The 242287-nt window shown below is 46.2% G+C and overlaps 6 protein-coding genes and 2 non-coding genes across 17 annotated transcripts; 2 read left to right on the top strand and 6 right to left on the bottom strand.

Moving 5' to 3' along the window:
• Positions 1-10856: 10856 nt before the first annotated feature.
• On the top strand, positions 10857-38698 carry BACE1 (beta-secretase 1). Of its 2 annotated transcripts, none has more exons than XM_007522970.3 (9): positions 10857-11633; positions 28106-28194; positions 28928-29144; positions 30159-30221; positions 31256-31390; positions 32840-32941; positions 33296-33445; positions 33713-33884; positions 34590-38698. In XM_007522970.3, the coding sequence occupies exons 1-9, from the start codon at positions 11373-11375 to the stop codon at positions 34829-34831; spliced, it is 1431 nt and encodes a 476-aa protein (XP_007523032.1). In that variant the 5' UTR covers positions 10857-11372; the 3' UTR covers positions 34832-38698. The 2 variants fall into 2 exon arrangements, with proteins under 2 accessions (XP_007523032.1, XP_007523031.1); XM_007522969.3 differs by having other exon boundaries at positions 10873-11633; positions 30084-30221.
• Positions 38686-88511, bottom strand: RNF214 (ring finger protein 214). 3 transcript variants are annotated; one of them, XM_060180007.1, is made up of 15 exons: positions 88382-88511; positions 86854-86963; positions 77551-78055; positions 76853-76912; positions 65417-65557; positions 61648-61787; positions 46164-46260; positions 45893-45981; positions 44580-44670; positions 44284-44382; positions 43742-44118; positions 42508-42640; positions 42256-42360; positions 41612-41707; positions 38686-39317 (listed from the first exon to the last, which is right to left on the bottom strand). In XM_060180007.1, exons 2-15 carry the CDS (start codon positions 86955-86957, stop codon positions 39252-39254), a joined length of 2103 nt encoding a protein of 700 aa, XP_060035990.1. In that variant the 5' UTR covers positions 86958-86963; positions 88382-88511; the 3' UTR covers positions 38686-39251. The 3 variants fall into 3 exon arrangements, with proteins under 3 accessions (XP_060035990.1, XP_060035992.1, XP_060035991.1); XM_060180009.1 differs by having other exon boundaries at positions 78010-78055; positions 88382-88506; XM_060180008.1 differs by lacking the exon at positions 88382-88511 and adding an exon at positions 85573-85631 and having other exon boundaries at positions 86854-86943.
• Positions 80279-80442, bottom strand: LOC132535185 (U1 spliceosomal RNA). The gene has a single exon (XR_009546962.1). It is a non-coding gene; the product is annotated as a U1 spliceosomal RNA (small nuclear RNA).
• Positions 87403-117754, top strand: PCSK7 (proprotein convertase subtilisin/kexin type 7). 4 transcript variants are annotated; one of them, XM_060180002.1, is made up of 17 exons: positions 87403-87691; positions 91113-91225; positions 93031-93498; positions 94645-94779; positions 95328-95493; positions 97485-97575; positions 99679-99733; positions 100134-100272; positions 102066-102166; positions 105388-105555; positions 108151-108258; positions 109005-109107; positions 112532-112688; positions 114728-114822; positions 115551-115644; positions 115862-115979; positions 116442-117754. In XM_060180002.1, the coding sequence occupies exons 1-17, from the start codon at positions 87562-87564 to the stop codon at positions 116802-116804; spliced, it is 2604 nt and encodes an 867-aa protein (XP_060035985.1). In that variant the 5' UTR covers positions 87403-87561; the 3' UTR covers positions 116805-117754. The 4 variants fall into 4 exon arrangements, with proteins under 4 accessions (XP_060035985.1, XP_060035986.1, XP_007523036.1 ...); XM_007522974.3 differs by lacking the exon at positions 87403-87691 and adding an exon at positions 88947-89031; XM_060180004.1 differs by lacking the exon at positions 87403-87691 and adding an exon at positions 89054-89542.
• Positions 117755-118007: 253 nt separating this feature from the next.
• Positions 118008-126025, bottom strand: TAGLN (transgelin). Its single transcript, XM_007522975.3, has 5 exons — positions 125870-126025; positions 121191-121382; positions 120906-121083; positions 120515-120617; positions 118008-118574 (listed from the first exon to the last, which is right to left on the bottom strand). The coding sequence occupies exons 2-5, from the start codon at positions 121368-121370 to the stop codon at positions 118430-118432; spliced, it is 606 nt and encodes a 201-aa protein (XP_007523037.1). The 5' UTR covers positions 121371-121382; positions 125870-126025; the 3' UTR covers positions 118008-118429.
• Positions 126026-128437: 2412 nt separating this feature from the next.
• Positions 128438-152183, bottom strand: SIDT2 (SID1 transmembrane family member 2). 3 transcript variants are annotated; one of them, XM_060180005.1, is made up of 27 exons: positions 151497-152183; positions 149338-149459; positions 148893-149057; positions 148759-148804; positions 148072-148173; positions 147881-147964; positions 145549-145648; positions 145294-145359; positions 144285-144378; positions 143907-143959; positions 143118-143189; positions 142849-142920; positions 142597-142659; positions 141701-141819; positions 141332-141405; positions 141172-141238; positions 140690-140763; positions 140414-140537; positions 140170-140287; positions 139022-139158; positions 138703-138811; positions 138489-138565; positions 138262-138308; positions 137868-137973; positions 137190-137300; positions 129937-130050; positions 128438-129842 (listed from the first exon to the last, which is right to left on the bottom strand). In XM_060180005.1, the coding sequence occupies exons 1-27, from the start codon at positions 151677-151679 to the stop codon at positions 129780-129782; spliced, it is 2562 nt and encodes an 853-aa protein (XP_060035988.1). In that variant the 5' UTR covers positions 151680-152183; the 3' UTR covers positions 128438-129779. The 3 variants fall into 3 exon arrangements, 2 of the variants coding, with proteins under 2 accessions (XP_060035988.1, XP_060035989.1); XM_060180006.1 differs by lacking the exon at positions 142597-142659 and having other exon boundaries at positions 151497-152182; XR_009546768.1 differs by lacking the exons at positions 128438-129842; positions 129937-130050 and having other exon boundaries at positions 138262-138333.
• An 18797-nt stretch (positions 152184-170980) lies between these two features.
• On the bottom strand, positions 170981-213853 carry PAFAH1B2 (platelet activating factor acetylhydrolase 1b catalytic subunit 2). 2 transcript variants are annotated; one of them, XM_007522977.3, is made up of 6 exons: positions 213690-213853; positions 199121-199208; positions 195639-195728; positions 191682-191798; positions 181857-181979; positions 170981-172935 (listed from the first exon to the last, which is right to left on the bottom strand). In XM_007522977.3, the coding sequence occupies exons 2-6, from the start codon at positions 199199-199201 to the stop codon at positions 172657-172659; spliced, it is 690 nt and encodes a 229-aa protein (XP_007523039.1). In that variant the 5' UTR covers positions 199202-199208; positions 213690-213853; the 3' UTR covers positions 170981-172656. The 2 variants fall into 2 exon arrangements, with proteins under 2 accessions (XP_007523039.1, XP_060035997.1); XM_060180014.1 differs by lacking the exon at positions 213690-213853 and adding an exon at positions 212789-212843.
• On the bottom strand, positions 194266-194337 carry TRNAE-UUC (transfer RNA glutamic acid (anticodon UUC)). The gene has a single exon. It is a non-coding gene; the product is annotated as a tRNA-Glu (tRNA).
• Positions 213854-242287: the final 28434 nt, after the last annotated feature.

The following is a 242287-nucleotide window of genomic DNA, read 5'->3' on the forward strand; positions in this document are numbered from 1 at the left end:
AAATAAATAAATAAATAACACAGCAGGCACCTGGCCAGGATTTAAAAGGTTCAATTTCTATTTTCTTTCTTTGTATCAGTGCTCAGGACTGTTATCATGTAAACAAAATATTATCACAAATTTCAAAGATTTTGCTTAAAAATCCAGCCCTTCCACATGTCCTATCTTGCAGAAGGGCTGTTACTGATACCGGTCCACAGAATCTTAATCATGCTGACATGGAAGGCAAAATTTCCATTCTCTCGTATCCTCAACAGCCTGGAGAGGTAAATAAGAGCAGAGACAGCTGTGACCACTACTACATTAATGGGAAAGCCCAGGGAGAGGAAAGTTAAGGCATTTTGCTAATTGAGGACAATGGAGCACCTAAAGCCACTCCTAATTGCTTCTGCTGAGATGCATCTGGTTTACATTAAGTCCTCAAGCCAGTCCCAAGACCTAACATAGACTGATGCCAGAAGGAAGAACTTAGATTATTCTGCTCAACTTCAAACCATCCCGAAGGTATTCCTCAGATTTAACTTGATTTAATTTCAGATCGTTCCCTGTCAATTCTGCCTGCCCTTCTCAGCCACTTCACCTTTAAGGTCTGGTTTATAACTTCACTGTGGATTGAACCTGGCATCTTTCATGCCTCAGGCATTAAAGACATTTTACATAACTACTACAATACTTCTCTCCAATGCAGTTCCGTATGTATTTCTGTGACCAAATCCAAGGTTCAGTTGTTTGCTACATGAAATCCAAAATTTGAGAAATAAGGCTTGGTGCAAGAAAACATATTCAGGTCCTAGCAATCTGAGAAGATAGTAGACTTCTCACCCCAAAAAACCATCTTATTCTCTGACTGGGCCTTGATGTTTATGAAGTGATAGTTGAGAAAGTAAAATAGAAAATAGAAAAAGGTGGTGGGGTTAGTTAGCATAATGTTTATGCAAAGAGACTTTCATGCCTGAGGTTCCAAAATCCCAGGTTCAATCCCCTGCACCACCATAAGCCACAGCTAAGCAGTGCCCTCATAAAAATAAAAAATAAAGAAGAAGAAAAAAAAAAGAAAAAAATAGAAAAAGGGTGGTCCTGGAGGAGGCGCAGTGGTTCAGTGGTTAAAGTATTGGATTCTCGACCATGAGGTCCTGAGTTCAGTCCCCGGCAGCACATGTGCCAGAGTGATGTCTAGTTCTCTCTGCCTACCTTTCTCATGAATAAATAAATTCTTTTTTTTTTTTTTTACCAGAGTACTGCTCAGCAATGTCTTATGGTGGTGCAGGGGGTTGGGGGACTGAACCTGGGACTTTGGAGCCTCAGGCACGAGAGTCTCTTTGGTAGCTTCTGCCGTAATAAATTATTTTTTAAAAAGAAAGAAAATAGAAAAAGGGTAGCAAGTCAGTGTGAAAGAAGGAGTTCAGTCACACAGCTGTCCAGCTGGTGTCAGAAGTTTAATGTATCATTAGAGTATGATGTTGTGTTCCTTGCAAATATTCGAGATAGGGAGTCGGGTGGTTAGCACAGCAGATTAAGCACAGGTGGCGCAAAACACAAGGACCGGCATAAGGATCCTGGTTCGAGCCCCTGGCTCCCCACCTGCAGGGGAGTTGCTTCACAGACGGTAAAGCAGGTCTGCAGGTGTCTATCTTTCTCTCCCCCTCTGTCTTCCCCTCCTTTCCCCATTTCTCTCTGTCCTATCCAGCAACAATAATAGCTACAACAATAAAAGGGGGGCAACAAAAGAGAATAAATAAATATTTTAAAAATCCTTTGAGATAATGTTGTTAAGCAACATTTTCCCCCCAGAAGCCTGTATGACAACGTTCAGAGAATTCTCAGGTGGTCTGGTATTTGTTCTTTTCCCATTCATCTGTGACTGGCTCATAATCTGTTATTCCATAGTATTAGGTATAAAGATAAAGTTCAAAGGAGAGAAAGAGGACATAGGAATACATGTTTACAATGTACATGTTACAATGCACAAGGGCCCTTCTTCAAGCCCCCACTCCCCACCTGTAGAGGAGAAGCCTCGGAGAAATCAAGCAATACTGTAGGTCTCTCTCTCTCTCTCTCTCTCTCTCTCCTTCTCTTTGCCTCCAGGGTTACCGCTGGGACTCAGTGCCTGCACTACAAAGCCACTGCTCCTGGCAGCCATTTTTTCCATTTTGTTGCTGTTGTTGTTCTTGTTATTGTTGTTGGATAGGACAGAAAGAAATCAAGAGAGGAAGACAGAGAGAGGTAGAGAAAGATAGACACCTGCAGACCTGCTTCACCACTTGTGAAGCAACCCCTCCCCCCTTGCAGGAGGGGAGCCTGGAGCTCAAATTGGGAACCTTACACCAGTCCTTGCACTTCACACCATGTGCACTTAACCATGTGCACTGTGCTACCGCCTGAGCCCCTTTTCTCCCTCCCTCTCTATCTCCCTCTTCCCTCTCAGGTTTTCTCTTTCTCTATAAAAAAGTGAATTAAAAAATTAAATGACTGTGTTATATTTAGAAGAAGAAGAAGGAGAAGGAGAAGGAGAAGGAGAAGGAGAAGAAGAAGAATATATGTGGAGAGCAAGCTGGAATCACTAATGTTTGCTCACAAACACTTCCTTTATTCTGGACCATGACTCTCACTTCCTCTCCAAATTCCTTAAGTTTCACTGAAGAACCTGGAGGAAACAGAGTGGGAAGGACTCTAACAGCTCACCACTATCTCTACCACAGGCCTTGCAAATACCATTCGTATACTTGGTCCCTATGTCCAAGAACTTACAATCAATCTGGATGATTTTGTCCTCAAAATTCTTTTTGTTTTTCCTCTCATCACTGGGGCTTTACCATTCCCAAGGATACTATTTCAGATATAAAGACAAAGACAGAGACAAAGACATCACTGCACTGGAGCTTCCTCCAATGTGGTGGGTTTGAATTTAGACTGTGCAAAGCAAGAGCATTACCCAAGTGAGATATTTTACTGGCCTGTCATCAAAATTCCTTTGTTTCTTAGCCTGGGCCCCTTGCTTTCTTGTGGGAAGCATTAATAAAACAAAGGCAACTATGGAAGCAATGGGATTGCCCCTCTTCTTCTTCTTCTAGCGTTTGCCCTTCTTCCGTAGCCAGTCAACAGCGTCAGGTTGAGCCTGATGTAAAGTTTCGAGACCTCCTTTGAATCTGGAGAGGTGGCAGTCGTTGACTATGTGGGTCATTGTCTGGAGCCGCAGGGGCAGTTCGGGTCGTCTCTGGCTCCCCAGCGATGGAACATAGCGGCACACCGGCCATGGCCTGTTCGATAGCGATTGAGGAGGGCCCAATCATAACGTGCTAGGTCAAAGCCGGGTTGACGCTTGCAGGGGTCTGTGATGAGGTGTTTGTTCTTTACCTCAGCTGACTGCCAACTCTGTTTCCAAGAGACTGGAACAGAGAAGTTCGGTGTAGGCATAGGGGACCAGATTGGGTGACAAGACGTCAAGCGTTGGACAGGGTGGGCGAAGATATCTGCGTATATTGGCAGGTCCGGTCGAGCGTAGACGTGGGAAATGAACTTAGATGATACCGCATCCCGACGAATATCTGGCGGGGCGATGTTGCTAAGAACTGGCAGCCATGGAACCGGGGTGGAACGGATGGTTCCAGAAATTATCCTCATGGAGGAATATAATTTGGAATCGACCAAGTGGACATGGGGGCTATGGAACCATACTGGGGCACAGTATTCTGCAGTGGAATAGCATAATGCCAGAGATGATGATCGTAGTGTGGAAGCGCTCGCGCCCCATGAGGAGCTGGCCAGTCTTGCAATGATGTTATTCCTCGCGCCCTTACATATATAAACAATTTGTAGTTTATCAAGTTTCCCAGTAGATGTGTACTCAGAGATGCAGGACAAGGTTCAAGAGATAACTTACGGGAGTCGGGCAGTAGCAGGACAGATTAAGCGTACCTGGCGCAAAGCGCAAGGACCAACATAAGGATCCCGGTTCGAGCCCCCGGCTCCCCACCTGCAGGGGTGTTGCTTCACAAGTGGTGAAGCAGGTCTGCAGGTGTCTATCTTTCTCTCCCACTCTCTGTCTTCTCCTCCTCTCTCCACTTCTCTCTGTCCTATCCAACAATGACAGCAATAACAACAACAATAATAACTACAACAATAGGTGGGGGAGATAGCATAATGGTTATGCAAACAGATTCTCATGCCTGAGGCTCCAAAGTCCCAGGTTCAATCCCCCGCACCACCATAAGCCAGAGCTGAGCAGTGCTCTGGTGTTTCTCTCTCTCCCTCTGCATCTCTCTCAAAAATAAAATAAACAAAATATTTTTAAAAGTGTTCATTTCCCACATTGTTAAAAAATAATAACTACAACGATAAAACAACAAAGGCAACAAGAGGGAATAAATAAATAAATATTAAAAAAAAAAAAAGATAACTTACCAAGTAAAACACACACTTTGCCATGCAGGAGGACCTGGGTTCAAGCTCCAGTCACCACATGGGCACACCTATATGGGAGAAGTTTCACAAGTGGTGTAGTTCTGTAATTTCTTTCTCTCTTTCCCTCCTCCCTCTACTTGAAATAAAAAGAAAAAAAAAGTCTAGCAGAAGCAGTGGATATGCAAGCAGTGATATACCAGGTGACAAGAAAAGAGGGAAAGAAGGAAGGAATGGGAGAAAGAAAGAAAGAGAAAGAAAGAAAGAAAGAAAGAAAGAAAGAAAGAAAGAAAGAAAGAAGGCAGGCCAGGTGGTGGCACACCTAGTTACGTGCACACATTACAGTGTGCTGGGCTCCAGGTTCAAGCCTCTTATCCCTATCTGCAAGTGTCTATCTTTCTCTCAGCTTCTCTACCTTCCCCTCCCCTCTCAATTTTTCTCTATCTCTATCCAATGGGGGGGGGGGGGGAATGATCACCAGGAGCAGTGGATTCACCATGCAGGCACCAAGCCCCAGCAGACAGGCAGGCCAATACTCTTAAACAAACATAAGTGAGCATGTCTTAGGGAAATAACAAGAGTGGCACATCAGTTAGCAGATCAGTAACAGAATCAAAAAATAAGAAAAATCCACACAGTAAAGGTTCTTTTCTACATTTGGGGGTGATTTTTCAAAGACAAGGATGGAGTGCAACCAAACTTTAATTTGGTGAATTGAAATTATATCAAATGTTACACTATAGTACTAAGTCTGAATCACTGTTAGAACTTTTATTACCTCAGCAGGTTAAGCACACGTGTCACAAAGCACAAGGATTGGTGTACAGATCCCGGTTTGAGCCCCTAGCTCCTCACCTACAGGGGAGTTGCTTCACAAGCAGTGAAGCAGGTCTGCAGGTGTCTATCTTTCTCTCCCCCCTTTGTCTTCCCCTCCTCTCTCCATTTCTCTCTGTCCTATCTAACAACAACAACATCTATAATAATAACTGCAACAACAATAAAAAAAAAACAGGGCAACAAAAGGAAAAATAAATAAATATTTAAAAATCCTTTAAAAAAAAAAGAACTTTTATTTCCTTTTCTCATACTGTTTACTTGGACTGAAAGCCACATGTTAAGAGAATACTCACTAATTCTACCATTTTAAAATGTTTGTTTGTTTATGTAAGAGAGAGAGGAGAGAGAAAGAGAACCAGAGCACTACTCTGACACCAGTGAGAGGTACTGAGAGGGAGAGAGAGATACTGCTTACCACCTTTGAAACTCCCCTACCCCGTAGGTGGGGACTGCGGTTGTGAACCCAGGTCCTAGGGCTCTACCACCAAGCAGCCCACTGAAAAAAGACTTTCATCCCTGAGGCACCAAAGGGCCTATGCTTAATCCCTTGCACCACTATGGGCAGAACTGAGCACTGCTTTGGTGAAAATAAATAAACAAACAAGTAAAAATTGGAAAAAGAAAAACTCTTCATGAAAGCTGTCAGGAGATAGCTCATTTGGTAGAATACACTCTTTGCCTTTTCTTTGAGAAACTTGGGTTTGAGCCTGAATGCCCGACAGTATTACCACAACCCTAGGGGGAAGCTCCTGTGCTGCAGTTATCTCTCCCCTGTCTCTGTCTCTTTCTGAAAAAAAAAAAAGTTTGCTTGGTGGGAGCCAGGCGGTGGCACAGCAGGTTAAGTGCACATGGCGCGAAGCACAAGGACTGGCGTAAGGATCCCAGTTCAGGCGGTGAAGCAGATCTGCAGGTGTCTATCTTTCTCTGTCTTCCCCTCCTCTCTCCATTTCTCTCTGTCCTATCCAACAACAATGACAGCAATAACAAAAACAATAATAGTAACAACAATGTCAATAAACAAAAAGGGCAATAAAAGGGGAAAAAAAGTTTGCTTGGGAGCACAGGAGTTGTGCATGTGTGAGAGATGCCAGCACCATAAAACATAAGTAAAAATTAAATTAAACATATGTAAAGATGTGACATAACCCCTCAACTTCTGCCAGCCACCAAATTTAAAAATTTCAAACTTATTTCCATCTCTGATTTTTAAAAATATTTATTTATTCCCTTTTGTTGCCCTTTCTGCTTTTTTTTTTTTAATCAGCTTTGGCTGATGATGGTGTGGGGGCTTAAACCTGGGACTTTGGAGCCTCAGGCATGAGTCTCTTTGCATAACCATTATGCTATCTACCCTCCACCCTATTTTTCCCTATTGAAATACTACATATTTTACTTATTATCTTATTTTTATTTTTATTTTTTAATATTTTATTTTGTATTCCCTTTTGTTGCCCTTGTTTTATTGTTGTCATTGATGTAGTCATTGTTGGATAGGACAGAGAGAAATGGAGAGAGGAAGGGAAGACAGAGAGGGGGAGAGAAAGACAGACACCTGCAGACCTGCTTCACCGCTTATGAAGCGGCTCCCCTGCAGGTGGGGAGCCAGGGGCTCGATATAGCATCCTTACACCAGTCCTTGCGCTTTGCACCACATGAGCTTCACCTGCTGCACCACTGTTCGACTCACCTATCTTCTTGAATTAGAATGTAAGCTTAACCAGGTAGGACAGAAACGTTGTCTATTTTATTTGTTGTTGTAGCCCCAATGCCAAAAACAGCAGTCAGTATGCAGTTTGAATTCAAAACACATTTGCTTAATGAACAAGCAAACCAAAGGAAGGACAGAGGGAATACCACACTTCAGAGGAAACCACTACTGACATTTTGGTGCCTGTCCTCTAGGTATTAATTTAATGTTCACTCAGTTATAAATCTATGTGCATACTTATATGCACATGTACATACTGCTTATTTATTTTTATAGAAATAAATCACAATGTATATATTGTTGTACAGTGTACTTTTCCACTTACCATGGCATAAATATCTCCCAAGGTGAGTTCATAAAAAGATACTCCATTCTTTATAGCGGTTACATAAGATTCTACTGATCCCGTTAATATAATCATTTCTTTTGATTCCAAGGTTTTGGTAATGTTCATTATGCTGAAATATTTTTCTGTTGTTGTTGTTCTGTGGGATCATAGAAGTGACAGTGCTTAGAGGTTTTTTTTTTTTACATTTTACTAAGTATTGCTAAACTTACTAAAAATAGAGGATAGTTCATAGTCTAATCAATATTAAATATTACCAGTGTGTGTAGCAAAAAAATGATAATGATTGCATCAAAATATTGAGTTACTGCATCCTTTCACTATAAATAAAGTTTCTCTTTTTTTTTTCTTTTACAGATTTTCATTTATTAATGAGAAAGACAGGAAGAAAGAGAAAAAGAACCAGACATCACTCTGGCACATGTGCTGCTGGAGGTTGAACTCAGAACCTCATGCTTGAGAGTCCAGTGCTTCATCCACTCAGTCACCTCCTGGACCACAAGTTTCTCTTTTTTTATATGTTCAATGGCCATTTGAATTTATTCCATTAATTGTCTATTCATAGTTATCATTAGTTTTTTACTAGGCTGAGTTTGTTTCAGTTGGTTGTTATTTTATTGACTTGTGGACATTCTTTATACAGAACAACCACTAACCTGTGGTCTCTCTATTGTGTGAGCAAGTCTAGTTACTGTTTTGTTTGTTTGTTTTTGTTTTTGTCTAGTGGCTTAACTTACAGCTTGTCCATGTCATTTTTCTCAATACTTATAGTAGTAAGAGTGCTGACATTGAGCATTCACAATATGCCAGACACCATCTAAGTGCTTTACATGTGCTCTCTCACTTACTGATTACATTAAAAGGTCTGTAAGATCATTATCCAGTGTTTTTCCAGTGATAAAATTGAAATAAAAAAGAATATGGCGCAAAGCACAAGGACGGGCATAAGGATCCCAGTTCGAACCCCTGCTCCCCACCTGCAGGGGAGTCGCTTCACAGGCAGTGAAGCAGGTCTGCAGGTGTCTATCTTTCTCTCCTCCTCTCTGTCTTCCCCTCCTCTCTCCATTTCTCTCTGTCCTATCCAACAACGACAACAACAATAATAACTACAACAATAAAACAACAAGAGCAACAAAAGGGAATAAATAAATAAAATAAATATTTTAAAAAAAGAATAAATTATCAAGGTTATCCCAGAGTAGGAATAGTAGACGTCTGCTTCTACAGAAGATTTTGTTTGTTTATTTTACTAGAGCACTGCTCAGCTTTGGTTTATGGTCATGTTAGGGACTGAATTTGGGACCTCAGAGCCTCAGGCAGGAAGTCTGTTTTGCTACTACCTTCCATCTTGATTTTCAGGTTTTTTTAAATATAGATTTATTTATGTATTTATTCCCTTTTTTTGTTGCCCTTGTTTTATTGTTGTAGTTATTACTGATGTCATTGTTGTTGGATAGGACAGAAAGAAATGGAGAGGGGAGGGAAAGACAGAGAGAGGGAGAGAAAGATAGACACCTGCAGACCTGATCACCACTTGTGAAGCAACTCCCCTACAGGTGGGGAGCTGGGGGGGCTGGAACCGGGATCCTTACGCTGGTCCTAGTGCTTTGCACCACGTGCGCTTAACCCGCTACGCTATCACCCGACTCCCTGATTTTCAGTTTTTAACTTGTGTGTAGCCCTTGTGTATAACTCTTTGCTTAGGATTTTCCTTTGCTCTTTTTCCATTTTATTTTATTGGGGAATTGATGGTTTATAGTATGGTTGTTGAGATATGGGTACATCAAGACCCCATGGCCCTCTTTGAGACCCCCCTCCCCCAGAGTCTCTTGCTTTGGTACAGTACATCCCACCCAGTCCAAGCTCCATTCTGTGATTTCCTTCTTTGGCTTTGTTTTTTAAGTTTCATATGTAGGTGAGGTCATCCCTTAATGCCTTCAAGTTCCATGTCACATAATCTGCAGACAAATTTCTTTGCTTTGCAACACTTGTTCGTAACATTTGTTTCTTGTCTTTTTGAATTAGCTAACATAATATAAATTGTGTGGGATAAAAATAGTGGTAATGGGCCATTAAGATAGTTTTACATGAGAGGATTACTGCTTTGCCGGTATGCTTGTTCCAGGCCTCCCCACACTGTGGGGACTTTCAGTGCTGTGGTGTCTTTCTGTCTCTGTCCCTTTCAAGCTGAAAAAGTCTGATTGGAGTAGTGAAGACCCAGAGAAGACAAAAACAGAAGCAATGCTAAAGACTTCCTTTCCCAAATCTGACTTTTTTTTTTTTTTTTTTTTTTACCAGAGCATTGCTCAACTCTGGTTTATGGTGGTGCTTGAGGTTAAACCTAGGACCCTAAGACCTCTGGTAGGAAATTCTTTTTGCATATCTATGCTATCAAACATGCCCCTAAGCTTGACTTTAATGGGAATTTTAGCCTGCTACTATTACATTTTTCTGTGGTTCTATAGAATTGTTTTAAGAAATTCCCCCCTTTGTTTTATTACATATTTGATAAGACAGAATTTAAGAGGGGGTAGATAGGGAGAGAGAAAGAGAGACACCTGTAGCATTGTTTCACCACTTGTGACGCTTCCTGCCCTGCAAGTGGGGACTGAGGACTTGAACTGCTCTCAGCCAGGTGAGCCACTGCCTAGCCCATAGTTTTACTTTAAAAAAAAAAAAAAAAAGAAAGAACTACTAGGGCAGAGGGTAGATAGCATAATGGTTATGAAAGAGACTCTCATACCTGAGGTTCCAAAGTCCCCAGCTCAATGCCCCACCCCCCATCAGCCAGAGCTGAGTAGTGCTCTGGTTAAAACAAACAAACAAACAAAAAAACAAAAAAAGAAAAAAACTACTAAATTTTATCAGCAGCTTTTCCACACTTGGTAAAATAGTATGTTGATGCAGTTATATGGTTTTTCCTTTAAGCTCTTTTTATTTTTTTATGTGAAGCTCTTAGCTATTAATATGTGGACTCTTCTTGAAATGATAACACTTTAGAAGTGCCAACAGCCGCCTCTCCAACTAACAACAGAGATCAGGAGGGTCTTCTGAATTCAGGGTATGGGGTGGAGGGGAGAGAGAGAGAGAGAGAGAAGAGGGAGAGCAGCTAAGGCTTACAGAAAAGTCAAACAGAAGACCCATAGGCTCCAATGAAAACAGCCCTGCACTTTCTTCTGGCCCTTGTGCAAAAAGAGCTTTCAGTCTTGCTCTCCCCAGTCTTTGCTCATAGAAATTCTTTCTGCCCTTTCTACATGGTTCAAACACCACCTTCTCCATTTCCAGGTCTTCCAGATGCCCCCTCAAACCTCTTAAGGCCACATCATTGTGACCTGTACATGTGTGTTTTAATTCTGTGACCCTGTGCCTGAGGATATTCCGGCACACAGTGGGAGCTCAGTAAGTGCTAAAGGAGAGGTCAGCCGCCACTTTCCCTGCCCACCCCTACAGAGCCCAGGAAAGCCTGGTGCCTGGTCCTGCAGGATGGACTCCTCCTCGGCAGAGGGCATCCCAGACCCCTCACCAAGCCCGGAAGCAGAGCTGCCTGCCTTGGGAAGACTACACTTCCCAGCGATCCCAGGGAAAAGCGAAAACCCTTTGGCTTTGACAGCCACCGCCACAAGTCTTTCCGCCTCCCCAGACTGCCTGGGGAGCTGGGAGCTGGATTATGGTGGCCTGACCAACAAACGCAGCGGACTTGGGAGCCCGGAGGCCCGACCCCAGCCCCCCACCCTCGCCACCAACCCACTGGGAGGAGCAGGACCCCAGCAGACCTGCCATGCCTGCCCCTCCCAGTGCCCTGAGGGGCCAAGCGGGCCTCTCCCAGACCGCTGCTGAGGCTGAAGCCTACAGCCAGATGTAGCCACGCTTCGGATCCATCTCCTCCCCTTTGCTTGCTCTCTGCGAATTCCACCCACTCCCTAGAAGGGGGTTGGCCTGGCCAAGGGGGCCTGCAGACTCTGGAGCCCTGATGCCTCACAGCTCACTCAGCTGAGGAGCCTCCAGCACCTGAAGTTGGGGCCAGGCAACAGGAACAGAGGTGGGCCAGCAAGAGCCACGAGGACCCGCAGGCCAGGGCCCACCATGGCCCAAGCTCTGCCCTGGCTCCTGTTGTGGATGGGCTCGGGTGTGCTGCCTGCCCACTGCTCCCAGCCTGGCATCCGGCTGCCCCTGCGAAGCGGGCTGGGGGGAGCCCCCCTGGGGCTGCGGCTGCCCAGAGAGACTGAGGAGGAGCCGGAGGAGCCAGGCCCCAGGGGCAACTTTGTAGAAATGGTGGACAACCTGCGAGGCAAGTCTGGCCAAGGCTACTATGTGGAGATGACCGTAGGCAGCCCCCCACAGACGGTAAGGTCACCTACATGAGTGGAGGGGGGCCGGCTGGGATGCTGGGAGCTGCCCCTGCTAACATAGGCTGCACAAGGAGAGCACCTTTCCTCTGAGGTTATATTGCCATAGGGTCACCCCTGACACACATACACACACACACACACACACTCTCTCTCTCTCTCTCTCTCTCTCTCTCCCTCCCATTCCCTTCCCCCTTTCCCTGAGAGGTTTCCCAACTCCAAGCCTGCCTGCCCTCCCCACCCTGAGCTCACACTCCTACCCAAGGAGTGGTTATGGGGCAACAGAAACTTCACTGGGGGAGCTAGTCCTGGGGAGGGGAGGCCCCGAACAGATGGCTGCCCGAGTTTCTGAGGTCCCTCCACTCCATCGTGGTCATCCATTCCTCTCTCTCTTCTGGGAACTGGGGATCTCACCTTCCTTTCCTGAGCCTTGAGGACCAAGGAACCCTGGCATCAGCTAACCAGTATCTTCCTCCCACTGTCTAGGCTGCTCCGGGCAAGTTTCCCAGCAACTCCTGACCTCCACTCCCACCCAGGAGCTGTAGACAGACTCTAGTTCTGCCTTCTTACTCCTCTCTTCTCATTCTGCACTCCAGACCCTCCCCACCAGTGCCTGGGGGCCTGGGAGCCTGGGAGCCAGAGTCCCTGCTTAGGAGGAGACTCTTTGGAGCTGACAGTTGCTGGAGGGCTGTGATTATCACTCCACCAGCTCTCCCCTTCCATGCTAACAGTGTCTAAGGGACTTTCAAGGTGGCTAAAGAGGTCACAGCCTGTGTGTCTATGTGTGTATGTATATGGGGGGGTGGTCCCCTGGGGCAGGGGCTGCACTGGCCTCTATGGGTGAGTCCGGGCAGTCTCTGCATGTGCTGGTGTGTGTCACCTTGAATTTGAGCCTACACATCTGTGTGCCCCCCCCCCTCCTGGATCCTGTCCTGCAGGCTGCCCTTGGGAGGGTCTGGAAAGACGAGAGTGCTTATGTGCAGTGGGAACAGCCACACTTGCTTGGAAGTGTCGCCAACAGCTCTTACACTGATGGAGGAGACAGGCCCCTCCAGCCCACCGTGACCTGAGAGAGTAGGCTTTGACCCCCATTCCCTCTTTCCTACACATTGCAACCCCACCCTCCACCCCCCAGCAGACTCCCCTGAGGTGAAACAGCCTGGGTTTAGGCCCCTAGCAGCCTGGACCTGCAGAAGCCAGTGAGTGCACAGTAGTACAGCTCAAGCCGATCACAGACCCTATGACAGGGACAAGAACAGGCTTGTGGCACCAACAAGGGCTTTCAGGTCAGACAGACCAGCAATCCCAACTCTATGTCCCATAGCTTTTCCAGCTGTGTGGCCTTGGGCAAATTATGTAACCTCTCTGAAGCACTTGCCTTGTCTTTAGCAAGGCTGAGATGAGATCCCCTCTGCAAGGTAATTGTGAGGAAGAGACTATGTAGCTGAAAACATTGGGACACAACTGACCTCCAGTAAGTATGAGGTCACTAATTCTCTGGCTACTTTGGGGCTATGCAGTGAAGCATAAACACTTGGGTGTCTGGACCTCTGTGTGTCTTATACATATAGAATTGGGGGACCTGAATTGGGGAGATAGTGCATTGGTTCTGCAAAAGATTTTCATCTCTGAAGCTCCAAGGTCCCAGATTCAATCCCTAGCACCACTGTAAGCCAGAGCTGAGCTGTGTTCTGGTAAAAAGAAGGAAGCAAACATGCAAGCTGGAAAGAAGAAGAGAGGAAGGGAGGGAGAGACAGAATGAGAAAACAGAACTGTTGATGATCCTGGGCCCCTTAGATCATATGTGCTGCCTCAGCTCAGAAACTGGCAGTTAACTTGCTCAAAAAGTGGCTGTTTGAGCTTAACGTTCAAGTACTCAGTAGCAGGAAGACCACAGTTAGAGGATTCTGCGGGCCCCTGGGCTCCAAGCCTAAGCCAAGGCCAGCTAGGCTCTGGTAACTGTTCTCTCCTCAGCATCTGTGAGAAGGCTGTCCCTTCTCAAGTGAGAACATGGCTGGCAGAGTACTCAAAAAGGCATACAAGCGAGACTTGGGGAGTACTTCCTATGTGCCAAGCTCTAATGCTGGGTGTTGGGGGCTACTACACAAAGACAAAATATAGGTTTCCTGCCTGTAAATAAATAGAAGTGTCGGTACTAGTACCAAGTGATCTATTGCAGTAATTCTCAAAGCCAGGCCCCAGGTCTCTATCATTGGAGCCTGTGAAACATGTAAATTCTCTGGCTCCACCCCAGACCTTATGAGTCAGAATCTCAGGAGCTTTAAGTTGGAGAGGCACTGGTATAGAGTAGTAAAAAGGGTGACTGCAACAGATGCTTAGGAGGAGGCAAAAATCAGAGAAGGCCAAACAGAAGAGATGTCCTGTGACTTGGCCTTGAAGGAGGGAAGGGGGGAGAGGAGGTTGCCCCCAGTGGGGAAATGGCACCTGTCCTTTCACCCCACCCCTCAAAATGTAGCTGCACTTATGTGCAGTCTTACCCTTCCCAGCCTTACCTTCTTTACACCTGGAATGAGAATGAATTACATGTGTCTAGGTTTACGCAAGTCTGTTCACAAGACAGTGAGAGAGCCAGTCATGGCGTTGGATAAATGAGAGAGACAAATTATCAAATGCCTTAAATGTCAAGCTGTAAGATTTGTGGGGTCTGCAGAAATAAAGGGGGGAAGAATTGGGTTTATTTGTGTAGGGGAGAGAGAGAGAGAGAGAATGCAGTCATTTAGGAAGAGACATCTGCCACTGAGAGAACGGGACTGAGTGATGTAGGCAGCAGGAGGCTCTGACAATGATGGTGTGAGACTGAAAAGGGATGGCAGAACAGGATGCAGAGAACAGGGTGACAAGGCAGGTAGACAGGATGCTGCGACACTGGTGTGAAGGGTGAGGAAGAGACATTAAAAGTGGTTTTGAGATTCTTGTTTGAGAGGCACTGGAAGTTAACAAGACCATTTGTGGGGAAAGGAAAGTTGGCAGGAGGGGATGGCTGGGTGGTGCTGGCCTACGGTATTTATCACTGTAGTTTACATTATTTTTTTTTCACGGGTGTACAGAAAGCTCTTTTTTGGACAAAGTAAGTGGCTCTGAAAACAGCCTTTGGGTTTCTGGGCCCGGCAGCCCGTAGGAGCGCCGGGTGCTACGAGCAGCTCACTTGGAGCTGGTGTACTTGGTGACAGCTTTGGTGCCCTCGAATTTTTTTTTTTTTTTTTTACCAGAGCACTGCTAAGCTCTGGTTTATGGTGGTGCTGGAGTGTAAAGTTTTTTTTTTTTTTTTGACATGTTCTATAGAAATTTTTCTGTTCTTTATGGTAATTCCTGCAATTTTTTTGTTTGCTCTTTTTTTTTTTTTTTGCTTCTAGTATTATCACTGGGGCTCAGTGCCTGCACTACAAATCCACTACTCCTGTGGCCAATTTTTTTTGGAGGGGTGTGGGTGGTAACACAGCAGGTTAAACACCAAGACTGGAGTAAGGACTCCAGCTCCAGCCCCTGGCTCTTCACCTGCAGAAAATCGCTTCACAAGCATTGAAGCAGGTCTGCAGGTGTCTATCTTTCTCTCCTCTCTTGTCTTCCCCTCCTCTCTCAATTTCTGTCTGTCCTATCCAACAACAATGACAGCAATAACAACAATAATAGTAAGAACAACACCAATAAACAACAAGGGCAACAAAAGGGAAAAAAAAGACTCCTCCAGCAGCAGTGGATTCATAGTGCAGGCACCAAGCCCCAGCAGTAACACTGGAGGCAAAAAAAAAAAAAAAAATTCTTTTTTTGGATAGGAAAGAGAGAAATTAAGAGGGTTGGGGAGATAAAGAGGAAGAGAGAGAAAGACACCTGAAGACCTGCTTTACCACTTGTGAAGTGACTTCCTTGCAGGTGGGGATGCAGGGGCTCAAACTAGGATCCTTGTGTGGGTCCTTGAGCTTTGTACTATGTGTGCTTAACCCAGCATGTTATTGCCTGTCCCCCAATTACTGCAATATATGCATAAAAGGTCTAATTATTCATAGTTTCTAGAAGAACAAATGAAATGAAATGAAAGTTGAGCAGTTGGCCAGGTGGCAGGCCCCCTTTTATGCCCTACCACCTCTTTGTGTGTCTTGGCAGAGAAGAAAGAGTTTATCATGAGCATCTGTCTTCCATTCTTCTATGCTACCTGCTTGTGTCTCCCTCACTACACTCATAGAACACATTACAACTGCTCTTGTGTTTAAAGTCCTTACAAAACTTCAAATCCTCAAGGACAGTGTCTTTTAAAATTAAAACCAAACCAAACAATCTTTTGTGATGTACTATTCCTCTTTGTATCTGTTGGGCTGTCATATTTTTTCATGTTTTTCTATGCACCATGCCTTTTCTGACAACTCAGTAATAGCTACGACAGCACCAGGCTCAGAGAATATATCTAGACAATACTAGACCAAGTGAGTGAAAAAATAAGCTGAAAGGCTTCCTAATAGAACAGCTGATTGGGTGATTGTAAATGCAGAATGGGAGCACTCAGAGAAAGTGGCTTTATTGTTTTCACTTAAATAAAAGGATGTCATTTCATTATACTTGGGGTCATCACTAGCCAAACACAGAATAATCATTTGTTAGGATAGAAATCTGGTGATAGTTCAGTTTAACAAATATTTTGCCAATCACTTACTGTGTGCAAAATGTGCAAAAATAGAAAAGTAAAGGCATGCTCTTAGTCCTTGGAAAGCTCCAATTTACTTTCAGACATCAAGATGTAGATACCTAAATGTCTTGTAAACCCATATGCATTTGGCATAAAGAGAAGAACATGAGTCCTGAAGTGCAGAAAAAAAATCACTGGGAGTCGAGCAGTAGTGCAGCAGGTTAAGTGCACATGGCGCAAAGCGCAAGGATGGGAGTAAGGATCCTGGTTTGAGCCCCCGGCTCCCCACCTGCAGGGGAGTCGCTTCACAGGTGGTGAAGCAGGTCTGCAGGTGTCTATCTTTCTCTCCTCCTCTCTGTCTTCCCCTCCTCTCTCCATTTCTCTCTGTCCTATCCAACAACAACGACATCAGTAACAACAACAACAATTACAACAACAATAAAAACAAGGGCAACAAAAAGGAAATACATATAAAAAATCTTTAAAAAAAAAAAAAGAAGTAATTACTTTTGACAGTGTGTTGGGGAAGACTTGATGCCAAATAAGGAATGGTTACTTGAATGAGGAAGGTTTGTTCCTTGGAGGGTGGTAGGGATAAATGCTTCATGAAGAGAGGCCTGTACTGTGCTAAGAAACTGGAAGTTGGGGGCCAGGAGATAGTTCAATGGGTAGATAGCACACTTAACTGTGAATGAGGCCCTGGGTTTGATCCCTGCCACCACTGAGAACACCATAGATGACACTGGGGTGAGGGGTGGGGGTCCATGAATGGTGAAACTGTGCTTTGGTGTCTCTCCCTCTCTTCCCTCTTTGTCTTTCTTTCTTTCTTTCTTTCTTTCTTTCTTTCTTTTTTTTTTTTTAAATATTTTATTTATTTATTCCCTTTTGTTGCCCTTGTTGTTTTATTGTTGTAGTTATTATTGTTGTTGTCATTGTTGTTGGATAGGACAGAGAGAAACGGAGAGAGGAGGGGAAGACGGGGAGAGAAAGATAGACACCTGCAGACCTGCTTCACCGCCTGTGAAGCGACTCCCCTGCAGGTGGGGAGCTGGGGTTCGAACCGGGATCCTTATGCCAGTCCTTGTGCTTTGCGCCACCAGCGCTTAACCCGCTGCGCTACAGCCCGACTCCCTCTTTCTTTCTTTTTTTAAAGATTTTATTTATTTATTAATGAGAAAGATAGGAGAGAGAGAAAGAATCAGACATCACTCTGGCACATGTGCTGCCGGGGATTGAACTCAGGACCTCATGCTTGAGAATCCAGTGCTTTAGCCACTCACTGTGCCACCTCCCGGACCACCCCTCTTTGTCTTTCTATCCCTCTCTTAAAATACAGAATTTCCTTAAAAAACAAGACAAACAAACAAATAAACAAAAAATTGGGCCAAGAAAAGAAAGAGGGTGAGATCAGAGCACTTCTTGGCTCTGGGCATCTGCAGTGCTGGGCATGGAAGGAAAGGCCTTAGGCTTGCAAGTACTGCGTTCCACTGCTGAGTTATCTCACTGACGTTTTTTTTTTTAATTTTTATTTTTTAAATATTTATTTTATTTATTCCCTTTTGCTGCCCTTGTTGTTTTATTGTTGTTGTTATTATTGTTGTTGTCGTTGTTGGATAGGACAGAGAGAAATGGAGAGAGGAGGGGAAGACAGAGAGGAGGAGAGAAAGATAGACACCTGCAGACCTGCTTCACCACCTGTGAAGCGACTCCCCTGCAGGTGGGGATCACTGACTTTTTTTTTTTTTTTGTCAGGTGTTTATGGAGCTACTGCCATGTGGCATGAGTGGCTCTACCAAACAAGACTATGTGCTGGGGCTAGGCGGGGCGCACCTGGTTAAGCCCACATATTATAAGCCTATATGGTAGCATGACCATAGGTGGGACAAGGTAGACAACAGGGAGGAACTTACTGTCCAACAATGGAAGGCAGGTGGCTGCAGGCGGCCATGACAGCTCATGGAGCAGGGCTTTTCCAGGCGGCTCTCATGCAGGTGGAAGGTGCTAGACTAGACGTGTCTCAAGAGCCACCTCCAGAAGACAGACAGAGGAAGTGAAGTTTCTCTCTTGGGACTGGATTCCTGCATAAGATTGGGGAAAGTTTCTGTAGCTAAAAAAAAAGGGGGGGGACTTAGGCAGTAGCACAGCGGGTTATATATACCATCTTCCTTAACACTTGCATTTTTTTTTTTTTGACTCTAGGGTTATTGCTGGGACTCAGTGCCTGCACTAGGAATCCACTGCTCCTGGAGGCTATTTTTTTCCCCTTTTGTTGCCCTTGTTGTTTTTATTGCTGTCATTGTTGTTGGATAGAGAGAAATGGAGAGAGGAGGGGAAGACAGAGGGGGAAGAGAAAGATAGATACCTGCAGACCTGCTTGACTGCTTGTGAAGCGACTCCCCTGCAGGTGGGGAGCTGGGGGCTCAAACTGGAATCCTTACACTGGTCCTTGTGCTTTGTGCCATGTGCACTTAACCCGTTGTACTACCAAAGACTCCCTTTTTTTCCCTTCTTTTTAATAATAAAAGATCTATTTTGTCATGGCCCAGGAGGCAGTATACTGCTTAGAGTTTTGAAATTAGGAGCATGCAGGCCCAACTTTAATCCCCAGCATCTCATGTCAGAGTGATGCTCTCTGGTTTTATGTTAATAAATCTTTTAATTTTTTTTAAAAAATTTTTATTATCTTTATTTATTGGATAGAGACAGCCAGAAATCAAGAGGGAAGGGAGAGAGATTGAGAGACACCTGCAGCCCTGCTTCACCACTTGTGAAGCCTTCCCCATGCAGGTGGGGACTGGGGGCTCGAACCTGGGTCCATGTGCACTATAACCTGTGCACTTAACCAGGTGCCCCAAATCTTTTAATTTTAAAAGATTTTTTTTCTGCATGTAAATCATATAAGAGAGAAGCCAGAACATCATTCCCGACACATTTAACATCAGGGCCTGAGCTGGGAGCCTCAGCTGAGCTATTTCCCAGCCTTAGACTACAGCTGCAACTGCTTTTTTCCATTTCCTTCCTTTTTTTTCCTTTCTGGATAGAGAGGAAAATTGAAGGGGGCCGGAAGAGATGGAGATGGAGTCAGGGGAAAAACCTATAGCACTGCTTCACCACTCATGAAGCGCCCCTCCTGCACTCCTGCAGGTGGGGACTGGGGACTTGAACCAGGGTCCTGGTGCACTGTAATGTGCAGGTTCTACCAGGTGCACCAGGTGCCCAGCCCCCTGATCTTTACCAGCAGGTGTGTACATTGCCTTGAGTTCATATCCATCACCTCATTTGAATAGCAAACACTGGTGAATATGAACTGAGTTGAGTTTGAGGAAGGGAAAATGGAATGTCCAGATAAATGGGGAAGGGTGCACTAAATAAGGTTTGTGATAGGACTTTAAGAACAACCCCCCTCAATGGGGTAAGTGGCACCAGAGAGCCCCCTGCTCCTCTGTGTCAGCTGTCAGCTTTAGCCTGAAGAGTGGAGGTGGGAGCAAGGGAAAGAAGTGCATTTCCAGAGGCAGAGGGTCAGCTGACTTGGTCCAGGTGGAGGAACCCTGGAGTCCATATGGGGCAGAGAGGGAAGCTCTTGGCTCTCAGCCACTGTCAGCTGCTGACTTAGGCTCCCTGCATCCTTCTTTGCCCCCTTTGATCAGCTTTGATCAGGGACAAATTCAGGTAAATTAAGAGAGCAAACAACCCAGAAGATGTTCAGGTCAAGGAAGCCTGAATCTACCGTGATTGCTTGAAGGACATGGGGGTGCATAGTCAGTCAGTGTGGGGATGGTGGATGTCTGTTTTCACTGTCACCAAGCACAGTCAGGTTGAAATTGACCCCTGCAGGGAACTAGGAAGTCTGTGGGGTCACAAAGACTTGTGATTTGAAAAGCACTTTTACAGAACCCTCTACTTAGAGAGGGAGACAGATAAGATCCAAAGATATAAATGTGCTCCCTACCCTTGTGGAGCTCCTAGCAAGGTTCTGGGTCTTGATCACTAGTGAGTTCTCTCACAGAAGAATCTGAGCTCCCCCAACTGGCTAGAGAACTGAGACCAAGGCAGGTGGGCTTTGGGAGGATAGAGAGCTGCTCCAGAACACACCAGCTCCATACCTAGCTCACCACACAGTATGTACTGAGTCTGGCCTCCCCTGCAGAGTGGGATAGGCAGGTGCACCTTTCCCTGTGGGGCTTGTTAGCACTTCCCACGAAGCTGTCTTCCCTCAGAGGCCACCAGGGGCACATTTGTTTGTGAAGTGATTGGATCTGACCTGGCCCTGACCCCAGGTAGTGGGTCCCCTGGGCAGCTAAAGGCAATGGCTACAGAGCCTCTTGAATCCATCTGGCCTACAAGGGGTGGGGGAGAAGTAGGACAGGCTCCTGTACCCAGGCTACCTGAAGACAGCCTGCCAGGACCTGATACATGATATATAAAGGTTGAATTTTACTCACTGAGCCTCCTCCTGAACCCCAGAAAATGCCTTTTGAACTATATCCAAAGGGTAAGAGATGAGCACATAAAATTGCAAGTGTTGGGGGCCGGGCGGTAGCACAGCAGATTAAGCGCACATAGCACAAAGCGTAAAGACTGGTGTAAGAATCCTGGTTCGAGCCCCTGGCTCCCCACCTGCATGGGAGTCGCTTCACAAGTGGTGAGGCAGGTCTGCAGATATCTGTCTTTCTCTCCCCCTCTGTCTTCCCCTCCTCTCTCCATTTCTCTCTGTCCTATCCAACAATGATGACAACAATAACTATAACAATAAAAAAGGGCAACAAAAGGGAATAAACAAATAAATATTTTTAAAATTAAAAAAAAAAATAGAGGAAGGTCTGGACCATTGAAGAGTCCTGTAGGAAGTGTCAAGAGCTTCAAGTTCTTCATTTTAATAAGCAAAAGATAGTAACATGGTCAGAAGTGCACTTTGAAAAGATTTCTCTCCCCACAATATAGAAATAGGCTGGAGTTGTGGTTCAGGAGGTGGAGCAGTGGATAAAACATTGAACTCTCTAGCATGAGGTCCCAAGTTCAATCCCCAGTAGCACATGTACCAGAGTGATGTCTGGTTCTTTCTCATAAATAAACAATATATATATATATATTTTAATATTTATTTTCCCTTTTGTTGCCCTTGTTTTATTGTTGTAGTTATTGTTGTTGTTACTGATGTTATCGTTGTTGGATAGGACAGAGAGAAATGGAGAGGAGGGGAAGACAGAGAGGGGGAGAGAAAGATACCTGCAGACCTGCTTCACTGCCTGTGAAGCAAATCCCCTGCAGGTGGGGAGCCAGGGGCTCAAACCGGGATCCTTATGCAGGTCCTTGCGATTTGCACCATGTGTGCTTAACCCACTGCGCTACCCAATAAACAATATTTTTTAAAAAAATAGAAATAGGCTGGAGACATTGGGGGGAGGGCATCAAGGCCAGTTGAGAAGCTGTTGTGACAGTCTAGGATGACATGACGACAGCTTGGCCTAGGCATGACAAAGGAGCTGGCCAGAAATGGCTACATTAGAGAAATGTCAAGAAGGTAGATAAGACAGGACCTGCAGCACTGGCTACAGTGGGAAGGTGTGGGGATGTCTCTCTGGTTGGCGACTTGGAGGTTCACAGTGATGCCAGTTGTTAACGTGGGGAACACTAGGGAAAGACAGATGGGCAGGACTGTGCGAGGTCAGCTGTGGGCGTCCTGTGTTTGAGGTGTCTGAGGCAGTGAGAGATGTGCTTCTGGAGCCCGGAGAGAAGGAGTGCTGGAAGACTGAGTGCTAAGCTTGGAACATCAGGGTAGAGGTGACCATGTCAGCTCTCTGTGTGGGTGGGTGGCTTAGCTTCTTAAGCATAGCAGGAGAGGAGGAGGGCGGGAGCCCAAGCCTTGAAAAGTGAGCCTGCAAAACAGACATGTGATCCCCACAGGTGGGACCAGGAAGGAGACAGGGGAGGGAGGTTTGAGGAAAGAGGGGCTGGTGGTGGTGTCTGCTCCTAAGAAGTCAAGGGAGACAAGGATGATCTGAGCTGTGTCTTGTGTACTTGGTGACATGAAGTCAGGGGGAACTGTAGTAAGGGCTGTTTGGTAGTGGAGGGAGGGATGAAGGCAAAGCTCGGATTCAGAATGGGATGAGTTATGAGTGGGAGGTGAAAAAATGAAGACAGCTTGGCTGAGAACTTTGGTGGTGGTGAAGGAAGAGGAGAGAGGGTGACTGGAGGCGGATGTGAGATGGAGTGGTTTTTTTTGTTGTTTTTTTTTAATGAAGAAACTCAAGAATTTGTAGGTGCCAACAGCAAAAATCCAGATTTTGGAGGTAGGGTGTTTCTGAAGCTTCCTGAATCTACCAGGGGAGGGGGCCAGGTGGTAGTGAACCTAGTTGAGCACACACATTACAGTGCACAAGGACTGGGGTTCAAGTCCTTGGTCCCCACCTGCTGGGGGAAAGCTTCAAGAGTGGTAAAACAGGGCTGCAAGTTTCTGTCTCTCTCCCTCTCTATCTCCCCCTCCACTCTCAATTTCTATCTCTATCCAATAATAAATAAATAAAATATTTTTAAAAAATCTACCAGGAGAGAGGGACAATTAGAGCAGGGTACCTGTGAGGGGCAGAGAAGGTAGGTTCCCTAGGTAGAGCAGGAAGAATGGGTGATATCCAGGAGGGGTGGGCACAGCTCCCATCTGAGAGCCTCCAAAGCAGAAAGAGAGCTGAGGTATGGCTGGGGAAGTGGCTCAGTGGCAGAGCACAAGACTGGCATAGATAAGGTCCCAAGTTCAGCACCGCAAATGGGCTGATGATCATTCAAATGAGTGATGCTTTGGATCTCGTGTTCTCTGTTTGTCTCTTGCTCTCTCATTGAAAAAATAAAACAATTTAATAGTTTAGGAGGTAGCACAGCTAATGAGGTGTTTAAGCCTCAAGTATGAGGTCCTGAGTTCAGTCCTCAGCATTGGATAACCCTTTTCTCTTTCACATCAGTAAATAGATAAATCTATTAAAATACTAATACTATATAATAAAGAAATTCAGGTGGTGGCATACCTGGTTGGGGTGTCTCTCTCCCTTTCTTGGTTTTCTTTTCTTTTATTATTTTCCCTTCTGTTGCCTTTGTTGCTTGATTGTTGGTGTAGTTATTGTTGTTGTTGGATAGGACAGAGAGAAATGGAGAGACAAAGGGAAGACAGAGAAGGGGAGAGAAAGACATCTGCAGACCTGCTTCACCCCCTGTGAAGTGACTCTCCTGCAGGTGGCGAGCCGGGGGCTTAACCCTCTGCGCTACCGCCTGGCCCACTTGTCTCTCTCCCTTTCAATCTCCCTCCTCATGTGGATTTCTGGCTGTCTCTATCCAATAAATAAATAATTTAAAAAATTTTTTAAAATGAATTCAATGATTGTCTGCTAGGAAGATGGAGCTGTGTGCAACACTTCACTGTCTACCTTGCTCTGCCCCCCATGGCCCTGACCTGGGGGAAAAAGACTGCCCAAGGTTGCTCAGGGAGCTGAGCAAGGCAGGTGAGGCATGGGGACCAGAAACCGCTCCTCTCAGAAGCAGGGTCACAATGCAAATTGCAGACAGAGTGTGGGACATTTGCTCAGGAGTGAATCTCAACCATTGGTTTGGGGTGTGTGTGCGCGCGTGCGTGCATGCATACATGTGCGTGTGCGTGTGTACACATGCAAAAGGTGGGGTAAGATGGACTGGAGCGGAGGGGTCACGCTTGGATGAGCTTGACCTCTTTTGAAGAGGAACTGGGGAGACTGTCCTCAGAAAAGCTGGGGTTGGTGAGATAACATAATGGTTATACAAAGTTCTTTCATGTTTAAAACTCTAAAGTCCCAGGTTCAATGCCAAGCACCACAGTATGATGAAGCTGAGTAGTGGTCTGGTATAAAAACAAAAAATACAAAATAAACAAATAAACTGAAACAAGAAAGGCTGGGACTGGAAGGGCAGCTGGCTGGGAAAGGAGTGGCTTGAGGGAAAGGAGAGGAGGAGCCTGAGAGCTCCCCAGGCCTCCCAAAACTGCAATATAAAAGTAGCCATATCCTCTCACAGCCTGTCAGGCCCCGCATTCCAGGTGGCAGCTCTAGTAAAGCTGTGGGGAACCACATGACAGCAGGGATCTGTGTAAATATGAGGCCAAGCTTAGGCTGGAGGCAGAGTCCTGGCTTCAGGGGAGTGAAGCAGCCTTTTTTAATCATTAACCTGGTTGACTGAAACCTGAACTGCTCTGCTCCAGAGCTATTGATTCTCTGAGAGCCCAGTGCTCAGAGACCCAGAGAGTGGTTAAGGGATGGGGGTGGGGGTGGGAGTGGGAAGACGAGCGGGAACCAGGCCAAAACAGGCAAAGTCAGAGAGTTGACTGAAGTGTATATGGGGACTTGGGGAGGCTTGGAAGTCCAAGTGGGCACTGGGGGAAGTACAGGCAGAGAAGGCACAGAAGCCCACAGAGTAGGAAGGGTTGTTGTTCAGAGGATTCCCCAAAGCAGGGGAAAGAGAACCTGCCCATGGTGACAAGGTCTGGGTCTGCGCCACAGCCCAGGTAGCTGCCTTGGGAGAGAGGATTCAGAAATAAGAGGCCGGGAGTCAGGCGGTAGCACAGTGGATTAAGCACATGTGGCGCAAAGCACAAGGACCGGCGTAAGGATCCCGGTTCGAGCCCCTGGCTCCCCACCTGCAGGGGAGTCGCTTCACAGGCGGTGAAGCAGGTCTGCAGGTGTCTATCTTTCTCTCCCCCTCTCTGTCTTCCCTTCCTCTCTCCATTTCTCCCTGTCCTATCCAACAACGATGACATCAATAATAACTACAACAATAAAACAAGGACAACAAAAGGGAATAAATAAATATTAAAAAATTAAAAAAATATTAAAAAAAAAAAAGAAAGAAGAGGCCCTGAGGTTGGGGAGAAGCTGAGTAGTGGACACAGATTTTCTTTACAGATTTTGAGGTTTCCTCCAAAAGACCTGTGAAGAGATAATAGCCATTCAAAACATGGCTCAGGTGCCAGAGCAAATGGTCTGGTGTCCTCTCTCTCTCTCTTATCAATCAATAAGTAAGTATTTAAAAAAATATGAGTAGGCTGGCAAAATAGCTCACTTTGACTGTGTGCTGCTTTGCTATGTGCATAACCCAGCTTCAAGCCAGGCTCTCACTGCACTGAATGAAGGAAGCACCAGTGCTGTGGTCTCTCACTCATTTTCTCTTTGTCTGTATCTTAAGAAAAAAAAAAGGGTAGTCCTCGAGGTGGTACAGTGGATAAAACATTGGATTCTTTTTTAAAAATATATATATTTATTTATTCCTTTTTGTTGCCTTTGTTGTTTTATTGTTGTAGTTAATATTGTTGTTGTTACTGATGTTATCGTTGTTTGATAGGACAGAGAGAAATGGAGAGAGGAGGGGAAGACAGAGAGGGGGAGAGAAAGATAGACACCTACAGACCTGTTTCACTGTATGTAAAGCAACTCCCCTGCAGGTGGGGAGCTGGGAGCTCAAACCGGGATCCTTAAGCCAGTCCTTATGCTTTGTGCCATGTGTGCTTAACCTGCTGCACTACTGCCTGATTCCCAAAGCACTGGATTCTTTTTTTAAATTTTTAAAAATATTTTATTTATTCCCTTTTGTTGCCCTTGTTGTTTTATTGTTGTAGTTATTGTTGTTGATGTTGTCATTGTTGGATAGGACAGAAAGAAATGGAGAGAGGAGGGGAAGACAGAGAGAGGGAGCAAAAGATAGACACCTGCAGACTTGCTTCACTACTTGTGAAGCGACTCCCCTACAGGTGGGGAGCTGGAGGCTCGAACCGGTATCCTTACTCCGGTCCTTGTGCTTTGCACCACGCGCGCTTAACCTGCTGCGCTACCGTCCAACTCCCCCAAGCATTGGATTCTTAACCATGAGATTCCCCCTGAGTTCAATCTCTGCCAGCACATGTACCAGAGTGATGTCTGGCTCGTTCTCTCTCTCTCTCCCTCCCCTATCTTTCTCATGTATTAAAAAAACAAAAACAAACAAAAAATGGGGGCCAAGTAGTGGTGCACATTTTACAGTGCACAAGGACCCAGGTTCGAGTTCCCAGTCCCTACCTGCAGATGAAAAGCTTTGCAAGTAGTGAAGTAGTGTTGTAGGTGTCTCTCTCCCTCTCTATCACCCCCTTTCCTCTCAATTTCTGGCTATCTTTATCCAGTAAATAGAGATAATAAAAAATTATTAAAAATGTGAGGGGCCAAGCCATGGCATACCTGGTTAAGGTGCACACATTACAGTGTGCAAGGAACAAGATTCAAGGCCCTGGTCCCCACCTGCAGGGAAAATCTTCACAAGTGATGAAGCAGGGTTGCATGTGTCCCTGTCTCTTTCCCTCTATTTTCCCGTCCCCTCTCAATTTCTCTGTATTTATTCAATAATAAAAAAAAATGGGGGGGTACAGGTCCTGGAAAAGGATGACAGAGGACCTAGTAGGGGTTGTACTGTTATGTGGAAAACTGAGAAATGTTATGCATGTACAAACTATTGTATTTACTGTCGAATGTAAAACATTAATCTCCCAATAAAGAAATTTTAAAAATTAATAAAAAGATGAAAAAAGAATAACATTTTTTAAAAAAAATGTGACTTGAGTACTGGGAGATAGCACAGCAGGTATAACACACACTTTGCCATGCATGTGGCCCTAGGCTCAATCCTGGGCATCCCATGAGAGCATCACAGGCAGCACCAAGAGGGTTCCATGAGTGGTAGAGCAGTGCTTTAGGGTCTCTCCTTTGTTCTCTCTCCTTGTCTTCTCACTCACTCTAAAAGATGTAAAAGAATAAAATAAAATAAAATAAAATAGCCAGGGAGACTTTTTGCAAATATTGTACATACAGAAGGCCCTCAGTTCATGCCTCAGTGCCACTTAAAGGGGGGAGGGGGGCTAGGGGAGGGGCTATCCTCAAGGAGGAAGGAGCAGGTAGAAAAGATGTTATAGGGAGTTGGGTGGTAGCGCAGCAGGACTGGCGTAAGGATCCTGGTTCAAGACCCCGCCTCCCCACCTACAGGGGAATTGCTTCACAGGCAGTGAAGCAGGTCTGCAGGTGTCTCTTTCTCTCTCCCTCTCTGTCTTCCCCTCCTCTCTCCATTTCTCTCTGTCCTATCTAACAACGATGACATCAATAACAACAGCAATAATAAAAACAAGGTCAACAAAATGGAAAATAAATATAAAAAAATTTAAAAAGAAAAAAAAGATGTTATAAGGAGTTGCATGTCCAGGAAACTAAAAGGTTCCTGTCTATGCTCATATATCCAAAAGCCTGGGCCCTGTCAAAATGGATTTGTACCAGGACAGCCTGCTCACCTTCTGGCTCCCCACAGGTTATAACAGTGGGACTCCCAGGGCTGTGTCACCTCTGAGACAGCAGGGGAGCCCTTCATAGGGAGCCACAGTCTGGCAGACAGGGTCAGAAACATGTGGCACCAATGTGCTAGCCTGGCCCCTGTGGCTCCCCCAGCAGTGCCAGCTCCTAGAATAGCTCTTCACTGAGCTGGACAGGGATGAGCCCAGCTGACCTCTGGGGAGATGCCACATGAGAGAAGAAGAAAAGGAGGGAAAATGGTGAGAGCTGACACCAAGTCAGATAGGAAGGTCATTCTGATCGTGGTGAGCAAGGGGAACAGTGAGGCTTTGGTGGTGCCAGCAATTGCTATGACTCTGAAGCACAGACAAGAGTTGCTGAGGCCACCATGGCCCCCCACCTGCCTATGGCCATAGCATTGGTGGCTATCAGCTTGCCCAACCCAGCATCATGGGACTAGAGGGGTGAGGGACGATGAAGGTTCCCATTGGTAACGTCTCTCTCCCCTTTCTCTAACAGCTCAACATCCTGGTGGACACAGGCAGCAGTAACTTTGCGGTAGGGGCTGCCCCCCATCCTTTCCTGCACCGCTACTACCAGAGGCAGCTGTGAGTCCTGGGAGACCCTTCCCCAAGCACCTGAGACCAAGAAGGGTCAGGGGAGGGTTGTGGGAGACTAGCTCCTCAGACCCCTTCTTCCAGTTGGGAAAGAGGAGAATTCACTGTAGACTCTGAACAAAGCCTCATCTCTGTCCCATCACATACACACAAGGCCCAGTTAGAGGTGTGATTAAACCCAAGGGGTGGGTGGGGGTATCATGTGAGGATGAACAGGTTGCATGTGAGTGGTGTGCAGTATTTACCTGCTCTGCTGAGAAGCCTGTACAAACCCCTCCTCTTAGAGAAAGAAGCATTCACCCTGCCTGGAACATTCTACCACTGAGATGGTACCACCAGGCCCCAAAGCCATGAGAGTCAATGGCTCCTTTTCTCTGGGACCTGATGGAGTCAAGGGGGGAGGCAGAGATGTTTGTGAACTGGCTCTCCGGCAGCAGCAGGCAGGCACAATGCACAAAGCCTAGGCTTGTTCTTGGTGGGGTCTGAGCCCAAGATCTAGGGATAAAAGCTACAGAGATAGGAAAGCAGTCCCGGCAATGGCTTATCTGTTTGCAAGGTCACTTCACATTGTATTCTGGGTGGTCCCTCCAGGGTGCTCTGTTGAGCAGCCTAAAAGCATCTTCACTTCTACAGGCTGCCCCTAGGAGGAACCCAGGCATTTGCCAGTGCATGTGAAGTGGTTGTTGTGGTTCTGCGTCCACAGACTGCTGTCCCCTTTCCACAGGTCCAGCACATACCGGGACCTCCGCAAGGGTGTGTATGTGCCCTACACCCAGGGCAAATGGGAGGGGGAGCTGGGCACTGACCTGGTGAGCATCCCCCATGGCCCCAACGTCACCGTGCGTGCCAACATTGCTGCCATCACTGAGTCCGACAAGTTCTTCATCAACGGCTCCAACTGGGAGGGCATCTTGGGGCTGGCCTATGCTGAGATCGCCAGGGTGAGAGCAATAAGGCCCAGCGCCAGACACTGTCTGCATGTTGCAGGATGCTGGGGATGGAGCTGGGCAGGTGGCGATGGGGAACTTGGGGAGGAAACAAATCAACTGAAAGTATTATTTAGCAGGGGGGTATGGTGACAGTCTGCATTTTATCCCTACAAAGGACAGAGCTATAATGAGAAACACTGTGATAGATACACAAATAGGTTCTGTTTTCTTACTACGTGCGCTTAACCTGGTGTGCTCTGCCCGGTCCCCAAGGTTCTGGTTTCTATTGGCTTTAAGGTCTTTAAGAGTGAAAGAGGCCTCAGAGCTGGGAGAGAGTTCACCTAGTAGAGTGTCTGCTTTACCATGTGGAAGGCCCTGGGTTCAAGTTCCTGCACCAGATGGGTACAGCATGGCATCAAGGGAAGCTCCATGGATGGTGGAGCAGTGCTATAGTGTCTCCTCCCCTCTGCTGACACAGGAGCAGTGGAACTATGCATAAATAAGGACTCAGTGACACCAAAGAATAAGAAGGCCCTCAGGCATTTGAAGCAGGGCAAGCTTGTGAGGATAAAGACCTTCTGAACCTCCAGGCCACTCAGTGCTTCCCATTTATATATATATATATATAATTTATTTGACAGAGACCAAGAAATTGAGAGGGAAGGGGAAGATAGGGAGAGAGACACCTGCAACACTGCTTTACCACATGAAAAGTTTTTGCTCAGCAGGTGGGGACTAGGGGCTTGAACCTGGTTCCTTGCACACTATAACGTGCTCCCAACCAACTGCACCACCACCCGGCCTTTGTCTCTTGCTAACCCTTTCTCTACCTCAGCCTTTCCCAAGAAACGTCCCCACATTTTTGTTTTGTCTTTTGGTTTAGACAAGAAATCAGCCTTTTCCATGAGGCTCCTCTTTTAAGAATTCATTCCTTGTCTCTTTCTGTCACAGCCGGATGACTCTCTGGAGCCTTTCTTTGACTCCCTGGTAAAGCAGACCCACGTTCCCAATCTCTTCTCCCTGCAGCTCTGTGGTGCCGGCTTCCCCCTCAACCAGTCAGAGGCACTGGCCTCAGTTGGAGGCAGCATGGTGAGTAGGTGTGGGAAGAGGGGAAGAGGTCCTGGCACTGTGCAGAGAGATGGAGATCCCTAACTTCTCTTCAAAGGTTACCGCATGGCATTGGGCCCTATGTGTAATATAAAGGCTGGCTTCCTGTCTAAACCAGATATTTATCTTCAGATTCAATACCCTCCATTTTTCTTTTTGATAGCTTGTCTTCCTTGCATTATTTCAGAAAAGATCCAAGACACCTATAATAAATTTGTAAAGAATCAGCGATTAGGAAAATTTCAAAGGGAATTAAAATAAGACCTATTGCATTAATACTGTTCTGATGATGTAAGTTCAAAAGTCTTTTGAATCATTCAGTCTGATGACTCAGGCAGAGATTTAAGGAGCTTATAAGTCTATTTATTAATTAGGACAATTGGTGATTCCCCACCTCCAGAAGGTAGATAAAATAAAACTTACAGGAAGTCGGGCGGTAGCGGTGGGTTAAGCACACATAGTACGAAGCGCAAGGACCAGTGTTAAGGATCCCGGTTAGAGACCTTGGCTCCCCACCTGCAGGGGAGTCGCTTCACAGGTGGTGAAGCAGGTCTACAGGTATCTTTCTCTCCCCTCTCTGTCTTCCCCTCCTCTCTCCATTTCTCTCTGTCCTATCCAACAACGATGACAACAACAACAGCAATAATAACTACGACAACAAAAGGACAACAAAAGGGAAAATAAATATAAGAAACCTTAAAAAAATAAAATAAAAATTAAAATGGGAACAAAGATTCATTCATTGTGCCAGCTTAGATTGAAAAAACTTTATATCTAACGATGTATGATTCTCAAAAAAACACTGGGATGTCTTCCCATGAATGTGCACTGGACATGTTTAAGAAATGAAATCATGCTGGGGCAAGATTTGATCAGGAGTGGGAAGACGAGGAAGGCAGTCTGTAGGGGGACTCAACAGCCCCAGAAATGACTGATGCCATTACTCACTCCCTGGGTCCCTGGGTGACTTGCTGTCCTGTGCTGGGACACCGGTCCCTGACTCTTTTGCCTCCTAGATCATTGGGGGCATCGACCACTCGCTGTACACGGGCAGCCTCTGGTACACACCTATCCGGCGAGAGTGGTATTACGAGGTGATCATTGTGCGGGTGGAGATCAATGGACAGGATCTGAAAATGGACTGCAAGGAGGTATTCAGTGGATTATGTGTATGTGTGTGTGTGGGGGGAGGGCGATATAGGGACAGGCAGCATGATGTGAGGTCATATCCTGGGCTATGAGGGTGGGAGGAGGAAAGATACAGGAAAGGGTTGGGGGCAGAGGCCAGCATGATCCTGAGCTTAAAGTCCAGACAGTAGGATCAAAGGCTTGGGGATATGGGCTGACTGGGCACTTCCACAGGGGCTGCATGGCTTAATCCCATTCATGACAAAGCATGACCTAGTCACTGCTGTGCCTTACGGCCTTGGGAAAGTCATCTGTGAGGCAGTTTATGGCAAAATACAAGATTATAGCTTTGGAGTCAGAAAGACCTGGGCCCTCTCTGTATGCCCTCAGCAAGTTATGATTCTGGTTCCTCATCTGCAGAACAGAGGTAGGAACAGTGCTGACTCCTGTGCCTGATAAATAGCAGCTAAACCACTTGGTTTTCCTTCCATTGCTAGCCTAGATTAAATTAGAATACACATACAAGTATATTGAGGATATACAGGTATTCTGAAGTTATAAACTCTGTATTAGGCATTCGTTTTCAGATTCATTGTCTGACTACCAAAATAGAAAAAGTAACATTTAGGGAGTAGGGCGGTAGCACAGCGGGTTAAGTGCATGTGGTTCAAAGCACAAGAACCAGCGTTAAGGATCTGGGTTTGAGCCCTTGGATCCCCACCTGTAGGGGAGTCGCTTCACAGGCGGTGAAGCAGGTCTGCAGGTGTCTATCTTTCTCTCCCATCTCTGTCTTTCCCTCCTCTCTCCATTTCTCTCTGTCCTATCCAACAACAATGATCAATAACAAGAATAATAACTACAACAATAAAACAACAAGGGCAACAAAAGGGAATAAATTTTAAATAAAGAAGAAAAAGTAACATTTAGTGAATGCTTCCTATATGCTAGACTAAGTTCTAAGCACTTCAAGTCTATTTTATTATTTAATCCTTCTAACAATTTACTGAGGAAACTGAGGCCCAGAAGCTAAGTAACTTGCCCAAGGACATACTCCCAGGAAGTGGCCAATCCAGGATTCAGTCAGACTCACCCCTCTGGTTCTGGCCAGAGCCTGGCACTCATAAAGGTTTCTAACTGTTCTAACACTTTAAAAAAAAAACAAAAAAAAACCCACTTTTTAAAAATGTTTATTTATTTATTCTCTTTTGTTGTCCTTGTTTTATTGCTTTAGTTATTGTTGTTGTTGTCATCATTGTTGGATAGGACAGAGAGAAATGGAGAGAGGAGGGGAAGACAGAGAAGGGAGAGATAGACACCTGCAGACCTGCTTCACCGCCTGTGAAGCGACTCTCTTGCAGGTGGGGAGCTGGGGGCTCGAACTGGGATCCTTACGCAGGCCTTGAGCTTTGCACCAGGTGCGCTTAACCGTGCACTACTGCCTGACTCCCTGTTCTAAAACTTTCTTCTCTTAGTACAACTATGACAAGAGCATCGTGGACAGTGGCACCACCAACCTTCGTCTGCCCAAGAAAGTGTTTGAAGCTGCAGTCAAATCCATCAAGGCAGCCTCCTCGGTCAGTAGGACTAATGACAATGGATATGAGGCAGATATGCCAGAGGAAGTTCATTAGAGTCACGTAGTTCACAAGAACCAGGACGTCTAACCTTACATCCTCCAGTTTAGATCTCTTACACTTGTCTCTTTTATGGGGCTAGCTTTACGCCTTACCCAGTTGTCCCAGTACAGTGTTTTGGCCTGTCTCTCATGATCCTTCTCTAAACTTTGGATTTTACACATTTGCATTTCATGCGTTCCCAGCCTGGATGTTCCATGGGAAAGCAAATCAAGGACCTGGTGTTATCTGGAATTGGAGAATGAGATGGTTAAAGGGGATGTTTTCTCACTGTTATTCCTTTTACCCAATCAGACTGAGAAGTTTCCCGATGGTTTTTGGCTGGGAGAGCAGCTGGTGTGCTGGCAAGCAGGCACCACCCCTTGGAACATTTTCCCAGTCATCTCACTCTACCTAATGGGCGAGGTCACCAATCAGTCCTTCCGCATCACCATCCTTCCACAGGTATGTCCCCAACCTGACTGGGGGAGGGGGAAGACTCCCAGGAAGGGGATAAAGTACATATTGGAAGCTAGTGAGCAAGCACAGCTCCTCAGCAGCTGGAGAATAAGACATACCAGTGTCCAGTGGTAAAAGGCTCTTGGAAAACCTAGTCCAGCAGAGCTCAGGGATAGCAGAGGGAGGTGCATCCTCAGGGCTGAAGTAAGCAGAAGGCAGAAGTAGGGTGGAGGAGGAGTAAGGAAGACGTACTCACTGACTGCTTGTCCTTAGCAATACCTGCGGCCAGTGGAAGATGTGGCCACATCACAAGACGACTGTTACAAGTTTGCCATCTCACAATCATCCACTGGCACCGTCATGGGAGCTGTGATCATGGAGGGCTTCTATGTTGTCTTTGACCGGGCCCGGAAACGAATTGGCTTTGCTGTCAGCGCTTGCCATGGTGAGAGAGCCAGGGATGAGGGTGTGGAGCTGGTCTATCCATGTTGTTCCTGTCCAGCAGTAGGACACCTAGGCCCCTACCAGGCTGGGAGGTAGTAGTGGTTGTCTCAAGCCAGAGTAGTGCAAAGGCTAGTGTCAGCATTTGCTTTTTGGGCTGGGGAGACAGTACACAGCACTTGTCTGCAAGAGGTTCCAGGTTTGAGCTCCAGCACCAACAGTCATTGCTTAGGTGAAATAAAAAACAAGACAAGTGCTTTTGTTGTGTATTGCCTGGCAAGGTGACGCTGCCTGGGTTGGTAACCTGTGAGAAAGCCCAAGCAGTGGAGCTGCCTTAGCCTTGGGAAGCTCTAGATTCAAAGACAGCAGACTGTGGAGTAATGACCCTGTCCATCCAGCCCATGGGTGAGGCTGACAGCTACTTCAGAATGGTGACTGTCCTGCAGTTGGATTTCAGAGCAGAAAGTGAATTGACTAGGCTGGTTCTTTGGTTAAGATGTATAGTAGCAGTCTTGCTGGACAGGTGTACAGGAAAGGGTTGCTCTAAGTGACTGGGAGGAAGACATGCCTCCACCTAGCACCATCTTTCTGTCCTGCTCCAAAAATAACTGCACGGAAGGAAACCCTACAGCCTCCTTAGGGACTAATTTCAAGTCCAAAGAGCCATATAATGATGAGGGGGGGTCACTCACATTTGCTCTTTTCTTAGTGCATGATGAGTTCAGGACAGCAGCAGTGGAGGGTCCTTTTGTCACCCTGGACATGGAAGACTGTGGCTACAACATTCCCCAGACGGACGAATCGACCCTCATGACCATAGCCTACATCATGGCTGCTATCTGCGCCCTCTTCATGCTGCCACTTTGCCTCATGGTGTGCCAGTGGCGCTGCCTCCGCTGCCTGCGCCATCAGCACGATGACTTTGCAGATGACATCTCCCTGCTCAAGTGAGGAGGCCCGTGGGCAGAAGAGATTCCCCTGGGCCACATGTGGGTGGTTCACTTTGGTCATAAGTAGGAGAAACAGGTGGCACCTGTGGCCAGAGCACCTCGAGACCCTCACCCACTGCCAATGCCTCTGCTTTGACAGGAAAGAAGGAAAAGCTGGCAAGGTGGGTCATGGAGATTGTGCCTGTAGGAAGCAGGCAAGGGAAGGAAGTCACACTCTGGAGGCGGGGATACTCTTGGTCACCTCCAACTTGCGTTTGGAAATTCTGCTGCTTGACACTTCAGCCCTGAATCTGTCCACCATCTCTTTAGAGTCTCCAACCTAAAGTATTTTTGTTTTCTCAGTTCCAGAAGTAGTGGCCTCACACCCAGGTTACCCCTGTGTGTGTCTCTGCAGTACCCCAGCAGAGAAGGGGCCAATTTCATTTCCTTGCTGGCCAAAGTTAGTAGGGGCAGATGCAGTTTGCTATTTGCTTTAGATAGGGGCTGTATAAATATGCCTAACACCGGTGCAATGGTTGCCTCTTGAGTTAAAACAAAAAAATAATAATTAGGTTGAATATTTGTACAAAGGGGGGGGTGGTGGGAAGAGGACAAGGAATGGAGTACAGAGACAGGCAACACTGGGATCCAAGTTAGGAAAGGCAGAAACATGACCACTCACCAGTCCCAGTTTTAGACACTTTCAACATAGAACCCACCTCATAAGATGGGTGTTGCTTCCCAATGTTTTCTCTGTGGTTGGCAGCCTGACCAAAAGGGAGATGGGAAGAAGGGCTCATCTAGCCAAAGAGCTCTTTTTAGCTCGCCTAAAGGAAAAGTGCTCACAAAGAAATTCCCATGGACAAATGAATTTCTACCTTATTAATTCCACTTGTCTGTACCTGAACCCTTCACTCCACATGGGATAGGAACCACTGATATATACTGACCCCTTTGCTCCCCCTGTGCTCTCTGGGAAAGCAACTGGGACATAGCAAATGTAGTGGAGTGGGCTCTTGTCTTCCTGGTCATGTGTTCACTTCCACCCCCAAATCCCTACCCCCTCTGGAACTTCGCAGCTGAGGTGCTAAGCGGAATAAATAGGAGGCCTTACCTGCCTGACCATTGAAAGAATCCTAAAGATTCCTCAATAGGTAGGAGGGCTTGGTACCCTATGTCTGCCTGGATTTTTTCCTGTTCAGCTGCAAGAAGATCTCTACACAGAGCAGTTTCTTCACCTTCTCACCCTCTCTACTGTCCTTTCCATTTACTTGGTTAAAGCACCTGGAAGTGGCACTAGTATTATAATAAGAGTGTCAGGAACACAGGACTTTCTGGCTCTGGCATCACTGCCTTCAGTACCAAGGCTGAAGTACCTCAGGGCTTTCCTAGTTCCTTCACAAGACAGTCTTTCCATGGGATGCCCCCTCTTTCCCTTACTCCTAGTCTCTACTTTCCTCTCCAAGAATACATGGGTACCCAGGCTGGTTCTTGGGCTAGATGATGGGGACCAAATTAATCTCCTCCCTCTCAGTTCTACCACAGTGGCCCCCAATACCAGTGTTGGTGGGAAAAGCTGAATTTTTCTGGTATTCCCACCAGTTCCTATTCCTATCTGGTCAACACATTGCTTCCAGGTATGGAGCCTACTAAATGTGGAATTGCCTGATGAGGGAGAGGGGCTACAAGGAGGGCCTCTAGAGATTCTGGTGTCAGCCAGTTGCCCACAAGCCATAAACCAATAAAATAAGAATACCGAGTCATGTTTTTTCTTTTTAATCTGGGTTTTCTTCCTTCCCACTGTACTCGGTGCTGCTTTGGCTGACTGGGAACACTCCCTGACCACAAAGACTGACGGGAAAAGTGAAGACTGTCTACTTCCAGTTCTGGACTTACTATGTAAATAAACTTCCAGAACTGCTACCATGAGATGTAAATGTCACATCTGCTTTATAATTTCTACCCATGTTGGGGAAAACTGGCTTTTCCCCAGGGCATAAAACTCAACCCCTTCATTACAAGTCCCACTGTCTTGTTTTGCTTTTAAGAGAAAACTTGTACTTATTTTTCTTTTTACACTTACTTCCTTTCTACCCTGAAACTATGAACTCTAAATGTAAAATGAAAATCTTGACAACAACTTCTTGCTTGTAAAAATATGTATTATACATCTCTATTTTTTAATTTTATTCAGAAAAACGACTGTCCCGCCTCTACTCACTGTATTTGGAGCCTTTCCCAATGGTCTATGTGGCTTTTGCCACTGCAGGTCAGTGGGCAGAGGGAAAAGGGAGAACACAGGTGGCCAAAATTTAAGTGTTACTTTCTGACTGATACTGAACAAGAATGAGAAAGGAGCAACAAGAAGTTTCCAGCTCCCAAGCACAATTCTCTAAAACACCTGGTCTGCTGCTAAAGTTGGCTTTTGAGGGGTTTTTGGTAGGAAGCAGTTAAGCAACCCCTCCCTGCCTCCACATTTTCTCTCTACTCCTTTGGTTTCAAAGATTTGTGGAAAAGAAACAGATTACTCTTTATAGCCACTTGTAATTTCTAAATTTGGGGGGAATACTGGAAAATACTGTAGATAACCCAAAGGTTGTTGCAAAGTTGTGAGGAAAGAATATCTTAAGAATATAAGATAAGGACTGGGAAGATGGTTACACAAAAACACTTTCATGCCTGAGGCACCAATGATTCCAGGTTTAGTCACCAGCACCATAAGCCAGAGCTGAGCATAACTAAACAAAAAAAGAAAATCCTTCCTGCCCCTCATGAGAAGAACAAAGGAACTCATCTTCCATGCTGCCATATTTCTCATTCATGACAGCTACCAAACTAGAGACATTAATGTGTCATTAACCAAAGAAAGTGGGTCATCTGTCCTCACAGACAGGAGTACTCAGGCCATTTTGGTTACCCTATGAGGAGATGCCAAGGAGGTCCTAAGAAGTCCAGCTCCTTCAACTGATGCTAGTCTATAAATCTAGTGAAGTAAGGCAAAAGAAGAGAAAGTATCCATGAGCTGACAGGCAAAGATGAAAGACACAAGAGAAAGGAGAAATTTAGTTAGATCTGAAAGAAAACATCTTCCCAACCCTAGGTCCCAGAATGAAAAAAATTCATTTGTTGGTAACAAAATATTGTCCTTCCCCTGGAGAGTAATTTTTGTTACTATTATTAATACTTTGTTTTTACTTGTTTAATTCCAAGAGGGAGAGGAGAAAAGCCATTTCTTGCAAGAGTAAAGGTAAAAGAAAAGATGCAAAGTTTCCCCAGATAAAAACTTAAAAACCAAAAGCACTCAATAAGTAGAGGTGGGAAAATGTCCTAGTTCCAGACAGCCAACTATTAGAACAAATGACTTAAAAACTTAAATCTCCCTTCTTCCTATCACTCTGATCATATGCCACCCATAGTTTTCTTGTTTCAAAAACTAAAACCTAGCATCCCAAGATCATTCTGAAAATAATTTCACACAGACATCTCCTCACCCCAGTGCCTGCCTAGAGCTCACCCAAGGTCACCAAACAACTTGTGAACCAACTGCCTTAACCTTCAGGGGGGAGGGGGCTAGACTAGGAGACCAGAAGCGGAGAAAAAGAGGTGAAGACATCATAAGTTGTTCTGTAAGAGCTTGATCAGAAGCCAAGTCAGTGGTGGCAAGGGATGACTTGGCCCAGAAAAGAGTTATGGGTTGTGCTAGTTTCTGAAGAGATTACTACCCAGGATATAGAGTAGATAGGAGTTGTGAGGGTTGTGGGAGAAAATGGGACCTGGTTATGTTGTTATTCTTGGTCTGTGGATTTTGCTGATGTCAAACAGAATCTTCTGTAAAGCCTATTGTCTATGTATAAATAATGAGTATTAACACAGTAAAATATTCAAAGAAAAGTCAAACTATTAGGGTATAATTCTTGTTCTCCTTCATCAGTTCTCATTTGACCTGTTTAGAGTGACTAGAACAACACTGAGGCTTCTAGAGGCTTTCAGTAAGCAAGGCATCTGGCAGAACAGCAGGTGAGCACCAGGGTTCAAATCTGCATACATGAGCCTTAAGAAAAATGGGACTAGAGACTGAGCCAAATCAAAACAGGATGGCCTTAAAGCAGCAGCAGCTCCCTAGATGGTTTTTATATTGTATTTTAAAATAGCCCTAGGCAAAGATATCATAATTTCAAGGGCAAACTACACATCATCTTACCTACAATCTGCATCTCCCAAAGGAACTTCAAGGTGAGGGGGACAGACCATTTCTGCATAATATACATACTTTCATTTACGAACATCTGAATACAGACTTTCTATACACACATTACCTATAATAATAAAAATGTACATGGCATGAGTATATATCACTGTATAAATATAGAGTTTTAGAAATCTTGAACCCGCACTTCCTGTTCACATCAGTTTCTCCTCTTCTTTCTCCCCAGTCACGTCCATTACTTAAGAGTTGGACAAAAAGGACAAGTGTCATTTGTGTTGGTCTGGGCCCAGAATTTGATACACTGGAAAGAAAGAAAGAAAGAAAGAAAGATATATCTCAGGTTTATCTGAAAAGATGTTGGGAAGGAAGGGAACATGAGACATTAATGCAATGTATGTATACACGTAAGAAACACCTGTACCCCAGGGAGTCAGAAGGGTTACTTCACTGGATCTTTACTCTTAAAAATTTTTATCATGGCGGGGGGGGCTCAGTGGTGGTACACTTGGTTAAGTGCATATTACCATGCACAAGGACTCAGGTTCCAGACCCCACTCCCCACCTGCAGGAGAGAAGCTTCGAGCATTGAAGCAGGTACTGCAGGTATCTCTCGGTGCCTTTCTCCCCTCTCAATTTCTCTCTGTCCTATCATAAAAGAAATATGGTAAATATTTCCATTTTATAAATAAATAAATACTTTTAAAACTTTTTTTTTTTTTTTTTAATGAGAGTGGAGGGTGAGACAGAGAAGGGACCAGAGCACTGCTCAGCTGTGGCATAAGGTGATACTGTGGGACTGACGCTGCAGCCTCTCGTGCAACTGGTGACTTAATAGTCTGAGCTATCTCCCGGGCCTACTTCATTGGCTCTTAGCCCCAAAGAATCTTGAGAGTAAGTGAATCTATTCTTTTTAAAAGAAACATTAATAGTCAGTTAATAATAATAATATAAGTTTGGGTGGGGGGTTGATAGCACAGTGGTTATGCAAAAAGACTCTCATGCCTGAGGCTTCTAAGTCCCAGGTTCAATCCTCTGAACCACTGTAAGCCAGAGCTCAGTATTGCTCTGGTAAAATAAATAAATAAAAATAATGATGCACATTCCTCCACCACCACCACCAGGATTATCACTGGAGCTCTGACTGCACAATTCTACCAGTCCTGGTGAACTTTTTCTTCTTTTTTTAAAAATTTATTTTAACCAGAACACTCCTCAGCTGCTTATGCTAGTGCTGGGGACTGAACTGGGGACCTGGGAGCCTCAAAGATGCATATGCATTACATAAACCACTCTGCTATCTACCCAGTTTATCAGTTTCTATGAGAGGAATATCTAGTCTGGCTTATACCTTTTTTTATGACTCAGGCTGCAATGAACATCATCACCAAGTATCCATCACCCTAAAATCTTATTCAGAATTTTCCCTCACCTATAATTTTTTTCTTTCTTTTTTAAGGAAGGGGGAGAGAGACAGAGACACCTGCAGCACTGCTTTACCATTTGTGAAGCTTTCCCCCTGCAGGTGGGGTCCGGGGGCTTGAAACTGGGTCCTTACACAAAGATGTGTGCACTGAACCAGGAGTGCCACCACTCAGCCCCTCTTTTTTATTTTAACCAGAGCATTGCTCAGCTCTGGCTTATGGTGGTGTGGGGGACTGAACCTAGGACTTTAGAGTCTTAGGCATGAGATGAAAATCTCTTTGCATAACCATTATGCTATCTACCCCCACCTAAAGATTTCTTTCTTTTTTTTTTAACCATATCCTAGAATTTCTATGTAGAGTCAACTTAGCTGTAAAGTCTGAGGGAAAAGTCTAGTAAAGAAGGAATTACTCCTGCTGCTAAAAGACTTAACTATGCCTGGTAGCAAAATGAGAGACAGAAAGAACTTGTCAGCTGGTGAAGGTAACTCTAAAATAGATGGGCCTTCAGGTCTTGTTAGTGGAGTTACAGGCCTTATATTAGGTTACCCATTCCATTCCTTTTATCTAAGTAAAGGCTCTTGACAACCCTATACTTGAAACATTATGTTAGAAAGATATGTATCAGGGAGTTGGGCGGTAGCGCAGTGGGCTAAGCGCACGTGGCACAAAGCACAAGAACTGGCATAAGGATACCGGTTCGAGCCCCCAGCTCCCCACTTGCAGGGGAGTCGCTTCACAGGCAGTGAAGCAGGTCTGCAGGTGTCTATCTTTCCTCCTCTCTCCATTTCTCTGTCCTACCCAACAACATCGACATCAGTATCAACAATAATAATAACTACAACAATAAAACAAGGGCAACAAAAGGGAATAAATAAATATTAAAAAAAGAAAGATATGTATCTAATACTCAACTTTCCAAGAAAGTGACCTAGCTGTATTCTAGTGAAAAACTACTTATCCAGTCCCCTAAAGGGAATATGGTAAAAGGAAACCAGGTAATCCTTGCTCTAAGTATTCTGGTCTACAGATGTGTTAGCAGCTCCTGTTCACTGTAAACTTTATGGTTAGATATTAATAATGAGTAGCAACACAGTTAAATGCAAATGAAAAACTGAATCAGCTGTAAGAAAAAAAAAGAGGGTGAGACTTGAGATAGGTCTATAGCACCCACCTCCTTGTGCAACACATGTGTACATGCCATTGGATGCAGTTCACTGGGTTGGACAAGTTTCTGGCACATTAGACACAGTTTACAGGTGGCTGGAGCCTGCAGAATAGAGAAGTGAAAGTCAGGAGGGTAATGAACCTCTGGATCTACTTGTCTTTTAAAAAAATATTTATTTATTTATTCCCTTTTGTTGCCCTTGTTGTTTTTTACTGTTGTAGTTTTTATTGTTGTCGTCGTTGTTGGATAGGACAGAGAGAGGAGGGGAATTTAGAGAGGGGGAGAGAAAGACAAGACACCTGCAGACCTACTTCACTGCTTATGCAGCGACTCCCCTGCAGGTAGGGAGCCAGGGGCTCGAACCAGGATCCTTATGCCGGTCCTTGCACTTTGAGCCACCTGCGCTTAACCCTCTACTTGTCTTTTATACCCATGGTTTCTTCTACTCTTTCCATGAGCAAAAAGATTGTGCACTGAAAATAATAGTTCAAAGTGCTGAGTCATGAAGAAACTACTTGCATTTTCCCACCTGGGGTAGCCAACAACTCAGCGGGTGGTGATGGTTTTTACCTCTATGCCACCTATAAACCCACTTCCTCCTCACCGTCCAGCTTCTCCACATCTCACTTTTCAAAGAATTAGAATCTTACATGTGAAGACCTTCCGGGATATGAAACTTGGGCAGAAGGCAAGAACATGGGGGTATTGATTTGGGCCAATGGAGCAGGGAATAAGGCCCGGATCCGACCAAGTGGCTGTGGGTAGAAAAATTATCAAAGTAAGGGAAGAGACCTGAGTAACAAAACATGAAAGACATAGCCCTGACTGCAATGCTGCTTCCCACTCCTGTATTTCTGAAATCTGCTTTTTGCCCAACATCACAGTAGGTCAGCTTTTCTTACCTGAGTACTTGCTGCCATTCGCTCATGTTCTGCCAGCCGTGCAGCCACCAACTGGATCAGTTCCTCCATGGTCAGGCCTGCCATGGTGGTACGTGCTGTCTTGATCTGCTGCAGAATGTTGGTCATCTGGGCCCTAAAAAATAGAACACGTTGGGAGTCGGGCGGTAGCGCCATGTGTTAAGCGCAGGTGGCGCAAAGCACAAGGACCAGCGGAAGGATCCCAGTTCGAGCCCCCAGCTCCCCACCTGCAGGGGAGTCACTTCACAGGTGGTGAAGCAGGTCTGCAGGTGTCTGTCTTTCTCTCCCCCTCTTTGTCTTCCCCTCCTCTCTCCATTTCTCTGTCCTATCCAACAATGATGACATCAATAACAACAATAATAATAAATACAATAATAAAAAACAACAAGGTCACAAAAGGGAATAAATAATTTTTTTTTTTTTTTAAAAAGGAACATGTTGAGGGCAAAAAATCCTATGCTATAGTCACAGGGGAAATCCATGAAACCAACCCTACATGGCCCTGCCCGTATTTCAGATGGTAAGGACTCTTACAAATTCATCCTTAGGAAGTCGGGTGGTAGTGCAGTGGGTTAAGTGCACGTGGCACAAAGCACAAGACCAGTATAAGGATCCCGGTTCAAGCCCCTGGCTCCCCACCCAAAGGGGAGTTGATTCACAAGCAGTGAAGCAGGTCTGCAGGTATCTATCTTTCTCTCCCCCTCTTTGTCTTCCCCTCCTCTCTCCATTTCTCTCTGTCCTATCCAACAACAACGACATCAATAACAATAATAATAACTACAACAATAAAACAATAAGGGCAACAAAAGGGAATAAATAAATATAAATTTTTTTAATTAAAAAAAAAATCATCCTTAGGGGGCTGGGCGGTAGTGCAGTGGGTTAAGCGCACATGGCGCAAAGCACAAGGACCAGCATTAAGGATCCTAGTTCGAGCCCCCAGCTCCCTACCTACAGGGGAGTTGCTTCACAAGTGGTGAAGCAGGTCTGCAGGTGTCTTTCTCTCGTCCTCTCTGTTCTTCCCCATCTCTCTCAATTTCTCTCTGTCCTATCCAACAACAACAATAGCTATAACAACAAGGGCAACAACAAGGGCAACAAAATGGGAAAAATAGTCTCCAGGAGCAGTGGATTTGTAGTGCTGGCACCTAGCGAGCCCCAGCATAACCCTGGAGGCAAAACAAACAAAAAAAAAATCATCCTTAAAGGCGCTTACTTATTGCATTGTGGAAACCGGGTCAGCAGCTTCTCCAGGATCTTCTCCAGTTTGTCTACTGACTGGGGCCGGGGAGTCTCAGTAGAAGCCTTAACACCACCCAAGCCTGGGGGAGGCGGGATGGAGGCGGCAGGGGGCACGTGTGGACCATGGGGGCTGACCAGGGAACCCAAGCCAGGGCTATTTCTCCCATGGGAGCCAGGAAGGGGTGGGGAAGGCTGGTTAGGCTGGGAAAGGGCAGGGTTCAGGATTGGGAAAGACAAGGATCGGGGATCTGCACTGGGCATAACCATGGGCATTGTGACCTGCCCAATGGAGAAGGGCATCCGAGGAGCCAGAGAGGGACTGGGCTGAAACACCTGAAGCATGAAGTCTGTCTGTATAGAGGAAGAGGGGAAGGAGAAGAAAGAAAACAAATGTTTAGGAAATGAAATGAAGCAGAAGTTAACAAGAACATTTGTGTCAAAGGATGATTCCAGTATCTTCATTAAAAGAACAAGGCCACCAATACAAGGGTGACTCCCCAAAGCCAGCACTCTTACCTCTGATGGGGGTGGAGGTAAGGTAGGAGTAGGAATTTGAGGAAGGCTACTCAGCTTGGCTCCATTCCTCACTAGCTGGATATGACTGTTAAACTGGTCCTAGAAAAAAGATAAAGGATAATCTTTTACTGCTGAGGTAAGTGATCCTCTCTAGAAAGAGTGCCATCCATTATCATGAAAACAAGGAAAGTAGAAGGGTAGGCTGTATGTGGCAATGCAAAAGACCCCTCCCCACTGCAAGAAGTGTTAAAGCACAGACTAACTTTGAAGCAGTGACCAACCATTGCTACACTTACCCGAACATTCTTTTTCATCATCCGAACTCCATTTAGTCTTGTCTCCCACTCCTGTTTGGAACGAACTGTGTCTAGTGTTGGGGGAGTTGACCTTTCAAGAAACCAAGAGTAGTTTACAGAGTTAAGGAAAGTTCAACACCTAAATCTCTGAATAGTGGAATAGTAGTTGACTAATCGATCTGGACAGAAGTCTAGGCAAGTGAAGGAGAAAGCTCAGGTTCTAAGTTGTTGGTCTCATTTAATACCAGTACCTTCCATTACAAGAACCGGAGGACCTACCAGAGAAAGAGGGGTCTTTTCTGCCTAAAAATTCCCACAGAGGAGGGGCTGGGTGGGTAGTGGCACACCTGGTTGAGCACACATATTACAATGCGCAAGGACTTGGGTTTGAGCCCCTAGTCCCCACCTGCCGGGGGAAAGCTTTGCAAGTGGTGAAGCAATGTTGCAAGTGTCTATCTCTCTCCTTCTCTATCACCACCTTCCTTCTTGATTTCTGGCTGTCTCTAATAAATAAATAAAGATAATAATAATAAATGCCACAGAGATCCTCCAGATTTCATGAAAGAACAGAAATAAGATAAGACATCCCCAAGGGCATCTGATAGCATGAGATACTTAATGCTATTCAATTCTTAATGCTAAAATAAGTACAAAACTATAAAACTATAGAAGCTAAGACTTAGGACATTCAGAACACAGGAAGAGACATCACTGAACAATTACTACGGCAGGTGGGGGGGTAGATAGCACAATGGTTATGCAAACAGATTCTCATACTAGAGGCTCTGAGGTCTCAGTTTCAATCTGCACCACCATATGCTAGAGCTGAGCAGTGTTCTGGGAAAATAAATAAATAAATAAGAACAGTTACTACTTTTACTGTCGAATGCAAAACACTAATTTCCCAATAAAGAAATTAAAAAAGAAGAAGAAGAAGAAGAACAGAAAACACTAAGAACAGAACTTGGAATGGAATTGGTGCATTACACCAAAGTAAAACCCTCTGGGGTAAAGGGTGAGGAGGGATCAGGTCCTGGAACATGACGGCAGAGGACCTAGTAGGGGTTGAATTGTTATGTGGAAAACTGGGAAATGTTATGCATGTACAAACTATTGTATTTACTGTTGACTGTAAAACATTAATCCCCCAATAAAAAATAAATTAAAAAAAGAACAGTTACTACTGTAGACATGACCTTGAAATTCCTTTGAAGGTAGAGTAAGTATCAGAGTAACTGACAGAAGGCTTCAAAAACCCAACAACAGTAAAACCCAAAACCACCATAAAAACTCTAGAATTGGAAGGTACTTGCTTGAGGTAAGTAAGGTGCAATTCTGCCTCTTTTTCTGCTTCTTCTAATTTCAATACCAGCAACTCTTTCCGACTCTCTAGTGACAGGATCTAAGGAAACCACACATATACTTTATTAACTTCACATATCTGAAGCTACCCCAAGGTAATTAAAGCAAATGCTTAGTGTCTGGTAGAATGCTTATGAGTCTTAGTGATATAACACCAACCAAGAAAATAAGCCATTTAGACTAAGCCTCGAATCAAGGTGTTCAATGTCCAGCTCTTCTCACCTCTGCTTTCCAGGCCCGTTCTGTCTCTTCCATAATATTGCGATTTATTTCACCATCCTGATTCTTGAGTCTATCCAGTTCCATTTCCCACACCTCTCTGTAAAAGGAAAAAAAAAAAAAAACAGACTAAGAGGGGGCCAGGCAGTAGGCACTAGGTTAAGCGCACATGGTGCAAAGTATGAGGACTGACATAAGGATCCCAGTTTGAGCCCCTGGCTCCCCACCAGCAGGGGGGTCTATTCACAGGCGGTGAAGCAGGTCTACAGGTGTCTATCTTTTTCTCCTCTTCCCCTCCTCTCTCAATTTCTCTATGTCCTATCCAACAACAACAGCAATGGCAACAATGACAATAACAACAATGGCAACAAAAATGGGAAAAATGGCTCCAGGAGCAGTAGATTTGCAGTGCAGGCACCAAGCCCCAGTGATAACTCTGGAGGCAAAAAACAAAAACAAAACAAACAAACAAAAAAATAGACTAAGGGGACACCAAGGCAAAAGAAAAACTCAAAACTATTCTGACACATATGTCACAGGAAGTTTCTAAGCATTAATGATAGAGACCAATAGGCTTAAAAGTGATCTGTAATCACAGAAAGACCCAGTATCTGAAAGTAAAAATGTTCACATCTTGGGCTGCCAATAAATAAATAAATAGATTTACTTAAAAAAGATAATTAAACATAAAAGCCACATCTCAAGCTGAGGAGACAACATAATGGTTATGCAAAAGATTTTCATGCCTAAAGCTCCCAAAGTCCCAAGTTTAATCCTAGTACCACTCTGAGTTGAGCAGTGCTCTGGTTTTTTTTTTATGTCTTTCTCTCCATATATCTCTCTCATTAAATAAAGTAAAATATTTTTAAAAATTCATTATCTCCATTTGCTAAAAAAAAGTTCACCCAAAGCAAAATATATATATGCAGAACCAAAACCCACTGAAAGCACATATACTGTATTTAAGGAACTCTTGAAATCATAATGGTGTTATTTGCCAGTTCATCTTTTAGTATATATACTGAGAAACTCAAGACCAAACATTATTTCTAATACAACAATCTCTTAACTCACTAGTAAATACACAAATATTGACTGTGATTCTCACTATTTCTTAGCTACATAAACATCCTTTCAAAAGAATAAAATGTCCCCTTCACCTAAGGACCAACTGTTTCATCTATTTTCTGTCTTCCTACCTTCACTACCTTGTCCCATCCCTTGAGTGTAATATACACACCTAGGGTTGGGGTGACCAACTGTCCCAGTTTGACTGGTACTGATGCATCTCCCAGGATGTGGGCAGTCTCTTACCCTGCTCAGAACTAAAAGGAACAGAGCCAAAAAATAATTCCCCTGTATTACATGTGATTATAGTAAACTATAATGATGAAAACCACAAGACAGTTCCCTTGGGTAGTGCGTGGTCCAGACTCCAGTCCTGCTCCCATTGAAGGAAGCTTTGGTGCTGCTGTGGTGTCACCCTCTCCCCTGGCCCTAGCACTCCACCCTTAATCTGGGGATCTGGAAGGAAAAGTCAACCCCAGCAGTAAAGAAAAAAGAAAAAGAGAAGGAAGGAAATCAAAGGATTATCCAGATCAGTGGGCAGAATGTTTATTTACTTTTTTTTCTTTTGCAGCCATAGCTTCATGCATGTGTGATTTCAATACTACTGGGCCATATTTTCATTCAGAGAGAGACAGAGACACAAGAGCACAGCACTGGTACTTTCTCTGATGCTATAGCACCATAAGAACATGTGTAGTGCAGTATGTTGGATGCCAATAGAGAGGCCAGTCAATGACCCTTAGCCTAAGTCAGCCTTTGACATGGGACTAGTCTAGGAAAACAACACTGTTGAAGTCTATATCAATATCGTTACTGAGTATCTCTACCTTTCATTAAATATATTTGTTAAATATAGATAATAACAGTCTACTTGCATGAGAGTTCTTTTTACATAGCCATTATGCTGTGTCCTCAGCCCTGGTGGACATTTCACATGCATTAGATTTCACCTCAGAGTAAAGAGTAAAAGTTACAACTAAAGTTAGACAAAAGTCAGTTAACCATTGTAGATAGTTTAAAAAAAAATTAAGTGGAATAGAAACAACAGAATATTCTTTATCTTCTTTTTAAAATTTTATTTATTTATTCCCTTTTGTTGCCCTTGTTTTATTGTTGCAGTTATTATTGTTGTTACTGATGTCGTTGTCGGATAGGACAGAGGGAAATCGAGAGAGGAGGGGAAGACAGAGAGGGGGAGAGAAAGATAGACACCTGCAGTCTCCTGTGAAGCGACTTCCCTGCAGGTGGGGAGCCAGAAGCTCGAACCGGGATCCTTATGCCTGTCCTTGCGCTTTGCGCCACATGCGCTTAACCCGCTGCGCTACCCGACTCCCTATTTTTCTTCTTTTATGCCATCAGGGTTTACAATGGGGCTTTATGCCTACATGATTCCACTATTCCCAAAAACACTTTTTATTCTTTAGAGGATGAGAGACACCAGTGTTACTCTACTGATCATGAGACTTCAACCAAGCAAATGCTCTCATGTGGGCCTAAGCCCAGGTCCTCAAATATAGCAAAGTGTGTGTTCTATTGGCTGAGAAATCTCCCTGCCCCTTTAACTTCATTTTTTTTTCCCTCCAGGGTTATTGCTGGGGCTCAGTGCCTGCACCACAAATCCACTGTTCCTGGAGGCCATGTTTTCCCCTTTTGTTGTTTTATCATTGTTGTGGTTATTATTATTGTTGTTGTTGCTGCTGTCGTTGTTGGATAGGACAGAGAGAAATCAAGAGAGGAGGGGAAGACAGAGAGGGGGAGAGAAAGATAGACACCTGCAGACCTGCTTCACTGCCTGTGAAACGACTCCCCTGCTGGTGAGGAGACGGGGGCTCAAACCGGGATCCTTATGCTGGTCCTTGCGCTTTGTACCCTGTGTGCTTAACCCACTGCACTACCGCTGGACTCCAACTTCCTCCCCTTTAACTTTTTAAACTTGGACTAGTTTCTTTTAGTAGTAGATACTTAAGGGATCAATGACTATTGATATCTTATCAGAGGATGGAGAGAGCATAATGTGATGCAAAAAGAATTTCACGCCTGAGGCTCTGAACTCCCAGGTTCATTACCCCCCCCAAACACACACATCCCACCATAAGCTAGAACTGAGTAACTCCTTTTTTTTTTCCCCAATGCTTTATTTATTTGATAGAGACTGAGAAATATAAAGGAAAGAGGATAGAGAGGTAGAGAGACAGAGAGACCTGCAGTACTGTTTCACTACTTGTGAAGCTTCCTCATTACAGGTGGGCACCAGGGCTTGAAATTTGGTCCTTGAGCACTGTAACATGAGCACTCAACCAGGTGTACCACTGCCTGACCAAGTGTTCTGGTTAAAAAAAGAAAAAAAAAAAAAAAAGGGCAGGGATAGTTAGTATAATGGTTATACAAAGAGACTCTCATGCCTGAGGCTCCCAAGACACAAATTCATGCTTGCAAAACTGGTTCTGGTAAAAAAATAAATAAATAAATAAATAATTGTAAAAAGAAAATATAGACCAGAAGGAATTTAAGATAGAGGTCCCAATTCTTCTACTTACTGGTTCTGTGACCCCAGACAAATTAATCTTTGCCTCTTTTTCTTTTTCTTCACCTGGAAAATGAGTAGGACCTATGTCAGGGGACTAGTAAGAGAGTTCACTAAAATACACATGGGACTGGGAGACAGCACACTTGGCAGAGTACACACTTCAGCATGTACAGGACCCCAAGCCTGGGAACCCAGTATGAGATGGGAGCACCAGGCATGGCACCAGGGGTAGCTCCATGAATAATGGAATGGTGCTGTGATGTCTCTCCTTTGCTCCCATTATGTCTCTATCTGAAATTAAAAGGGGGAAATAAAGCCTCTTGTGAAAATGGAATCTTAAAAGCATAAAGTTCCAATGCCAAAGGAAAAATAATAATATTGAAACAGAAATAAATCCCTGGTTCAGCCCAGGTTTGAGCTCTGGCACCAGACAGGAGGTACTATAGCATAGAAGGAAGATCTACAGCTGTGATGCCTTTCCTCTGTCTGTCTGTCTGTCTGTTTCCCTCCCTCCCCTCTCTTCCTTCCTTTTTTGTCCTTTCCCTCCCCTTCCTTTCCTTCCTCCTCCTCCTCCATTATTTTATTCTTTTTTTTTTTTTTTTTAAATCAGCTAGGACAGCTAGAAGTTGAGAGGAGGGGGGTGGTGTAGAAAGGGAGATAAGACACCTGCAGACCTGACCTGGGTCCTTGCACATGGTGTGTGCTCAACTGGGTACCCCACCTCCAGTCCCCTACTTGTCTGTTTTAGAGACAAAAACAGACAACAGCAGAGGGAAAGAGTAAAAGAGACCTTTGCATCAAGTCTTCCTTCAATGCAGTGAAGGCCAGGCTTAAACCTGGGCTGCACACATGCAAAGCAATGTACTATCCAAGTGAACTATTTTGCTGACCTTATTACGTATGCTCTTAAGTTATTTTCAATTCTACTGCTATAAATAATGCTGTAATGGGTTTCTTTTTATTAACTTTTCTTCTGTCAAAACTGTTAGTGGGGCTCTAAGCTTACATGATTCCACTGGTTAAGATAGAAGAGTGAGAGGGGAGTCGGGCTGTAGTACAGCGGGCTAAGCGCAGGTGGCGCAAAGCACAAGGACCGGCGTAAGGATCCCGGTCCTGCAGGGGAGTCGCTTCACAGGCAGTGAAGCAGGTCTGCAGGTGTCTATCTTTCTCTCCTCCTCTCTGTCTTCCCCTCCTCTCTCCATTTCTCTCTGTCCTATCCAACAACGACAACAACAATAATAACTACAACAATAAAACAACAAGGGCAACAAAAGGGAATAAATAAATTAAATAAATATAAAAAAAATTAAAAAAAGAAGAGTGAGAGACAGAGACAGGGAGGAGACAGAAAAAAGGGGAGATACCACAGCACTGTTCATGAAATTTCCCCTGTGCATGGTACTCTAGTGTAGTAGTTAGGGACTCAAACCTGGGTCCTCACATATGACAAAGTGTGCTCTACCAGATGAACTATCACCTGGACCCCATGAGCTTCTGTGCATATGTAATATAGTGATGAAAGTCAAGTATTTATATTTGAGAGGAGCCTACTTAAAGTGGTTAAGAGGATAGCTTCTGAATTCAAATTCAGATCACGTTTTTTTCTGTGTAACCTTTAACAAGACACTTTCTATCTCCTCTTCCCTTTCAATTTCTGTCTCTATCCAATAATAATAATAATAATAATAAAACAAGAAAACAACTGATGACACCAAAGATAATAAAATTCAAGTTTTCAAGCAAAAATTAGAATTTTGGAAAATCTGTATTAGTTATTGGGAGTCTGAAGACTTCTCACTCCTGAAAGGTCACTCTGATGAGATCAATGATATACATAAATGTCAATCTTTAAGTGTTGTGCAATAAAACAGTATAATGTATCAACTCCTGGAAGATCTATATAACTCTGAACCAATATTTTTCCTAATTATGAATGTATTATGTTACAAGATCAACTAAGGGGTCCATCTGCAATCCCAGAGTCACTATAAAGATTATTTTAAGCTGAAGGCATCTGAGACTCAACAGATATTGAAGGGAAAGGTTTCTCAGAGCTTCTCTTGTCTAACAGCAGCAATTTCTGGGAAATAAGACTGCCATAAATTTCTCTTCAGGGGAGATCTACTCCCAGAAGAGAGCATCTGAATAAAATGTACACTAGATTTCTACTCTAATGGCGTTTTATGACCATGAAAGAAATAGAAAAAAACCACTCATACCTGTACAAATAGGTGTTATCACAAATTTTTGATCTCATAAAACCCATTTACTTTTGCAAAAAGTTCCAAAAGCTTGCCCTTTCTCCTTGCTTCTGAGAAGTCATTTGTTTTCCCTCAAGGGTATTTCTCCCCCACCAAGATACCATGGAAGCAGGGGGCTGGGTGGTGGCACATCCAGTGAATGCACACATTGTGCATAGCCACAATGATCAGGGTTCGAGCCACAGATCCCTATCAGTAGGGGGACGCTTCATGAACGGTGAAGTAGGTGTGCAGGTGTTTATCTTTACCTATGCTCATCTACCTCCCCACTTCTCAATTTCTCTCTTCCATCAAGTAAAATAGAAAAAAAAAAGAAAAAATGGTTGCCAGGAGCAGGGGATCTATAGTGTCACTACTGAGCCCTATCGATAACCCTCATGGTGGTGGTGATGGTGGTGGTAGTAGTAATATCATGGAAGTCACAAGCATTAGCGACCCAGAAAGAGAAAAGGAAAAAGTAAATAAATAAAAGAGAAGGAGGGGGCCAGGTGGTAACACAGCGGGTTAAGTGCACATGGTGCAAAGTGCAAGGACCAGCTCCAAGGATCTCAGTTCAAGCCCTCACTGAGCCCCAGGAATAGTCTTGGAGGCAAAAAAAAAAAAAAAAAAAAGATGGGGTTCACACAGAGGGAAAGTTCCTACTTGTGTGGTCCAGGAGGTGGCACAGCGGATAAAGCATTGGATTCTTCAAGGGTGAGGTACTGAGTTCAATCCCACGCAGCACATGTACCAAAGTGATGTCTGGCTCTTTCTCTCCTCCTATCTTTCTTATTAATAAATAAATAAAATCTTATTTGAAAAAGTTCCCACTTGGGGCTGGGGCCAGGCGGTGGCACACCTGGTTAAGCACACACATTAGTGTGCAAGGAGCTAGGTTCAAGCCCCTAATCCCCACCTGCAGGATCCTCATAAGTGGTAAAGCAGGGATACAGGAGTCTCTCCGTCTCTTTCCCTCTCTACCTCCTTTTCCCTCTTAAATTTCTCTCTTTCTCTATCCAATAATAAGCAAATAAAATTATAATTTAAGAAAATTAGTGACCATAGTAAAACACAGAATAGTTAACAAAAGAAAGAAAGAAAATGAGTAGACTAGGAGATGGCTCAGTGGATAAAGCACTGATCCCTCAAGTATGAGTTCCTAAGATCAATCCCCCACACCATAAGCCAGAGCTTATAACAATAGGGGCCAGGGTGGTGGTGCACCTGGTTGAGTGCACATATTATAGTGCACAAGGACCCAGGTTCAAGGCCCTGGTCCCTACCTACAGGGGGAAAGTGGAAGCAGTGCTGCATATGTCTCTCTGTCTCTCTCCCTCTTTGTCTCCCCTCCTCTCAATTTCTGGCTGCCTCTATCCAATAAATAAATAAAGATAATTAAAAAATTATAAATAAATAAACAATAAAAATAAAAGAATAGAAAGGTGGCTGACTTGACCTAAGACTGGAAGACTTTAAAAAAAAAAAAAAAAAAAAGCAGGGAAGATGGTAGATAGCATAATGGTTATGCAAGGAGACTCTCATGCCTGAGGCTTCAAAGTCCCAGGTTCAATTCCCCTGCACCACCATAAGCCAGAGCTGAGCAGTGCTCTGGTTAAAAAAAAAGAAAAAAGAAAGAAAGAAAAAGAACAAGGCTTCCAGAGAACTGATGACAATGGTAAAGGAGTAAATTGAATAATGGACTATAACTCTGAGCTGGCTATGGAAGAAAATGCTTCTGGGGAGCTGAAAGACTGATGGAAAATGGAGTGACGTCACTGAACAAAATAAAGAGCTTGATGTGGTCAAACCATCAGGCACTGCAACAGCTTGGGTAACAGCTCTGCACCTAAGAAACATTAGCTAGATTTAGAGTCATTAGGCTTGAAAGAAAACCAGATACCGACACCAGCACTAAGTGAGAAATTTCCACAATGAATCACTAACTTTAAATTAGCACACAATCACCCCATTACATCCAAGGTAATGCTTCCAGCAATCAGAGAAGTGACTCAGTGGGTCAAGTGCAGGATCTCCACACATGTGACTCCAGGTTTAATCCCTGGCACCATAGACACTAGAGCACAGGAGTGGTCTGGTCTATCTCCTTTTTTTTTTTTTTTTTTCTTTTTTAATTTTTTTTTAAACCAGAGCACTGTTCAGCTCTGGCTTATGGTGGTGCAGGGGATTGAGCCTGGGACTTTGGAGCCTCAGGCATGAGAGTCTGTTTGAATAACCATTATGCTATCTACCCTCTGCCCTATCTCCTTCTAACTAAATCTTAAAACTACAGCAAAAGTCAAAGGAGACAGCTGGGCATTAGAGAACAGAATTTACATGTCTGAGTCCCTACTAGAAACCCACGTTCAATTCCCAGCAAGGTCGTACCACAGAACTGGGAAGTACTCTGGAGTCCTCTTACAAAAATACATACATACATCTTAAAACAACAATAAAGTGAAGCAGGAGGTAAAAATAAGTAGCAGTAGCATGTAAGCGCCACCTTGCTAACACCTGTGGTACCTGCATGCAGGCTAGAAACTGAAAACGTGTGAGCAGCTGGGTGGTGGTGCAGCTGGTTGAGCACACAAGTTGCAATGCATAAGGACCTGGGTTTAACCGGTTACCCTGGCCCCCATCTGATGGGGGATAGTTTCACAAATGGTGAAGCAGTGCTGCAGGTGTCTCTCTGTCTCTCTCCCTATTTCCCCCTTCTCTCAATTTCTGGCTGTCTCTATCTAATAAAAAACAAATAAATAACTTCAAAAATTAAAATAAAAAAAAGAAAGAAAAGAAACTGAACTGTGTGACAAGGCAGTAGCACACCCAGCTGAGTAGTATACATGACATGTGCAAAGGCCCAGGTCATGGCCCCAGCTCCCATCTGCAGGGGGGAAGATTCACAAGTGCTGAAGCAGTGCTGCAAGTGTCAATCTTCCTCTCTCTTTCCCCCTACCCTCTCAATTTCTCTGTCTTATCAAATAAAAAAATGGAAGAAAAAAAAGTTTATCTTAAAAAAAACTAAAATGTGTCCCTACAAAAGCAAAACAATACCCATGATAAAACAGTCAGTTGTCCAGGAGGAAAATACTAAAGTATACAGCTAAAGTGGGTATTCAGAGTATCTTCCTTAAAAATTACAATTAAGGAAGAAGACTTCCGGAGGCGGAGCTACGAGCAGCAGATCGCTTTCTCTCCTCTCCTCTCCTCTCCCGGATCAACTAGGAATACCAAAGGAGACCACCCGGACCGAAACAAGACAGGACTAGAATGACCACAGAAACCCAGTAAATCACCCGTGAGTACAAACACGCGTGGCTGGTGACAGAGAGGAGAGAGGGGCCTAAGGAGAGATTAAGTGACTGCTAACAGTTCGACAGTTTGTCAGTGGAGACACCACCTCCAGTCTGCTCCACCAACAAGGGGACAGCTGAAGGGAGGAAAGGACTCCCCAGAGACTCACCAAGTACAACTCTGAGTCTCCATTGCTACTACCCTCAGAATCTGGAGCAGCAACAGGGAGGGACACCAGGGCACAGAGATCTAACCGGGAAACTCAGGAGAAGACCTATACCTCGGTGGCATAGCTGAAGGGCTGTGAAAGTCTCTTTGCATAACCACTGGATTATCTCTGCCACACCCTGCTTTATTTCTTGGTCAGGAGTCATTGATTAAGCCAAGAAGCCTATTGATAGTTTAAAAGCCCTCAGGCTACCATAGCCTACAGGGGGAAAAAAAAGGCTTTTACACCACTGAACTCCAACTCAGGGATTGAAAAACCTCTTAACTTATATAAAATGGTTAAAACAACAAGAAAAAATAATGGAGACTCGAACCAGGACAAGAGTCCAACTAAAAGTCCTCCAGAGGGCGAAGCACAAAACAACGAGTTCAACATCCAAACATTAGCTAAGGAAATAATAACAGGAGTGAGTAAAGAATTTGAAAAAATTGTAATCAGAACTGCAGGAACAACAAATGAGAATATGGAAGAAAATTCTAATTATCTCATGGTTATTAGAGAGCTGAAAGCTGAAATTGCTGAGCTAAGAAGGCAACTAGCTGAACAAGCTAAAACAGTATCAGAGCAGGGCAACAAAATAGATGAACTCCAGAAAGCAGTAGAGGGCAGAGAGAATAGAATCAATGAGGCTGAAGACAGAATTAGCAAGATTGAGGATGAATTAGAGACAACTAAAGAAGAAGTAAGAGATCTCAAAAAGAGATTAAGAGATGCTGAAAACAACAACAGAGTCCTATGGGATGACTTCAAAAGAAACAATATACGCATTATTGGCTTACCAGAGGAAGAAAGAGAAGGGGAGGAAGAAAGCGTTCTCCAGGCCATAATAGCTGAAAATTTCTCTAGTCTAGACAACACCAAAGACATAAAGATTCAAGAAGCCCAGAGGGTCCCAAACAGAATTAACCCAGACCTAAAGACACCAAGACATGTCATACTTAGATTGGAAAGGAATAAGGATAAAGAAAGGATCCTCAAGGCTGCAAGAGAAAAACAAAGAGTCACCTACAAAGGAAAACCCATAAGATTAGCAGCAGACTTCTCCATACAAACACTACAGGCCAGAAGAGAATGGCAAGATATCTATCGAGTGCTCAATGAGAAAGGCTTTCAGCCAAGAATACTATATCCTGCTAGACTGTCATTCAGACTAGATGGAAGCATCAAAACCTTCTCAGACAAGCAACAGTTGAAGGAAGCAACCATCACCAAGCCTGCCTTGAAAGAAGTTCTGAAAGGTTTCCTATAAACAACCAGACCACCACAAATAGAACATATATCAAAACACTCTAAAACTCTACAAGAATGGCGTTAAAATATCTTCAATCTTTGATATCAATAAATGTGAATGGCCTGAATTCACCTATTAAAAGACACAGAGTAGGAAGATGGATCAGAAAACACAACCCAACAATATGTTGTCTACAGGAAACTCACCTAACGCAACAAGACAAACACAGACTTAAAGTGAAAGGATGGAAAACTATCATTCAAGCCAATGGCCCACAAAAAAGGGCAGGAACAGCTATTCTCATATCTGACATGATAGACTTTAAAATAGATAAGATTAAAAAAGATAGGAATGGACACTACTTAATGCTCAGAGGATCAGTCAATCAAGAGGACTTAACAATTATTAATATCTATGCACCCAATGAGAAGCCATCTAAATACATCAAACTTCTACTGAAAGAGCTACAGCAATATATTAACAGTAACACAATCATAGTAGGGGACTTCAACACCCCACTATCTCAACTTGACAGATCATCCAGGAAGAAAATCAGTAAAGACATAAGGGAGCTAAATGAAGAGATAGATAACCTAGAACTATTGGACATTTTCAGAGTCATTCAGAGCAAGTTGTGGTATATATACACAATGGAATACTACTCAGCTGTAAAAAATGGTGACTTCACCGTTTTCAGCCCATCTTGGATGGACCTTGAAAAAATCATGTTGAGTGAAATAAGTCAGAAACAGAAGGATGAATATGGGATGATCTCACTCTCAGGCCGAAGTTGAAAAACAAGATTAGAAAAGAAAACACAAGTCGAACCTGAAATGGAATTGGAGTATTACACCAAAGTAAAAGACTGTGGGGTGGGTGGGTGGGTGGGGAGAATACAGGTCCATGAAAAATGATGAAAAAAAAAAAAAATTACAATTAAGGGAGTCAGGCAGTAGCGCAGTGGGTTAAGCGCACATGGCACAAAGCGCAAGGACTGTCATAAGGAGGCCCCGGCTCCCCACCTGCAGGGGAGTCACTTCACAGGTGGTGAAGCAGGTCTGCAGGTGTCTATCTTTCTCTCCCCTCCCCCCCCGTCTTCCTCTCCTCTCCATTTCTCTCTGTCCTATCCAACAACGATGAAGACATCAATAACAACAATAACCACAACAACAATGAAAAACAAGGACAACAAAAGGAAAAAAAAATAAATATTTAAAAATTTTGTGGTCCGGGAGGTGGCACAAGCATGAGGTCCTGAGTTCAATCCCCCGCAGCACATGTACCAGAGTGATGGCTAGTTCTTTCTCTTCTCCTATCTTTCTCGTGAATAAATAAATAAATTCTTTAAAAAAAAAAATTTCACTTGAATAGTGTGCTGCTTTGCCATGTGCACAGCCCCAGTTCAAACCTAGCCCCCACTACACTGAAGGAACTTTGGTACTATGATTGGTCTCTCTCTCTCTCTCTCTCTCTCTTCTCTACTCTGTCTTGCTATTTTAATCTGAAAAAGTTGGCCTGGTATGGTGAAGCCCCAGAGCAAGTTCAAAACACTCAGCAGACTTCTCAAGAAAAATCATCTTTATATAATACAGTGTGAAAATCTGTTTAATTTCTATCCAGTGGTTCAACAAATATTTGTGGAATAATTAACAGGCATCTGCCTTGTGTTACATGTTACAAAAGAATACAAAGAAATTTTTTTTTTTTGCCTCCAGAGTTATTGCTGGGGCTCAGTGCCTGCACTACAAATCCACTGCTCCTGGTGGTCATTATTTTTCCACTGTTGTTGTTGCTGTTGTATAGGACAAAGAGAAATTGAAAGAGCAGAAGGCAGGGGGAGAGAAAGACACCTGCAGACCTGCTTCACTGCTTGTGAAACGACCCCCCTGTAGGTGGGGAATCAGGGGCTCGAACTAGGATCCCCGAGCCAGTCCTTGTGCTTTGCACCATGTGCACTTCTTCTTCTTCTAGCGTTTGCCCTTCTTCTGTAGCCAGTCAACAGCGTCAGGTTGAGCCTGATGTAAAGTTTCGAGACCTCCTTTGAATCTGGAGAGGTGGCAGTCGTTGACTATGTGGGTCATTGTCTGGAGCCGCAGGGGCAGTTCGGGTCGTCTCTGGCTCCCCAGCGATGGAACATAGCGGCGCACCGGCCATGGCCTGTTCGATAGCGATTGAGGAGGGCCCAACCATGTGCACTTAACCGCTGCACTACCACTCAGCCCCCATGCCTCTCCTTTGAAATCTCTCTCACTACCTGGGAAAACCCAAAATTCAAATACTGTCTATGAGCCTTTTGTGATCTGGTTTATGATTCCACTAACCCCATTCCTCTCTAGCTCATGTCTCCTAACTGTGGGCACCAGCTGGCAATGTCCTTCTTCCTTTTCTTTGCTTACTCTCTCTCACATCTAATCTCACTCTAAAGCTTTTCCTTCAAAAGTTTCAAACCAAGGGCTGGAGGGACAGCATAATGGTCATGCAAAAAACTTTCATACAGACACTAGCACTGGGTGAAAATTTTCCACAATGAATCACTAACGTTAATTAGCATACAATTGTCCATTACATCCAAGGTCCAAAGTCCCATGTTCAGACCTCAGCACCATGGTAAGCCAGAGCCGAGCAGGGTTCTGTTTAAAATACAAAACAAGGGGGGCAGGTGGTGGCGCACCCAGTTGAGCACACGTTACAATGCGCAGGGACCAGGGTTCGAGCTCCAGTCCCCACCTGCAGGGGGAAAGCTTCATGAGCAATGAATCAAGTCTGCAGGTGTCTCTCTTTCTCCCTCTCTATCTCCTCCTGGCCTCTCAATATCTGACTATCTCTATCCAATAAATAAATAAAAATAATAAAACATTTAAAAAAATTTTTAAAAAAGGTTAAGTAGGAGGTAGGTAGATAGCATAATGGTTATGCAAAGAGACTCTCATGCCTGAGGCTCCAAAGTCCTAGGTTCAATTCCCCCAAACCATCACCATCATCACATCATCAGTTAGAGCTGAGCAGTGCTCTGGTAAAAAAATAAAAAATAAAAAAATTAAAAAAGTAAGTGAAATAGCTCACTTGGATAGCTTTCTCCCCTTCTGTCTCCTCTACCCTCTCAATTTCTGGCTGTTTTTATTCAATAAATAAAGATGATGAAAAAATAATAATAATAAAGGAGGAGAGGAGGAAGACAGTGGTGGCACATTGAAGAGAAATCTTTTGTGGAGTTCAGAATAAAATTACATTCACTTCCCCAATGTCTGCTCTCTAAGATCTCTAGTGCCAAGTGGCTGACATGTTCATGTCCAAGTTTCATCTCCCCTGGGACTGGGATGATGGCAGAGGTCATGTTGTTGGGCAGTGGCTGGAACTGCTTCTACTGTTAGTGATGCCTATTAAATACTGAATCTGAACTGGAGTTGGTGTATCGCACCAAAGTAAGACTCTGGTGTGTGTGGGGGAGTACAGGTCCTGGAAAAGGATGGCAGAGGACCTAGCTTGGGTTGTATTGTTATGTGGAAAACTGAGAAATGTTATAAACATACAAACTATTTTATTTACAGTCAACTGTAAAACATTAATACCACATTAAAGAAATTAAAAAAAAAATAGTTCTCTACTCCTACTTTGCTCTTCATAATTACTAGCATATGGGTAATCATCTTAACACAACAAAGGATTGGTCTTTAGGCTCTGTCCCAAATAATCTTTCTATGTTATCATCTTTTACACTGGGAAAATGATTCGGAGTGGAAGAGATAGCATAGTGGTTAAGCAAACAGACTCTCATGCCTGAGGCTTCAAAGTCCCAGGTTCAATCCCTCACAGCATCATATGCCAGAGCTGAGCAGTACTCTGGTAAAATAAAAGTTAAAAAAAAGTTAAAAGAAAAAAAAAAAGAAAAGAATTCAGTAAATGAGCTTGCTTCTTTTCACTTACTGCCTAACACCTTAGTAAGCCATGATCTTCATGGTAAATAAAAGCAATTTTTAGTACAATTTAAATATAATTATCATAGTATTCGCAGCTATTTTTACTTCTCAACAGTTCAGACTGAGAATTCTGGAAAACTGGGTGAAGGGTAGATAGCATAATGGTTATGTTATCTTTCTCTCCTCCTCTGTCTTCCCCTCCTCTCTCCATTTCTCTATATTCTATCCAACAATGACGACGACATCAATAACAACAACAATAAAACAACAAGGCCAACAAAAGGGAATAAATAAATATTAAAAAAATAAATAAATAAAATACACAAGGACATGAATTTGAGCCCCCAGGCCCCACCTACAGGGGTGAAGCAGTGCTGCAGGTGTCTGTCTCTTTCCTTATTTATTTAATTTTGGATAGAGACAGAAATTGAGAGAGAGGGGACAACAGAGAGGGAGGGAGACAGAGAGACACCTGCAGCCCTGCTTCACCACTCATTAAGCTTTCCCCATGCAGGTGGAGAACCAGGGGCTTGAACCCAGGTCCTTGTGCACTGTAATGTGAGCACTTAACCAGGTGCACCACCACCTGGCCCCCTTTCCCTCCCTATCTTCCTCTCCCTTCTCAATTTCTGGCTGTCTCTATCCAATAAGTAAATAAAAGATAATTTTAAAACAAAAAAGAGGGATCAGGTGGTGGCGCATCTGGTTAAGTGCACGCATGACACTGCACAAGGACCCGGGGTTCAAGCCCCTCATCCCCACCTGCAGGGGGAAAGCTTTACAAGTGGTGAAGTGTGGCTTCAGATGTCTGTCTCTCCCTCTCTATCTTCCCTTCCCTTCTCAATTTCTCTGTCTCTATCTAATAAGAAAATACAATTTTAAAAAAAGAAGAAAAATGAGTTTTTTTAAAAAAAGAAACTAGATACAAAAATAGGATGTTCCTAAAGCTCTAATAGAGAATTTATTCTTAACAGAATCATTTACCTTCTGCCCTTCTCGCAAAGCTTCTCAATTTCAGCTTTCAGATCCTGCTCCTTCTGTAAAAACTCCTTCTTTTCTTTCTCTATCTTCTTCTTTGTTTCTTCTCGCTTTATTGTGACATCCTGGATGGCCTTTAATATCTCCTAAGTCACAGGTAATTACAACCACACACAAAAAAAGATGAAAATGAATTAGTTCTTTTGCTCTGAAGGTCATTTCTTTCCTTTCCCTTTCTTTTTTTAACCAGGGTACTGCGCAGCTCTGGCTTATGGTATTATGAGGGGACTGAACCTGGATCTGGGAGCTTCAGGTATGAGAGTCTGTTTGCATAACCATTATGCTATCTCCCCCACCTCTGAAGGTCATTTCAACCATCACAAATTACCATGCTGACTTTTGTAAGTTCAAACTGAATTGAAGGAATCTAGTTGACAAAATAGTTGCAAAAGCCTGTATTTAGATATAAGGGAGAAAGTTACAAGTCATATTTCAACTCAATAGGAGGAAGAATTTTTTTTTCCTTTTCTTTTATTTTAATGTGAAAAAGAGATATACAGAGGGAAGGATATATAGAGAGACAGACTAAAACACCGATCAGTTATGACATATGGTGGTGCTGGGAATTGAACCTGGGACTTAAGTACCTGAGGCATGAAAGTCTTTTACATAATCATTATGCTGTCTCCCCAGCTAGGAGGAAGAATTGCTATCACAACTGTTCAAAAATAAAATTTACTGCCTTATGAGACAGTAAATTCTTCATTACTGGTGTTCAAATAGAGGCTGAATAAGCACCTGTCAAGAATGCTGAGAAATGCATTCTTACAAAGTTTCTTCCAATGAAAACATATGGTCTTGTTATGTTTTATCATTATTCTACTTAATTATGTGCAGTTATTTTTTAACTTAGTAGATATTATAATAAAAAGATGCAAAAAAAAAAAAAAAAGAGAGAAGACATGGAGCCAGACAGTGAAAGTGTACATATTACCATGTGCAAGGAGCAGAGTTTGAGTCCCCCATCTCCACCTGCAGAGGGGGACGTTTCACAAGTGATGGAGCAGTGTTGCAAGTGTCTGCCTTCCTCTATTGCTCTTTCTACCTTTTCTATTTCTTTCTTTCTTTCTTTCTTTCTTTTTCTTTTTGCCTCCAGGGTTATCACTGGGGCTCAGTGCCAGCACTACAAATCCACTGCTCCTGGAGGCTATTTTTCCCATTTTGTTGCCCTTGTTGTGGTTGTTATTGTTATAGCTGTCATTGTTGGATAGGAAAGAGAGAAATCTAAAGAGAAGGGGAAGACAGAGAGGAGGAGAGAAAGATAGACACCTGCAGGCCTGGTTCACCGTTTGCAAAGCAACCCCCTGCAGGTGGGGAACTGGAGGCTCAAACTGGGATCCTTACACTGGGTCCTTGCACTTTGCACCACGTACGCTTAACCCACTGTGCTACCTACCAGCACCCTCTATTTCTATTTCTATAGAAAGAAAGGAAGGAAGGGAGAGAGGAGACAAGGAGGTACCATATGCAAGACTTAGGTTCAAGCCCCCAGTCCCTACCTGCAGAGGGGAAGATTCCTTTTTTTAACACTTTATTTTTTAAATTACATTTATTTATTTATTTATTGGATAGAAACAGCCAGAAATTGAGAAGGGGGAGATAAAGAGGGAGAGAGACAGAGATACACCTGTAGCCCTGCTTCACCACTCACAAAGATTTCCCCCTGCATGCTGGGACCGGGGGCTCGAACCTGGGTCCTTGTGCACCGTAACATGTGCGCTCAACCAGGTGAGCCACCACCTGGCCCCAGGAAGATTCTAAGTGTTTTGTTTCACCAAACAAGTGCTGCAGGTCTCTTTGTCTCACTCCCTATCTTCGTCCTCCTCTTTTAATTCCTATCTGTCCTCTATCAAATGAAGAAGAAAAAAAAAGAAAGGAAAAATGGCCACTAGGAGTAGTGGATTCCTGTGTAGACACCAAGTCCCAATCATAATCCTGGTGGCAATAAAAGCAAAAGTAAAATTAAAATAAATAGAAAGAGGGGACCAGGAGTCAGGCGGTAGCACAGTGGGTTAAGCGCACTCGCCACAAAGACTGGTGTAAGGATCCCGGTTCGAGACCCCGCCTCCCCACTTGCAGGGGAGTCACTTCACAAGCAGTGAAACAGGTCTGTAGCTGTCTATCTTTCTCTCCCCCTCTCTGTCTCCCCCTCCTCTCTCTATTTCTCTCTGTACTATCCAACAACAACAACATCAATAACAACAACAACAATAACTACAACAATAAAAGAACAAGGGCAACAAAAGGGAATAAATTAATTTTAAAAAAAGAAAGAAAGAAAGAGGGTACCAGGAGGTAGTACACTGGGTTAAAAGTACATAGAACAAAGCACAAGGACCATGCAAGGATTCCTGTTCGAGCCCCCGGCTACCCACTTACAGGGGGGTCACTTCACAAGTGGTGAAGCAGGTCTGCATGTGTCTTTCTCTCCTTCTCTCTATCTTCCCCTCCTCTCTCAATTTCTCTCTGTCCTATCCTATAAAAAAATGGAAGAAATGGCCTCCAGGAGCCATGGATTTATAGTGCCGGCACCAAGCCCCAGCAGTAACTCTGGAGAAAAAAAAAAGGGGGGGGGGGACAAAACAACAACAACAAAAACACAAAACAAAAGAGAGAGAAAGGCTACCAGGAGCAGTGGCTTCACTACACAGGCACCCTGCGGTATAACTGGTGGCCAAAAAGAAAGTAAAATACCCCCTAATTCACAACAATTTTATCTATGAAGCAATCAATGTGCTGCCTGTTTTGTACTAGGTTTTGACTTCTTTTCTCCCTCTCTTATGCAAACACAAGTATACATAAGCAATATTTCTGTGCTTTTTTTCCCCCACCTTAAAATGAGGTGATTTTTCTTTTTTCTTAAATATTTTTATTTATTAATGAGAGGGATAGGAGAAAGAAAGACGGAGAGAGAGAATGAGAACCAGACAGTACATGTGCTGCCGGGGACCGAACTCAGGGCCTCATGCTTGAGAACCCAAAGCACTATTTCCTGGTGATTTTTCTTTGCTACGATTTACTTATTTTCATATGGAAGACAGGAAGGCTAGACAATGCCTGGATCTGGCCTATGGTGGTATCAGGGATGGAGCCTGATACCTCTGAGGCTCCAGACATGTAAGTCAGGTTTGTTGCTATTAAGATCTCCCAAGCCCAAAATAAGGTCATTTTATAAATGTTATTCTGGAGGGAGGGTAGAGAGCAAAATGGTTGTGCAAAGAGACTCTCATGCCTGAGGTTCCAAAGTCCCAGGTTCAGTCCCCTGCACCACCATAAACCAGAGCTGAGTAGTGTTCTGGTAAAATAAATAAATAAATAAATAAATAAATAAATAAATAAATAAATAAATAAATGTTATTCTGTATTCTATATCCTTGAGCCTATGAGAGAAGTAGTTAGTAAGATACATAAGCAATGACCTGTAGTCTTCAGGTAATGGTATGGGCTTGTAGCTGGCCTATCAGGTGGAGGGCAGACTTGGGAGACTGAGCCCTTAACCCATGGACTCTGATGCTTTTGCTGAATACATAGTATCAGGACTGAGGTACACTAAGTTGAATTCTCAGACAACTTGCTAACATCTGAGAATTGCTTATTAGTATGAAGAAGTTTCCTCGCACCCAGGTTGGAACTGGGTCCAGAAAACACCAATTCATCAATAAAATTAAAGTATACTCAGGGGCTGTAGCTTTACCTATTGGCAATTATCACATACCTGGTGATTCTTCATTTCTTCTTCTCTCCTTTGCTGAAGTTGCTTTAACTGTACCTGGAGCTGATTCTCCACTTGCCTCTGCTTGTCCAGGACTTCCTGATAACGTTCCTTTAATAGAGTTCTCTCGGTCATCATTTTATCCTGTTGATAACAGAAGAAAAGTTTAATTCTCCAGTGTAAGTGCAAGAAACATTCACCACATTCCTATTACAAAGACTTAAGCAGAGTCATTTGGCTACAGTGTATAATACTGTAGCCACTGGACATATGTAGCTCTGTAAACTCCTATTAACTAAAATAAGAATATCAAAATTCTGGGTTCTCAGTCATCTAGTTACATCCCAAGTTCTCAGCAGCCATTTGTGACTAGTAGCTACCATAGCGGACAGCACAGAGAAAATGTCCATCATTACGGGAAGTTCTACTATACAATGGTGTTCTTAGACAGAGGTTGAGAACTTAAGGCCTATGGGAGAACACGGCCATCATCTGTGTGTTTTTTTTTTTCCTCCAGGGTTATTGCTGGGGCTCGGTGCCTGCACTATGAATCCACTGCTCCTGGAGGCTATTTTTCCCTTTTGTTGCCCTTGTTGTTTATCATTGTTGTTATTCCTATTGCTATCGTTGTTGTTGGATAGGACAGAGAAAAATCGAAAGAGGAGAGGGAGACAGAGAGGGGAAGAGATAGATAGACACCTGCAGACCTGCCTCACCACTTGTGAGGCGACCCCCCTGCAGCTGGGGAACTAGAGGCTCAAACTGAGATTCTTAGTCAGTCCTTGCGCTTTGTGCCATGTGCGCTTAACCTGCTGCACCACTACCCAGCCCCCCATAATATGTTTTTGTAAATAAAGGTTTATTAATTTCTTTCTTTTTTTATATTTATTTTATTTATTCCCTTTTGTTGCCCTTGTTGTTTTATTGTTGTAGTTATTATTGTTGTTGTCATTGTTGGATAGGACAGAGAGAAATGGAGAGAGGAGGGGAAGACAGAGAGGAGGAGAGAAAGATAGATACCTGCAGACCTGCTTCACCGCCTGTGAAGCAACTCCCCTGCAGGTGGGGAGCTGGGGTTCGAACCGGGATCCTTATGCTGGTCCTTGTGCTTTGCGCCACCTGCGCTTAACCCGCTGCGCTACAGCCCGGCTCCCTATTAATTTATTTCTTAAAAATATTTTGTGGGGAGTCGGGTTGTAGCACAGCGGGTTAAGCGCAGGTGGCGCTAAGCATAAGGACCCGCGTAAGGATCCTGGTTCGAGGCCTGGCTCCCCACCTGCAGGGGGTCGCTTCACAAGCGGTGAAGCAGATCTGCAGGTGTCTATCTTTCTCACCCTCTCTCTGTCTTCCCCCTCCCCTCTCCATTTCTCTCTGTCCTACCCAACAATGACAACAATAGTAACTACAACAATAAAACAACAAGGGCAACAAAAGGGAATAAATAAATAAAATTTAAAAAAATAATAAAAAATAAAAATATTTTGTGGTCCCAAAGATGCTGCAGTGGATAAGAGTTGGACTCTGAAGCACAAGGTCCTGAGTTCAATCCCTGGCAGCACACATATCAGAGAAATGGTTGATTCTTTCTCTTATCCTGTCTCTCATAAATAAATAAATAATATTTCTTAAAAATATTTTTATTTATTTATTATTGGATAGAGATAGAAAGAAATTGAGAGGGGTGGGAGAGAGAGAAGAGAAAGAGACACAGAGACACCTGCAGCACTGCTTCATCACTCATGAAGCCTTACCCCTGCAGGTGGGGACCAGGGGCTTGAACCTGGGTCACTGAGCACTGTAATGTGTGCACTCAACCAGGTACACCATTGCCTGGTCCCAACTTTATTAATTTATTTAAAAAATTTCCACCACTTGCTCCCTGGTGAATTTTTCCTGTACTCACTTTGCCTTATACACTGTGTCACCTCCTGACTGCCTGATCAACATTTTCATTCAGATAGGGAAAGAGACACACAGAGAGGGAAATACACCACAGCACTGGGCTCAACCCTGTGCTCTACCTATGAACTTTTTCTCCTGGACTGTAAACAAGATTTTTTTGTTTGTTTTTGCCTCCAGGGTTATCACTGGGGCTTGATGCTGGCACTTGGAATCCACTGCTCCTGGAGGCTATTTTCCCCATTTTTATTGCCTTTGTTGTCATTATTGCTATTGCTGTTATTGGATAGAACAGGGAGAACTGAGAGAGGAGGGAAAGATGGGGAGGGAGAAAGATAGGCACCTGCAGACCTGCATTACCACCTGTGAAGTGACCCCCCTCCCTGCAGATGGGGAGCTGGGGGCTTGAACTGGGATTCTTGAACCGGTTCTTTTTTTTTCTTTAATGTTTTTTTTTTACTGTTGTTGTTGATGTCATCCTTGTTAGATAGGACAGAGAGAAATGGAAAGAGGAGGGGAAGACAGAGAGGGGGAGAGAAAGATAGACACCTGCAGACCTGCTTCACCACCTGTGAAGCGACTCCCCTGCAGGTGGGGAGCCGGGGGCTCGAACCCAGGTCCTTGTGCATTCTAACATGTGTGCCCAACCAGGTGCGCCACCACCTGGCCCAGACCTCCCACATTCTGCACCCCATAATGATCCTGGGTCCATGATCCCAGAGGTATAAAGAATAGGAAAGCTTCCAATGGAGGAGATGGGATATGGAACTCTGGTGGTGGGAAATGTGTGGAATTTCACCCCTCTTTACAAATAAGTTAAATTAGGAAGAAAAAAAAAAAAAGGAATAGAGGCAGGACCATAGAAAAAACTGCCAAATATATATAACAAGAGATAGATAGCTATAGAAATAATAGTTGGGGGCCGGGTGGTAGCACAGCGGGTTAAGCGCACGTGGTGCAAAGCACAAGGACCAGCAGAAGGATCCCAGTTCGAGGCCCCAGCTCCCCGCCTGCAGGGGAGTCACTTTAAAGGCAGTGAAGCAGGTCTGCAGGTGTCTATCTTCCTCTCCCCCTCTCTGTCTTCCCCTCCTCTCTCCATTTCTCTCTGTCCTATCCAACAACAATGACATCAATAACACAACAACAATAAAGCAACAAGAGCAACAAAAAGGAAAAATAAATAAATAAATATTAAAAAAAAAAAGAAAGAATAGTCAATTTTTATCTGTAACCTTGAGAGAACTGTTAGTTTCCATGGAGGGAATGATGACACAAAATTTTGGTGGTGGGAATGGTGTGGAATTATATCCATGTTATCTCATAATTTTGTAAATAAATAACAAATCACTAATAAAAAAGTTTACTGGGAGTTGGGAGGTGGCGCAGCGGGTTAAGCACGCATAGCGCAAAGCACAAGGACCAGCATAAGGATCCCGGTTCGAGCGCCCGGCTCCCCACCTGTAGGGGAGTCACTTCACAAGCAGTGAAGCAGGTCTGCAGGTGTCTGTCTTTCCCTCCTCTCTCCATTTCTCTCTGTCCTATCCAATAACAACGACATCAATAACCACAACAATGTTAAACAACAAGGGCAACAAAAGGAAAATAAATAAAAATAAATATTAAAAAATAGTTTACTAATAAAACTGGGCAAAAAGGAGAAAAAAAGAAAAAGAAAGAAAAGATCACTTACTCACAAAGCATCCAGAAGTAGAACTCCTTATAGGTCATAAAACTGAAAATTGACCCACTAAGTGTCTGTGGAGATTGGTATTCAGACTAACCGATATGGCAAGCTCTCAAACAAAGTAGGAAGTAGAAGTAGTCTCTGAGGACCACAGCCATCTCTGCTTCCCTGGTATTAGTAAATCAAAATGGCAATGGCGTCTAGGGGAGATAGCATAATGGTTATGCAAAAGACTAATGACTGAGGCTTTGAGGTCACAGGTTCAATTCTCAGCACTACCATGAGCCAGGGCTGAGCACTGCTCTAGCTAAAATTAAAAACAAAAGCAAAACAAACAAGAAACAATGGCCCAGAATAATGAAGCTCCAGTGACAACAAGTAATAGCAATAATAATACTAGCTTTGGAATACTAGCTACTCCCAAGTCCATGTACTGAAATCTGACAAAGACTCTCCAGATGACTCTTCAGTGTTACATCTTTTTTTCTCTTAAGATTTTATTTATTTATCAATGAGAAAGATAGGAGGAGAAAGAACCAAACATCACTCTGGTACATGTGCTGCCAGGGATCGAACTCAGGACCTCATGCTTGAGAGTCCAATGCTTTATCCACTGAACCACCTCAGTGTTACATCTTTATAGGAATTAAGGTCTCTGGATGGGCCTTACAGATCTCTGAACAGAACTTTCTGATCTTTGTGTGCATGTGGATGCATATTTACATGTGTGCTTTGTATGTGGTCTAAATTTTTCTGGAGTAAGAAATCAGAATTTTGTGTCAGGGGTAGGTAGCAAAATGGTTATGCAAAGAGGCCCTAATGCCTAAGGTTCCAAAGTCGCAGGTTCAGTCCCCCACACCACCATAAGCCAAAGCTCAGCAGTACTCTAGTAAAAAAAGAAAAAGAAAGAAAGAAATCAAAATTTTAAAGAGATTTGGAAAGAAGATTTAGCCTGAGAAAATTTAGGGAAGGGGGTGAGTCGGGCAGAAGCACAGTGGGTTAAGTGCATGTGGTACAAAGCAATAATGGACTGGTGTAAGGATCCCAGTTCGAGCCCCTGGATCCCCAGCAGGGGAGTCGCTTCACAAGTGGTGAAGCAGGTCTGCAGGTGTCTGTCTTTCTCTCCCCCTCTCTGTCTTCCCCTCCTCTCTCCATTTCTCTCTGTCCTATCCAACAACAACATCAATAACAACAACAATAACTACAACAATAAAACAAGGGCAACAAAAGGGAATAAATGAAATAAATATATATAAAAAAGAAAAGTTTAAAAAAATCAACAAAAAAAAATTTAGAGAAGGATGAGAATCAGTAGATAAAAAGTAATAGGTTAGTATATTCTCTTCTCCAATTATGACACCATCTCACCAGACAATAACCTGGGTCCTCCTGCATGCATATGTCAGGCTCAGGCAAAAACTAGTAAGTCATAGGCCCCCTGGAATACACCTAAAGTAGACCTACTAGCTTTTTCCAAAACAGAGACCCCAAATCTTCATCTGTAATATTCTTGATTTAGGTTCATGATTAGTCAATAATCTATTCTGCTTTATATCTTTTTTAAAAATGTTTATTTATTTATTCCTTTTTGTTCCCCTTGTTTTATTGCTATAGTTATTATTGTTGTTATTGATGTCATTGTTGTTGGATCGGACAGAGAGAAATGGAGAGAGGAGGGGAAGAAAAAGAGGGGGAGAATCCACTGTTTTATCCACTGCGCCACCATCCATCCAAAAAGATTTGTGTACACATATGTTCTTGGCAGCACAATTTGTAATAGCCAAAACCTGGAAGCAACCCAGATGTCCAACAACAGATGAGTGGCTGAGCAAGTTGTGGTATATATACACAATGGAATACTACTCAGTTATAAAAAATGGTGACTTCACTGTTTTCAGCCGATCTTGGATGGACCTTGAAAAATTCATGTTATGTGAAATAAGTCAGAAACAGAAGGATGAATATGGGATGATCTCGCTCTCAGGCAGAAGTTGAAAAACAAGATGAGAAACGAAAACACAAGTAGAACCTGAAATGGAATTGGTGTATCACACCAAAGTAAAAGACTCTGGGGTGGGTGGGTGGGGAGAATACAGGTCCATGAAGGATGATAAATGACATAGTGGGGGTTGTATTGTTAAATGGGAAACTGGGGAATGTTATGCATATACAAACTATTGTATTTACTGTTGAATGTAAAACATTAATTCCCCAATAAAGAAATAAATTTAAAAAAAAAAGAAAAAAGGGGGAGAGAAAGATAGATACCTGTAGATCTGCTTCACCACCTGTGAAGTGACTCCCCTGCAGGTGAGGCTGGGGGCTCGAACTGGGATCCTTACTCTAGTCCTTGCGCTTTGTGCCACATGAGCTTAACCTGCTGCGCTACAGCCTGACTCCCATCTTTTTTAAAAAAATATTTATTTATTTATTCTGTTTTGTTGCCCTTGTTTTATTGTTGTAGTTATTACTGTTGTTGTTGTTGATAGGACAGAGAGAAATAGAGAGAGGAGGGGAAGACAGAGGGGGAGAGAAAGATAGACACCTGCAGACCTGCTTCACTGCTTGTGAAGTGACTCCCCTGCAGGTGGGGAGCTGGGGGCTCGAACTGGGATCCTTAAGCTAGTCCCTGTGCTTTGCGCCACCTGTGCTTAACCCGCTGCACTACCACCCAACTCCCTGCTTTATATCTTAACTCTTTTTCAGCCACCAGGTTCCAGATACCATGGTGCCAACCGGACTTCCCTAGGCAGACGACCTCATCAATGTGTCCTGGAGCCCGCCTCCCCAGATCCCTGCCCTACTAGGGAAAGAGAGAGACAGGCGGGGAGTATGGATTGACATGCCAAGGCCCATGTTCAGCGGGGAAGCAATTACAGAAGCCAGACCTTCCACCTTCTGGACCCCATAATGATCCTGGGTCCGTACTCCCAAAAGGATAAAAATAGGAGAGCTATCAAGGGAGAGGATTGGATACAGAGTTCTGGTGGTGGGAACTGTGTGGAAATGTACCACTCTTATCCTATAGCCTTGTCAATATTTCCATTTTATAAATAAAAAGAAAAAAGAATATTCTCTTCTTTTTTTATGTTTATTTTCTCGTTTGTTACCCTTGTCGTTTATTCATTGTTGTTGTAGTTATTATTGTTGTTATTGATGTTCTCGTTGTTAGGACAGAGAAATGGAGAGAGGAGGGGAAGACAGAGAGGAGAGAAAGACAGACACCTGCACACCTGCTTCACCGCCTGTGAAGCGACTCCCCTGCTGGTGGGGAGCCAGGGGCTCAAACGGGGATCCTTACTCCAGTCCTTGCGCTTTGTACCATGTGCACTTAACCTGCTGCGCTACCACCCAATTCCCGAATATTCCCTTCTTTAAACACAGCTCTTTCCCCTTTTCTTCCTTACAGTATCTTGTCTATGACATTTCTTTAGAATATCATAGGATGGGGGAAAGAAACCTAGTTTCATAGTAGTTTCAAGATACAAACTATAGAACATACTAAAACAGAATTTAAAGATTCATAGTAAGCAACTTAATCTAACTCATCCCATTTTAACAAGCCAAAGGGTTATTATACTTTGGTGCTATGTCTTATCAGATGACCAGAAGTCACAATTTCAAATTTAGGTAGTAGGCAATTATCATTCATACATTCACAAATAGGGTAGCAGATGAAACAGGAATAAATTTTCTACATAACCACTTAGCTTAATACTCACTTGGTGTCACTGCCTTTTTAATAGCATGTGGGCCCCATACCAGGCAAAAGAACACAAACAAAATATACCCCTGGGTGACTCTTGGTCTGGTGGCTTGCCTTTTCCATCCTGCTATATAGACGGATGTTGATGCTTATTTCTATCAATAACTCCTTAGTTGGCCCCTATAGTCATCTGAGACCATTCAACTGTACATGAGAAAAAGAAATGGGGAAGTGTGCTTGAAAGCTCAACAGCGTGACAAGACTGCCAAAACACAAGTTTAAGAAATAGTACTTAAGTGGGCCGGGAGGTAGCACAGTAGATAAAGCATTGGATTCTCAAGCATGAGGTCCTGAGTTCAATCCCCAAGAGCACATGTACCAGAGTGATGTCTGGTTCTTTCTCTCTCTCCTCCTTTCTTCTCCATGAATAATAAAATGTTAAAAAAAAAAAAAAAAAAGGGAGGAAGAAAGAGAAAAAAGGAAATAATATTTAAAGCAACCAAAGAGTTGGCACTGTTGTAGAATTTTGGACTTCCAAAGCATGAGGCACTGAATTCAATTTCCAGCACTGCATATGCTAGAGTGAGTTTCTCTATCTCTCTTATGAAATAAAAAAAAAAATTTAAGTATTTATTAACAAGAAAGAATGAACAAGACAGAGTACCGCTACAACACATGCTATGCAGGGAATCAAAGTTGGGATTTTATGCTTCCAAGTCCAATGCTCTAGCCAGTCTCCCAGAGTATGAAATAAAATAATTAACAACAATAAAAAGTGTTGATATTAAGAATCCCATTACATTATGAATGACATTTATTTAGCTCTCATGATCACACTTTAAAACAAACAATGATGAAATGAAACTTGTGGGTGGCAGTAGATAGCATAATGGTTATGCAAAGAGACTCTAATGCCTGAGGCTCCCAAGTCCCAGGTTCAATCTCCCAAACCACGATAAGCACTGGGCAGTGCTGTGGTGTTTCTCTCTCTGCATCTCTCTCAAAAATAAAATAAATAAGTAAATAAAAAGACAAAGAAAAAAAAAAAAGAAAGAAAGGGGCCGGGTGGTGTACCTGGTTGAGCGCACATGTTACAGTGCACAAGGACGCAGGTTTGAGTCCCTGGTCCCCACCTGCAGGGGGAAAGCTTCACGTGTGGTAAAGCAGGGCTGCAGGTGTCTCTCTGTCTCTCTTCCTCTCTAGCCCCCCTTCCCTCTCGATTTCTGGCTGTCTCTATCCAATAAATAAAAAATAATAAAAATTTTAAAAAGTGGAACTTGTCCAGATAAACTATTTTAGCCAGGATGATGAAAGGACTGGGGGAAAAAAAAAGTCACATGAAAAATGTTAAAAACATCTGGGGATGTATTACCTGGAAAGGTTCAGACTTGAGGGCTAGAGATCAGTGCACTAAAAATATATGTGGGGTTAATAAGTAAAAGAGGAATTAGATTTATTCCACACTTTAAGCAAGATCCAACAAGCTATTTTAAAATGCAATAGACTACTAGGCTGGAAGGTGGCACAGCAGGTAAAGTACTGCACTCTAAATTGGGGTTGGGGTGGGAAGGAGTGGGGAAGGGGGCACCAGGCAGTGGTACACACAGGCACACAAGTTACCTTGCACAAAGACTTGCTCTAGCTCCCAGTCCCCACCCGTAGGGAGGAAGCTTCAGGAGCAGTGAAGCACTGCTGCAGGAATCTGTCTATCTGTCTCTCTCTTTCCTCCTCCTTTCAAATTCTCTCTGTCCTATCAAATAAAGTATTTATTAATAATAATTTAGAGCATGGGGTACAAAGTTCAGTCCCTGGTATTACATGTGCCAGAGATACGCTCTGGTTCTCTATCTCATAAAAAAATAAAACAAAGGGGCCAGGTGGTGGCGCACCTGGTTGAGCGCACATGTTACAGTGCATAAGGACTCAGGTTCGAACCCCTGGGCCCCACCTGCAAAGGGAAAGCTTCACAAGTGGTGAAGCAGAGCTGCAGGTGTCTGTCTCTCTCCCTCTCTACCACTCCCTTCCCTCTCAATTTCTGACTGTCTCTATCCAGCAAATAAATAAAGATTTAAAAAAATTAAAAAAAAACAGTATTGTGTAATAAAATGCAATTGGCTGCAGATGGCCAACGGACTCAGTGGCTAGGTCACAGAGCTTGCATATGTGAGGTTCGAGTTCAAGTCCCAGCACTGCATATGACAGAACAGTGCCCTGGTCTGTCTCCTTCTCTCTCTCATGAAATACATAAAATATTTTATAAAAATCAATAATGTACTCTTGAAATAACAACTGTCTCATAAAGCCACATTTACTCAATTAAGAAAATCTGAAGTAAACTCCTCTTAAAAAATGGAATGGGGGGAGTTGGGCGGTAGCGCAGCAGGTTAAGCACATGTGGCGCAAAGCACAGGGACCAGCTTAAGGATCCCAGTTCAAGCTCCCGGCTCCTTACCTGCAGGGGGGTCGCTTCACAAGCAGTGAAGCAGGTCTGCAGGTGTCTATCTTTCTTTCCCCCTCCCTGTCTTCCCCTCCTCTCTCCATTTCTCTCTGTCCTAACAATGACGACATCAATAACAATAACAATAACTATAGCAACAATAAAAAACAAGGCCAACAAAAGGGAAATTAAATAAATATAAAAAAAAGCTATCGGGGGAGGGGGTGGGATATGGAGATTGGGCGGTGGGAATTGTGTGGAGTTGTACCCCTCCTACCCTATGGTTTTGTTAATTAATCCTTTCTTTAATAAAAAATTTAAAAAAAAATGAGAAAAAAAATAATATAAAATAAAAAAAATAAAATTAAAGATCTGGGGGGCAGGCAGTGCGCATTTGGTTAAGCACACACATTACATCATACAAGGACCTGAGTTCCCAACCTGCAGGAGGGAAAGCTTCACAAAGTGGTGAAGCAGTGCTGTAGGTGTCTCTCTGTCTCTCTCCCTCTCCTCTCAACTTCTCTCTGTCTCTTATAATAAATAAATAATATATTTTTAAAATAACATTAAGATCTGGAGCAATCTAAATTACAAAAAGAAATCTAGATTTCCATCAAATTTTATACTTGAGTTTTCCAAGTTTTAATTCAAGATACCAAAAGCTCTGAAAAATACTAACAAAGCTTTGTTTTTTTCTATCAATAATTCAATATACAATGTTGATAATTAGTTGCATTAAATAGGCTTTCATAATACTACTGATTTACAGAAGTGGCACTTGAGTGACATGATTTATAAAGCTTGACAATGGGAGGAAATGTTAAGGTATAAAAGGAAAGACAGAGAAATGAAGATTCCAGAAATGTTAAATCAATACACTAATGCATGCATTTGAGATTGTGAATCATGAATCTGCTGTCATGGCCAAAATAACCTGAATACTGACTCAGAAAAGAATCACCAGTTGCCAATGCAAGTGAAGAGGGTGTCTCCCTGAACCACCACCACCCCCAAAAAAAAAAAAAAAAAAAAAAAAAAAAAATTTTAATGGAATGGGGGGTGGGTGGTGACACATCTGGTTGTGCAAGAACCAGCGTCTGAGCCCTCAGTCTCCACCTGCAGGGGGAAAGTCTTGCGAGTAGTAAAGCAGTGCTGCAGGCATCTGTCTCTCTTCCTCTCTATCTCTATCTTCCCTCTCAATTTATGGCTGTCTCTACCCAATATATAAAGATAATAATTTTTTAAAAAAAATGAAACAGGCTTCCTGTTTCTGCATCCTATAAAAAATTTTGGTCCACACTCCCAGAGGGGTAAATGTTAGAGGAAGATGACCAGAGGGCTCTGAACTCCAATTCCATCAAGACCCGGAGAGAGGGGGGAAAAAAAAAAAAAGGAAGGACACTCAGAAGTAGTATGGTGGTCCAGGAGGTAGCCCAGTGGATAAAGCATTGGATCCTCAACCATGAGGTCTCAAGTTTGATTCCCAGCAGCACATGTACCACAGTGATGTCTGGTTCTTTCTCTCTCTCCTCCTACCTTTCTAATAAATAAATAAATAAATAAATCTTAAGAGAGAGAAAGTAGAAGATAACTGGCCATCTGTCAAGGATTTCATAGAGAGGACTCGTGCATCTTTCCCAACTGAAAAGCTTTCACTCTAGACCTTCTGCATTGATGGCTTCATATATTAACAAGAGCAACTTAACTACTTACCAGGTTCTTTTCAATATCTTGATCGGTGTTTACCTCTGAATCAGCAGTCTTAAAATCAGTCTATAAGAAAGAAACAAATGATATTCAAAACTGGTTGGAGGCATTTTGAAATGACCCTAGAACTTTTACTTAGAAATTTGCTGAGTAACTAAGAAACTAACTCTTTGTTCGTCCCTTTGTTGGTCTGATAGCAAGAGAATCACTAATTTTGGCAAACTAAAACTGACTTTCCCACTGTACCCACCAAATAACCTGAACATCCCAGGAACTGAAGGAGAGATAGGTCAGATGTGAGGTAATAACTGTGCTCCATACAAACTGCCAATCCTCCCCCTATGACAGAACAGTCACTAGAAAGCAGGAGACATTATATTTCTTAAGGTGTAGATTACAGAATTAGCAAGAGTTGCTCCTGCAGGGATGAGGATGGGGAATACAAATGCTAAAGTCCTACACTCATCAATTAGTCAGTGAGAGATTATATATGTCATAATGCTTCTAGTCACCTGACTTTATTATTTATTCAACACCAGAATGAAGTCATCATAAAGTACTATATGAAAATAGTCTGATAGTTGCCAGTAAAAAAAAAAATCAAGACAAAACAGCTCTCCACTATGAAGAAATGTCCCCTACCCTCCAAAAAAATAAATGAAAAGCCCCAATTCTATTTTAGTAGTAGAAACTTGATACTTGACCTGTACAGCAATGTTCTGAGAAAGCTTCAGGGAAGAGCTATCCTGATCATCATCCTGATCCACTCTGTCTCCTTCCACCCCATTTGCCGGAGGCACCACAGGTCGGAAATCCAAGCCTGTGTCCCTGCTACCTTCCTTTGGGGCGGACGCTTGTGGGCCTTGCTCTTCAGAACCATTCCCGGAGGCAAGCTGCTTTGGAGGGCACCCTGCCTTAAGAGTGACTGGCTGGAGGCTCTCCCGCAGACGAGTGTCCCCCTCCTCGCCTGCTTTGTTGACCACGTCCTTCACATCAGACTGAGACCCACCGCCAGAAAGACCAAGGGCTGTGGCTAGCAAGTGTTCTCCTAAAACCGCCCGGTGCGCTGCTGGCGTGTCACCTGCTGATGAACCAGGATTCTGCTCTGGGTGTTCCAAATAGGCATTTCTGTTATTCTCCTTGGTTATCATTTGGCTACTTACACTCGACAGAAGAGAGCTCTTGTGCTTCTGTGCAGGGTCTTTGGGACTGTAAAAAACATAAGGTAACAAGTTTCTCTCTTCACTTCATCTTAAAAGAGGATGAAATGTTACAGAATACTTTCAATACAACCACACTAGAATACCACAAGTAGACACATAGTCCAAATTCTCAGAATGAAAAGAAACTTAATTGCTATACATGTGGTTTTTTTTTATATTTATTTTATTTATTCCCTTTTGTTGCCCTTGTTTTATTGTTGTAGTTATTATTGTTGTTGTCGTTGTTGGATAGGACAGAGAGAAATGGAGAGAGGAGGGGAAGACAGAGAGGAGGAGAGAAAGATAGACACCTGCAGACCTGCTTCACCGCCTGTGAAGCAACTCCCCTGCAGGTGGGGAGCCGGGTTCGAACCAGGATCCTTATGCCGGTCCTTGTGCTTTGCGCCACCTGCGCTTAACCCGCTGCGCTACAGCCCGACTCCCTACATGTGGATTTTTTTAAAAGATTTTATTTATTTATTAAGGAGAAAGATAGGAGGAGAGAAAGAACCAGACATCACTCTGGTACATGTTCTGCCAGGGATTGAATTCAGGACCTCATGCTTGAGAGTCTTATGCTTTATCAACTGTGCCACCTCCCGGACCACTACATGTGGATTTTATCCCACATGTGAGATGTACAGTTTGGTGGTTAAGAACCTGGTTCTGAGGGCCCAGGGAGTAGCTTAGTGGTAGAGTACATACCTCAAATGCCTGAGGCCCTGGATTCCAACCCCAGCACCACTTAAGACAAAAACAAACAGAACATCACAAATGGCAGAGCAGTGCCCTGGTCTCTCTGTCTCACTCATACATAAAAAAGAAAGAAGCAGGAGCTCAGCAGTGGTATACCTGGTAGAGTGCACGTTATCACTGCAAGCCCCCAGTCCCCCACCACATACAGAAGAGAAGCTTCACAAGTGGAGCAGTGCTAAAGGTTTCTCTCCTTCTCCCTCCCTACCACCCTTTCCCTCTCAATTTCTCTGTCTCTATCAAATAATTAAAAAACAAAAAAAGAAAAACTGGGCTTTGAGGAGCAATGTACAGTCAAAACAAAGGGCTGAAGATTAAAGCAAATTTTAAGGATTAATCTGAATAATTTTGAGGTATGAAATACTAGTTAAGAGTGGGAGTAGATATTCTCATGTTTGAGGCTCCAAAGTCCCAGGTTCAATCTCTTACACCACCACAAACCAGAGCTGAGTGCTCTGGTGAAAAAAAACAACAAAAACAACAAAAAACCACTACTACTTAGACTATTTCATTTATGAGGCTACAAAGCACCTCATCCAGTAGAACACATACTTTACCATGCTGGAGCACTCTGGTTCTAGCCCCTAGTACCATGTACGACACTAAAAGGGAGTGCCATGAAAGGCAGAGTGGTGCTGTAGTCACTTTTCCTCTCCCTCTCTCCCACTTCAAACTGACAGTAGAATTTTTTTTTTTTTTGCCTCCAGGGTTATTGCAGGGGCTCAGTGTCTGCACTATGAATCCACTGCTCCTGGAGGCCATTTTTCCCATTTTGTTGCCCTTGTTGTAGTTGTTGTTATTGTTGTCATAGCTATTGTTGTTGGATAGGACAGAGAAATGGAGAGAGGAAGGGAAGACAGAGAAGGAGAGAGAAAGATAGACACCTGCAGACCTGCTTCACCACTTGCGAAGTGAACCCCTGCAGGTGGGGAGCTGGAGGCTCAAACTGGGATCCTTAGGCCATTCCTTGCACTTTGTGCCATGTGCGCTTAGCCCGCTGCACTACTGCCCAGCTCCCTGACAGTAGAAATGTTATCCCAGGGTCTGGGAATAGCTCAGAGTTCAATCCTCAGTACCCCATGTGCCAGAGTAGTGCTCTGACTCTGTTCTTCTCCCTGTTATATTAATAATTTAAAAAATATATTTTTCTATTTTATTTATTTATTCCCTTTTGTTGCCCTTGTTGTTTTATTGTTGTAGTTATTGATGTTGTTAATGCTGTTGTCATTGTTGGATAGGCCAGAGAGAAATGGAGAGAGGAGGGGAAGACAGAGAGGGGGAGAGAAAGATAAGACACCTGCAGACCTGCTTCACTGTCTGTGAAGTGACTCCCCTGCAGGTGGGGAGACTGGGGCTCAAACCGGGATCCTTACGCTAGTCTTTGCACTTTACACCACGTGCGCTTAACCCACTGAGCTACCGCTCGACTCCCAATAAGTAAAATTTTTTTTTATTATTTATTTATTTTTTTTTTTTACAGGGGAGAGCGCGAACCCAGTCCCCCACTACCACAAATTATGCAGTCGAGTTTCCCACATTTGGGGAAATCGCAGGGGTCAGCACATCCGGAGTGCAATGGATAAGCCTCGCCCTGGGAAAACCACCTTCGTGATCATGGTATCTCCCCTGCCAGGTAAGTATGCAATAAGTAAAATTTTAAAATACATTTAAAAAAGAAAATTTACCTCAGATAACAAGTATATATATAGTTAATGGAATGATTTTTTAAATCATGTGTCACAGTCATTTAACAAACTGCTTCTTTTTTATCATACTGCTTTTTGAAGAGTTCTTTAGAATCCCATTCATAACATCCAGCTTTTACAAGTGTAAATCTTTCACCTGAGAATGACTAAATTAATGTTAAATTTACCTCGTTCCCCCCCCCTTTTTTTTCTTTTGCATCAACCAAAGCTTTACCATTCTACGTCAATCGTAAATTGTTGTGGTTGGGGTGATTTTCCCCCTCAAACAGACACAATACAGAGAGAGGGGAGACACGAGACACCACAGCAGTGAAGCTTCCCTCCTGTGTGGTTTACTGGGGTGCTGACTCTAGGTTGGGAGCATGACAAAGCAGGTGCCTCCTGGGTGAATGCTCTTATAGGCAACTAATTCTCTCAAATGAGCCTCATAAGGAGCCCCAATTAGCACTGACCGAGACTGTGAGTAAATGCATCTTTCCTTCCTCAATAGTACTTATTCAGAATAAAAACAACTGAGAGAGAATCTTGTGATATGAAAAGTTTTAACACTAAGCAGATTCCTTGTTGAGAGCTAATGGGGAGAGGGAGGATATTTACTTAAAATTTGGACTACCTGGGTGTGAAGCCTCTATCTTTTATAGCTGGTTTGCTCCTAGGCAAGTCATTTAACCTCACTTGCAAAACAGAAATAGTACCCATCTAATAGGACTTCTGTTAGGATTACATGAAAAAATGCCATGAGGTGCTTAACATAGTGCAGTTAAACTCACAATCAGCTCTACTGCTATGCATATTGCTAGGAGTATATGGGTGTTTTTTTTTATATAATATTTTACTTACTGGATAGAAAGAGAAAGGAGAGACAGAGAGACACAGGGAGGGGGTGCCAGTTAAGCGCACATATTACTAAGTACAAGGACCAAGGTTCAAACCCACAGGGGGTCTGCTTCATGAGCAGTGAAGCAAGTCTGCAGGTGTCTATCTTCCCTTTTCTCTATCTCCCTGTCCTCTGTTTCTCTTAGTTCTATCTAATAAAAGATAGAGAGAGAGACAGAAAGAGAGAAGTCAGAGCCCCGCAGTAGCACAGTAGGTTGAGTGCACATGGCACAAAGCACACAAACTGGTGTAAGGACCCCGGTTCAAGCCCCCGGCTCCCCCCCCACCCCCCGCAGGGGAGGTCACTTCACAGGCAGTGAAGCAGGTGTCTATCTTTCGCTCCCCCTCTCCTCTCCATTTCTCTGTCCTATCTAGCAACGACGACAGCAATAACAACAATAATACTACGGATATAAAAAAAAAAGATGTAAATCGGGTCATGTTATTCCACTACCAAAATCCTCTAGTCACTTCCTATACTAAATAAAAAATATTTTAAAAAGACCTACAGAGCTGCTTCTCTGCTTATGTAGCTTGAGTTTATGGAGCTCCCCTCACCCCCATCCAATAAAACTGAAAGGAAAAAAGTTAAAAAAGGAAAAATGAGCATAAGGATCCTGGTTTGAGCCCGTAGCTCCCCACCTGCAGGGGGTTTGCTTCATGGGTAGTGAAGCAGGTCTGAAGGTGTCTATCTTTCTCTCCCCCTCTCCCTGTCTTCCCCTCCTCTCTTAATTTCTCTCTGTCCTATCCAACAACAACAATAACAATGGCAACAATAACAACAACAAGGGCAACAAAATGGGAAAAAGTGGTCTCCAGGAGCAGTGAATTCCTAATACAGGCACAAGCCCCAGCGATAACCCTGGAGGCAAAAAAAAAAACAAAAAGGAAAAATGGCCACCAGGCAGTTCCCGTATGGAGCCTCAGAGATAACTCTGAGGCAATTAAAAAAAAAAGAAGAAGAAGAAAGTCAAGATTGAAGTTTATGGTTAGGTTTACTTGACATTTTTTCCCCATTACCTAACAAACCTCCCCTTACTTAAACAAATGAGAACTTAGTATCTGGAGGCAAATAAGCCTTGGCTCAAGCTCTGACTCTCACGTAGCCTGGTGACCTTGGACATGCTATTAACCTCTCCATGTCTCAGTTTCATCTCTTTAAATGGGAATAGTAACATTAACACTTATTTCCTGGGGCTGCCTTAATCTGTAAATAGAAATGGTAGGGCAGGGATAGCATAATGGTTATGCAAAGAGAATCTTATGCCTGAGGTTCCGAAGTTCCAGTTTTTTTTGTTTGTTTGTTTGTTTGTTTTTTCTTTTACCACAGCACTGCTCAGCTCTGGTTTATGGTGCTCAAGTGGCCTCCCCCAGGGCTTTGTTCTGGCTCCTACACTATTTAATATTTACATCAATGACCTTCCAGAAACTTCTTCAAGGAAGTTCATCTACGCCGATGACATCTGCTGTGCAACTCAGGCATCCAAGTTCGACATCCTCGAGGAAACACTCACGAAAGACATGTCTCTGATATCTGATTACTGTAAAAAATGGCGACTAATCCCTAGCACTGCAAAAACGGTATCATCTGTTTTCCATCTACACCATGCCTCGGCCTCGCGTGAGCTTAATGTGCAGCTCGGCGATACGAGAATCCGGCATGAAGCCCAGCCAGTCTATCTTGGCGTTACTCTCGATCGCACCCTGTCATTTCACGAACATCTCATAAAAACTGCAGCAAAGGTGGGCACAAGGAATAACATCATTGCAAGACTGGCCAGCTCCTCATGGGGCGCGAGCGCTTCCACACTGCGATCATCATCTCTGGCATTATGCTATTCCACTGCAGAATACTGTGCCCCAGTATGGTTCCGTAGCCCCCATGTCCACTTGGTCGATTCCAAATCATATTCCTCCATGAGGATAATTTCTGGAACCATCCATTCCACCCCGGTTCCATGGCTGCCAGTTCTTAGCAACATCGCCCCGCCAGATATTCGTCAGGATGTGGCATCATCTAAGTTCATTTCCCACTTCTACGCTCGACCGGACCTGCCAATATATGCGGATATCTTCGCCCACCCTGTCCAACGCTTGACGTCTCGTCATCCAATCTGGTCCCCTACGCCTACACTGAACTTCTCTGTTCCAGACTCTTGGAAACAGAGTTGGCAGTCAGCTGAGGTAAAGAACAAACACCTCATCACAGACCCCTGCGAGCGTCAACCCGGCTTTGACCTAGCACGTTATGATCGGGCCCTCCTCAATCGCTATCGAACAGGCCATGGCCGGTGCGCTGCTATGTTCCATCGCTGAGGAGCCAGACACGACCCGAACTGCCCCTGCGGCTCCAGACAGACTATGACCTACATAGTCAACGACTGCCACCTCTCCAGATTCAAAGGAGGTCTCGAAACTTTACATCAGGCTCAACCTGACGCTGTTGACTGGCTACGGAAGAAGGGCAAACGCTAGAAGAAGAAGGGGACTGAATATAGGACTTTGGAACCTCTTTTACATAACCATTATGCTACCTATATAGTCCGGCCCCAGAGTCCCAGATTCAATCTCCAGCACTACCATAAGCCAGAGCTGAGTAGTGCTTTGGTAAAATAAGTAAATAGAAAGCAACAAGGGGGAGTTGGGCGGTAGCACAGCAGGCTAAACACCGTGGTGTGAAGCGCAAGGACCGGCGTAAGGATCCCGGTTCGAGCCTCCAGCTCCCCACCTGCAGGGGAGTCGCTTCACAGGTGGTGAAGCAGGTCTGCAGGTGTCTATCTTTCTCTCCCCCTTTCTGTCTTCCCCTCCTCTCTCCATTTCTCTTTGTCCTATCTAACAACGGCGACAACAATAAAAACAAGGGCAACAAAAGGGAAAATAAATAAATAAAACAAGGGCAACAAAAAAGAATAAGTAAATAATAATATATATATATATAATTTTTAAAAAATAAGTGAAGATAAATAGTATCTATTGTGTTAGGTCCTCTAAAAAAAGACTGAAGTACAACAAGTCAGTTTAATACAACACTGCATAATAGCATATGTGTTTTCAAACAAGGACCCAGGTTCAAGCCCCCCCCCAACCTGGAAGGGGCAAGCTTCATGAGTGGTGGAGCAGGCTGTGTCTCCTTTTCTCTCTCTCCCTCTCTCTCCCCCTGTCTCTATCACATGAAAAAGGAAAAGGAGAAGCAGAAGAAAGAAAAAAGAAAAGGAGAAAAAGGCCTTCAGTGATGGATTCTTCATGCAGGCACTGAGTCCCAGTGATGACCCTGGTGGCCAAAAATAAAATAAAATGTGTGTGTTTTGTTTCATATTTGATACACAGAGGCAGAGAGGGTGAAAGAAACAGAAGCTTCCTTCAACTTGGTGAGAACTATGGTAGTTATCACTGGGGAAGAAGCAGGGCACAGAAGTTTGGTGGTGGGTGTTGTATAGCTCTATACTCTTGTTATCTTTTTTTTTCTTTTTTTTATTATTTATTTTCCCTTTTGTTGACCTTTTTTTATTGTTTGTGTTGTTGATGTCATCATTGTTGGATAGGTCAGACAAAAATGGAGGAGGGGAGGACAGAGGGGGGAGAGCAGACCTGCTTCACCGCCTGTGAAGCAACCCCCCTGCAGGTGGGGAGCCGAGGGCTCGAACCGGGATCCTTAAGCCAGTCCTTGTGCTTTGCGCCACCTGCGCTTAACCCGCTGCACTACCACCCGGCTCTCCCTTGTTATCTTATAGTCTTTGAAGCTACTGTTAAGTCACTAATCATTTCTAAGGAAAATGAAACAAAACAAACAAAAAGAGATGCAAGACTGGGTAGTCATTAATTCCTGTCCTCAAGAGTTTGAATATAAGGAGAAAAAAAAAAAACCAAAAACAGTGGTCTGGGAGGTGGCGTAGTGGCTTTACAGAGTCTCAAGCATGAAATCCTAAGTTCCATCCCTGGCACCACATGTACCGGAGTGACGTCTAGTTCTTTCTCTCTCTCCTCCTTTCTCATTAATAAATAAAATTTTTAAAAATTACACGAATATCATATTAACAAAGGTATTAATCTATAAAGAAGTAGGCATATAAATACACACACATATATACATATAGATATGACACATGTCAGTATGATATATTGACTTTTAAAAAATTATTATCTTTAAAAAAATTTTTTTAAACCATAAAAGGGCCAGGCAGTGGCACACCTGGTTGAGCGCACATGTTACAGCGTGCGAGGACCCAGGTTCAAGCTTACAGTCCCCACCTGCAGGGGAAAAGCTTTGTGAGTGGTGAAGTGGTGCTGCAGGTATGTCTCTGTCTCTCTCCCTCCTTGTCTCTCCCTTCCCTCTCGATTTCTAACTCTCTCCTATCAATAAATAAAGATAATTAAAAAAACATTTAAAAATTATTATCTCTATTTATTGGATAGCGACAGGCAGAAACCGAGAAGGTTGGGGGAGATAGATAAGGAATGAGAAAGATACAGCAGCTATAACACTGCTTCAGGACTTGCAAAGCTTTCCCCCTGCAGGTGGGGTCCCGGCGCTCAAATCCAGGTCCTTGCACAATGTAAAAGCAGGTGTGCCACCTGCCCCCCTGACATGTTGTTAAACGAGGATACAGTTGGTAAAAGAGGATGGGGAGAGGTCTGGGAGGTGGTGTAGTGGATAAGGCATTGGACTCTCAAGCATGAGCTCCTGAGTTCAATCCCACGCAGCACATGTACCAGAGTGATATCTGGTTCTTTATCATTTCTCATGAATCAATAAATAAAATATTAAACAAAAAGATAGGATGGGGAAATAGTAACATCTGGGGATAATGAGTCTGACCTCCTGTATTTATTCTCTTCTGTTTATTGGATACACATTGAACATGCTTGCTGAACATTTGATACAGTGCTGGGTGCCAGAAACACCAAGAGCAGGGGCTGGGTGGTGGCACACCTGGTTGAGCGCTCATGTCACAAAATGCACAAGTTCAACTCCCCAGTCTCCACCTGTGGGGGGGTGGGGGGCTGGGGACTTGATGAGTGGTGAAGCAGGTTTGCAGGTCTCTCTCCTTATCTCCTCTTCCCTCTCGATTTCTGACTCTATATACAATAAAGATAATAGTTAAAAAGAAAGTTTAAGGAGCCGGGCGGTAGTGCAGCGGGTTAAGCGCACATGACGATCCTGGTTCGAGCCCCCGGCTCCCCACCTGCAGGGGAGTCGCTTCACAGGCGGTGAGGCAGGTCTGCAGGTATCTGTCTTTCTCTCCCCCTCTCTGTCTTCCCCTCCTCTCTCCATTTCTCTCTGTCCTGTCCAACAACATCAGTAACAACAACAGTAGTAACTACAACAATAAAACACAACAAGGACAACAGAAGGGAATAAATGAATAACCGAGAGCGAGAGAGAAGAAAAGAAGAAGAAACGCCAAGACCAGTCAGACCTCCCCGCTGCCCCTTCACCCCGGGCTCCCAGCTCCGCCGGCGCGCACTTTACCTCAGCCCTTCCGGGCGGGCGTCTTCGGACTTGGAAGCGCACAGACCGGCGGCCGCCGCGGGCGGAGGCTCAGGGGCGTCGCTCGCCTCCGACGCCGCCGCCATCACGCTCTGGAGATTCAACGAGAAACGTCAGGCGAGAGGTTGACGCCGCGCTCGCTCGGCAACACACGCGTCGCTCCCGCCCGACCGTCCTGGCCACAGACTGTTTATTTCCAGGAAAGAAATTCCGCGGGGGGAGCCGGGGCGCAGCTCCGTGTGTGAACACAGCACACTGGCGCCCGCCGTCGGTGGTCGGTGGTCGGTGGGGAGACTCGCACACGGTGCGCACCGCACAGGGGCAGCCGACACGACGCGCACGGCTTTCTAGAAGCCTCCAGGACGCTGTGCGCAGCTTTGAGCTTCACTTTTTGTGTGTGTGTGTGTGGTGGAGGGATGCAGTTATTTAAACCAGCCGTCTAGAGCCTGAGACTGCTGTGTTGGACTCTTGCAAAAGAGTCACACCTGAGACTCTTGCAAGAGAGACACACACACCTGAGACTCCTGCAAAACACACACACGACACACACACACCTGAGATTCCTGCAAAAAAGAGTCCAACATACACACCTGAGACTCTTGCAAAAAAGACACACACACACACACACACACACTCCCTCTCTCTCCCTCTTGTCTAATGTCCCCTTACAGCTCATCGCTCGATTCTTAAATGGCTCTGTGGCTCCTGAGGAGAAAGCCGAGCTCTGTCAGGCGGCGCTGCGGGGGCCTCCCGCACCTACGACGGGACCCCGCGGGGCTGCGGGCAGACAAAGAGCGACGACGAGGAGGAGGCCGGGCAGGTGGGCTGGCCCGGGCCTTCCTGGTGGGGAAAAAAGCGCTTGCTTTCTGCAGGATCAAGTGAAGGTTCTCCCCGGTGGGAAGGACTTTTTTTTTTTTTTTCCTGCGCGTCTGTCTGTCTGTGCGTGTGCGTGTCGGGGACGCGGGGTTTTGGCTCCCGTCCTTGTTTTTGGTTACCAGGCGCCACGCCGACCGCCGACCCCCGACCCCGCGGGTCAGGACACCGGGGCTGAGTCGGCGCCGGCCCTCCAGCTCCCCGGCGGAGAGCGCGCCCCGCCGCGTCAGCCCTGCGCCCCGCGGGCAAAGCTCCGGGGTCCTCCCTCCGCCCCCCCCACCCGGCTTCCCCCAGCCGCGGAGCCGCTGGGGAAGGGGCGTCCTGGAGCTTTCGGGGTGCCGGGCGGCTGCCCGCCCCACAACCGAGGGCGACGGGCTCTGGTGGGGGAGGACGGGGGGGGGGCTCCTCCGCCAAGGGGACAATGGGGGAAGCAGCGCGGGGCGCCGGGACCTGTCTCCACAACGGGCGGCCCCCCCACCCCCGGACCTGAGGCCCCGCCGCCCGGGTCCCCGCAACCCGCTGCGCGTCCCGCTGCCCGCCCAGGTCCCGCGCCCACCCCCCCGGGGCCCGGGGCCCCCGCCCCGCACACACCCCCGCGCCCGCCCCCGGGGAGGGGGAGGGGCAGGCCCGGACGCACCTGAGCGGGCGGAGCGGGGGGAGGGGGCGGCCGCGGCTCGGGGGAGGGGTCGAGCGCCCGCCCGCGCGCGACACCTCCCACTTCCGGCGGCGCGAGCGGCGGGGGCGCGGAAAGGCGGAGGGAGGAGAGGCGAGGCCGCAGCGCCGGCGCGCCGCCCCGGATGGCGCCCTCTAGCGGCCGGAGCCGGCACTGCCTGCAGCCGCCTCCTCGCTGCCTGAGGATTCAAGTGGGTTTTCCCCGGGGCGCGGGGGCCCAGGGCTGGAAGGAGACATGCAGGAGGAGGCCTTCGAACCAGGCGACAGGGACAGTCGGGGACACGCCGGCCAAAGGGAGAGCAGACGCGGGGTGCTTTTAGAGAGTACCGCCGGGATGCCCCCTGAGGCGGGGGGTCGCCGCGCTGGAGAAGACGCCCACCATCACCCCCCGCCGCCCCAGGAGAGCCTGAGAGCGGCCGCAGGAGCTCGGGGCGCCGCGGCCCCACGAAGGGAGCCAACAGTTCGCGCGCCCCTGGAGCCGGCGGCCGGGGGTCGCGCCGCTGATTGGCTGCGCCGCCGGGCGGAAGTGATGCTGCTGTCACCGGCTAGCGGGGCGCCCGGGAAGCCGCGAGTTTCCGCAGGGAGGCGGCTGCGGCTGCGGCTGCGGCCGGGCGGGTGAGTTGGGAACTCGATGGGGACCGAGCCCGGGAAGGCCGGGGGACACCGAGAGCTGCAGTCTGGGCGGGAAGGAGCCTGCACAGAGAAGGCCTGCAGCCCTGAGCCGCAGAAGGCCGGGCAGACCGGCAGCGTGGAAAGCACGGCTCCCTCGGAGGAGAGGGGTGCGGTGCACGGGGCATTTGGGGTCCCCGAGAAGGGAGGCGAGGAGGTGCAGCCCCACGCAGCCCGGGATCTGGGAGCCTAGCCGGGCGAGGAGGGCAGAGTCTTGGAGTCCGGGCTGCCCGTGGTAGCTCTTGTCCTTTGGCACCTAAGATGCACCAGGCAGTTGGGTGAAGTTGAAATCTGTTTTCAGGGGGGGGCATTTAAGTTTCCTATCCCAGAAGCCTGGGGGCTGGGGATGGGCCGGGGGTCAAGTTCAGCTCCATCCCAGGGGCAGGAGGAAGTTGGCGGTCAGATTTCTTTGCTCCCGGAAATCCATGGGTCAGGGAGGCTGAAGAAGCCTGCCCAGGTGGGTCACTGACAGGCCATCGAGCAAGGCTCTGCTGCACTTGGTAAGGTGCACAGACTGGGATAGGTTAAGGGTCCAGGCCAGAACGGTCCCGATTCCTGGAGGTCGGGGACAGATTTGAGAGGGAATATCCTTGATATATATATATTTAAACCAGAGAACTGTTCAGCTCTGGCTTATGGTGGTGCGGGGAATTGAACCTGGGACTTTGGAGCCTCAGGCATGAGAGTCTGTGAAATCTTTTTTTTTTTTAAAGAATTTTCTTCCCACTTTTTTTTTTTAATTTATTTATGAGAGAGATAGGAGAGAAAGAACCAGACATCACTCTGGTACATGTGCTGCCGGGGATCGAACTCGGGACCTCATGCTTGAGAATCCAGTGCTTTATCCACTGCACCATCTCCCGGACCACATCTTCCCACATTTTTTTAAATTTTCCCTTTTATTGCCATTGTTGTTGTAGTTATTATTGTTGTTGTTGTCGTCGTTGTTGGATAGGACAGAGAGAAATGGAGCGAGGAGGGGAAGACAGAGAGGGGGAGAGAAAGAGAGACACCGGCAGACCTGCTTCACCGCTTATAAAGTGATTCCCCTGCAGGTGGGGAGCCAGGGGCTCAAACCGGAATCCTTGCGCTTCGCACCACGTGCGCTTAACCCATTGGGCTACCGCCGGACTCCCATATTCCTTGAAATCTTAAGAAAAAGGGAAAAGGAGCAGCTGGGTGAAATAGCTACGCTGATAAAGCACAGAACTTGCACGTCTGCAGCTCCTGGTTTGACGCCAGGCACCTCGTGTAAGGGCCGAGCTTGTCTGAAACTCTAGCTCATATGAAGTAAAGTGGGTTTTTTTGTTTGTTTGTTTGTTTGTTTCTGTTTTTTAAAGGGGAGAATATGTGGGAATGCCCATCGGGAGAGGAAAATGTTAGGTGGCAAAGTTCCCTTCTCCCTTTCCAGAGACTGTTAAATACCCAGTGTGTCTGTAGTATTTTGAGTGGAGTGCATTTTAGCTTGCGCATGAAAACTAAGCATGTGCTTCTCAGGGAGCCCGGCCACCAGAAGGGACACACCTGTTCTGTCATCTGCTTGTCCTCCCCTTTCCCTACAGCTGCCCACAAGTTGTCCCTCCCATCAAAGCATGAGTGGCAACACCAGCTTTGGAGCCAGAGCCCTGATCTCCCAGCCAAACTGCAGAGAGCCTAACTGAACAGCAATTAGTGTTGCTTTCCAGTCTTGTCTTTGCTCCCAGCTGCCCACTTGGCCTCCACACCTGTCAGTTCCATCTGCATTCTTGACTCTCCCTAGAGACTCTGCCTCCTGTTTCCTCTGATTGCCCCCCCCCCCCAGCATCCTTAAGACATTCCAAACCTGGAAGGGATGACGTGATGACCAGCACAAATGGGGTTCCTGGGCTATGTGTTGATCTGGATTTCCTGTACCTGCACTTTTCCGGTGTGTGACCTGGTGGAGATGCCGAGATATGATGCTTGATCGGCAGCCAGTTTCTCTGGCCCCACCCGGGTCCCCGAGTTCATGGCTCACCTCTGCTTGCTCTACGCTTCTCCACCCGCAGGTCTGCCGGGTGCCCGCAGCACCACTGGCAGGGCAAGTGATGCCATTTCTCTGTGGGCACAAAATGAGTGTGAAGTGGTTAGCCAGACCAGGAGCTCACCAAGGAGCGTCCAGGTGGGAATGGAATTATGGTGGTTATTGGGAAGTGGATGGGGATGGGCAGGTACAGAGGACTCTGGTATAATGGCAGTACAACTTTGGCAGTGGGTCTTGTGACATATATGCACACATATAGTATACTCCTGAATTTTCATTATATTATACATCATTTTTAGTTACATAAAAAAAAAAATAGGGAGTTGGGCAGTAGCGCAGCAGGTTAAGCGCACGTGGCACAAAGCACAAGGACTGGCGTAAGGATCCCAGTTCAAGCCCCCAGCTCCCCACCTGCAGGGGAGTCGCTTCACAGGCGGTGAAGCCAGTCTGCAGGTGTCTATCTTTCTCTCCCCCTCTCTCCATTTCTCTCTGTCCTATCCAACAACGATGATAACAACAATAAAACAATAAGGGCAACAAAAGGTAATAAATAAATAAATATAAAAAAAAAAATACAGCCCAGGAGGTAATTCCAGACCTGTGGGCATGAAGTCTCAAGTTTGATCCCTGGCTTCATTGATGTTGTTGTTATTGTTAGGTAAGACAGAGAGAAATGGAGAGAGGTCGGGAAGACAGAGGGGGAGAGAAAGATAGACACCTGCAGACCTGCTTCACTTAGCTTATGACTGACATGACCCCCCCTTCAGGTGGGGAGCCAGGGCTCAGACTGGGATCCTTAAGCCAGTCCTTGTGCTTTATGCCTTGTGCACTTAACCTGCTGCACTACCGCTCGACCCCCGATTTAAACTTTTGAGAGAGAGGGTGTGGGTAGATAGCATAATGGTTATGCAAACTGACTCTCATGCCTGAGGCTCCAAAGTCCCAGGTTCCATAAGTCAGAGCTGAGCAGTGTTCTGGTAAAATTAAATAATTAATTAGTTAATTAATTAATAAAAGAAAGATAAAACTTTTGAGAGATTTCCATCCTCTCTAATAAATAAGGGTCTTTGCTAAGGAACAGTTATGTTTGAGCCAGGAGTTCATGGGCTGTGACTTAAACCCTTTCTATTTTTTAAAAAAATTTTAAATATATTTTTTATCTTTATTTATTTATTGGATTGAGATAGACAGAACTGAGAGGGAAGGGGGTGATAGACAGGGAGAGAGACAGAGAGACACCTGCAGCACTGCTTCACCACTTGTGAAGCTTTCCCCCTGCAGGGGGAGACCAGGGACCTCGAACCTGGATCCTTATGCACTGTAACATGTGTGCTCAACCAATTGCACCACCACCTGGCCCCTCTATTTTTCTAAAGACTTTTATTTTTTTTTAATTTTTAAAATTATCTTTACTTATTTATTGGATAGAGATAACCGGAAATTGAGAGGGAAGGGGGAGGTAGAGAGGGAGAGAGACAGAGAGATACCTACAGCCCTGCTTCACCACTCGTGAAGCTTTCCCCCTGCAGGTGGGGACTGGGGCCTTGAACCTGGGTCCTTACTCACTGTAATGTGTGCACTCAACCAGGTGCACCACCACCCAGCCCCAACTTTGAACTCTTTCAATGGCATCAAGTGAGGAAGAACAACCTGGTGCCTGTTCACAGCGGGCTGTTCTGCTCCGTTTGTTGGAGAACTGGGGATTATTAGCCCATGGCACTATCGCACTTCCCCCACTTGCCCTGGTTAGTGCAGCCCCCGTTCCCTCTGAGGACTTCTTCCTACCTGCTGGGGATAAATGTGTGCAAAAGGAGAGGATGTGAGGCTTAATGATTTAAAGAAGCCGACTGGAGCTGTGCAGGTACAAGGTGCTGATACTTGGTCTCCCCAGTTCCTGCCCTCTCAGCACTCTCATGTCTCCTGGCCTTTCTCTTTGTCTGCAGCCGGCTGCTCTGATGCCGAAGGGGAGGCAGAAGGCGCCACACTCGGATGCCCCCCTGGGCCCGCCCACCTGCCTCTGGCTGGAGTTCGCTGGCCTCTTCTTTCTGGTCCCTTGGGCCACGGGTGTGGCAACACCAGGTGGGCCCTCGGGCCACAGCCCAGGGGGGCTCAGCTGGGCTGTGCACCTGGACAGCGGGGCAGGCGAGGGGCTGAAGATGTTGGAGCAGCAGGCTGATGCCTTGGCCCAGGCCGCGGGGCTGGTGAATACCGGCCGCATTGGGGAGCTGCAGGGCCACTACCTCTTCGTGCAGCCTGCTGGGCCCAAGCCGGTGGAGGTCATCCGGCGACAGGCAGAGGCTGTGCTCGGGATGCACAAAGCCGTGCGTTGGCACTCAGAGCAGAGGCTACTGAAGCGGGCCAAGCGCAGCCTCCACTTCAACGACCCAAAGTACCCGCAGCAGTGGCACCTGGTGAGTCCCCCCCAGGTCCGTAGTGCCAGATGGATGCATCTGGCCGCCTTCTCTGGAGTGGGCTTGATGGGCTTCAGCGACCCCCATCCTTTGCGTGCGGAGAGGTTCCAGACGGGGTGTGGGGGTAGGGGGACCGGGTGGTGGTACTCCTGGTTGAGTGCACACATTACCATGCACAAGGACCTGGGTTCAAGCCCCTGCTCCCCACCTGCAGGAAGACACTTCACAAGCAGTGAAGTGGTACTGCAGGTGTCTCCTCCCCGCCCCCCATCTCCCCTTCCCTCTCAGTTTATCTCTGTCCTATCAAATAAATAAATTAAGTTAAAAAAGAGGTTTCTGGGGGCACCTGTGAGGGGGTTTTCTCCTTGGTCTCACTTTACCAACAGTGATTAGGATTCTGAGCTTAATCTCTTGCTCTGCTGTGTGCTAGCACATGCCTTTGGGCAAGCTGCTTAGCCTCTGTGTGCCTCAGTTTCCCTGTGTGTAATACCTCACTGTTACGCTTTCTACCTACTAGTATTCTGACTAGGAGACATGAATCAGAACGATGCCCAGTACACAGCAGAGACTTTATTAGTGTGGGCTACTAACATCACTATGGAGTGTCCAAGTCACCTTCAAACTATACAGCTTAGTAGGTGTGCTATCTAGGTCCAGAGATAGGTCACCCTGTATAGCATATGTCTTCTCATATGTGAAACCCTGGGTTTGAGCCTCAGCACCACATGGGAGTACCGTGGATGGCACCAGGGGAAGCTCCATGGATGGTAGAGCCATGCTATGGTGTCTCTCTTCTCTCTCTGCTTTCCTCCCTCAGTCTCTCTAAGAAATAAAGAATTAAAAAAGTTGACCCAGGGAGGGTACTCAGCAGTGGTACCACATGTGTTGTGGGCTCACTCCCTGGCACTGCAAAATCTATAGAGTCAGTGTGCCACCTAGCCCTTAAGTCCAGACCTTGGCCCACCCTCCTGAAGAGCCTGGCTGTGACACCACTGTCATACGGCCCTCCTTGCTGTCCCTTCATGTGGATCTGCAGCTCCGCACCCCTGGGCTTACTCTTTGGTGGTGGCCAGGCATGAAAGACCAGGCTGGGTGTCTGGGATGCTCAGGCTTTGAAAATCCTCCCTGACCCTATCTCTCCTACAGAATAATCGGCGGAGCCCTGGCAGAGACATCAACGTGACTGGAGTCTGGGAGCGCAATGTCACTGGACAAGGGGTGACAGTGGTGGTGGTGGATGACGGCGTGGAGCACACCATCCAGGACATTGCACCCAATTATGTGAGTGGCCTTGGACTGCTTCCTGCCGCTCCCGGGGCTGACCTGCTCCTTGGTACTGCCTGCGGCCAGGCCCCTTTTGTAGCAGCCACTGGGTCAGAGACAGACCTGGGAGCTGGGCTGGTGTCCCTCCAGCTCTCCTGTTCCCCAAGCTTGCCAGGCTGGCACTTGAGGCACTGGGAGTGGCCCTGCTCTGGCAGAGGGAGAGGACCCCATGTGTCCTTCCTGGTTCCTGCCTCTGCTCCCTGACCAGCTGAGTCAGGCGTGGCTCCTGCAGGCAGCTCTGGTACCTTCCCCTCTCTGAAGCCTGACTGATGGGCTCTGTCTCCTTCAGCCCAACCCTGGAGTAGCCTCCATTTCTCTGAGGGGTGGGGGGGAAGTCTACTGAGACCCGTGGCCTCCTCAGCTTTTGCCTTGTGTGTCCTGTCCCCACAGAGCTAGGGGGGACCTGCTGCCTTGTCTCAAAACCCTGAACCCCCAGTGGTCCCTCTCCCTGAGTCACAAGACCAGGGAGTTACCACATGTCGTCCTCTTTCACCTGAATTTTACAGAGTCCGGAAGGCAGCTATGACCTCAACTCCAATGACCCTGACCCTATGCCGCACCCTGATGAAGAGAATGGCAACCACCACGGCACACGGTGTGCGGGGGAGATCGCTGCGGTGCCCAACAACAGCTTCTGTGCTGTGGGCGTGGCCTATGGGAGCCGCATAGCAGGTACCTTCCTCAGTGACCTTCCTGCACTCACACACCCACACCCGGCAAAATCCCACACCCCGAGGAGCCATGTGCACTCCCCCACAGCACACAAACCACACACATACAACTATGCTGCACACACCACACACACATAGCTTCACACACACCTCCACAACACACAAACCACACACATAAAACTACACTTCTCGGGACCCGTTTAAGGATCCTGGTTTGAGCCTCTGGCTCCCCACCTGCAGGGGAGTCGCTTCACAGGCGGGTGGTGAAACAGGTCTGCAAGTGGTCTCTCTTTCTTTCCCCCTCTCTGTCTTCCCCTCCTCTCTCCATTTCTCTTTGTCCTATCCAACAGTGACAACATCAACAACAATAATGACTACAACAACAATAAAACAACAAGGGCAACAAAAGGGAATAAGAAGTTTTTTAAAAAACACACTTCACAAACCACACACACCATATGCACATATAGTCTCACCACACACATGATATACACAGACCCACACACACAACTATACTTCACATACTCTCTCCATTCCACACAGATAGCACACGCTCCACAGCACACATAAAACTATGCACACATATACACACACCATACTTATACCCACACCACAAGCATAACAGCACTTCACACAACATACACACAGCTACACTTCACACACTTACACACCATACCACACACACTCACCGTCACATACCACATCTCACACACATACATCTATACCCCCACGAATATCACTCACTTACACACAGCCCAGCACACAGAGTAATCTTACAGCAGGTGTCTGTAGGCCAGTCAGGGCAGTGGTTTCGAGTGTGTTTTGGGTGGCGACCCCTCTATAGAAAGCAGATTAAGATGGAGATGTTTTTGCTATGGGACAGAGGCCTCAACGTCCACCTGCTCAGCCTCTTCCCTTTTTCTGATCCTGGCAGTGCCTCACTAGTAGCCTGGCTCATTGTAATATCCGCTCCTATACTCCTGTCCAGAGGCTTCCTCTCAGACCCCTTACTTGTGGGGGCTGCCTTCCCACCTCACTCCAGCTCCCAGGCTTTCTGGTGGTCTCTACTCTCCACCGTCCCCACAGAGCTGAGCTGCTCTGGTCCCTTGGGGGCTGTTCTGTGTCTCCTTCCCCTCTCAGTCTTTTTTTCATCAAGTCAGAAGGTAAAGAGAATGAATGGCGAAGCCCTCTGCACAATTCCTGGGATATGAATGCTACCTCTGGACTGAATGGATTGGTTGCATACCTCTAATGCTCCAGCAGAGGGCAGCAGCTCTCTCTAAAAGAACATGCAGAGGACACCAGGAACTTCAGGGCACATTTCCCTTCTGAAGGCCCCCTTGTCCCTCAGGACTCCCAGGGTATGTCCCACCCCACCTTAGAGGACAGTGTTACTTATCCATGAGCCTCTAATAATGGTTTTAAGAACCTCCTATTAGAAACCTATAGACCGGGAGTCGGGCGGTAGCGCAGCGGGTTAAGTGCAGGCGGCACAGAGCAAGGACCTGAGGCGTAAGGATCCCGGTTTGAGCCCCCGGCTCCCCACCTGCAGGAGAGTCGCTTCACATGCTGTGAAGCAGGTCTGCAGGTGTCTATCTTTCTCTCCCCCTCTCTGTCTTCCCCTCCTCTCTCCATTTCTCTCTGTCCTATCCAACAACAACATCAATAACAACAGCAATGAAACAACAAGGGCAACAAAAGAGAATAAATAAATAAATAAAATATTTTAAAAAAAGAAACCTACAGACCAGGTAGCACAGCAAGTGTTTCAGATCATTAAGGAAGCAGGTAGGGGCCCTCAGCTCACTGCTCTCCGGCCTCCATGAGCCATGAAGTCCCGGATCTAGCATTATGTCAAAGGACCTTTCTACACAGGTACATACACACGAGCTGAAAAATCCCATAATGTTCAGGAGAGCTCAGAAAGGAGTACCCAAAGGCAGTCCCCCAAGGGACTGAACAGTGAAGAGTCTGTATGACCTCACCACCTAGGTATCCGGGTGCTGGATGGACCCCTGACCGACAGCATGGAGGCCGTGGCGTTCAACAAGCACTACCAGATCAATGACATCTACAGCTGCAGGTGAGCTGGCCTGGGCCAACGACGGGGGCCCCAGAAGCCTCCTCCAGCAAAAGAATAGCGGGTCCCACAGCTCCTCCAGAGCAGAACAGGACCCGGCACACACCCCTCACTAAGGCTGCCACACTCCTGTCACCAGGATCCAAGCCAGAGGTTCCTCTGCCTTAAGCTTCATGTTGCCCCAGTAAACAAGTTGCCATACAGAGTACCCCTCCCCACTACAGGGAGACTTCTGGGAGAAAGTGGGCTTTCCTCTCCAGCCACACCAAAGCTGAGCCATCAGCCTCCCAACACCCTTTACACAGAAACAGTAAAGCAGCTTCAGAAGAAACTGGGGCCACTGAGACAGCTTACCTGGGAAAGTGCCTTCCTTCTCAGGCTCTCGACCCAGGTTCAAGCCCCCAGTACACCACATCCAGCACCGTGGTGCTGGGGGAAACTTCAGTGCTGTGATGTCTCTCCCTGTCTTTCTATCTGAAAAAGTCACCTCAGAGCTGGGAATTCTTGACAAAAACATAACGAGTGGGAGTCAGGCGGTAAGTAGCACAGTGTGTTAAGGGCAGGTGGCGCAAAGTGCAAGGGCTGGTGTAAGGATCCCAGTTCAAGCCCCCAGCTCCCCATCTGCAGGGGAGTCACTTCACAAGCAGTGAAGCAGGTCTGCAGGTGTCTTTCTCTCCTTCTCTCTGTCTTCCCCTCCTCTCTCCATTTCTCTCTCTGCCCTATCTAACAAAGACGACATCAGCAACAACAATAATAACTACAACAACAATTTAAAAAAAAATTAGGGGCAACTGAGGTTGTTGGGCAGAGAGGTAGCTCAGCAGATAAACAGAGGACTTGCAAGCCTAAGGCCTTGGCTTCAGTCCCCAACACTGTTTATACCAGAGCTGAACTGTCTCATAAGACATGGGAGGGGGGCAGGTGGTGGCACGCCTGGTCACCTAGTGGAGTGTACATGAACTGCAAGCATCTGGGTTCAAGTCCCCGGCCCCCACCTACAAGGGGGAGCTTCACAGTCAGTGAAGCTGTGCTGCAGGTGTCTTTATCTCTTTTTTTTTATTATTAACCAGAGCACTGATCAGCTGTGGCTTATGGTGGTGTGGGGGATTGAACCTGGGACCTCAGAGCCTCAGGCATCACAGTCTGTTTGTATAACCATTGTGCTATCTACCCCCACCCTTTTCTCACTCTGTCTCCCCTTACCCTCTCAATTCCTCTCTGCCTCTATCCAATAAATAAATAAATACTTTTTAAAAAAAAATTTATTATCTTTATTTATTGGATAGAGACAGCCAGAAATTGAGAGGGAAAGGACTGATAGAGAGGGACAGAGACAGAGAGACACCTACAATACTGCTTCACCACTCATGAAGCTTTCCCCTTGCAGGTGGGGACTGGGGGCTTGAACCTTGGTCCTTCTGCACTGTAATGTGTGTGCTCAACCAGGTGGGCCACCACCCAGCCCAAATAAATACATTTTTAAAAGAAGGAATGGAGGCAGAGCATAGTAGCATTCCCTGATGGTACCTGTTTTCCCCCACGTAATAACTCCCCAAAGTATTACCTGTGACCTCCACCATGAGGTATATTTCCTCTTAGAGAAGCAATAGAGAACTCAACCTAAGGGCCTGCAAGGTAGGAATGCTGCTGCTTTTGTGGGTGCTCTACCTTCGGGCATAGTTTGACCTCTGGGTCAGAAGTACAATGACACCACCACCGCCACCCCCTGTCCTGTGTACACACACATACACACACACACACACCCTGTCTCCTGCTCCCTGAGCCTAACAAGTACAATGACCCCCATCCTGTGTACACACACACACACTACACCACACACACACACACACACACACCCTGTCTCCTGCTCCCTGAGCCTAACAAAGGATTTCAGCCACAGGCTAACGTCTTCAACTGGAAAGGTTTCCAGTGAAAAAAAGAACCTGAGTACACTTTTTACATGTTGGAGGGAGGGCCAAACATTTGACCCCTGTCTTTTAGTTTTGGGGTTTCCAACCTTGGCCCCTTCGGTGGCCAGCTGGGACTAGAAGGCCACGGGCAGCCACAGCCTAACACTGACTCTCCCCTCTGGGCATTTCTCAATAGCTGGGGACCAGATGACGATGGAAAGACGGTGGATGGCCCCCACCAGCTCGGAAAGGTGAGCTTCAGGGACACTGCAGGAGACCTGGGACCCTCTGTCCGGCCCTAGAAAAAGCACTACCTCTCACTGCCCACCTGCAGTGCCAGGCCTGTACCGCCCAGCCCTCCCACCTCCGTTCAGGAGAGCTCCTAATGTGGAAGAGAGAGCATGGACACTCACCGTTAGAGCAACACCCGGGTTTCTGTCTCTGATTCTGTTCTCTTGTCCAACTGCCAAATGAGCACGTCAGCCAACAGCATCCATCCTTCCATCTCTTTTCCCCAGGCCCAGTGTCCTGTGGGCTTTAGGTCTGTCCTTTCTAGAAAGGGAGGGAGGGGCAGCAGTCAGTGTGGAGGCAGAGGTCTCTGCCTGTCTCAGCAAACCCCCTCAGCTCTCACCCCTTGTTTCTGCTCCCCAGGCAGCCCTGCAGCATGGAGTGATAGCCGGCCGCAAGGGTTTCGGCAGCATCTTTGTGGTTGCCAGCGGCAACGGAGGCCAACACAACGACAACTGCAACTATGACGGTTACGCCAACTCCATCTACACGGTCACCATAGGTAGCAAGTGGCTGCTGGCTTTCTGAGAGTGAGAGAGATAGAGAGAGAGAGAATGTGAGTGAGAGAGAGAGAAAAAGACTCAGTGGTGGGAGGGTTCTATGCCATTGTGTGGCTCAGTGGTCAGGGGATTGTGTGTCTTGTGTGTCTTGACTCAGTGGTGGGGACATTGTTTAACAATCTTTGTGTTAAAGTGGTGGTAGTGTACTTTTTTTTTTTTTTTTAGTACTTATTCCCTTTTGTTGCCCTTGTTGTTTCATTGTTGTAGTTATTATTTTTATTGATGTCATCATTGTTGGACAGAGAGAAATGGAGAGAGGAGGGGAAAACAGAGGGGGAGGGAGAGAAAGATACCAGCAGACCTGCTTCACCACCTGTGAAGCGACTCCCCTGCAGGTAGGGAGCCTGGGGCTCAAACTGGGATCCTTACTCTGGTCCTTGCACTTTGCACCACGTGCGCTTAACCCACTGCGCCACCGCCCGACTCCCAAAATTAATTTCATTTTCATGAAAGAAAGGACCCGACTCCTGGCACTGCTCAACTGTGGCATGTGAGGTGCCAGATATTGAACCTGGTGCAACTGGGTTACCTCCTTGGTCTGATTGAGTATCTTGGAGCATGTGTTTCATTGGTGGAAGGGCTGTATACTCTGTATGAGAGAGAGATTGATCTATTGATTCAGTAGGTGGGAGGACTAAGTACCGAGAGTGCCGGGATGATGCATATATGTGAGATACAGTAGGGGGGTTGTGAGGCTTGGGGCACCCCAATTTCTGTGTATCACTCTAAATGTGTGAGCACAGGCTCAGTTAGTTAGGAGGGACTAGCCCTGCTCCCAGAAGCTCTCGGATTGTCCCGCCCCCGATTCTGGAAACACACTAAGCCCATCATCTGGAGACACCCCATCCCACCCGCCTCCACCCACAGCAGCTGCTTAGGCCTCTGGCTTCCTGCTCCGAGTCTTCCCTAACCTTCCCCCACCAGCCTAAGTTAAAGGCCTTTCCTGCAATGCCCTCGCAGCATCTGCCACCCAGGTGTGTAGTTTCACTGGAGTCTGTGTAAAGCATGGCCCAAGGTTACAGGTCCCTCTGCCACCTGAGGTGGCCTATGTCCTGAGGAGCTGGGCACCTTGAGTGGCCTGGGGTGCTCTGATTTTCCTTTCTTCTCCTCTTCCTCTTTCTCCTTTTTTTTTTTTTTAATATTTATTTATTTATTTATTCCATTTTGTTGCCCTTGTTGTTGTTATTGATGTCATCATTGTTGGACAGGACAAAGAGAAATGGAGAGAGGAGGGGAAGACAGAGGGGGAGAGAAAGAGAGACACCTGCACACCTGCTTCACTGCTAGTGAAGAGACTTCCCTGCAGGTGGGAAGCTGGACGCTCGAACCAGGATCCTTACGCCAGTCCTTACGCTTGGTGCCACCGCTGTACTACCACCCGGCTCACTTTTTTTTTTAAAAACACATCACCAAGAAAAGAACCCAAGGCTTTATTTATGTGTGATACTGACTAGCCTTCTAAGCCGAATTTTTTTTTCTTTTCTTTTTAGATTTAAAGGGAGGGAGAAAGAGAAAGGACAATACCACTCTACTGTCCCTGGAGCTTCCTCATAGAGCTCCCGTGTGGTGCTGGGGCCCAATCCCAAAACCCTGGCCTGGGGCATGTGGCCTTGCTGGGTGAGATGTCACCCAACCCCACTGAGATGATTCTGTCACCTCAGGACAGCCTCCTGGGTATGGCCCAGAGACAGTGCTGACGCTGCCTCCGTTTCTCACCCACCGTCTCTGTCCCCAGGTGCCGTGGATGAGGAGGGCCGGATGCCATTCTACGCAGAGGAGTGTGCCTCTATGCTGGCCGTCACCTTCAGTGGTGGGGACAAGATGCTCCGGAGCATTGTGAGTGCCTGCCTGGCTCACAGGTCCCTGTGTTCCATGTCCATTTGTCCTACCCCTAGGTTTCCCTCATCCCAGACATCTGTCCCCTCTAAGCTCAGCCCCTGTGGGAAGAACAGAGTGAGGACTTTGAGCGCATCTGTGCCAGCAGTATTCACCTGAAATGTTTTCCCTAACAACTCTGATGTTGGAAGAACAGTTCAGCATCACACCGATTCAACAGCTTGTTAGAGATATTTCCCTTGAGTGGAATTTGGGCTCTGGCTCACTTCTGTGAGCTTACAAAAGAAATCCTCCTTCAAACAAACAAACAAACAGAAAGAAATCCTCCTTCTACAAGTCTTCAGCCTTGTGTAAATACAATGTCGCCTTCATCCTCTAGAGTAAGGTGTGTGCTGTCTTTGTGGTGTGGGCGGGAAGAGGAGTCGGGAATGTGTTCACCTGGCCACATAGGAGCTCTTTCCATGGAGCTTCTCTAGATGTAGGCGCCTTCTAAAGACTTTGGGGTTCAATGCTGCACCCGCTGGCTTAGCTCCATCCCTGCAGGATCAAGCCAGGTCTCTGCTGTCACCCTGGAGCCTCTTGCCTGTCTCTACCTGCTTTTAGCAGAGTACTTTGAGGACAGGGGACTCCAGACAGGCGCAGGGCAGAAGGCAGATGCCTCCATTGGCCCCCAAACTGGCAGGTCTCTCTGGGGCCTTTGGGGATTAGGCTGCCATGTCTTATCTGCCAGGTCAGGTTCATTTTTCAAAACTTAAGATTTTTGTCTTGCCAGTAAATGACTTCTGGTCAACACAGTGTTCCAGGGCTCTGTGTCGACTGACCTCTGGCCCCTTCCCCTACCCCAGGGAGAAAAGGGAAAGGAGAGGACTCAAGTGAAAGGTTGGCCTTGCCCAGAAATGAAGAGAGTTGGCTCAGCCAAGTTCCCATCTTTGGAGTGGGCTTGCCTTAAGGCTGGTTTCTGTTGATGACCCAGCAAGTATGGAGCAGCGTGTCACTGTCCTCCCGAAGCCTGGGAGTGGAGGCATCACTGCCCACCATCCACCTGCCTGGGCAGCTCCAGGGCCCTGCACCCACGGGCAAGTTCATGGGCCTCACGACTGCACACTGGGCTGTGTCACTGGGAGGCTGTTTCCTTAACGGGAAGAAATCAATCTGCTCCCTGGCACACCTCAGGCTGCCCTCTCCCACAGAGAGTTTTCCCTGTTCTCCCAGGAGGGTAGGGTGTCTGCATAATTACATCCTGTGACAGCTGCTGTAACAGCTGGAAGGGAAGCCAGGAATACAAGGGCAGCTCTTGGCAGTAATGAGAACCCTGGCATCTGACCCAGAAGAGAAGCGTGTAAGAAAGGAACTTCTGGGCTTTTTTTTTTTTTTAAGAATTTATTTATTCATGAGAAAGATAGGGGGAGAGAAAGAACCAGCCATCACTCTGGTACATGTGCTGCTGGGGATCAAACTCGGGACCTCATGGTTGAGAATCCAATGTTTTATCCACTGCACCACCTCCCAGACCACGAGGAACTTATGGGTTTTTATTGTTTTGTTTTTTTCTGATGCTTTTCCCTTTTTAAAAAAAATTTGTTTATTTATTTCCTTTTTGTTGCCCTTGTTGTTTTTATTGTTGTTACAGTTGTTGTCGTCGTCGTTGGATAGGACAGAGAGAAATGGAGAGAGGAGGGGAAGACGGAGGGGGGGAGAGAGAGACACCTGCAGACCTGCTTCACCGCCTGTGAAGCAACTCCCCTGCAGGTGGAGAGTGGGGGCTCGAACCGGGATCCTGATGCCAGTCCTTGTGCTTTGCACCACATGTGCTTAACTCACTGTGCTACCACCCGACTCCCTCCCTTTTTTTATTTGTTTTATTTGGTTTAATCTTGTTTTGCCCACAGCATCAGTCAGCATTGGCTGTTTTTAGTGCCAGGGAACTAAGCTGGGACTTCACCTGATACTTGTTTTGTTATTTACTTGCTTCTACCAGAGCACTGCTCAGCCCTGGTTTATGGTGGTGCTGGGGATTGAACCTGGGACCTCAGAGCCTCAGGCTTAAAAGTCTTTTTGCATAACCATTATGCCATCTCCCCAGCCCCCTAGGACCTCTCAGATACAAGTCCTGTGCACTGTCACTGCACTGCTCACTCTCCCTGGCCCTCCCCAGTCCTATTTGTTTCCAGTTAAAGGCAGAAAGAGAGAGAGAGATAGTCAAAGAGACCATTGTGTGGTGGGGCCCAAGTTCAAACCTGGTTGCACACGGGGCAAAGCAGTACACTATCTGAGTGAGCCACCTTGCCAACCCGCCCTGGTCCTAATGTTGGCATCATTGGTGAAGGGACTGAAGTGACACAGTGGGAAGCAGATGCCCTCTCCTGGTCTCTGGCTCCCTCTGAACAACTCTCCCCTCCATCCCCACCCCTTCTCACCTCCCACCCCAGAACCACCGGGAAAGAGGGGAAGCTCATGGAAGCCACAACGAGGTGCCGGCCCAGAGCTGGAGGCAGCTAGTCCCATCCTTGGCCTCGGGCCGGGCGGGCAGCCAGTGTAGACATAAGCTCATCGCGAGCCACCCACTGGGGTGGGCAAGCAACCGCCGCCCCCTCCCTGGGAACACTCTGCCTTTGTTCATGTTGACGTCGCGGCAGCCCCTATCGCTCAGCTGCCAAGTTGAATTTCCTTGAATGATGCTGTCATTGTTGTCCCAGCTCCAGCTGCGGCCCTACTGCTCCCTAGCCACTTCCTCTGTCTGGCGTGGTGGTGGGTGGCAGGGGCCTGAGTGTTGGGAGCAGGGCCAGGGGTGGGGATGTGGGAATGAGGTATCTGAACGTGAGGCCTCTGCCAGGTTAACACCTCTTTCCCTCTGCACCGGACTCTCATAAGTAGTTTTGTGGGGGTTTTTTTTGTTTTGTTTTGAGATTTTTATTGACTAATGAGAAAGATAGGAGGAGAGACACAGGAGGTAACCAGACATCACTCTGGTATATGTGCTGCCAGGGATTGAACTCAGGACCTCACGTTTGAGACTCCAGTGCTTAATCCATGGTGCCATCTCCCAGACCACCATAAGTAGATCTTTAAAATTCCAAAATCTTTTTCTCATTTCTAGAAGATTCTCTTGAAAGGCCCAGAAGGACTTAGCAAGTCCTTTGTCTTGGCCTGCCAGTGGGCCTCCCTCTGGTCAGGGAATCACCCACCTTCCCAGCTCAGTTTCTGACTCTCCCACCACCCAGGTGACCACTGACTGGGACCTCCAGAAGGGCACAGGCTGCACGGAGGGCCACACAGGGACCTCAGCCGCAGCCCCCCTGGCAGCCGGCATGATCGCCCTGATGCTGCAGGTGCGGCCCTGCCTCACCTGGCGCGATGTCCAGCACATCATCGTCTTCACAGCCACCCAGGTGAGAGCCTGTGGGGGCCAAGTCAGCCCCAGACTTCTGTACCAATGATCAGGAAGCTTCAGATTCTCAGTGTCCCTAACATAAGGGACTCAGTTCCTCTCAGTGGCACGTGTTGCCCCATCAAGACCAGAGACCTCACTTCACTCGCACCTGTTCAGCTGATGCTGTTTCACTGGCATGAGAGCACTCTGGCCATGCTCCCTCTAGAGCCTGGGATCCCAGCCCCACCTCAGGAAGTGAGTCATCCTCGTGGTGACATCATGGGACTCTGACCTTTGGATCCGGCTTTCCTTGGGGGATCTATCCCTCCTAATGCCTTCATGACAATATGGACTGACTGGACCAGAGAGCGGGCAGGGAAGCCAGAGTTAGGATGTTGAGGTTACCTTTGTGTTTTTTTATTTTTGGTGCAGAGAACCCAATACAGGGCATCATTGTACTCAAACCATGTGTTTCTCCACAGACCTTCATTCCTGACCATTTTTTTTAGGAAACTCCTCAGCTCTGGAATACCTGGGGCATCAGCCATGCAAGTCCTGTATTGTGCCACTGGGTATCTTCCAGGAACTTTGTTGTTGTTTTCTTTTAAAATTATTGCAGAGCAGGGAGTCGGGCGGTAGTGCAGCGGGTTGAGTGCACATGGTGCAAAGCACAAGGACCGGCGTAAGGATCCAGGTTAGAGCCCCTGGCTCCCCACCTGCAGGGGGGTTGCTTCACAGGTGGTCAAGCAGGTCTGCAGGTGTCTTATCTTTCTCGCTCCTTCTCTGTCTTCCCCTCCCATCTCAATTTCTCTCTGTCCTATCCAACAACAACGACAACAATAGTAGTAACCGCAACACCGATAAACAGCAAGGGCAAAAAAAGGGGGGAAAAATGGCCTCCAGGAGCGGTGGATTCATGGTGTAGGCACCGGGCCCCAGCGATAACCCTGGAGGCAAAGAAAAGAAAAAAAGAAATCTTTAAAAAAAAAAAATTATTGGGAGTCGGGTGGTAGTGCAGCAGGTTAAGTGCAGGTGGCACAAAGCACAAGGACCAGCAGAAGGGTCCCGGTTTAAGCCCCTGGCTCCCCACCTGCAGGGGAGTCGCTTCACAGGCGGTGAAGCAGGTCTGTAGGTGTCTGTCTTTCTTTCCCCCTCTCTGTCTTCCCCTCCTCTCTCCATTTCTCTCTGTCCTATCCAACAACAACAACAATAACTACAACAATAAAACAAGGGCAACAAAAGGGAATAAATAAATAAATATTTTTTAAAAAATACTGCAGAGCAGAGGCAGGGTGGTAGAGCACAAGGACCTGGGTTCAAGCCTTCAGTCCCCACCTGCAGGGGTAAACTTCAGAAGTGATGAAACAGTGCTGCAGGTTCCCACCCCCCCATCTCCTTCTTCCCTCTCAATTTCTATCTCTATCCAAAATAAACTTTTTTTTTTTTTTTTTTTTTTACCAGAGCACTGCTCAGCTCTGGCTTAGGGTGGTACAGGGGATTGAATGGACTTTGGAGCTATCTACTCCCACCCAATAAATAAAACTCTTTAAAAAAAAACAAAAGAAGCAGAAAAAAGGAAGGAAGAAAAGAAAGATTTCTTTAGACCCATCCAGGAGGAGAGCTCTGGACTCACAGGCATTAGGCCCCACATATACTGGGGTCCAGTTCTGACTTCTCTCTCTTGTTCTCTCCATATCACGAAAGAATGAGAGGGTAAGGCCAGAATATTGATCAGCTTTGGCATGTTGAACCTGGGACCCCTGGGCCTCAGTCATACAAGTCTAATGTGTTTCATCTGTGCTATTTCTGTTACCTTAAAAGAAAGCCTTTAGAGTAGCAACTGGAGAAAACTTTTTTTTTTAACCAGAGCACTGATCAGCTCTGGTGGTATAAAAAATTGAACCTGGGCAAGGACCAGCATAAGGATCCGGTTCGAGCCCTCGGTTCCCCACCTACACAGGAGTCGCTTCACAGGCGGTGAAGCAGATCTGTAGGTGTCTATCTTTCTCTCCCCCTCTCTGTCTTCCCCTCCTCTCTCCATTTCTCTCTGTCCTATCCAACAACAATGACATCAGTAATAACAACTATAATAACTACAACAATAAAACAAGGGCAACAAAAGGGAATGAATAAATAAATATTAAAAAATTATTTAAAAAAAAGAATTGAACCTAGAACTTTAGAGCCTCAGGCATGAGTCTCTTTGCATAACCATTATACCATGAGAAAAACTTCACTGTTATATCATCAGACTTGTATGCTTGAAGTTACCAGTTCAGTGCCCCATACCACATGTATCAGAGTGGTATCTAGTTTCTTTCTCTTTGTATCTCATAGGAAACTCTCAGCTTGCCTCCCATCTCTCTCCATCTCTATCTCTCCCTAATAAGGTTAAAAAAAAAAAAAAATTAGGGTGGAGGGTAGATAGCATAATGGTTATACAAACAGACTCTCATGCCTGCAGCTCCAAAATCCTGGGTTCAATCCCCCGCACCACCATAAGCCAGAGCTGAACAGTGCTCTGGTTAAAAAATTTTTTTAAAAAATTAATTAATGCCCTTATAAAAATGTACTTTAAAATTCAAGAGACTAACCTGGACCTCATTCCTTCCAGTATGAGGATCGGCGAGCAGATTGGGTCACCAACGAGGCTGGCTTCAGCCACAGCCACCAGCACGGGTTTGGCCTACTCAACGCTTGGAGGCTGGTTAACGCAGCCAAGGTGAGGGGGCCTACTAGGGAGTCATTCAGGGAAAGGCTAGACAAGGGGGGCTCAGTGCCCAAAACACTTCCTGGGACCTCACAGGTGCTTCAGAAAGGCTCCTTCATTTCACTTCTTAACTACTTTTACCCTCAACCCAGCTGCTTCCCAGTTTACAAATGAAGACGCAGGCTCTCGGGGGTAAGAAATTCTCATTGAGGCTCCACAGTCCCGGGTTCAAACCCCTGCATCACAATAAGCCAGAACTGAGCAGTGCTCTGTTTAAAAAAAGGGGTGGGGCAAGTGGTGATGTACTCAGTCAAACACCCATGCTACAGTGTGCAAGGACCTGGCTTCACCTGCAGGGGGAAAGCTTCATATGTGATGAGGCAGAGCTGCAGGTGTCTCTGTCTCTTTCTCTATCTTACCTTCTGAATTTCTGTCTGTCTCTATTCAATAATAAGTCATAATCATAATAACACAGGCTTCTCAGCTATGACTGAAGTTTTGAAACTGCAAAGAGTATAGCGGACCTCAGCAGGACTTGGGGCACAGCTAGGGGTGTGGTTCTCAAAGGGCTGTGTGTCCAGACACAGCCATTTCCTCTGGCTCCATAATTTGGCGCCACGGGAAGCATTTTAGGGTGGCAGCAGGAGCTTTGGGAGTGGAAGAAGGTGATAAGGAGCATTAGAACTCTAATATCTTATTCCTGAGAGAGAGAGATCATTCTTGTTTGATCACACACCATCCCTCCTGTCCCTTAACAGATCTGGACGTCTGTCCCTTACTTAGCCTCCTATGCCAGCCCCATGTTAAGAGAGAACAAGGCAATCCCCCTGTCTCCCCACTCGCTGGAGGTCCTCTGGAATGGTAAGTAGTCAGCAGAAAGGGGGTTAACCCGGGGCCTGAGGTTTGGGGCGGAGTGCCTCCGGGAAGCTCAGCTCATCTTATCCTGCCTGCCGGATTCTACCCCCTTCCTTGGAAGCTGAGCTCCAGCCAAACCTGGAGAGTTTTCTTTGACCATTTTAGGACATGCTGCTGCTTCTGAGTTGGCTGGCCCCCCAGGCGATTAAATAAGACCTTTCTCCTGAGTTACTCGTAGTGGGGAGGAGCCGCAAAGGCTAGCCGGAGGGGTGGGACTGGGACCTGGGAAGCATTGAAAGCAGTTCCTTTCTCTTCCCTGCGAGGAACTTGCCACATGGCTCTTCTCAGCCCAGTGGCATTAGGATGAAACAGAGGAGCTGGGGGTCCTTCCTTCCTTTGGTTCTCAGCTTGTCTGACACAGAGGAGCTGGGGGTCCTTCCTTCCTTTAGTTCTCAGCTTGTCTGACACAGAGGAGCTGGGGTCCTTCCTTCCTTTGGTTCTCAGCTTGTCTGACACAGAGGAGCTGGGGGTCCTTCCTTCCTTTGGTTCTCAGCTTGTCTGACACAGAGGAGCTGGGGGTCCTTCCTTCCTTTGGTTCTCAGCTTGTCTGACACAGAGGAGCTGGGGGTCCTTCCTTCCTTTGGTTCTCAGCTTGTCTGACACAGAGACAGTGTCGGGACAGAGGGGCAGGTAGAGGTCACCCCAGGCACTGGTCGCCCCCCTGCCCCCTGCACTTGCTGCATTCAGGGCCACAAGCATTATCTGAAAGCTGCACGTCAGAAATGTGGTTTTCTGTCAAGCACAGAGGTTAAACCCCTTCCTAGAGCTGAGAACACAAGGTTGGGGAACAGCGACGGAGGACCGTCTGTCTTCAGATTTCTCACAGTTGCTGCTTGAGAGCTTCCCCTGTCTCCAGCTCCTGGGGGCATGTTTCTCTCCCTGGAGGATTTTGGCAGAGTTAGTCACTGTTTCTTTGTGAAGACTGAAGCAGGCCATGCTTTGTGCCCAAACTAGGACTCCATTGTCACTTTTCCCAACCTCCTCAGAAGTGATCAGACCATTCCAAGAGGTGGAATGACTAGGAAGACAGCTCAGAGCGCTAACTCACCTACCTGATGTCCCAGAAGCCACAGATTCAATCTTCCACCACCTTATGTCAGAACTGAGCAGTGCTCTGGTCCTTTCCTCCTCCCTCATTCTTTCTCTCATAATAAATAAATAAGTAGATGATTCTTTTTTTAAGAGGAGGAAATGCAGCCCAGGGGTTGGCATAGTGGGTAAAGTGTTGGACTTAAAAGCATGCGGTCCTGAGTTCAACCCCTGACATCGTATATGCCAGAGTGATGCTTTGGTTCTCTCTATCAGTAATAAAAGAGAAAGTGCAGAGCCACGCTGTGGTGCACCTGGTTAAGCGCACACCTACAGTACACAAGCAGGTTCAAGTCCCTTGTCCCCATTTGCAGGGAGAAAACTTGACGAGTGGTGAAGCAGGTCTGCTGGTGTCTCTCTGTCTCTCACCTTATCCCCCCCTCCCCTCTCAATTTCTCTCTCTCTTTCTTTTTTTTCCTCTCTCCCTTGCCTCTCTCAATTTGTCTCAAAATATACAAGTAAATTTTAAAGAAGGAGAAGGAAAGGCTGAAAAAAGTTGTTCAGAAGGGAGGAGCAGAACCAGCTCCCCAAGAATGGACCCCCCCAAGAGTTCTGTTGTCTCTCATCCTCTCCATGCCCAGCACTGACCCTGTTTCCCTCTACATGAAAGGAAGTCCATGGGCCCAGTTCATTGGATTTTCCGTAAAAGGAATGCTGTCTTGGAAAGGGCATAAAGGGGCGGCCAAGGCAGAGAAGTACAGGAACATTCCCAGGAATGCAGTGGAGTCAGAAGCCCCAGGCTCTGCACGCACACCGTCTGGGACCAACTCAGAAGAGGACAGGGGTCCCCTCTAGCTCTTTGATCCCCTGCTTCCCACTAACCAAGAGGTGTTCCCCCAGCATGCCTGATGAGCTTTCCTAGGCATGGACGCTTCTGGCAGCTGCTCATTTATCATTTGAAGCAAGAGGAACAAGATTTAGGAGATGGTTGTGGGCATGGCTCAGTGGTAGAGTGCAGGTGGCGCAAAGCACAAGGACCGGCGTAAGGATCCCAGTTCGAACCCCGGCTCCCCACCTGCAGGGGAGTCGCTTCACAGGCGGTGAAGCAGGTCTGCAGGTGTCTATCTTTCTCTCCTCCTCTCTGTCTTCCCCTCCCTCTCTCCATTTCTCTCTGTCCTATCCAACAACGACAACAACAATAATAACTACAATAAAACAACAAGGGCAACAAAAGGGAATAAATAAAAAAAAATAAATATAAAAAAGTTATTTTAAAAAATTAATTAATTTAAAAAAAAAGAAAACATTCAGAGAAGGCTTGTGTACCCTTCTCTAGACATTAAAAAAGGTGCTGATGTAACTAAGAGAGCTGATTCAGATGTTAGCAGTAGTCTACACACACACACACACACACACACACACACAGACACACACACACTGTGGTCTTATTGCATGTATAGCCTTTTGTCACCAAGATCCAAACATGCTGTGGCCACAGGTCTGCTTTGTGTTTCCCTCTGGCCACCTCTACCCCGTCTGCCCACTCAGCACCCACAGCCACTCACCTGTTCTCCATCTCCACGCTTAGGGCATTCATGAATATTCCATCAATGACATCACACTCCGGGGCTGCTTTTGAGGCTGGCCTTTCTCATGCCGCATAATCTCCATGACGCTGATTCCCTACAGGAGTTGTTTTGAATACTCTGTGTTACCGTCCCTGTAAAATGGGGTCCTTTCCACCCCTGCCTGTGAATGGGCTGTCTCTGTTTTCCCACCAGCAAGGCACACCTCACACCAGAGCTTTTTCCACCTGCAGTTAGAAGGCGGGGGCCATGTCCAACTTAGCACTAGAGTCCCAGCATCTGGTACAGAGCCTGAAACTCAGGAAGCACCGGAAATTCATGTTTGAATGAATGAGCAATTGCAGCTCCTCTGCTTGGTGCTTTCCCTTCCGTCTCTCTCAAACTTTTTTATTTATTTTATTATCCTTTTACCAGAGCACTGCTCAGCTTGGGCTTATGTTGGTGCAGGGGATTGAATCTAGGACTTTGGAGCTTCTGGCATGAGAGTGTGTTTGCATAACCATTACACTATGCTCCGGCCCACTTGGTGCTTCTCTGTGTCTGGGCTATAGTCTTCTTGGCTAGCCTCCAAAGTATAGTACAAATGCCTTGAAAGCAGCAGGTTCAATCTGTTCACTAGCGTTTGGTCATAGGCCTGCTATGCATGCCTGAGCGTGACTGTGGTGAATGTGTGCCTTTGTGTACATTGGGGATGAAGTGAGGGCGGGAATGTCCACTAGGCAGGTTTCTAAGCTGCCCAGCCTGACTTCCCACAGTCAGCAGGACGGACCTGGAGATGTCAGGGCTGAAGACACTGGAGCACGTGGCGGTGACAGTCTCCATCACACACCCTCGGCGGGGCAGCCTGGAGCTGAAGCTGTTCTGCCCCAGCGGCATGATGTCCCTCATCGGCACCCCACGCACCATGGACTCGTACGTACACCTGCTCCTGCCTCTGTGCTCTCTTTGCAACAAGGGCCTTTTTGCAAAAAACAAGTGGGGCTCAGGGAGGTGGTTGCATGGTACAGCAACACAACCTTCCATGTGTGAGGCCCCAGATTCTAACCCTGAATAAAATGGCTCTGCTCAGTATCTCTCTCTCTCTCTCTCTCTCTCTCTCTCTCAAAGTAATAGGAGAAAAAGAGAGAAGATATGGATACTGACCCTATTCTAAGCAACCATGGCATGGGATAGTCTTTTATATATATATATATATATATATATATATATATATATATATATATATGTATATATATATATATATATATAAATATTTTTTATATTTTCCCTTTTGTCGCCCTTGTTTTTCATTGTTGTTGTAGTTATTGTTGTTGTTATTGATATCATCATTGTTAGATAGAACAGAGAGCAATGGAGAAGGGGGAGAGAAAGACAGACACCTGCAGACCTGCTTCACCACCTGTGAAGTGACTCCCCGGCAGGTGGGGAGCCGGGGGCTCGAACTGGGATCCTTATGCCGGTCCTTGCGCTTTGCGCCACATGCGCTTAACCCACTGCGCTACAACCCGACTCCCAGGATAGTCTTTTTTTTTTTAAGATCAATATTTTGATTACATATGAGAGAGTTCCACATGAAACAGAGAAAGAAGGAAGCCAGAGTACACTGTGTTACATGTGATGCTGGGGATTAAACTGGGAACCTCAGCGCACACTCTGCTACTTTTAGCCATTTTTCCAGTTGCTTGGGAACCATTTCTGTATTTACTTACTTATTTATGGGAGAGAGAACCAGAGCATCACTCTGGGACATGTGATGCTCAGGGTCAAAGCCAGGACCTCATGCTTGAGAGTCCAGCACTTTATCTATGGCTTTACCGCCCAGTCCCCTAGAAGCCATTTACTAACACCACATACTGCCAGAACTGAGTGGTGTTTGGGTCTCTGATTCCCTTCTCTCACTCATAAAGTTAAACCCTGCAGCCCTAGAAGTAATGCAGTTGCTAAAGTTCTGGACTTATCAAGCACAAGGCCCCAAGTTTTGACCCGCCAGAGTGATGTTCTGGTTCTTTCCTCCATCAGAAGGAAAGAAGGGGGGGTAGAGGTGGTGCATTGAGTTAAGTGCATATAGTAAGGACCCGCAGGCAAGGATCCCGGTTCGAGCCCCCAGCTCCCCACCTGTAGGGGGGGGTCACTTTACAAGTGGTGATGCAGGTCTTTCTCTCTCTTTCTCTATCTTCCCTATTCTCTCAATTTCTCTTTATCCAAAAAAAAAAACAGAAAAAATGGCCATAGGAGCAGTGGATTCATAGTGCAGGTACCAAGCCCCAGTGATAACCCTGGAGGACAATAAAGGGGGGGGGGGGAAGAGTCAGTAAGCTAGCTCACCTGGGAGCTTTGTTGTGTGTGACCCAGGATCAAGCCCAGGTCCCACTGTTCTAGGGGAAGCTTTGATACTCTAGTGTCTTCCTTTCTCCCTCTTTCTGTTTCTCTCTTTCTAACTAAAAATGGTGGCATGAAGCAATGAAGTCCCAATACTACCAAAAAAAAAAAAATTCTCACTTTTTTTATTAAGATGCACATATTTATTAGTCACAGACACACAGAGAGAACCAGAACATTATTCTGGCATATTTGTCATAGATCGAACTCAGGACCTCATGTTCAGGTGCCCAACACTTTGTGCCACTGTGCCATCTCCCAGGCAGTAGAACTTTACTTCAACAAGTGAGGAAACCCGTCCAAAGTTTAGTGCCCAAGAGAGTTAGCATAAGCCTAGCTCTCTCACTCCCAGGCCTGCATGCTCTCCACGTTTGCTTTTCTCCACCAAGTTAGTGACATAAGCTCCTCAGTCCATGAGGTCTTGGGAGCCAGGGACCATTTGAGGGCTCCCCACTGCCCAGACTACTGCTCCACTTCCCTGGCCACTGACTGCAGCAAGAAAATAGCTGCCAGGGAGAAAAGGACAAGTTCTGCTCTGCCTTCCAGGTCTTCCAACCTATCCTTTTCCCTAGGGACCCCAACGGCTTCAATGCCTGGACCTTCTCCACCGTGCGGTGCTGGGGAGAGAGGGCCAGAGGGACATACAGACTCGTGGTCAGGGATGTAGGTAAGCCTGCCTGCCTGCCCTGCCACCAAGGCCCTCCCTGTCACAGTGGCCATCTGGTCCCTTGGGGCCTCATAGCCACCATCGCAATCATCCTGTGTGTACTGTGGGTACACTGGGCCGAGAGGGTAGATGCCAAAAGCTATGTCCTCTGTCAAGAAGCAGGCATGGGTATCTGAAAACTGTTCATCTGTTCTCCCTCTCATACTCTTTGGAGAAGTGACTGATCCATTTTTCCTCAGGATAGCAACACAAATTCCTTGTTGAAACCACATTTCAAGTCCTTTCACATATATCCATTCTTCGGCCAACCCTGGTAGGCAGGTAAGGGCAGGACTGATTGTCACCATTTTTTTTTTTTTTAACTGAGGCTCATCCGAAAGTTTGAGGTAACTGGTAGAAGGCCACAGTGTTCAGTAAGGAAACAGAGAGTGAACTCACCCTTCCAGCTGCCAGTCACCTTAGTTATTCATGTGTTTCGTAGGAGAACATTTTTTCCCCTAAGCAAAACCCCCGCTATGAAAGAGATAAAAGGAAAACTTCTCCATTGGGAGTGTCACCTTCAACCCCCAACCCCACCTCCACCTCTCAGGCTGCCCCATGAGGCACAGCTGCAGAGCCCCAGAATCAGTGGGGATGCAGCCAGACAACTACCACGGTAGACCTTCAGGTTGGGAGATGGGTAGGGCTCCTGGGTCCCCGTGGTTCAGAGACGACTCTCCACTGTCTAGGAGACGAGGTAGCCCCAGCTGGCCTGCTCCAGCAGTGGCAGCTGACCCTCTACGGCTCCACATGGAGCCCTGTGGACATCAGAGACAGGCAAAGGTAGGTACCCCTCACACCTCCCTCTGCACCCCAAGTCTGCCTCCCAGCTCTAGGTTCAGGCTATGGGACAAGGCTGCTGGCCGAGGGCCCTTGGGGTGCACCCCACCCCCTTTATGCTGTGGGACTCCCCTTGATTCAGGGAAAAGATGTGAGGCTGGCCCGGGCAGGTGCAGGAGGGCGTTTCCAGTTCTTCTCCACCCCACCCCACCCCTCACAGGCTGTTAGAAAGTGCCATGAGTGGGAAGTACCTTCGTGATGACTTCACCCTGCCCTGTCCTCCCGGGCTGAAGATTCCTGAGGAAGACGGTTACACCATCACCCCAAACACCCTCAAGGTACTCGGGCCCAGACTCAGGCTACAGACAGGCAGGACTGTTCCTGGGGAGTGTTGTCCTGGGGCCACTCGAGGTGACTTGGGGAGGGGAGAGTTAGAAAGCCCTCAATCCCTACTCTTAACTCTCAGAAGCATGAAGGGGACCTGGTAGAGATCACCTTCCCAAGCAAAGGCCCTTAGATCCAGCCCCGGTACCAGACAGGAGAACTGCAGATGGCACAGAACAAGTTCTGTGAATGGTGGAGTGGAACTGTGGTGTCTGTGCCTGTCTCTCTCTTTAAAGATAAAAAGCCTGGGAAGACCCTGGATTTACTTCCTGAAGTCTCATAGAGGCATTGGGCGGGGGGCTGCGAGAAGGCGGTTTGTCGTAGGACAGGCATTCCTGTAAAGAGCGAGTCCTTCTGAGGACTCACTGTGCTGAAAGGCTTTGGGACCTAACACAGGTGTTTGACTTTTCCCCCAGACCCTGGTGCTGGTGGGCTGCTTCACCGTCTTCTGGACCGTTTACTACATGCTGGAGGTGTACTTAAGCCAGAGGAGTGTGGCCTCTCGCTTGGCTTGCAGGAGTGGGCCCTGCCACTGGCGCCAGCGCAGCCGGAAATCCAGGGAAGAGGGCACAGAGCTGGAGTCGGTGCCGCTTTGCAACGGCAAGGACCCGGACTCGGTGGAGACTGAGCGTGAGGGCCCCCTGACCTCCAGTCTCCTTGGGCCAGACCTGCTGGGTCCGGGGGACTGGGACCTATCCCCAGGCAGGAGTGCCCAGAACTGTCTCTGCCAGCACCTGCCCCCCGACCTACTGCAGGGGAAGGAGGAGCAGATTTGCTGACCCAGGGCTGGACAGCCTCCATGTGGAAAGGGCTCTTCCTCCCCCTGGACTAGGGGTGCTGGGGAAGCTGCTTGGACTCCCAGAGGGTCCGGGGAGAGGGTAGCCCCAAGCCTCCTACGGAATCCAGGGCCCTGCCAGCACAAGGGCATTCTTTAGGCACAGGTGGCTGAGGAACGCTGGCAAGTGGCAGCAGCAACAGGGCCTTTCAGCCCCACCAGGGGTCCACCAGGGGAGAAGGCCTACCCCCTTGGCAGGCTGCCCCCCTTCGTTTCTCCTGGGTGGGGGCCTTAGAGCCCCTGACTGTGTTGGTAAGAAAGCACTGCCAAGGGCCTGAGAAGCATCTCAGAGGAAGCATCATGGGGATCACCTGGGAGTAAGGCTCGGGGCAGAGTCGGAGTGCACAAATGCCTGTTTTCAGTGGCCCAAAACAGACTTCCTCTCCCTCCTTGCCCACCTGCCTGCCCCAGCCTTGGACCTGGGATGCAGCCTAGCACATATGCCCTGAACACAGCTGCTTCCACCATCCTGGATCAGAAGTCAGCCTCAAACACACCCCCAACTCTCACACCTTGGCCTCTTCCTCCTAGAAGCTCTGGGGATGCTCCTGGCAAAGGGGGTTGGGGGCGGACCCCCTGCGTCTGTGCTGCTTCAAAGGGGGTCCACAGCAGGGCAGGGCAGGGCGAGGCGGGTGTTGCCCTGAGCTCCAGCCTTCCTCAGCAGAGTGCTCAGGGAAATGGCCTCTCCCACCAGAGGCCGGGCTCAACTCCCACCCACCTGTGGCCTGTCCGCCACTGCTGAGCTTCTTGGTTGATCTGAATGGGTGTGTTTTGTTTATTTGTTTTTTATGCTTCAGGTTTGATTTTTCTCTTTTTTTTTTTTTCACTGCAACATTTTGTTGAATTTTTTTTTCCTGCACAGCCTTTTCCAAAATAGAAACCGTCCACACAGTCTGCCATTCCCTGCCTGGTTTCTGCCCTCCTCCCCACCCAAACCAGCATCCATGGCTAGGCTTCTCCCCTCTCCCTTCAGACTTTGCCCTCCCCTTCCACTGTTGGCATCCTCTGAAAACCTGCCCCTCCAGTACCCCCAGAATGCAAGGTGGCCTTCAGAGCACCCAGATGCCCATCTGTTCCCCCCGCTCATGGCCCTGGGAGCCACCGCAGAGGTGACGTGGGCAAGTGAGACTGCCAGCCAGACCCGAGAAAAAGACCAATGTGTATATTTGTTTCCTCTTTAAATTTCACTCCCACAAAGTATTCCAGCAAAAAACGGGGCGGGGTGGGGGGGGGGAGATTGGGCTGGGTTCTTTCAGTAGGCATTTGTTGCCAAGGACAGTGGGGTTGGCCCCACCCAGGTTACCCCAGCCCACATGCCCCCTGCTCAGCCCAGGATGGGGGAGAGACAGTTGGGTGGAGAGGTGGGGGGGGTCTCGGAGGACAGCCAGCTAGGAGTGGTGCTTGGGGGAGGGAACAGGGGCTGATGCCCAGGAGTGGGGGAAGCTGCCCAGTGCAGTCACCTCTGCTCAGTGACAGAGCCTTGAAGCTTGGCCGGGGCTCAACTACAGTGAGGGGGAGGCGGGCGAGGCTGTGGCCGAGGAGCTGGGGACAGTGGGGCCTGGCACCCCTCTAACTGATGATCTGCCGAGGCCGTCCATAGCCTGTCATGCCAGCCTGGGAGGCCCCTCTGTTGCTGCCCATCTGTAGGCCGATGACATGCTTGCCCTCCTGCAGCTGGCTCTCTGTGAACTCCCTCTTGTGCTCCTGGGCTTTCCTAGAAGAGGAAGGAGACTCGTCATGACTTTTTCTGGACACCAGGGTTGTTTCTGGGGGTTGGTGCTTGCAGCCTTTCCCAGCAGCAGCCATTCTGTTTCATGTTGATAGAGGAGAGAGCAGGGAAAGAGACGCCTGCAGCACTGTTCCACCACTCATGAAGCTTCCTCACGACAGGTGGGGACCAGGGGCTCAGAGTCCTGCACTCAACCCAGTGAACTATAACCCAGCCCCTGCTTTGCCGTTGTGTTGTTATCATCTCTTGGGTTTCACTGCTCTGAACTGACTTCAGGTAGAGAGACAGGGAGACACCACAGCACTGAAACTGGCTCCAGTGTGCGGAGGCTGAGATGGAGGCTGGGTCACTATGCAAGTGAGCTGTTCTGTCGGCCCTGGTCTTACTGTCCTGAGACTTGCCAGCGCCAGTCCCACCCCTTTTCCCTCTTGCCTTCCATCTGTTGTTCCCTTAACCTAGCTTGCCCCACAGGCTACGGATATTGCCTGAGCACTAGAGGCTTGAGAGGGGGCTATCAAGAAATATTCAGATAGGGGAAGGAGGTAGATAGCATAATGGTTATGCAAAGAGACTCATGCCTGAGGCTCCAAAGTCCCAGGTTCAATCCCTGATTTAAAAAAAAAAAATTGCAGGGTAAAGATCCTGGTCCGAGCCCCCGTCCCCCTCCCCCCCCCTCCCCACCTACAGGAGAGGCGCTTCACAGGTGGTAAAGCAGGTCTGCAGGTGTCTATCTTTCTCTTCCACTCTCTGTCTTCCCCTCCTCTCTCAATTTCTCTCTGTCCTATCCAGCAGCAACAACAGCTATAACAATAACAACTACTACAACAAGGGCAACAAAATGGGAAAAATGGCCTCCAGGAGCAGTGGATTCATAGTGCTGGCACTGAGCCCCAGTGATAACCCTGGAGGCAAAAAAAAAATTTTTGGATGGGAGCTGTGAGATAGCTCACTGGGCAAAGCAGATGCCTTGTGTATGAGGCCCTGGGTTTGAGCCCCAGCACCACACAGGAACACCATGTATGGCACAGGGGTGCTCTATAGATGTTGGAGCTGTGCTCTAATGTCTCCTTTCTCTTTCTGTCTCATTCTCACTCCTCTCTCCCTCTCCTTTCTCTAAGCCTCTAAAATTAAAAAAGTTGGTCCAAGTCAAGCTGTTCCACAGTGTTGTACATGCATAAGATGCTCAGCTCATTCCCTGGTGTTGCATTAAAAAAAAGGGGGGGGAGCAAGGACCAGTGTAAGGATCCCAGTTCGAGCCTCCAGCTCCCCACCTGCAGTGGAGTCGCTTCACAGGTGTCTTTGAAGCAGGTCTGCAGGTGTCTATCTTTCTCTACCCCTCTCTGTCTTCCCCTCCTCTCTCCACTTCTCTCTGTCCTATCCAACGACGACAACATCAATAACAACAGTAATAACTACAACAATAAGAAACAAGGGCAACAAAAGGGGAAAATAATTTAAAAAAAAAAAAAAAAAAAAAAGGTCTTGGGGTTGGCCAGGGAGGGGGCTCCAGAACAAAGCAGGTGCTTTGCATGCTGAGGCCTCAGCTGGCTGGAGGGGTGCTCCACCTCCCCCCCCTCACATAGCGAATCTAATAAGGCATTAAGAAAACATCTACCCTTCACTTTTTCGTTGTTGTTGTTGTTTTGATAGGACAGATAGAAATTGAGAGGGGAGAAGGAGGTAGAGGGAGAGTACCTGTCACACAGCTTCACTGCTGATGAAGCTTCCCCCCTGCAGGTGAGGAATGGGGGCTTGAACCTGGGTCCCTGCACACGTGTTACCATGTGTGCTCAACAGGGTGCGCCATCCACCTGGGCCCCTAAATCTTCACTTTGAATACATCTGTTTTTAAATGCCAAACCTTTGCTTTTTCCCTCCCTGGATACCTGCTTCCCCACACTACTGCCCGGTCACCTGCCACTCACTTCATAAACCAGTTGGGGTCTCCACGGTAGTGCCCGTCATTCTTGGTCACCGCCAGGCTGCCCAGTGCCATCAGGGTCCTCTGCACTGCAGCCATGTCCTTACCTGGGAGAGGGAAGAGGGGGTGGGGCAGATGGGCCTCCGAGCAGGTCCTCCCCCACCTCCCAGAGAAAGGGCCAAGCCTGGCGGCAGAGCTGGTGTCTCAATCCAAGGAGGCCATGGAGGAGCCGTGTGTGTGTGTGTGTGTGTGTGTGTGTGTGTGTGTGTGTGTGTTGTGTTCCCCTTGGCCAGTGCAGTGCCCACCCTGCCCACCCCTCATGGGATGCTTTGCTCACCTCTGGCTCCCATCCAGCCTCTGTTCTCACCTGGCCCCTCCCCACTTTCTCTCTGTACCTTCAAAGAGGTCAACAGTCTGGAACATGTCTGTCTTGGTGACCCCGTAGTCCTCGGCCGCCTTCAGGAACTGTGCCACCTGCTCCATCTGCTTGAACACCATGGAGGGGGGGTTCTCGGGCACCTTCACTGGCTTGGAGCCGTCAGGATACAGACTGTTCACCAGCTTGCTCAGAATCTGCCAGGCACAGCATACAGCTAGGCACTCAGCTCAGGCAGGGTGGCTCAGCCCCAGCCTCCCACTTCCATCCCGGAGGTGTGTGTTTGGCAGAGGGTGACACTCACCACACCATTCTTCAGCCAAACCTGGAAGCCCAGGCGCCCGCGGTCTGGGCGCCCCACATCAGGGCCACACTGCACCACGATCCACTCCACCAGCCTTTCCTCTAGCTCCTCGTCGTATTTCTTCTCGATTTTGGACTGCACTTCGCGGCTCATGCCATAGGAAGGACCTTTGTTGGCCATATTGCGGGGAAACTGCAGCAGCACAAGCCAGAGCAGAGGATCAGGGCCTGAGAACAACTGTCTTTCCTTCACCAGCAGACCCTCTCACTCCGTGCCCTGTGCCCATCCATCCAAGGCATCATCTTTCTCCCTTGCCTTGCTGCTCCCTGCCCCCATTCCCACAGGTGTTCAGAGCCCTGCCCATCTGGATCAGGCTCAGGCTCAAGCAACGTCTTTCACCAGCGCACGGGCCTGCAGACTGATTTATTATTGTTGTTGTTATTAGTATTTTGTATCCAGGGTTATCTCTGGGGCTTAGTGCCTACACTATGACTCCACTGCTCCTGGAGGCTATTTTTTCCTTTTTGTTGCCCTTTGTTGTTTGTTATTGTTGTCATTGCTGTCATTGTTATTGGATAGGACAGAGAGAAATGGAGAAAGGAGGGGAAGACAGAGGGGAAGAAAAAGATAGACACCTGCAGACCTGCTTCACACTGCTTGTGAAGAGACCCCCCCTGCAGGTGGGGAGCTGGGGGCTCAAATCCAGATCCTTACATTGGTACGTGCGCTTTGCACCATGTGCGCTTAACCCACTGTGCTACCACCTGGCTCCCATTACTATTATTTTTTTACCAGAACACTACTCAGTTCTGGCTTACGGTGGTGTGGGGGATTCAACCTGGGACTTCAGAGCCTCAGGCATAACAGTCTCTTTGCATAACCATTATGCTATCTACCCCCACCCAAGAGTGATTTATTATTATTATTATTATTAATAGAAAAATTGAGAGGGGAGTAGACAGAGAAAGACCTGCAGCCCTGCTTCACCACTTGTGAAGCTTTCCCCCTGCAGGTAGGAACAGACTGATTTTTTACATGGTGTTGGAGAGTGAACTATGAGATATACACTCTACTGCTGAACCACCTTCCACGCTCAATTATTATGTTTGTTTTTGAGAGTAAGAAAGACAGACTGGGTCGGGGGATGGGGAGACAGCATCACGGTTATGCAAACAGACTCTCATGCCGGAGACTCCTAAATCCCAGGTTCAATCCCCCGCACCACCATAAACCAGAGCTGATCAGTGCTCTGGTGTTTCTCTCTTTTTTAAAAAAAATTAAATAAAATAAAATTTAAAAATAAAAAGAAGAAAGACAGACCATGCATATTGCAGTATGCAGGGACCTAAGTTCAAGCCCCTGGTCCCCACCTGCAGGAGGAAAGCTTCTCAAGTGGTGAAGCAGGGTTGCAGGTGTTTCTCTGCCTCTTTCCCTCTCTATCTCCCTCCTCTCAATTTCTGTCTCTATCCAATAATAAACAGTTTAGAAATTTAAAAAAAATCTTTACAGAAAAGACCAAAACACCTCTCCACCAGCTATGGATGGAATTCCACTCGTTTTGTCTTTGTTGCCCTCTCCTTTTGTGAGGGAGATGGAATCAGTAAACTGATCTTGTAGCTGGGTAGACAGCAAGTATTTTAGGCCAGGCAGGCCATGTGGTCCTTGCCACTGAAGCAACGAAACAGCTTGAGACAATGCATCTACAAAGCAGTGTGGCTTTGTTCCAGTAAAGCTCTCTTCACAAAAACAGATGGTGGCTGCATTTAGCCTCAAGCCAGATTGATGGTCCAGGTCTATGGCATTCTTTCCCTGCCAAGATTGACCACAGAGGCTCTGGAGATGCCTCCCAGAGGAGGCTGCACTGTCTCCAAAGTAAAGCCAGCAAGTGTCTTTGTCCAGCTAGGTGTGAACTGGCTTCCTGGCTCTGCCTCAGTAACAGAGCTGTCTCCAGTTCCAACTGCTTCCTGCGCTTAGTGCTCTAGTTGTAGAAGCCAGAGCTCTCAGCCATGTCCACTCAGCCTCTGGCCTGCAGCTGAGGCTGAAGGGTGCCTAGCCCTGACACAGCCTAGACCCAGAGAGACCTACACTTGCTGAGGAGCCAGGGAGAAGCAGCAAGCCCACCCACCGTTGCTCTCTGGTATGTCTGCCACTGTAGAAGCTTGAGGAGTGGAAGCCAGTGTTCTCCAGGGACATCACTGAGCCAAGAATCTGTCAGCCAGGGCCCTGGGTGGGGGTGGCCTTCCTAAGCAGTCCCTCCCTTTGCAGATGCTGCCGAGAGCCTGCACTGGCACTGCCAGAAAGAGTTCCTCCTCAAGACCAGAGCTAGGCAGACGGGTCGTTGGGAGACTTGGCTAGGCCACTAGGAAGGCCCCAGGCTGAGGGGTCTACTGCCCACAGGTGATCTGGGGAGCCCTGGGAAAGGGGAGGGGCAAATGAGGGCAAACCCAGCCCTAGGCCTGGGTGGGAAAGCACAGAGACAGAGGGACAAAGGTGGTTAACACAACTTGCTGTCTGGTCAGACTGACTCTTCTAAAGCCCTGCCACTGCCAAGTGGCAGCTGAGCCTGTCTCCTTATTTGGGGTGGGAAGCCTGGTCCCCCTGGAGGACCACCACCCACTCTCACCCAAGGGTACCTGCAAATCTGAAGGTGCTGGCCTGTTGGCTACAAGTAGCCAAGTCCTGCTTTCTCCTGCCCCACTGAGTGCCTCGCCCCACTTCCGACCACCCAGGACCTCCAGGACCAAGAACTGATGCCCACAACTCAGGGGGGAGTGAGTGACAAGCTGTTTGTCCCAAGCTGACAAACAGCCCTGCCACCTCCCTCGCCAGCCTGTGTCCACCACCCGTGGCCTCCCCAACCGGATTGATTGGGTGTGCAAGGATCAGGGCACAGGTCGGGGTGGGGTCCCTAGTCCCAGCTCTATCTTAGAAGAGTTGGGGGTCAGGGCTCAAAGTGACAAGCACACAAAGTGGCAACCTCTCTATCTAAATATTGGGATGGGAGGGGTGGTGTGGGTGGGTGAAATGCACCCCAGCCCCTCCTGCATCCTTCCTGATGAAGAGTCTAAAAGTAGAGAGTTCTAAGTTCTCTGCATAAGATCTTCCCAGTCCCATGGGGAGCTGCTGGTGGGGTGGAGGTGGGGGTGGGGGAGAACGCTGCTTTCAGGGACAGACTGAGTAGGCCACCGGCCAAGAATCTGTTCTGACCCAGCCCATGGCTCCAGCAGCCTCCCTACTCCCTAAGTCCAGCTGCAATGGGATAGAAAGCCCCCATCAGCAGGAGCCCTGAAAAAAACACATGGACCAGCCTCTCTCTTCAAAGCAAAAGGGACCCACCATAAGCCAGAGCTGAGCAGTGTTCTGGTAAAGATAAATCAATAAATAAAGTGAAGAAGATAGCATAATGGTTATGAAAACAGACTCTCATGCCTGAGGCTCTGAGGTGCCAGGTTCAATTCCTCCAAACCACCAGAAGCCAGAGTCAAGCAGTACTCTGATAAAAATAAATAAACATGTGGTCTGGGAGGTGGCACAGTGGATAAAACATCGGACTCTCAAGCATGAGGTCGATCCCCAGCAGCACATGTACCAGAGTGATATCTGGCTCTTTCTCTCCTCCTATCTTTCTCACTAATAAATAAATGAATTCTTTAAAAAAAAAAAAAGCAAAAGGGGGGGGTCAGGCGGTGGCGCAGTGGGTTAAGCGCACGTGGCGCGCAAAGCGCAAGGACCGGTGTAAGGATCCCGGTTCGAGCCCCCGGCTCCCCACCTGCAGGGGAGTCGCTTCACAGGCGGTGAAGCAGGTCTGCGGGTGTCTATCTTTCTCTCCCCCTCTCTGTCTTCCCCTCCTCTCTCCATTTCTCTCTGTCCTATCCAACAACGAACAACATCAACAATGGTAATAATAATAACCACATTGAGGCTACAATAACAAGGGCAACAAAAGGGGGAAAAAATGGCCTCCAGGAGCGGTGGATTCATGGTGCAGGCACCAAGCCCAGCAATAACCCTGGAGGAAAAAAAAAAAAAAAAAAAAAAAGCAAAAGGGACTGAGCAGAGCTGTGTCTTGGAGGTGACAGGGGGGTGGTTCATCTAAACCCCAGGAACAGAGAAGAGCAACCTCACTCATTGCTCCCTCCGAGATTAGTAGCCAAAGAGGTGACTACACCATGGCTTCAGGAAGGGCCCAGGGCGGGCTGCCCTGTCTGAGAGGCCCTGGTCATCAGTCCACACCTCCCTCCTGGCAGCCCACCCACCAGTCCTCTGCCCATAGTGGGGGTGACTGCCCCGCACACTAAGGAGGTGTGTGCCTGCAAAAGTGGTTCCTCTCCAGTGAATGCCTGCTCTTGATAGCTAAGCAGACTCTTCACCTGGCCACCAGCTCCTAGTGGACAACAGACCACTGAGCCCTGGGTGGGGCTTAGATGCCTAGCACACATGCACCCTCTCACCCCAGTTCCCAGTCAGCCAAGTCACCCCAAGATTTCACTGTGCTTACGGCCACCCCACTTGGTGTTAGGATCACCTCTCTACCTGGATATCAGGAGCCCTGCTGATGATGGAGGGGGCACACCCAACCAGGGAAGGGCACCCAGGACCCTTCAGAGCTCGGCTTTGCGGGGTCTGCTGCCCAGCTGCCCCACCCAAGTGCCCTGTGAAGCCAGGACAGAAGCACTTACAGGGCTTCCTCGGGTTTGCAGTAGGGAGGGAGCGAGCGCTGAGTCAGGACCAGACAGACGGGCCTGGGCGCTGGCGGGGTGAGGGGTTTAAAGGCTATGGCGCTGGTGATGTCAGCCTCCCCCGCCTGCTCGGCCTTCGCCCCCTCCCTCCCTGCTGGAGGAAGCTGCCCGGCTCTGCACCCTACCCCCGCCCCCCAGTGACTCCACACAGGATCCATATTTGGGGAAAGACACCAAGTTGGAGCAGTCTGCCCGGGTCTGCCCGAGACATTCCCTGCATGCTTTGGGGATGGAGCGGGCGGAGGCGGGGCCGAACAGGCTGGGGGGGGGGGGGACGGCGGGAAAAGCCTTTTATGGACAGGACCTTGAAGGCTTTCCTGGAGTCTGCACCCGGGGTGCTCCTCCCTCACGCCTCCCGCCCCTCGAGTCTCAGGGGGGAGAGTGGAGACGGTCTGGCGAGAGTGCGGCCAGGGGCAAGGGGCAGGCAAACCAGCTCCCTCCTGCAGGGGGCTTCAGCTCCAGGAGAGGAAATTCATCCTTTCTTCTTTTTTTTAAATATTTATTTCCTTTTGTTGCTTTATTGTTGTAGTTATTATTGTTGTTGATGTTGTCCTATACGACAGGGAAATGGAGAGAGGAGGGGAAGACAAAGATGGGGAAAGACAGACACCTGCAGACCTGCTTCACCTGTGAAGCGACTCCCCTGCAGGTGGGGAGCCGGGGCTCTAACCAGGATCCTTATGCTGGTCCTTGTGCTTTGCGCCACGTGTGCTTAACCCACTGTGCTACCGGCCGACTCCCAAACTCATCCTTTCTGAGGGCCTGCTCCAAGCCCGGCACTTTGCACACACGCTGGGGCAGCACAGTCACCACACCCACTGGACAGATGTGGAAACTGGCTCAGGGTGCATCTTGCCCCAAAGATGGAGAATGGCAAGTGGCTGAGCCTAGGCATCCCTGCTGAGCTTGTACGTGACCCAAACAGCTTTTGGGAGTCAGGCGGTATGGCAGCGGGTTAAGCGCACGTGGAGCAAGGTGCAAAGCGTAAGGACTGGTCTAAGGATCCCGGTTCGAGCCCCCAACTCCCCACCTGCAGGAGAGTTGCTTCACAGGCGGTGAAGCAGGTCTGCAGGTGTCTTTCTTTCCCCATCTTCCTCTCCTCTCTCCATTTCTCTCTGTCCTATCCAACAACTACGACATCAATAACAATAATAACTACAACAATAAAACAATATGGGCAACAAAAGGAATATTTTTAAAAAACAGCTTTCAGTGTGTGTGTGTGTGTGTCGGGGAACATGTCTATGACTACATGTTTTAGGTGGGGATGGGATTTGGGAGGTTTGCCAGCAATGACCCCCATCCAGAGGGCCTCTGAGGCACCAATGCTGAGGCTGCTATCATCCTTCCATTTAGAGACAGTCCCCACCCTACCCAGGGTCACAGCCTGGACCCCAATCACCCAAGGGAAGTAGACCCACCCACGTTTTATTTCTAGCTGGTTTGAGTTGTCTCCGGAACTGAATAAGTTAACAAAGCGGGGAGGTGCCTCTGGGCTGACCGCTGTGGCACAGGCTCCCTCACCTCAGTCCTAGGGTAACCTGGCTGGGCAGAACCAGCAATTTCAGTACCACACAACCACATACCCCCAGCACCACCAGGAGAGGTGCACCAGGCCTGGGAGTCCAGGGAGAAACCGCCCACCACTGTGTCTCTCTGGGCAGGAGCCTAACGGCCCATAGAGCTTTGCTGCCCCCTAGTGGCATTTTTGGGGAAAGCATGGATAGGAACTAGAGAACAGCCTGGGAAAAGCTTGTGTCTTGAAATCCACTACCTTGGCCCCCCCAAATTTTGTACCTCTTATCCTGTGAACACCTAAATCGACTTCCTGGATTATTTCAAAACTCCCTCCTCCTTCCATTACTGCCTTATATTCTGCCCACAGCACCCTGCAGGCTGGAGTCCATTTAGAATCTCCTTGGGGGGAGGGGGGGAGTTGGGCAGTAGCACAGCGGGTTAAGGATCCCGGTTCGAGCCCCCGGCTCCCCACCTGCAGGGGAGTCGCTTCACAGGCGGTGAAGCACGTCTGCAGGTGTCTGTCTTTCTCTCTCCCTCTCTTTCTTCCCCTCCTCTCTCCATTTCTCTCTGTCCTATACAACAACATCAGTAACTACAACAATAAAACAACAAGGCCAACAAAAAGGAATAAATATTTTTTAAAAAACTTTAAAAACAAAAAAGAATCTCCTGGGGGGTAGGGGGTGGGGAGGGCTGCCTGCACTCACAGGGCTCATAGCAGAAGCCAAGCCTCCCTCTAGCAGACAGGCGGGCCAGGTGAGGTGTCATCTCAGGTGAGGGAAGCTTGGCTAAAAGCTTCTGGGTAAATGTTTACTGAATTGATGTCTTTGCTTAAAGGAGAAGAAAAAAACATGGGTGGGGTAGGGTAGGGGCGGGACAAGGAGCTGTTCCCAGGGGCACCGTGGCCTGGAAAAGAGACTGGTAGACCAGCATGGAAAAATTCTCAGCACCTCCACCCAAAAAGGGGATACAAACAACGGACCCGAGAACTGCGTCTGGTTGTTTCTTTAATTGAATGCAGACTCATTCATAGAAAACAGAAATGCAACCATAGCATGGAAACAGACATTAAATGGAATTCTGGAAAATGATCCAGACCCATCCTCACTCCCTAGCCCCCAGAGAGCTATAAAAACAGGTGGGGGAAGAAAATGCACTCCCCGGCCCCGAGGCAGCTGAGGCTCAATTCCCGACATCCCGGGCCCTGGCATCTGGCATGGACCTGGCAGGGTGAAGGGGCTCCTAGGCCCAGAGCAGCCCGAGAGGCCCGAGCTGGAGCAACTCTGTAAACTCCAAGGTTTTGTGCGTAACTAGCACAGAAGTTGGCTGAAACTGGACGGAAACAGAAGCCAGCACTGGGTCTTACAGTGAGGCTGGGGCTGGGGGCGGAGGGCACAGCACGTCCCTTCCTTAGGCCCCTAAAATAGGCACTGGGGCTCCTGCAGCTGTGGAGGTGGCAGGACGGACCGGGCTCTTTGTACCCCCTCCTTTGGCCCTGGTCATTCTTGGGCGGTGTCAATGGCACTGAAAGGCCCCCCCTGGGGCTTGGCAGGACTAAGGGCCTGGAGAGAAAAAGGAAGGAGACAGGCGAGCTGCTTTTACCCTCCAGTACTGGTGCCAGCATCAGCTCAGAGGCTGATGGGATGGAAGGTGACCTCTGAATTCAGCCCCTCGGGGCGGCTCTCTCACATGGGGTGGCTTCTCACTGTTGGAGAGCCAGCCCTGAGCATAGGTCAGAGGGGGAGGCAGCACTTCCCAGGGCCCCCTCGCAGGCCTTAGCACCAAAAGACTGGCACTGGCCGGCCAGCCCCAGATTCCTACATCTCTACACTTCCTTCCTGGCGAGCCAGGGACCACCCTGAATCACAGTGCGGACCCTACTGAAGGACAGAGGATCAGGGCCCAGATCAGGACTCTGGAGTCTGGGAGGAAGCAGGGGCTCTAGGCCCATGCTGAGGGGTGGGGGAGGACAGGCAGAATGCAAGGCATGAGATGGGCAGGGCAACACTTTCCTCCTTCCTCCTGTATAGGGGCAAAGGAGAGCCAACGGAAGGGGACCACAGAGGTCCCAACACTGAGAAGAAAGCAGCAATTTGGCCAACGTCTGGGGCTTCGGGGGAGCAGTCCTCCTCCTTGGCATCAGGTAGCTGCAAGGCTCAAGGTCACCTCCAGGACTCTCTCATACCAAGTCTGGGCAAAGCCTCGATGTCCCACTGCCACCCAGCACCAGGCAGCGAGTGCACTGGGACTCACGCCCCTGCCCGCAGTCCAGAGGCTCTGGGCAGTGCGGCTTGGGGCTCAGGGTCCAAGTGAAGCAAGGGGTCTGGCTCCACTAGAACACGTAGATCTTGTCACGCTGCACTGTGTCCAAGTCGTCATCTAGTGTCAGCAACACCTGGCAGGGGACACAGAGTCAGGCTCGGCGGGGAGATGGGCCTCCAGCACCATGACTCCACCCTCCCCACTCAAGCCAGAAAAGACTCCTGTACCAAGAATGACCCAAACATGGCGATGGAGGAAAGGAAATGCCAGATGTCGTGGTCGTCAAAGAAGTCAAGGAGGATGCAGTCACGGTTGTGCTCCCGGGACTCGGCGGGCGTTTTCTGAGGACAGACAGACACACACACAGTTAGCTGGCCAGGCTCACAGCCTCTCCTTCCAAACACACCCTGTGCCCAGACCTGAGATTTGGCCCTTGTGTTCCGAATCTTCCCCTGAGGACACTGACTTCTGCTTTCACTTTTGTTTTTAGTTTTTGGGTTTTTTTTGAAACTTTTTTTTTTTTTTTTTTAAATCAGAGCACTGCTCAGCTTATGGTGCTGTGGAGGATTGAACCTGGGACTTGAGAGCCTCAGGCATTAAAGTCTCTTTGCATAACCGTTATGCTATACCCCTACCCCTTGAAACTTTTTTTAGAAGAGGGGAAGACAGAGGGGGGAAAGAAAGACAGACACCTGCAGACCTGCTTCACCGCCTGCAGGTGGGGAGCTGGGGGCTCAATTGTTTTTAGTTTCTACATCTATTTATTGACTTTTTTATATTTTCCTGTGTGTGAGAGACAGTCCAGAGCACTGCCCCACATTTACAATCCTCTATTTGGTTCTTTCTTTCTTCCTTACCAGAGCACTGCTCAGCTCTGGCTTATGGTGGTGTATGGGATTGAACATGGGACTTTAAGAGTCTCAGGCACGAGTCTCTTTTTCTTTTTTTAAAATTTATTTATTTTATTCCCTTTCATTGCCCTTGTTGTTTTATAGTTGTAGTTATTATTATTGTTATTGATATCATCATTGTTGGATAGGACAGAGAGAAATGGAGAGAGGAGGGGGAGACAGAGAGGGGGAGAGAAAGATAGACACCTACAGACCTGCTTCACCGCTTGTGAAGTGACTCCCCTGCAGGTGGGGAGCCGGGGGTTTGAACTGGGATCCTTATGGTGGTCCTTGCACTTTGCGCCACCTGTGCTTAACCTACCACCCGACTCCCTCTTTTTTCTTTTTTTTTTTTCTTTTTGCATCCAGGGTTGCTCCTGGGGCTCAGTGACTACACTACGGATCCACTGTTCCTGGAGGCCATTTTGGCCATTTTGCTGCCCTTGTTTTCGTTATTATTATTGCTGTCGTTGTTGGCTAGGACAGAGAGAAGTCAAGAGAGGAGAGGAGACAGAAAGGAGAGAAAGATAGAAACCTGCAGATCTGCTTCACCGCTTGAGAAGTGAGTTCCCTGCAGGTGGGGAGCTGGAGGCTCGAACTGGGATTCTTACACGGATCCTTGCACTTTGCACCATGTGCGCTTAACCCACTGTGCTACCACCCAACCCCCGAGAATCTCTTTTGCATAACTGTATGCATAAGAGATATACCCCTGCCCTATCTTTCCATTTTTGTTGTTTTGTTTTTGATGCGAAGCCACCTTCACACTCGCTTTCACGCACATCCTCCTCCCATACAGTCATCTTGTGTCTGTCTGGCAGCAGAAAATGGAAAGAGTAAGCACCTTGAAGTGCTGGCAGTCTGCTCACTCAGTCCCGCCTGGGACTCACACCCTCTCCGAGAATGACAGTCTACACTCAGCTCTAGAGTTAGTGTGCCAACACCCAGATCTGCCTCATCTATTTCTACCTGATTGCCTACTATTCAGGTCACAGCATCTCCTGTCCCTTTCTCTATGGCGCAGGCTCTTTAGGGCCAAGAGCAAGTCATGCTTTCTCCAAAAAGCCTTCCTGGACTTTTCATCCCAGAGTATCTCTGGCTTCTGCTAACCCTCTTATATGTTCCCATCTTGCAGACACCCTTTTACTGTGTGTGTGTGTGTGTGTGTGTGTGTGTGTGTGTGGTGTGTCTAGGAGATGACGCAGTGGTTATAGCATTGGTCTTAAAAGCATGAGGTCCCAAGTTCAATCCCTGGCATTGCAATGCTGCATGTGCTAGAGTGATGCTCTGACTCTCGACTGTTAATACTTTAAAAAAAAATTATTTATTTATTAATGAGAAAGATAGGAGGAGAAAGAACCAGGTATCACTCTGGTACATGTGCTCCCAGGGATCAAACTCAAGACTTCACACTTGAGAATCCAATGCTTTATCCACTGCGCCACCTCCCAGACCACTTAATACTTTTTTAAGTTTTATTTTTTGCCTCCAGGGTTATTGCTGGGACTCGGTACCTGCACTACAAATCCACTGCTCCTGGATGCTATTTTTTCCCTTTTGAAAAAATTTTTATTTATGGGGCCAGGCGGTGACGCATCTGATTGAGCGCACATGTTACAATGTGCAAGGACCCAGGTTTGAGCCCCCAGTCCCCACCTGCAAGGGGAAGCAGGGAGGGCTGCAGGTGTCTCTCTGTCTCACTCCCTCTCTATCACCTCCTTCTCTCTCAACTTCTGGCTGTCTATCCAATAAAAAAAGATTTAAAAAAATTCTTATTTATTCCCTTTTGTCCTAGTTTATTGTTGTAGTTATTATTGTTGTTATTGATGTCGTCATTGTTGGATAGGACAGAGAAAATGGAGAGAGGAGGGGAAGACAGAGAGGGGGAGAAAAAGACAGACACCTGCAGACCTACTTCACCGCTTGTGAAGCGATTCCCCTGCAGGTGGGGAGCCAGAGGCTCGAACCAGGTTCCTTATGCGAGTCCTTGCTCTTTGCGCCACCTGCACTTTATTTTTTCCCTTTTGTTGCCCTTGTTGTTTATCGTTTTTGTTGTTATTACTATTATTGTCATTGCTGTCATTGTTGGATAGGACAGAGAAAAGTCCAGAGAGGAAGGGAAGACAGAGAGGGGGAGAGAAAAAGAGACGCCTGCTTCACTACTTGTGAAGCGACACCCACCCAACCCCCCGTAGGTGGGGAGCCGGGGGCTCAAACCTAGATCCTGATGCCGATCCTTGTACTTTGCACCATGTGCGCTTAGCCCGCTGCACTACTGCCCAACCCCCTTAAGTGTTGCTTTTAAATGACAGACCAAAGCACAACCCCATCATTTATGAATTTGTTTTTATCTCTCTAGTTGTTTTTTAATATTTTTTTTTTATTTATTTATGAGAAAGATAGGAGAAAGAGAAAGAACCAGACATCAAATTCGGGACCTCATACTTGAGAGTCCAAAGCTTCACCACTGCGTCACCTCCTAGACCACTGTTTTTCATATGTGGTACAGGAGATGGAATGTAGGACCTCGGCATACACAGCACATGCTCTACCTCCAGTCCCCTTCCCAGCCCTTGCCTATACCCTTCAGATCAAACATATACGGGGGGGGGGGGGGGGGGGGCGCGCTGGGGGCTGGGTGGTGGTGCACAAGGACTTGAGCAAGGAACCGCTCCCCATCTGCAGGGAGAACTGCTTCATGTGAAGCAGGCCTGCAGGTGTCCTTGTCTCTCCCTCTCTATTGCTCCTCCCCTCTCAATTTCTCTCTGTATAGTCAAATTAAAAAAATAAATAAATAAAAGAGATGCAACCCAGGTGTCCAACAGCAGATGAGTGGCTGAGCAAGTTGTGGTATATATACACAATGGAATACTACTCAGCTGTAAAAAATGGTGACTTCACCGTTTTCAGCCGATCTTGGATGGACCTTGAAAAAATCATGTTGAGTGAAATAAGTCAGAAACAGAAGGATGAATATGGGATGATCTCACTCTCAGGCCGAAGTTGAAAAACAAGATTAGAAAAGAAAACACAAGTCAAACCTGAAATGGAATTGGAGTATTACACCAACGTAAAAGACTCTGGGGTGGGTGGGTGGGTGGGGAGAATACAGGTCCATGAAAAATAATGAATGAAATAGTGGGGGTTGTATTGCTAAATGGGAATCTGGGGAATGTTATGCATGTAAAAAAAAAAAAAAAAGAAGTAGAAACGCAAAGCAGAAATTGACTGAGTTTGGAGTATGGCACCAAAGTAAGAAAGCAGAAGTATACTAGAGTTAGCAGTGAGTACCTCCCTAATACTTCCTCTCCACTTTTTCAAGCTTTGGGTCCATGATTGCTCAACAATTTGTTTGGCTTTGTATGTTAACTCTCTTTTCAGTCACCAGGTTCCAGGTGTCATCAGGATGCCGGCCAGACTTCCCTGGATTGAAGACACCACCAATGTGTCCTGGAGCTCAGCTTCCCCAGAGACCCATCCTACTAGGGAAAGAGAGAGGCAGACTGGGAGTATGGACCGACCAGTCAACGCCCATGTTCAGCGAGGAAGCAATTACAGAAGCCAGACCTTCTACCTTCTGCAACCCTCAATGACCCTGGGTCCATGCTCCCAGAGGGATAGAGAATGGGAAAGCTATCGGGGGAGGGGGTGGGATATGGAGATTGGGTGGTGGGAATTGTGTGGAGTTGTACCCCTCCTACCCTATGGTTTTGTTAATTAATCCTTTCTTAAATAAAAAAAAATAAATAAAAAATAAAAAACAAAAAAATAAAAAACAAAAATAAATAAATAAAAGAGAGATTATATTGGGTTGTTAGAAGTCATGATGAATCTTCTTTTTGCTTTTTTTTTTTTTTTTTTTTTTTTACCAGAGCACTGTTCAGCTCTGACTTATTATGGTGCGGGGGGGATTGAACCTGGGACTCTGGAGCCTCAGGCATGAAAGTCTATTTGCATAACCATTATGCTATCTACCCTCCGCCCAATGAATTTGTTTTTTTATTTTTTACTTATTTAGTAGATACAGAGAGAAGCTGAGAAGAGAGGGAGAGAGACACCTGACCTGCAGCTGTTTCATTCCTCTCTGCAGGTGGCGACCAGGGGCGGCTTGAACCCTGGTCCTTGCACGTTGTAATGTGTGCGTTTAACCAGGTGTGCCACTGTCTGGCCCCCGTGGGTGGATTTTCCTATGCAAAAATATGACATGACTTTTCTGGAAAATAAACTTTTTGGTTTTATATTTATTTATTTATTTATTTATTTATTTATTTATTTCCCCTTTCGTTGCCCTTGTTGTTTAACACTGTTGTGGTTATTGATGTTGTTACTGTTGGATAGGACAGAGAGAATATGTAATATTTATTTATTTTCCCTTTTGTTGCCCTTGTTGTCTTTTATTGTTGTAGTTATTATTGTTGTTATTGATGTCATTGTTGTTGGACAGGACAGAGAGAAATGGAGAGAGGAGGGGAAGACAGAGAGGAGAGAGAAAGATAAGACACCTGCAGACCTGCTTCACCGCCTGTGAAGCGACTCTCCTGCAGGTGGGGAGCCGGGATCCTTATGCTGGTCCTTAAGCTTGGTGCCACGTGTACTTAACCCGCTGCACTACCGCCTGACTCCCAACTTTATTTTTATTAGAGAGAGAGAAAAAGAGGGGCCAGTGTGGTGCACCTGGTTATGTGCACATATTACAGTGCACAAGGACCCACATTCAAGCCCCTGGTTCCCACCTGCAGGGGGAAAGCTTCATGAGTGGTAAAGTAGAGCTGCAGGCCTTTCTCTGTCTCTTTCCCTCTCTACCTCCCCATCTCAATTTCTCTCTATCTCTATCCAATAATAAATAGAGAGAGAAAGATATAGTAAGAGAGAGAGATAGCCTCAGACATGAAAGTCTTACAGTGGGGGGGGGTTTAGAGCGTTATGTGGAAAACAGAAATGTTACACATGTGCCAACTACTGTATTTTACTGTCAACTGTAAACCATTAATCCCCCAATTAAAAAAAAAAAAAAAAAGAAAGAAGTGTTTTGCATAACCATCATGCTGTCTCCCAAGCTGCCGGGCCAACTTTTTCATTCTTTTTTCAGATGGAGACAGCAGCCCAGGAGGTGACACAGTGACAAGATTCTGGACTTATGAGCATGAGTCTCAGAGTTTAACTCCCAGCACTGCATAAGCCAGAGTGATGCTCTGGCTCTCTTCCTCAATAAGTAAAGTGAATCTTTAAAAAGAGTGTAGAAGTTGAAAAACAAGATCAGAAAAGAAAACACAAGTAGAACCTGAAATGGAATTGGCGTATTGCACCAAAGTAAAAGACTCTGGGGTGGGTGGGTGGGGAGAATACAGGTCCATGAAGGATGATAAATGACATAGTGGGGGTTGTATTGTTAAATGGGAAACTGGGGAATGTTATGCATGTACAAACTATTGTATTTACTGTTGAATGTAAAACATTAATTCCCCAATAAAGAAATAAATTTAAAAAAAACCCAAAAAACAGAGAGTGTCATAGCACTCACATGGTGCTGGAGTTCAGACCCAGGCCAGCCACAGGGCAAGGCACACACCCTATTGAACAAGCTTCCAGTGCCATTCTCATAGGAAATAGTCACCAGGTGCAATAGCCAGTCTCTCTTGAGCTAGATTTTTTTTTAAATTTTTGCCTCCATAGTTATCACTGGGACTCGACTCAGTGCCTGCACTACAAATCCACTGCTCCTGGAGGGTATTTTTTCCCTTTTGTTGCCTTTGTTGTTTAGTGTTTTCATTATTATTATTGTTGCTATTGCTGTTATTGTTATTGGATAGGACAGAGAGAAATGGAGAGAGGAGAAGACAGGAGAGAAAGATAGACACCTGCAGACCTGCTTTGCTGCTTGTGAAGTGACCCACTGCAGGTGGGGAGCCGAGGGCTGGAACTGGGATCCTTACACTGGTCCTTGAGCTTTGTGCCATGTGCACTGCACTACCACCCAGCCCCCCTCGAACTAGATTTTAAGTGTTCCTGAGCAGAGACCATGCCAGATATAGTTTTGACTCCAGAACTGAAGTCTGATCCACAGCAGAAGTCCTCTGGAGCCAAGGGGAAGGTCTGGTATCTCAGACTTTAACCCTACCTGGGCCACTCACTGGCTGGGTGACCCTGGCAGGTCATGCAGCCTCCTTGACCCTCAGTTGCCTCGTAAGTAAAAGAGGGACAAAACTGGAATGTTGGCTATCAAGAAGATGACAAAAGAAGCAACGGGGGTGTGGAGGTGGGCAGGCAGTAGCTCACTGGTTTAAGTGCACATAGTATTAAGTCCAAGGACTGGCGCAAAGATCTTGGTTCGAGCCCCTGGCTCCCTACCTGCAGGGCGGTCGCTTCACAAGCAGTAAGGCAGGTCTGCAGGTGTCTATCTTTCTCTCCCCCTCCCTTTTCAACTTCTCTCTGCCCTATCCCAAAAATAAAATAAAGAAGAAAAGGAAGAAGAAGCAACAGGGGCTGAGTGAGTTGGTGTTCACGGGAGGTTCCAGAAGAGAAGTGGTCATTTGCTAGTTGATGACAATCCTCTGCCCCTACCCACTCCTGTGCAGCATGGCTCTACTCACCTGCCAGGTGCTGAGTCCCTGGAAGAAGAAGAAGAGGGCGAAGCCCCAGACCACAGAGGTGCAGATGATGCACAGCAGGGGGATGAGCTTGATCCTCTCTCCACTCCGGAGCTGGAGAGGGGGCAAGGGAGGAAGCACACTAAGGTCCAAGCCTCACCCCAGCACAACTTCTGCCTTGAGGTACTTACTTCCCAGGGTAGGGGAGAAGGACCTATTCGGAAGTTCTGGACCATGTGCCATCACCTCACATGGTCACAGAGCTCAGCTTGTCTCCACACTGATAGAGAATTTCACCCAACCTGTCCACCCGGCTGGGTCTCCAGGGCCCAGAAGCTTTCGCTGCCCAGGTGTAGTGGCCAGGAGCAGCTCACACTGGGTGACAAGAGGGTCCTCTGGGAGACACCTAGCCTGGAGAGGCCCTCAGCCAGGCCCACCCGCAGTTTCACGGGCCGCCCTGAGGACAGGGGAGAGGCTCAGAACATACTCTTAGGGTGTAGCTGGCTCCCAATGATTACACACCAGAGCGTTCAGCCTCTTCTTTCTTCAGCTCTCACCAGCAGGGCAAAGGGACAGAGGCTCAATGCTGCCTGGGACAGGCCATGCCTGCCCCTCCACTCCCTCCACCCACCCACCCAGAGCCAAGCAGCTGGCAAAGTGACTCCACCAGCCCCCTCTCACCTTCATAATAATGTAGAAGGCGAAGTAAAGAAGCAGGTTGCAGATGCCGATGGCCAGCAAGTAGGAGGCGAAGTCATTGGGGCGCATGATGAGCCCGTAGGCCGCCCTGGAGAGGGAGGGAGGGAGGCCTGGTGAAGCAGGGTGGGCCCAGAGCAAGGGAAGGGCTCCCCCTTGCCACAGCCCATGATTTGATTTGTCTCAGTGTGGGGCTGGGCTCTGTGGCCCTCAGAAGATTCTAGAACTCCAGGTGCCAATGCCTGGCTCCTTGACTCCCAACCACTTCTCATACCCGAAGCTCAGAATTTGCCCATGACCCCACAGGCAGCCGGCAGCCGGCCAGGTGGGCTCCCCTTATCTGCCCAGCCAGGCAACCACAGAGCACGACCAGACTCACAGAGACCAGTTGATGATGTTGCCCATGACCAGCAGCACCATTCGGTCCTGGAGGGAAGCAGAGACACGGGGACTGAGAGGGGGGGGAGAGAGACAGGGAGAGAAGTGGAAGAAGGCCCGAGTCAGCTGGTCTCCCCATCCTGGGCTCTCAACTACCCCCCCAGCCCCCAGAGAAGAGAGTAGGTGGGAGGGGTATTTGGGGTGGGGGCTGGGGAGCTGGGCAGGTACCACATAGAGGGGCCCGCTGCACTGCCGGATGCAGTCTGTGTATAGCACGTGCAGGATGCGCCGGCAGATGCCCGAGTCTGCGAGGAAGAGAGAGGGTGCTGGAGGTCCTTGCCTAGTGACTCCTCCAAACCCCCTGGGAGATGGCAGAACCCCAGAGTGCCCTGTGGGTCCAGGGCACCCCCTCCCACAGGTTCTGCCCAGCACATGGCCTCACCCAGCTTCCAGCGGCCCATGTAGTAGAGCTGGATGCTCAGGAGCAGGGTGGAAATGATGTGAATGACCGAGAAGACGATCCAGAAGGCTGTGTTCCCTTTGCCAAAGACCTGGGCAGAGAAAAGGGGTCAGGGCAGAGGTGAGGAGGCACTGACACAAGCTGCATTAGGGTTAGGGTTAGGGCTCCTGCTCAGCTGAGCTGGGGTGCTCTGAGGACCCAGGGAAGGTCACTTGGTGAAGGAGTTGCAGGGCGAGGAGAGGGTACATGGGCATCTGAAGGCACCTTTCCCTCAGGGAATCTAAGTCAGCAGGGTCCTCACCACGCCCAGCACGGAGAAGAAGATGACGATGGCCAGGCAGGCGTAGGCGCTGTAAGCACTGGCGTTGATGTCCGGGTGCCGTTTCTGGTAGAGCTTCAGCATGCAGAGCCCAGCGATCATGTACATGAAGGACGTGTCTAGGGTGGAGAGGCAGATGTGAGCTGTGTAGGTACTCAGTCACAGAGTCTGGGACCTCTAGCCAGGGAACGAGTAGGCAAGAAACCCTGTCTCCTCACACCCACAGAGTGAGCTGGTGACAGGCTGCCACTCAAACTCTAGTCCCTTAACTGTCTGCACACCACAATGTCATCCACAACCTAATTTCTGCTTATGATCTAGACAACTGGATCTGAGTTTCCAGACATGGGAGGCCACTTTTTTTTTTTTTTTTAATGTCAACAGCAGAAAGAGAGAGAGATATATAGAGACAGACACCAGAGCACTGCTCAGCTCTGAATTATGGTGGTGCTGGGGACTGAACCTGGGACCTCCGAGTCTTGGCAAGAAAGTCTTTTGTACAACAATTATGCTATGTCCCCCAGTTCCTACATCTTTTTTTTTATATTTATTTAATTTATTTTTTCCCTTTTGTTGCCCTTGTTATTTTATTATTGTAGTTATTATTGTTGTTGTTGTTGTTGGATAGGACAGAGAGAAATGGAGAGAGGGAGGGGAAGACAGAGAGGAGGAGAGAAAGACAGACACCTGCAGACCTGCTTCACCACCTGTGAAGCGACTCCCCTGCAGGTGGGGAGCCGGGGTTCGAACTGGGATCCTTATGCTGGTCTTTTGCTTTGCGCCACCTTCGCTTAGCCCGCTGTGATACAGCCCGACTCCCCCCCCCCTTTTTTTTTTAAGACGCACAGCCAGGAAATGAGGAAGGCACTGGGGAAGATATCTTCTAGCCCAGAGACCACATGCTAACCATGGACTCCTCAGTGGCACATACGTCCCACAGCACATGCCGGCAGCTGCATCAAGTTGCATGCCAAGGCCTGTGCTTCCTGAGCTGGGAAGTATGCACTCACGGCGCCTCCGGCCAGAATCTCCTATGCAGCTAAATTTGAAGATCCCTATCTATGGGTGACCTGGAACCACGGGGGGGCTCAAGTAACCCTGTTGTACCCTCAGTCGCGCCTGAGGCTCACCAAACTGGAAGTTGGTGTAGTTGGGACACACATGGTAGCAAGCGCTCAGCAGCCCCTCCATCATCAGGGCTGTGCCCATGGCATAGAACAGGCCAAAGTGTTTTGGAATCCCGCACTCCTGTTTGGAAGAGAGGGGCAGGGAGAGAGGCGGTGAGGTGGGGAGGAGGGGTGTGGATGGGATGGCTGGAGAGTGGGGAGTGAGAGGGGTGTGAGTGGGGCGGGCCCCAGCAGCGGCAGCGCTCACCAGGGCGTAGAGGTCGTTGCGCAGCAGGGCCCGGTTGTGGTTGATCTCCCGCTGCAAGATGATCAGCAGGAAGAGCAGCCCCAGCAGGATGTACCCCAGGTTGCTGAGGATGTTGTTGAAGGCGCTGGAGGGGGCAACACAGGACACACCCCTTGCTTCATGCCTCGGTCTCCTCTGCCCCGAAGGGGGTGGTTCTGCCAAGCCCCCCGCACCCCTCCCCGGGTCCATCTTTCTCCAAGGAAGGATCCCCACCCTCACCCCCAGCACTGTCCCCACCTGAGGTTGCCCAGTGGGTGAGCACAGAGGAAGTTGTAGTAGCAGATGTCCTGGTTCCCCGTGACATTCACCACCTGCAGCAGCGAGCAGAGAGGGGGCCTGCTGAGGCGCCTGACTCAGCCCATGGCTCCCACATGTCTCACACCACCCAGTCCCATTCTGTCACCACAGCCTGCTTGCAGGCATGCGCTCCTCTGGGCACAGTTACTGCTCCCCCCTCTGAAACCCTGGTGGCATGAAAACCTTGGGCTATGACCCCGACAGAGGTTCTTGGCCCATAGGACAGAGAAAAGGGAAGGGAAACCGAAACCTGAAGTCCCAGAACTCCTATTTCCTAACACCCCTGCAACAAGCCGGTGAAGCCACCATCACTGGCTGAGCAGCCCTGACTTGCAGATGAAGAAACTGATGTTCAGGGAGGTTAAGTGTGTCGCAGACTCCAAGGGGGAGAAAGCCTTGGGGGACCAGCCCCATGCTCTCACCGTCTGATATGTGATCACCAGCTGTACCACAGGGAGCGCGTAGAACACAGCAATTGTGGCGATGTTCCTGAGAAGCAAGAGGGCTGAGTGAGGCAGCAGGACCCCAGAAGCCACCAGGCCAGCCCCTAGTAACCTAGGACGTTCCCCCCCCACCACTCACCAGAAGTAGATCTGGTACTTTTTCCGCAAAACACGTTTGTCCTTTCGAGCCAGGTCGGCAACACAGAGGTATTGCTGGGGAGAAGCTGAAGTGAGCACTCCTCACTCACCACCTATGAGTGGTCTCTCTTCCCCAGACTATGGGAGCAGGGGGCTGGGGGGTGAGGGGCCCACAATTCAATGGCAGGGCTCTAGGTCTCCCTGCTGCTACTGGAGGAGCAATCTGGGATTGAACTGGTCTGGATTTCCCTGGAACCTGCACTGGTCCAGCCCAGCACTTTTCCTCTGCACCCTAATATGCTACTACTCAGGGTCTGAATCCAGACTCTTTTTCCAGGAAGCCCCAGCCAGGGCCTGCTTGATGTCAGACCTTGGTGCGAATGACATTCTTGTCTGAATCGATGTCAGTCAGTGTGTCATAGTCATCCTCTTCCACAGAGCTCAGAGAGTCCAGTCGGGGCCGAGTGCCCACAGGGTCAAGCGGACGTTCTGGGGAGGCAGGAGGGAGAGAGGGTGCTTGGTGAGCACAGTACTCAGGGTCTGTCCCCACACACCCACGGCAATTCTCACAATTACTAGACAGTGGAAAGAGGCAAATTGTAGGCCAGGCACAGAGCAGGGGTGGCGGGGGCTCAGGGCCTGGGAGAACTTGGATACCCTAAGGCCTCAAGGAGAGAAAGGCCACCTGACAGAGACAGCTCCAGCCTTTCTTGTGTCCCTGCCCCCTCACAGGGCTAGGGCATCCGGACCAGGACACTGAGCAGACCCGGCACCCCAGATAGAAGCAATAGGACTGAATTTGGCAGAAGCCATGCTGATTAGAAAGTGCCCAGCTGTGTGGGTTCTGAGAAGGCAGTGCCTAAACCCCAACTGGGGTGCTGGCAAGGGTGACACGCAGCCTCTAGGAAGACTGTGGCTTCCTTTCTCAGACTTCCTGCAGTGCCCTCGCCTGACCAAAGCTCCCAGGCACAGGACACACCACCCCTGCCACCAGCCCTACCCCAGCAGCCAGAAAGTGAGTACTGGCAAACACACCAGCAACTGAACATCTGGCCTGGGGGCAGGGGCAGGGGCAGGGGTGTCAGGCCACCAGCATCAGACGCCAGACCAGCTGATCTCAGAAAACACAGGGCTGGTAAGAGTTGGCATTGGATGGGGACACCATGCACAAAGCGTCTTTCTGGCCCCAGAGCCATGTGGCCCCAGGCAACCACATTGGCAAAAGCTGATTGGCAGAGCAGCCCGCACCCCCCTCCCCACATCTACCCATGGCAATGCACAGCTGCCGCATCTGGCCAAAGGGGAGGCGCCGCTTGAACCGGTCGTGCCCTTCAAAGGAAAGGGAAAGTTACCAGGGATGTGGGGCCGAGGAGGTAAGGACAAGGGTAGAGAGGGAGACAGCAGGCCCTTCCTTGGTTCCAGCGTCTGGCAGAAGAGAAGGCAACTACCCACCATCACAGTTCACCCAGCCGGCACCTATCCTGCACTGTGTGACTTGGCCCTGTCTGGCCCACTCACCCTGGTAACTGTAGGAGAGGTCTCCACTGCCCGTGCTGTCCATCAGCCCATCGGTGGATCCAGAACAGTTCTCTGCAAGGGGATGGCAAATGGTGAGGCATGGAGGTGAGGCTTCAGGAGAGGGCACACAGGACCCGGCCCCCTGAGGCTCTGAGCAGTCATGGAGGCAGGGGCATCAGGAGGCGGCCATGTCACTGGACCACCTCAGAGGTGGAAGTAAGGAGATAAGGCTGTGAGTGGGCAGCACAGGCCCTGGCCTGGACACATACCAAAAGAGCCATAGTTGTAACCCTCATAAGGGGAGCTGCCAGGGAAGGAATCAGCCAAGACCCGGGGGTGACCTAAAATGAGAACACAATGTCTCCTTAGCCCGGGAGGAAGACAGAAAGTCAGGGAGCAGAGAGAAAAGGATCCAGAGATGAGACACAGGGGGGGGCCATGCCAGCAGCAAAGAGCAAGCACCTCTCCCAGCAGCACCGCTCACCCCCCATTGCCATAGCCTGTCCCACCTCCTGTGTGTGTCACCATCAGTAACACTCGCCACCCTTTACCATCCCTGAAGACACAGAAGGTCGATGATGGATGTGGCAGAACTTCCAGCAGTGAGGACAGCCACCCTGGGTTACCGGGTTCTACCCAGAACCCCCACCCATGCTTCCCCTCCTACCCCCACTAGGACTCCAGCTTCTTGCCCTCAACAGCTGGCGCTTACCAAGGAGAGAAGCTGAGAAAGAAGTTCCAAGCAGGAGGGAAAACAGAGAAAGAGGGAAGGGTGGGAGAAAGGGAGAGAGAAGGAGAGGTTAATAATCCCAGAGATCCCAAGTCCTGTGTTCTGCAGTGGACAGAGTAGCGAGATCCAGAGCACAGACTGATGTGAATGGAGACAGGAACATCAGGGCCACATTGGCATCGTGTCCCAGCCTCATTGTAGCTGGCAAGTGCCACGCCCAAACCCAACAGTCGGAAGCCCTGGGCAGCCCTTCCCGAGGGAACTATCTCCTGCCTCCTTAAAGCACAAATCAAACTCTGCTCCGCCCACCCAAGCCCTCCAGAAGTACCGCTTTCTGGGCAGGCTCGGTCAATGGCCACCAGGAGGGTCTTCTTCCTCTGCCTGCAGAGACAGAATCCAAAGGTGAACCCGGAGTGTGTGTGTGTTTGGGGGTTAGGCAGGATGGGAAGTCCTGCAGGCCTTCCACCCTCTCCACCCCAGAGCTCAGTCCTCCACCCATGGTCCCAGGGTACCTCCCTGGCAATGTGAGCTTTCCCCATGTTGGATGGGTTGGATGGAGAGGGGTTGATTCACAGAGGAAGGACCCATGGACCATGGGCAGTGTAGAAGATTAGCTGTGGCCTACTCTGTGCTGCTAGGCCATCTCCCCCCACACTCCTGTCCAAATCACCCGCAAATGAGGAAGGGCCCAGTGGTTCCACTTTACCTCCAGTTTTCCCAGCAGGCAAGAAGGATGGTCAGCAGGTAGAAGGAGAGAAATATGCCCAAGCAGAAGAGCATACCGCCAACATAAGCCTCAGCTGTAGGGGTCGGGGGAAGGCAAGTGGTGAACACCAATGCCATCTGAGACTGCCCAGCACGGCCTAGGATCATCTCCTCAGTCCATTCTTCCCCTCAAATGGTATGGCCTAGCTGGTGTGAACCCCTGGCAGTTGCCCCAAATATGCCAAGCCAGGGCGGGATCCTGTGTTTACTCAAGCTACTCCCACTGCTTGAACTTTGTCCTCTCTCAGAAACCTCATCCTGACTTCTTAGCCTTCAGGTTAAGAGGCCTGTCCTCTAGGACAGGCTAGCTAGCTCTGTGGCCCAAGCTCCTGATGACCCATCCTTCACCCAGCACATGGTCACCTCCTGACTGCTGAAAGAGAAGCTCCCTAAAATGGAACGCCATCTGGCACATAAGAGGTGCTCCATCAATATTTACTGAATAAATAACTCACAGGGGAAAGGCAACTTCTTTCCCCTCCCATCACAACCCTTATTTTTAATCTTATACTTTCCAGTTTACAAAGGGCTCCATTCAATCACTTAGTAAATATTTACTGAGAGCCTGGTACTCTCCTACTAATTTTGGTCAAAACACACAACTGAGTGAGACTACTGGAAGAGATCCTGTTCCCCATCAGAGAGCTAGAGAAACAGGCTCAGTGAGCTCACACTACTCAGAAGTGTTGGTGACAGACCTAGAACTCAGCGCTCCAATCATTAGTTACAATCATTAGTTACAGCTCCAATCATTAGTTCTCCGCACCACGTTACATTGGCGCTCACCCCCTGGGCCTCTTGTGGTAAAGCCTGCTGAGAACATGCCCCTTTCCTGCCCATCAGGCTGGAGAAGGCCCTCATTACCCTTCCCATTCTGAGGACACACCCCCCCCAGGTCTCAGGGGAAGAGCCAGAGGCCAGTCTAGCCCTACTCAGCCACCCACACTCACATGTGACTGCCTGAGATACCAGCACAGACAGCGTTTTCTGGCGGTGCCCTTGATCAACCGGTTCATCTGGAAAGCAAAATGTCACTGACAGAGAGGAGGCTGCCTGCCTGCAGGTTGTTTGGAGTTGGGACCAGGCTACAGGAGTGTGGGGCCGCCAAACTCATTTCCCATCAGGCCTACCCATATGCCACACAGTCTCCCAGCAAGTGAGCAAGTCCTCCCCACCCCCAGTCAGGCCCAGGGCACAAAACGTACCTTCTACAAAGGGGTAGAAAGGCAAGGAACCCCCACAGGCCTGGTCTTCAGTCTTCACCACCACCACCACATAAAAACTGTTGCTGGGGAAGTCTTTGCGCTGCCAGATATTAAAGGAGCTGGTCACCACACTAATTACCACGATCACCATCACCAGTAGACCAGCACCATCCTTTGCTACATGACTACTCTGGCCAGACATATGCAAAGCTCTTTACATAGTAGCTTACTGGGGCCAAGAGATGGCACGCCTGGTTAAGCACACACATTACAGTAAACAAGGACCTGGTCCCCACCTGCAGGGGGAAAGCTTTGAGTGGTGAAGCAGTACAGCAGATGTCTCTCTGTTGCTCTCCCTCTCTATCTCCCCCTCCCATCTCAATTTCTCTGACTCTATCCAATAAGTAATTTTTTTTTACTATTTATTTATTTAATTATTCCCTTTTGTTGCTCTTGTTGTTTTTTATGGTTGTAGTTATTCTTGTTGTTATTGATGTTGTCATTGTTGGACAGGACAGAAATGGAGAGAGAAGGAGAAGACAGAGAGGGGGAGAGAAAGATAGACACATGCAGACATGCTTCACCGCTTGTGAAGCGACTCCCCTGCTGGTGGGGAGCCTGGGGCTTGAACTGGGACCCTCCTGCTGGTCGGTGTGCTTTGCGCCACCACTTAATCTGCTGTGCTACTGCCAACTCCCCACATTTTTTTTTTATTGTTGTCATTGTTGGATAGGACAGAGAGAAATGAAGAGAGGGGAAGACAGAGAGGAGGAGAGAAAGACAGACACCTGCAGACTGCTTCACCGCCACGTGTGCTTAACCCGCTGAGCTACAGCCCCTGCAGAAATATTTTTTAAAAATTATAGTAGCAAGCACAGGTGGCGCAAAGCACAAGAACCGGAATAAGGATCCCAATTCGAGCCCCTGGCTCCCCACCTGTAGGGGAGTCGCTTCACAGGTGGTGAAGCAGGTCTGCAGGTGTCTGTCTTTCCCTCCTCTCTCCATTTCTCTCTGTCCTATCCAACAATGACATCAATAACAACAATAATAAAAAATAAAAAAACAAGGGCAACAAAAAGGAAAATAAATAAATATATATATAAAAAATTAGGGTCCGGGTGGTGGCTCACCTGGTTGAGTGCATGTATTACAATGTGCAAGGACCTGGGTTCAAGCCCCCAGTCTCCACCTGCAGGAGGAAAGCTTCACAAGTGGTGAAGCAGTGCTACAGGTGTCTCTCTGTCTCCCTCTCTATCACCTCCTTCCCTCTTGATTTCTGGATGTCTCTATCCAATAAATACAGATTAAAAATTTTTTTAAAGAATTTAAAAAAATTATAGTAGCTTAATGAATCCTCACAAAGCTTCTTCTGAGAGAAGGACCAGCACTAGCCCTGTAGGAAGGCTCAGAAGCCAGCTCCCAGGCACACTGCCAGTAAGCGTAGAGCCAGGACTACCTGACTCTAGACCTAAACTCATAGCTTACCCCACAATCAGGTGAGCAGACGTGTGTGCCCCCCACCAGTGGACCCCACAGGCTGGGCATCATCAGCCAGGAGAAGACATGGGGGGGGGAGGCCACATCATCTCCATCACTTTGAAGGCTGGTGCTGAGAGGTAAACACATGTACTTCTGCTTCCTGCCCAGCACAGGATGTAGCTCTGACCACGGGCAGCCAGAGCATCATGGGTACTTTCCTCTCTCTCCTCTTTCTCTCTTTTTTTCCAAAATCTCTATATAAAATTTTTCCCTTTTGTTGCCCTTGTTTTCGTTGTTATATAGGACAGACAGAAATGGAGAGAGGAGCAACAACTAGGGCAACAAAAAGGGGAAAAAATGGCCTCCAGGAGCGGTGGATTCATGATGCAGGCACTGAGCCCAGCAGTAACCCTGGAGGAAAAAAAAAAAAAGAAATGGAGAGAGGAGGGGAAGAGAAAGATAGACACCTGCAGACCTGCTTCACCGCCTGTGAAGCGACTCCCCTGCAGTTGGGGAGCCGGGGGCTCGAACCGGGATCCTTGTGCCGGTCCTTGAGCTTTGCGCCACCTGTGCATAACCCGCTGCGCTACCGCCCGACTCCCTCCTCTTTCTCTTATAGTGAGTCACATGGAGATGACAACCAGGAAAAGTACTCTGCTGTCTCCTGTCCCCAAAGGGGTCTGGGGTGATGGTTCAACTCTCACAATAAATTAGGGGATCCAGAGAGTAAGGCTCTGGAGGGTCAAGATTCAATCTTGGGGCCAGGGAAGGAATGGGGTAAAGGAAAAGGAAGGAGAATCTGGAATGCTAACCAGCTGGCCACATCATACACAGGGCCTCACGCATGCCCTACCTGCACAGTGATGGCCGCCTTCTTGGTCATAGTCTGGTACATGCCGATGAAGGCCACATTGTTGTCCAGGTCATAGACCGGGCACTACAGAAGAAGGAGCAGAAAGCAGATGGGTGCAGACCAGAGCCCTTTCCCCTCTTTTTAGCAGCCCCACTACCCAGTAGTGGAGCACATAAGGGCAGGCAACTTACCAGGACATCCTGGATGGAGATGACTGAACAAGGGAAGGCCTTGTTGGAGGTGACTTTGACAATCACAGAGTCCACTCCCTCCGGGAACTCATACTTGAAGTACTGATAGCAAAAGGGGGAGGAGAGTCCCATCTCATGAGGCTACTCTCCCTGCCCCCTCTAAAAGGAAATACTGAGGCTCCTTCAGGCTGAGGACGTGGGGTTTCTCTGGGGAGAAATTCCTTGACCACAGCAGCCCTTTTTTCCTCTTGTTTTTTTGGTGCACTGGGAATCTTGCCCACACAACTCTACTGCTCCTGCTGGACTTCTTTTTAAATTTAAGGCAGAGACACAAAGGAAAAGAGACAGAGAAGAGATATCCAACCACCCTGTCATGTATGGTTTTCCCATATGGTTTCAACCTGGCTCCTAGCACATGGTGTGTGCTCTGCCAGGTGGGCCATCTTCTGGCCCCCAGCTCCTAAACCTCAACAGGGCACTCAGACAGTGACCAAGAGGCAAGCAAGAAAGACAGCAGCCAGACTCTGTCTGTCCCTTAATACCTTAGGGTCAAAGAACCCCTCCATGGCGAGTATAGCCAAGGCTGCCTTCTTGGTCATTTGAAACTCTGGATAAAGACTGCCGACCATTCCCATGTTCAGCTAGCCCATTTCTCCTCTTGAGGGCTGGTGGCTAGGGAGACCTTACCTGGGGCTGAGCTGCTGTAGTATTGAAGCTAAATTGTTCTCCGGTCCTGCAGGACAGAGAGGAGGCCCCATGGTCACTTCTAGAGCTTAGGAAAGAAGCCAGTCCCTGCACGCCCCTTGAGTTTCCCAGAAGACCTGAGCACAAAGTCATCTATCCGGTTGACTCTGAGCTGGTATGTGGTGTTGACTGTGGACAGGGTGGACACATCCACATAGAAAAACTGGACCTCAGACTCATTCTTGGTGGGGGGCTGACATAGTGTTCGTTCCACCTTTTGATAAAGGTATTTGCGCTGATACCTGTGGCCCAAAACAGAGAGTCAGGACAAGAGCAGAGCAAGGCTCCAGTTCCTCCATCCTGGTCTCTACTATCTCCTTACCCCCCACCCAATCAGCTGATAGGCTCTAGGCTAGCTGGCTTGGCCCTCAGGCTACTGACCAACCTCCCGATTCAGGACATGGGGAGAAGATACAGAGGTGCTGCCTGGAGGCCTGAGGCCCTGGATAAAGCCCTGGGTGCAGGTCTTGGCCAGGCCTGACCTAGGCCTACCCCACTCCCCGACTCCCAGGTCCTACTCACAGCCCTCGCAGGATTAGGGGCACCTGGAAGGACACCACAGCCTCCTTCTGGCGAACCACGAACAGCAAAGGAGCCTCCTTCTGCTTGTTGAGGACATTCACCGAGACTCGCACACCCTCCGTCTACAGAATGACATGGAGACAAACCTCAGTCAGGCCTGTGGTGATGCTCCCTCTGCCACCGAGACTGTGAGCCCTGTCCTCTCTCAACCCAGCCATGGTGTTCTTAGCTCATGCTGGTCAGGTGGGGAAGTGGTCGATGGCCCTTCTGCTGAGGGGACTTGTGCTGAGGTGGAGGGGAAGCTAAAACGGTAGAGGATGGTGCCCGCAGGGTAAGGACATCCAGGGCACTTGGGCAGGTGACTACAGGGAACAAGCACTGGGGAGTCAAGAGCATCTCCGGGACAACCCATTCCTCTCTACTCTCACAGGATGATGAACATGCTGGTTTGCATAACCATTTTGCTATCTACACATGCACTGTGTAGTATACTGACTACACATATGCACGAACAGGAATACACAACAGCAGGAAATGCGGCTCAGTCTTCTATCTTGTGAGCCAGGAAGTGTCTATTCAAAACTCATCTAGGGGCTGAGGAAGTGGCTCAGCTGGGGTTTGATCTCCAGCACATGAGCACACCAAAGACAAAAAAAAAAAAAGGGAGGGGGAGATAGCATAATGGTAATGCAAAGAGACTCTCTGGCCTGAGGCTCCAAGGTTCCAGGTTCAATACTTTGTACCACAGGATGGAGGGTAGATAGCATAATGGTTATGTAAACAGACTTTTATGCCTGAGGCTACAGAATCCCAAGCTCAAGCCCCCACACCACCATAAACCAGTGCTGAGCAGTGCTTAGGTAAAAAAAAAAAAAAAAAAGGGGGGGGGGTGATGGCAAAAATCCATGAGAAGTGGAATAGTACTTTGGTCTCTCTCAAAATACAAAATAGAAAACCTTGAACTGAGGAGGTGGTTAGTGGTATCACACATACTCATATACTCATAGTCCTGAGCTCAAACCCCAGAACCACATTAAGAAAACAATTTGGATGTCCAGAGAGATATTCTGGTTCCCCTCCCCCCTCATTAAAAGTCTTAAAAAAATTATTTTAACTTAGGAGCCCAGAAGCTGGGATAAGAAGTGGGAGTGATACAAGGATTGTTGAAGCCAGGTTCTATCCTTAGCTTTGAAGGAGATGGAGCTGTGGAGAGGTCGCTGCACATCTCTGCCTCAATGCCCTTCTTGTAACAGGGACACCCTCACCCTTGGTACAGTGGAGGAAAGTGCACAAGGCAGCGAGACCTTAGTGGGAAAAGGAAAACTAAACAAATCTTGTGAATATCCATTATCTCTCTTAAAACCACAGCGCTGGGCAGCATTCCCCAGAGAGCTAGAGGACAGCTCTCAGGGTGACCCCAGAAATGGCAAAGAAAGGACTCTAAGAAGCAGACCAAACTCCACAAGGCCAGGCCCTGAAGGCAGCGAGATGGATAGAAACCAGACTCCTCCACATGCTAAAAAGAGCCAGAGGTCCCATTCACAACTCCACTGCTTTTCAGTATGTCCACAGCTGTGAGGAAGGGATTCTTGACATCTCAGCTCTGCCTGGGGTCTACACTCCCCACTCCCCACGGGAAATCACTATGAGGCGATTCTCCACAGCAGACAGTCCTTTTCTCCAGCTGCTTTCTGAGACAGGAAGAGGGGTGGAAAGGTCCCAGCACTCACAGTGGCCTGGGATGTCCAAGCAGTGGCCTCTCTAGGGCGCCTCACAGTAACCTGCCTTTCAAGTTCAGGCCTGTCTCATCTCCCACCCTGCAGCCCCCGGCCCCGGCCCCCGGGGTTTTCTAGGCCCAGCGCAGCACCTGGCATGCGCAACAGAGCTGCCCCTTCTGGGGAGCTGCGCCGGCTGGTGTATGGGAGGGGTGCAAGGGAAGGTGCCAATGACACAAGTCCAGGAAGGGTCCGGAGGGAGCCTGGGGGGTGGGGGGGCTCCGGTGGCAAGAGAAGGGGGTGCTGTTCAAGAGGTGGGTGGGTGGGGTGGGTATTCTGGAAACCGAAACCCAGGCAGGCCTCCCGCAAGGCTGGGGAGTGACAGGATGGCCTGGCCCGGGCGCACCCCCCACCCCGCGCCGCCTCGCGGCCCCCAGCCCTCACCCGGTTGCGGGTCACAGTGTGGTTGAAGGTGTAGATGTTGACCAGCTCGCTGTTGACATCATCCATGTAGGTGTGCTCAAACTCGGCGTCCTTCTGCGACACGTTCTTGGGCCCCAGGGCCCCCAGGTGGCTGTCGGCTGCGGCCACCCAGAGCGCCAGCAAGGGCAACCCCAGCGCGAACATGGCCCCGGGAGGGCGGCGGCGGCGGGCGACACGACTCCTCCGGGACGGGCGACGGCTCCGGCCGCAGCTTCCAGCATCTCACCAGGACCAGAACTTTAACCCCGGGCTGAGATTAGGCAACGTCCCCTCCTCCCAGGAGCCGCGGAAGACGCTCCAGGGGCCGCGGCGCGGCGGGGGCGGCCGGGAGGGGGCGCCAGGGAGGGTGGTACCCGGGGCAGGGGGGCTCGCGGGGGCAGGGGGCTGAGCGCGGCCCCCAGACCCTGATCCCGCCCGCAGGGCGGGGAAAACGAGGGGCGCCGGTTGCCGGGAGCCTGGAGACGCCGGGAAAGGGGAGGGAGAGAGAGGGGTGGGCGACGAGGGGGCTCGCGGGGAGCAGAGGCTGAGGCTGGGGGACGGGGAAGGGGCGCTTTCCGGGGGTGCGGGCCCTTTAAGGGCAGGCGGGCGGACGCCGCGGCTCCGGCGCGGAAATCCCGCAAGTGTGCGGCGCCGCCGCGCGGTAAACAGCAGGGGGCCGGCCCGCCGCTGACGTCAGGGGAAACTGACATGGATTTAAAGGGCCAGATCCCGGATTGGGCCTTAAAGGGGAAGGGAAAGGCAGAGATGCTTTCTCTCAACTCCAACCTGCTCCCTCAACCTGGATCTTCTACCAAGAACCTCTTGTAAATTCGCAGTGGAAGAGTCGAACGTTTCCATGGAGGATCAAGCGTCGGATTATTCTCTTTGTTCAAACGTAAAAACACACACTCCCACAACATCACTAACATCTCCCAGGCCCTGGACCTTTTTTCTTTTTTCTTTTTTTCTCCCCTCCTAGGACCTTATGAAACTCTTAGGAATTAGGAAGCAAGGCTTCTTTCTTCCTGGTGGCAGGAAAGCTAAAGCAAAACTTAAATCCCCCAACCAGTCTGCTTCAGGACACTTTCAAGCTTGAGGGCCTGTTTCTCCCTCTTTTCTGCAGAGGCAGCTGCAAAGCTCATCGAAAGACAACCACTTTCAGTTTTGGTGGGAATCTTTATACAAAATAGTTTGGCACTGTGTTTCAGTTTTTTTTAAATATTTATTCATTCTCTTTTGTTGCCCTTGTTGTATTGTTGTAATTATTATTGGATAGGACAGAGAGAAATGGGGAGAAGAGGGGAAGACAGAGAGGGGGGAGAGAAAGAGAGACAACTACAGACCTGCTTCACCTCTTGTGAAACAACTCCCCTGCAGGTGGGGAGCCTGGGGCTCAAACCAGGATCCTTACACCAGTCCTTGCGCTTTGCTCCATATGTGCTTAACCGGCTCCCTGTGTTTCAGCTTTAAAGGGCTCCAATGGATGAGGAGATACACAGATGTAGCACACCAGGCTCAGAGGTTAGAGGTTCAGTCCCCCTCACCACCATATGTCAGAGCTGAGGAGAGTGCTGGCTATCCTGGAGGCAGAAAAAAAAAAAAAATCAAATTTCATACTCTCTTTTTTAAATAATAGTTTTATTATTTTTTAATTGGTGAATTAATGTTTTACATTCAACAGTAAGTACAATAGTTTGTACATGCATAACATTCCCCAGTTTCCCATATAATAATACAACCCCCACTAGGTCCTCTGAATCCTTCCTGGACATGTATTCTCCCCACCCACCCACCCCAGAGTCTTTTACTTTGGTGCAATACGCCAATTCCATTTCAGGTTCTACTTCTGTTTTCTTTTCTGATCTTGTTTTTCAACTTCAGCCTGAGAGTGAGATCGTCCCATATTCATCTTTCTGTTTCTGACTTATTTCACTCAACATGATTTTTTCAAGGTCCATCCAAGATCGGCTGAAAACAGTTTAGTCACTAGTTTTTATAGCTGAGTAGTAGTCCATTGTGTACATATACCACAACTTGCTCAGCCACTCATCTGTTGTTGGACACCTGGGTTGCTTCCAGGTTTTGGCTATTACAAATTGTGCTGCCAAGAACATATGTGTACACAGATCTTTTTGCATGGACGTGTTGGGTTCCTTAGGATATATCCCCAGGAGAGGAATTGCAGGATCATAGAGTAGGTCCGTCTAGCCTTCTGAGAGTTCTCCAGACTGTTCTCCACAGAGGTTGGGCCAATTTACATTCCCACCAGCAGTGCATGTGGGTTCCTTTGACCCCACAACCTCTCCAGCATTTGTTGCTGCTACCTTTTCTGATGTATGACATTCTCACAGGAGTGAAGTGGTATCTCTTTGTTGTCTTGATTTGCATTTCTCTGACAATCAGAGACTTGGAGCATTTTTTCATGTGTTTCTCGGCCTTTTGGATCTCTTCTGTGGTGAATATTCTGTCCATGTCCTCCCCCCATTTTTGGATGGGGTCATCTGTTGTCTTGTTGTTGAGTTTGTCAAGCTCTTTATATGTGTTGGTTATTAAACTCTTGTCTGATGTATGGCATGTAAAGATCTTCTCCCATTCTGTGAGGGGTATCTTGGTTTGGGTAGTGGTTTCTTTAGCTGTGAAGAAGCTTTTTAATTTGATGTAGTTCCATAGGTTTATACTTGCCTTAGTCTTCTTTGTAATTGAATTCATTTCATTGAAGATGCCTTTAAAATTTATGCGGAAAAGAGTTCTGCCAATATTTTCTTCTAAGTATCTGATAGTTTGTGGTCTAACATCCAAGTCCTTGATCCACTTGGAATTTACTTTTGTATTTGGTGAAATACAGTGGTTCAGTTTCATTCTTCTGCATGTTTCAACCCATTGTTTCCAACACCATTTGTTGAAGAGACTCTGCTTTCCCCATTGAGCCCCTTTGTCAAAGATTAGATGTCCATAGGTGTGGGGGCAAATTTCATACTCTTTGGGACTCTATCCTAAGGAAAGTACAGATAAAAACAGGTAGCTGTGGGGGAGATAGTATAGTGGTTATTATACAGAGACCCTCCTGCCTGAGACTTCAAAGTCCCATGTTCAATATCTTTCTTTACATATAAAGATTTTATTTATTTATGAGAAAGATAGGAGGAGAAAGCATTAGACATCACTTTGGCATATGTGATGCTGGGATTGAACTCAGAACCGCATGCTTGTGAGTCCAAAGCTTTACCACTGCGGCAAGCGCAAAGACCCACTCAAGGATCAGGGTTTGAGTCCCCAGCTCCGCCCTTAAAAGGGGGAGGTCACTTCCTAAGTGGTGAAGCAGGTCTGCAGGTATCTCTCTTTCTCCCTATCATCTTCCCCTCCCCTTTCAAGTTCTCTCTGTCCTATCCAGTAAAATGGAAAAAATGGCCACCACTCAGTGGATTCATAGTGCAGGCACCAAGTTCCAGTGATAACCCTGGAGGCCAAAAAAAAAAAAAAAGTACTTCTGCTGTGACACAATGCGAATCATAAAGATAGCAGTTTAAGGGGGGTCTGGCTGTAACGCAGCGGGTTAAGTACACATGGCGCTTAAGGATCCTGGTTCCAGGCCCCCGCTCCCCAAGTAGTGAAGCAGGTCTGCAGGTGTCTATCTTTCTCTCCCCATCTCTGTCTTCCCCTCCTTTCTCCATTTCTCTCTGTCCTATCTGGCAACAAGAACATCAATAACAACAATAATAATAACTATAACAATGATAAAAACAACAAAAAAGGGAAAATATATTTTAAAAATAAAAAAAGATAAAAGTCTAAATGTCCATAAGGGAATGATTATATGTCCCATCATCAATAAACCACCAAAGGGTGGGGGTAGATAACATAATGGTTATGCAAAGAGACTCTTAAGCCTGAAGCTCCAAAGTCCCAGGTTCAATCCCCCATACCACAATAAGCCAGAGTTTAACAGTACTCCAGTAAAAAAAAAAAAAAAAAAAAAAATCAAACCAAAGATTCCAGGTTCAAAACCCAGTATCACCATAAGCCAGAGTAGACTTCAAGCAATATGTGAACTGAGGATTTACAAGATGACACTACACAAAAAAAAAGTTTTACACACACAAAAAGTTTTCCAGGAAGTTGGTCGGTAGTGCAGCGGGTTATGCTCACCTGGCGCCAAGCGCAAGGATCCCGGCTCCAGCCCCCAGCTCCCCACCTGCAGGGGAGTCACTTCACAGGCAGTGAAGCAGATCTACAGGTGTGTCTCTTTCTCTCCCCCTCTCTGTTTTCCCCTCCTCTCTCCATTTGTCTCTGTTCTATCCAACAAAGACAACATCAACAACAACAATAATAACTACAACAATAAAACTACAAGGGCAACAAAAGGGTATAAATAAATATATATTCAAAAAATTAAAAAATAAAAATTTTCCAGTGAAAATGCATACATTTTTTTTCTTCCCTTATGTTGCCCTCTTTTTTTTTTTTTATTGTTGTAGTTATTAACGTCATCATTGTTGGATAGGACAGAGAGAAATGGAGAGAGGAGGGGAAGACAGAGAGGGGGAGAGAAAGAGACACACCTGTAGACTTGCTTCACTACTTGTGAAGCGACTCCCCGGCAGGTGGGGAGCCAGGGACTCGAACAGGGATCCTTACCCCAGTCCTTGCGCTTTGTGCCACGTGTGATTAACCCGCTGTGCTACCGCCCTACTCCCGAAAATGCATAAATTTAACAATGAATATCTTGATTTTTTTAATATTTATTTTCTCTTTTGTTGCCAGTGTTTTTTATTGTTGTTGTACTTAATATTGTTGCTGTTACTGATGTGATCGTTGTTGGATAGGACAGAGTGAAATGGAGAGAGGAGGGGAAGACAGAGAGGGGCAGAGGAACATAGACACCTGCAGACCTTCTTCACCCCTGTGAAGCAACTCCCTTGCAGGTGGGGAGCCGGGGCTTGAACCGGGAACCTTACACCAGTCCTTGTGCTTCGTGCCAAGTGCACTTAACCCGCAGCATTACCGCTGGACTCCCAACAGTGACTATCTGAACTATAAGTGATTACCATGTGTAAGGATCCAGGTTTAAGTCTCTGGTAACCATCTGCAGGGGGAAGCTTCACAAGCAATGAAGCAGTGCTGACACTATCTCTTTCTTTCTCCGTATCTATCCTTCTCCCTCAATTTCTCTCTAGCCTATCAAATAAAATAAATGAAAGAAAGAGAGGGAGAGAGAATCAACAACAGCACAGAGGGAACTCCACCCATAGTTGAATACTGCTTTGGAGTCTCTCTCTCACTAAAAATACAGAACTCAGGGGCTAGGTGGTGGCTTACTTGGCTAAGTGCATATGTTACCATGAGCAAGGATCGGGAGTCCCGGCTCCCTACCTGCAGGGAAGCTGCTTCATGAGTGGTGAAGCAGGTCTGCCGGTGTCTACCTTTTTCTCTCCCTATCTTTCCCATCCCTCTCAATTTCTTACTGTTCTGTCATATAAAAATAAAGTAGAAAGAAAAAATAAAGGGGTGGGGTGGGCAATTGCCACCAGTAGCTATGGGTTCAATCTGGCAGAAAGCCCCAGTGATAACCCTAGTGGGGGAAAAAAAAAGAAAGCCGTGGTTTGGGAGGTGGTGTAGTGGATAAAGCACTGGACTCTCAAGCATGAGGTCCTGAGTTTGATCCCCAGCAGCACATGTACCAGAGTCATGTCTGGTTCTTTTTCTCCTCCTTTCTCATTAATAAATAAAATCTTAAAAAAAGAAAAAAAGAAAAATGACAAAATTCAAACGGACCACAAAACAGGTTCAGTGGTATCAGGCCAGTGTCAGGTCCTAGGTGTATTCTCTAGCACTACAGAAAAAAATGTGTATTGTATTTTTCACTAATTTCCCCAAAGCATATGAAGTCAAGAAAGAGAAAAAAAAAAGCTGAACTATAGATGGATAGCTATTATTTATTTATTTATTTATTTTTCCTCCTCCAGGGTTATTGCTGGGCTCGGTGCCTGCACCATGAATCCACCGCTCCTGGAGGCTATTTTTTCCCCCTTTTGTTGCCCTTGTTGTAGCTTCGTTGTGGTTATTATTATTGCCCTTGTTGATGCAATTCGTTGTTGGATAGGACAGAGAGAAATGGAGAGAGGAGGGGAAGACAGAGAAGGGGAGAGAAAGATAGACACCTGCAGACAAGCTTCACCGCCTGTGAAGCGACTCCCCTGCAGGTGGGGAGCTGGGGGCTCGAACCGGGATCCTTACGCCGGTCCCTGCGCTTTGCGCCACATGCGCTTAACCCACTGCGCCACTGCCCGACCCCCGGATAGCTATTATTTTTTATATCCTTTAAAATTTATAAATGGAAGGTCAGATGGTGACAAACCAAGTTGAATGCACAAGTTACTATGCACAAGGCCCCAGGTTCAAGCCCAAGTCCCCACTTGCAGGGTGAAATCTTCAAGAAGGTGAAGAAGAGACAGGTCTCTGTCTCATTCATTCCCTTTCTATGTCTCCCCTTCTGTTTCTACTTTTTTAATTTATTTTATTTTATTTACTGTTTTTACTTTAGAAATGGGGCTGGGAAAATAGCATAATGGTTATGCAAAAAGACTTAAGTGCCTGGGACCAGGTGGTAATTCTTCTGGTTTAGCACACACATTACAGTGTGAAAAGAACCAGGTTTAAGCCCTGATCCCCACCTGCAGAGGTTCGAAAGCTTCACTAGTGGTGAAGTAGAACTGCAGGTGTCTCTCTGTCTCTATCATATAGTAAATAAAAAATGTGGAAAAAAACACTAAAAAAAGAAAGAGCTTAAGCGCACGTGGTGCAAAGCTTAAGGACCAGGGAGTCCGGTGGTAGCACAGTGGGTTAAGCACAGGTGGTGCAAAGTGCAAGGACCGGCTAAGAATCCTGGTTCGAGCCCCCGGCTCCCCACCTGCAGGGGCGTCGCTTCACAGGCGGTGAAGCAGGTCTGCAGGTGTCTATCTTTCTCTCCCCCTCTCTGTCTTCCCCTCCTCTCTCCATTTCTCTCTGTCCTATCCAACAACGACAACATCGATGAGAACAACAACAACTACAGCAACAATAAGAAGATAACAAGGGCAACAAAAGGGAAAATAAATTTAAAAAGAAGAAGAAGAAGAAGGAGGAGGAGGAGGAGGAGGAGGAGGAGGAGGAGGAGAAGAAGGAAAAAAAAGAAAGATCCAGAGCATCACTCTGGCATATGCATTGCCAGGGATCAAATTTGGGACTGCTGCACTCAAATCTTGTGCTCTACCAACTACACTAGTCCTTGGGCCGTGACAAATGAGCTATTGAACAGTGGGTTCAAGTATATTGCAAAGAGAAAGGGAAAGTACACATTCAGGGAAATGCAGATGGGTTTTCAAGTGAATGGGGCCACAAATTGGATTTTTAAATGTAAAGAAACACAATATAGTTGTCAGGTGACCCTATTGAAGCCACCTAAGCCCCTGACTTGTCAGAGTAATATTCCATCAGCCTGAGTCCCTGTCCTGCCTTACTACCTGGGCTTTGTCCCAGTGAGGTCTACTTTACCTTATGCTCAGTTATAAATATTTACTCCCTCCTGCAGTAAATATTTCATGAGTACTTGCCATTGCCAGACACTATTCTAGTTTTACAGGGCAAATGGTCAGTGGGAGAAGTCTCCTTCTGTACCTGAGGATGCAAACCAGATGCATGCAGCATGGGCTGGTGGAATCTAGAAAGCCAGACTGAAGAGGACCTTAGGGCACTGGTGGGTCACACCCTCTGTTTTTGTTTTGTTTTTTATTTCTTTTTCTTAATATTTATTCATTCATTCCCTTTTTGTTGTCCTTGTTTTATTGTCGTAGTTATTGTTGTTGTTATTGATGTCGTTGTTGTTGGATAGGACAGAGAGAAATAGAGAGAGGAGGGGAAGGCAGAGAGGGGGAGAGAAAGATAGACACCTGTAGACCTGCTTCTCTGCTTGTGAAGGGACTTCCCTGCAGGTGGGGAGCCAGGGGCTGGAACGGGGGGAGGGGTCCTTATGCTGGACCTTGTGCTTTGCGTCACCTGTGCTTAACCCTCTGTACTACTGCCCGACTCCCACATCCTGTTTTTATAGAGGCAGAATGAAGCCCAGGAAACATCAGCTCATTAGCAGCTCTTAGTTTCCTGTGTGTCGGTCCAGTACTCTTTCCAATACATACATAAGCTCGAATCAGAGGGCCCATAGGTCATTTCATGAGGCCTCTATGCAACCAGCAGTCCAGTTTGGAGAGTGCTCCAAATGAACCTCATTTTCTGATAGTGACCCCCTGTCATTTTGCCAGCAATGCCTGAGATATACCCCCACCTTGAGCAAGAGCTCCCCACTTATAGTCTGATGTCATTTAACTGTTGAGTTATATGCCAGGAACTTTCCTGGATGCTGTGAGAACCATGAGTTGAGGACTAGAGAGGTCCTGCTATAGGCTTGTTGACATTATGGCTATATTGCTTAAGTCCAGGCAAAGGTGCAGGGAGAAGAATTTCTTTCTTTTTTTTAAAGTATTTATTTATTTATGAGAAACATAGAAGGAGAGAGAAAGAGCCAGACATCACTCTGGTACATGTGCTGCCGGTGATTGAACTGAGGACCTCATGCTTGAGAGCCCCGATGCTTTGTTCACTGTACCACCTCCCGGACCACTGGGAGATGAATTAATATCATGGCTCTTAGACACTTTTTTTTTTTTTTTTTTAAACAGAGCACTGCTCAGCTCTGGCTTATAATGGTGCAGGGAATTGAACCTGGGACTTTGGAGCCTCTGGCTTCAGAGTCTCTTTGCATAACCATTATGCTATCTACCCTTGCCCTAGACACCTTTTTAAATGCATATCTAGACAGTGCTTACAGCTAGGGTGTCAAGTGGTGCCTGCCCAGGCACCTGTGCTTTTTGAAACAAACTATTTATTTACTACTAAAGAGACAGAGAGAAAAATCAGAGCATCACCTTGGTACACGTGATGCCAGGGATCAGGGTCAGCCAGGAATCTGCATTTTAACAAGCATTTCAGAAGCTTACTGTGCACATTAATTTTTTTTTAACATTTATTCCCTTTTTTAGCCCTTGTTGTTTTATTGTTGTAATTATTATTGATGTCGTTGCTGTTGGATATGACAGAGAGAAACGGAGAGAGGAGGGGAAGACAGCGAGGGAGAGAGAAAGATAGACACCTGCAGACCTGCTTCACTGCCTGTGAAGCGACTCCCCTGCAGGTGGGGAGCCGGGGCCTCAAACTGGAATCCTTATGCTCGTCCTTACTTTGCGCCACCTGCGCTTAACCCACTGCGCTACCGCCTGACTCCTACACATTAAATTTTGAGAACCACAGCACTGCGGTCAAATGACTGGATTTGGTAAATACTTTTGTTAACTCCTTTGCACATAAGAAATCTACTGAGATAAATACAGAGAGGACACCCTTCTCTTTTGGAGTGAGGCCTGAGGGGCTTCTCCTTGAACTCCTCAGCACCCTATTTCAAAAAGGAAGAAGGCAGCAGCCCCAGATCTTGATGTTCTCAAGTCTGCAGAACTTTCCTCACCCCTCCAGCCCCAACCCCTTCGGAATAACAGCACAGCCAGTTATGAATAGGCCCTTTCTGAGTCTGGGCGGCTCTGAGAGGAGGCCTCTTTATTGGCTGAAGCATATATGGAGGAGAGTGTTAGTTCTCAAAGCCAGGATTGTGAACACAAACAAGAGAAGTGAAGGCCCTCAGGGCAGAGCCCTTGGCCTTCTGTACAGGTCCAGTCCCAGCCCTGGCTCAGAGTAGAGGGTAGAGTCACAAGGCTCAGATGAATTCCTTCTCTTCTCCTTGTGGGTCATCCTCCCCAGCCTGAATGCAGAAAGGAAACAGGAAATGGGGCCACTTACCACTCCCCAGGCAGCTGACTAGAATCACAGCTTTCCCTAGATTCAGCTCCATTTTGGTATTTTTGATGTTTGGAGCAAAATAGGTAGCTTCAATTAGCTTAAGAAGACAGTTACGGGGGTCAGGCGGTGGCTCAGTGGGTTAAGCGCATGTGGCGCAAAGCGCAGGGACCGGTGTTAAGGATCCCGGTTCGAGCCCCCGGCTCCCCACCTGCAGGGGAATCGCTTCACAGGCGGTGAAGCAGGTCTGCAGGTGTCTGTCTTTCTCTCCCCTTCTCTGTCTTCCCCTCCTCTCTCCATTTCTCTCTGTCCTATCCAACAACGAATTGCATCAACAAGGGCAATAATAATAACCACAAAGAAGCTACAACAAGGGCAACAAAAGGGGGGGGGAATGGCCTCCAGGAGTGGTGGATTCATGGTGCAGGCACCAAGCCCAGCAATAACCCTGGAGGAGGAAAAGAAGAAAAAAAAAAAAAAAGAAGACAGTTACAGGGGAGTCGGGTGGTAGCACAGCGAGTTAAATGCAGATGGCGCAAAGTGCAAGGACCAGCATAAAGATCCTGGTTTGAGCCCCCCGGCTCCCCACCTGCAGGGGAGTCCCTTCACAGGCAGTGAAGCAGGTCTGCAGGTGTCTATCTTTCTCTCCCTCTGTTTTTCCCTCCTCTCTCCATTTCTCTCTGTCCTAACAACGACGACATCAGTAACAATAATAATAACTACAACAACAATAAAAAGACAAGGGCAACAAAAGGAAAAATAAATAAAATTTTAAAAAAACTTTAAAAAAATCAAAAAAAGACTGTTACAGTGACCGTAAGACAACTGTAGGACTCTGTAAGAAACCCAGTACATGATGTACCATGTGTGCTCAACCAGCTGGACCCAATTAACTGGGGAAGGTGGCAGAATCAGAACCAACTTTTAAATTGTTTTGTTTAAATTATCTAACTTAATTGTATATTGCATTGGTTGAGTGATGTTTCTTTTTAGTTTTATTTGACAGGACAGAGAAAAACTGAGAGAGGGGGAGAGACACAGCATTGTTTTCCTCTCCCCTGCAGGTGGGGACAAGAGGTTTGAACCTGGGTCCTTGTGAATGGTTAACATGTGTGCTCAAATTAGTGTGACCCCTGAGTAATTTTTTAAAGAATCATTTTATATAGGGGAGCCGGGCGGTAGTGCAGCAGGTTAAACGCACTTGGCGCAAAGCGCTAATGGAACGGTGTAAGGATCCCGGTTGGAGCCCGGGCCTCCCACCTGCAAGGGAGTCGCTTCACAAGCGGTAAAGCAGGTCTGCAGGTGTCTATCTCTCTCTCCTTTCTGTCTTTCCTTCTCTCTGCATTTCTCTCTGTCCTATCCAACAACAACCACCACAATGACTATAACAATAAAAAGAACAAGGGAAACAAAAGGGAATATTAAAAAAAAAAATCTTTAAAAATGAGAGAGGAGACAGAAAAACACCCATAGCCCTGCTTTACCAATCACAAAGCTTCCCCCTGCAGGTGGGGCCAGGTCCTTGGTCATTATACCACGTGTGCTCAACCAGGTGTGCCACTACCCAGACCCTCTAAACTGTTAAATAAATTAACAGTGTAACTTTAACTCAGGGAAAAAAAATAGCAAAACCAGTCCCTCTCTAGGAAATGGATTTTGATGATTCCTTTTTTTTTTTTTTAATTATCTTTATTTATTGGATAGAGAAAGACCTGCTTCAGCGCTTGTGAAGTGACTCCCCTGCAGGTGGGAGGCTGGGGGCTGGAACCGGGATCTTTAAGCCGGTCCTTGAGCTTTGCGCTACCTGCGCCTAACAGGCTGCGCTGCTGCCCGACTCCCGTTTTATTTGGAAAATTGAGAAATGTTACACATGCATAAGCTACTGTATTTTATTTTACTGTTGACTAAAAACCATTAATTCCCCAATTAAAGACATTTTTAAAAATAAAAGAAAGAAAACTGAATTATCAGTTTGGGAATCAACTATTGGATTCACTCTTTCATTCTGGAGATAGTACCTCAAACTTTTCACATGGCTTCATAGTACTGCAAAAAAGGTAGTATCAGCAAGCTCCCCCACCTGCAGGGGTGTTGCTTTACAAGTGGTGAAACAGGTTTGCAGGTGTCTATCTTTCTCTCACCCTTTGTCTTCCCCATTTCTCTCTGTCCTATCTAACAACGACGACATCAATAACACCAACAATAACTACAACAACAACAACAAAAAAAAAGGGCAACAAAAGGGAAAACAAATAAATATTTAAAAAATAATAAATAAATAAGGGGATGGATGGTGAGTTCACATATTGATATGCACAAGGACCAAGGTTCAAACCCCCATTCACCACCTGCAGGTTTCACGTGCCATGAAGCAGGGCTGCAGGTGTCTTATCGTTTTCTCTCTCTGCCTCCGGGGGGCTGACACTTCTTCTAGCGTTTGCCCTTCTTCCGTAGCCAGTCAACAGCGTCAGGTTGAGCCTGATGTAAAGTTTCGAGACCTCCTTTGAATCTGGAGAGGTGGCAGTCGCTGACTATGTGGGTCCAGAAACAACCTTGGTGGCAAATAAATACATAATATTTAGAATAAAAAAATTAATTGGGCCATGATGCTTTGGTGTCTTTCCCTGTTTCTTCTAAAACAAGCAAGAAAGCAAAAGCCGGTATATTGAAGGTGATGAACAGTAGCCCGGAGGTACACACATGCTTGCTTGATGCCCTGAGTTCGTTCTCCTGTAACTATAAAAATGAAAAAAGTGGAAGGTGAAGGTGAAAGAAGAGAAGGAGTAAGGGAAGGAAGGGAAGAGGGGAGGGGAGGGGAGGGAGGAAGGGGAGAATCAATGGAAAACAGCTTTGACAGAGTGGACAGGACTTTCTGCTAGAGACAGATGAGTCACAGTTGATCTCTTAAACCTGGATTTCCACCATGGCAGACTGGGAAAAACTTGAAATACTTTGAGACCCTACATCTGGTTCCCTGTGGCTATGGCGTCAACACAGGAGCTTTCCAGGAAATGAGGCTACTCGTCAGGCTGCTGAAAACAAGCAGATGAATAATTGATCAGCTCAAATCTTTGTCTCTGAGGATCACTGATAAAAATGAGCCAGCTATCCTATTTCAAGAAAGCTTATGTTTCTAAGAAATCAGAGGATACAATTGAAGAACCTTTTGCTCTCTCTAGCTGCACTTAAATATGCCTAAAATAAAAAAACATGGAAGATCATGTGCAATGACCTAAAGATCTAACAATCACAGAGTGTCCCTTCTTTCCACTCGGGCTCAGATAGGGCCTCCTGTATTACTTTATTGGATTTCTGACTTCACAAAGGTAATTATTTCATTCACAGTATCCTGTTTCCCTGAAACAGATGAACATTTCCTTCTAGCTACACATTTCCTATAAAAAGGATTTTCTTTTTAAAAATTCTTTTACCGGGGGTTGGGCGGTGGCACAGTGGGTTAAGCGCATGTGGCGCAAAGCGCAGGAACTGGCGTAAGGATCCCGGTTCGAGCCCCCGGCTCCCCACCTGCAGGGGAGTCGCTTCACGGGCGGTGAAGCAGGTCTGCAGGTGTCTATCTTTCTCTCCCCTTCTCTGTCTTCCCCTCCTCTCTCCATTTCTCTCTGTCCTATCTAACAATGAATTGCCACAAGGGCAATAATAATAACCACAACGACAACGAAGCTACAAGGGCAACAAAAGGGGAAAAAAAAAAAAAAAGGCCTCCAGGAGCGGTGGATTCATGGTGCAGGCACCAAGCCCAGCAATAACCCTGGAGGAGGAAAAAAAAAAAATTCTTTTACCTTTATTTATTTATTGGATAAAGGCAGCCAGAAATCAAGAGGGAAGGAGGTGATATAGAGGGAAACAAAGACACCTGCAACCCTGCTTCACCACTTGCAAAGCTTTCCCCCTGCAGTGGGGAAGGGGACAGGGATGGGGGGCTTGAACCCAGATCCTTGCACATTGTATCTTGTAATCCGCACTCAACCAGGTGCACCACCACCCGGACTAAAAGTATATAAATTCTACCTAGTTCCAGACCACTCCAGAAAATACCTAAAAATAAAATTTTGTATGAGATCAGCCTTGCCATCAGTTAAATTTTTCTCATCAAGTCCATAGTTAGGCTCTTCCACTAAGTGTCACCTTGGCATGAGTTATATAAAGGTCAATGGTGGAGGAAATATCTTCCCAATACTTAGAAATGGAGATTACTTTCAGTTAAGAGTAGTGAAGGCCCTAGAGGCTAAGAAGAAGCTCTTGTCCTGGTCTTGGTCCACTGCCCTTTTCCTAATCTAATATGCAATCTCTGCTTTCACATTGATGAGCTAGAAGAATGTTGTGGTGTGTTGGGGGGGGGGGAGAGGGTATCAAGTACATAAACATGTCGTCTTAGAATTTTTCTCTATTCAAGACACACATGCACGCACACACGGAGTGAGTATTAAAGAGACCACAGCACCAAAGCTTTATTCGATAATGGCAAAGCAGCACTCTATCCAAGTGAGCTATTTTTCATGCTCTCCTCTTAGAATATCACTGTTTGGGATCAAACCTGGGACCTTTGCTGCTTCAAGCACAAGTCTTTTGCATAACCATTATGTTATCTCCCCTGCCAGCTCTAGCTCTTTTAACACAGCATAAAGACCACTGTTCACCCAGTTTTACCTTAGAACTTACAATTATGTGAATTACACACACACACACACACACACACACATATATATTTCTCTCTCAGTTAATGTATTTGTACAACCAGACTCAGAAAACAGGTGGGGTATGGAAATTTTACCCATATGCCAAGAACCACATCTTTCTGCTTTTGCTTTTAAGGTAATTTTGTTTGTTTATCCTTGTTTATCACTAGAATATTGTCTATTTCTTCCAACAAGAAGCTTAATTAAGGTGTCACTGAAGAGAATTGGAGGGGGGTGAGCACTGGCACCTAGTAGAGTGCTTATTATTTTAAATATATACTTTATTATTTTTAATTTTATTGGATAGAGACAGAGAGAAATTGAGAGGGGAGGGGTAGAAAGGAGAGAGACAGTAAGACACCTGCAGCCCTATTTCACCACTTGTGAAGCTTTCCCTCTGGAGGGGCTTGAACCTGGGTCCTTTTGCACTGTAATGTGTGTGCTTAACTAGGTGTGCAACCAGCCGGCCCCCTACTTATTTTTTTTGCCTCTAGGGTTATTGCTGGGGCTCAGTGCCTGCATTGCTTCTAGCAAAAAAAAAACAAAAAAAAATTTTTTTAAATAGGACACAGAGGAATTAAGAGGAGAGGAGCAGAGGAGAGAGAAAGATAGACACCTGCAGACCTGCTTCACTGCTTGTGAAGTGACTCCCCTGCAGGTGGGGAGCCGGGGGCTCGAACTGGGATCCTTGCATGGATTCTTATACTTCACACTGTGTGCTTTACCAGGTGTGCCATCCCCTGGCCCCTTTATTCTTTATTGGCTAGAGAAATTGAGAAGGGGAAAGAGACACCTGCAGCACTACTTCGCCACTTGTGAAGCTTCCTCTGTGCCAGTAGGGACTGAGGGCTTGAACCTGACTGAACTCCTGCATATTGTAAAATGTGTTTTCAACCAGGTGGCCCCAGAGTGCATGTTATAATGCACAAAGAGCTGGATTCAAGAAAATGACTTCCAGGAGCAGTGGATTCCTTGTGCAGAGCCCCAACGATAACCCTGGAGGCAAAAAAAAAAGTTATGGGAACTCAAGAGACCTAATACAGACCAGAGTTGGAATTAGGTGAATCAGAAAACATCACTCGAAGATCCCTGAGTTTCTGCAAAAGGAGTGGAGATTTCAGATGGTGGCAGGAGTGGGGTGTTTCAGCTCAGGGCAAAAGCACAAATACAAATTTCATTGCTTAAAATTCAAATTTTAAAGGGGGTAGATAGCATAAAGGTTACGCAAAGAGACTCTCATTCCTGAGGCTCCAGAGTCCCAGGTAATCCCCCACACCACCATAAGGCAGAGCTTAGCAGTTTAAAAAAAAAACAAAAAAAAACTTAGAAGGGGGCGGGGGACATGTATGATTAGAAGAGCCAGGTCATGGAGAACATTAGGTGTTCACTATCAGTGGTTGGCAGTAAGCATGATGCTGTGTGATGGATTCTCTACAGGTATGTTGTCAAACTTTGATCAGTGTACAAGACTTATATATTAGAGGGCACACCTGGTAGACCACACACATCCCAGTGTGTTAGCCCCCCAGTCCCCACTTTCAGGGTGGGAACTTCATGAGAGGTGAAGCAGTACTATGGGCCGCTCTATCTCCCCCTGAGCACTTAATTTCTGTCCCTATTCAAAATAAGTAATTAAAAAAACAAACCATTAGATGTGCCACTACCTGTCACTCCCCAGCACCTCTTGTTTAAGATTGCAAAACTTTATTTGTCCACATAGGCTCTTCCTTTCAATCTGAACTGGCACGTTAATAGAGTAGCCAAGACTTTGGGCTTCATACACACTGCCAAGAATTCTGGCTCCAGGGGCCAGGCAATAGCACATTCAATTAAACGCACGTAGTGCTAAGTATAAGGACCCACGCAAGGATCTAGGTTGAAGCCACTGGCTCCCCACCTGCAGAGGGGATGCTTCACAAGTGGCAAAGCAAATTTGCAGGTGCTTGCCTTTCTATCTTTCCTCTTCTCTCAATTTCTCTCTGTCCTATCTAATAAAATTGAAAAAATGACCACTAGAAGCAGTGGATTCACAGTGCTGGCCAGCACCAAGCCTCAACAATAAGCCTGGACGAAAAGAAAAGCTACTTAAATAGCACTTATTATCATTTTATTGTTGTTGTACTTGTTATTTACGTCATTGTTGTTGGATGGGACAGAGAGAAATGGAGAGAGGAGGGGAAGACAGAGAGGGGAAGAGAAAGATAGACACCTGCAGACCTGCTTCACCGCCTGTGAAGTGACTCCCCTGCAGGTGGGGAGCTGGGGGCTCCAACCAAGATCCTTAAGCAGGTCCTTGCACTTCTTGCCACGTGCACTTAACCCGCTGCACTCTGCCCGACTCATAAATAGTATTTAATTTTACTACAATTGATGGAATTGAAAAGGCATATAATGGTTACGGATAGAAGAAAGGAAGGTACTAACTTGTTTCAGGTAAGGTTATATGACTTGATGCCTGGGACTTCTAACTAGAAGCAAAGTGGAAATAAATCTATCATGATTTCAGCAGAGCAGAAACTAGACTTAAAAGAAAAAAAAGCAGCAAACAAAAAACCAGGTTGAGTGACTGGGTCTGCAAGGACAAGGGCTTTGAAGTCAGGCAAGGCTGAGCCTGAATCCCAGCTCAGCCACTGGAATTACATGACTCATCTTCGACAAGAAGAGTGGAGCAGGGATGTGCCGAGATAAAGCACTGACGGGATTCACTGATGGGAGCGAGTCTGAGGCTTTTTCTCCCTTGATGACACAGGTACTTGAAATGGTTAAATTAATTTGAAGCACTCAAATTCAAGCTCTGGGTAATAGTGGAAAAGAGATTTCAAAGGCAGAAAAGACAAAATGGAGAAACAACTGTTAAAAGGGACATTCCATGTGAATAAATTCTGGGTGGGAGAGATGGCATGATTCTGCAGATACTCTCAGAGATTCATGCCTGAGGCTCCAGGTTCAAGCTCCCACACTACCACAAGCCAGAACGGAACAGTGTTCTGGTAAAAAAAAAAAAAAAAGATATATATATATATATATATATATATAGTAAAAATACATCCCAAAACTAGGAAAATGGATCAATTTGTGAAAATTGTGGTGGTTCTCAATGGGAGGGTGGGGGCACAGAACTCTGGTGGTGGGCGCAGTGTGGAGCTCTAGCCTATAATCTTAAAATCTTGTAAACCACTATTAACCACAAATAAAAATGATTAAAAAAAGAAAAAGGGTCAAGAATTTGGTTTAATGGTTTGAGTTAATTGCTTTCCACTGCCAGACACTCAATCAATCTGAAGTATTTGCTTTGACAAGCTTCTCACCTTATCAACTCACAATTCATTCGCCTGCTTATCGCTCCCAACCATCCTACACCCGAGGAGTTAGCGACGAAGGTACACTCAGTTCCACAGCAAACAGTGGGATGATTAAAGTATGCAGTTTGCTTGTGATAAAGTTGGGGAAATTTTCTTCCTTTTTGACAATGGAATTCAGAATAAGATAAAGGAGACAGAAAGACGTAAGTACATTTGAGTGAAATGTTCACATTTATATTGAAATATACACTAAAACAGAATGAGTTATACTAGGTCAATGAAAGCAGAAACACAGACTTCCATAGGGGAGGTCCAGTCAGCTAGCAGCAGTGACCCCCAGCAGGAACACCAAGGAGAAGCCACTCCAAAAAGTCTCCTTTTTAGGCACCCGGACTCACTGCTCCCATATGCACCCACACAGATTTAAGAGCATGGACATACTCTTCATTTTCATAAATGTTTAGTTTCTTCTTCACTGCAATAAATAGAAAGTTGGCAATGCTTATACATCACAGCACAGACAATATTTTAGGCTTTAGCATACAACTGTAAACAGTGACTAAGTTAAAAAATTTAAAAAAAGAAAGCTGAAATTCATTGAAGTGGCAGCCAAAGTACTGCCCTTGGCAGTCTAGAATATATGGGCATGCCCTAGAGGACCATTGACAGTACACCTTATCCTGCCACATTCCAAATGTGGCCACAGAGATTTTTATAATGTCATCCCAGTTGCCACCTAGTGCAGTAGAAATGGGTGGGCAAGGGAGAAGAATTTGCTGAGAAAAGAACAGAGTAATACCTCCACTAGCTGCCTGAATATTGGCCCCTTAAATCACAATGACAACTAGGACATTTCACTTGGACAGTGCACTAAATTGTGTGTGTGTATGTATATATATATATATATATATATATATATATATATATATATACACATATATATACACACACACACACACACACAGAAATACATACACACACGTGTGTATGTGTAAAGTACAAAGAGAGAAATTCAGACATTAAGCATTAAACGCTGTCCCTGTAGCAAACTGGATGTCAAAGAGAAATAAATGAAAAAAAATTCCCCCCCTGAAAACAGTGCAAAGAATATGAAAGTGGACTCACTGTGAATCTGCACGTTAGTAATGGGGCATACTTTAAAAGGCTAGTGGTTCAAATACTATTGCTTGAATAGCTCTGGTAGATATAAAACGTAGTAACATCTGAGGCTTAGACACATAAGCAAAGGAGTTGAAGGATAGCTCACAAAGGGATATTTGATCATCAGTGGAGAGAGAAGCAAAAAGCACATGCTGCAGGAGTAGTCATGGGTTTGTGTGGACCACACTCCCACCCTCCTCTGATAACACAAAACACCCAGAGAGCAAACTATCTTCACACACACACACACACACACACACACACACACACACACACACACACACACACACACACACACACACTATTCTGGCTTAATTAATTCTCTGCACTAGAACTACACTTCAGCTAAGTAAAGAAATCTGTCTTGAAAAACTCAAAGAACCTGGGCGACAAGAGAATTTGGACCAAAAAAAAAGTTAATATAGTAAACAAGTTTAGTAAACACCATGTGTATTTTCTGTTGCTAATGAAGACATGATACATTCCAAAAAGTACATATTTTTTTCTTAAAAGGCAAAAAAATTTTCTAGAAAGAGGCTTGACAAGGAAAAAAAGGCAGCCCAAGTTCGACCCTTCTCAATCAGAAGTGGCTCTTAGGACAAATCAGCAAAGTCCCTCCAACACAGAAAAGCAACGTCATTTGTTTTGCAAGCACGGCATAAAATATACACCTTTGTTACCAAATTTCAGCATTAAACAGAATCATGACAGATCACATATTGATGGGTTAGTTCAACACCCACCTGGTCCAGTTCAAACTATTTGTTGATCCAGTTTGTGCATATACATAGATATGTTAGTCAGTAATCCATCTATTTCCCATCATTTCTTAAATGGCAGTTGCTGCTACTCAAGCAAACCATTAAGATTATAAGGGGCTCTCTTGAAAGGAACTCTCAGATACAATAAAGAAAACCTGAAAGCTAAGCAAACCTAGTTCTTTTTTATTATTACAAAAATGGTGATAAAGGTAGCATGTCTATTCAGAAAAGCAGCTTCACTTAGTTCTCCATGAGAATAGGCCAAAAATTTCTGAACTGATATAATTTAGAAATTAAGCCAATAAAAAAATAAAATATATACCTTAAGATACTATAAAACTTGAAATATGCCAAAGCTTATGGAGTGAGAGAGTTCGGGGTTTGATTTTTTTCCCCACCTCCACCTCCATCTCCCAAACAGCAAACTGTAAGAGGTTGGTTAAGGAAAAAAACAAACCAGAACTCTGAATATGGGTAGCACTAGACAGACTCTATAGCACAGAACACTGCACAAGAATGAGTTACATATCACAAGAGTAATATTATCACAAGAGTAATCGTTGGGGACTTACACTTCCAGCAACCGAGCTCCCAAGTCAAAAATGTGTCAAAGGCTTGTAATGTCAACAAGGACAAGAACAAAATAAGAGAGACGGGGGGTAGGAGGGAGTAGGAAGGAGAGGCTGCACACATGTGGGTCTACTACAGACATGCCATCAGCAGCAAAATACCTTCCACAGAGTCCCCCAAATGGGACAAACCTGCTAAGCCTGGGGAAGATTAAGAGTGAAACAAATTCAATTGTAACGACAGCATCTCCCCTATCTGAATGACAAGCATGTTCAATCTGATGCTACATGTTAAGAAAACACTGAGAATACATTATGAGTAAAGCAAAATAAAAACCTGCTACATTATGAACCTTAAAAACTGAGGCTGGGGGTGGGGGAGAATCTGATTTAAAGCCAAGTAGGTTGTGATTCTGGTTATTATATATAACATTATCCATAGAAAGGGGAAAGAAAAAAGAATATTCATTTCAGTACTTGGACTTGATATTGTGCTAGGAAAAACAGTGAAATTTCAATGGATGTGTCATACAGAACTAAAAAGTCCCCTTCTTGTTTCAACTGAGTTTAAACAATCTTCCTTGGCTTATTTTTCTGTGGTGTCAAACAAACATATGTACAGGACCAGTTTAAATCCCTCCTCCCCTTTGAACACTAGATATGAACATCCAGGAACATTCTACAATGCAAAGTGCCTTAAGAAAGAGAAGGATTCTGTAGTGCCAGTGATATAACTGATCTGAGGAAGCTGGGATGCTATTAACACTGATGGGGGCCAGTCAGGCAATGGTGGTTTGCTTCTCCTCAGGTGTTTCCTCCAATAACTGCATGATCAGTTCATGGAGGGGTTTGCAGATCTTTGCGTAGCCCCCTCCTGTGAGATGCAGAAAATCAAACATGTCGTGGCAGGAGATGGCACCGTCTGAGTGCACGAAGCCCCCATCTGTATCCAGGAGCTGAACATTGGCAAGCTTCGGCAGGGAAACCTTGAGGAGTTGGTTCACCTTGGCATTCTTTTGCCTCAAAGGGTTGGGCTTCTCACCTCGAGGTAACAAACCCTGGGGCAGGGCACAGAAGAATATAAAATAAAAATCACTTGTTTTTCTCTATGCATTTGTGATTTCAGATATTCCTGGGACTATTCCATTTGGCATTTTATACCTCTGATATCTGAACATGGGACTCAAGAATGGTTTTAGAGAAAATTCTCCTTGTCTGGAAGATGGCACAGTGGATAAAGCATTGGACTCTCAACCATGAAGTCCCAAGTTTAATCCCCAGCAGCACATACCCCAAGAATGATGTCTGGTTCTTTCTCTTTTTAATTATTTATTTATTTATATTGAATACAGAGAGAGAGAAATCAAAAGGGGTGAGGGAGACAGAAGGAAAGAACCAGAGACACCAGCAGCCTTGCTTCACCACTCATGAAGCTTTCCTCCTGTAGGTGGGGACCAGGGGCTTGAACCTGGATCCTTGTGTACTGTAATGTGTGCGCTTAATCAGGTGTACCACCACCTAGCCCCTTGGTTCTTTCTCTCTCCTCCTATCATTCTCATTAATAAGTAAATAAAATCTTAAAAAAAGAAAAAGAAAAGAAAATTCTCTGAGAATTCCTTCTCCTGTCCCTTATTTGTTGGCATTCTTCAGAGTCTTGTCTTTGTCTTCCCACTCTAAACAGTGGTCCGGGAGGTGGCACAGTGATAAAGCTTTGGACTCTCAAGCATGAGTTTCTGAGTTCGATCCCTGGCAGCACATGTGCCAGAGTGATGTCTGGTTCTTTCTCTATCTTTCTCATAAAAAAATTTAAAAAAACTTTTAGCTCAGATCTCTTCTGATAGCTTCTGGATTGCACATTGAAAATCCAGCTACAGAACCAAACCTGAATGTTTCTGAGGCATCCCAATTTAACATGTCATTTTGTACCCAAACTATGCTCTTCCTACATGACAGAGAAGGAAAGAGAGACCAGAGCACTGCTATGGCCATATCGGTGCCAAGGATCAAGCATAGGGCCACAAGTTTATGAAGCACCCACTGTACCACCTCCAGAGTTGCACCCTTTTATAATTCTCTGTCAATGGGTCACTTCAACATCCCTGAGTTCCGTGTCCTAAATACTTTTATCTATCATGAAGTTACTCACCTTTTGCATATTAAGTATTTTTCTAATCCATTCTTATTTCTTCATTCAGATTACATGTAATTATATACCTCCGTTAGTAATCTTCTGACTGCTCTTTCTACCTAATGCTGTTTTCAATTCCTTCTCCATACAGTCATCTCCATATAGATAACCTACCTAAGAAACGCCCACTTACTAATGGCACATGGAACCTGAGAAAGAGTCGGAACAAATGCCTCATGATGAATCAGAGACATGTAATATCTGTTAGGATAAAACAAAGGCATGCCCTAAATTAATTTGTAGCTTTCATAAGTGCAACTCAGGTTCAAACCTCAGCACTGGGGGCCAGGCAGTTACACAGCGGGTTAAACACACATGGCGTGAAGCACAAGGACCAGTGTAAGAATCCCGGTTCGCGCCAGGGTCACTCCAGAAGCAGTAAAGTAGGTCTGCAGGTGTCTTTCTCTTTCATTCTCTGATCTAGCCAACGACAGTAACAAAAATAACGATAAAAAAGGGAAACAGAAGGGGAAAAAAGGCCTCCAGGTGCAGAGGATTTGTAGTGCAGGCACTAAGCCCTAGCGATAACGCTGGAGGCAAAAACAAACAAACAAACAACAAATCCAAAAACCTCAGCACAGCATGTGGGTGCCAAGGCCCTAGAGGAAGCTCCTGAACATTAAGGAATCTCTTCTCCTCTGCTGTCTTTCAATAAAAAGCAAAAAACAAAACAAACAAACAAACAAAGTTGCTCTAGGAGTGAAGGAATCAAATATGCATGAGACCCCAGAGTAGCAAAGTAAGGATAACATACATAGTCTAGGATTCCAAATCTTCACTTAAATACATTATAGATTCTGATGTGCTAAGTCTTCTCAATTGTCATCTAATTAGTGCTGTTATATTACAGTCTGTCCAATCATTCCCGGGGTGGGAGTGGTTTAGGCTATTTCCAATAGTTTAGTATTGTTAAAAAAAAAAAAAAGGGGGTCGGGCGGTGGCGCAGTGGGTTAAACGCATGTGGCGCAAAGCGCAGGGACCGGCGTGAGGATCCCGGTTCGAGCCCCCGGCTCCCCACCTACAGGGGAGTCGCTTCACAGGTGGTGAAGCAGGTCTGCAGGTGTCTGTCTTTCTCTCCCCTTCTCTGTCTTCCCCTCCTCTCTCCATTTCTCTCTGTCCTATCCAACAACGAATTGCGTCAACAAGGGCAATAATAATGACCACAACAAAGCTACAACAAGGGCAACAAAAGAGGGAAAAAAAAAGGCCTCCAGGAGCGGTGGATTCATAGTGCAGGCACCAAGCCCAGCAATAACCCTGGAGGAGGAAAAAAAAAAAAAAAAAAAAAAAAACAGTCACTGTGTATCAAATTTAAAAATCCACTCATGAAGCAAACATGTTCTAGTCAACTACTATGTTTTCTTTTTATAAAATATTTTTATTTATTTATTAGACACAGAAATTGAGAGGAGAGCTGGAGAGGGAAGGAGAGAGAGAGAGAGAGAAAGAGGCAGAGAGACACCTGCAGCCCTGCTTCACCACTCGTGAAGCTTCCCAATTGCAGGAGGGGACCAGGGGCTTGAACCCGGGTCCTTGTGCACTGTAATGTGAGTGCTTAACCAGGTGCACCACCACTTGAAAACCCCCCCCCCCCTTTTAACCAGAGCACTATTCAGCTCTGGCTTATGGTTGTGCTGGGGACTGAACCTGGGACTTTGGAGCCTCAGGCATGAGAGTCTTTTTGCATACCATTATGGTATCTACCCCTGTCCCTACTCAACTACTATGTACCAGCCACTGTATTTCAAAGATAAAAGACTGAACAATGCAATCTTGGAGCAATCTGTGAAGTGGTACAATGGGTAAAGCTTTGAACTCGAAAATATAAGCTCCAGAGTTTGACTCCCAGCATCACATGGATCAGCAGAGTGATGCTCTGGCTATTTCTCTCACCCCCTCTTTCTCTCATTAATAAACATATTTAAAAATAAATTTTTAAAAATGTAATCTTGGAGGGGCTGGGCGGTAGCACAGAAGGTTAAGTGCACATGGCACAAAGGGCAAGGGCTGGCATAAGGATCCCGGTTCAAGTCCCCAGCTCCCCATCTGCAGGAGGGTCACTTTGCAAGCGGTGAAGCAGATCTGCAGGTGTCTTTCTTTTCTTTCTTTCTTTTTATTGCCTCCAGGGTTACTGCTGGGGCTTGGTGCCTGCACTACAAATCCACTGCTTCTGGAGACTTTTTTTTCCCTTTTTGTTTTATTGTCGTTGTGGTTATAATTATTATTGTAGTTATTGCTGTTGTTGTTGGATAGGACAGATAGAAATGGAGAGGAAGGGAAGACAGGGCAAGAGAAAGATAGACACCTGAAGACCTGCTTCACCACTGTTCCTGAGGCCATTTCCCCCATTTTGTTGCCCTTATTGTTGCTGGATAGGACAGAGAGAAATCAAGAGAGGAGGGGAAGACAGAGAGGAGGAGAGAAAGACGGGGAGGGGGGGGGAGGTGTTAGGCGGTAGCACAGTGGGTTAAGTGCACATGGTGCCAAGTGCAAGGACCAGTGTAAGGATCCCGGTTTGAGCATATGGTTCCCCACCTGCAAGAGGGGTCGCTTCACAAGTGGTGAAGCAGCAGGTCTGCAGGTGTCTGCCTTTCTCTCCGTCTCTCTCTATCTTCACCTCTTCTCTTGATTTCTCTCTGTCCTATCCAATAGCAACAACAGCAATACAACAATGATAAACAACAAAGGCAACAACAGAGAAAATATGGCCTACAGGAACAGTGGATTCATAGTGCAGGCAGTAAGCCCCAGCAATAACCCTGGAGGCAAAAAAAAGAAATAATAATAAAAATGTAATGGGGGGGCAGCAAAATGATTATGCAAAGAAGTTTCATGTCTATAAAAATTAAAAATAGGGAGTCGGGCGGTAGCGCAGTGGGTTAAGCGCAGGTGACGCAAAGCACAAGGACTGGCATAAGGATCCCGGTTGGAGCCCCCGGCTCCCCACCAGCAGGGAAGTCACTTCACAGGTGGTGAAGCAGGTCTGCAGGTGTCTATCTTTCTCTCCCCCTCTATGTCTTCCCCTCCTCTCTCCATTTCTCTCTGTCCTAGCCCACGACAGCAAAAACAACAACAACAGTAATAATAACCAGAACAATGATAAAACAACAAGGGCAACAAAAAGAGGAAAAAGAGTTTCCAGGATCAGTGGATTCATGGTGTAGGCACCGAGTCCTGGCAATAACCTTGAAGGCAAAAAAATAAATAAATAAAAATTAAAAAAATAAACATTAAAAAAAAAGAATTTTCATGTCTAAAGCTACAAGGACCCAGGTTCAAACCCCAGCGTGAATAGCCAGAGCTGAGGAGCACTTTGGGGAAAAATGTAATCCTTTACTCATTTCTGGAATAAGGCAGGATGGGGAAAAAAGAAAAAGAAAAAGGAAGCCTTGGCTCTCAGCACCTAAAGGACAAAATTCAAATTTGTAACATAGGATACATATTCCTATATGGCCTGGTTGTAGCATCTTCTTCCTAATCACCCTGTCTCAAACTTTACTTGCAAAACAACACTAAAATTCTTTCAGAAACCTCTTTACTCACCCAGCACATACATGAATTAAGTCTTTGATCATCTGTCCTTCTGCAACATATTCTTTTCTTTCATTCCCCATTAACTGGAGACCAATAAATTGTTAACTAAATCTAGATGCTATACCCCGAGTTCTCCCCTTACTCTCATAATATACAGTATAATAATGCTCTGTATGTTACTGTTTGAGAGGAGCTATGTCTTACTTAGTTTGTTTACACAGAACCCAGGGTATTGCCTTGCACACTGTGATTCTCATACATTTACTGAATGACTATATATATATATATATATATATACATATATATATATATATATATATATATATGCGGGAAAAAGAACCAGGGGGACCAGGCGGTGGTGCATTTGGTTAAGTGTACACACTACAGTGCACAAGGACCCAGGTTCAAGCCCCTGGTCCCCACCTACAGGGGGAAGCTTCTTAAGTGATGAAGCAGGGCTGTAGGTGTTGTGTCTCTTTCCCTCTCCTCTCTCAATTTCTGTTTCTATCCAATAATAAAAATAAATAAAAATTAAGAGAGGCAGGGAGTCGGGTGGTAGCACAGCGGGTTAAGCGCAGGTGGCGCAAAGCACAAGGACTGGTGTGAGGATCCCGGTTCCAGCCCCCGGCTCCCCACCTCTAGGGGAGTTGCTTCACAAGCGGTGAAGCAGGTCTGCAGGTGTCTATCTTTCTCTCCCCTTATCTGTCTTCCCCATCTCTCTCCATTTCTCTCTCCTATCCAACAACGATGACATCAACAACAACAATAATAACTATAACAATAATGGAACAAGGGCAACAAAAGGGAATTAATAAACAAATATTTTTAAAAAATTAAGAGAGGGAGAGGAAGAGAGGGAGGGAGACAGATATATAGAGAAAAAGAATCAGATATCAGGGGGAGTCGGGTGGTAGCGCAATGCATTAAGTGCAGGTGGCGCAAAGCACAAGGACTGGAGTAAGGATCCTGGTTCAAGCCCCCAGCTCCCTACCTGCAGGGAAGTCACTTCACAGGTGGTGAAGCAGGTCTGCAGGTGTCTATCTTTCTCTCCCCCCGTCTTCCCCATCTCCATTTCTCTCTGTCCTATCCAACGACAGTAACAACAACAACAATAACCAGAACAATGATAAAACAATAAGGGCAACAAAAGAGAATAAATAAATAAATATTAAAAAAAAAAAAGAATCAAATATCAGTCTTCTTTTTTTTTCCCCCCTCCAGGGTTATTGCTGGGCTCGGTGCCTGCACCATGAATCCACCGCTCCTGGAGGCCATTTTCCCCCCTTTTTGTTGCCCTTGTTGTTGTGGCCTCATTGTGGTTATTATTATTGTCATTGTTGATGTTGTTCATTGTTGGATAGGACAGAGAGAAATGGAGAAAGGAGGGGAAGACAGAGAGGGGGAGAGAAAGATACCTGAGACCTGCTTCACCACCTGTGAAGCGATTCCCCTGCAGGTGGGGAGCCGGGAGCTCAAACCAGGATCTTTACACCGGTCTCTGCGCTTTGCGCCACATGCGCTTAACCCACTGCGCCACCGCCTGACACCCAAATATCAGTCTTCTACATGTGCTGCCAGGGATTGAACTTAGACCTCAGGCCTGAGAGTCCAATGCTTTATCTACTGCACCTTCCAGATCACTAAATGACTATAGTCTTTTATTTTCCTTATATTTATTTTCCCCTTTGTTGCTCTTGTTGTTTTTTTATTGTTGTTGTAGTTATTATTGTTGTTATTGATGTTGTCGTTGTTAGGACAGACAGAAATGGAGAGGAGGGGAAGATAGAGATGGGGAGAGAAAGACACCTGCAGACCTCCTTCACAGCTTCTGAAGCAACTCCCCTGTAGGTGGGGAGCCAGGGGCTCGAACCAGAATCCTTACACTGGTCCTTGGGCTTCACGCCATGTATGCTTAACCCGCTGTACTACCGCCCAACTCCCTAAATGACTATATTCTTAACCTTATTTCCTTAAACAACTAAATACTGGGCCAGAGATAGAGCTCATCAGTTAATGTGCCTTCCCTGCCATGTACTTGATCCAGGTTGGAGCCCTGGAGCTCCAACAAGAGAGGTGCTATGGCACTGGAGTAAGTACTGGTGGTGTGGTCTTGGTGTGTTGTCTTTTTCCCCACCACCTCCCTCAGTAATAAAGTGGCCCAAAACACTAAAACAGAACATGCATAAAACCCCAGTTTCACCAAATGGAAAGACAACAAAAAGAGAAAGAACTGAGGGGGCCAGGTGGTGGTGCACCTAGTTGGGCATACACATCATAGTGTGCAAGGATCTAGGTTCAAGTCTCTGGTCTTCACCTGCAAGGGGAAAACTTCACAAGTGGTGAAGCTGGGCTGCAAGTGTCTGTGTCTCTCTCCTTCTCCCTCTCTTTTTTAAATGATTGTTTCTTTTATTTATTTTTAATTTTCTTTGATGCAAGTGTCTCCGTCTCTCCCTCTTTTTTTTAAAATAAATGGTTCTTTTATTTTTAATTTTATTGATTTTATTTTTTATTTTCTTTGAATTTTCCAGGGTTATTGCTGGGGCTCGGTGTGTGCACCTTGAACCCACTGCTCCTGGAGGCCATTTTTCCCATTTTGTTGCCCTTGTTGTTATTGTTGCTGTCACTGCTATTGTTGTTGTTGGGTAGAACAGACAGAAACAGAGGGGAGGGGAAGACAGAGAGGAGGGGAGAAAGATAGACACCTGCAGACCTGCTTCACCACTTGTGAAGCGGGACCCCCCCCCCCCCCCGCAGGTATGGAGCAAGGGGCTCGTATTCAGAACCTTGTGCTGGTCTTATGCTTCGTGCCACGTGTGCTTAACCCACTGCACTACTTTCTGCCCCCCCCCCAATTTCTCTATCTCTGATAATAAATAAAATATTATTTTTAAAAAACTGAGTAGCTATCAGTTGCTTCAGAAAAACAGATTTTTAGCGAGTTAATATCTGCAGGTAGGGCCAAGTGGTGGAATGCACATAGTACAGTAAGCAAGGGCCAGGGTTTAAGTCCCACCTGTAAGGGAGAAGCTTCATGAGCCATGAAAGTAAAAGTGTGTCACCCCCACCAATAGTCTATCTGCCCCTCTGTCCCTTACCTCTCAACTTTTCTGTCTCTATCCAAAATATACATACAAATAAAATGGATAGGATAGGATAGGATAGGATAGGATAGGATAGGATAGGATAGGATAGGATAGGATAGGATAGGATAGGATACCTATAGGCAAACATTTACATCTGACAAGAACAGTTAACATTTTAACGCTACAAAGGATAGCATTTTCTGTTAGGGGTAAGATTTAAAAAAAAAAAATTATTCATTCCCTTTTGTTGCCCTTGTTGTAGTTATTATTGTTGTTGGATAGGACAGAGAGAAATGGAGAGAGGAGGGGAAGACAGAGGGAGGAGAGAAAGACAGACACCTGCAGACCTGCTTCACCACCTATGAAGCGACTCCCCTGCAGGTGGGGAACCGGGGGCTCTAACCGGGATCCTTACACCGGTCCTTGCACTTTGTGCCATGTGCACTTAACCCACTGCACTACAGCCTGACTCCCAGGGGTAAGATTCTAAAGCACCCTTTCTCTCTCTCTCTCTTTAATCTTTATTTATTTAATGGATAGAGACAGCCAGAAATTGAGAAGGAAGGGGGTGATAGGAAGGGAGAGAGACACTTGTAGCCCTACTTTACCACTCACAAAGTTTTCCCTTTGCAGGTAGGGATCGGAGGCTCAAACCCAGGTCCTTGAGCACTGTAACATGTATGCTCAACCAGGTGCACCACCACCTGGCCCCTTGAAGTACCCTTTTTCTTACTGACAGGCTCTCTGATATACCACCATTTATATTATATATATTAATAGTGAAACAGAACAACTTATCTACCCCAACTACAGCCCCAGCTCTTAAACACACACACACACACACACACACACACACACACGAGACTAGGACAGTACCATGTGTAATTTACAAACTGATCATTAGAACCTCGTTTATAAAAATAAGCTATATGAAGGAACAAAGAAGATTTCCACTTCTAAACAAGGATGAGCAGAATAAAAGATAACCCCACAGCTGGTCCAGGAAAAGCCGACACAGTAGGATAAATCAAAGGTGGGCTTCTCAGGAGTACAAAATGCTTCCACCCAAGATCTATGTATTCCAAGGATAACACTACAATGTTTCCACCAATAAATAAAAAGCACTTGAAAATCTAACAGTACTGAAGTCCCCATCCACTCAAGGACTACATACCAATACAATGACTTTGGCCTGTGGCTGCCTTGTGTTAATAAGTTGAACGATGGCCTCGATTCCACCTGCTACTTCTTCTGCTGTGTTCTCATGGTTGTTTGTTCCTACCCAGACAACAATGACCTATAATTGAACAGAAATAAAGAGGGGGAGAGGTAAATATCCAGAAATAAGGAGATGCTCATTACTTAGATGATTTTATTTAAAAAAAAAAATAATGAAAAGTAAAAATTTTACTTTAAGATAACAAATTCAACTAGCACATCAATGGGTGCCAGATTCTTTTTTTTTTAATATTTATTTATTCATTTTCCCTTTTTGTTGCCCTTGTTTTATTGTTGTACTTATTATTGTCGTTATTGATGTCTTCATTGTTGGATAGGACAGAGAGAAATGGAGAGAGGAGAGGGATACAGAGAATGGGAGAGAAAGATAGACACCTGCAAACCTGCTTCATTGCCTGTGAAGCAATTCTCCTGCAGGTGGGGAGCCGGGGGCTTGAACCGAGATCCTTACGCTGGTCGGTCCTTGTGCTTTGCACCACTTGCGCTTAACTGCTGTGCTACCGCCCGACTCCCCAGATACTTTTTAAATGTTTTATTAGTGATTTACTATTGATTTACAAAATTTCAAGATAATAGGGGTATAATTCCATACAGTTCCTATCAGAGTTCTGTGTCCCATACTTTCCACTGCAAACTTCCCTTTTGTTTAGCCCTCTGGAAGTAGGGATCAAAATTCTCTTTGGGGTGTAGAAGGTGGGAGTTCTGATTTCTGTAATGTATTTTTTAAATCTTTATTTATTGGATAGAGACAGCCAGAAATCAAGAGAGTAGGGAAGACAGAGACACCTACAGCCCTACTTCACCATTTGCAAAACTTTCCCCTTGCAGGTGAGGACTAGGGATTTGAACCCAGGTCCTTGTGCATTGTAAGATGTGTGCTCAACCAGGTGTGCCACCACCTGGCCCCGGAGTTACTTTTCCATTGGACAAGGGCACTGGCAGGTCAATCCATATCCACAGCCTGTTTCTGTCTTTCCCTAGTGGGGTAGGGCTCTGGAGAGGTGAGGTTCCAGAAAGCATTGACAAGGTTATCTGCCAGGGAAGTCAGGATGGAATCATAGTAGCATCTGTAACTTGGTGGCTGAAATGCAGTTAAGTTGAGGCTGTAGTGAATCTGTGGATATATTAGCTGTAGTGGTGAGGTTTGTTAAGACTGGTAGTTGTAGATACTCGTACTTTTGGGGGAGAGTAAGTTCTGCAACCCCTTACTCTATGGCCATACCTCCCAGAATCTGTGCTAGATAAATTTAAGTAAATATTCACCTTAAAATGATTTATGAGGGGCCAGGGGGTGGCGCACCTGAGTGCTCATATTACAGTGTGCAAGAACCCAGGTTGAAGCCCCTGATCCCCACCTGCAGGGGGGAGGCTTCTCGAGTGGTGAAGCAGGTCTGCAGGTGTCTATTTTTCTCTCCCCGTCTCCCCCTCCTCTCTCGATTTCTCTCTGTCCTATCAACAGCAGCAGCAGCAACAACAATAGTAGTTACAACAACAATGGAAAGAGATGGCAGCCAGGAACAGTGGATTTGTAGTGCAGGCACCGAGCCCCAGCAATAACTCTGGGGCAAAACAAAAACAAAACACCATGATCTATGCAAGGCCAGGGAAGTGGCACAATGGGTAAGGCATCTGGCTCTCAACCATGAGGTCCCCAACGTTTCATCCTTGGCATCACTCTCATGAATAGTTTAAAAAACACATTAGTTATGCCTCATACATGTCAGAATGTTAGGAGCTGGAAGTCAGTATACCCACCCTTTACCATTCACAAGGATCTTGGTTCTAGCCCTTGGCACCACATAGGGGCACCATGCACGGGGCCAAGCCATGTTGAAGGGTCTCTCCTCTCTCAATTTGAGGCAAGTTAGTAAGTGGTGCAGGAGTAGAGCTTTGAACTTGAGGTCCTGAGGTCAATCCCCAGCACACATGCCAGAATGTTGCTCTGCACGTACATATGTGTGCATGCACATATACATATATACATATGTAAAAGTACGCGCATATATATATATATATATATATATTTCACAGAGTAAATAAAATAAAACAAAAAGTCTGCTGAGAGTAGTGAATTTGCACAGGTGCAAGTCCCCGGCAGGCAATTTAAAAAATGGAAAATAGTAAAACTGTAGGAGGAAGAAGGAAGCAAAAAAGGCTTCTTTCAGTATGCTGTCTGGAACTAATATCATAAAAGATACACACAACAACGACAACAACAATAATAACTACAACAATAAAACAACAAGGGCAACAAAAGGGAATAAATAAAATTAAAAAAAAGATACACAAATAGTGAATTCAGCTGTATAAAAAAATCAGACTTGAGTGTCCAAAAAAAAAAATTTTTTTTTCAAGTGACATCTATGAAACCTGGAGAAAACTATATCTGACTTGACTTGTATTGTCTAGAAAAAGTACCCAAGGGAAAATAAAGTATATAAATACACAGTTGTAATCAATAAAGAGTAAGGGGAGGAGGAGAGATGTACATGATCATGGAAGAAACACTTTCGAGCCTAAAGAACCAGGTTTAATGCCCTGTACCACCATAAAGCAGAGCCGTGCAGTGCTCCAGTTAAAAAAAAAATCATGGGAGTCGAGTGGTGGCACAGTGGGTTAAGCGCACGTGGCGTGAAGCAAGGACCAATGTAAGGATCCTGGTTCAAGCCCCTGGCTCCCCACCTGCAGAGGAGTTGCTTCACAGGCAGGTCTGCAGGTGTCTATCTTTCTCTCCCCTCCTCCATTTCTCTCTGTCCTATCCAACAACAATGATATCAATAACAACAATAACTACAATAATAAAACAACAAGAGCAACAAAAGGGAATAAATAAAAATTTTTAAAAATTAAGAAGATAAAAAAATTATGTAGCCAATTCAGAACATTTACAAATATATATCTACATATATCTCACTGGGCCGTAATGACTACACCATGCTTTATATTTATATACACCATATATCTCACTGGGCCATAATGTCTACACCATCAACACACTTTTCCTTTTTCTGGGGTGGAAGCTGAATACATTTAATACAATTTTTTTTCTTATTTTTTAATGGCTGTTTGTGACACCACCTCTCTCTTCCTTTAATTTTTTTTTGACTTTTTATTTTTATTGTATTATTTATTTTTAAATATTTATTTCCTTTTGTTGCCCTTGTTTTATTGTTGTAGTTGTTATTGCTGTTGTTAACTGATGTCGTCGTTGGATAGGATAGAGAGAAATGGAGTGAGGAGGGGAAGACAGAGAGGAGGAAAGGTAGACAGACACCTGCAGACCTGCTTCACTGCTTGTGAAGCGATGCCTCTGCAGGTAGGAAGCCAGGGGCTCGAACTGGGATCCTTAAGCCAGTCTTGCACTTTGCGCTACGTGCGCTTAACCCGCTGCGCTGCCGCCCTGTATTATTTATTTTTTACCAGAGCACTGCCCAGCTCTGGTTTATGGTGGTGCAGGGGATTGAACCTGGGACTTTAGAGCCTCAGGAATGAGTCTCTTTGTGTAGCCATTATGCTAACTCCGACCCCTCCCTTTTTAAAAATAATAATTATTTATTTATTTACTTATTATTGTATAGAGATGGATAGAAATTTAGAGGGGAGGGGGATAGAGATGAAAACAGACAAAGAGAGACACCTGCATCCCTGCTTCACCACTCATGAAGCTTTCCACCGGTAGGTAGGGGCCAGGGGCTTGAACCTGGGTCCTCGTGCACTGTAGTATGTGCGCTAAACCAGGCTCGCCACTGCCTGCCCCTTGCCCCCTTTTTAATAACTTATTTATTGGATAGATATAGAAATCGAGGGAGAGATATGCAGCACTGCTTCACTGCTCCTAAATCTTTCCCCCTGCAGGTAGGGACCAGCGGCTTGTACCCTGGTCCTTGAACACTGAAGGATATATATTCTACCAGGTGCTCCACAACTCAGAAACCAACACTACTTTTTGTTTGTTTTTTTATTATTATAATTGTTTTAAAAATATTTATTTATTCCCTTTTGTTGCCCTTGTAGTTATTATTGTTGTTGTTATTGGTGTCGTCGTTGTTAGATAGGACAGAGAGAAATGGAGAGAGGAGGAGAGAAAGACAGACACCTGCAGACCTGCTTCACTGCCTATAAATCGACTACCCTGCAGGTGGGGAGTTGGGGGCTCGAACCAGGATCCTTATGCCAGCCCTTGTGCTTTGCGCCACGTGCGCTTAACCCGTTGCGCTACTGCCCAACTCCTTTATTTATTTATTTTTAAATACTTATTTTATTTATTTATTCCCTTTTGTTGCCCTTGTTGTTTTATTGTTGTAGTTATTATTGTTGTTGTCGTTGTTGGATAGGACAGAGAGAAATGGAGAGAGGAGGGGAAGACAGAGAGGAGGAGAGAAAGATAGACACCTGCAGACCTGCTTCACCACCTGTGAAGCGACTCCCCTGCAGGTGGGGAGCCAGGGTTCGAACCGGGATCCTTATGCCGGTCCTTGTGCTTTGCGCCACCTGCGCTTAACCCGCTGCGCTACAGCCCAACTCCCTGTTTTTTTTTTAAAGATTTTATTTATTAGAAAGATAGGAGGAGAGAGAAAGAACCAGAAATCACTCTGGCACATGTGCTGCCAGGGATCAAACTCGGGACCTCATGCTTGAGAGTCCAAAGATTTACCACTGTGTCACCTCCCAGGACTACTGTTTTTAATATTTTTAAAATTATCTTTATTTTAATTTTTTTCAGCTCCAGGGTTATTGCTGGGGCTCAGAGCCTGCACTATGAGCCCATTGCTCCTGGAGGCCATTTTCCCCATTTTTGTTGCCCTTGCTATTTATTTTTTTAAATATTTTTTATTATTATTTGCTATTGGAGGGTGTCAGGCGGTAGCGCAGCGGGTTAAGCGCAGGTGGCGCAAAGCACAAGGACCGGCGGAAGGATCCATGTTCGAGACCCCGGCTCCCCACCTGCAGGGGAGTCGCTTCACAGGTGGTGAAGCAGGTCTGCAGGTGTCTGTCTTTCTCTCCCCCTCTCTGTCTTCCCCTCCTCTCTCCATTTCTCTCTGTTCTATCCAACAAGGACATCAATAACTATAACAACAAAACAACAAAGGCAACTAAAGAGAATACATAAATAAAAAAAAATATTTGCTATTGGATAGAGACAGAGAGTAATTGAGAGGGGAGGGGGAGACAGAGAGACAGAGAGACACCTGTAGCCCTGCCTCACCACTCGCAAAGCTTTTCCCCTGCAGGTAGGGACCAGGGGCTTGAACCCGGATCCTTGTGCACTGTAATGTGTGCACTTAACCAGGTACACCACCGCCTGGCCCCTGTTGTTATTTTTATAGTTGCCTTTGATGTTGTTGCTGGATAGGACAGAGAGAAATCAAGAGAGATGGGGAAGACAGAGAGGGGGAGAGGACGACAGACACCTGCAGACCTGCCGTGCTTCACTGCTTGCGCGAAGTGACACTCCTGCAGTTGGGAAGCTGGGGGCTTGAACCAGGATCCTTGAGCTGGTCCTTGTGCTTCACGTCATTTGCGTTTAACCTGCTGAGCTACTGCCCAGCCCCCAACCCTTCAAGCTAATTTTCTCACTGTTTTCTTTTATTTTTAATTTTTATTACTTTTATTTGTTTATTGGATAGAGATAGCTGGAAGTCGAGAGGGAAAGAGGAGATAAGAGAGGGAGGGAGGGGGTGAGAGAGAGAGGGGGAGATACCTACAGTCCTGCTTCACTATCTGTGAAGCTTTCCCCTTGCAGGTGGGGGCTGGGGGCTTGAACCTGGGTCCTTGCGCACTGTAACACGTGCACTCAACCAGGTGTACCACCACCCGGCCCCATTTTCTCATTGTTTTTATTTCAGATAGAGAAAGACAGTTGGGAGAGCCACCACTCTTCTATCATCTGGTGTAGTGGTGCTCCATGTGGTGCCACAGCTGGAACCTGGGCTATTATACACGGTAATGCACTTGGTCTCTACTAGCTGATGTATCTCCTGGTCCCAACAACTTTTTCTCTTGAAAAGACAATTTCAGGGGATTTGATGTAGTTCACCTAGAAGAGCACACACTATGCCATGCATGAAGATCCAGTATTAAGCACCCTGTTCCACACAGAAGCACTCTATAGAAAGGAAGCTTCAGATGCAGTGCTGTAGTGCTTCTATTTCTCTCCTTCTGTTTCTGAGACTGAAAGAGCAAGAATCTGCGAAGAGCAATGGAATTTCACAAGTGCAAGACATCAGCAGCAATAAAATAAGATAAAATAAAATAAAATAAAGTGATTGTTACCCAGAAACAAACATCTTGCCATAGGACTCAACAAAGTAACTTTCTACCCTGTCACAAAAGACTAGAGATGAGTTTCTCTATTAGGCAAATAATAAAACACTGTCATCATGTCTGGAGTTGAAAAATATTCTCTGTAGCAATCTGGGGAGATAGCATAAGGCTATGCAAAGACTTTCATGCCTGAGGCTCCGAGGACCTAAGTTCAATACCCAACACCATCAAATACCACAGCTGAGCATTGCTCTGGTCTAAAGATACTGTGTATCTTTCTGTCTCTATGTCTCATTAAAATAAATAAAATGGCATGCTAATTCAGAACATTTACAAACATTAAAAAAATCATCATTGGACCTTAGTGCCTGCACCACGCTCCCTACTGACACGTTTTTTTCCCTTTTCCTTTCGATATAGGCTGAAAGCCAGAGATAAAGTTAGGGAGAGACAAAAGACGAGGGACACTTGCAGCACTACTCTATCACTTGTGAAGCTTCTCCCTCCACAGATGAGAATCAGGGACTTGAGCCTGGGTCTTTGCACACAGCAATGTGTGCACTCTGCTCAGTGTGCCACTGCCTGGCCCCAATTCATGACATTCATAATGTGATAAAGTATTTGGTGTGTGTGTATGTGTCTTCATATCTGCTTCAAATTTTCGTCAGAAGACATTAAAGGCTTCCACTGCCAATCTGTTTATATGGTTTAACATCTAAAGTTATTTCCTAAAGAGAACCACAGTTCTGCTCCCATAGTTTACCTCTGGCAATTTCCCCTCCATACTGTCTTAGGTTCACATAATGCACACCTTAATAGCATTACATCTCTTCCTACAGTTGAAGAATGTAATTAGAACAATTACAAATATTGTAGCCTGGAAGGTGGCACAGTGGATAAACTGTTGGGACTTTCAAGCATGAGATCATGAGTTCAATGCCCAGTGTCAGACTGATGCTCTGATTCTCTTTCCCTTTTTTTTTTTTTAATATTGATTTATTTATTCCCTTTTGTTGCCCTTGTTGTTTTTTATTGTTGTAGTCATTATTATTGATGTTGTTGTTGTTGGATAGGACAGAGAGATATGGAGAGAGGAGGGGAAGACAGAGAAGGGGAGAGAAAGACAGACACCTGCAGACCTGCTTCACCACCTGTGAAGCTACCCCCCCTGCAGGTGGGGATCCAGGGGCTCAAACCAGGATCCTTACGCCGGTCCTTGCGCTTTGCGCCACATGCGCTTAACCCACTGCGCTACCGCCCTACTCCCCTCTTTCCCTTTTTTTCTCTCTCTCATTAAAAAAAAATTAATCTTAGGCGCTGGGTGGTGACACATCTGGTTGAGTGCAATTGTGACCATGTGCAAGGACCCAGGTTCAAGCCCCCTGTCCCCATCTACGGGGGAAAGCTTTTTAAGTGGTGAAGTAGTGTTGCAGGTATTTGTCTCTCTTCCTCTCTACTCCTCCTACCCTCTTGATTTCTGGCTATGTCTATCTAATAAATAAATGAAGATAATAAAAATAAATCTTTAAAACATACAAATACAAGCCAGGAAAACAGTAACCTAATTGCTGAAAGATGTCTTGGGAGGGGGCAGGTGGCAGCACACCTGGTTGAGGCACACATATTCCAATGTACAAGGACCCAGATCTGAGCCCCCCGTCCCCACCACCAGGGGAAACACTTTTAAAGTGGTGAAGCAGTGTTTAGGTATCCCCACTCTCTGTCTATCTCCCCTCTTCCCTCTTGATTTCTGTCTCTGTATAATAAATAAAGATAACAGACTAAAAATAAGGGTAACAAAAGGAAGAAAAAGTTGTATTTGCTATGCTTGTAAGCAACAACATATTATTTATCTTAAAGAAGCATAAAGCAGAGGCTGGAGGAAAAAAGAAAAATCAGGGGCTGGAAAGTAGTGCCCTCAATTGAGTGCACAGGTTACCATGCACTAGGACCTGGGTTCAAGACCCCCATTGCCCACCTATACGATGGAAGCTTTGTGAGTGGTTTAGCAGTTTTGCAGGCCTCTCTTTCTCTTGACCCCCTTTTTTATCTCTCACTCTCCTCTCAATTTCTATTCTTTTTTTTTCTTCAATTTCTATTTTTTATCAAATAAAAGGAAAAAAATGGTTGCTGGGAGTGGTGGATTCGTTGTGCAGAAACCAAGCCCCAGCAATAGTCCTAGTGGCAACTGAATTAAAAAACAAACAAACAAACAAACAAAAAAAGGTAGTCCGGGAGGTGGTACAGTAGATAAGGCATTAAACTTTCAAGCATGAGGTCCTAAATTCAATCCCTGGCAGCACATATACCAGAGTGATGCCTGGTTCTTTCTCTCTCCTATCATTTCTCATAAATAAATAAGTAAATGAATAAAATCATATATATATATGGCACAAAGCAAACAGTATTAGTGGGATGTTTTAAAGGAGCAATATTTTGGGAGGCTGGGAGGTGGTGCACCTGGCTAAGTATATGTATTACCACACACAAGGACCCAGGTTTAAGTCCCTGCTCCCTACCGCAGGGGGAAAGCTTCATGAGCAGTAAAGCAGGGCTCTAGGTCTCTCTCTGTCTCTTTCCCTCTCTATCTCCCGTCAGCTCAATTTCTTTCTGTTCTATCAAAATATAGTTAAAAAAATAAAAATATTAAAAAAGAAGCAATATTTTTGTTTACTACCAGTCTCAGATAATCACTACCTAAAAACACTCAAGATTAATGATAAGTCTTTAAAAATGGATCAAAGATAGCACTAGAACACAGAACAGGTTCAATCCCAAGCACATTACCCCAGAGCTGAGCAGTGCTCTAGTCACTCTTTTTTTAAATTAAAATATTTATTTATTCATTCCCTTTTGTTACCCTTGTTGCTTTTTTATTGTTGTAGTTACTGTTGTTATTGATATCATTGTTGTTGGATAGGACAAAGAGAAATGGAGAGAGGAGGGGAAGACAGAGGGGAAGAGAAAGACAGACACCTGCAGACCTGCTTCACTGTTTCTGAAGTGACTTCCCTGCAGGTGGGGAGCCAGGGGCTGGAACCGGGATCCTTAGGCTGGTCCTTGCGCTTGTGCCATGTGAGCTTAACCTCCTACGCTACCACCCGACTTCCTCTAGTCACTCTTTTAAGGAAACTTTCCTTTCTTCCTTTCTTTCCTCTTCTCTTTTGTAGACACACAGAGAAACCAAGTGGAAAAGAAAAGATACAGAGTGATGTCTGGTTCTTTCTCTCCACCTTTCTTTCTCATGAGTAAATAAATACTCTTTAGAAAGAGAGAGAGAAAAGATACAGAGGGAGAGAGAGAGTCACCTGAAGCACTTTACTGCCCCTCAAGTGTCCCCACTACGGATGGGGACCAAGAGCTTGAACCGAGGTTCTTGCACATTGTAACATATGCACTCTTCTGGGTGTACCACCACCCAGCCTCTGCTCTAGTTATTCTACAAACAAAAAAGGAAGTCTCTGAAAACAAACTTTCCATTATGAGTTCATTTCACCTTAGGTTTAATGTTCTCCAGTTCTCCGTTCTTTAGTCTCCACAAAACATGTCTTGTTGTATCTCCCCCAATTCCAAAATTCAGTGCATGAAGTGGGGAAAAAAGCTCTCGCCATATCTAAAAAAGAAAAAAAAAACCCTTAATTTATTTAAGCTAAAATTAGTATAAAATACAACCTTTCAATAGCAATGTTTTGAGGCATCTGAAACCATGTCAATTTTCTGCATCCTAACATAATCATGCAAATGTTTACTCTTAAACAGCACATTACATTATGCCTCAGCTCAAGAACTGAGTCACAACTCACCTTGGTAGATTTTTTTTTTTTTTTTGCCTCTAGGTTTATCACTGGGGCTTGGTGCCAGCACTAGAAATCCACTGCTCCTGGAGGCCATTTTCCACATTTTTGGTGCCCTTATTGTGCCCTTGCTGTTGAGTGCACATGTTACAAGACATAAACAGGTGGTTTGGCAGCAGCATACCCAGTTGAGTGCACAGGTTACGAAGCACAAGGAAGGACCTGAGTTTAAGCCCCCCACCCCCGCCAGTCCCCACCTATGGGGAAGAAGCTTCACAAACAGTGAAGTAGTGCTGTGGGTGTGTCTCTCTTTTTCCCTATTTCCCCCTTTCCTCTAGATTTATTTCTGTTTCTATCAAATAAATTAAAAAAAACAAAACATTTTTTTTTAAAGATTTGGAACAGTTTGCTGCAAAAACATGTGAAATAAGAAAACAGTAAAATAGAAATAATAATTGACATCTATGTAAAATACATACAAATATCCATGAGCAAAATAGTGGGTTTTTGGAAAAATCATGCTGCATTTTTCTATGTTTTCTACGAATAAATGCATGATGACATTTTTGTTAACCCAATATAAGAAGGAGAAATACAGGGACTTCCTTGTGTGTGATCGGGACCCGAACCTCTGAGCGTAACAAAGCGACTCCCACTCCCTGCAGCTGGGGAGCCGGGGGCTCGAACTGGGATCCTTACACCGGTCTTTGTACTTTGCTTAACCTGCTGCGCTACCGCCTGGGCCATCTTCCGTCCTTCCTTCCTTCCTTCCTTTCTTCCTCCCTCCCTTTCTCTTTCTTTTCTTTCTTGTCATTTCTGAGGCTTCACCATTCCAGATTGGCTTTCTCAAATAAAAAGAGAGTTAAGACAAAAACAGAGGGAGAGAGGGAACAGCAGCACACCAGCAAAGCTCCCTGGCTGTGTCACAGGCATGGCAAGCAGGCGCCCTCCAAAGTGAGTTATCTGGGCCCCTCACCCTCTTCTTTTCTAGGTAGTTGCTCTGGTCACTTCATTTAAAACATTATTTAGGGCAGGGGAGATAGGATAATGTTTCCAGAAAAGACTCTCATGCCTGAGGCTCTGAGTTCCCAGGTTCAATCCCTAGTACCACCATAAGCCCGAGCTGAGCAGTGCTCTGATCTGTGTATGTGTGTCTTTCTGTATCTCTCACTCATTAAAATAAATAAAATATTTTTAAATAATGCATAATAGTGAGGGAGATAGCATAATAACTATGCAAAGCCTCATACATGAGGCTCCAAAGTCCCAAATTTAATCCCACTCACCACCATAAGCCAGAGCTGGGTAGTATTTAGTAAAAACATAGGTGTACACGTATCTTTTTGGTTGGGTGTCATGGAGTCCTTGGGGTATACTCCTAGGAGAGGAATTGCTGGGTCATATGGCAGGTCCATTTCTAGACTTGTGAGAGTTCTCCAGACTGCTCTCCACAAAGGTTGGACCAATTCACATGCCCACCAGCAATGTAGGAGGGTTCCTTTGTCCCCACAACCTCTCCAGCATTTGCTCTCACAGGGGGGAGGTGGTATCTCATTGTTGTCTTTATCTGCATTTCTCTGACAGTGACCTGGAGCAATTTTTCTGCAACCAGGAAACACCTAGAATCACCAAAGTAAAGATGTTTTTACTCATGTGTGGAGTCTAGAGATCTGGTACACATGGACTTGCCAAAAAAAATAAATAAATAAAATTCAGGGGGGCCCAATGGTGGCTTAGCGGGTTAAGCGCACATAGTACAAAGCACAAGGCTCCACTCAAGGAACCTGGTTAGAGCCTCGGGCTCATCTCCAGGTGTCTATCTTTCTGTTCCCCTTCCTTTTCAATTTCTCTCTGTCCTATCCAATTAAAAACAAACAAACAAACAAACCTCCAGGAGAATTGGCACCAGGCCCCAGTGATAACCCTGGAGCCAAAAAAAAAAAAAAAAAAAAGAAAAGAAAAGAAAAGAAATCCAAACAAAACAGAAGCAAGCAAACTGTAAGACTTGGGGGAATTAAGGTTATGTTTGGGTGGTGGGACGGTGAGTATACAGAACTCTGGTGTGGGGTGGTGTGGTGTGGAACTATACATGGCAATGTTACGATCCTGTGATCCATTAATCACACACACAAAAAAGTCAAGTAGCAATGGCGGTGTTCATAGATGTATCCTCTATTGCAATGGACATTGTTGGTAGGGAAATGAACTACCTAGTGACAGGATGAGACACTTGTATCAACATGCATGAGGAAGGGGCGCAGCTCCCAGGAAAAGAAAAGATATATGTTCCCATACCGGGAGTCGAACCCGGGCCGACTGGGTGAAAACCAGAAATCCTAACCGCTAGACCATATGGGAGGCGCTGGAGGCCGGTTCTCTGTCGCTCTAGACGTGACCTAGGTCACCTTTGCCACCTCCCCTTGCACATCACGCCTGTGCAGTGTGACTCGCTCCGCCCAGGGCCCCGCCCTCCGGCCTGAAGCTGCGCAGACCCGCGACCCAGGTACAGCCTGCCAGGTCTGGGGGAGGTGGGGCGGGATGCTGCCTGTCCTCTGAGATGGCTGCTGAGGGCGAGCTGCACAGTCAGTGGCCTTGTGCGGAGACTGACAAAGCGGCCTGCAAGGACCCCCTGAGCGGGATTTCCTGTAAATCTCTCCTCTTAGCTAGCAGCAGCGGGGGTGGGGGGGGTGGGGGTGCTGTCCTTGCCTTATATGTGGGCTGCAAAACCTCACTGGTTGCATTCCTCTGATAGCTTTCCGTTCTGAAACCCAGACTTTTTGCATGACTGGATGTGGACTGGCGTGATTTACTATATGCATATGGTGGGGGTGGGGGCCAGGCACATAATCACTCTTTGCAGCTCCTGCCTCACAGATTCCCTCCATTCATCCTGGGATTTTCTAGTGTTAAAGGTGCTTTTGGTAAACAAATGAAAGCGACTTTTGCAAACATCCGAGGATAGCCTAGTGCCTAGCACCCACATAAATGCAGTTGGGGGACTCCAGTCTTTCAGGCTCAGCCCAGATCACCCTCAGGATGCAGGGAGAGGAGCTGCAAATGGAGCTGACCAGTGAGTTAAGAAGGTGCACCGCCCCACAAGCCCCACGAGCCCAGCGTGGGCCCTGAAAGGGAAGGGATAGGGAGCTGCTGGGGGGGGCGGCCTGCAAGGGGCGGGCCTGAGTCAGGCGGTAGCACAGCGGTTTAAGCTCATGTGCAAGGACTGGTGTAAGCATTCCGGTTCCCGGTAAAGTAAGAGTCCCTGGCTCCCCACCTGCAGGGGAGTTACTTCACAGGCGGTGAAGCAGGTCTGCAGGTGTCTTTCTCCCCACCCCCACCCCCGCCTTCCCCTCCTCTCTCCCTTTCTCTCTGTCTTATCCAACAACGATGACCACAACAGTAATAACAACTACAACAATAATAAGACAACAAGGGCAAAAAGAGGGGGTAGTTTATTTCTAGACAATGCTAATGTTTTTGTCTCATTATGCTTAGTGGCACAAAGAATTTCATTAGGTGGGCCTGCCATCCCTTACACATCAAACTAGAGCTTATCTAAAGCATAATGAATAAGTCTATAGGTTTTGCTTAGAATCAAAAGTCTGTGAGCAACGAATAGGTTTACATAGTACCCAAAAACCACCCGTCCATTTCACCTTTACCTCATATTGCTGCATTAGCTGCACCATGGAGTCCCCCACAAACAGAACATCAGGCTCTTTGTCTTTACAGTCCAGGACAAATCTGTTGTGCTGGTTTGAACAAAAAAGAAAAATCACAAACTGGCATTTCTTTTCCTACAACATTTCTTGATCCAGACAGAACAACTACCTAGAAAAAAATGTGACCAATGAGAGATAGAGAAGAAATAATGCACAAATGTTCAAAATATTTCATAATGCTTTTTAAAAATTTTCTTTTTTTTTCCCTCGGGGTTATTGCTAGGGCTCTGTGCCTGCACTAGGAATCCACTGCTCCTGGAGGCCATTTTTTCCCATTTTGTTGCCCTTGTTGTTGCTATTGCTGCTGTTGTTGTTGGATAGGACAGAAAGAAATTGAGAGGAGGAGGAGAAGACAGAAAGGGGGAAGAGAAAGAAAGACACCTGCAAATCTGCTTCACTGCCTATGAAATGACACCCCCTTCTCCCCCGCAGTTGAGAAGCCAGGGTCTCGAACCAGGATTGTATATGTGCTGCCAAAGGAAGCACATTGAACCAGGATCGTTACGCTGGTCCTTGGGCTTTGTGCCATGTGAACTTAACCTGGTGCACTACTGCCCAGCCCCCCAAAAGTAACTTATTTTTTTATTACTACCAGGCTTATTTGAAATGCTCGATGCCTATACAACAAATCCACTACTCTCAAAGGCCATTTCCCTCCCTCACTGCTCATGGCGGCCATTTTTTCCATTGTTGTTGGATAGGACAGAGAAAAATGGAAAAAGAGTGATCTGAGAAGTGACTCAGTGGCTAAAGCATTGGACTCTCAAGCATGACGTCCCGAGTTCAATATCCAACAGCACATGTACCACTAGAGTGATGTCTGGTTCTCTCTTTCTCCTCCTATCTTTCTCATTAATAAAATCTTTTTTTTAATATTTTATTTATTTATTAATGAGAAAGATAGGAGGAGAGAGAGAAAGAACCAGATATCACTCTGGTACATGTGTTGCCAGGGATTGAACTCAGGACCTCATGCTTGAGAGCCCAATGCTTTATCCACTGCACCACCTCCTGGACCACTCATTAATAAAATCTTAAACTAAAAAAAAAAAAAAATTAAAGAAGAAACTGAGAAAAGGGGAAGAGAGTGAGGGGGAGAAGATGGGGGAGCGAGCTTAAAGCCTGAGGCTCCAAAGTCCTAGGTTCAATCCCCCATACCACCATAAGCAGATGTTGGACAGTTCTCTGGTGTTTCTCTCTGCATCTCTCTCAAAAATAAAACAAATAAAATATTAAAAAGGGGGGGAGAGAAAGAAAAACACCTGAAGACCTGCTCTACTCCTTGTGAAGTGACTCTCCTATAGGTGGGGAACTGGGCACTTGAACTGGGATCCTTGTAGGGGTCCTTATTTTGTAGTATGTGTGCTTGACCAGTGTGCTACTGCCCGGCTCCCCTCTTTTTACATTATTATTATTACTTTTTATTTATTTGATAGAGACAGCCAGAAATTGAGAAAAAGGGAAAGATAGAGAGGGAGAGAGAGACACTAGTAGCACTGCTTCACCATTTGTAAAGCTTTCCTCCTGCAGGTGGGGACCAGGGGCTTGAACCCAGGTCCTTGCGCTTTATAACGTACACTTAACCAGGTGCACCACTGGACCCCTTAGAGCATTGTTTCTAAAGATTTTTTTTCTAATATGTAAATCTGAAAAAAGCTTAAAAATATTATGGAGACTGATTAAGTCTGACATTTCTATTTTCATTTACTATAAACAAAGTCCTGTTGAATATTTTAAAAGTCCCATTGTTGGAAGTATCACACTCCCTTATAACTGCAATTATTACAGGGCCATCACAGACAAAATAGTGTGGTACTGGGGGAAAAAATGATGCTAAGGGACCAGGTGGTGGCACACCAGGTTAAGTGCAAACATTACAGTGCACAAGGTCCCAGGTTCAAGACCCTGGACCCCGCCTGTAGGGGGAAAACTTCACAAGTGGTGAAGTAGGGCTGCAGGTGTCTCTCTGTCTTCCTCTCCTCCCTCTCTATTTCCCCCACTCCTCTCAATTTCTCTCTATCTCTTCTATCCAATAATAAATAAATAAAACTATTTTGAAAAATGATGTTAAGTCCGATGGGACAGAATTGAGAGCCCAGAAATAAACCCTCACATTTATGAATAGATGATCTACAACAAAGGAATCCAGAATAATCCAGAGAAAGGAAAATTTCAGTGGCCGGGTGGTAGTGCAGTGGGTTAAGAGGACAAGGGGTGAAGTGCAAGGACGGGCTCAAGGTTCCTGGTTTGAGCCCCCAGTTCCCCACCAGTAGGGGAGTTGCTTCACAAGTGGTCTGCAGGTGTCTCTCTTTCTCTCCCCCTCTGTCCTTTCCTCCTCTCTACATTTCTCTCTGTCCTATCCAACAACGATGATATCAATAACAACAACAAATCAAAAAGGACAGAAACAGGGCCAGCAAAATAGCTCATTTGCTCAAAAATGGCCTCCACTGCACTAAAGGAAGCCTCAGTGCTGTGATCTCTTTCACTCTATCTTAAAATAAGTAAAATTTGGGAGTCAGATGGTAGTGCAGCGGGTTACGTACACGTGGCGCAAAGTGCAAGGACTGGCCTAAGGATCCTGGTTTGAGCCCCTGGCTCCCCACCTGTAAGGTAGTCCCTTCACAGGCGGTGAAGCAGATCTGCAGGTATCTATCTTTCTCTCCCCCAGTCTTCCCCTCCTCTCTACATTTCTCTTTGTCCTGCACAATAACAACAATAACTACAACAACAATGAAAAACAAGGGCAACAAAAGGGAAAATAAATAAATATAAAAAAATAAGTAAAATTTAAAAGGGAAAGAAACAAGTACTGACGAGGATGTAGATAGAAGGGAGACCTTCTACACTGCTGATGGGAATGCAAATTAGTACAGCCCCCTATGGAAAACAGTTTTGGAGATTCCATATGCCTTAGCAATTCCTTTCCTAGGTATGTATCCAAAGAACACAAAAATATCTGAGAAATCTATATACACACCCATGTTTCTGGCAGTGTTATTTACATTATCCAACATTTAGAAAGAACCCAAGTGTCCTACTACAGATGAATGGTTAAAGAAGCTGTGGTACATATACATAGCAGAATACTACACAACAACAACAATAATAATAAAAAACAAGGACACACTCTCAACTAGAGAATAATGTTGGGGCCCGGCAGTGGCGCACCTGGTTGAGCGCACACATTATAGTGCACAAGGATCCAAGTTCAAACCTCTGGACCCCACCTGCAGGGGGAAAGCTTCACAAGTGGTGAAGCAGGGCTGCCAAGTGTCTATCTTTCTCCCTCTCTATCTCCTCTCCCCCTTTCAACTTATTGCTGTCTCTATCCAATAGTAAATAAATAAAATCTGTTTTATCTTCTTAAGTTCCTATGCAAAAAGTGATCTCATATGAACAATACATGTACTTTCTTTTACCTGAGACATCCATCTGTCATCTCCTTGAATATCTTCTGCTGCATGTGGAATAGCTGCTGGGTTTGAGTCTCCTTGGCTCATTCTACACCTGAGAGAGAAGGAAAAAAAAAATTGCCTTTGTGATCATGTTTCATTCATTATTTTTTACCATGTAAACATTACATGTCAGGATCTAAATTTTATTGTGGTTTTGCCTAGAAGTCAGAGTTTCTTTTTTAAAAAACTTATTTATTTTATTTTTTTAATTTTTTATATTTACTTATTTTCCCTTTTGTTGCCCTTGTTTTTTTTTTTTTATTGTTGTTGTAGTTATTATTGTTGTCACTGTTAGATAGGACAGAGAGAAATCGAGAGAGGAAGGGAAGACAGAGAGGGAGAAAGACAAGACACCCACAGACCTGCTTCACTGCCTGAAGTGACTCCCCTGCAGGTGGGGAACTGGGGGGCTGGAACCAGGATCCTTATGCCGGTCCTTGTGCTTCACGCCACATGCTCTTAACCTGCTGCGCTACCCCGCCTGACTGCCCAGAGTTTATTTTCATCAGAGGTCTAGGACACAACTTCAATCCCATAAAAATCAAATACAGCTAAACTTCCAGACAGGGTTGAATATCAGGCAGGAAGAGTGCATGACATTTGCAAAATCTGTCCCAAGTATTTATTTCACATCTATATTAAATTTACAAGATTATATTACTTTGGGCTGTGGGAAAAGTCGGTGCATTTTTAAATGCTTTTATATGCAAAAATGTGTCATGACTTTCGACAACCCAGTAGTATCAAATGACACTAGGAAGTAAGCATTGAAAAAAAGTCCAACATAGGGAATTGGGTGGTAGTGGAGCGGGTTAAGTGCAGGTGACGCAAAGCACCAGGACCAGTATAACGATCCAGGTTTGAGCCCCCAGCTCCCCACCTGCAAGGGAGTTGCTTCACAAGTGGTAAAGCAGCTCTGCAGGTGTCTCTTTTTCCTTGTCTTCCCTTCCTCTCTCCGTTTCTCTCTGTGCTATCCAACAATGATAACAATAGTAACCACAACAATAAAAAACAAGGGCTACAAAAGGGAATAAATAAGTACAACATAGGGGGTCGGGCTGCAGCACAGAGGGTTAAACTCAAGGATTGGCAAATGGAGCCCCCAACTTCCCACCTGCAGGGGGGTCGCTTTACAAGCAGTGAAGCAGGTCTGCAGGTGTCTGTCTTTTTCTCCCCCCCTCTGCCTTCCCTTCTTTCCTCCATTTCTCTCTGTCCTATCCGGCAACAACATCAATAACAACAATAATAATAACCACAACAATGATAAAAAGGGAAAATAAATAAATAAAATATTAAAAAGTCCAACATAATCCACTCTAAAGTTTTTTATGCTGTGGGCCGGGCAGTAGCACAGCAAATTAAACACACATGGTGCAAAGGATAGGACCAGCATAAGGATCACGGTTCAAGCCTGGCTCCCCACCTTCAGGGGGGTCACTTCACAAGTGGTGAAGCAAGTCTGCAGGTGTCTTTCTCCCCCTCTGTCTTGCCCTCCTCCCTCAATTTCTCTCGGTCCTATCCAACAGCAGCAGCAGCAATAGCAACAATGGCAACAAAATGGGAAAAATGGCCTCCAGGTGCAGTGGTTTGTAGTGTAGGCACAGAGCCCCAGCAATAACCCTGGAGGCAAAAAAGAAAAAAAAAAAGTCTTTTAGGCTATTAGAGTGACATGCCTAAGGAATACTACAACAATGATTAGAATTCAGAGATTGAGAGCTTGTTTGGAGGTTCTAGCAGGGGAGCGCAGCTACTCGTATACCCTCGACCGAAGACCAGTCTGTCTCTATTGGGGAAGGCCGTCCTCTTCGACTGAGGGCGCAGCTTCGGGAGGGACGCACATGGAGCGGTGAGGGAGGAAGGGGACACCCGCCTAGCCAGCCAGATCAGCCGGATCAACCCTGGCGACCAATGGGGTGACAGATGTCGCAGCCAGAAAGATACATCCAAAAAGATCTGTGTACACATGTTTTTGGCAGCACAATTTGTAATAGCCAAAACCTGGAAACAACCCAGGTGTCCAACAACAGATGAGTGGCTTAGCAAGTTGTGGTGTATATACACAATGGAATACTACTCAGCTGTAAAAAATGGTGACTTCACCGTTTTCAGCCGATCTTGGATGGACCTTGAAAAAATCATGTTGAGTGAAATAAGTCAGAAACAGAAGGATGAATATGGGATGATCTCACTCTCAGGCCGAAGTTGAAAAACAAGATCAGAAAAGAAAACACAAGTAGAACCTGAAATGGAATTGGCGTATTGCACCAAAGTAAAAGACTCTGGGGTGGGTGGGTGGGGAGAATACAGGTCCATGAAGGATGATAAATGACATAGTGGGGGTTGTATTGTTAAATGGGAAACTGGGGAATGTTATGCATGTACAAACTATTGTATTTACTGTTGAATGTAAAACATTAATTCCCCAATAAAGAAATAAATTTAAAAAAAAAAACAATTCAGAGATTGCTACTATCACACAAAAAGCTACTACAGTTTATGGTTTTTAAAAAGCTTCATCGATCGGGAGCTGGGCGGTAACAGCAGGTTAAGCACACATGGCACAAAGCGCAAGAGCAGGCGTAAGGATCTGTTCAAGCCCCTGGCTCCCCACCTGCAGGAAGTCACTTCGCAAGTGGTGAAGCAGGTCTGCAGGTGTCTTTCTCTCCTCCTCTCTGCCTTCCCCTCCTCTCTCCATTTCTCCCTGTCCTATCCAACAACAACAGCTATAACAAGTACAACAAGGGCAACAAAATGAGAAAGATAGCCTCCAGGAGCAGTGGATTCGTAGTGCAAGTACTGAGCCCTGGCAATAACCCTAGAGGCAAAAAAAAAGCAAGCTTCATCACAGGCTTTGGCATTTTTTTTTTGTTTTTTAATTTTTTAATCTTTATTTATTGGATAAAGACAGCCAGAAATCGAGAAGAAGGGGCAGAAAGGGAGACAGAGGCAACTGCAGCCCTGCTTCACAACTTGCAAAGCATTCTCCCTTACAGGTGGGGCCAGGTCCTTGCACATTATATATAACATGTGCGCTCAACCAGTTGCACCACCACCCAGTCAGGGCACTGGCTTTTAACAAAGAGTAAGTGAAAACTTAGGAAAATTATAAATGCCCTTCTTCTAGAAAGATGAAGGAACCAGACTGTTTTCAACCAACTCTGGAGAATATATACTGAAGATGTCAGATTCAACAGGTTACTTGGCAAAAGCAAGGGGGGATAAAAAAGAGAATTCTGGGATTTTGTGATTTAGAGAAAGGCTGGCTGTTCCGTCATTTGCCTCCTCTTATCCATAAACACAGCTTAGCTCTCTGAAAGAAGATTGAGTCATATTTAATCAATAAATATCTACTGACTAATTTAAGATGGTACAGACACTGCATTGCCAACATATATGTTCTTGATTATCAGAAACAAGCCCTAAGCATGAAAATACACCCTCACTCATGAAAAATAAATTAACAAAGCAAACAATCTTAACACTAATTATGCAAGCCAATTAGTTCAAGTGTTAAGTAGCATTAAGTTTAAAAGAATCTGGCTGAGGGCTAAGCCCATATCTGACAGAATAATGCATACACAGGGTGTCGATGGTATTTTACATTTCTTTACTAAATTTTACAATCAAAAAGTAATAGACCTCCAACCCTCAGAAGAGTACTGCAAAAAAAACAAGGACCATGGGAGTCGGGCAGTAGTGTAGTGGGTTAAGCTCACATGGCATGAAGTGCAAGGACCGGCATAAGGATCCCGGTTCAAGCCCCCTGGCTCCCCACCTACAGGAGAGTCACTTCACAGGCGGTGAAGCAGGTCTGCAGGTGTCTGTCTTTCTCTCCCCTGCTCTGTCTTCCCCTCCTCTCTCCATCTCTGTCCTTTCCAACAACGATGACAACAACAGCAATAATAACTACAACAATAAAAACAATGGCAACAAAAGGGAAAATAAATAAATAAATATTAAAAAAACAAGGACCATATAACAGCTAATTTGCTCAGCAAATGACTGAAATTAGGTTTTCTTGACCCCACCACCACCAAATCTATCCCCTGATAATGTCAGATCTATTCACCAACCTTAAGCCAGTTCATGTGGATTTCCTAAACAGGGGTCTTAATATCTAACCATTTCACCCAGAAGATGTTATATGAAGCTACAACAATACAAAGTACAAGAGTGAGAAGAAGTGTAAGGTGGGCTGCCTAGGAGGTGGGGCAATAGATAAACTGCTGGAATCTCAAGCAAGAGTTCCAGAGTTCAGTCCCCAGCTTCATATGTGCCAAAGTGCTGCTCTGAGGTTTTCTCCCCCCACATCCCACCAATAAATCTTGCAAGATGAAGCAGAAGAAAAGCCATCAGAATGTGGTATCTGGGTGAGGTTTCACAGCTAGAGAGATTAAAAAATGAAAAGATGCATAAAGAAACAATGATTAGCAGCCAATAAAGTATCTTTTTATTTTTTAAAATTATGTGTTTATGAATAGAGACAGCCAGAAACTGAGAGGGAAGGGGGAAATAAAGTGGGAGAGAGACAGAGAGACACCTGCAGCTCTGCTTCACCACTTGTGAAGCATTCCCCTGCAGGTGGGGACCGGGGCATTGAACCTGGGTCCTTGCGCATTGTTAACATGTGTACTCAAGTCAGGTGCACCACCACTCGTTCCCCCAATAAAGCATCTTGGGAGTCGGGCGGTAGCGCAGCGGGTTAAGCGCCAAGCGCAAGGACCGGCATTAAGGGTCCTGGTTTGAGCCCCTGGCTCCCCACCCGCAGGGAAGTTGCTTTACAGGCAGTGAAGCAGGTCTGCAGGTGTCTTTCTCTCCTCCTCTCTGTCCTATCAAACGACAGCAACAACAACAATAATAATAACCACAGCAATGATAAAACAACGAGAGCAACAAAAGGTGGAAAAATGGTTTCCAGGAGCAGTGAATTCGTGGGGCAGGCACCGAGCTCCGGTAATAACCCTGGAGGCAAAAATAAATAAATAGGGAGAAGGGCGGTAGCACAGCGGGTTAAGCGCACGTGGCGCAAAGCGCAAGGACCAGAGTAAGGATGCGGGTTGGAGCCCCCAGGCTCCCCACCAGCAGGGGAGTCGCTTCAAAAGCGGTGAAGCAGGTCTGCAGGTGTCTATCTTTCTCCCCCGCTCTCTGTCTTCCCCTCCTCTCTCCATTTCTCTCTATCCTATCTAACAATGACATAAATAACAACAACAATAACTACAACAACAATAATAAAAAACAAGGGCAACAAAAGGGAAAATAAATAAATATAAAAAATAAGTAAATAAAGTATCTCAACTGGTAGAGCACAGGACTTGCATACTTGAGCTCTGGATGTACCCGGATGGTGTTCTGGTTTCTCTCCTTTCTCTGTCAGGTGAAACTCCATTTCAAATCTCTTTTTTTTCTTTCTGTTGGAGCCTCAGGCATGAAAGTCTCTACATAACCATTATACTATTTCCCCTACCCTGAAACTATTTCATATGAAATAAATGACTATACAATTAAAACAAATAGCCATATAGAATTGCTTAAAATTTGGGTTCTGCTTTATTTATTTTTTAGTATTTATTTATTCCCTTTTATTGCCCTTGTTGTTTTATTGTTGTAGTTATTATTGATGTCGTAACATATTAGATAGGACAGAGAAATGGAGAGAGGAGGGGAAAACAGAGGAGGGGGAGAGGAGAGACACCTGCAGACCTGCTTCACCACCTGTGAAGCGATTCCCCTGCAGGTGGGGAGCCGGGGGCTCGAACCTGGATCCTTACTCCGGTCCTTGTGCTTTGCGCCACATGCGCTTAACCCACTGTGCTACCGCCCAACTCCCTGGGTTCTGCTTTTAAAACAGTAATTCTATAGATTTATATAGTTTCTTTGGCTCTAAAATCAATTCTAGATTATGCCTGGCTGTTAAGAGAAAAATCTAATGGTGCTTAGTAATAGCTTTAATTTTACCTATGTTTTTAAGGAATTGTTCATTTTTTCATGAGAGAGAGACCAGAGTACTACTCAGTTCCAGCTGGGTAGTCAAGGATTGACCCTGAGACATCTGGGGCCTCAGGCATTCAACTCTAGTGGTCTGACATACTGAGCCATGTCTCTAGTTCAAGTTTAATATTTTAAAAATACCTTTCTGCCCTGCTGATCAGAAAGGTTTATTGTCCTTAGGATAGACAGGGGCCAACTAACTTTTTGCATTTTATAGACCTCAAAATTAGATACATAGTTTAAAGAATTATAGCAAAGGGAGATTATTCAATATGTTAAAAAAGAACATGATTTGCATGACTGAGGCCCCAGAAAAAACAAATTCAATCCCTACTACTACCATAAACCAGAGCTAAACAGGGATCTAGTCTCTCATAAGTTTAGGAGAAGAGAAAACACAAGTAGAGCCTGAACTGGAGTTGGTGTATTGTACCAAAGTAAAAGACTCTGGGGTGGGTGGCGGGGAGAGTATAGGTCCAAAAAGGAGGACCTAACGAGGGTTGTATTGTTATATGGAAAACTGAGAAATGTTATATACAAACTATTGTATTTACTGTCCAATGTAAAACATTTATTCCCCCAATAGAGAATATAAAAAAAAAAGTTTAGGGAGTCGGGTGGTAGTGCAGTGGGTTAAGCGCAGGTGGCACAAAGTGCAAGGACTGGCTTAAGGATCTCGGTTCCAGCACCCGGCTCCCCGCCTGCAGGGGAGTCACTTCAGAGGCGGTGAAGTAGGTCTGCAGGTGTCTATCTTTCTCTCCCCCTCTGTTTTTCCCTCCCCTCTCCATTTCTCTCTGTCCTATCTAACAATGTAGTAAATAACAATAATAACTACAACAATAATGAAAAACAAGGGCAACAAAAGGGAAAATAAATAAATATTAAAAATTTAAAAATAATAACTATAGTAACTACAACAATAAAACAGGAAGGGCAACAAAAGGGAATAGATAAGTAATATTAAAAAATAAAATATTTAAAAAAAAAGTTTAGGGCTGGGGAGACAGCATAAATATTATACAAAAAAGGGAGTTGGGCGGTAGCACAGCCGGTTAAGGGCAGATGGCTTAAAGCGCACGGACCAGCTTAAGGATCCGGGTTCAAGCCCCCAGCTCCCCACCTGCAGGGGAGTCCCTTCACAAGCAGAAGCAGGTCTGTAGGTGTCTTTCTCTCCCCCTCCTCTCTCCATTTCTTTCTGTCCTAACAATGACATCAATAACAACAACAATAACTGCAACAATAAAAATAAGAAAGATTATGCAAAATGACTTTGACATCCAAGGCTCTGCAGTCCCAGGCTCAATCCCCAGCACCATCATCAGTCAGAGCTGAGAAGGGCTCTGGCAAAATAAATAATAAATAAATAAATATAAGTTAAAAAATTATAGCAACAAACAGTTCCATTTTCCACTCATGAGTTGAAAATGTCTACTTCAAAAACAAGGGCAACAAAAGGGGAAATAAATAAAAATATTTATTTAAAAAAAAAAAAAAGAAAGATTGGCATATCGCACCAAAGTAAAAGACTCTGGGGTGGGTGGGTGGGTGGGGATAATACAGGTCCATGAAAGATGATGAATGACATAGTGGGGGTTGTATTGTTAAATGGGAAACTGGGGAATGTTATGCATGTACAAACTACTGTATTTACTGTTGAATGTAAAACATTAATTCCCCAATAAAGAAATAAATTTAAAAAAAAAAAAAGAAAGAAAGAAAAAAAAAGAAAATGTCTACTTCCTAACTTCAAAATAAATTGTCAAAGTCCCAGCCATGGGTATGGACAATAAAAAACCTGCCAAAGTCCACATCCAATGGAAATGCAACTACAGAAGCCAGAACTGCCACCCCCATAAAACTTTCTGCACCCCATAAAAACTTTTGGTTGGGGGTGGGGGAGACAACATAATGGTTATGCAAACAGACTCTCATGTCTGAGGCTCCAAAGTCCCAGGTTCAATCCCCTGCACCACCATAAAAGAAAAAGAAAACTGAATGTAGAGGAGGAAGAGAACAAAACAGTCACCAGAGTAGTCAGAGGTCACTAGAAGTGATAATTAGGTTTCTTCTACATGTCCAAAAATAGGAACCCCAGGCCAGGTGATAGACTACACAGTGAGACAAACCAATCTCTCTTTTTCTTAAAGATTTATTTATCAATACACGAAAAAGAGGAAGAAAGAGGACCCCAGCATTACATACATACTCGGCTGTATGTGATGCTAGCGCTTAGACTGGGCAGGGCACTTGCAGGTGCAAAGCTCTAGCCATTATGCCACCTCCTGGGCCATGGAGACAAACGTCCAGCAAATCACTACAGACAACAACAACAAAATAACGTTTATCTCACAAAGGTTTCTTCAACAGACTCAGGGTTTGGTGAAAACCAAACAGAAAATCACAAGGTGAACTAAAGCACGTGAGTAAAGGTAACCCCAAATTAGTGGGGTGCAAAAAATTTAAATATTTTTAAAATGTACCCTAATATATGGGTACTTATTATAAATCAAATATGAATTACTCTTAACCTATATATCAAACATTAGTCAAATTTGTATTTTCCTTGTTTACTGAAAAATTAACTGTAAAGAGAAGTTCTAACGTTCTCCCAGTGTTCCAATACACCATCCTATGCACCCCTAGGGATTAAGGCCAATAGTCTGGCTCTCCTCCCTGCTAAAATGAAAAATAAATATGGGGGACCAGGCAGTTAGCGCAGTGGGTTAAGCGCACATGGCGCGAGAGAAAGGACCTGCATAAGGATCACAGTTCCAGCCCCCGGCTCCCCACCTGCAGTGGGTCACTTGACAGGCAGTGAAGCAGGTCTGCAGGTGTCTATCTTTCTCTCCCCCTCTGTCTGCCCCTCCTCTCTCCATTTCTCTCTGTTCCATCCAACAACAGCGACAGCAATAACAACAATGATAAACAAGGGCAACACAAGGGAAAAATTAGCCTCCAGATTCATAGTACAGTCACCGAGCCCTAGCAATAACCCTGGAGGCAAAAGAAAAAGAAAAATGGCTCGAGTGATATCATAACAGATACGCAAAAAGATCCTCATGCCTGAGGTTCCAGGGTCCCAGATTCAATCCTCAGTGCCACCATAAATTAGAGCTAATAAAACAAAACAAAACCAAAATCATGGAGCCACTGAGAATGGTCCTGAACTTGGAAGCATGAGGTGTGTTCAATCCCTGGAATCCCATCCCATGCCAGAGTGATGTCCTGGTTTGCTCCCCTTCCAGTTTATCTTGTGTTAATAAATGAACTCTAAAAACAAAACAAAACCACAATGGCCCGTGCACTATATATAAGATCTCTTTTTATCTGTGATTCAGTTTACAGAAATGGATTTTCAAACAGGCAGAGGGAAAATAACAAAATGAAGATTAAGAACTTTCACTTTCCAAAGCATTTGCTAGGATTTATTTTTCATTTTTACCAGAACACTCCTCAACTCTGCCTTATGGTGGTGGCCAGGGACTGAGCCTGGGAGCTGATGCTTCCGGCTTGAAGTCTTTCCCACTACTATTTAGCTCTCATTCCAGACCTCTGCATTTTCTATGGGGCAGGGGAGAGGAGAACCCAAGATTCACTCTGTTATAGGCAGTATCAAGGATTAAACTCAGGAACTCAGCATGCAAGACAGGTATACAACCTGTCTAATAAGCTCCTAGGCAGCTGCCTTATTTTTTCGACAGGAATTAAATTCAAATAAAATGAGTAATTGAGAGTCGAGCGGTAGCACATCGGGTTAAGAGCACGTGGTACAAAGCGCAAGGACCGGAAGAGCATGTGGTGCAAAGGACCGCCGTAAGGATCCTCACCTGCAAGTCTATAGGTGTCTGTCTTTCTCTACCCCTGTCTTCCCCTCCTCTCTCCATTTCTCTCTGTCCTATCCAACAACGATGACATCAATAACTATAACGGCAACCAACAAAAGGGAAAATAAATAAATATAAAAAAAATTTAGGGAGTCGGGCGGTAGCACAGCTGGTTAGGCGCAGGTGGCGCAAAGCAGAAGGACCGGCGTAAAGATCCCAGTTTGAGCCCCCGGCTCCCCACCTGCAGGGGAGTCGCTTCACAGGCAGTAAAGCAGGTCTGCAGGTGTCTGTCTTTCTCTCCCCCTCTCTGTCTTCCCCTCCTCTCTCCATTTCTCTCTATCCTATCTAACACCGATGACATCAATAACAACAACAATAATAATTACAACAATAAAATAAGGGCAACAAAAGGAAATAAATATTTAAAATATTTATACTTTGTTATATGCAAAGAGACTCTCTTGCTTGAAGGTCCAAAGTCCCAGGTTCAATCCCCTGCACCACCAAAAGTCAGAGCTGAGCTATGGCAAAAATAAATAAATAAGGGGGCTGGGTGGTGGCACACCTGGTGGAGTGCACATGTTACAATGTGCAAGGTCCAGGGTTCGAGTCCCTAGTCCCCACCTGCAGGGGCTGCAGGGGGAAAGCTTTGCAAGTAGATAAGCAGGACTACAGGTGTCTCTCTGTCTTTTTCCCTCCCTATCTCCCTCTTCCTCTCAATTTCTGGTGTCTCTATCAAATAAATAAATAAAACAAAAAACTTAAAAATAAATAAATATTAAAAAGAAAAAAGTCTATCCAGGAGAGCTCATTTGCAAGGTTTTGAGAGTTGAGAGGTGGGGCAAAGAGCCTCTTTCCTTTCTCTGTGACATCTCAGTGGATGGAGTATGATCCTGAAATTGAACAACTTTGCCTGACAACCCTAAGGTGGATGCAAGTTCTTAGCATACTATTAAGATGCGGAGCTTTGGGAATCAGGCAGTAGCACATCGGGTTAAGTGCAGGTGGCGCAAATCACAAGGACCGGCATAATGATCCGGGTTAGAGCCCCTGGCTCCCCACCTGCAGGGGGTTGCTTCACAAGTGTTGAAACAGGCCTGCAGGTGTCTTTCTCTCCCCCTCTCTGTCTTCCCCTCCTCTCTCTATTTCTCTCTGTCCTATCCAACAATGATGACATCAGTAACAACAATAACCACAACAATAAAACAAGGGTGACAAAAGGGAATAAATAACTAAAAAAAAAAAAAAAAAAAAAAAAAAGATATGGAGCTTTGGTGGCCCACTGGGTAGAGCACTGGACTCTCAAAGCATGAAGTCTTGGTTCAATCTCCAGCATCGAATATGCCAGAGTGATACTCTGGTTCTCTCTCATAAATACATAAACCTAAAATAAATAAGATGTAGATTTTTGCTGTATAAATAAAACTTAGGCTGGGGTACATTTTTTAAAATACTTATTTATTAATTCCCTTTTGTTCCCCTTGTTGTTTTATTGTTGTAGTTATTGATGTCATCATTGTTGGATAAGACAGAGAGAAATGGAGAGAGGAGGGAAAGACAGAGAGGGAGAGAGAAAGATAAGACACCTGCAGACTTGCTCCACCTCCTGTGAAGTGACTCCCCTGCAGGTGGGGAGCCGGGGGCTCGAACAGGAATAATTATGCTGGTCCTTGTGCTTTGCGCCACGTGTGCTTAACCTGCTGCACTACAGCTAGAACCGACAAGGAGGGAGAGCTAGGATTTTAATTCAGGGTGACATGCCTTCAAAGTCGATTAATTACTTTTTTTATGCTTTTTTAATCCTCATTAATTTTCTTTTTACATGGTTTTTAAAATGTTTTATTGTCTTTATTTTATTTACTGTATAGAGACAGCCAGAAATCGAGAGGGAAGGGGGTAATAGAGAGGGAGAGACAGAGACACCTGCAACAATACTTCACCACTTGCAAAGCATTCCCCCTGCAGGTGGGGACTGGGGGCTCGAACCTCGGTCTTTGTCCACTTATAACATGTGTGCTCAACCAGGTGCACCAGCCCTGATTACTTTCTTTCTTTAAAAAGATTATTTGACGGGGCCAGGTGGTGGCGCACCTGGTTAAGCGCACATGTTACAGTGCGCAAGGACCAAGATTCGAGCCCCCGGCCCCCACCTGCAGGGGAAAGCTTCACAAGTGAAGCAGTGCTGCAGGTGTCTGTCTCTCTCCCTCTCTATCACCCCCTTCCCTCTCAATTTCTAACTGTCTCTATCCAACAAATAAAGATAAAAAAGTAAATAAAAGATTATTTGGTGGCCCAGTAGGTGGCACAGTGGATAAAGCACTGGACTCTCAAGAATGAGGTCCTGAGTTCAACCCCCAACAGCAGCACATGAACCAGACTAATGTCTGATTCTTTCTTTCTCTCCTTCTTTCACATTAATAGATTATTTGTATTTAAAGAAAACTGAAAGGGGTAGATAGCATAATGGTTATGCAAAGAAAACTGAGACAAATGTATATCCCTCAAACGATTTTTAAAAAATTTGTCAGCAGGGTTATCACTGGGGCTCACAATGACCATTTTCCCCTGCCCCCACCATTTCGGTTTAATGTGACAGAGAGAATGGAGTGGGGGTTGAAATGGAGAGATAGATGTCTTCACGTTACAATGCATATGGACCCAGGTCCAAGCCCCCAGTCCTCCTGGTCCCCACCTATGGGGGGGGGGGATAGCTTTGCAAGTAGTGAAGCAGTGTTGCAGGTGTCCCTCTGTCTCTCTTCTTTATCACCCCCTTCCCCTTGATATCTCAGTGTCTCTATTCAATAAATAAATAAGGACAATAAAAAGTGTTTTTAAAAAGACATCTGCAGCCTTGACTCACTGTTTGTGAATGATATATATCATTTTTGTGACCTATACATATATATGGCAGTATTCAAAATGGTGACACTCATAAACAATAACAACAAAAAAAGGACTTTGACTCCCATCTCATTTTACTAATAATCTCCTCCCATGCTGCAAGTCATTCACTTTTGATCAAAAACAGCAGGTTCAGTTAGGAAAACCCCAGCAGAATGAAGACTGGGAGTGTGAAGAATAAAAGTTGTAGTAATTTACCAGGAGAGACTATTCTAAGGATGCTTGATTGCCCATTAAAATGAGTCGCCTGATCAGTCATCTGCACAGCTTCGCTTGCATTTTCTACTCTACATCATTGGACAATGACGGTATCAACACCAGAATTCCCAAATGCTTATAGGAGCCTGGAGTAGTGAGTCTAATCAGAAACCGCTTCCAATAGCTAAGAATTAGAAATTCTCAAGCTCAGCTCGTTGTTTCTTTAATCAGGAGACAGATGGAGGGGGAAAGATGCACGGAGAATCAGCGATGTGGAATGTTCCCAGTCTGACCTAAAAGACTCGCCTTCATTTTGTTTTGCTCTTGGGGGTGGGTGGGGGGGAGAAGCTGGCAGCTCTACAGAAGGGCAAAGCAGGCTTCCTCCTCCTCCTCCTCCTCCTCCTCCTCGACACCCTGCCTCAGTGGGGCCAGTGGGCGAATCCCTCGGTTCCAGCACATCCATAATTTATTATCAGATGCCCCAGCCAACAAATTAGAACACAAGGATTTCCCACCCCTCCCTTGCTCCCCCACAAGGAGGCAACCTTTATATCAGAACAAAGTGCCCAGGAGAAGACTCTCAAGACACTAAGACTTTCTCCTTCCTCTGCCTCCACCTTCCACCTGCCTGAGGATGGGACCAGGGCGGAGGGGGGGGGGGTCTTCCCTCCCCACCCCACCCCACCCCACCCCGCGGGTAGGCCCTAGACAGAGGTCAAACCTGCAAGCATTCTGTTGGTTTTCTTAAGGTTTGGAGAGATTATGAAAGGGGCCCCCCCACGCTGGCCTGGGAGCTGCGGAAAACGGACTGAGTGAGTCACCAAGCAACGGCTGGATCACAAACCTGCAGGCCACAACGTCCTGCTCTGACACATGACAGGGACCAGGTAGAAAGCACCTGGGGGTGGGGGCTGCCGGGGATAAAAGGGGGGGGTGCCGCCCGCTGAGGTCAACCAGCTGCCCCCCTCCCCAGCCGGGCCAGGGGCTGGGCTGCAGAGCCCTCGACGCACCATGGCTTCCGAGTCCTTGACAGCCCGTGGGCTCCTTTATTATTATTATTATTTTACAAGACGTTAGAACAGGCAACGGGGAAGTTTCCACAGAGTAGACATTTTTCCACAAAGGGGGATGTAGGGGGTGGAAAAAAAAAGTGTTCGGTCAGAAAACGACGGAGGGCGGGCGGAGGGGGGGAGAGCCTGTGCTGGGTCGGAGGGGCCGGCTCAGGGATGGAGGGCGAAGCTGAGACAGGGAGGAGGCTGAGGAGCTGCTGCAAACGGGGCGCGGGGTGCGGGGGGCGCGGGTCCCTCCCCTCTGGGCGGGGGAGGCGCGGGGCCCCATCACCAGCCTCCTCCCGGGAAAGGGGGGGCGGCCGCGGCAGCAGCTACCCTCAGCTTCGGGGGGCAGGATGCACCCGGGGAGGCTCCGGAGTCCCTGTGAGAGGTCTGGGGGCTCCCGGGCTCGGGTGCGAGCCCCCCCTGCAGCCCCCGCCCGCGGCGCGGGGGGAGGGGCCGGCCGAGGGGAGGGGAGGCGCCGGGCCTCGCTCACAATAACACACCGCTGCCCCTGCCACACACACCCTCAGCCTCCCAGGCCCTGGGCCGCGCGCCCCTGGGTGCACTCACTCAGGCGAAGGGTCCCTGAGGGCCCCTAAGCGGCTGCGGCGGCGGCGTCTGTAGCTCGCACGGTCCCGGCGGCCCCGTTCCGGCGCGTCCCTCCTCGGGCCCCAGCAGCAGCGGCAGCAGCGGCAGCAGCAGCAGCGGCAGCAGCAGCGCCTCCACTTCCGGTTCCCCTGCCACTCAGGCAAATGGCCGCCGGAAGTCCCGCCCCATCGCGCCGGGACTCAGCGCCGCTAGGCGCATCCCGGCGTTGCCGGGTTCTGGGGGAGGGCGGCGGTAGCCCCCTGCGAGCTGGTGGTCGCCTGCGACCTGCAGGATGGCCCGCTTGGTCTCGGACTGCATGTAGCCCCCGCCATTTCGAGGTTTGGGATCTTGCTTCCCTCTAGCGCATCCCTCCATCCCTACGCGCCACATCCCTGTGTCAGCGGCGCGGGAATGGCTTTCGGGATAGTGTCCGTGACCTCACGCTGACGCCATTCCCTTCCCACCCTGCCCGGCTGGCCTCCTGCTCCACCCCGTGGGGTCGGGCCGGGCGTTCGAGGGTGGGAGGGAGGGGCCGGGGACCCCAGGCTGGCCCACGCCGTCCCCTGCATTTGGAAGCGACATTCCCGTTTTGGGTGACCGCTCCTTCAGGTGGATGATGCTACCAGTTTAGGGAACGATCAGTAGTACACAGAATCAATAGTAAAAGAATCTGTAAACATGGGGTTGGGGCTGGCGAAGATGTGCGCAGGCTTGTAGGGAAACGTTTGTGGAGCTGCTCCATTGAGGATGGGTATGGGAGATGGCTAGGACCTTCTAGAGCTCATTTAAAAATGGGAGAGGAGGGTTGCTTTTGAATTATTGATTGGCTAGAAACAGCCAGAAATCAAAAGGAATGTGGAGAGGGAGAGAGACACCTGCAGCCCTGCTTCACCCTTCACGAAGCTTTGCCGTTGCAGGTGGGGACTGGGGGCTTGCACTCAGGTCCTTGCGCACTGTGGTGTGTGCACTTAACCAGGTGCGCCAACACCTGGCTGGGAAGGCTGCTCTTTGCTGCTTTTGCTGTTAAAATTATTGTAAGGGGCCTGGGCGGTAAGCCCAGCGGGTTAAGCGCACATGGCACAAAGCTCAAGGACCAGCACAAGGATCCTGGCTCGAGCCCCTGCTTCCCCACCTGCAGGGAGGTCACTTCACAGACGATGAAGCAGGTCTGCAGATGTCTTTCTCTCCCCCTCTGTCTTCCCCTCCTCTCTCCATTTCTCTCTGTCCTATCCAACAACAAAAGCAATGGCAACAAGAGCAACAAAATGGGGAAAATGGCAGGAGCAGGCACTGAGCCTCAGCAATAATAATGGAGGGGGGGGAAATGCTGTTTGGGAGTCCGTAACACAGCGGGTTAAGCGCAGGTGACGCAAAGGATCCCGGTTCCAGCTCCCCACCTGCAGGGGAGTCGCTTTAGTGAAGCAGGTCTGCAGGCGTCTATCTTTCTCTCCCCCTCTCTGTCTTCCCCTCCTCTCTCCATTTCTCTCTGTCCTATCCAACAACGACGACAATAACCACAATTATGTTAAACAACAAGGGCAACAAAAGGGAAAATAAATTTAAATTTTTTAAAATTATCTTTATTTATATATTGGATAGAAACAGCCAGAAATCAAGAGGGGAGGGGTTATAGGGAGAAAGGCACCTGCAACATTGCTTCACCACTTGCAAAGCTTTCCCCCTGCAGATGGGGACAATGAGATTGAACCTGGGTCCTTGTGCATTGTAACATGTGTGCTCAACCAGGTGCACCACTTCTCAGCCCCCCCCCTCGTGGTCTTTATATTTATTTTCAGTTTGTTTTAGAGGCAGAGAAATTAAAAGTGAAAGGGATCACAACATCAAAACATCCTTCAATGTAGTGGTGCTCAGACATGGGCTGCATACATGACTAAGTAGAACACTTATCCAAGTGAGCTATTTCACCAGTCCTGTTTTCAATTTTTTTTGTTTTTGTTATTTATTTTTCCTTTTGTTGCCCTTGTTTTATTGTTGTTGTAGTTATTATTGTTGTTGTTGTTGGATAGGACAGAGAGAAATGGAGAGAGGAGGGGAAGACAGAGAGGGGAAGAAAAAGAGAAGACACCTGCAGACCTGCTTCACCACCTGTGAAGCAACTCCCCTGCAGGTGGGGAGTCAGGGACTGGGATCATTACATCAGTTCTTGCACTTTGCGCCACATGAGCTTAACCCGCTGTGCTACCGCCTGACCTCCCCCCCTTTTCAATTTTTTTTTCTTTCCTCCAGGGTTATTGCTGGGCTCATTGCCTGCACCATGAATCCACCGCTCCTGGAGGCCATTTTTCCCCCTTTTTGTTGCCCTAGTTGTTACAGCCTCATTGGGGTTATTATTGCCATTGTTGACGTTGCTTTGTTGTTGGATAGGACAGAGAGAAATGGAGAGAGGAGGGGAAGACAGAGAGAGAAAGATAGACACCCGCAGACCTGCTTCACCGCCCGTGAAGCGACTCCCCTGCAGGTGGGGAGCCGGGGGCTCGAACCGGGATCCTTAGGCCGGTCCCTGCGCTTTGCGCCACGTGCGCTTAACCCGCTGTGCCACCGCCCGACTCCCCGTTTTCAAAATTTTAATTAAAAATAAACAAGATATATGTGTGTGCCCCAGGAAATACTAGCTCTAGTTAAAGGAACCACTATAAATATTTAAATATTTAGAAATATTAAATATTAAAAATCTAAATATTTAAATATTTATTGGATAAAGACAGAAATCAAGAGGGGAGATAGAGATAGAAATTAAGAAGGAGGGACACTTGCTGTAGTGCTCCACTATTCCTGAGGTTTCTCCCCTGCAGATGGAGACCAAGGGTTTGAACCCTGGTCCTTTCGTATTGTAGCAGGTGTGCTTTACCAGGTGCACCACCCTCCGGTCCCTATTTATTAAAAAGTATAAATACTTTTAAGGGTTATACTGTTTTTACTGTCAAAACCTTGGCTCCTGAATGTTTAGATTTTAGCATTCCAATTACTTCATGTTCAAACATCTAAATGTGGAACAGTGGAACAGACCCTAAACTAGACTTCAGGGTGTTCTGTCTAAGGGCTACTGCAGATTTTCTTTAAGTCTATTATCCTGTCTGTAAGAGAGAAAAAAAAAAAATTTTAACTAGCTCATCCACTGCTAAAGTTCTTTCTAGCTGCAAAGTCCTTCCCTTCCCTCAGTGACATACAGGAACATCACACCTTATCTCGCTCTTCCTTACTTCCCACACACAAGCCCCCCTCAGGGGGCCCCACTCTGAGTCCTGTCTTCCATACAGTCCTAGTTGGTGAGAGGTAAAAATAGCCTTCTCTGATACATGACTATGAATAAGTTTTCAGATGGACTGAAAACTTTCAGGAGGGGTGTGTGTGTGTGTGTGTGTGTGTGTGTTTTGATAGATTTATGAATCCATTCAGATTCTTTATTTTATCTCATAGCAAGATGCCAACCTAAGCCTTGACAGTGTCTGTACAAGGAGAGGCGTTGAAATACTACCCAAGTGGCCTGGAATATTAATTTTTTCCAGAGCACTGCTCAGCCCTGGCTTATGGTGGTGCAGGGAATTGAACCCGGGACTTTGAAGCCTATGGCATGAGAGTTTGTTTGCATAACCATTATGATATCTATCCCCACCCATAGCCTGGAATTTAAGAAACTACTTGATATTTATTTTTTAATTTAATTTTAGTTTATTTGTTGCTGGATAGAGACAGAGAGAAATTGAGAGGGGACGGAGGATAGAGAGGGAGATGGGCCGGATGGTGTGCTCCTGGCCGAGCGCATGTATCACAGCACAAGGACCCAGGTTCAAGCCCCTGATCCCTACCTGTAGGGGGAGAGCTTCACAGGTAGTGAAGCAGTGCTGCAGGTGTCTCTCTTTGTCTTTCTCTCTCTCTCCTCTTTCAATTTCTCTCTATCTCTATCTAATAAATAATAATATTGAAAAAATTTTAAAATGGGGGGGGCAGAGGGTAGCGCAGCGGGATATCAGTGCACATGGCATGAAGTGCAAGGACCAGTGTAAGTTACGATCCCAGTTGCAGCCTCCTGTTTTTCTCTAATAAATATTTTAATAATAATTAATTTAAATCTTTTAAAAATATTTTTTATTTGTCTTATTTTTGAGAGAGATGTAGAGAGAGAAAGACACAGAAATACCAGAGCACTGCACAGCTCTGGCTTTTGGTGGTATGGGGGATTGAACCTGGGACTTCAGAGCCTTAGGCATGTGAGTCTCTTTGAATAACCATTATGCTAACTACCCCACCCATTAAAATCTTATTATGGTACATCTAGTGATGTCTATTGTTGTTCTAATCTATATTTTCCTGATGATTAAAAATACTAACGGGGCTGGGTAGTGGTGCACCTGGTTGAGTGCACATGTTACAGCGCGCAAGGACCAGGTTCAAGATTTTGTTTGTTTATTTGTTTTGTTTTGTTTTTGCCTCCAGGGTTATCGCTGGGGCTCGGTGCCTGCACTACGAATCCACTGCTTCTGGAGGCTTTTTTTTTTCCTTTTGTTGCCCTTGTTGTTTAACGTTGTTATAGTTATTATTGTTGTTGTTGTTATTGATGTCATTGTTATTGGATAGGACAGAGAGGAAAGACAGAGGTGAGAAAGATAGGACCTGTAGACTTACTTCATCGCTTGTGAAGCGACCTCCTGCAGGTTGGGAACCAAGGGCTCCAACTGGGTTCCTTGTGTCAGTCCTTGAGCTTCAAGCTCTGTGCACTTAACCCATTGTGCTACCACCCGACCCCAGGGGTTTGAGATTTAAAAAAAAAAAATTTTTGCCTCCAGGGTTCTTACCAGGGTTCCATGCCTGCACTATGAATCCATTGCTCCTGGAGGCCATTTTCCCCATTTTGTTGCCCTTGTTGCTGTTGGATAGGACTGAGAGAAATGGAGAGAGGAGGGGAAGGTAAGGGGGAAAGAAGGATAGACATCTGCTGATGCGCTTTACCGCTTGTGAAGCCACCCCTGCAGGTAGTGAGCCAGGGGCTCAAACAGGGATCCTTATGCAGGTCCCTGCGCTTCATGACTTGTGTGCTTAACCTGGTGTGCCACACCTGGCCCCCTTAAAATAATTTTTTATGGGAGTCGGGCAGTAGCACAGCGGGTTAAGCGCAGGTGGCGCAAAGCTCAAGGACCGACATAAGGATCCAGGTTCAAGCCCCCGGCTCCCCACCTGCAGGGGAGTCGCTTCACAGGCGGTGAAGCAGGTCTGCAGGTGTCTGTCTCTCCCCCCTCTCTGTCTTCCCCTCCTCTCTTCATTTTCTCTGTCCTATCCAACAACAACATCAATAAAACAACTAGGGCAACAAAAGGGAATAAATAAATAAATATTAAATAACAATAATAATTTTTTATTTTCATATGAAAAAGGAGATGACAGAGGCCGGGCAATCACCTCACAATTGGTGAAGCAGGTCTGCAGGTGTCTATCTCCCCCCCCGCCCCCCCCTCCCGTCTTCCTTTCCTCTCTCGATTTCTCTCTGTCCTATCCAACAATAATGACAGCAATGGCAATAATAACAAGAACAAGGGCAACAAAAATGGGGAAAATAGCCTCCAGGAGCAGTGGATTCATGGTGCAGGCACCGAGCCCCAGCAGTAACCCTGGAGGCAGAGAAAAAGAGAGAGAGAGAGAGAGAGAGAAAGGGAGAAGAGAGAGAGGGAGAGAGAAGATGACTTGCTACTCCAACACTAGCAGGGATCAAACCTGGGGCTTCACATATACAAGTCCTGCATTTTACACAGAGTCACCTTGCCAGCTGAGAAGTTTCGCCTCTGAAGGTGAGGGCTATGTGCTTGAATCCAGGTCCAGGCACGCAGTAATGTGTGTGATCTACCAGGTGTGCCGCCACCCAGCCCCAGTACCCAGTATGAGTAGATTCCTAATTATTGCCAACATGAGCTTCCTTCCAACTAATGAAGTTTGCTGCCACTTTTTAATCAGAGCACTGCTCAGCTCTGGCATGTGGTGGTACAGAGAATTGAACCTGGGACTTTGGAGCCTCAGGCATGAGAGTTTGTTTGCATAACTATTATGCTATCTACCCCTGCCTGCTGCCACTTTTTAAAAAATTAATTAATTTTTTTTACCGGAGCACTGATCAGCCTGGCTTATGGTAGCGCAGAGGACTAAACCTGGGACTTTGGAGCCTCAGGTACGACAGTCTTTGTATTGCCATTATGCTATCTACCCCTGCCCTTATTTTTTTTATTATATTTATTTACTGGATAAAAACAGGAATTGAGAGGGAGGGAGGGGGGATAGAGAGGAAGAGAGACAGACACACCTGCAAACCTGCTTTATCACTTGCAAACCTTTCCCTCTAAAGGTGGGGACCGGGAGCTCGAACCTAGGTCCTTATGCATTGTTGTCCTTAAAGTTTGGCCTTCCCTTGGCAGCACACTGGTTCTTGTTGCTCACTTACATGTTTCCCCATGTTTGTGCCAGTTTCTTTTTTGAAAATGCCTGTACCATATAGGTTTCTGTTCACCCCACACCCTTGATACTGTGGTCATTTAGTTAAAAAGAAAAGGGGGAATTGTTGGTATGTTTCATACTGGTTTGGTCTCCGTCCCCCCACCTCTGGGAGATTGGTTGGGCCCCTGCTAGTTTCGTGCACCCGCTTGTGCCCGCCCGAAAAACCCCTACAGACTTCTGGGGTCCTAGCCAAAGCGCTGGAGGAGAAAGATGGGGAAGCACATGGTGTGGTGATTTGCCCGCTCATGAATAAAGATTAAACTGCGTTATCAGCTCAACTGTGTGTCTCTGGTCATCTCTCTTACCCGCCCGAGTAGCCAGCCTGAACGTTAAGGACACATTGTAACATATGTGTTCACCAGGTGTGTCACCACCTCATCCCCTATGTTATTGCTTCTATTTAAGAACCTACAAATGTTTGGGGAGAGGGCTCAAACCGGGATTCTTATGCCGGTCCCTTGTTGTCCTTGTTTTATTGTTGTAGTATTATTGTTGTTATTTGATGTCATCATTGTTGGATAGGACACAGAGAAATGTAGAGAAGAGGGGAAGACAGAGAGGGGGAGAGAAAGATAGACACCTGCAGACCTGCTTCACTGCCTGTGAAGCGACTCCCCTGTAGGTGGGGAGCCGGGGGCTCAAACCCGGATCCTCACACCGGTCCTTGTGCTTTGCGCCACATGCACTTAACCCACTGCGCTACCGCCCAGCTCCCTAAATCTGTTTTTTTTTTTAGATACAGTCACAGAGAGAAGAAAGAGAGACCTTAGCACCATAGCTTCCTTCAATATGGTTGTTGAACCTGGCTTGAATTTGGGTCAGGCGCATGACAAAGCAGCACACCCAGGAGAGTTGTGGAAAAAGCTCTCCTGGGAAAGCCCAGGACCTGTATTCCTGAGGCTCCTGAACCAATCCCCCAACACTGCACATGCCAGAATGGAGCTCTGACTGCTTTTATTTTCTCTTTCTTTCTAATTTTTATTAGATAGGATAGAGAGAAACTAAGAAAGCATGGGGAGCTAGAGAGAGGGAGAGAAAGATAGACACCTGCAACACATGAAGCAGACCCCCTGCAGGAGGGGAGTGGAGGCTCAAACCCCTGTCCTTGCATTTGGCAATATGGGCGAGTAACTGGATGCACCACCACGCAGCCCTCCCTGGATTCTTTCTTTCTTTTTATTCCTTTACTGTTTCATATATATGTATATATTTTCCCTTTATTCCTTTTTCTGTTATATATATATATATATATATATATTCCCTTTTGTTATTGTTGTAGTTACTGTTGATGTTGTCTTTGTTGGATAGGACAGAGAGGAATGGAGAGAGGAGGGGAAGACAGAGAGGGGGAGAGAAAGATAGACACCTGCAGACCTGCTTCACCGTCTGTGAAATGAACTCCCTGCAGGTGGGGAGCCTGGGACTCAAACTGGGACCCTTATGCTGGTTCTTGCACTTCATGTCATGTGTGCTTAACCTTCTGCGCTATTGTCTGACTCCCTTCTGTTTTCTTTTTAAATCATTTTTCTTTTATTTTTTTTTAATTTTTATATTTATTTATTTTTCCCTTTTGTTGCCCTTGTTTAACATTGTTGTGGTTATTGATGTCATTGTTGTTGGATAGGACAGAGAGAAATGGAGAGAGGAGGGGAAGACAGAGGGGGAGAGAAAGACAGATACCTGCAGACCTGCTTTACCACCTGTGAGGTGACTCCCCTGCAGGTGGGGAGCCAGGGGCTTGAACCGGGATCCTTACGCTGGACCTTGTGCTTTGTGCTTAACCCACCTCCCTTCTTGTAATTTTTTAAAAAACTATCTTTATCGGTTGGGGGTAGATAGCATAATGGTTACGCAAAGAGACTCTTACACCAGAGGCTCCAAAGTCCCACCAAGTTCAATCCCCTGCACCACTGGAAGCCAGAGTTAAACAGTACTCTGGGAAAGAAAGAAAGAAAGAAAGAAAGAAAGAAAGAAAGAAAGAAAGAAAGAAAGAAAGAAAGGGAGAGAGAGAGAGAGAGAGAGAGAGAGAGAGAGAGAGGGAGGGAGGGAGGGAGAAAGGAAAAAAAGAGGGAGTCGGGAGGTAGCACAGTGGGTTAAGCGCAGGTGAGCAAAGCTCAAGGACCCGCATAAGGTTCCCGGTTGGAGATCCCGGTTTGAGCCTTGGGATCCTCACCTACAGTGGAGTCACTTCACAGCCAGTGAAGCAGGTCTGCAAGTGTCTGTCTTTCTTTCCCCCTTCTCTGTCTTCTTCTCCTCTCTACATTTCTCTCTGTCCTATACAACAAGGACAACATCATTAACAACAACTATAATAACTACAACAACAGAGCCCCCACACCTATGGACATCTAATCTTTGACAAAGGGGCCCAGACTATTAAATGGGGAAAGCAGAGTCTCTTCAACAAATGGTGTTGGAAACAATGGGTTGAAACATGCAGAAGAATGAAACTGAACCACTATATTTCACCAAATACAAAAGTAAATTCCAAGTGGATCAAGGACTTGGATGTTAGACCACAAACTATCAGATACTTAGAAGAAAATATTGGCAGAACTCTTTTCCACATAAATTTTAAAGACATTTTCAATGAAACGAATCCAATTACAAGGAAGACTAAGGCAAGTATAAACCTATGGGACTACATCAAATTAAAAAGCTTCTGCACAGCTAAAGAAACCACTACCCAAACCAAGAGACCCCTCACAGAATGGGAGAAGATCTTTACATGCCATACATCAGACAAGAGTTTAATAACCAACATATATATATAAAGAGCTTGTCAGACTCAACAACAAGACAACAAATAACCCCATCCAAAAATGGGGGGAGGACTTGGACAGAATATTCACCACAGACGAGATCCAAAAGGCCGAGAAACACATGAAAAAATGCTCCAAGTTTCTGATTGTCAGAGAAATGCAAATCAAGACAACAATGAGATATCACTTCACTCCTGTGAGAATGTCATACATCAGAAAAGGTAACAGCAGCAAATGCTGGAGAGGGTGTGGGGTCAAAGGAACCCTCCTACACTACTGGTGGGAATGTCAATTGGTCCAACCTCTGTGGAGAACAGTCTGGAGAACTCTCAGAAGGCTAGAAATGGACCTACCCTATGATCCTGCAATTCCTCTCTGTAAGTGTGCGCTCAACCAGGTGCGCCACCGCCTGGCCCCTAAAATAATTTTTTTTTTCTGCTTCCAGAGTTATTGCTGGGGCTCAGTGCCTGCACCATGAATGCACTGCTCCTGGAGGCCGTTTTTTCCTCCTTTTGTGGCCCTTGTTGTGTTTATTATTGTTATTGTTGATGTCGTTCATTGTTGGATAGGACAGAGAGAAATGGAGAGAGAAGGGGAAGACTGAGGGGGAGAGAAAGATAGACACCTTCAGACCTGCTTCACCGCCTGTGAAGCGACTCCCCTGCAGGTGGGGAGCAGGGGGTTCGAACCAGGATCATTATACCAGTCTTGCGCTTGGCGCCACATGTGCTTAACCTGCTGTGCTACTGCCCGACCCCCTAAAATAATTTTTAAATATTAAAAAATAATAATAATTAGTAGACAGAGGTAGATACCATAATGGTTATGCAAAGAAACTCTCATGCCTGAAGCTCCAAAGTCTCAGGTTCAATCCCCGGTACCACCAAAATGCATGGCTGAGCAGTGCTTTGTTAAAAAAAGTAAAAAAAGAAAAGAAAGAAAGAGATAAAGAAAAAATGGGAGAAGAAAAATTGTTGGAGGAAATTTAGGTTCCTGTATATATAAACTAAAGATTATCAGTGGTCTGCACGGTAGCACACTCGGTTAAGTGCACACAGTGAGAAGTGTAGTGACCAGCATAAGGATCCCAGTTCAAGACCCCAGGTCCCCATCTGCAGGGAGGTTACTTCACAAGGGGTGAAGCAGTTCTGCAGGTATCTTTCTCTCCCCCTCTTTCTTCCCCTCCTCTCTCAGTCCTATCCAACAACAACAGCAACAACAACATGCAAATAAAAACAGCCCCAGGAGCAGTAGATTTGTAGTGCAGGCACCGAACCCCAGCGATAACCCTGGAGGTAAAAAATAATAAATAAATTAATTAATTAATTAAAGGATTATCTGACCTTGGGGTCAGGCGATGGTGCACTGGGTTAAGTGCACATAGTATGAAGTGGAAGGATCCAGTTCTAGCCCCCTGGCTTCCCACCTACAGGGGAGTCTCTTCACAATCAGTGAAGCAGGTCTGAAGGTGTCTATCTCTCTCCTTCCCTATTTTCCCCCTCCTTTCAATTTCTCTCTGTTCTATCCAAAAAATCGAAAAAATGTCCTCAGGAACAATGGATTCATAATGCAGGCACCAAGCTCCAGCAATAACCCTGGAGGAAAAAAAAAATTATCTAAACTTTAAGTGAAGATAGGCAAGCTGGAAGCTATAAAAGAACAAATTTAACAATCCTAAAACAAAAACTTTCCTGGAGAAAACATTCCATAGTGGTCCAGGAGGTGGCGCAGTGGATAAAGCATTGGACTCTCAAGCTTGAGGTCAGGAGTTCAATCCCTGCAGCACATGTACCAGAGTGACGTCTGGTTCTTTCTCTCCTCCTATCTTTCTCATGAATAAGTAAATAAAAATATTTTTAAAACATTCCATAAACAAAGTCAAAAGACTTAAAATGCTGGAAAAAATGTTTTGCAGTACAAATGATATGTAAGGGGTGGGGGAAATAGCACAATGGTTTTGCAAACCAACTCATGCTGGAGGATCCAACGTCCCAAATTCAATCATTTGCACCATAAGCCAGACCTGAGCAGTGTTCTGGGGTGAAAAAAAAAAAAAAAGAGCTCTGGGGCCAGGAGGTGGCGCACCTGGTTAAGCATACACATCATAGAGCACAAGGACACAGGTTCAAGCCCTTGGTCCCCATTTGCAGGGGGGAAGCTTCACAAGTGGTAGAGGAAGGCTGTAGGTGTCTAGCTCTTTCCCTCGCTATATCCCCCTTTTCAATTTCTTTCTGTCTCTATCCAATTTTTTAAAAGTACAAAAAAAAAGACTCTATTTTATAAAGAAACAGGTAAGTTGAGAGAATGAAGAGATAGAAATGGAGAGAGAAAGAGACATATGAGGCACTGCTCCACTGCTCATGAGGCTTTCTCCTCACAGGTAAGGATTTGGGATTTGAACCCAGTTCCTTGTGCATCATAACCTGGTGTACCACTGCTAGGCCCCAATGTAGAGCTTTTTTTTTTTTTTTTAAATTTATTTTCCCTTTTGTTGCCCTTGTTGTTTTTTATTGTTGTTTTAGTTATTATTTTTGTTATTGATGTCGTCATTGTTGGATAGGACAGAGAGAAATGGAGAAAGGAGGTGAAGGCAGAGAGGGGGGAGAGAGAGACACCTGCAGACCTGCTTCACCGCTTGTGAAGCACTCCCCTGCAGGTGGGGAGCCAGGGGCTCAAACCGGGATCCTTATGCCGGACTACCGCCGGACTCCCAATGTAGAGCTTTTATAATTCCATAACAATAAAGACAAACAACAAAGAAGTCAGTAAAAGAAATGAATGGACAGTTCACAGAAGAGCATATCCAAATGACCAGAAAACAAGTAAATATATGCTCATCTTCCTAGCAGTCAGGAAAATGCAAATCCAAGCACAATGCTATCATTTAAAAATATCAAATTGGCAAGTATTGAAAAGAATATTAATGCTTATAGCTAACAGTGACTTAAAAGAAAGGATTGTCTTGCTGGGGGAAATAGGATCCTTTTCTACCTCTTTGAAAACAATCTAGAGCCATCTGTTAACACTAAAATGCAAATACTCTTCAACCAAACAACCTTTATGCAAGGAAACTGCCTATAATAGCTAATGATTTTTATCACTGAGTACTTATTTTGTGTTAAGTTCAAGCAAGACCAGGCACAATAGTATATAAGCTCATTTAATCCTCACAACACCCAGTGAAGTAAGAACTGGTACGATCTTTTTTTTTTTTTTAAGAATTTATTTATTTATTCATGAGAAAGTTAGGCAGAGAGAGAAAGAACCAGACATCACTCTGGTACATGTGCGGCTGGGAATTGAACTCGAGACCTCGTGGTTGAGAACCCAGCGTTTTATCCACTTAGCCACCTACTGGACCACGATCCTTGTTTTGTTATTTTATTTTATTTTATTATTATTATTTTCCTCCAGGGTTATTGCTGGGCTCGGTGCCTGCACCATGAATCCACCGCTCCTGGAGGCCATTTTTTCCCCCTTTTGTTGCCCTTGTTGTTGTAGCCTTGTTGTGGTTATTATTATTGCCATTGTTGATGTTGTTCGTTATTGGATAGGACAGAGAGAAACGGAGAGAGGAGGGGAAGACAGAGAGGGGGAGAGAAAGACAGACAGCTGCAGACCTGCTTCACTGCCCGCAAAGCGACTCCCCTGCAGGTAGGGAGCTGGGGGCTTGCACAGGGATCCTTACGCTGGTCCTTGCGCTTTGCGCCACATGCGCTTAACCCACTGCGCCACCGCCCGAGCCCCTGTTTTGTTTTGTTTTATTTTATTTTATTTGTTTCCTCCAGGGTTATCACTGGGACTCCATGCTTGCACTATGAATCCATTGCTCCTGGAGGCTATTTTTTTTCCCTTTTGTTGTCCTTGTTGTTTATCGTTGTTGTTATTGCCATCGTTGTTGGATAGGACAGAGAATAATCATTACATTGGAGAAAACAATTATTTACAAGACAGATATTGTCTGGTGAGTACAGTATATATATTTTAAATTTGCTTTTCCCCCCTTCTGTTGCCCTTATTTTTTTATTGTTGTAGTTATTGTTATTGGTGTCGTCATTGTTGGATAGGACAGAGAGAAATGGAAAGAGGAGGGAAAGACAGAGAGGAGGAGAGACAGATAGACACCTGCAGACCTGCTTCACCGCCTGTGAAGCGACTCCCCTGCTATGTGCAGTTAACCCGATGTGCTATCGCCCGATCCCCAAGTACAATATTTTTTATTTTTTCTACTCAGCTCTGGCTTATGATGGTGTGGGGAATTGAATCTGGGACTTAATTTTTTTTATTATATTTATTTATTTATTATTGGATAGAGACAGATAAATTGAGAGGGGAGGAGGAGATAGGGAAAGAGACAGAGAGACACCTGCAGCCCTGCCTCACCACCCATGAAGCTTTCCCCTGCAGATGCACAGTGTAACGTGTGCACTTAACCAGGTATAGCCACTGCCCAACCCCTGTGACGTCATACTTTAAAACTTCAACACTAGCCACTGTGCCACCTCCTGGGCTGCAGCCTTATTATTTTTTCTTACCTTCATTAAGTCTCAACTTGATTTACTTCTCACCCAACTAGACTTCTGGTTGTTTTCTCACCGCCCCCCCCCAAACAAGAGATTGAAAAATCCTTTCCACCTCAGGAGATCCTAGAGGAGATTCAATTCACAATTCACTAAGTAATCATTTTTAAATTGATTTGGAATTAGTAGCAATCAATTTAGCTCTATCCCTCATAGCATCAGCCCCACTGTATTAAAGATGCAAAGAGAGCACCTGTCTGTTGTTTTCTGGGTAGACAGAGTGTTGCCTATGGCAACCACCAGACCACTTGAGATTTTACTGCTGCAGTTTCCCTCTGCAGCCCTGGCAACCACCTTTGTAGGGACTCTTCAGAGGGCAAAGGCTATAGATAATTTAGATCTATTGCGTCTTCAGCTGTCACCTGCTTCTGTCTTTTCTCCGGAGCCTTGAGGGACTCTGAGCCACCTATTCACTAGGGGACCAGATAAGGGTCTCTGTCTCCACTGGGCCCCTGGAGCAAGATTGGAAAAAGCAGAGGCAGCAGCTGTTCTGGGTATAATAGGCAAAGGGCAAAACTTACCTGCCAGGAGAATGGCCATCCAGCTCTTAGCATAGCAATAAGGGGGTGTTAATAAAGGGGTCTTTGGTGGCCCCGGGGTGGTGCAGTGGTAGGATTCTAAACCTAGCACTGCATGTGCCAATGTGACCCCAGATTCATTTATTTATTTATTTATTTATTTATTTATTTATTTATTTATTATAACCAGAGTGTTGTTCAACTCTGATTTATGATTGTACTGGGGATTGAATCTGGGAACTTTGCTGCCTTAAGCATGAAAGTTTTGCATGACAATTATGCTATCTCACCCTCTCTTGTTCCCTCATTGATGGATAAACCAATCTGGTTCAAGCCACCAGGGTAGTTATAATAATAACTTAAGCAGGTGTGCCACTGCCCAGATCCTGACATCAGTTATTTCTTTTTTTTTATAAGTTTATTTATTTATCTATTCCCTTTTGTTTCCCTTGTTTTATTGTTGTAGTTATTATTGTTGTTGTTATTGTCATTGTTGGATAGGACAGAGAGAAATGGAGAGAGGAGGGGAGACAGAGAGGGGGAGAGAAAGATAGACACCTGCAGACCTGCTTCACCGCTTGTGAAGCAGCTCCCCTGCAGGTGGCGAGGCGGGGGCTTGAACCGGGATCCTTATACCGGTCCTTGAGCTTTGCGCCACCTGCGCTTAACTTAACCTGCTGCGCTACCACCCAACTCCCCACAGGCTTTCTTTCTTTTTTTTTTTTCTTCAGACCTGTACTATTTTGCCAAACCAGGCTGCTTTTTAAATGTTTTATTTTATTTTACTATTATTAATATTATGCTTACCAGAACCCTTTTCAGCCCTGGTTTATAGTGGTGCTGGGGATTGAACTTGGGTCTTTTGATGCCTTCTGCAGGAAAACATTTTTGCATAACCATTATGCTATCTCCCCAGCCACTAGACATTTTTGTTTTTTTTAGATAGAGACAGAGAGAAATTGAATGGGGGGAGCTAAATGGTGGTGCACCTTGTTGAGCGCATATGTTATAATGCGCAAGGACCTAGGTTGAAGCCCCTAGTCCCCACCTGCAGGGGGAAAGCTTTGCAAGTGGTGAAGCAGTGCTGCAGGTATCTCTCTGTCTTTTCCTCTCTATCACCCCCTTCCCTCTAGATTTCTGGCTGTCTCTATCCAATAAATAAAACAAAGATAATAAAATTTAAAAAAAAAACCTATCTTAAAAAAAGAGAGAAGGTTCGAGCCCCCAGCTCCCCATCTGCAGGAGAGTCGCTTCACAGGCAGTGAAGCAAGTCTGCAGGTGTCTGTCTTTCTCTCCCCCTCTCTGTCTTCCCTTCCTCTCTCCATTTATCTCTGTCCTATCTAACAACGATGACAACAATAACAACAACAACAACAACAAAACAATAAGGGCAACAAAAGGGAAAATAAATAAGTAAAAAAAAAGAGAGAAATTGTATGGGGGGGAGATAGAGAGGGAAAGAGACAAAGAGACTCCTGCAGCCCTACTTCACCACTTGTGAAGGTTACCTCTTCAGGTGGGGACCAGGGGATTGAACCTGTGCATTGTAATATGTGCCACCACCTGGCCCCTTTTCATTAATTAATCGGTTAATTAATTAATTATTTTTTACCAAAGCACTGCACAACTCTGGCTTATGGTGGTGCAGGGGATTGAACCTGGGACTTTGGAGCCTCAGGGATGAGAGTCTATTTGCATAACCATTATGCTATCTACCCCTGCCCCCTGGCCCCTTTTCTAAAATTTATTTTTATTATTTTTTAATATTTTATTTATTTATCAATGAGAGGGATAGGGAGATAGAAAGAACCGGACATCACTCTGGTACATGTGCTGCCAGGGATCGAACTCAGGACCTCATGCTTGAGAGTCCAATGCTTTATTCACTGTGTCACCTCCCAGACCACAAATTTATTTATTTATTTTTAAGATTTATTTTTCTTTGTTTTATGAGATAGAGGAAAGATGGAGAGACCAAAACAGCACTCTGGCATTTGTGAGGCTGGGGTTGGAACCGAGAACCTAATGTTTGCAATTCTAGACAGAGTTCACCTACTGCACTACCTCCTGGGCTGCACAGACCTTTTTGTGCTCTGAATCGACTGTCTTGTGTATGAAATCGTCTCCTCCTCCTCCCCCTCTTCCTCCTTCTCTTCCTCCTTTCCTCCCTTCCTCTTCCTTCTCTTCCTCCTCCTCCTTCTTCACCAGAGCATTGCTCAGCTCTGGCTTATGGTGGTGCAGGGGGATGGAACCTGGAACTTTGGAGCCTCAGGCACAAGAGTCTCTTTGTATAACCATTATGCTATCTACCCCCACCCTAGTTATGGGAACTTCTGTTGGTTTTGTAGGGCTCACCTTCTAGTATAAGATCCCTGGATCTGCACATCCCCTCTCTCAATGTCCTGGTAGCTCCGTAAGTTAACTCTCTTCCCTAAATACCCACAGTGCTCTCTCCATGGCCACTGCTGAACAGAACCTGCTACAGCCGTGTCTTCTGGGGGCTGTCACTGGTCTAGAGGGATGAATGAACATTCCTGCATCTTGTTACTGCTCTACGGTCCCTGCTGGGAATCCTCACCCAGGCATATTTCCTGAACTCGTCAATTTGAATTGACATCGCCTGTCCTCTCTGGGTAGCTCCTTAACGAGTCAGCGTCGCTCTATCAAATATGCTCAGTCTGTCCCTCTCCCCAAGACCCAATCCCGCATTTCATATTCCATGTGGTAGACAACCTCATGTCATCAGACGATTTCCCAGGGGGAGGGAACTTCTGCTACAAAGTTCACTACAGTACGCTACTGTCATTGTATGCTCTATTTGACTTTCTTAGGATCAGCTTTTCAAAGCCAGGGAACTTATTTCAGTGAATCTAGTTCATGCACACAATAGAGGAGGTGTTTTACAGCTTGTTGGCTTATATAATTTGAAGTCAAGTGCTCTGGGTTGTTTCGTCTTGCTTTGTCTTAGGTCTTTGCTTTATTCTACCACTTGTGATGCACTGTTTGCAGCCAAGCTGTACTGTACACCTAGTAGAAACCTTGCAAACCTTTCTCCATTATTTTGTCCTTTTCTTTTCACTCTTTTTTAACCTTTTTTTTTTTTTTCTATTTTATTTGACAGGACAGAGAGAAATTGAGAGTGGAAGAGGGGTTAGAGAAAGATAGATACTTGGAGGGTGGGGGTAGATAGTATAATGGTTATGCAAAGAGACTCTCATGCCTGAGTCTCCTAAGTCCCAGGTTCAATTCCAAATACCACCATAAGCAAAATTTGAGTAGTGTTCTGGGAAAAAAGAAAAGAAAAATACTTGCAGACCTTCTTCACTACTCGTGAAGTATCCCCCCTGCAGGTGGGGAACAAAGGCTTGAACCCAGGTCCTTGCATTTGGTAATGTGTACCCTCAGCTGGGTGCACTGCTAGCTAGTCCCTTTCATTAGTTTTTTTCTTTCTTTCTTTTTTAGCATGATTCCACCAGAGGTAGGGAAGTAAATAAGAAAATTGTCGGGGCCAGGTGGTGGCACACCTGGTTAAGCGCACACATTACAGTAAGCAAGGACCCAGGTTCAAGCCCCCGGTCACCATCTCCAGGGGGAAAGCTTCACAAGTGGTGAAGAAGAGCTGTAGGTGTCTCTCTGTCTCTCTCCCTCTCAATTTCTCTCTGTGTCTATCCAGTAATAAATAAATAAAATTAAAAAAAAATTATCATACGTGGTCTGGGAGTTGGCACAGTGGATAAAGCACTGGATTCTCAACCATGAGGTCCTAAATTCAATCCCTGGCAGCACATGTACCAGAGTGATGTCTGGTTCTTTCTCTCTCTCCTCCTGTCTTTCTCATGAATAAATAAATTCTTTTTTTTATTAAAACTTTTTTTTAATATTTATTTTTTCCCTTTTGTTGCCCTTGTTGTTTTATTGTTGTAGTTATTATTGTTGTTGTCGTTGTTGGATAGGACAGAGAGAAATGGAGAGAGGAGGGGAAGACAGAGAAGAGGAGAGAAAGATAGACACCTGCAGACCTGCTTCACCGCCTGTGAAGCGACTCCCCTGCAGGTGGAGAGCCGGGGTTCGAACCGGGATCCTTACGCCGGTCCTTGTGCTTTGCGCCACCTGCGCTTAACCCGCTGTACTACAGCCCGACTCCCGAATAAATAAATTCTTTAAAAAAGAAAAGAAAGAAAAGTATCATACTATCTTCCCTCCTCTGCTTCTCTTGTACTTTGTCTCCCTTGTCTTTCTCTTTCTCCTGTCATTGCTTTTGTTAATAAGGGGAGTCTCTCTCTCTCCCTCTCTCTTTCTCTCTCTCTCTGTCTCTCTCTGTCTCTCTCTCTGTCTCTCTCTCTTGCTTTTAGCCATGCAGAGAAAAGAATACTGGTTTTGGGGCAGGGGTAGATAGCATAGTGGTTATGCAAACAGACTCTCAGGCCTGAGGCTTTGAAGTCCCAGGTTCAATCCCCTGCAGCACCATAAACCAGAGCTGATCAGTGCTCTGGTAATTTAAAAAAGAAAAAAAGGGGAGTCAGGCGGTAGAGCAGTGGGTTAAATGCACGTGGCGCAAAGAGCAAGGACTGGTATAAGGATCCCAGTTCGACCTCCTGGCTCCTCACCTGCAAGAGAGTTGCTTCACAGGCGGTGAAGCAGGTCTGCAGGTGTCTGTCTTTCTCCCCCTCTCTGTCTTCCCCTCCTCTCTCCATTTCTCTCTGTCCTATCCAACAACGATGACATCAGTAACAACAACAATAATAACTACAACAATAAAACAACAAGGGCAACAAAAGGAAATACATAAATATGTTTAAAAAGATAAAAAAAGAATACTGATTTTGTTCAAAGTAAATATTGATTTTGTTTATAATTATTGTATTTTACTGTTGGTCTTTTTTTTAGTTTTATTTATTTATTTATTCCTTTTTGTCCTTGTGTTTTTCACTACTTGCGCTTAACCTGCTTTGCTACCGCCTGACTCCTGAAATATTTTTAAAAAAGAAAAAAATGGAGGAGGAAGAAAAGGAGGTGAGTGAAAAGAAGAGGAAGAATATCATTCTATTTAGTTCTTTTTTCTGTTTATGCTTCAAAACCCCATTCTGGAAGAGATGTAATTCATCATGGTCCCTGAGGTCTGCCAGAGGCTGGCTTGTACACATCTCTGATGTTGTGAAACAGTGACTCTTATTATACACATCCTCAACTTTCCCTTCCCAAGTCAACAGGGTACTAAGTAAACAGAGAGTAGCTGAAAATAATTCAGCCCAGGAGACTCTCTAAAATCAGACTGTAATTGACAGCCCTTGAGGTCTATCAACAAGGGATAGGGGAGAAATAAGCCGACATTGCTACTTTTACAAACCAGCTGAGCTTTTTATAGCCATGAGGGACTGTTCAAAGACTCCAGGGCAAGGTTGTTGGTTGTCCTAGGATCAGCGGGATCAGATGTGGACCCTGTTTAACTCCTTGCATCTGGAGTGGGAGTTTGTAGCTTCAAGAGCTCATGTTCAGTAAAATTAATGAATGGAAAATAGAAGTAATTTTGTTTCTTTCTCTTTATCTCTCTTTTTATGTTGATAGAAACACAGAGATAGAGAAAGTGAAAGAGACCATGCAGCTGGGGTTAGGCTTGTACCTGGGTCACACTGCAAAGCAGCACACTATCCAAGTGAGCTATTTTGCCAGCTTGCTTTTCCCTTTTGTGAAAGGTTCCCTCCCAGAACTGTTTCAGAGCCCCACACCCCCACATTTTTAATATTATCTTTGTTTATTAATTTATTGGATAGAGACAGCCAGAAATCAAGAGAGAAGGAGGCAGGGAATGATAGAAAAGGAGTGCGAATAGGGGGTGGTGGTGGCACACCTGGGTGAGCACACACGTTACAGTGCACAAGGACCCATGTTTGAACCCCCAGTCCCTACCTGCAGGGGGAAAGCTTTGTGAGTGGTGAAGCAGTGCTGCAGGTGTCTCTTTCTCTCTCCCTCTCTAACAACCACTTTCCTCTTGATTTCTGGCTGTCTCTATCCAATAAATAAAGACATAAAAAAAAAAAGAGGGAGGAGAGAAGGTGGGGACTTGGGGCTTGAACCCAGGTCCTTGCATATTGTAACATGTGTACTTAACCAGATAAACCACCACCTGGCTCCATGAAACTGATTCTTTTTTTTTTAATATTAAAAAAAATTATTTATTTATTTTCTTTTGTTGCCCTTGTTTTATTGTTGTTGTTATCGATGTCATTGTTGTTGGATAGGACAGAGAGAAATGGAGAGAGGAGGGGAAGACAGAGAGGGGGAGAGAAAGACAGACACCTGCTTCAGGTGTAGACCTGCTTCACCACCTGTGAAACGACTCCCCTGCAGGCGGGGAGCCAGTGGCTCAAACTGGGATCCTTATGGCTATCCTTGCGCTTGACGCCACCTGTGCTTAACCTGCTGCACTACCGCCTGACTCCCCATGAAACTTATTCTATTGTGGACTTTCCAGAACCAAATCTAGTGCAGATTTTAACCCTCCCCACTTGTCTTCCTTAAAGTCTCTCTCTTACCCCCTCCCTCCTTTGATTTTCCTTTTCCAACCATTTTATTCTGGAAGTGTGGATTTCTATGATTGTTGTTGTTCGTGATGTATACTTTCACAACACCCCAAGACAAGGGAGAGCACAGCATACCGTCTACCAAAATGTCCACTTCCTTCCCTATAGGGCACTGGGTCCCCAAGAAGTGTCTCTGCTTACAAAGACCATTGGCTCTCTGGTGCTTGGATTACAAACACACACACACACACACGCGGCTCCTTCCCTATTGAAAGCCTATAAGCAGATTCTCCATTTGTAGATTAACTTTAGATGCGGGGTGGGGGGCTAGGGAAGAGACAAAGAATAGACTGAGCAAGAGGAGAGATACCACTACTCAACTGACCTTGGAGCTTCCCCTGGTGTCGTAGTGCTCCCATCTGGCATTGTAACTTGAACCCAGGGCCACACTCATGGTAAGACAAGTGCCCTATAGAATGAACTATATTCCAGAGCCCTGGTATTTTTAATTTTTAAAATTATCTTTACTTATTAAATATAGGCAACCAGAAATTGAGAGGGAAGGGGGAGATAGAGAGGAAGAGAGATGGAGAGATACCTGCGGTTCTGTTTCACCACTTGCAAAGCTATCCCCCTGCAGGTGGGGAGGCCAGGGCCTCAAACCCAGGTTCTTGTGCACTGTAACCTGTGTACTCAAACAGGTGCACCACCACCCAGCCCCTGAGCCCTGGTATTTATTATTAGTATATTTATTAGACAGAGACAGCCAGAAATCTAGAGAGCAGGAAGGAATAGAGAGGGAGAGAGAGAGATACCTGCAGCCCTGCTTCTCCACTCACAAAGCTCCCCCCCCACAAGTGGGGAGCAGAGTCTTTTTTAAAAAAATTATCTTTATTTATTTATTGGATAGAGACAGCCATAAATCGAGAGGGAAGGGGGTGATAGAGAGGGAGAGAGACAGAGAGACACCTGCAGCCCTGCTTCACCTCTTGTGAAGCTTTCCCCCTGCAGGTGGGGGCCGGGGGCTCGAACCTAGATCCTCACGCACTGTAACGTGTGCTCAACCAGGTGCACCACCACCACCCGGCCCTGGGAGCAGAGTCTTGAACTCAGGTTCTTGCACACTGTAACATTTGTGCTCAACCAGGTGCACCACCACTTGGCCTTCCACTATTTTTTTTTTGACACTTTATTGAGATATGACTTCACATACCACATAATCCACCCATCTAAAGTATAGTTCAGGACTGGGGAGACAGCATAAAGGTTATGCAAAAGGGCTTTCATGCCTGAGGTTCTGAGGTCCCAGCTTCAGTCTTTAGCACCGCCATAAACCAGAGCTGAGCAGTGCTCTGGATATTCTTTTTCTTGCTCTCCCCCACTAATGAATGAATTTTAAAAATGAAGTGCACAATCTAGAGACCAGGGAAAAAGCTCAGCTGGAAGAGCAGAGTCTGAGTGTCTGAGGTTCACAGTGTGAACCCTGGTGCTGCATGTACCAGAATGGTAATCACTGGGCGTCTGTGCACTACGAATCCACTGCTTCTGGAGGCCATCGTTCCCATTTTGTCGTCCTTGTTGTTATTGTCTTTGCTGTCATTCTTGCTGGATAGGACAGAGAAATGGAGAGAGGAGGGGAAGACAGAGAGGGGAAGAGAAAGAGAGACACCTGCAGACCTGCTTCACTGCCTTTTGAAGCGACCCCCCTGCAGGTGGGGAGCCGGGGGCTCGAACCACAATCCTTGCGCCAGTCCCTGCGCTTCGTGCCATGTGTGCTTAACCCACTGCGCCACTGCCCAGCCCCCTTCTCTCTGTGTGTCTTACGTGAAATTCTTTCATATATAATAAAAAAGTGTACAGTTTAACAGGTGTTTAAAGATTTTTCATTATTTATTTATGAGAGAAAGAGGAGAAAAGGAGAGAAAGGACTACAGCACCTCTCTGGCATATGTGATGCCAGGGATTGAACTCAATACCTCATGCTTGAGAGTCTGACTCTCTAGCTACTGCACAAAAAGCCTATATATATATATATATATATATATATATATATATATATATATATATTGCTACCAGGGTTATCACTAGGGCTCAGTGCTTGCATAACTACTCCACGCTTCTGGTGATCATTTTTTAAAAAAAATTAATTTATTTATGAGAGAGATAGGAGAGAAAGAACCAGACATCACTCTGGTACATGTGCTGCCTGGGATCGAACCCAGGACCTCACGCTTGAGAATCCAATGCTTTCAATGCTTTATCCACAGCACCATCTCCCAGACCACACCTGGTGATCATTTTTGTCCCCTTTCTCTCTCTCCTTTTTTTTTTCCCCCTCCAGGGTTATTGCTGGGCTCGGTGCCTGCACCATGAATCCACCGCTCCTGGAGGCCATTTTTTCCCCTTTTTGTTGCCCTAGTTGTTGCAGCCTCGTTGTGGTCATTATTGCCATTGTTGACGTTGCTTTGTTGTTGGATAGGACAGAGAGAAATGGAGAGAGGAGGGGGAAACAGAGAGGGGGAGAGAAAGATAGACACCTGCAGACCTGCTTCACTGCTTGTGAAGCGACTCCCCTGCAGGTGGGGAGCCGGGTGTTCTAACCGGGATCCTTACTCCGGTCCCTGCGCTTTGCGCCACGTGCGCTTAACCCACTGCGCCACCGCCCGACTCCCTCTCTCCTTTTTTTTTTTTTGATAGCACAGAGAGAAATTGAGAGGGGAGGAGGAGCTAGGCAGGCAGAGAGAGGCAGAGAGACACCTGCATCACTGTTTCATCTCTTGTGTTAATGTATTACTTCTGTAATGCCATACTTTAAGGGGCCGGGCAGTAGCACAGCGGGTTAAGCGCAGGTAGCACAAAGCACAAGGACCTGCATAAGGATCCTGGTTTGAGGCCCCAGCTCCCCATCTGCAGGAGGATTGCTTCACAGGCAGTGAAGCAGGTCTGCAGGTGTCTGTCTTTCTCTCCCCCTCTCTGTCTTCCCCTTCTCTCTCCATTTCTCTGTGTCCTGTCCAGCAACAATAACAACAAGAATAACAACAACAATGATAAACAACAAGGGCAAAAAAAGGGAAAAAATAGCCTCTAGGAGCAGTGGATTCGTAGTGCAGGCACCAAGCCCCAGTGATAACCCTGGAGAAAAAAAAATACCATAATTTAAATACATTTTAGATTTATCCTAAATAATTGTTTATTTTACTGATAATTACTAATTTATCAGTAGATATTATTTTATACATCTTAAACACTTTACTAAAGAAATAATAGATATTTCAATTTATTATTATTATTAGATAGAGACAGAGAGGGAGAAAGGGAGAGAGGGAGAGAGAGAAATACAGAATCGGATCACGGTACCTAAACTTCTTTCAAATCAGGGTTACACACACTACAAAGCAGAACATTATCCAAGTGACCTAGTTCGCCGGCCTTGTTATTATTTTTTAAAATTATTATTATTTTTTTATTATTGGTCAGTTATAAAGTTTAGAAAGATAGTTGACTTTGCAAGTCCTGGATTTGTTTATCACTAGTTAGCTCTGTGGTCAAGCAGCAACTAGGTCAAGTAAACTGACCATCTGTGAAGTGGAGAAAAGTGAGGGCATTATGAACGTGCGAGAGCGATGATGCTCTCATAGGACACATGGAAATGGCACTGTAGACACGAGCGCACACAGTACCAAAGACTGAACTCTAGGGCCTGGGTGGTGGTGAACCTGGTTAAGTGCACATATTCACATGCTCAAGGTCTCATGTCCAAGCCCTTCATCTCCATCTGCAGAGGTAATAAATGGTGAAACAGTGCTTCAGATGTCTCTGTCTCTCTCTTCCTCTCTGTCTCCCCTTCCTCTCTCAACTTCTGTCTCCATCCAAAAAGAAAGAAAAAGAAGAAAAACCGGGAAAAAAAACTCTATACGTTTAGTAATCCAAATCAAAACCTGCCAAATTATACTTTCTCCCTCTGATTGTGAAGTTCATCTACTTTTCAGTCCTAATTGTATTCACTGTCTTTTGAAAATGACCTGGAGCTAGTCAAGTCGCTCACCTGGATTATGTGCTGCTTCCGCATGCGCTGGACCCAGGTTTGATCTGGCCCTCAACTGCCCTGAAGGGAGCTTTAGTGCTGTGGTCTCGGTCTTACTTTCTCTTTCTTTCCCTGCTTCTACCTTAAAATACAACAAGCAAACAAATGATCTGGGATGCAGCATGTTAGTATTTATTTGACATGGAGTCTCGGGAAAGAAAATTAATACTTGAGTACATACTCGGTACCAAATTCTACTCTAGGCCCTCTTACAATCCCAAGAAATAGGAGTAATTTTCCAGAGAAGGAAACGAGGCTCAAGTTGAAAAGCTCACTAGGTTTAGTTATAAACCCCTTGTTCCTTTTACTCGACCTGCCAAGCTGCCTTTTTAACATGCCAAAAGGAATGAAATTATTTTTAAAATAAAAATAAATGGAAATGAACTTCACTCTAAAGAATTCTTTTGAAGACATCACGAGCTCTTTGGAGCTAACTGGAGACATCCTTGGGTGGTAGAAAACCACAGTTGTGGACTGTTACCTAAGCCGAAAGCAGCACTGTAACTTTAGCCCACTGTATTTTCTATTTGGCCGTAGAGAAATCTGGCTTCCTGAACCTGGCTTCCATTTGGACTCCAGCACTCTGGCTCCTGATGTGGGTTTGTGGTTTTCAACTGCCTGTAGCTTAAATAGAAAGGGCAGGAGTCTGGCGGTAGTGCAGCAGGTTAAGTGCACGTGGCATAAAGCCCTAGGACCGATGCAAGGATCCCGGTTCGCGCCCCCAGATCCCCACCTGCAGGGAGGTCGCTTCACAGGCAGTGAAGCAGGTCTGCAGGTGTCTCTTTCTTGCCCGCTCTCTGTCTTCCTCTCCACTCTCCATTTCTCTCTGTCCTATCCAACACGACGACATCAGTTACAACAACAATAAAAAACAAGGGCAACAAAAGGGAAAATAAATAAATATTTTTTAAAATTATAAAAAGATAAGAAAAGAAAAAGGGCTAGAAGGCCTCACTGGAAAAAAAAATTAGGCTTCATGTCGTTTGAAAGTGCAACCAGCAGATGGCGCCACAGACAAGGGAGAGGTTTCTCTGTGGCCTTAGCGGTGAAGGAAGATGGATTTTCTAGTGAACAGAACATTGTGGCAGAGATGAAGCCAAGGTAAGGTAGGTCAGCTTTCTGCAGAAATCAATCCCAACAGGACAAAATTTTCTTAGCCAACTTCTTAGTTGGAGAGGCAAGAAGAAAACCTAAGCAGAGCTCAGTTCAACCCAAGGAGTGCCGTTAAAGCAGAGTTTCGGTCTTCTTCTTTTTTTTTTTTCCTCCAGGGTTATTGCCGGGGCTCAGTGCCTGCACCACGAATCCACTGGTCCTGGAGGCCATTTTTTTCCCCCTTTTGTTACTCTGGTTGTTTTATTATTGTTGTGGTTATTATTATCGTTGTTATTGATGTCGTTGTTGTTGGATAGGACAGAGAGAAATGGAGAGAGGAGGGGAAGACAGAGAGGGGGAGAGAAAGACAGACACCTGCAGACCTGCTTCACCACTTGTGAGGCGACTACTCTGGAGGTGGGGAGCCGGGGACTCGAACTGGGATTCTTATGTCCGTCGTTGTTCTTTGCGCCACGTGCTAACCCGCTGTGCTACCGGCCGACCCCCACCCCACCCCACCCCACCCCACCCCAAGAGTTTGTTTCTAAAACATTCGAGGCTGTTTGAAAGTGATTATTTGAAAATGAGAGGCAATTCTCAAGGCGAGGCAGAGAAGATGGCTCTCTTGTCAAGAGTTATAAAGATGAAAGTGGTAGATGACAAGTGCAGTTCTGTAGGTTAAGAACCACGGAGAAAGGAGAACTTCCAGCTGACCTATGCAGAGGGTCTTTATCTTCTGTGTAAGGATGTGAAATCCTAGAACTACTCTTAAGTATGCCTCTATATTCAATAAAAGAAAAGATCCAAATCTACCCCCAAAGTTTAATTCATGTTTGTTGAGTACACTTTTTGTTTAGGAAAAACAAATGAATTATAAATCCCAGGTTCAATTTACCACACCACCGTAAACCAGAGTGAGCAGTGCTCCAGTGTTTCTCTCTGTGTGTGTGTCTCGCTCTGCATCTCTCTCAATAAAATAAAATAAATAAAATAAAAAGTTAAAAAAGAAATGAATTATAAGAATAATAATTACTTTTTGGTTCATTGGGAAACTCAGTGTACCTCACCTTAAGTTTTATTTCATATTTAGTTATTTATTTTTTTACTACAGCTCTGGTTTATGGTGGTATGGTGGACTGAACTTGGGATTTCAGAGTCTCAGACATGAAAATCTTGTACATAATCATCATGCATGTTCCCAGCCCTCACCTTAAGTTTTATATCCTGAATGAATTATTTTTCTCTACCAAATATGTCTTTCCTGTTGAGTTTCTTTTGAAAAGCACAACGTGTGTTTATTTACCTGAGGAAAATTTTAGGCCCAAATAATAAGTCACATCTAAGAATATAGAAAATCAGGGAAGCTTACCCCCGGCAAGTGGGGACTAGGGGCTTAAACCTGGGTTCTGGAAGTCCGGCGGTAGTGCAGCAGGTTAAGCGCACATGGCACATAGCGCAAGTGACCAGTGTAAGGGTCCTGGTTCAAGCCCCCGGCTCCCCACCTGCAGGGGAGTCGCTTCACAGGCGGTGAAGCAGGTCTGCAGGTGTCTATCTTTCTCTGTCCTTCTCTATCTTCTCCTCCTCTTTCCATTTCTCTCTGTCCTAAGACAACATCAATAACAATATAACAACAAGGGCAACAAAAGGAAATAAATAAATATTAAAAAAAAAGAACATAGAAACGATGACAGCAATAACAATAATACTAATTACATGGATAAACAGGGGCAACAAAGGCTCCAGGAGCGATGGGTTCATGTTGCAGGCACTGAACCCCAGCAATAACCCTGGAGGCAAAAAAAAAAAAAAGAGAAAGAAAGAAAAAAGAAACCTATGACCTGAAAGTCTTTTTAATTTCTGCCTTTATTTTAAAATTATTTTATTAAGGGGGTCGGGCGGTGGCGCAGTGGGTTAAGCGCACGTGGCGCAAAGCGCAGGGACCGGCGTAAGGATCCCGGTTCGAGCCCCTGGCTCCCCACCTGCAGGGGAGTCGCTTCACAGGCGGTGAAGCAGGTCTGCAGGTGTCTGTCTTTCTCTCCCCCTCTCTCTGTCTTCCCCTCCTCTCTCCATTTCTCTCTGTCCTATCCAACAACAAAGCAACGTCAACAATGGCAATAATAATAACCGCAACGAGGCTGCAACAACTAGGGCAACAAAAAGGGGGAAAAATGGCCTCCAGGAGCGGTGGATTCATGGTGCAGGCACCGAGCCCAGCAATAACCCTGGAGGAAAAAAAAAAATTATTTTATTAAGACAGAGAGAGAGCTAGAGATCAGAGACTCACTCTGACAATGTGCTGCCAGGGATTAAACTGAGGATCTTGTGCTTTGTCCAGCACTGCACCTATGGAGCCACCCGCAGGTGGCTTGTTTAGCTTTTCTGAAGTCTGCTCCCCCAAGATATTTTACAGCTAGAGATTCTGTGCTTACTTTGGCTCCTCAGATCTGTTCCTGGACACCTGGGAGCAGTATTTAGACAGGTTTAGTTTGATTTGGGGTAAGAGGAGAGAAGGCAGTGCAAGCGGT

This window comes from Erinaceus europaeus, chromosome 20, assembly GCF_950295315.1.
Source record: "Erinaceus europaeus chromosome 20, mEriEur2.1, whole genome shotgun sequence".
Lineage (NCBI taxonomy): Eukaryota > Metazoa > Chordata > Mammalia > Eulipotyphla > Erinaceidae > Erinaceus > Erinaceus europaeus.

What these genes read in the sequence shown, in the direction of transcription:
- BACE1 (XM_007522969.3), top strand. Translation starts at nt 11,373, where the DNA reads ATGGCCCAAGCTCTGCCCTGGCTCCTGTTGTGGATGGGCTCGGGTGTG. An exon ending in CCTCAGTTGGAGGCAGCATG is followed by an intron (nt 30,222 to 31,255) that starts GTGAGTAGGTGT and finishes TTTGCCTCCTAG; the next exon opens with ATCATTGGGGGCATCGACCA. An exon ending in TGAAAATGGACTGCAAGGAG is followed by an intron (nt 31,391 to 32,839) that starts GTATTCAGTGGA and finishes TTCTTCTCTTAG; the next exon opens with TACAACTATGACAAGAGCAT.
- RNF214 (XM_060180007.1), bottom strand. Translation starts at nt 86,957, where the DNA reads ATGGCGGCGGCGTCGGAGGCGAGCGACGCCCCTGAGCCTCCGCCCGCG. An exon ending in TGATGAAAAAGAATGTTCGG is followed by an intron (nt 44,383 to 44,579) that starts GTAAGTGTAGCA and finishes TCTTTTTTCTAG; the next exon opens with GACCAGTTTAACAGTCATAT. An exon ending in CGGTTTCCACAATGCAATAA is followed by an intron (nt 42,641 to 43,741) that starts GTAAGCGCCTTT and finishes TCTATTTTTTAG; the next exon opens with GGCCCAGATGACCAACATTC.
- PCSK7 (XM_060180002.1), top strand. Translation starts at nt 87,562, where the DNA reads ATGGCTCTGTGGCTCCTGAGGAGAAAGCCGAGCTCTGTCAGGCGGCGC. An exon ending in ACCCGCAGCAGTGGCACCTG is followed by an intron (nt 93,499 to 94,644) that starts GTGAGTCCCCCC and finishes TCTCTCCTACAG; the next exon opens with AATAATCGGCGGAGCCCTGG. An exon ending in CTATGGGAGCCGCATAGCAG is followed by an intron (nt 95,494 to 97,484) that starts GTACCTTCCTCA and finishes CTCACCACCTAG; the next exon opens with GTATCCGGGTGCTGGATGGA.
- TAGLN (XM_007522975.3), bottom strand. Translation starts at nt 121,370, where the DNA reads ATGGCCAACAAAGGTCCTTCCTATGGCATGAGCCGCGAAGTGCAGTCC. An exon ending in GACTGTTGACCTCTTTGAAG is followed by an intron (nt 120,618 to 120,905) that starts GTACAGAGAGAA and finishes TCCCTCTCCCAG; the next exon opens with GTAAGGACATGGCTGCAGTG. An exon ending in GACCCCAACTGGTTTATGAA is followed by an intron (nt 118,575 to 120,514) that starts GTGAGTGGCAGG and finishes TTCCTCTTCTAG; the next exon opens with GAAAGCCCAGGAGCACAAGA.
- SIDT2 (XM_060180005.1), bottom strand. Translation starts at nt 151,679, where the DNA reads ATGTTCGCGCTGGGGTTGCCCTTGCTGGCGCTCTGGGTGGCCGCAGCC. An exon ending in CACCCACTGGGCAACCTCAG is followed by an intron (nt 140,538 to 140,689) that starts GTGGGGACAGTG and finishes TGCCCCCTCCAG; the next exon opens with CGCCTTCAACAACATCCTCA. An exon ending in GCAGCGGGCCCCTCTATGTG is followed by an intron (nt 138,309 to 138,488) that starts GTACCTGCCCAG and finishes GCTTCCCTCCAG; the next exon opens with GACCGAATGGTGCTGCTGGT.
- PAFAH1B2 (XM_007522977.3), bottom strand. Translation starts at nt 199,201, where the DNA reads ATGAGCCAAGGAGACTCAAACCCAGCAGCTATTCCACATGCAGCAGAA. An exon ending in ATGACAGATGGATGTCTCAG is followed by an intron (nt 195,729 to 199,120) that starts GTAAAAGAAAGT and finishes TGTTCAAACCAG; the next exon opens with CACAACAGATTTGTCCTGGA. An exon ending in TGGAGAACATTAAACCTAAG is followed by an intron (nt 181,980 to 191,681) that starts GTGAAATGAACT and finishes GTTCAATTATAG; the next exon opens with GTCATTGTTGTCTGGGTAGG.